This window comes from Cinclus cinclus, chromosome 1, assembly GCF_963662255.1.
Source record: "Cinclus cinclus chromosome 1, bCinCin1.1, whole genome shotgun sequence".
NCBI classification, from domain to species: Eukaryota; Metazoa; Chordata; class Aves; order Passeriformes; family Cinclidae; genus Cinclus; species Cinclus cinclus.
This window is the reverse complement of record NC_085046.1, coordinates 143,944,484-144,219,606: the sequence shown is the minus strand read 5'-3', so window position 1 is coordinate 144,219,606 and position 275,123 is coordinate 143,944,484. Positions and strand designations below refer to the sequence as shown.

The 275,123-nt window shown below is 39.7% G+C and overlaps 4 protein-coding genes across 8 annotated transcripts; 2 read left to right on the top strand and 2 right to left on the bottom strand.

The window, feature by feature from the left end:
* Positions 1-44,250: 44,250 nt before the first annotated feature.
* Positions 44,251-189,898, bottom strand: TG (thyroglobulin). Its single transcript, XM_062504085.1, has 48 exons — positions 189,835-189,898; positions 188,144-188,252; positions 187,199-187,296; positions 186,536-186,739; positions 186,145-186,304; positions 181,660-181,766; positions 180,423-180,566; positions 178,463-178,648; positions 174,282-175,346; positions 172,097-172,684; positions 170,682-170,924; positions 170,178-170,315; positions 169,548-169,625; positions 168,993-169,105; positions 167,989-168,100; positions 167,119-167,319; positions 163,524-163,733; positions 161,133-161,287; positions 160,477-160,633; positions 158,086-158,310; positions 153,055-153,204; positions 151,340-151,510; positions 147,710-147,832; positions 145,907-146,022; positions 145,169-145,277; positions 143,798-143,995; positions 141,652-141,819; positions 141,057-141,122; positions 140,295-140,375; positions 138,073-138,210; positions 136,770-136,946; positions 135,655-135,766; positions 135,086-135,165; positions 133,442-133,585; positions 130,856-130,921; positions 121,196-121,330; positions 120,174-120,338; positions 118,814-119,036; positions 116,297-116,390; positions 112,300-112,459; positions 107,461-107,660; positions 74,395-74,559; positions 73,481-73,648; positions 64,837-65,018; positions 61,055-61,162; positions 49,996-50,136; positions 49,025-49,215; positions 44,251-44,363 (listed from the first exon to the last, which is right to left on the bottom strand). Exons 1-48 carry the CDS (start codon positions 189,896-189,898, stop codon positions 44,251-44,253), a joined length of 8,301 nt encoding a protein of 2,766 aa, XP_062360069.1.
* On the top strand, positions 81,431-104,407 carry SLA (Src like adaptor). The gene is made up of 8 exons (XM_062491845.1): positions 81,431-81,549; positions 86,889-86,982; positions 92,939-93,038; positions 96,455-96,541; positions 97,872-97,975; positions 99,487-99,618; positions 101,532-101,664; positions 102,593-104,407. Exons 2-8 carry the CDS (start codon positions 86,922-86,924, stop codon positions 102,810-102,812), a joined length of 837 nt encoding a protein of 278 aa, XP_062347829.1. The 5' UTR covers positions 81,431-81,549; positions 86,889-86,921; the 3' UTR covers positions 102,813-104,407.
* Positions 189,899-197,364: 7,466 nt separating the features above from the next.
* Positions 197,365-252,661, bottom strand: PHF20L1 (PHD finger protein 20 like 1). 5 transcript variants are annotated; one of them, XM_062491796.1, is made up of 21 exons: positions 251,575-252,661; positions 244,200-244,371; positions 243,968-244,052; positions 243,120-243,208; positions 240,567-240,629; positions 236,763-236,970; positions 235,993-236,121; positions 231,042-231,124; positions 227,045-227,297; positions 224,841-225,026; positions 224,437-224,643; positions 217,282-217,500; positions 217,029-217,085; positions 215,659-215,793; positions 211,318-211,482; positions 210,753-210,934; positions 208,739-208,838; positions 205,641-205,836; positions 204,869-205,238; positions 201,204-201,366; positions 197,365-200,112 (listed from the first exon to the last, which is right to left on the bottom strand). In XM_062491796.1, the coding sequence occupies exons 1-21, from the start codon at positions 251,655-251,657 to the stop codon at positions 199,970-199,972; spliced, it is 3,288 nt and encodes a 1,095-aa protein (XP_062347780.1). In that variant the 5' UTR covers positions 251,658-252,661; the 3' UTR covers positions 197,365-199,969. The 5 variants fall into 5 exon arrangements, with proteins under 5 accessions (XP_062347780.1, XP_062347789.1, XP_062347798.1 ...); XM_062491805.1 differs by lacking the exon at positions 240,567-240,629 and having other exon boundaries at positions 215,659-215,763; positions 235,993-236,124; positions 251,575-252,659; XM_062491814.1 differs by lacking the exon at positions 217,282-217,500 and having other exon boundaries at positions 215,659-215,763; positions 235,993-236,124; positions 251,575-252,657.
* A 14,498-nt stretch (positions 252,662-267,159) lies between these two features.
* On the top strand, positions 267,160-274,665 carry TMEM71 (transmembrane protein 71). Its single transcript, XM_062504073.1, has 8 exons — positions 267,160-267,172; positions 270,322-270,379; positions 271,442-271,651; positions 272,441-272,610; positions 273,110-273,289; positions 273,810-273,885; positions 274,355-274,404; positions 274,589-274,665. Exons 1-8 carry the CDS (start codon positions 267,160-267,162, stop codon positions 274,663-274,665), a joined length of 834 nt encoding a protein of 277 aa, XP_062360057.1.
* Positions 274,666-275,123: the final 458 nt, after the last annotated feature.

Here is a 275,123-nt window from a genome sequence, read left to right as displayed (position 1 = left end):
CAATACTCAAATGTATCTTCAGCTGAAGCTGTGGGTGCCCAGCTTTTTCCAAGCCACAGCTTCCAAGGTCCACACACATGATATTATTTATTGAGTTTATAAACAGCTTCAATTCCTCTCATGCATGAGAGCCAGGGCTGACCAGACAGGAAGGCTGAAGACCCCTCTGGGACACTGAGACATCCAAAAAGAGCAGCTCTCAGTAAGCTGAGCCTTGGCAAGGTGCTAAAGCAACTCTTAACATTCTAACATGGGAGCCCAGAGCTTCTGAAGAAAGAAGACAAATGTCCCATGTGGGTATAGAGGACTTCTGAAGTTTTTTGACCATAGCATCTGTGGAAGGCAGGAGAAACAAAACATGCAGGAGCCTTTGAAAGGGCAGACACAAAAAATAATCATATAAATCTCACACTTCTGCTAAAATCCATAGCTATCACTTTTAACTAATGCCTTCTTCTGGAGAAGCCTCACCTGAGGGCAGGACTGCTGCAGTGTAGAATGGGGACAGGACCTGCCCCAGGGGACATAAACAGGCAGTGGCACAACTGTGAGGAGGGTGAGGAAGCCAATCCCTGTCCACAGCTCTGTTGTGGTTGATGCTGGAAAAGATATTGTTTCACACTATCAAAGCAAATTCAGACACTTACAGGAGAAAATATGAAAGAAAATGAATCAGATCCTGCTTCTGTCAGCAGAAACTCTGTGTGTGTGTCTGTGTGTGTGAGTACTTGGGAAGCATCTTCACCAAAAACAGACTTGGGTGTGGGCCTCTGATCCATGTGAAGAACATTCAGTGCTACCTTCAGGATGTTGCCCTAGCAATGACTTCATTCTGCAAGTGGATGTGTGAGGGGGGACTGCCAAATCAAAGCTCAGCTTTGGGAAAGCCCCTGTGCACAATGCAAACATACCCATGGGAGCTCTGTCTGCCAGCTTCAAGCCTCAAGATGTTAATTTTCATAGCTGAATCTTCAGCTGCTATAACCAGAGAAATTTTAATTGGCATCTACAATTTATGGAAGTGTAGGATAATAGCTCTTCTACAGAAAAGTGTATCCAGCCTATCTCTGGTAACCAGATGTTTTGAAGCAAGAGGGAATAGTGGGAAGGTTAGAAGGACAAGGCACAGCATCTTTGAACCTGCAATGCCTGAGATTATCTGTGCAACATTAGCCATGGTGCAAACCAGGAGCCTTCTGTTAAGCTTACTTAACAGGTAAACCTCAGCTCACCCTCCCTGGAAAGCCATGGGACTTTCATTGGGGTTTTTTTTTGTGTTCGGTCAGAATATGTTTTTTCCTGGAAGAGCCCAGAAAAATTCAATATTTTTTTCCTCCTACCAAATCCAAATACTTTAAAGATTAAATTGTTTGCTTTATATCTGTAAGATAAATCTCATAAAAGAAGGAAAAAGAACACATTGTGGTTCTTAACACACAGCCTGAGGCAGCCCTGAGCCCAGGTCATTATCAGTTACTATGCAGTGAAATAGGTGTCCACAAAGAAGATGGTGCCAAATAAAACCAACTTTGAGCATCTCTCTCCTCCTTTCCACCCATCAAAACCAAAAGCTTTGTGTTTGTGTACCATGACTGCCATCCCATCAAATTAATCAATACTTGCCCATTAGTAGATATGATGAAGAAAAACTAGATTCATTGTTTTCTTTCTCTATTTGAGAAGTCTGCAGGTTTGCATTCACCCTATTCTTTTTTATTTTTAGATTGTCAGATCCACACACTACCCAATCACCCACTTCAAAGGTTTTAGAAAACTCCAATGCTGTTCTTCCTACATAAGTTCCTTTACTAATTTTCTACAAAGTGGAGAATAGTTTCTTTAATCATTACCCTGGTTTAGGACATTTTGTCCTTTCTGAATAAGTGGTCTCACACTTCTGAGTCATCAGGACTAGAGACTGAAGATGTTGGCTCTGACTTCTCAATGTGCACCACTGAAAGGAACCAGCACATCCAGTTTTAAAGCCCTTGCTGCAAAAAATGACTCAGGCACTGAGGAATCTCAACGTGGTTGAAGGGACTTAGGCTCCCATGGTTTCTGTCCTTATATTTATGTTTAAAAAAAAAAAAAAAGAAAAAGTATTTGAAGAAATTTTTCAAAACTTATGCCTAAAATTCCAGGTATGTTCAGTTATTTTTTCTTTACAAGCCCATCACCTGTGCAGTTTTTCCCTAATAAAAACCCCGTTGATAAAATTCTTTAAGAACTCAATAACTTTGTAGTTTCAAACAGTACTAGGAGGTGCATAACCTGAGAGCTGCCTTCTGAAATGCCTTTGGGACCTGCTTGACCTTCCTATATTATCTCCTCTGCCTTTCTCCCTGGAACAATATTATATTTATCCCAGAGGGTCAACCCTCTACTTTCCCAGTGGAACATCTTTTTTCTGTCCACAGTTCTTCCTATACATGAAGAGTGACGAGTCTCCAGGGAGAACACAGGGCTTTGCACAATGTGCACAGTGACCTGCCTGGTGCTATCACTCCATGGACATCTCTGCAGAGTTATAAAAGTCTTTATTACTGTTGTGATTATACCAGCAAAGACAAAGACTATGGATGATGAGGTGGGGCAGTGTTGGAGCTTTATCATGGCACATCTGTTATGACTGTCTTGACTTAACTAAAATATCTCATGAGCAGGATGGCCATGCCAGCTAAGTATTCACAACATCCCAAAATAATTGCAGTATTCCTTGCTTTTTCATACAGTGCCCTTAATCAGACCAAGCTAAGCCTTCTCTGTTCCCAAGAGTCCTTTAAATACTTCAAAGGTTAATACTCCCTCCCAGATGCTCTTTCCACCCCCTCTCACTGATCTGTGCTGTACACTCTTTTCATCCCTGTTTCGCCACTCCCTTGTATAAGACAAACAGAAACCTGATTTTCATCAGCCTACCAATCCCCCATCACATCCCAGTTCAGGCAGGGAGAGGGTCCAGAGAAAGCCAGTTCATTGCTGGGGAGAAATTATCCACTACTCAGTGGTTTCTAAGCACAGCTTTCCAAGTTCCAACCCCGTGGGTGTGTTCAGGAGGTGACAGTGTCCCTGAATACTCAAGGAGCTTCATCTTCTGTGTTCAATGGAAAGCCTGAGCCGGAACTGTTAAGAACTGGGAGACTTTTTAGGCTCTCTTTTTATACTCTTTTGAACTCTTTTTAGATACACTTTAGACCAAATGCATTGCAAGCAATATCTGGATTGCACTTACTCGCCTACCCCCTCAGAAAGTGCATGTGTCTGCACACACTCACACAGATTTTCATGCCACAGCAGGTTTTTTTTACAAAAAAAATCCGTGATATCAAGGGAACCCAGGACAGCCACTGCGCAATTTACAAAGCTCATACAGATCTCTTCTAGTGACAGTGTTTGGGGGGTGAGGAACACCTCCCTCTGTTTGTTTTTTTGTTGTTTTTTTTTTCCTTGCTGAACGAAAATCAGCTGTGGTAAGAACCAACTTCCCGAGGGAGCAGAAGAGGTGCAGTTTGTTTATTTGTCGTCAGTTTTGTGGTGTGTTTTATTTTACAGAAGAGGACCTGTTATCAGCATCCACGCAGGACTTATCTCTGAGCCATCTGGGGTCACACAGGTGTGCCTGGTGTGCCGCACCACGCGTGCTGCTTTCCTGGTTTAAAGTGTCACCGTATCTCACAAAACCCGAGCCCGCCCCTGATGCCAGCAACCCTGCCACGCAAAATCCCCTGTGACATTTCCCGAGCAGAGGGATGCTCAGACACAGCTGACACGTGTCTGGCTCCGGGAACGCCCCACCTCAAGCTGGGTAGCCCAAACGGGTCCCTAACATCCCGCTCACTGCCAGGGAGCCCAAGGCTCCCTGAGCCCCGAGAGCAGCGGGGATGGGGGACCGGGGACAGGGCGCTGCTTCTCCCGTCGGACCCTCGGGGCTTCCCACGGCTGCTCTCAGTCCCGCCCTCTCTCCCGGGAATTCCACCCGAGCTGCGGGCGCGCACCGGGAAAAGCAAAGCAAAACTCCGGCACCTTTGGGGAATAAGCGGCTTCCCCGGACCGGCTTTTCCGAAGAGGAAGGGGAGTAAGGCGGCTTCTGCGCGGAGCAGCAGCTCCAAAAGATCGGGAGGGGGATCAAACCCATCCAACCCTCCTTCCTCGCCGGCCCCGGGGCAGCGGCGGCCGCGGCTCCACCTGCGGGAGCGGCCGGGACCCGGCCCCGGCACCGCCGGCACCGCCGCGCCCCGGGAGCTCTTTCCCCTCCTTCCCGGTCCCCTGAGAACCCCAGCCGTGCTGCTTCAGACAGCAGTGGGGGAGCTCCTCATCCTTCTTTTGCTCCATGGAGTAAATAGTAACAATACAAAGAAAAAAAAACCGAAAAAAAACCCCTACAGTTTTCTGTGCTGATCCACCTGGATGCTGAGAAGAGCTCAATTCTGAGACCCTTTCCTTTCCTTTCCTTTCCTTTCCTTTCCTTTCCTTTCCTTTCCTTTCCTTTCCTTTCCTTTCCTTTCCTTTCCTTTCCTTTCCTTTCCTTTCCTTTCCTTTCCTTCTTTCCTTTCCTTTCCTTTCCCTCACCTTTCCCTCACCTTTCCTTCACGCTCACTTTTCCCTTCCTGGTCTCCCACCTCCCCAAAACTTCCCAGTGCCCACCTTCCCACACGCATCGCACTCGGCTCTCCCAGCCCACCCTGCATTAAACCCCAATGTGTTTGCAGAAGACAGGTCTCCCCTGCAGTTTCCAAACTCACCTGCAAAATGCTGCTTGCTAGAATCCAGGGCAAAAGCCACCTCATCCCTGGAAGCCGGGATTAAATACATTTGATTGAACCCGGATTTAGAGCCGTTTTGAACAAAAACACCACTTTGGGGAATGCAGAGCAATCCTGAACTGGCAACCTAGCCTAGGCACTCTGCCTTTTTCTCTTGGCTCTTTGGGGATTTTATTAAAGACAGATCTGACGTCACAGTGAAGGACAAGCCCTGCATTTTTCCTCCGGAGAAACTTTTCCTGCCTTCACTTCTTCATTTTTGTGTGTGGTGTTGTCCCACCTCCTGCATTTCAGTGCATCGCCGTGAGCCAAAGGGCTCTTAAAGGGAAAGCTGCAGCGCCGGGGTCCAGCACGCTGCGAGTTTAGCACAGCTCCGAAAGGCTCAGAGCTCATCCCTCACATTGCTGAAGGCATTCAGACTCTTGCAGTGTAGCTTGTACATCAAGAAACGTTTAATCTTGCTTTACTGGTTACAATCAATAGCACAACACGTAAACAATTATTCACAGATGTTCGATTTAGTTGATTTTTAAAAATGGTGACTTTATTTGAAGAGCAAAAGGACATTTGTCCAGTACACACTGTGGGAAGCAGTCTGACAACTCCTTTGGGACTCCCCTCTTTACAGAGCAGCCCTAGATCACAGGATCCCCTGCCATGTCACACATCCTTTCCATGATTTCAGTGTTTAGGAGTGTGCACCAGCCCTGGGCCCAGTTACACTTCTATCCCGTGCCAGCAGTGGGCATGACAAATACTGTCTAGGCACGTGTGAGTGAAAACCCCACCCTGAACTCAAACCTCACCCCAAACTCTCTGAACACCTGTATCCCTGCTAATGTATACCCTAATTGTAGCTGAGAAATGTCTGATGTAATTTTCTCCTTTGACTTAGGCACAGGTATAGGTTTTCCCCCAAACATTCTAAATCTCATCTTGAAAGAACTTAAAGTCTCTTTCATCCTTAAACTGGAATAGAATATTATAAGGAAAATGAGTGCTGGCAAAGGGAAGGAAACCCTGTTAAATAGCTTCACAGGTCTTAAATGCAAGAGTTTATTCATGGGCTAAAATAGGTGTCAAGGTAAATTTAAAAGTAGGCAAACCTTTCTTCTTGATGTGACAGACTGGGCAGGGAGGGGTGGGTGAATCACTCTGATGGCCAAATTAGAACTGAGAAGAAGAACTAGAACTTAACTTCTGCTCAACTTTGGTTACCACCTGGAACTCAGGTGTGCCAGGTTGGCTTGGGATGAGCCACTCCCAGCCCCTCTCCCCAAGCATCCCTCCAACATAAGAAGGACATGGAGCTGTTGGAGTGAGTTGAGAGGAGGCCACTAAGAGGATCAAAGGGATGGGGTACCTCTCCTGTGAGAAAGAGCTGAGGGTGTTGGAATAGTTCAACTTGGAGAAGAGAAGGCACCAAGAAGATCTTATAGAACCTTCTAGTACATATAGGGGCTCCAAGAGGGAAGGGGAGGGTCTTTGGGCCTCCACATAGTGATTGGAAAAGGAGAAATGTGTCTATGCTGAAAAAGGCTAGATTTAGAGTAGATAGTAGGAAGAAATCTTTCCCTGTGAGAATTGTGAGAGACTGGAACAAGTTCTCCTGAGAAACTGTGAGTTCCTTGTCTCTGGAAGTGTTCAAGATCAGGGTCTCTGGTCTTGGATGGGGCTCTGTGCAATCTGGTCTAGTGGAAGATGTCCCTGCCCACAGAAGGGTGGTTGGAACCAGCTGATCTTTAAAGTCCCTTCCTACCCAAACTATTCCATGATTCTATCCCAGCCTTCCTGGATATCTGGTGCTGTGTTTGGTTTTCTCCACAGAGCTGGTACAGCTGAATGCTCAAGGCTGGGGCTGATAGCCTGTGGGGTGAGAAATCTGCTCTGGTAACTTCTGATCACACAGCAACTTCAATCCCTTCATACTGTGTGACATGACATGGGCAGTTTAATGGTTTCACACCAGCTGGACCAGGGAACTCTAAAAGATCAGTTTGTTTGTGTGACAGTCTGGACAGACAGCTGCTCTGGGAGATCAGTCAAACAGAAATAAATGCAAACTGAAGGAAGTTCCATGAGCTATCTTCCTCCTCCAGCACCTTCACCCCTACCACAGTCCCTTCCCAGGACTCACAACCCTGAAGAACAGGCTTAGGACTGTGTTTTCTGTCAGGTTCCTCCAGAACTCTATTTTCCCTCCTCTATATCCTCCACCTCTTTCCTCACTTTTTCCTCTGTTTGTTCGTTCCAGCTTTTTCTACTTCAATATTTCTCCCTCGCCCTGCTGTCACCAGCACATCCTTCCTTTTACACTGTTGATATTCTGCTGGGGAATGTAGAACAAGCCCTGCTATCTTCTTGTCACCCAGGTGATGCTGACCTGCATGTGCATACTACTGAGTGCCAGACTTTGGGGTAGAAACCTCTAATACTTTGTGAAGTGAAAGCAGCATTTTGAGAGTTCAATTCCCCTAACCTAGGTGAAATGGCCTGTTTTTTTAAAAAATGTTAAACTATTTGTGTTAGCATAGGGTAAAGGGCTCAGATGTAGAACTGATAGCTAATATTTAATACAAATTGTGATTGCTGGCTTGGAGATGAAGGAGCTATGATAGCAGATCTAGCAAAAATATGTTTCCAAATGAAGGAGGTACAAAAGTTCAAAGCTCCTGTGGTATCAGGCTACAATATCAAGGTAAAGAGCACTTTAGAAATGACTAAAAATGGCATTGTGTTGGTTTGGGTTTTTCCCAAAAAGCATTTGGTTATCTCCCTCTCTTTGACTATTTCCTCAGCATATTTCGTGGCCTCAGTGAATTCCTTAGCAAATGCTGTGGTCAAGTGTGTCAGCAAGGATGAAGTCATTGAGATGGGGACATCTGGCTGCTTGAAGCTCCACAGCCCACCTCAGCTGGCTTGTGAGAGCTTGTCATGTAATTTTAAACCAGAACTGTCTTAGCTTGGATGAGACAGGGTCCCGGGGCAGTGGTGCTGAGACATCCAGGTGCCTGAGCAGCCTTTCTGATCGTGATTGATGTGTGGATATGGCACACTGGGGCACTTACAGGTGTGTCTGGGTGTAATGTTGTTTCATTAAATCCCAAATGGCAGGGATACTTCAGCTCTTGCTGAACTGTTTGATAGCAGCAACCCAAACCTGGTTTTCTATGAGCTCTCAGGTTCCTCAGAGGATGACAATGCTAAAAGAGATCAGTGCAATCCTGTATCACCCTGGCTTGATCCTGGGGAGTCTTGTAGTGATCCCAGTAAATGAAGGCTCTATAGACACTACTCTCTCTAATTCAAAGACTTCCATTTAAGATCTTCAAATTATGGAAAATCCACTTCATGTTTTGATGAATTCAGTTACATTCACTGTTAAACATTTGTGCCGTATTTCAGTCTGAGTTTGCTGGTTTCATCTTTCTGCCAAAGTCTGCTTGGCTGATGAGAATTCAACACCTTCTTCCAACATATAAATATTCAAAGGTTCCATAAATCACTGCTGACTCTTCCCCTTAATAAAATAAGGAAGCCACATTGCTTTTAATTCCCAGTGTCAAATTGTTTGGGTTTTTTTGAAACTTGAATGCAACAGTTTTATACCTTTTATCACCTTTCCCTTTCCATGGACATATCTGTGAATGCCACTATCCATCACTCTACAGCCATCCACAGGAAACAAGCAGCATGCCCCAGTTCAAGCTAGCTCTGATTCTGTCAGGATAATGCTTTAATATCACTTCTTCCTCAATACATCCCTTATGCCTCTCAGCCACGTAAACAGGTTTCTCAATTTGACATCATTTACAGTCTTCTTAGAACAAATAAACTGGGAAATAGATTGATTTATTTTAAGCTGTTTGATTTGTCTGACAATTTTACTGAAGGCTGTAGCCAGCCAAAGAATACAGGGACTACTAGGAACAGAAAGAGGGCTCAGGAAGGATGGGTGTTGTTTTCTCTTGCAAATGCATGGCAGGAATAGCTTCTTGCTTGTAGCTGATTTCCTCTGTAAGTAAGTAAGAACAGAGTTTACCCATAAGTCCAAGGAAAAAGAAAAATAACAACTTGGGCTTTCCTGACTCATAAAAGATAAAGGTTAATTCATTAATCTGACTTTTAAATGAGCCAAACCACTAGCAGTGTTAGTTTCCTATCAGGATGCTTTTTCTTCTACTTTTCTCCATGATGAAGGTGACATCCCTTTGAGTCAGCAGAGAGGCTGGGATTCAGGAAGCACCTACTGGAATGGAAAGGGAAGTGGAGAAGTCAAACTGCACCATCAATTATTGTTGTTGTTATTGACACTACTTAGGCAATAGGAAGGAGAATTACATCAGCCTGGGCCTTTGAAATATCAAAGAAGCTTTACAAACAAGAGTATGAAAACATCTGTTTTAGCAGACTCTCGATAACATCAACCATCTGAACACTCAGCCAGCCCCACTTCAGCACAGGTGAATATGTCATTTTCAGAGTTGCTGGCCTTTGGAGATGAGACCTGACACCTGAGTGAAAGAAGCTGCAGAAGACTCACTCTTTTGCTGTCTAAAGAGTCTTTCCAAAGAAGGTGAACAGGAATCACACTGTGGATAGAGAGCCAAATGCTCCTTTGCTCCTGTTCAGCCTCGTGTCTCCCTGATACAGTGATGCAGTACCAGGAGCTAAGGTTGTAAATCCAGCACTGAATTCCCTGAGTCCTTTAGAAAATGCCAGATGAAGGGATTTACCTTGGAATGCTACTCAGCCCAAGTTTCCATTACTAAGTACATATGACCATGCTGTGTGGCTTGAACTCCTTATGCCAGAATATTTGTGAGGCTGATCATACACCCAGCTGCTAAACAGAAAATCAGCTGGTCCAGGTAAACCAGCCTGACTGTCAGCACTCCAGGACCAACTGGTTATTTCTCCAAAGAGCTGGTGTAAATCAGCTCTACTGATTTAGGTGAGGCAGCAGCCAAGACTGAAAAATGAAACATTCAATACTTAATTCATTCATGTAGCCAAAACAATTTATTCCCACTATTTGAGCAGGACTATTGCCTTTGAGGAGACATGGCTGTGGTTTCATTCCCCATAAATAAAGTCAGATTTGTTAGGACAGGTCTTCAGCTGGTGTCAATCTGTGTGACTCCTTTGATTTCAGCAGTACTGATCTGGCTGACAGCATCTGAGCTGCTCCACTGTGAGAAAAAATGTACATGCACCAATGACAGTAGCTAAGAAACAAGCCATTAAAATACTATTTTCTCTAATTTCCCATATAAAAGATTATAGAACTTTATATAATTTTTCAAATCTGTGTTACATTAGATTTTCAGTTTCTGATGACAGCAACATTGTATTTTCTTCATTGCCTTCGATAGCAATGGCCTCACTATTTTGTTCATCCATTCTTAAATTCTCATAATTTCCTGATGGACATTTATGTGGGCAAAATACATGCTCTGATGGTTTTGAACCACTGCCAGGCATTTGTAACAACAACAACAGTACCCTAGGGTATCCAGTGTTTTTCCTGAGTAATTCTCTCTCTTAATATCTGCACTCAAACCCTCACCAATTACCTAATTAAAGCTTTCAAATGGAACTCTGAATAAAAATTAATAACAATAATTTAAAAAAACCCAAACAAACACAAAACCATCACACAAGTAAGATACCAAGCTCTAAAAACAATTAATGACCAAAATGAACAGGCCATAAAGACTAAGGAAACTGCCAGAAATATGATCAAACTCTTAATAATTCCTTGATGTAGAAAAGTAGTAGTACTCTGGAAATAAATGTTTACATGATATTTACTAACTATTAAAAAAAGCTGGCTTAATACTACTACTACTAATAATAATACTTAATAATGCTCAAAAATAATTGAGTCTGAGGCTCAGCTGGTTTAAGTATGAAGTACTTGGAGTTGCATTGATTTGTGGCATTCATGGGTGCAATGCATTATTCATAAATATTAGTTCAACTACTTGAACAAATGCAGGAAGTGCAAGGGAGGAATTAATCTTTGGGCTTGCCTCCTGCAGATGTTGTTCTTGATGCCCATTCAAAAGAGAGAAAAATATATTGGCTAACAAACTATGAAAGGCTGAAGAATCCTAAAAAATATTACACCCATTCCTGAAATGGTACATCTTGGTCTCTTTTTAGGTTTGTTAGCTTCATATCATGGTCTCCTGGACAAGTAATTTTATGACATGCTCCAAAAAACTATGTCACCCACTGCAGATAATGTCCACATGCTGACAATTCTATTCTCTAGCTCAGTGACCTCAGAACTGCAAAATCATACATTAATCTTGCCTTTTTTTAATTTCTGATGTACCATTACTGTGATACTGTAATAGCGCTGCAATAATCTGCAGTCTCTGGGATGGAGCTGGCTACATGAGTTCTCCTGGAAATTCTATTGTAGGCAAGACTAGACTCAGATTTGAACTTTTCAGTCACACATTGAGGCTTCCCAGCACTATACACGTGTCTGTGAATTTCCAAGATTGGGTTAGATTACATATACATACATACATACATACATACATATATATATATATATATATATATATATATATATATATAAAATTGGGGAAAAACCCAACCAAACAAGCCCACAAAATTGCCTTAATTTTACAAGAAATAAATGAAGTCTATAAAACAGAACCACCTCCTGTCAGAGATGGCCTTGTTTCTTTGTAGGAAAGCAGGTCTGCTCTTCTAGCCCAAGTGTTGTTTTTATAAGATTTTTTAATAAATGCAGACAAATCATATACTGCTTTCTTATTAAAGAAAATAATAATGAAACCTTGTCAGATGTTTGGAAAAGTTATGAATAAATTCCCAAGAGATAAAATCCGTTTGAAATATGAAATATTTGAGGACCAAATATTTTCCCTCCAAGGCCCAAGTGTCTAAATTTTGCATTCTAACTCTGGTAACATTTTATTCAAAGTTTCCTGCGGTATTTGGTTAGTAAACGTTTCCCTTTCAACAGAGCTGCTTTCAGTCTGTGTTTCCTGGGGAAATGGAGTTTATGCAATCACTTTGTACATTTTCATGTCTGTCTGTCTGTCTGTGTGCCTTTGCAGTAATTTTTGAGCCTTTTGGGCAAACCCAAGCCAAATTTTGTCAGAAAGATGAGTATCTCACTGATGATGACATTCCTGCACTTTATGAAAGGAGGCACAGAGGAAGCTAAGAGAGACCACTGGAGTATCACACATTTGGGAAAAGTGAGGTGTTTATTCACACACTATTAGAGCCAGAGAAGCCACACAGCTGAGACCTGTCAGGCTGCAGGAAAACAGCTTCAGCTGGAGTTTGCAGTCAGCCACCAGACACAAATCTGTGGGGAAAGCAGCTTTTATGGATGTAATGCTTACAAAAATACTGCTACTTTAGGCACAAATAGTCCACATACTCTCAAGTTCTCATTTTTTTATTTTTTATTTCTTGAAAGCAGAAATTTGCACTTCCTCTTCTCCCATGCCAATATTTGTTCTTAATTTTGTCTTGGTTATGAAAGCAAAAGAGCTGAAAACAAAGGTATCCATTTTCACATTACCACCTCAGGAAGTAAAATATTAAGTGCATTCCAAATTCCTGCCCGGATGCTTTCAAAGTGCAAAGATACAGTCACTTTCCAGTAGATAGAGAGTGGTTCTGTCTAGAGAAGAGGATTGAATTGAGGGTCTGATGACATGAACCCTTTTAGATCTCTTCTCAGCAGAAGGAGGTCTAAAATGAGTGCATTCAGAATTTACACATTTTTATTATGATTGATAATTGTATTTGAAACATTTAAAAATATGACAATGAAGATGATAAACTACTTTTTCATGCTCTGGAAGATGCTCACCACAATGTCTGCTAGCATTCAATATCAATTTTACAAAATTGGGAGCATTATGACTTTGTTTCCTAATTTCATTTTGACACTGTTGCCAACACAACAATCCCAATGCAAAGAAAGGAACCAGGGCACAGGAAGTGATATATCACACCTGGAGTACCAGAGCAAAATCACTGCCCTAAGCTCTGATCTTTGTCCATCCCTTTTGTCCATCCCTGCCTAGTGTGATAAATCTTTCCACCTTTTCCTGGCCTGAGGGTACCACACACAGGAATCACTGTTTCCCTCTGGAGCTGTTTTTCCTTCCTCTTTTTCTGTCACCTTTTTGGAGCAGAAGACATGATACAGACTTGTATTCAACCTGAGGGAAAGGGAGAAGATCAGGCTGGATCAAAGCACTGACCCCATATGCTCAGGGAAAAGGTTGGTACAGTTGATGTCTACCTTGATCCAGCAAAAGTTTTTCTTCTTCATCAAGTGAAAAAAAGGGTTTCCTGGGTTCTGGCAGTACTTCTTTCCCTTCAATATGGCTTTGGTCCATCTCCCTTTAATCTCACCTGAAGCTGTTGAGTCACTGAGGAAAGGCTGGGCTGCACATGTTCAGCCAGGACAGGCTTCCAAAAAATATTTGAACAAGGAAGATGTATTTTGGGACACCATGTGAGACCTCACAGGGGATCCACAACACAGTGCTTCTTAGGCTGCATTAGTTATCCCTGGGTTTAAACATCAGAAAAATATACAGAGGACAAAGCCTGTAGTTCTCATATTGAGCAAAAATTATGGCCAGCATGGTGTCTGGTATTAGTTAGTTAGTTGGTTAGTTAGTTAGTTAGTTAGTTTTTCCTCAGGAAAACCCCCCTTTTATTTGCACAGTGAGGACTGTTGTCTTCATCTTCTGTCACCTCCCAAAGGCAACTCAGGAAGAAAAATATCTCACCAATTTGAGGCTTAAAGCAGTTGACAAGGTTACAAGTAAAGTGGCCAAGTTAGGAGACTTTTCATGTGTTAAAAATCTCTTGGCATTAATCATTCACTATGTGCTGGGTCAGGGTTCTTGAAATGTGCCCAGGGAAAGTGTCCACAGAGGTGATGGAGAGGCCTGGCTTCCACCAGGGTACCAGTGATGGAGCACAACTCCTGCCAAGGGACCTACTCAGGTGGGAGCCATCACAAACTCTCTCTTGCCTCAGGACTGCAGATTTTTTTGAGCAGGGAAGGATATGGGCAGACAGCAGGGCCAAGGTCCTGAGACTCTAGTGAGCTGACTCCAGAGATGAAGAGGAAAAATCAGAGGGAGACAGGGGAATACATCTAAGTACACAGTCAGAGGTCTGGAAGAGACTAAAGGGTTTTTCTCATGTCTCCCCTGCCCCAAGCACAGCCTGCATTAACTACACTTACTGACAGATGCTTGTCTAACATTGTCTGTGGTGAACATTCCCCTTCCCTCTACTTTCTTTGCAGTGACCTGTTCCAAGCCTCTCCTCTCCTCAGACTTAAGCTGAATCTCTACCTGAAATCTCTCTTGTTGCAGAGTATGTCCACTGCTTCTTGGGAACACTGGGAAAAAAAAATCTTTTCTTTGATGTTCATTGCAGAATTTCATTAGTTTGAAGACAACATACAGGTATCCACTGCAGCCTTCTGTCTTTTCTTTTGAGGTGCCTCAAAACAGAGCTAGCTCTGAGACTAGACAGAGAACCACTCTTTATTTTTCCTGTAATTCGTTTCCCACTACCTTCTTCATGACCTAGATTAATTCTGCAGGAAGGCACCTATTCCCACTCTAGTGGTTGCTCCCTCTGAGATCAGTGACTACCAAGCCAAAACTGGCCTCACCTGTACAGCCACAATCCTGTTCACATCTGGGAAAGCCAGTCTGGTCACCACTGCAGCAGAAGAGGGAGGATGTCTGCAACACCATTTAAATTTGCTGGGATAAAATGGTTGAAAAAAGCAACACCTCAGCATCATCAGCCATCCTCAGATATGCCCTGGCAGGACGAGTAACCTGCAGGGCTTTACTTCTCCCCATCTCTGTGCTAGATTCCCCTGTGCTAGATTTCATGTGATAAACATGAATCTTGTTAATGCATCCTTGGAGAAAATAACTGCCAGAAAATAACTGGGTTTGATACAACTGAGGAGCTTGAGGCAACTCCATGCCTGCTGTTGTTCTGAATGCCTTTATGAAATAATTATTTCAAAGGATCTCCATGGGATCTTTGATTTTCAAACCTAGACTTGCATCATCATCAGATGTAGCACCTGTGTGCTGCTGTTCAAGACAGAAAGATTTTGAAAGACCCCAGGCTACATTCCAAAGCCCCACTCTGGCTTTTCCTCCAGGACAACAGGGCAGCACAGATAGATCCTGCTGAGGATAACTTTCCTACTAGATAGCCACCCACATTACAGTATAGAATTTGGGCTGGATTCCCAATTTGCTTGAGCAAATTTCACGTGAAATAGTGGCAAAAGCCTTCCTACAGTCAAAGCAAACACAACTTCATCCTCTTCTACAGTCCATACTCTGTCTCCCACACTTTCAAGATCTGTTAAGTCTGGTGTTCTTGCAATCGTGATTTTATTTTCATAGTGTGCCAAAATGGTCTGTTCCACTTGTTTCAATGTTTTTTTCTTGGAGTTGACAGTATGCAGACTGGTCAATAATTCTCTAGCTCTTCCCTTTCTTTCAGAACATCAGACCCATATCTGCACTTTTCTCTCCCGCTTAGGTATCACATATCCTTTAAGAGAATGGCTGGTCAGTTTTGCAATTTGAACCAAAAAAAAAAAAAAAAAAAAAAAGAAATCTGTGGTTTTAATGAAATCCCTTAGCCTGCCTTTTGCCTGCTGTTAGTTGGATTTCTCCTCCCCACTCACTAGTATTACCATGTTAGCTATAGGCTCATTGCAGTTTTAGTGAAGGTTGAAAGGTGAAAGCATTAACCACTTCAGCCTTCGAGGCATTATTAGCTTTCCTTCCTCACTAAGTGAAAGACCAGCTTCTTCCTTCATCTTCCTCCTTCTGCTGAAATATTAATAGGAAGCTCTTTGTTATCTTTCACATCCCTTGCTAGTTATGTTTAATTTTGTGCTTTGGTCTTTATGATTTTGAACCTAAATGCTCCAGCAGTTTTTTTTATAGGCATCTTCAGTAAACTGACCTAGTTTCCACTTCTTGCATCTCCTCATAGAGCATTTGTCTGATGGCTGGAATTGTCAGTCCATAGCAGTGTAGGCTGTGATTCACCTCCAAGCTGGAGACTGGGGGAAACTATGATCTTCTATCAAATCATTTCCAGCAGGATGAGGTTGCTAAGAAGAAATATTCTAGGATCATCTCTTCTGTGAGCAGAGAGAAGCCTCAGTATTGCACTGGATTGAGAAGCAGGTGCCTAACAAAGAGTTGTGCTATCAAATGGCTGAAGGTGTCAACCCTCTGTATTCAGTTATAGATGTCTCTTTTTTTCACTCTCCTCAGAAACTGAGGCATGGGAAGTTTGAAGAGAAATAAGATATTGAATGGTCTCAAATTCACATCCCTGTGCATGAATCTGCTCCCACATTTTCTTGAAATATTGTTCTAGAAAAAGTCAGAATGGAAACACATCCTTACCAACAAGCCCAAATCTGGAATTTCTTGTGTCATCTCCCCTGGGAGCTGCAAGTACTTGCTGAGGGATAGCTGTTTCCACTGTGTGCTCCTGTGGAGAAGTGTGGTGAAGAAAGTGCTGAAGTAAATTATCTGTTGTTTGAATTATTGTCATGAATGATAAAACAGATGTTTCTTATGCATGAACTTTTCATGATCTTGAGTAGCAGGCTGGTGGGATAATCAAATATTACAGCATGGAACAAGGAGTTGTAATGGGCATATAAATCCCAAATCTAGCTCCTGATGTTATAGTTTTTTCCACAGCTTATCCCTTAAACCACACACGTGCTAGTTCTTGCACATCCAGCAGCATTTTCTGTACCAATTCTTAGCTGGAAGTGAGACTTTTGGCAAATTATTTGGAAAATTCCATAAATGTATAATCCTGCTTCCTCAGCTAATGCTAAACTCAGTGCCCTTCAGTGTGCTCGAGGTCTCTGGAAGGTTCTTGGGCATGATTGTTTCTGTTGCCTTGTCCCAGGTGAGAATGTCTGTTCCTAGACCTACCATTAGCATGCCCTGGGCTTTGCAGGAGAAAATGTATCAAAGCCCTTTGCAGTGCCCCAGGGACACAAAGCAGCTATAAAGCAAGCTAAAAGCAGTTAATTGATCTGCTTCCCCAAAGCAGCATGAAGGAGCTGGAGCTCCCTGGAGAATCCAGCATTTAGAGAGTAGCTTCTATTGTATGAAAGGCACAACACTTAAAAATCATAGACATCATGCTCAAAGGGATTTTGGATCATACAGTCCAACTTTTCCCACTGAAGTGAGCTCAAGGTTAGAGGCAGGTTACAGCTGATGATATTTGCTTACACCTTTTTATGAACTGAAGGTGTTTATATAATATGTATCTGGAGACAGCTTTGTGCCTGCCCATGCAGAATGGCTGAGCTCTCAGATGAGATTTACACACCAAATTCTCAGTCTGCTCTTTCTGTCTGCTCTGCAGTTTTCATACCTACTGTAGAGAGGATGACAGGAACCAGCACTGGACACAACAGAACTCTCTTCTTCTAGTAGCCCCTGACACTCGAGCCTGGACTCAAATTTGTCACCATATGGATGATGGTGACCCTGCATTGGGGATCCAGGCCAAGCATTCCTCCAGCTGGACTTCTGGCAGACAGCAGTGCCCTGTTGAGAGCTGCCTTTCCAGTGAGCTTGAGTACATGCAGCAGAGCAGAATATCTCTGACATTCTGCACATGTTGATCTGATCTGAGGTCAACTCTAGATTATTTGACTGCCACATTCTCTTGTTGTAAACATAAAATAAATAAAATAAAAAAAACTTTTTGTATAAATTACTCTCATCTTTAGCAATTCCTTGCAGCACTTCCTAGCACTCACTCTACTAACCATGAGGTTAAAGAAGTACTGCTTGAAAGATGTGGTAATGACTTGGAACCCAGCACAAGCAGTAAAAAAATGCACTGCTTTAGGAAATATTGTCATTATCTTATAAATACAGCATATCTGCGCAGTCTGTCTTAGCACATATGGACCACAGAGAGGAAATTATATTACATCATCATATTATCATGTGCAGTTGGCCAGAATTTTGGGAGCTCTTTCTTAACTCCATGATCAGATGAGAGCAAAAAGGAGAAAGAAACAAGTGACAGGTAGAGCAGGATCAAGGTAGAATGTTCAATTTTTTAAAATTATTTTCATCTGAGACAGTTTTAGAGTGGTCGAAATATAAACCCATCTCCCCCCTATTTGGACAAAGTTTCTGTGGAATGAAGTTCTTTTCATGCAGTTTATTCATGTGTTGAAGTAATTTGCTTGGCTGTATCCTAAAATAGCAGAGACATCTATTTTCCTTTACCATATGAAATAAGAGTAATTGCAACACAGGCCAGAGCAATGCACTCAGTTTGGCCTTTGGCCCTGTATGGTGTTCATATCAAACCCTCAGCAACAGGGAAGAAGTATAGGATGAATAAAAGTGTATTTATAACATCTGCCATGGTAGGAGGCACACCTGAGCTATCTGGTCTGCAGTCACAGCCTGTTGAGCCAGTGGAGCTCATGGGTCAGTTTATGCACCCCCACACAGGTGTGTACTTCTGAAGGTGAACCATTCTCTCAATCCTACATTACTGCTTGGTTGTCCATGGAATCACAGTTGCAGAATCACAGAATGGTTTGGGTTGGAAGACACCTCAAAGATCATCAAGTTCCAACCCCTCTGCTGTGGGCAGGGACATCTTCTGCTAGAGCAGGTGGCTCAGAGCTTGACCACACTGGGAACCTGTGTTGGTTTGGTCACATACAGAGATGTGCACTATTAGATCTCAGAACTACTCACTGACTTCTGTAGGAATCTGCAGAAGTCACCCTTCCATGGAAACTGAATGGTTTGGGGGTTTGGATTTGTTTTCTCCATGAGGAAATTTGCTACGTGGTAGAAATGACTCATAGATGGATATGCAATGCCAGATACATAGATGGGAGTCAGAGCTGGCAGCCAGGTTTGACATGCCTGATTTCTATCAAAAAATGAAGAAAAACAGGTCAAAAAGAATAGATAAAATCTGGGTAACTCATAATAATTTGTTAAAAATCAGGATATGCCTATACATATGAATGAAGTGGGCTCTGAAATCTGTACAGTAATATATAGTTTATATATACCTTATGCATTACCTGCTCAGAGCAGGGCCATTTTTACAGTATTTAAGACTACTTTTTTTGCCCCCTGTGAATTGTAAGTCACAGAATATCACTCAGTTGCTTGCAATCAGATCATCCTAAAAGATTATCTTGAAAAGCCTCCAGCCATGGCTGGACACAGCAAGAGACTGAGCAGCCACCAGTCCTTTTGCTGACTTGTTTCAGCAATCTAATCAGTCTCCTTTGCAGAGACTGGTAGATCTTGCCTCAACCCAAAGCTTCTCTCATGTTAACTGATAGTTTTTATATTCTGCACAACTTCTCTTGGGGTGTTCTCCATGCCTCCAAGAAGCATCTCATTCATCTTACTTAGTAACTTACAAAAGCCAAATTTTCTAATAGCTTGCTTTTGTGAGATCTTTTCTTGCTGCCCTGTTATTTTAAGTTTCTTTTTTCCTATGGCTTTTCTCTGCTTCCTGTGCAATTTTTCAGCATCCCTTTAAAACCAGAGTTATCAGGCCAAGGTGTAATACTCCAGTACTCACTACTGCTACAAAACCAGATAGAAATCACATCCCTTCTCTCACTCACTTTCTTCCCCTGTGTAAGTATAATGGCTACATCAATCATATAATTTCCCCCAGCATCATTCTTAACATTCAAATTCATCTATGCATCCAACATCATCTTTAGGTCTGCTTTGGTCTGCATTTTTAGGACTCAGCTGCCACATTTATTCACTCACATTTATTTTGAATGGCCCTAATTTACAAAATGCTCCATCATCTCTCTATTATTGCCTAAGCATGGGAAAAATTTAGGAGTCTGACAAGATTTATGCCATTTGGAAGATCTAGTTTCAACCCCAAAGATGCTGATAAAAATATGGGTTTGTACCAATCTCTGTGAAATCCACTAAGAAATCTATTGCTTGATAAAATCTACTCACTAAAAAAGTTTAAAAATTGATAATTACCAGTTAAGTGGTTCTTTAATCCATTAATATTTGTGCTTCAGTGTTGTACAGGGCATATTTTATCATAGTTTATTTCAAAAAATATGTGATACTAAAATCCTAAAATATCTAGAGTATGTTCAAGCTATGTAGTCTCCTTATTCAGTTTACTACCATGTACAAATTATAAATTTTGTTAAATATGACCCATTTTCATATTAACATGTCATTAACAGTTATTAATTGCAGTCCTAGCCTTGAGCCTTATTGTTGATTTATGAACATGGCTCTTTCTAATACAAACAGCTCGCTGGCTTCAAGCCTATCTTTGCATTGTCTTGTTTGTCTTCAACAAACATTGGCAGAGAATTAACATTATTCCAGTAATTTGTAGTTTCCCCAGTACTGTGAGATTAAAAGGAAACATCAGGGAAACAGACACAACATCAGCTTCATTTTAAGACTCTTCAGTCAAAGCTATCCAGACCTGCTGTTGTTTCTTGCTCTCTGAACCACGGCAGGCTCACAAGGTGGTTTGTCCCTTTGTCCTTCTCTAGTGATCTCAGTGTCTCACCCTTCTTGCTCCCAAATACACACTGGGAACACACTACCTTCATTGTTACTGGCATTTGAATTCTTCCTGATATACATAAAAACCCCTCCTTCTTCTTGCCTTTGGTCCTTTTAGCTCTGGAGAGTGTCCGGCTTCTCTTATCAACCACTTAATTAGAGAGAAACCCCATAACATATTCCCAAACTTTCAATTTGTAATACTGTTTTATTTTTTAATTGCTTGCACCTATTACTTTTGCTTGCCAATTGTACTTCTTACTAAAACTAGTGTGGGTTTCTTTTTTCTTTTCTGATTTTTGACTCCTATTTTATCAATAAAGTCCCCACTGTCCCTGATGACCCTTGCTTTTCTTTTTTTAAATGCATTTTTAGTTGTGATACTTGAGTTTATGGGCAAATGTCACTGTTTCCATGTCTGCTATGAGAAATGCTGAACAAGTGATAAAAAGAGTTTGAAATTTCAGGAGACTCCCAGAATATAGACACATGGAGCATCCAAAAATAATAACTAAAAAATATAAATCAGTACAAGCAATCTATTGGTAATTTTGTCAAAGCATCTACCAGAAGGCATCAGATCAGTGCACAGGGTATTGGTTTGATTGGGATAGTTAGGCAGACTTCTGACACCACCTGTTTCTGGGACTACTACTTTCAACTTTTCCTCTGCATTTTTCCTTTGAAAATTAACACATAACATTAAATAAATTGTATAATAAATATGTATGTTTAAGATGAGTTCAGTGAAGATTGCAGATGCAACCATAAATCTGATGTCCTTAAATGCTGCAAAACCTAATTAGCAATAAAAACATTTTCATCTGCATATCTCCCCTTGTTTGTATGCTTTTTTAATATGCAGTTTCCCAGGAAGTTGTTGGTTTGTTTTTTTGTGGTTTTTTTTGGTTTTTTTTTTTTTTCTGAAGGAAGAAAGCAGCTTTCTTTTCATACATTGCTGTTTGTTTGTTTGACTTTGTAATATGCTGCTCCCATGGTTTTTTTTTTGTTTTTTTTTGTTTTTTTTTTTTGTGGTGAGGGAAGAATTCCACAATGTTGCATCTTCTCCACACTCAGCAGCAGCAGCAGCACAGCTTGAGCACAGAGACAGAGCTGGTCTGAAGCCCTTGCAGGAAACCTCTGAGCCACAGCCTGCAGCAGGTGTTGAGTAGTGCTGTGCTGCTGAGCCTGATGTGGTGGGAACAGGTGAGTTCACACAGCGATCTTGTCTTTTTTGCCTCCTGCTTTTGTGTCTCTTTACTCCTGTCAGTGGGGTTTTACTGACATAGGCCATGATGTGTAAAATATGAATATATGTGGCCACACATTCATGTTCCAGCATTGTTAAAAGGCTCACAGAATTTTCCTGAGAATCACCTGTGACAAAAAAGGCTAGTTTTATTACTAAAGTGCAGCTCAGGTGAATACATCTGGAATTCCACAAAATAAAAGGAAAAAGCAACTCTCTTAACCCTAGCCTTCCTTGCAGTAAAACTTTTAAGGCCATCAGACAGAAAGGCTCTTCTTGCATTTCTCAGAAAAATTACAATAGTGCAGGAAGTCTGACAAATGTCTCCAACTCTCCCTGTGCTACGACAACGTTAAGTTAAATATTTGTGATGCTCAAATCTTATGCTGCATCATCACTGAGGCTTTTGCTGAGCACATTGTGACCTACCAGCTGTGAAGGCAGTGCAGGACACACAGGGAGCAGAGGATGCTACTGAAATCTGTGGAGGATTTCTTTGCAGATGGTGGGATTACTCCTGGCAGGGCATGTTCCTCTCCATAAAGCTGATACTGGCTGATCTTTCAAGGGCTGAGTGCCACCAGCTGTGATCTTCTACTCTGAAACACTTTTTAGGAAACAACTAGAAAATGTGATTTCTTTAGTCATTCAAATTAACTACAGATTGAATATTTGTATAGGAAGCTTAAACTCATGGCTGTATTTCCTTTTTTTAATGGGTCTTGTTCGGAAGATGTTGGAAAATATGTTTTTATAGGAAATTCTCTTGAAGAGTTGCAAACATGTTATCAACTCAAAGTTCTGTTTGTCTCTGGTTTGGTGTTTTTGTTGTTTTTTGTTTGTTTGTTTGTTTGTTTGTTTGTTTTGCTGAGGCCACTTACTAGTCCCACACTTAAGTTCTTGTTTTGATGAACTCAGCTTGCATGATGCAAAATATGAATGACACTGGCAAGAGCCACATGAGGTATTGGTTGACCCCAATCTCTGAGTGAGGTACTTATCTGTTTCCACTCTTACTTAGTGACTATTGGGGGATACACTCCCTCTGTCAGACAATACCATCCAAAATATACCTACAAGTCCACTCCCTTGACATGACTGTAACTTGTACTTTATTTTGGAGTGAACTGTCTCTTCCTGAAAAAAACCTGTCATGGAGAACAATTCAGCTCAAAGGTCCTTCCAACCAAACAGGACCAGTAAGTCAGCAATGCACACAGCTCCAACCCTCACACCAACCCTCCAGCCCTGCATCCTTCAGCACAAGCATTCCTCCAAGGCAGGTCCTGTAGTCTGATGTTCTACTCCATGAGAACACCCCTGCCCCACACACTGCTCCACAAACTGCTGCAAACAGCTGAAGCAGAACTAAAGCATATAAGTAAGGGCTGGGAAGTAGCCCTTAAAAACAAAGGAATTCAGGAAAGGTGGGAGTGCTTCAAAACAGAGATATTGAGGGCACAGGAACAAACTGTCCCTAAAAGCAAGTTGATGAGGTTAATATCCAGCCTGGTTAGCAAGGAGGCCTTAGAGCAATTTAGGAATAAAAAGAGGATGTATCATCTTTGGAAGGAGGGTCAGGTCTCTCAAGAAATATTTAAGGGAGCTGCTAGAGCATGTAGCAAAAAGGTTAGGGAGGCCAAAGCTCTATTTGAACTAAAAATGGCAGCTTCTGTAAAAGATAATAAAAATGTTTTTACAAATATGTAAATGGTGAAAGGAAGGGTAGGTCCAGTTTTTGTTCCTTACTGGATGAGGAAGGAAAATTAGTAACTGCAGATGAGGAGAGAGTGGAAGTGTTTAATGCCTTCTTTGCCTCAGTCTTTAGTGAGAAGATGGTTTGTCCTCTGGACAACTGTCCTCCTGGGATGGCAGATGGTGTCAGGGAGCAAAATGGTCCCCTTGTTACCCAGGAGGAGGCAGTCAGAGAACTGCTGAACTGCTTGGATGTTCATAAATCCATGGGGACGGATGGGATCCATTCCAAGGTGATGAGGGAGCTGGCAGATGAGCTTGCAAAGCCTCTCTCCATCATTTATTAGCATTCCTGGGACACCAGCGAGGTTCTAGATGACTGGAAGCTGGCCAATGTGACACCCATTCACAAAAAGGGTGGGAAGGAGGATCTTGGTAATTTTAGGCCAGTTACCCTGACCTCAGTAGCTGGTAAGGTAATGGAACAGTTTATACTGAGTGCCATCAGACAGCACTTACAGGATGGTTGGGGTATCAGACCTGGTCAGCATGGGTTTAGGCAGGGTAGGTTGTGTTTGACCAACCTGATCTCCTTTTATGACCAACTGACCTGCCTGGTGGATGCAGGAAAAGCTGTGGATGTTGTGTACCTTGATTTCAGCAAGGCCTTTGACACTGTCTCCCACAGCAGACTCCTGGAAAAGCTGGCAGCCCGTGGCTCGGACAGGAGAACTCTTTGCTGGGTTAAGAACTGGCTGGATGGCCAGGCCTAGAGAGGTGGTGAACGATGCTGCATCCAGCTGGGGACCAGTCACCAGTGGTGCTCCTCAGGGGTCTGTGCTGGGGCCAGTCCTGGTCAGTGTTTTTACTGATGACATGGATGAGGGTACTGAGTCTTTCATTAGTAAATTTGCAGGCCACACTAAGCTGGGAGTGTGTTGATCTGTTGGAAGGTAGGAGGGCTCTGCAGAGAGACCTGGAATGGTTGGATGGATGGGCAAAATCCAATAGGATGAAATTTAATAAGTTCAAGTGCCAAGTCCTGCGTTTTGGCCACAATACCCCCCTGCTATGTTATAGGCTGGGGATGCTGTGGCTGGACAGTGCCCAGGCAGAAAGGGACCTGGGGGCATTGGTCAGCAGCTGACTGAACATGAGCCAGCAGTGTGCCCTGGTGGCCAAGAGGGCCAATGGCCCCTGGCCTGTATCAAGAATGGTGTGGCCAGCAGGAGCAGGGAGGTTGTTCTTCCCCTCTACTCAGCACTGCTGAAGCCACACCTTGAGTGCTGTGTCCGGTTCTGTCCCCTCAGTTTAGGAAGGACATTGAGACTTGAGTGTGTCCAGAGGAGACAACAAGGCTGGTGAGGGGCTTAGAACACAAACCCTGTGAGGAACAGCTGAGGGAGCTGGGCTTGTTTAGCCTGGAGAAAAAGAGACTCAGAGGTGACTTTATCACTCTCTACAGCTGCCTGAAAGGTGGCTGTAGTCAGGTGGGGTTGGTCTCTTTCTCCAGGCAGCAACTGACGGAATAAGAGGACACAGTCGCAAGCTGTGCCAGGGGAGATACAGGTTAGATATAAAGAAAATGTTTTTCACTAAGAGAGTGATAAAGTACTGGAATGGTCTGCCTGGGGAGGTGGAGGAGTCACCGTCCCTGGATGTGTTTAAAAAAAGACTGGATGCGGCATTTGGTGCCATGGTCTAGTTGAGATGTTAGGGTATTGGTTGGACTTGATGATCTTGAAGGTCTCTTCCAGCCTAGTCATTCTGTGGATTTCATGAAGTTGGTAACCATATCTCAGAAGCACAAAACACCTGATGCCAGGACACCGCCAGTGCCAACTGCTGTGCACTGTGACAACCAGAGAGTGCCAGCACTGAATGATGTGGGCACAAGGTTTCTGCAGCATTTGGCTCTGGGCCCATATTCACCTTTAAATGGCTGCAATAGATGCATTTCATATACCTGCAGCATGAAATGTCCTTGCTTATGCAACTTATGAAGTCTTCCTATTAAGTCGTCTGTGTCTACTTCTCTAGGCTTAAGAGAGATTTAATATTTTCATTCTTCATAAATTATTAATAGCAAATATTTTAAAACCGAGAATAACCGAACAACATATTTTAATCCATGTCTAACACACATGAATAGCCTGCTTGGTCTTTCACTGAGCAGCCACTTCCAGTAGTGTAGAATATATCAGTATCCATAAATGGTGAAAGAACTCTGGAATCCCCAATAGCCATCCAAACAACAACAAAAAAGACTGCTATTTTCACAATGTGTAATGGGAAAGCAATTTGAGATGCATCATATTCTTTACACACTGCAAGAAGCATTCTCTGTTACTTGAATCCCATCATTTCCCTTGGAAAAGGGTCATGGAAATGAAACCCACAAACCTTATGTTTAAATAACATTGTAGGCCTGGCTGCAACCCATGACCGTAATGAAAATGCCTAATTAAGGTTTCCAGTCTACCCCTAATTCACTCCACATTGTTTAAATATTGCAGCATATGTCTCATGTTGTACTTACAGTCAGATCCCTCAGGGACTGAAGAGTTCCTATACACCCAGGCATTTTGGGTCAATCAGAAAGTATTTTATTAGCTCTGAGTGATCTTTAATGTTATTTGAGTACTGCAGTCTGGGTAGTAGAGCCTAGCTTTAACAATAACATTCAAATAATTCAAGGGCAGCCTAAATATGGCAATGTTATTAGCAAAACTGTTAAAGGTTATTGCTTGATTTTTTTCCTTCTACCACTACAACATACAAAGACAAAGCACTAAACAAAGGTCTTAGGAGACAGGACTTTCTTACAAGGCTTCTAGGTGACTTGGAACTATCACTTAGGTCCACATTTAACCCAACTAACTTTGATTTGAGGCTACATACATTGTCAAAGGATGAGAAAGACAGAGAAAGTTAAAAAAGGAGTAGAAGCTTTCAGAGAGAAGCTCATTATACATTAATGAGGATTGTCCAGGTGACTGACCTGCTTTAAAACTTGCCGAAAACTTGGCCAGCTGTTTTCCTGCTTGAGGACGTTCAGTCCAGAAAGTAAACTAAATAAAATATAATTGGGCATATGTCTCCAGGCAGAAGATCTGTAACTGGCAAACATTTGCCTTTGTGTAATGGGGAGCATTGAAAAAAATATTCCCTAGAGATCAGGAATGCTGCATCCACAGTAGCTCAGCTGCTTCAAGGCAGTCCTGTAAGTAGAACATGATGTGCATATGATGCTGAAACTCACACAGAGAGTACACTTTTCCCTGGCCTGTGTGCATTGTTTTCACAAGGTGAGAACTCAGACCACTTTAAATTGAAAGAGGGTAAATTTAGGTTAGATATTAGGATCAAACTCTTTACTGTGAAAGTGGTAAGGCACTGGCACAGTTTGCCCAGAGAAGCTGTGGATGTCCCAGCCCTGGATGTGTTCAACACCAAATTGCACAACCTGGTCTAGTGGGAGGTGTCCCTGCCCAAGGCAGGAGGGGTTGGAACAAGGACACCTTCTGTTCCCTTCCACGTCAAACTGCTCTATGATTCCATGATGACCAGCCTGGCTCTGGCATTGCTCTGGTGAACAGCACACCCCAGATAAACACAGGAAGAGCTGCTGATGGAGAGCTGACGCTTTGCTCTTGCTGTTCTTGTCAGTGCCTGGTTCATCTGGCCTTGTCCAAGATTATCCACTGACATCCTGCTGCTCATTGTAATTGGTATTTACCACACACACACTTCTTTAAGAGTAACCCAAGTTTATGGCAAATTGAATACCATCTAAATGTGAAATATTTGGGTTTGTAAATTTGCTTCTGCTATTTTAGCTTTTATTGACAATTGTATTTATTTTTACAGAGACAGTGTTTTTCTTTTCCCATGTCTTGCAACATGACTAAGACACAGAGGATTAACCCTTCTACATCCAGATCACTAAAACCCAAAGCACACCCAGCAAGCTACAGAACTGTAGAAAGACTGCTCACGGGGAAACCAGGGTGAGGGTTCCCAAAACCAAGAGCATCTTTGTACAGAGTACATTTTGCTAGAAGTTTGTGCCATTAGTGAACCCAATTTAATAAGCCATTATTATGACCAAGTCATGATATCTTGGTTCTGGCAACTTCCTCAATGAGTGACTTTTCCTGCCACAGACTTGCTGAGTCTAGAAACTATTTTCAATTTCGAAGCTATTTTCCATTTTGAAGGGGTTTGTAAGCTCTGTCTACATCAAGTGACAACCACATAGCCTGTATGATATGCTTTAAACTGACTAGGACAAGGAACAACTACCCAGAGCCTTAATGTGGACTTGTTTCCTGAAACATGTAATCCAGCCTACCCCTAGGCCATCAACAGGCTGCTACTAACACCTAAAGGGGAGTGCTGGTTGGCATGAGACAAAACTGGAATAGCTTAGGTGCTGGCAATTAAACTTTAGGTATGACCATGGCACAGTCAGGTCTATTCCCCTATTTTAACACTACAGCTGTAGCCACACAAACAAGTCTGAATCCAGCTTGATGTTCCTAATCCTGATGAATGCCTCCAAGTTAGCATAAACACTAAAAATTCCAGAGGGTAGTACTTTATTAAGACCTCCTGTTATTTCATGAGGCAGTGTTATTTCATGGCAGTTGAGGCTCACATTTTTACAGGACATAAGACAAAGAGAGTTTGGTTTGCCAGGAAAGGATGTGTTCATTCCCCCTCATATATGTATCACAGATGTCTCACAAGACAAAAAGCTAAGACTGTTCTGCAGCAGAACAGATAATTTATGTTCCCCTTCCACAGCTAACTGTCCTTCCATGACTACAAAATATTTCCTTCTCTTTCCTCCTAAAAATAAAAAATAAAAAATAAAAAGCAGTATTTGGGGTGCTTGGTGGGGTGATGGAATGTCTGTTGCACTGAAATAGGGGACAGTGCTGGCTAAATATTGATGTGTGGACTGTAACTTTTATGTAAGTTGCCATCTTTAAGTCTTCAGCATCTGACCCTCACATAAGATGCCCTCTGCCCCTGCAGAGTGAACAGACAACAAAGACTGTGATGCTGAAATATTTTGTGTTCTGGGATTTAGAATGTCTCTTCTCTTAGGCAGGATGTAATAATAAATTAACCTATGGATGATTAGGAAGTGTTTAGCAAGGGTGGGAAGGCACGCAATGTTTTCTTACTCAACGGAAGCCCCATGATGGCTAAAATAAGCTTTCATCCTGAAATGAAGTTCAAAAGTAGAACCTGTGTTGCCAACTTGCAATTCTGAGACAATATTATGGGGGCTTACTGGAACTGAAGCAGCTCATGTCTTCCAAAATAAAGCACAAGCCCAGTCATGGAATGAGAAGTCCATCACAGACTGAAACCATGAAAGATCTAACCATCAGATGTGATGACAAGGGAAAACATCCAAGGTTCAATCTCTTTTTAGTAAAAGATTTTCTTTTTTTCTCATTATAAGACTAGCTAAGGGCAAACCTTTTTAATGTCCTCTTTTTATTTTTTTTTTAATCCCTGTTTATAGGGAATAGGATGGAGAGGTTTTATATATGATTCTATGTTTTATTGTTCTTGGATTTTAATTAATTTGGGCAAATTATTCATTTGTGACTAATTATATTTGCTTTAATGTCATAAACATGTTGTTCTAGAAGAGATTTTCTGTATTTTTTTGTCTTCTTTAATGTGTAGTGAATATAATTTTTTCCTAAAAAAAACTCTCTAGAATCTCACAGTTCTTGTTACTGAATATTTATTAATCACAAAAAATATACTCAAGAACTAGGATTAAAATCACCCTTAGCTAATTATCACATAAAGCCAGAAAATAAAAGAAGATATTAATGCAATCTGCGTTGTTGTCCATTCTCCAAGTGCTGTTCTTTAATAACACAGTATCTTTAATAACACAGTATCTTTAATAACACAGTATCTCAATCATGGCATAGAGGGTGAGCATGTGACTGTAAAGAGATTCTTTTTCTGCTAATTCTTCCCCAGTAATCCCAGTTCCAACACAGATTCAAAAGCTACAAGGCTAACAATAATATTGCTCCACATTCAGAATTTGGAACTGTTTTCATTTGCCTGCCACATTTTTACACCAACAAATTTGCCTTTTCAACTGAACTGTGAGGGTTAGAAATGTACTTGTATTTAAAAGAACAGGCAAAGCCTTTCAAAATCACATGACCTCAAAGCTGGCTTTTGAAGGAAAACAAAAATTATGGGTCTTTTAAGGATATCATTGTTCTTCCATGTCAATTGTTACCAGTTTGACAGTCTGGTCCTGCCACTGTTGCTAAATATGACAAGGGATGGAGATCAAGGCAGAGTTCATCTATCTGGCTACATAAAAGTTAAGATGACTGTCTAAGCTAAGATAATCATCCTGCGTCGACATTCCAGAGTCACTAGAACAAGACAGGGGTTGGGGATCGAGCCAATATATTTTAAACACCTATTTTAGTATGAGAAAAATTTTCCCCTGGAATTGACTGAAGAGGGCATGCAGGTCATCATTTGGAATACAGGCATAACAGATGCATAATCTAATTATTGTAGGTGACCTTAATTATATTCTATATGCCCTCAACAGAGCCCCCACAGGTTGTGGAGTGCCTTTCAACATAAAAATGTTCTGAGAAAATACCAACCTTTGCTAAAGGCCAGAGCAGACACCATACATAAAAGAGTGCTCCAAAATAGCACTGAACTGGACATAAACAATGTGTGTCCTCTGAGCAAGGACAAATTCCACCATCTCATTCCTGTCCTGTTCCTGAACTTTGGATGTTAAGGCCCTCTGGGATCTGATAATGAGGTTAAAATATTTCACTTATGAAAGTAGGTCTTATAACACACATGGTCATCTTAAAAGAGTCCAGTGCTGGAGCAGTACTGGAAGGGCAGTATATCCAGAAGGGCATATACAATAGAAGCAGCTCCTAAAACTGAAGACTGTTTTTTTGCCCCATGCGAGTGATTGCTCCTTGCGGTACAATATATATGCCAATATCTCTGGAAAACAGAAACCCACTGAAAATCTTCACCACAATCTCCCCTGGTCTGATGCTGAGGTATAAATAGAACGTGTGCTTTCTTTCCTCATGCCAAGCCACAACAGTACACAGTAATGGGTGCTTCCCATGTTATTCTTGCTGTGGGACAGACAGAGTCTAGCACAGAAGCACCATGGTGAGAAAGCACAATCCTAATTGCCTTGAAATTGGGTCTGGAGGGAGCAGTTTCCTGTCTAAACCTGTTGTGCTAATTATAGTCCTGCAAAATGAACATGAACTCTGACCCAGGTTTGCAGACATAGCTTGAAGACACCCTTGGCCAGGATCCAGTGGCAATCTCCAGGCAGTGGGTCCCACAGCTCATGAATCATCAGGAAATCAGATCCTCCATGAGTACATTGACAGAGGTGAAAAAAATGTTGACTGGACAAAGAGATTATAAACAAAATCTGTAATGCAAACAAGGTGGGTGGAAATTCAAGAAGAGTAAAGATGGCGAATGAACCTTGTGAAAGTATATTTGTCTAAGCACAGCCTGGAAAATAAAGATTGTTTTATAATTGAGGAATGAAACTGAATGGAGTCCAAGTTCAGACTCTGGTTCCTGTAGACACTTGTTTCATATTTTTCATCACGTCACTGATTCTATGCTTCAGACTTTAGAAAAGGCTTTGAAGAAAAATGTGCCAGGTGCCCTTCTCTCTGCAAATGGGGAACTTGTAATTCCTTTCTACATGTCTCATTTTTTTGCAGAAGCCCTTCCCCCTATAAAAGGTAGTTCAAAGGTGCAGACATAGCTACAGACTTCACATTTATAACTTGTAAATAGAGATTGCCATAAAACTCTAGGTTCTGAAGCAAAGAATATGTATGGATAATAACTTTAAAAAGTCATTTAAGTGTGTCCAAAGTTTAATTTCCTGGGGGTTGGTTTTTTCAGCAATGGCAAAGTGAGATGAGCCTTCTTGGATCCTTGGTAATTGTCAGGCAACCTGAAACCATAGCTTGCTTGCTGATTTAGATCCTATAACTGAGATTCTATATTTTACATATAAATGGAAATTATGTTGTTTACAAATTTTGAATGCAGAAAATAATATCTTAGAGGGTATAAATTAATTAAGAGAGTGCCTGTCCAATCCATAAGAAATGTGTCTTTCCACATGGGTCAGCAGTGGCATGTAAACTATCTTCAGCAAGTTTTCCCAGAAAGGTGTAGCAGAGAAATAAATCACTGGACCTGTTCACTAGGACCCCAGGGAGTGGAAGCACTTCTCATAGAACTATAGAATCATATCTTAAGTTGGAAGGGGCCCACAAGAGCCAATGAAGTCCTGGCCCTGCACAGAACATCCTGACAATCCCACTATGTGCCTGAGAACATTGTCTAAACATTTCTTGAACTCTTTCATATATGATTGAAAGTGGGGCTGTGACCACTTCCCTGGGGAGCCTGTTGTAGTGCCCAACCACCCTCTGGGTGAAAAAACTGTTCCTGATATCCAAACTAAATGTCCCTGAGTTTTCTTCAGGCCATTCCTTCAAGTTCTGTCACTGGTCACCAGAGAGAAGAGATCAGTGCCTGCCTCTCTGCTTCCCCTCCTGAGGAAGTTGCTGACTGCAATGAGGTCTCCCCTGAGTCTCATTCAGGCTGAACAAACCATGACCTCAGCTGCTCCTCCTATGGCTTCCCCTGCAGACCCTTCACCATCCTCAAAGCCCTTTGGATACTCTCTTACAGCCCTATACCCTTCCTATATTGCAGCACATAGAACTGCACACTTTTAAAAAAGAGCATTTTTAAACAGGTCAATTAACTCACTGAATCAATCACAAATCCTGTTTAATTTTCCTTCTAAGCCTGGAAGAAGGCATTGTAGCTAAGGTTGCATGATTAGATATTAAGGGTTTAAGTAGGCTTTTCATTAAGAGGGTTTTCAAAAGCATTCAATTTCAAAAGTGTTTTTGAGCCTTCTAGCCAAATCTAAAATTCTTAAAACATGTGTAGGATCATGCTTTATTGATTAATTGATTTCAGACAGAAGCAATGAATGGAACATGTTAAATCAAAATGAGAGCCTGGCCTAAAATTTTTCAGTCTTTAGTAAGGAGGGTTGATGATTTTCTCTTCAGCCTCCAAAGGGTAATTGTTATTCAGCTCAAAAACTCATTGCCATGACAAATCTGAGCACTGTTTATCAATTTACTCAACTGAATACATCTGACAGAAACACAAGGTTCTGAAAGGTTTTGCAGCCAGGATGGGATTACTGGTGTCTCGCCTGTTACCAAAGGTAACTGGGTCCAGCCAACAACACTGGTGACGTGATGACAAGGGGACACATCCAAGAGTAGACTGCTTTTTTGCTAAAAGCTTCTCTGAACTTGGCTGTGTGAAAAATTGGAGTAAAGGGAATGTTCAGCTTCCAGGTTTCCACGTAATGATAGTCACACTGGAATTAATAACACTTAGAAACAAAATGCTTTCTTGCAAAAACACAAAGTTAACTCTGGTAGGTATTAAAAGCTTTTCATTAATGCAGGCACCGAACATAATTGAGAATACATCTGTTTTTATCACATGAGATGCCCACAAAGCATCCAGCATTTTCAGGATTAGGGAACAAAAGGAATATACAGCCATCAGCACGATGGAATTTCCATCACAGCAGACAAGAAACCCATGTTTTCACATCTCAACACAAAAGAAAAAATGAACAAATGCCTCGGAATTATGAAACTGTGGTTGAATTTCCAAGAAATCTTAGCAGCTGTGATTGAGCCAAATGTCTCAAGCCAGGAATCCTGATGTGAGCACATTAGATGAGGAGAGAGTGTTTGGGATGCTTGTGGCAAGGAACGTCTTCAGGCTGAGAGAGATCAGGGGAGCTGCTCAGAGAGCAGGTCAGGCTACTGTGCAGGTGAGAACTATGTGGAACCAGAGCTACTCTCAAAGGGACTACAGTATAAAACAGTCAGAGATTAGCTAAAGAAAACAAGAACTCCTTGATATCATGCATTCCTGACTGTCTGATTGATGTTTCTGAGCTCTAGGGTAGTCAGGTAATAGAGAATCTTCATTCTGAAGAAGACTCCAAAACTGATCTTCAAGAGAAACCCTGAGTAGGAATTTTATCTTTCAGCTGTGTTTTCTTCCATTCCTTGCCCCTTTTTTAGCTCCTTGTCTGTCTCAGACACTCAGATATAGCTCAAAGGAAAAATAACTTTTCATATTAAAAAAAAAGACTAAGATATAAAAATAAACCTGTCACTTCACATTTTTATTCAATATAAAATTAGTCTTCAGGAGAGTGAAGGAAGGGGGAACTGGAGATAGTTAACATTTTGACTGACATATGCACAGTCCATACAGCAGATGGGACTACTAGGATTTCATTTTGATAATTCATCCCAAAAGAGAGACAAAATGAACTGAAAAGTCCCCTGCTCACAGGAACACTTTAAGATCATATGAAACTCCTCAAGACAGACTGGGGTGTCTCACAAGAATCCCATAATAGCTAATCAGTTGTTAGATTTTTAGGCCAAGAAACACCTGGTCCATGAGGTGCATCAGCCCTGGAAGAAGTCCTCAGCCTATGTCCTAGGCTGCTCTGTCTCTCCTGCAGAGGAACCTGCTGAGCTGGAGGCACATCCTCTGCCAACACCTGGGGGTGGTCATCCCCTTCAAAAGGCTCCAGAAAAACTTACTCCTGACATTTTGTGAAATATAGGGGGGAAAATGAGATGTTATTAGAAAATGTAGTTTTCTTTAGTTACTTCTTTCCATTATCTACAGTTGCTACAGCCATATTAGTGAATTAAATAAAGCTGGAACTTATCTCTGATCTCCTACCCTGATGAATCCTCTGTGCAAGACAGGCAATTTCTCCCATGTTTCCTGGCCCTGGATTGTCACCATCACATCACATCATCCTGCCTTTCAGAATGATTAATTTTGAGGGACAATAAAGAATATCAAGGAACGCAGGAAGAGATGACATAAATAATTTTTGGTCAGGATAAAACATTACAAATTATTTTGTCGATGAAGATCAGAAAGGATTGAAGTCGTCCAGACATTTGGAGTAGTAGTGAAACACCTTGCCCCAGACTGATAGTGATTTCTTGATCAATGGTGAAATGAGGGCCTTTGAGTAGCTTGCAAAAGCAAATGATACAGGGAGTCCTGTTTGCTGGAGAGACATTTCCCCCCAATCAATTAAAAAAAAAAAAAAAGAAACTCACATTTTTTATTCTTTTCTGTACTTTTTACTCTTTGGAACTGAATGCAGAAAATACCTTACTATTTCAAATTAATAGTCTAAAGAATGAAAATGTCTACCTTGATCTTTGTGGTGGAAGAGTGACTGCATCCTCTACAACAAAATCTCTCCAAACAGCCAATGCCTTATGCAAGAAGGAATGCATTGCCATATCCCTCCTCTTTTCTTCTCCCTTCCCTGCATTTTGTGCAGCAGTTGGTTCTATCAACACTTCATTTTTCTTCATTGAGAATCAACCTTTCATCCCAAAGGAATGGTAGCCTCAGCCTTTTCAGTTTTGAGTGTTTGGATTCCTTCCACAGAGAAGAAAAATGAAAGAAAACTTCAGCTCTTCATCTGAAGGCTGTGTCTGACTCACCAGCTACTGGATGACAATCTGGAAAGTTTTAAACTCTCGTGACAGTTTTGGCCATTAATAACTGAGATGATACATGTTTTTTTGAGACTGCCGACAACCTTGTCTGTCCTCACTTTAGTCACGACTCTGTTGATTATTTTTATGTCACTTAACACATTCATTTAATAAAGTTGTTCACAGGAAGACTCTGGAAGGTAATAAAAAACTCAGCAGATGTCTGTGGAAGGATATCTGGCTCCATAGCCCTTATCACCTCACCCAGTACTGGTGAAGAACTTCTGAGTTCCTTCACTGGGATTTTGCTATGGATCCATGAATCTCTGTGGCATCTGCAATTTCCACAGGCATAAGCAAGTAGAATAGTGTTGCCTAGAAAAGTGACAGAGAAACCTGACACTGCTAAATGCTTTAAAAGTTTCCCTTTGCCTACCAATGGTAGTCTGTATGGGAATTTAAGGTAAGAGGTCTTGATGCAGCTCTCAGCATCAGCAACTTATTTCTACAGTCATCATATTTGGCACCGGTCTGCAGGGATTGACCCAGAGTTGTAATAAGAATTAATGTTCCTCCCATGCCACCGACTGTACAGGTTCAGACAACAGCCAGAAAGAACAGTGCCCAGTGAAGGCTGCAGCCACTGGGGTGAAACAAATATATGAGAGTAAATTTGTTATCTGACATTGTGAAAGATGAGGAGATGATGACGCACAAGACAAAGCCTTCAGAGTGTTTCTGAGCTCTTAGCTGGGCATTTAAGAGTGGAGCAAAGACTTCACAGTCATGGGGACCAATTAACAACACATCTTAATAACTAAATAACTCAATAACTCGCGTTGGCCAGGCGGGAATGGGGAAGGCCTCTTGTTGGGGGCGTGGCATGATGACACCTGCCCTCCAATCACGGTACAAGAAGGTGATCTCCACCAATGGACGGTGAAGGAGAGTTGAGTGACAGCCTCTGGGCGGGGTCAGGATTGGCTGAGGACACCACCCCACAGGGTATAAAAGGCACAGCAGCCATTTTTGCAGATGGGGTTGTGGGTGTAGGTGGTGTGCTCTTGGAGGGTTTTTTGGTGGGTTTTTTCTTGTGTGTGGTTTTTTTTTTTTTTTTTTTTTGGGGGGGGGGGGGGGCTGGTGTTTGTTTTTGATTTTTTTCCCTTCCCTTCCTCCCCTTCCTTCCCTTTTCCTCCCCCCACCCCCTTCTTCTTTTCTTTCTTTCCTTTCTTTTCTTTCCTTTCTTTTCTTTCCTTTCTTTTCTTTCCTTTCTTTTCTTTCCTTTCTTTTCTTTCCTTTCTTTTCTTTCCTTTCTTTTCTTTCCTTTCTTTTCTTTCCTTTCTTTTCTTTCCTTTCTTTTCTTTCTTTCCTTTCTTTCTTTCCTTTCTTTCTTTCCTTTCTTTCTTTCCTTTCTTTTTTTCTTTCTTCTTTATTTCTTCTTTTTTCTTTCTTCTTTTTTCTTTCTTCTTTTTTCTTTCTTCTTTTTTCTTTCTTCTTTTTTTCTTTCTTCTTTTTTTCTTTCTTCTTTTTTTCTTTCTTCTTTTTTTCTTTCTTCTTTTTTTTTCTTCTTTTTTTTCTTCTTTTTTTTCTTCTTTCTTTCTTCTTTTTTTCTTTCTTCTTTTCTTTCTTTCTTCTTTTCTTTCTTTCTTCTTTTCTTTCTTTCTTCTTTTCTTTCTTCTTTTCTTTCTTTCTTCTTTTCTTTCTTTCTTCTTTTCTTTCTTTCTTCTTTTCTTTCTTTCTTCTTTTCTTTTCTTTCTTCTTTTCTTTCTTTCTTCTTTTCTTTCTTTCTTCTTTTCTTTCTTTCTTCTTTTCTTTCTTTCTTCTTTTCTTTCTTTCTTCTTTTCTTTCTTTCTTCTTTTCTTTCTTTCTTTCTTTTCTCTCTCCCCCCCCATTCTCCTTTTTCAGTCCTTTGTTGTGTTTATAACATTTACTTTGAAATTTTAAAAGTGAGAGATTGTTTCTCACAAACTCTATTTGATGTTCTGTTTTCTTTCAAAGTATTAGGAACTTCAGGTTTCTTCCAGGTCCAGATGCTTTCTTGGCCTGTTGCAAGAAGTGTTCTTGATCTGGCTGTGGTACAAGCAGCCGGAATTTCACTTGGATGAATTGTTCTTGTTGGAAACAATATATCCAATGTATTAGGAAAAAAAAGGTTTTTCTTTTGATGTCAGCTGTTATGCAGGTTCTTTTATCTCAGCAGACTTTCATTCACAGACCTATTTACTGTAGTGGTTGAATGAAAATGTTGAATGGGAATTAAAGATGTTGTGTCTCAGGCAGCCCTGCACTGTAGTTTGAAATTTTTTTTCTTTATTATCTTACCATTAGGTTATATCTACTATCCCTAAATGTTGCTCTTAGGGACTGGGAATCAACTGTTCTCTGCAGAGCTCCATTCCTTTAATCAGCACTAAGTTAAGTCCCCAGGTACCTTCTAACATTACAAACACTATTAATTTAAATTTTCTTCCTGCCTCTATTTTATTCTTTTTTCACAATCATCATGAAATGTGAAATAAATCTCAGGAAAAGTGGAAGTAGAATAGTTGAAATAAATAACTAGGGGTTAAAGAGAAGAGCAAAAGCAGCTGGAGAGGGCAGGAGAAAGAGTGAGCAGGAAAGAGGTTGAGTGCTGTGCTCAGACTCAGCAGCCCAGGAAGGGCCGTGGATATGGAGCAGGACACTTCCAGGACAGCATTTCCTGTCGGCTCAGGAGCTGTGATGAAACCAAAATCAGTTGGGGGATATGGATTTCTTGATACATTTCTGTGCTAGCAAAAGCATCACCATTACAGATGAAAAGTGCCTCTTTTTTGGAGTTTCACAAGCTATAGGACTGCTCCTCCACTAGTGTAAACTGATTTGTGCAGAAGGACTTTTCTGGAATAACTACTCCAGTTCCAGTGTCTTCACGAACAAGACACTTGTCCCACATGAACCTGACCTATGGCAGCATCATGAGCAGGGTAGGGATGTGGTCTCCTCTAATTTACTTTTTCCTGAGGGTTATTTCTTGCATTACTGTACCTTAAAATCTACCTGCCCTTCTACTCCACCCCCATCCTGCAGCCCTCACGAGGTGACAGAAAAAGAGGATTCAAGCAAACCATAAAAGAAACCCATGTAGATGTGTTTGGGGGCTTACATTGGAACAGCCAGTCCTTCAATGGTGCTGAAATGAAGCTAAACCACTGTCACCAGCTTTGGGTCACTGACAGGCACATACAAAGGGAAACATGAGGTCCTCCACCAGAACCAACCTGATCAGCTGTGAAGAACTGCATGCAGTGGAAAGGAAAGAGAATAATAACAGGAAAGGCAAATTTCACCCAAAATAAAAGGTGGTGGATTAAAGGAGTATGTTAGATCTGGCTGGGCAGATCCCAAGGACCTGATCCCTGGGAATCATGCTGAAAACTTAGCTTTCTAGTCTTCCATCAAGCTTCACTGAGCTTCTGTCTATGAGACAATGGCCTTACTGAGAGCTAAGCATAGCCCAAAGGATCTATTTTTAGCATGCTAAAATATTTTAAAAAAGGTGATAAAAGAAGTGTAAATCTACAGCTGGACTCTAGGGTGGAAGGCTGTGGGAAGGGGGTTGATGAAAAATGGCTTCTCAGAGTGCTCGTTTTGGAGCAGTTGTGGCATCTTGGCAAAGGAATAATCCATTCAATCATAAACAGTCACCACTCTGAGTGCCACTGCTCTGAATCAGTGCAGCTTGCAGCCTCTGGCTCTGATGACATTTTTGACTTCAACTGAAAGGCAGGCCCATGGCTTTTGAGAGAATGATCACTGCCAAATTCAAGAGCCTCAGCCCTTGTTGAGGCGTTTATTACCAGGCATGAAAGGAACAAACTGCCATGTAAGTGATCTGAAGCAAACACGTCTGTCAGGGTTTGCCTTCTCTCTTGCCAGCCAGCTGCTCTCTTTAAAAGCAGTCAGGCTAGTGACAGGAGTTTTGACTGTGCTGGCTGGGCAAAACCCAGTTTTTCAGATGTTTTAACAGATATGGGAGACTGTCTCCTGAGAGTGCTTGTCCTTGAGGATTCCCTTGGGTGGGCATGCAGCCCTTGCATCTTGTCCAAGTGATTCAACCTTCTCACAGCCACAAGTTCTGACAGCCCTGGAGGCTGTAACAAAAACTGTGAAAAAACAGAGCTTTGGAGTCACAGAAACCAGGCTGGCAGGCACAACTCTGGCTGTTCTTATTCCATACCCACATTTTGTAGGAGTTACAGGCAATAATGAAGGATAGGACAGCAGATGTTAGGCTTAGTTCCCGAGGTGCTAAGTTAGGTGCCTAAATAGCTTTGTGAATTTGGATAAAATGGGGAGATGACATAGGGCTCTCTTCAGGACATGGTGGGAAGTGACTGCTTCCTTTTGGGATGAAAGAAAGAGTTGGGTTGAGGTCCATCCTTGCCCTGTAGTAAACATTGCTGCAAACACCTCTACTACTTCTGAACAAATTGCTGTTGGTCACCACCCCAGGCTGATCTACACCCTGTGAGACAGGATATGACTTTGTAACTGCCCTACACCTTACTCTACTACAAGGTAGCATCTTGAATAAACACTAATTTTTTTGCACTTTAGGCTGATCTGAGATATTGAATTTAAATGATGCTGCTTTGGTCTCCTGCTATGATAAACCAGGCAGTTGGTTGTTAGTTATTTGAGTGATCTTTTACCTTAACATGGACTTTACCTCAGAGCTGAATTTCTCAGGTAGCCTGAATCGAGCCATTAACTTTTGAATTGCCACTCCAAAGAGGAGGTGGCAATTCACACTTGTATTCCCTGTGTTTCAGGATACAAGCACTGACTAAATCCTTTAGGGTCAGAATAAATCCTTACCTTAACTAGGTATCCTGTTTTTGAGGTATCCAGACAAAATCTTTTAAACAAAACACTTCTAAAAATCATCCTTCTTTTATTTAAAATTGACATATCTGAGCAAATGTGATTGTATAATGTAGAAGAACATCAACTCTCTTTGCTCTTGAACTTGGGCTCTCATTTCACTTAAACTGACACATGCAGAGCAGATTACTGCTTTCAGTGGTACATATAAAATGCTGCAGTAAACTGATTATGACTCCTTTGAATTATTTTCTGAATTTAGAACAGGGATATGTGAGTCCCTTTGGAGATGTGCTTTACTTCTTTATGTAAGACAGCACCTGTATGCTAATAATGGTCATGAAAATGCTGGCTGCCCCTGAACACTGGCCATTGTCTTATTCACATGAAACAAAAAAACAAACTTTTTTGGTCTGTCTTGCTAAAGATCTCAGTCTGAACCAGGGAAGAGAAACAACAACCTAAATTCTCCCCTTGTGAGTCAATGAACTGCTGCCAGTTGCTATGGTGATTTGTCTGTGGCAATCTCTGCTCATCATGAAAGGGAAAAGGCTCCTCAATGGGCAGTGACCATTGCACAGATGTTGGGTGGGGTTTTCAAAGCCATAATGAGAACCGGGCATCCAAATTCCCTACAGGTTAGCGGGATCTGACTTACAAAGTTCCTTAGTCAGCTTTGAAAAACAGCTGTAATGTTTAAAAATATCCAGTCCCATCTGACTTCGATCAGAGGCCTAGAAGATACCATCAGTTAGATTGACTTGTGCTCACCAGACTGTCTGTAGAGTGATTTTGTAAGAAGCAGGAAAGATAAACTCCTGAGGCATTGCCTCTCATGCCATGATAGCAGAATATTTAAGAAATAACAGGAAGGTAAAGGAGGTCTCCTTAAAACAAGAAAATAACAGCTTTTGTAATGATCTAAAATCTGTGCTGTGAAACACAGCATTCTCCCCCCACCCCCAGTCATACATCAGCCTCTCAAAGAGTGAGTAGATTTGTCAGAAATCCTGATGCAAAACTATCTTAATTGTCCTTGAGAGCACATGAACTCTCAACTGAAGTTCACTGAGTTTTATCCAGTGCTGGAAACAAAGGGTCTTCCCTGGGCAGCTGGAAAACTAGGAGAAAGAGCAAACATCATGACCAAAGGCCATGCTAGAGGATCCACATCTGCAGGGGCAGGAAGTAGTGACCCCTCAGCTTTGGTCCAGATCAGCCTCATATAAAAACAGAAAGAAATAGAAAAAGTTGAAACCCCTGGCTATCACACTTCTGATTAACCAAATTCTCTCACACCTGAAACATATATAAAATCCCAGCCAGGCCTATGTCTGTGTTTCAAAGACCAAATAGGAACCATGTGGAGGATCTTTGGCTTTATTTTTTCTTAGCCTCACACAGGGAGGAGCAATGGCCCATAAATATCTAAATACTATTATATAAGCCAGTGCTATAGAGTCTAACTGGAGCAAGTTAGAGAGAATGTGAATATTTAAGTAATACATAACATTGACTATGATGCTGCTATGGTGAAAGACTGAGTCCTTGATTTTAGCCAAGGGAATTATATGATGTGGGTAATAGCAGGATGACAACTGCGATGTTCCAGCTCTATGTGTCCAGTACTTATGAAAACAATCAATGTCCCAGCATTGCCATTTAGACAGTTGTTTTCTTTCCAACTCTGCATGGTAAAATATTTCTAATACTCCACATTTTTTCTCTGTTGCCTAATATCTCCTGTGTGAAAGAATCACACAAAATGCTGTAGGTTAGATATTCAGATATTAAAAGCAACACATACAGAAAGGTTCTGATGGCATGTCTTTCAAAAAGTTCAGATTAAATAACTTAAATGGCATTAACTTGAGTTGTCTGTGTGTGTTTTCATAGGAAGTTTTAAAGAATGCTTCAGTTTTAAAAAATTGCAGCAATTTCCAGTAGGAAAGAGGAAAGCATGGCTCTAGTGGTTGTGCTTCTGTGCATTGCTTCAGTACCAGATCACTGCAGGCTTTGGTATTTCAGTTTAAAGCATAATGACCTAAATAGTCTGGGAATGTATTTTTCTTACTAGGATTTATATGTGGGAGCAGACTTGGCCTCTCAGTATCACTAAGGCTAAAGTTTCCTGACCTCTGTCAGTCAGTCTACAATGTGTGCTTTTCTAATTAAATCTCCTGTAGGATTTGGCCAGGATATTTCTAACAGTGTGGTTCCCCATAAGAAAGAGGAGTAAAGTCAGGAAGGTGATAAGAGTCACAGCCAATAAAACTGAACAACTTGTGCTGATGCAAAAGTTGTCTGAGAAATCAAAGATGTTTGAGCTGAAGGATGTGGGACAGAAGATGTGGGAAGATGAGGAAATATGGAATTACAGGAATACAAGGGATCATGCGACTGCATTTGTCTGCATCAAAATGTGACTTGACAAAAGCAATTTTAGAGAACCATGGAGAGTGAGCAAGACAAGCACAAGACAAGAGGGTGCAGAGAACTGGGGAAGAATATATTCATGCTTTTTTAAAGGAGGAAACCAACATTGGGCTATAGAAAAGAGGCTTCTGGGAAACCTGGAGACAGAGCAGTCTAAAGAGCTGCATCCACTGTAACAGGGTGTGTGTGGGGCAGTCAGCCATGAAATAAAGATGTTTACAAAAAAAACATACTTAAAGAGTCTCTTTTACCAAACTGGCAGTCGAGCTGGATATCTCAGGAGGGGTGACTGAAAAGCCCAGTCAGACCTGCCTATCTACTAGTCCTACAGGATGGCCAAAACTGTAATTAGGAGCCTACAAGGCTAAGATGCTGCATTCCTAGCTCAAAATGAAAACCTTTTCTCAAATTCCTGAGACATCTCTGGGCTCAAGGTGGAGCTGAATAGTGAGTGGGAAAAGATTATATATTTGGCTTTTATTAACATGAGTCAGTACTGAATCCTTTTAAATCTGTCCTCTGTTTACCAGTTCCATGGGCAGCAGAATAATACTGGAGTTGCTGTGACCAACAATTAGCTCTCAAATAGGGTAAAAATAAGCCAAATCTGGTCCAAGGAATCAGAGCTGCTGTATCTATAGTTACTGCAAAGAAAGCATCCTCTGTTGAGATATATGTTTAAGATCTGGGCCTTTTTATTTTTTTTTCCTTTACCAGTTAGCTAGTTTGGGCATAGCTAATGACAGAAAACAGAGTTTGAGTTCTCCATCTTTACTTTTATATTTAGCCAGTTACTGAGCTTCTTGATTCTTCCAGTCTTTTACTGTTTATTGAACAGGATGTAAGTGTAAGAACTAGGAATGCTACACAGTTTTTCTTCTATCTTGGTAAAACCTTCGGAAACCTGGATACATAGCAGACAGCAGTAACAGCTTATGTGCTGTCAAGAGGCTCAAGCAGGAAACTAAAATTTATGAGTTGTTTTACTAAAACATTTCAGCACTGGACAAGAAATTTGTGTCTTACTAGGCAACCTTGATTTTACTTTTAGTGAAGTCTCATGAACGTGTGTGACACGCTGTCAACTGAAGGTTCTGTTGCCAATGGATCCCAGCAAAAAATTAACAACCTAATCCAAAATACCTTCAGAGCCATTAGATGTATCCTATCATTTTCCTTAAGCTTCCAAAACTATTGTATATCTCACCTTCTTCTTTAAAAAGATAGACGTTCCAAGGATGGCACAACCTCAGTTTTAATTAACGTATTCTTTGCATTATCTCTTCTGTGTGCTCTGCTTTATCCAAAGTCTTACTCATAATTTCACAGGGGATCATGAATATAGCATGTGCATGACTTCATGTGAACACACTCAATGCATACTCTTGATTCCCTTCCTAAATTGCTCTTCCTTCCCATTTTAGAGTTCTTTAGTTTTCTCCAGAATGCCAAAACATGCTCTCTCTCCTATCAGCAGCTTGTGATAGGATGAGTAATAAAAAAGGACAAGACAGATACGACATTTAATAAATCTGAGCCTCATCAGTGAGGGGGTTCTGAGTGTTTTGATTCATGTCCTTTTCTGGCAGGTGGTACTAGAATATGCTGGCATTTGTGTAGTTGCAAGAAATAAAGACCAAGCATTTTTGGTTTTGCAGTTTTTATTGATACTTTCTCTTTTTTTTTTCAAATTACAGCCTCTTTTGACTTAAAACAATAGCTGTGGTGCTTATTTTGTGCCATATTAATCAGTTTTCTTGAAAACTACTTTATTGAAAAGTCTACTTTATTTGTTGAGAAAGTTAACTAAAGGAAGTGTTGTTCATCTGGTGTGAGATGGTTGTGTGGATATACAATTGAGTGACAAAACCACCCCACAGCCCTGTGATTCCCTATCTGCTGTAAGACACCTCATCCCCCAGGGGCTGCCTCTCCAGGGAGGTAACTTCACTTGGAGTTTCACCAGAGCTGTTTTCTGCAGATGGCTCTCCACCACTTGCACTTCCTGGAAAGACAACACATTTAAGGTTAAAATAGATGTCATATCCTTGAGGCAGCAAGCTACAAGGTACACATTTTGTCGAACACACCTAAAAACCTTTTATGTAGCTATAAATGTCCAGGAAACTGTTTTTCTCAGTTGCCAATCCATTTGCTTTAGAGTAATGGCAGATCACCTCATGGTAATTAAATATTGTCCTTTAAATTACTGCCATTGGAATACATAATAGGTTTTTCTTCACTTGTGCAAGACTTCATTTTTCTATTATCTCCTGAAATTCCCTGCCAGGTAGGGAGTGTGAGCAACATTAATTTTTTGTCTGTCTGTAATACAAAAAGTGCAGAGCACCCACCTCCAACAGATCTTTCCTTTGTTATCTTTAACATTCTGTGATTTCAGTCTTCAACCCTATTTCAGTGGTGTACCTCAATGCCACCAAGCTATGTCAAGAAAGTGCACTGAGGGTTTATTTAACGTCTCATAGCCAGAGTGCTCTTACTGCTGCACAGATTTCCCTCATACTAAAGGAATATTTTCTATTTGAGATTTTCAAAAAGAAGGTGTGACTAGAAAGGATAAAAGATGAATGCTAACCACAACATTTCTTACTCAGTTTTGATTCACGTCTGAACTCTGAACACTCTTACTTTGTTTGGACACTTGTTTGGCTACACATGGCATCACAGAGCTCATGGAGAAGGTTCCAGCTTTGCTACCTGTTGAATTTCCTACAGATAAAATCCAATCTGGTTAACTTAGGCATGGAAAATATGCCTAAAAGTCAAAATTTAGGCACATGAGTTGGGCAGACAAGATTTCACTGTGAGACACTAAAGGCATCTCTTTCTCTCCAGCTGCAAGACTGCTGAAGTAAGAGGCACTTACTTGAGGAGGATTGATTCTGTTTAGTTACCAACTAGAGGAGTAAGAAATGTAGGCTGGATCCAACTCCACCTGTTTGGGATACAGTGAGAGGCTCCTTATAAAGGGACTTACTGTTAGGCACACAGTCCACCACACTATGTAAGGGGAATGTTAGCATTCAGACATCTGTCTGAACATACATAAACATTCTGGAGCTCCTGTTTTTAACTGAATTTCTAACTGAATTTCAAGTTATTAACACATTCCATGGAAAAAGCCATCCACAGCTCCTGTTTTCCACAATTGCCACTGTTCTTGTTTCTCATTTTGATGTTTGCTACGGTAACCGTCATAATTCAAAATATTAAGCATGTCTTTGAAATGCAGCCATGGGAACTCCAAACCTCTTCAAGCACCATCATTTTCATAATTCCCCAAGTAAACTGCTCCCCAACATGCCAACTTTGCAAACTGGTCTCAAATAAAACTTCAAGAGATTATTAGTTCATCTGCAATGAAATAGATTCCAAGTTCCCTCCATAGCTTATAATGGCACTGCCAGCAACCATTATGATGAATCATTGAATTTATTACATGAATTTTAAAAAATTATTTTCAAATACAACAATATACATTCCAATTATGTGCCAGGGACAAATGATACATTCTGTCATTAACTATTTTGGTCTGATCACAAAGTGAAACACCAACTTGGACAATTTTTTTTACTAAATGGAAAGAAAATTACAGGTAACAGTTCAGATAAACAACAGCTTCTAGATCCAGCAGTGAGTAACCTAAAAGACATCTCAGATTCCTAATATGAGAGGTTTTATTCCAGAAGCTGAAATTTATGAGTTTAGCTTAAACAACAGCAAGGAATACCTCAGTTAACTGTTGAACAGAGGTATTGAGCTTTGAGCTTTTAGTCATCCCTAATTTGACATTTCTAAGTCAAGACACTTCCCATGGCAGTATACAAAGGATAGAGAAAAATCTTTAAAATGCCAGTTCCAGTTATATTTTATGATGATTGCTTTGTCCAGTTCTTCCCCATTTTATTGAAATATAATGGGAATTTTTTTTGCTTATAGATTAAAGATGGTACATGAAGATGGAAAAATATTGATTTCAAGGAAAAGATGCGCTGAACAAAATGGGATTCATCACAGCTGGTTGAGATTGCATCATACTAGACCCTGTACACCTTTGTACTTAGATGTGAAGACTGGAATGTTTCATTATCTGTGCTTCTCACTGGCACATTTGAAAATTCCATCTGCTTGACATGAAGCCACAAATTGAAACCCACAACAATCCAAGAACATTATCATGAACATTTATAATTTTTGAAAGGCGGGAAAGTGTTAGATTAGATCTCAGGGTAGCTGATAGACAAATAGATCCCCCTCAGGAAGGAATACAAGGTACAACATCCAAAAATGGTTTGCAGCATTGTTCTCTCAGATCTGCTTTTCAGCATGCCCAGGTCTCACAGGACAGCCTGACAACACTCCAGAAACAGTGGCTGGAGCAGGAGGGAAGATCAGAGGTGCTGTGCTTCAGTTCTGAAGGGAGCTACAGCAAACTACCTCAGGTGCAAGAACATGATACATAGGGATTCAATTCTTGAAGAATCTAATTTTTGGGAGCAATGCAAGTGATGAACTTGTACTGGTGGACTGACACTGCTTTGGCATGAATTTCAGCACAATATACTCTCAAAAGTAAATTAAGGGTGCTCAGCTATCACCACCTGAGTTTTATGCAGCCTTTCTAACTGAACTGATAAACATTAGAATCTTTTTTTATAAGAACCTGGGCTCAGATTATTATCAGGAGACTCACAAGATCTATAAGTTACCATCCCAGGCTAAGAGGTCTGTAGCAGAAAAGGGTTTGATGCAATGTCTATTTAAATTTTAAGAAAAAGTTTAGTATTCAAGAAAGAGAACAGATTAAAAATGCCTATCAAAACAAAGTGTCAAGCCAACGTTTCTTTGAGATGGAATTTAGCAGAAATCAGCTGTGTAACTGCATTACCATGGTGCTGAGGCCAAGCAAATACTGGCTTAAAGAGCCAGCTGGGTGTACTCAGCTCTGCTTGAAGATTAACATGTACTTTTGATATGTACTTTTTAAACCATCTCTTGACAATCCATACTCCATAAATTTCACACTTGATGGCTTATTTTCAAAAATTTTGCTCAACTTTGTGAACTCCGTAAGTGTGTTTTATCTCCCTCCCTCTATTTTTGTTTAACATTCAAGTATTTGGCTTTGGCTATGGACAAGAGCAGGATGTTGATCTAAACAGATCATTGGACTAACCCATACATGAATTTTGTGTTCCTATGCCAGTTTGGATAGTTTTAAATCTTGTCTGTGTCAAAAACGATATGCCCTGGTGGATAATTCCCCACTTTTTGGGGGAATTTCCATAGGTGCTAGGAATAGTCTCTGTCCGTGGTGCTCGGTCAGCAGTCATTCTACCAGAGCTGTGAGTTCAGCCCAGTCTGGCATTACACAGCCACAGTGGTGTGAGATGAGTTCCAAAAAGATCTAGAAGTTATTGCCAGGACTGTTTATCAGAATAAAGCTGTGAAAATTAGCAATATCCCAATCAGCACAATGCTATTGGAGAATTCAAAGTATCCCCTTTGAACTTGAAAAATATTGATGGGTACCAGGAAACTGATGAAAAGGCTGACAACAAAATCTTGATTCAACTTTGGAAGAAAGACCATGAGAAAAGATTGAGGCTATATATTGAATGAGAGAATTGATGCTCTGTGTTTGCATCAAAACAACAAGCTTGATGGTTCTGAGACATTTTAGTTTTGTGTCACTCAAACATCAGCCTCAGCCCATTTAAGGTCTTGTGTCAGGGCACAGATAGCCTGGGTAGATTGGTGTCTTGGAAAGTACATTTTGTTCTCAGAAATTCAACTGAGAAATACAGAGAGAGCCTGAATTGTGTTCACTATGAAGACGAAACCTTAGGACATAAAAAACACATGCAAACTTGTAGGCCTCCAAGAACAATTCAAAACATCTCTGCCTGCCAGAAAGGGATGGTTTTGTTTGCTTTGCTTGAGGCTATCCACATTTATTTACAAGATACACAGATATGAAGGGGAGTTTATGTACTAGAATAAATTCAGGACAGGCAGTGGATTGAAATCTAAGCAGAATTGGTTTTACTTCCTAAGCAGTAAGAAAAAATTGAAGGGTTCTCATAGCTGCATTGATATTTATGAAAATATAAAAGGAGACATGCAAGGGGCACAATCACCACAGCTGTAAAAAACGTCAAAGAAACTAATCTAGTGAGAAGTCAAAGCATGCAGGAACCATAGTAATGTATAAAGCCTCAGCTGCCACATTACAGTGGATGACAATGATTTTTGCTACTCCTAAACCACAGCAGTCTCAACATTCTCATGGTAGGTGCTTCCAGTAGACAAAAGAGGCTGTATACACAGCCTTCTGGTTTAACCAAAATCTATGGTATAACTGTAAATAAGGAGCAAGCTCTCTATTTGGCTTCATCACATCTTCTATCATGATAACAAGATTTCTCTGGCTAGTTAAACTCCAGGACAGTTAAACTTCATTACACATTATATGCTATAAAGTAAATTTGTTTAGTGTTACATTCTTAACTGTATACCCTGGACATTGCAAGATGTTTAATTTGAGAAAAGTTCTTTTCCACAGTGACATAACAGCACTGGTCCGATGAAAACATTTAGCAGAGAATTTAGGCGTTATTTAATGTCAGAGAACAGTCTTCTCACCTGTGGATGCTTTCAGCCTTCTGATATAATCAGACCAAAAGGAACAGTCTGCTTTTTTCAGTCCTTTAAGAGTTGGCAAAGAAACAGTGAATTCTTTGTAGTTATCGCCATCATCACTTGACAGATACGTAGGCCAGGCAGGCATCACCCCCAACATTCTTCTCGAGAAACTGTGGGGGTAGTTTGGATTTCTAAGGGAGTGAAAGACATCATCATTAGAAAAGAATGATATGAACAGTAAAATGATAAGAAGATTGGCTAGGTCAGAGGAATTTGTATCCAGTCCCTCTAACCAGCAGGGTTCAAATTCAGTCCAGATGGGTGAATCAATCACAGTGCCTCATCTGACAGTTCTTTTTAGCCTGGTTCACTTCCTAAGGAACAGATATACAGAACCTGCATAGACACAGGCTTATGAACACCCTCAATAGCCCTCAATCCCAGCCCAACCCAAGATACTGCAAAAAGAACGTTAAGTCACTGTTCCCAGCATTCATTCCCATACTAGGTTTCCAGAGATACTCCTCATTCTCAAGCATGGCCACAGCACAGTAGCATAGAATGATGTTCACAGACTAGTTGTTAAAGGGTGCACTCTGTCTTCTTGTGCTATCCCTTTTCTTATGGGAAAATGAGAACTCTTAGCCAAGAGGTTTCAGAATTGGGGTCCTAGAACTAACCCCTGGAGACAACACCAAGGCCTTTGAAACCTGAATTTACTTTAGCAGCTGGTCAAGGGAGATAAAATATCTATTCCTTCTAGCAAAGTCTCTAAAATAAGCCTTTGGTGGCTGCTCTGCTTGGTAACTTGACCATGACTTTCCAACAGTGTGGACCAAATCCCACTGTGGGCTTGCAGACTGTAGAGGAAATGGAAAATGATTAAGTGAGGGCAGGGTCTGGACTGACTGACTCCCTGTACTTCTCCTCATCTCCCCAGTCACAGCAGTTCTTAAATATCCCACACTTACCCAGAGTTTATGAAATTGGAGATATACTGCATGATTTGCAAGGAAAGGTCCTTTTCTTCCTCAGTATATTGTGCTTCATACTTCGGGTAGAAGGGTAGACCAAATGCATACTGAACATCCAGCAGGAACTCCTGACCTGGGCTAAATCAAATATTTATAGAAAGATAATTTAAACCATCATTTATTTATTTGTGGGAGAAAGGGAAATAAATTAATTCAGAGAATAAAGCAAGTTTGTAAATAATGACCATTAATTAGAGTGTGGTGAACTGTGGGACTTTTTCAATCCAAAACATAAAAGAAGAGCAAGCAATAACAAGGAGAATTTTCCATTATGTTAGTGCAGGGTCTTTAACATTTGTTACAAAAGGAAACTGTGGAAGGTGTTAGGGCACATTTTCTAAATTAATTGTGTGTATAAGAGAGAGTGATAGAGGAAGAAAGTCACTTGGCTATTCATCAAATGCCTCTTAAGTTTTGGACAGATTTTCATTAAAATTAAATTCAGAAAGTGGAAGCAAGTGGTGACATGGATGCTGGCAGCCACAATGGAAGTTTAATTATGGCTTATTTCACAGACTTGGAATAAAATTCTGGCCTTTCTTAGCAGCAACTGGAGTTTTTCCATTGACTTCATTGTGGCCAGGATTCTGGATAAGAAAAGATGTAACAGGAGATGTTTATGAAGATTTCTCTTAAACATAGTTTTAATCTAATTTCTCTGCTGGCTGGGTGGTTTTGGTTCATACAGTCTGTTCTCCCCAAGTTTTATATGGCAGACAAGTCAAACCAGCTTGAGATAATCACCTAGATCAGATTTAAGAAAGAACAACTGCTGTGTAGTTCGACATAATACTTATTATAAGGAATATTTCAACAATTCAAAGACAAGACTGGCCAGATACGACTTGCGGGACCTAACTGGAAAGGTTACACACCTCAACAGTGTCAAACCCTGCAGAAAAACAGGCCAACTTCTACTAATAAAATTATAACTAAATTATGTTCTACACATAGCTTTGAACCACAGCTCAGGAGGAGATATTTCTGGCCTGTCCAATTGCATTTTCCATATCCCCACATTTGGACAAAGGTCTTATTGACTTGGTTTAACGCTGCATGAAGGCAGACAGCATCAGGGGACCTGGGACAAGGAACAGATGTCTGTGAGGCAAGAATAAACAAATCCCAGATCCACTCAAGAAGATTTCATCTGCAGTAGCATTTGTCAAAAGGTAGCACAACTGAAACTATTTTATCTTTGGTCATGAAATGCAGCAGCACTGGCATGACCCTGATACTGCCTCCAAAGAAACAAGGAGTGTTCCACCACCATTATGGGCAGGTGGTCTAAAAGCAAGATGACTGCTTTACATTTTATGAGTGGTGGCACCAAAGCCTCTATTTTGAAAAGCACACAGCCCTCTAAATGAAATACATCTTGGGTTGTGTTTTCCTTAGTCTTATCATAATACCTCAGTAATACTTTGCATCTGGAAAGTGAATTATTCACAGATTATTCACCAAAAAAATGTAGAACTGAAACAACATTAAAGCATATTTTTCTGCCCCAAATATTTATAAAAGGATTAAGCAAGATCGTAGTTTAATAATTTTGCCTTAAAAATAATTTGCTTGGCCCAATACATTACAGCAATTTCTAGTGTCAGTATTGCAGCAAAAGTACGATATACTTAAAGAGGCAATTTTCTTGGCAAAGAAGAGTCACTTTTGATTATGTTAGAGGACATGAAATTAGTTGAGGTACAGTGAAGAGACAAATGTACTCATTTAGGGACTGCATAGCAGAGGTGAACTTAGCTATGAAGCTAAAACAAGTAAGCTGGGACTGAAGGTTCCCCCTAAATGTTCTTAGTCCTTATGTTTCTAGAGGTGGAAAAATGTTAATGTCACAGCACAGACTAAAAATTCAGCAATCTCAGAGAATTTATTTTATTTGAAATTATTTGTATGATTGTACTTGATTTGATACAGAGATTAAGTGGTACAAACCCTTAACAATTTCACAGGCTGTTTCAGTATTTCTGGTTGATAAGAAAGAAAACATGAGGATGAGAAAAAAAACACTAAGCTTAAAAGGAAAAAGAGCACGTATATAACTGCACAGAAGAGCAGGAAAGACAACTGGGAAACATTTAGATGGCGGCTGGTTGGAAAATATCAGAATATTTCTGCCCCCTTCCTCAAACTCTGATCATAGAATCATGATCATAGAATCACAGAACTATAGCATAACAGAACCACAGAATGGTTTGGGTCAGAAGGGTCCAGAGGGAAGTACAAAACGCCCAGAAATACCCAAACAAGGATTTTGGAGTCTTGTAGGAGCTCTGAGCATACTTAAGGTAATACCAGGTAGTGACACTGCTTTCACTGGAACAAAAATGGAGTGAGAGGAAGAAAGGAGAAACAAATAAGTATTTATTGCTCTGCTGTTGTAAGCTGCCAACTCTGAAGGGAGGTTTTTATTTCCTGAGCTGCTCCAAAGTGCACTCCCACAATACCAGGCATGTGCTCAACAGCAGCAGCTCTAAATGGGGTTATGAAGGCCCCACAACTGTTGGACTTGAGAGGGCAATTTGACAAAATGGAGGACTGCATGGAAAAGGGCAAAAGGGGTTTTTAAGGAAACCAAATAGCAACTAACTTTCTCTACAGAAGTCCCTTTTTCAGGGAACAGATCTGTTATTTTAATGACAGCAGTGAATGTTATTATGTGTAAGGAAGAAATCTTGGCTTTGGTGACTTTACAGGAGTCGTGCTTTGTGTAAAGGTGGCTCTTCAGATCTTCTCTCTATAGCTTTACTTTGTAAGATATCAATATTTTTAAAAATAGATTCACAGATCTTTTTATTTGGCAGACCAGTAAATTAAGCCATGGGGAACATAGAAGCCAGATCCTACAACTTTGTTCACACTAAAACGAGTTCTCCATGGGGAATTCTTCCTTCACCTCACAAGGAAGTGCTACTGGAGTCCAGTTTAAAGAAATAGATGGTAAAATCAGAAACTTTGTGACATTCATAACCAATGATTTAATGCAGACCCTGAAATATCATTTACTGGGAAATATTTATTATCCAGTGCCAAGCCATTTAATTGGGAAGGTATAGGTTCAGAGAAATTTTTCCTAAACCTAAGATGGATTTTCCATTTAAATTTCCAAGTAGGAAAGACAGAAAGAGATTACTCAGCCATCAGATACTCCACTTCTCTCTCTACAGAGCTGTGGCTACTTTCACACAAAGGGCAACTTCAACAGGGAAGAGTAAAAGATGAGTAAATCAGAATTTAGAACAAAACCACCCTGGTTATGATTGATTTGGTTTAAATTCTGGTTCCAAATCAAACAGAGCACAGATATAAGCCCCCATGTCCAAGAGCTGAAGTTAACATTTAATCACAAGATTTTGGAACAAAAAAGCAACCCAATCTAAATCAACAACTAACAAATAAAACCAGACAAAAAGCCCCCAAATCAAACTGCTTCACCACCACCACCCTAATTCACAAACCCTCGAAAATTTTATTTGCAAAACAGAATTGCCATGACTGGCAATCCGTAATCACGGCAGTCAGAGCAGAATAGGATCTGGCAGACCACCGTGCTGTTAGGACTGAATGCACAACTCAGAGCTGGGGCTTCCAGGGACCTCACAGTGCAATCCGTAGCAAATAAGGGCATGGATCTCATTTTGAACCTTGTCCTTGCTCTAGGTCTGGCTAATTATTTCATACTGGAAACTCATTTTGATGATTAATGACTTACTCTAGCCTAATATTTCTCCTTTTCCTTTCATTTAAAAATAGTCCTTACTCTCCGTTCCAACTAATATCAATTAATCTCAAAGCATTTTGAGTCACAGCTTCTATTCTTAGTTGCCTTCATATAGTTTTTGGTTCTTTTTTAAACCTCCACACACAGACAGAAGCCAACATAAATTAGCTCAAAATTCTAATGATATCCTATATGATACCAAAACACCAAACTTCCCACTGCTATTCAATCATTTAAATTTTAAAATAACAATATAAATATAACTAGCTAGAGTTCAGCCAGAATTACCAGTGATCATCTGAGAAAGGAATAAGAAATATTGTACTCAAACTCATGTCAGTCACCAAATAAAGCAGATGTTGGCAATCTGTGACAGATTGGTGAGATAAGAAAACCATTTATCCCTTAATGTAAAGTTTTGTGAGAATAACTGCTCATTCTAACAATTCTGTGAAAGATTTTGTGTTAGAGAAGAGATCATGGCTTTCACTTCCCAGCCTCACATTGAAGGCCCTGTTCAGTATCCCATTGGCAAAGACATGGCTATCACTGGGAAAGTAAAAGCCCCCACCTCTTCAGTGTCACTTGGCTTTGCTGAGAACAGGTTATTTACATGCTTTACATGACTGAACTGAACAGCACAGATGAAACCCAGACTCTGAGGTTGCTCATACATCTCCTGCTGATTTGAGTTGAAATAGGATTTCATAACAACTCTGTCCCAGGAGAGGAAATGATTTACATAAAATGTGCCACTGCCTGTGTGCTCTTCTGCCCACGTTCTATGTTTATTTTCAGTAAATGGATTTAAAGGGTTTTTTGTTATGAGAATTATTTGAAATATTAAATGTGCCTATTTGCACCCATCTGCATTATCTTCACATTAATTCCAGCAGATTTTTTCCAGAGTATATTTGCATATCCAGTATCCTGGAGAGCCATGGTCTCTTCCATGTCATGGCAGAGGAGCAGCCTACCCACCCTGCACTTTGCCTGAACTGAAATGTTCATTTGTACGCCAAGCAAAAATAATTTTAAAAATTATATACAGCCACACATTTTATGAAAGGAAATGGTATGTGATTGCAGGGAGAAAAAAATAATCAAAGAATAGCTGGATATTTATAGAAATTCAGTGAGCCAATGTGAGGCCTGGTGTGACCTCTGCGGTTCTAGGGATGCATTTGGCTCACTGTGTCTCCTCTCATTATGAGCTCCTGCCAAAAAAATGAGGGAAAGGATGTGAAAAACAGATGAACATTTTGCTTTCTTCTTTTCAGGAAAATCAGGACATATGGAAAAAGCTTAACTCCTAACAGGATTAAAATGCCAAGTTTATCCACCTTTGTACCAAAAAAGCTCTGTAGGTACATGGGACTTGCAAAAGTATTCTAGAGTTTGCTGTGTCTTTTCCATTTGAATTATTCCCAACACACACAATGTTGCACTTTGCATTATAGCTGTTCCAATTAAAGAAAACAAAACTGAAATAGCAGATAGTAAATTCAAGAGCCTGAAAGCTCACACTAATTGAAAAAAAAAATCATAGATCTTAAGGCTGGAAGAAAGAAAGAAAGAAAGAAAGAAAGAAAGAAAGAAAGAAAGAAAGAAAGAAAGAAAGAAAGAAAGAAAGAAAGAAAGCACTTTTATCAACTTGCCAGAGCTCCTAAAGAACATAGATTACACAAATCTTTCAGGGATTTACTGTATTTAAGATCTAGTAATAGACATGCTGACACTTGATTGGACTTTTGGGAGACAGAAATTAGTGTGCTTGCTCAGTATGGCTACTCTTAAGCTGAATGAATGGATGAATTTCCAGAAAAAGGTGATATGTGCATCTAAAGACCCCAGAGCACCAACGAAAACATAGTGCTCAATATGCCTCAACTTTGTGCTTATCTTGTAGATAACATTTGATAGGAACTGCCAGTGCAGCACATGCAGCTTTGTCCTTTCCTGCATCTTTCAGCTGAATTTTGGTTCATTTAAAGATATTTTCTGGGTTTTTTTTCTGAGCTGGCTGCTTTGCCTTTGCATATTTATTGCTCATTTAAAAGATTTGGAAAAATCTAATGAATTACAAAGGCCTCTAAACTACTTCACAGGAAGAAAACTCAAATTGTCCAGACTCCAATCCTTTAGAAGCAGAGAAATTTTGTAAAGAGTTGAGAATGGCATGATGTGGCTGTATCAGTGGGACAGTGTTTTCATAGCTGCAGCTGGCAAAAAGCAATGGATAAGGCCAAAGGAATGAGAGGCATGTCCAAAACAGCTTTTAGAAGATGACTGGGAATAGAGACCAGGATATAGAGCACAATGATAAGCTGTTGTTGCAGCAAGTGGACATAGCTACCTAGGGCAATTGTGATGCTTGCCCAGCTATGGAGCACCATTCATCTTGTCACCACACCACTGGTAATTTATTTGCCTTCTGTTTTTAAATCATTTAATTGAAGCCCAGAGGCAACCTCCTGTCTGCCTGCACAGCACCCAGTTTTGACTGTGCCCCCAACCTGTTGGTACTCATGGACTGACAGCTACAGATGAGAGGAAAGCATCAGGTCGACAGCAAGTGGTGGATGGATTAAAGGACAGGGATATGATGAAAAGAGTAGAAAAATCTCCTTTAATTAAAGAGATACTAAGTATAGCCAGAATTCCTGCAGAATCCATAATAAAGAGAAACCAAGAATACTTCACACAGTTGAATGGGCTTATACACAAACATTTTTTGTTTTATCAGTCAGGAGTTCTCACCTTCAGTTACAGGAATCTTAAGAAGTTTCACCAAAACCCAGCTAGCTATGTGAGCCTTGGCACACAGCAGCCTTTTAACAACTCACACCAACCTACACCAGAGTACACAGTCAGGAGGTGAAGAAAGCCCCAACCAAAATCAATCATAAAAGACAGCAGCTCATTAACCTTGGGTGAATCTGTTCCATGCAAAATTAAGAAAAGGGTTTTTTTATGGTAATTATTATGGTCATGTTAATGATTGGAAGATAAAGCCTTATTAAGTCTCAGTTCGATGCTTTTCTATCCTGCTGCCAATGATGATCACCCCCCCTCATTGGGCAGAGCGCTGAATTTTAACTAGCATCTTTAAGACAGAACATTTGGCACCACAATGTGACTTGGAAACTGTGCTGCCATGGCAAGCAGTGCTTCTTCAGTATAACATGCAAAAATCACCCAGAAACCTCTTGAAGAGTAAACAAGGCAAATCTTTGTACAGCTAATAATATTATCCTTGTCAAAACATACTTCTGCTATCGCACATTTCTTTACTACACCTAAAACTATCCTCCAGTTCTCCTTGCTAATCCCAGGCAGTGCTGAGCAGTCACATTCCTCCTGCATTGTTTAGAATAAATGTTTACTCCAAGGCCTAAGTGTTCTCAAAGAGGGAGTGAGAAAGTGGCAGCTGGGTCATGTATATATTTTTACCACAGATTATTAATGTGGGAGTTGGCTCCTCATTCAAATGGGAACTGAAGACTAAAGCAGACATGCTGTCATGCCAAGCTCAGGAGAATGCTACCACGTGGAAGGAGATATTATTCTGCTCTCTGCAAGATCCATTCATCTATACAAAAACTGTCAGTTCATGGGTTTATGTGATTTTCCACATATGTCATAGGCATCAACTTAGAGCAGGCTTTTTAACCCTACCCTTGTATATACACATGCTTGAATGTGTCTGTGTTTTTGTATATATTTTAGAAACATCTAGCTGAGAGACAAATTTTGGCTAATTGACTTTTACTGGCAAAAATTCCTCCCCGTTTAATAATTTTTGTCTACTTTGCATCATTGTGGTTGAGTCTGTCTTTACTAGCTGATTTCTCCCTCCCTCTTGTTTATCTTGCTGTTAGTTATTAAGTGAAACAAGAGGAAATACCAGTACTTTTTCATCCCTGAATTTTAACTCTCTTTTCTGTTAAACATTTTGGGAGATGCATAAAGTAGGAGAGAGGTGACAAAGTAGAAACTGAAGAATGTGTTGCTATACGGTGCCTTATCTAACTAGAGAATGGCTATTTCCCCAGACAGAATATTTTGTCCAAGAGTAAATAGTCTTCCAGTGTTGTAGTTATCTGAATATTATTTTAATGTACTCTTTCCAATACTCCTGTGAGGTAGCCAATAGCAGTTATTATAGATTATATATAATTATACTCTTATCATCGTTATGATACAGATTGCAAACACAAAGAGAGAAGGTCCATCCCCCATATAAACTGACTTTTTAGGAACAGTTTAAACACCAGACTAAAAAACCCTCATTTTTTTATATTTTATATTATTGATGTTATGGACATAATATTATAAAATTTCCCATTTTTACAAGTAAAGGTTTATATCTCAGCAAACTGATTGAGAAATCATTATTCTATCAAAACCCTATGAGTGATCAGGAATGTCTAATGAGGTTTTTCTCCATCTACAAAGCACGAAGGGGATCAGATTTCGTGTGTGCACACAGAATACCCTGTACATGATTATGGTGTGCGAATCACACTTTGGCTATTGCCCTCATTAACACAAAGAAATGGCTGTAACAGGGTTCTTCTATTCAGGCCATTAGTAAAATGTTTGCAGGGTTCAGTTCTCACTTCTGCTGAATAAGTTCACATCCACAAGTCCTGCTTTCCAGCCTGAGCTGTAGATTATTTGGGAGAGTACATGACTCTGCTCCCCCTCCTACAAGTCACAGTTCTCAAAGAACTTGAGAACTGTCAGATCTCAGTTCCAGTCACTACAGAAGTCTCTCGGAAACTGGTGACATGGTTGCCAGATCTCTCCCCAGTATTAGCTTATACATGCTATTTGAAGGCTGTTTCACAGATATCATTGGTTTTATGGATTTTTTGATTTTAGTCTGGTAAGATAAATAGCCGATAATATTTCCAAGAACTGTTTTGTTTTTCGCTTGTTCCAGAATCTTGATGGTTTCCCATTTTAGATGACAAAGCCACTGTCCCATTTGAACAACAGCATCACAACACTGGCATGAGTGGGTCTGCAATACACCTACACTGCATGGAGTGGGGGAATGCTCTAGAGAGGGTGACATGGCAAAAATGGGATGGAGAATAAAGGAAGATTCATTTAGGAGTGAATGAAGGAATGAATGAATGAATGAATGAATGAATGAATGAATGAATGACAATATTTAAGCAAAATACTTGCAATGTATTAAGCAGAGGACCCAGTGTGGGATCCCGTGGGAAAATGATGGTTTCACTTCATAAATAGACACCTTGTAGTGCCAAATGAGATCCATTCATACACAGACAAGCTAGATGTTGCAACTTCCGTTAAAGTGCTTGCTTTTCAACCTAAATAGCATTTATTTTAATGGCACTTAAGGATAAATAAAGACAAAAGGAGTAAGAATGCCATGCAGCATACCAAGTTGGGTGATTTCTCCATGCAAGTGGGTTAACTTAAGGCAATTGAGCCTCTGCCTGACGTTCCTGCAAGTTTCAGACAGCTTTCTGGCTTTGTTTGTTCTTTTCAAGAGGTTTATGAAAAAACAAACCAATAACTTTTGCACTAAAGTTAAAGTAATTAGCCTAGAACACCAGTGTCAACATAAATATAATTAAAATGTAGCTACATGCTATGTAAACTATTGCTGCATGGAAGAGCATGAGGAGAGCTAAATAACATGAGCACAAGAGAAACCTTAAATAGGGCTTGATAGAAGAGAAAATTCTTATCAATTCAAAATCACTGCCTCAAAGTCAGCGAGTTTAAGCTGTATAAGTACTATTTAATCTACCTACAAATAAGATCTAATCTTAGATGGCTGGGCCACTATCATTCTCCAAAGCAAGAGAAAACTTGCTAGCTCATTTGAGAGCACAGCTTTTCTTTTTGTGCTGCTGGATTTTTGGCATACCATAGCTGAGCCTTGTTTCGAGCCCTGTAAAAATCACTTATCTGGGCCTATCAGTAGCCAAATGGAACACTGTGAACATTCCCGCTGGAGCTGCCAGAGAAATAATGGCTCCCTGAGGATTAACTTCTCAGTTAGAAAGAAAGCAAGCTTGTGTTACCACGGCATAATAGTCTTCATCTGTAACCTAGATCTGGGCTGGCTTCTTTCAAATGCTTTTTCACTATGATATCAGGAAGGGAAAAAACCCGTGCAGTTTGCAGGGAACTTCACAGGATTAAATAGTGCCAGTAGGAACCCCCCGTCCCTTCCCTGAGCCTTTTTGGACGAAGCCTGAGAACAAGGAAAAGCCTTCCTGGAGAGAGGTGAGGGGCAGTCCAGGGGGTGGGAAACAAGCACGGCTTCCTCATAAGAAAACAGTGTGAGGATAAGCATCCCTGTGTGCTTCCCTGCCCTGGTGTGTGGAACAGGGAACAGAAGGGGAGACGGTCGCTGCAGTTTCTGGTCACTAAGTCACTATGGCTTTGAGAGCAGGAGCCACTCTGGTGAGTCACAGGGCAGCCCAAAGTGCTCACCACTGCTTGCAAACATCAGCACCTCCTTCTGACTTCTGCTAAGGGCTGGGTCTAAAATAAAACCAGGGAAGGTCACCTTAAAGGCCTCTGCCTACCAGATTGTGACAAGACATTGCATCTCCCACAGCCACTTAGGCCTTTCTGCCTAAATTATAATACAGCTTGTCCTGCTAACAATCTTTAAAGTGAGCTTCTAAAATGAGGGATGACACAGAGCCTGAGTCCACCAATGCTTGTGTGCAAAAATATTTTTCTTCCTATGAGACAATGTTGGAAGAACACCAGTCAGTGCTGGAGCAGGAAGGAATAAATCCCTGAGCTCATCCACACTGAAGACAAGTCAGTACAACTGGGGTACAACTGCACTGACCTCAAAAAAGGGCAGTGTTGAATTAATGTTGAGTAATTAGAAAATGATACCACATTGGTCTTGAGAGCCACAGACTCCTGATGACTCGGACCACATTCTGACTTTTTGTGGGTGGTTTATCAGATGCAGAGTAGGAATCTGAAGGGCCAACTTTGGAACTGGCTAATATAGATAAGTTGGAAAGGGTAAGCTCAATTTAGACATCTAATGGGAAGTGCCTCAGTTCAGTAAAAGCATTCCTGTATAGTTAAAGAACTTATGAGAAACCAATCCCTCCTTTGCTCATCAGAACTGTTTATTTGACATACCTACATCTATTCACTTATTCCACAGCATACACAAGCAGTCAGCCCTGCTTTTACAAACTCTAAATCCAAGAAACATAATGAAATCCATCTCCTTACCTGCTCTGTGAGGAGCTCTCAGGTACGTGGTACATGAAGACATTTCCTCGAGAGGCAGCAGCCCAATGACTTGCCATGTTTATGATGGGACATGTGATAAACTGGTCACTGATAAAACAAGAGGAGCAGAAAACAGACACAGTTCCCTAAAGGAGAAAGGGGAAGAATCCCCACAGGCATCAGATCTCTCTCTATCTTGATAGTTTTTTTTAATTTTCCAAACTAGCCCATATCTCTCTTTTCAAATTGACTGAAGGAAACCACATTCACCCTCTACAAAACTAGTACTACTTAGAATACACTAGAAGTGCTGTTTTATGGAGTGTTGAACAATGATAGTAAACCAACCAGCTCTGACACATGAGAAATATCCTGGCAAAAAAAAAAAAAAAATAAAAGCAAAACTGCCCCACTTAGTCTTGTTTATAAGGGCTCATGCTTATAATAAAGTTCTTTCTGGCACCACTAGTTTGTGATGGCATCTGATAAGAGGTCTTATATATTTCCTGGGTTAAGGGTCAATAATATAACTTCTGAATTTGTATGATTTCTTGGGTACAGTTTACAGAACTGGAAGAGGTAAGAGACCACTTTTGAAGATAACCTGCAGGGCTCATCAATATGGAATTTCTGGTGCGATATGTCTGGGAGAGAAAGATTAACCAATAAGAGTGCAACGAGGAAGTCAAATGATCAATTTAACACCAGGTCTAAAAGGTACAAGTGAAGCACATGTATCCAAACCTTCCTACCTTCGTTTGCCCCAAGAAGGGGGGGCTGGAAGGTGGGGTGAGCAATAGCTGGAAGAAGCACAAGTGGTTCAAGAGGAGCAAGTAGAAGAGAGGAGACCTTACTGCAATATATCTCACCATGATTCCTCAAGGCAATAGTATTTACACATGTATCACCACTCCCCATTCTTCCTGTGCTTGAGGACCCAGCACATGCTTTGGCCGTTTATATACCTTTACCTAGATGAATGCACACAAACATATCTGCTGAGGAAGTGGGAGGTTTCAATTCTCAGTTTAGTGAATCTGAAACAGCAGCTTCTCCTTCAGACTTGGTAGGTTAAAAACATAAGACTAGTGAAAGAACGAACAGTGCCAGAGAAGCATAAAAACATGTTGCTATTTTTAACTGGTATGGTTATGAAAGGCACTGTTTGGGTAGCTATCTTGGTTCAGCAGAGTTTATTTTAAGCTCATCTGTGAGACCACAAGCTTTGGGCTGGCTGACCACAGGGCTCTTTGACAGTTATGGTTGACAACACCCAAATAAAACAAAAATTACTGTTCTTCACATGCCTACCAGCATGGGGCTTTAGAGGAGCAGATGGTCTTTGAAAACTAGGGAGTCTGGGAAGAGCAATAGCTCTCAAGAAATGCCTTGAGATACATTTCACCATTTAAAATGGATTTTCAGTTGGTACCTCAGGGTGGGGGGGAGGAAGTCAGCTATTCTGAGGAAGTAGAAAAAAACCTAAATACATAGTAATTGTAAAAAATGAAACAGCAATCTGTCACAGGCATGGAATACCAGAATTAAAAGAAAAAAAAACAAACACAAAATAGGCACACTGTATGTAGTTTAAGCAACCACTTATGTTTCTTTATCACACTTTGTAATCCTACTAAAACTTCAGCAGTGAATTCCTGACATAGAACTTTTCTTAGCTTACACATCTATGCTGGTAGTGAGATTGTCATTAAAAAGAAACAAAACTAAGGACAAAAAACCCAAAACCAAATGAACCAAGCAAACATCAAAAGACCCAGAACCAATCCCCTGTTTTCCCTACCATGTATGATATGCTGATATAGGTGACTCTCATTCTCTACCTACTCTTTCACCTCACCTTCTGCTGTAGCTGGAGTAATTTCCAAAGTGTTTGAAGCAAAGTATTATCATTAGATGCCCTGGTCTCACTACTCATCCTTTTGCTTGGGCAGGAATAAGCCATTCACTTCTTTCCTTAGCCAAGGTATTTCCCTCATATCGTAAAGGATCAGGTAATCCCTACACCCACAAAACTGCCAAGCCTGAGGAACTGTTGGTGTATCCCATTCCTGCTGGAAATGTGTGGTTTGCCAGCCCTTGCAGCTTTGCAAAAGTCAATGCTTGCACCACACTGAGCCCTGGGCTGAAAGCCAGTGATGAAATGTGACAGCTCTGTGTTATAACAGCCCCTTATAGAGGGATTTCTGATGGGAAGAATGATTACGACGTAAGTCCTGCAGTAGTTTATTATGGCTTAAAACTTAACTGATCTAAAGAATTACCCCCTAGGGGTAACAGTGGTGATGGAAGGAGACTGAAGACAAGTTCTGGCTTTGATGCCCATGAACCACAGTGCTCCTACATGTACTGCAGGCAGTGGCCCCAGATGTCGTGGTGATGGGAGGCCCATCCCTGGGACAGGCTACAGAGGAGGACAAATATGGCAAGATGTGTGAGTTGATAAATGGCACAGAGCTCAGCCCACAACCCTCTGGCTTGTTTCTTCCATGACCTCAGTGCACTGGCACACCTGGACCACCCAGAAACTACTGGTTTTTACCGCTTTTTGAATCAGATGTTTCCAAGAGAATCTTGGCTCCTCTTCATCTCCTGCTCCCTAAGGCTCTCCCAGAGCAATGCTCTGCAGCTCTGGTGGAGGAATAAAAGGAAAATCCTGTCTCTGAGGTGTTGTAGAAAGGCTCACAGTGGGACAGAAAACACTGAGAGTACAGATCCCAGGAGCCTGTAACTATGGATGTCTCAGTTCACAACACAGGTGGAAAACCTTGGACTGGCCCATTAGGATTTGAAAGCCACATCACATTAGAAAAGTAACAGTTTTCACAATGAATCTGCTTATAAAGCAGAGACAGGAATAGGGAAATAGTTTTTTATTCATTTCTGGAAAATCTGTTACACTTAAACATTCGGTCCTGAATTTGCTCAGAGGTAGAAAACAGGAATTTTTCAACTTCCACCTCCCAAAGGTCCATGCAATGTTTCAATGCAAAGGATGGGAGTGCATTTACTGCAGGCAAGTTGCTCATTCCTCTGCTGACATGTATGGAGGTGCTGGAGCCTGTCTGGAGCAGGGCAATAGAGTAGGGAAGGCTCTGGAGCACAGGTCTAATGAGGAGCAGCTGAAGGAACTTGGGGTGTTCAGCCTGGAGAAAAAAAGGCTCAGGGGGAGCTTTATTTCTCTTTACAACTGCCTGAAAGAAGGTTATAGTGAGGTGAGGATTAGTTTCTTCTCCAAAGTAGCAAGCAAGGGGAAATGGCTTCAAGTCATGCCTGACATTGTGAATAAATCTATTTTGAAGGTTTCATTAAAAAAAAAAAATCATGTAATTGCTGAAATCAAAGCTTTCAAATTTGACCACCAGACAAAGTATCTGACTGTATAATTAGGGGACTAGGAATAAAAGGCAGACTATTAATTTTACTGTCACAGGGGTGATAACTCAAGGAACTGTTGATGCACAGTGTGCAAGCAACTCAGACATCTATGACATGAAAATGCAAAAAGAAGCATTAGTAGTCTGAACTTAATATCCAGTTCTAGAAAGACATGTCAAACTTTTCACAAGGCATAAAAATTAGTTCAGTTTCTGTTTACCAATGACATTGGAAGCCTCACAGAAAATGAAATCATATTCCCCATTTTTTGTTCATTTGCATAAGAATTTCTCAAGTTTTTTCAGAACAGAAATGCATACTTTGGATAAGCAAAACAAACCTTGCTCAATTCCAATCACAGAGTTGTACTAGGATGACTTTCTTACCGGGTGGCATTTTCCAATGCCCTGGAAAAGGATGAATAATCATCAGTTGAGTGTTCCAGGGAGTAATACCACGTAGCTGCATCTTCAATGAATGAGTTGGATTCTTCACCTCCTAGAGAATTTTGCAGAGCCTGATAAAAGGCTGTTTTGCTGTTGGCTCTTCCTTGGCTTTCTTCAAATTTCTGAGAAAAGAGTGTATACATGGAATTCAGAAACAAAACCTAAAGATAAATTTTTTAATGGAACAATGTAGGCTCAGATCTCCCTCTGCTGGACCAAGTCCTAGCTGCTGTGATCTCTGATTCCTAGGGGATTAAGTAGGGGACTGTCCTACTTTTGCTTTCCCAAAACCATCACCAACAAGAAATATTGGCTTCTTCTGGACACACTATAGTACAGAAACCCCAACCTAGTAGGTCCAAATCATAGGGAATAAGCTGTACCAATGGATCTCTAATAGTACAGAAATAGTACTGGTTCTCACAGAAGGGGTTCCCAGGAACGTGGAACATTCCACTGCATGTGTGTCCAGTACTGTCTTACTGATGATCTCCATGAAGGAAAACTAGAGGGGAGAGAGGGAGTTACTGTTCTTTTCCTTTGAAAATTCCAGAAAGCAAACATGTTGTGTAGGCCATTTCATGGCTATGTCACTCTGCCTCCTCTGGGAACAGTTACAAAGGAGCACACCTGCTCCAAATTCAGTTTTTAGGTCCCATCTGGAATAATATCTGCCTTAAACCCGGAAGAGAAATTCCATTCCTCCAAATCCAAATGCAGGGAACAGCCATGATCTTCAAACTTCATAACCCTTAGGGCCTTTCAGAGAAACCAACAAGGAAATGCCCTTTTTCCTGAGATCTGTGATCTGAAACCTTTCCTAACATAAAGACATGTTCTCCAGAGCAAAGTTCCCATGTCACAGGGACCACCTTCTATGCCAAACTGTGCATCCAAACATATTTTTACCAAAGCTAAAGACTTCTGGAGTTTTTCAACACATCTTTCTTTGAGGAAGTTTTTATGTTGTGAACTGAAACTTTTCACTTCAAAAAAGAAATTAGTTCAATTTCAAAAACAAAATAACTTTGTGAAAAATAAATATCTACCCTGAACTTCCCTGTTCATCAAGTCCTTTCTAAGGAGGGTATTATACAGGTGCATACTGATTGAAACCTGGATAAGAACTCCAGAGAAAAAGATCTAACAAACCTCCTCTATTATTTTGGGCAGTCAGTCTGATGCAAACTAGGCCAGTGTCTGCCCAGTTTAGTTACCATAGATGCTTTACTTAATATATTATTTTGATGGCCCACAGCTGGTTTTCATCATGCTGCTAGAAGGTCTTTCCATAACCCTATACAGAAAGTACAGATGGAATAATAACTTTTCAGTAGATTCACAGAAATGAAAAATGGAAAATAAGTTCCCATGTGCTGAGGCTGAAGTTTGTCCTTAGTATTCTAATGCTCTGTGCATTTTGAATAAGTGACTTTAAGGGATTTGAAAACTCTACCAAGTTTCCAAAGGTCCAAGAAGATCTTGGCAATTTTCCTTGTATTTTTAATAGATTCTTCTTTTGCTGGATTTTGGCCCATGCAATGTGAAAGAGTCATGTGGTGCCAGCTTTAGTAGTACAGCCATACTTCAAAAAAGATGGGGATCTCACTCCTGACATGTCACTTCACGTGCACAAATGCCACATATGAAACTGCACAGCACTCTTGCCTGCAAAATCATTCAGCTTAAAACCAGCAAGGACACACATATTCTTCTGCAGAAAATAGAAATGATCACTGAAGATCTGACTGCAAGTTGACTGAATTCAAAAGCAACTTTTCCATCACAGCTTCAGCCCACATCAGTTTGGGTTCCTACTAAGCAGCAGAAGCATTGCTTTGTTTAGTTAAGAATCTTTCATTTGAAGACTGGGGTAAGCAGTTGTGGGTAAAAAAATATATTTTTCCATGGCAGAGCAAAGCCCAATCTCTTGTGTATCAATCAACCCATACAAGCAACTTTCACGCAGTGCTTTCATTTTGTTGGCTTTTTAAAAAGAATTTGTTAACTTGTTCTACTCTTGTCATGGATACCTAGACCAGAGAGAAACAAAGTGAAAAAAAAAACCCCTAGGGGATTGATTATGCAATGTAGGAACTGATTCATCCCTGTCTCATCAATGGTCAAGTATCAAATAAAGGTTATGTTTGAAAACCACAGAAAAGGAGATGGATCATCGTACACCAACATATGGTTAAGGTGACGAACTCCCTGCCAAATGTTTTTGTAAATGCCAAAAATTGGTGAAAATGAAGTTTCATGAATGAATTTTTGAATTTCAAAAAAAAAAAAAAAACTTAAACCAAAATCATTTGGTAATAATTAAATACATAATCATCAGTTCAAGATAGGAAGTCCCTGAGCTGCAAAGTGCTAGAGGTTTGGGGAGCTTTTACCAGAAGTATCAGATTTGCTTCCCTATTCTTACAAACAGCCTGTTTTAACCACTGCTGAAAACATCATTTTGTGCCAAACAGCCCTTTGATCTGACTCAGTGTGGTCAGCCTTAGGTATTTAATGTCAGAACTCAAGCAGAAGAGGCAGAAGGCTGGCTTGGCTGGACAGGGATTTTCTCTTGGAAAGAAGGCAAAAAAGGAAGGTGTAGGCCCAGTTGAAGCAAGGCCAGGTGACATGGGAAGAATACAGAAACCCTGCTTGCCACTGTAGGGAGAGAATTCATTTGGCCAAAGCTCAAGTGGAGGTGAAGCTGCCAGAAATGTGAGGGGCAATAAAAAGTTTTTTTTCAAATATATTAATGAAAAAAGGCAATGTAGAAATAACACTGACCCTTTCCAGAATGAAGATGGACATTTTTCCCACAGGGACATGGACAAGGCAGAGATGTTCAATACATTCTTTGCCTCTTGGACCATGAGGGCCTCAGTGCCCTGAGCTGGAAGACCATGATTGTGAGAATGATCAGCTCCCAGCGGACTCCGGGATCTGCTTCTCCAGCTGGATCCCTGCAAATCTACAGAGCCTGATGGCATTCAGCTGAGAATCCTCAATGAGCTGTCTCATGTCATTCCAAAGCCTCTCTCAATGATTTATGAGCAGTCTTGGGAATCAGGAGAGGCCCCAGCTAACTGGAACTTGGTGAACATTGTCCCAGTTTTCAAGAAGGACAAGGAGGACCCGGGAAATTACAGACCTGTCAATCTCACTTCAGAGCCTGGTAAAGTTATGGAGAAGATTATTCTGGGTATATTGAAAAAAACCTGAAGGACAGCACAGTCATTGGTCCCAGTTAGCACAGCCTCATGAGGGGAAAGTCCTGCATATCAAACCTGATTTCCTTTTATGACAAGGTTACCCACCTAGTTGATCTGGGAAGGCCAGTAGATGTAATCCGTTTGGATTTCAGCAAAGATTTTGCTACTGTCTCTCAAACAATCCTTCTGAACAAAATGCCCAGCTTTCACCTGAATAACTGTGATACATGGTTGGTGAGCAACTGATCTTGGGTCAGGCACCAAGGGGCATATGGAAATCGGGTGGCATCAGGCTGGTGACTGGTCTCTAGTGGGGTTCCACTGAGCTCCATCCTCAGCCCAGCAATTTTCAGCATCTTCATTAACGTCCTGGGCACAGAACTCGAATGAAGTTTGCTGATGACACTACATTGCCAGGGCAAGGGAGGGGATTGTCCTGCTCTGCTCTGCACTGGGGCAGCCTCTCCTCTAGAACTTTGTGCAGTTTTGGGCACTACAATATAAAAACAGATATTAAGCATCTAGAGAACTTTCAAAGAAGGGTCACAAGGATGGTGAAGGGTCAGGAGGGGAAGGCATACGAGGAGCAGCTGAGGTCTCTTGGTCTTTTCAGCCTGGAGGAGACTGAGGGGAGAACTCATTGCAGTTAAAATTTCCTTGTGAGGGGAAATGGACAGACAGGCACCAATCTTTTCACTCTTGTGGACAGTGACAGGACCCAAGGGAATGACCTGAAGTTGAGTCAGGGGAGGTTCAGGTTAAATGTCAGGAAAGGGTTCTTCACCCAGATGATGGCTGGGCATTGGAACAGGCTGTGCAGGGCAGTGGTTGCAGCACCAAGCCTGTCTGATCTCAAGAAGGGTTTGCACAATGCTCTCAGGCGCAGGGTGGGATTCTTGGGCTGTCCTGTGCAGGGACACCAGTTGGACTCAATGATCTTGAAAGGTCCCTTCCAACTCAGTGTATTCTATGATTCTGTTCTAGGATTCTGTGATTCACTGTGCCTGTGGACGGGTTTCTGTGGTCTTCAAATTGCCCTCAAAACTCTGCAATTTTCAGAGTTTTCTCGTCAATAATTTATAATATTGTGGGGCCCTCAAGATGTGTTGACTCAGATGAAAGAGGGATCAACAAGCAGAGATGGATGACAAACAGAACTAGCATTTGTAAGATGGAAAGAATTTTCATCCCTCAAACAGCACTAAAATAGCACAACCTGAAGCAATTTCTCAAGCATTGCTTTGGCTTCACTATATTTTAAACATCTGACTTAAACATGATAGCCAAAACCAAAACAATATGTTCAAAATAAAATTCATTAAACATTAAAAGACAAAATATTTTAACTTCTCAGAAAGTGATTTAATTCAGCTGATTTTCCATGTTGAACATGTGTTCCCATTAGAAAATATATGACAAAGGAACAATTTTCAAATCACAGTAGATACAACAGCTGCTACCAGATTAATAGAAACAGCTGCACATCATGTAAAATAATTTACATTTTGCTAACCTTTAAAGAGGCATTAGGAATTGGCTTCAGAGTTATAGTGGGATTTTCTAAGAAAGTATTTAAGAAAATAATTAAAGGCAGCAAGTACACCCCTTTCTACTCTTCTGATGATTCAAAAACATCATAAACATTGCCTAAATATGAGCTAAATACTGCTTACTGTTCTTGTTGCTGTAGGATAGCTTATGGAGCATATGAGTGAAATTGGCCCAGTGTTTTACTTAAAAAGAAATTGTAGCAGTAGGTAGACCAAATATTTGCATCTTCCAAGGAGCAAAATGTACTTTTCTGACAAACTGAAACAGTGATAATGCTAATAGTGTATGCACACATCTTAGGCCTAAAATGGCTTTTGACAAACACTGTCACAAAAGATCGTGAAAGATCTACCACCATTCAGCATTAGCATTCAGCAGAGTATTCCAAGAATTCTAACTAGTTTCAATATGAAGTAAAGAGTTTGGCCCATTCTCCTCACTGATGGCATTTATGGAGTCACTTCTCCCCTGGTCATTACAATAAATATACACACATCTACCACCTGTTGTATATTACTGAATAACTTTTTCCATAAAGAAATTAACTGACTGTAAGAAAGTGCAGGATGGTAGTTGTATTCTGCACAGATCCATTTGTTTACATGAGCTAAATAAACTAGATTTCTATCTACCCTCTCCCCCAGGACCTAGAATTAGGTTCTGCATCCAACTAGATTGTACTAAGAAGGGAAAGAAAAAAAAAGCAAACACATTAAATACAACCTCGGTCTTTCAACTAAATCCTTGCAATGTGGAGATTACATATGGAGGGCACAGGCTGGGCTATACTGAGCTCCATGCATTTACAGATAAACACAGACATAGAGCAGCATGAGTGAATCCTGCAAATTTAATGCCATTAGGCCCTCCCACCTGAGCATCATATGTAGGACAGGGATAAAATGTTGTCCAGTTGGGAATTGAAATCAACATTTTTAGAGGTTTCTGCTCAGCTGCCCTAAATCTATGACTGCTCAAAGCTAATATTCCTTGAAGGTCTGCCATGGGAATTGCAGCGAATGGGTTCAGGGTTAACCACTCCATATGTCACATAATAGTGCATTATGGTACCACTTGCCATTCCCTTAACAAACTCTGCTTTGTTTCTCACTTCTTTCAGCCTTGTGATGGCTGCACTGAGGATGAGTACGAAGTGCTCCAGGAAGTGATGAATTATTCAGTTCACATGAATAAGCACTTCAGTGAATGCCATAAAACAGACGTTCCATGGGCATACTCTCTGCTGCAAACATCACTAAGAGACCTCAGCCTTTAATTGTAAACAAATTGAACATAAATGTTTTGCTAGCAGATAAGTGGTGCCTTCTGTCTTTCATTTTTTGTAGCAAAGACCTTAGCAGGCACAAGTGCAGTGTTGCAGTGGGAGTACAGATACACCCAGCACAACCCAAAGCCAGTAAGATCCCACAGAACAGCATGGTGCCAACTGGATTTTCCTCCTTCTGGTCTGGTTGCAGTCTAGAGGTTTCACTCTCAGTTCTATGTGAAGAGTGTGAAGAGTTTATAACACTTGCATGCAATTTCAGTCTAAGGTGATAAGATTTGCAGCATGTCTCAAGCTTGCTTACATCCAAATGGCTAAAAGTGTCTCCTTACCATTTATGGGATCAGTACTAAGAGAAATCAGGATTAATAGAGCAAGTCCTTGACTGAATTGCCCAACACAGTTATTCCCAGGACCTGGTGGAGCAAGTCGGGAGGGGTCATATGTTTTTAGCCCTCACTGGCCACACTGACTACACTGAAATCAGCCATCCTAAAGAAGATGCCAATTCCATACACTTCCCAGAGCACCTTTTAGCTGTGTTTGTCTACTGAAATACACACATGGATCTTCTCTCTTCATAGCACGAACACAGCCATAGGTGGATTTGCACCCCAGGGAGGTTTGGCACCCTCTTTTCAGAACAGATGAACAGACTACATAGTTTGGATGTAGTCAAAGGCAAACTAGTAATTATGCCTTGGTTCCCCAAGTTCAGTTCAGTGATCTATCTACCAGCTAAGCCTTCCCACACTCCTTAGTGTACCAGTAAAACCAGGCTATTCCTAGACAAGTGCAAGTGAGATTTACCTTAAAGGAACCCTTAAAAATAATAATGTAATTGGGATACGGCATGGATTGTCTCAAATCCTTCTTTGAGGCCTATTGTGGGGAGAGGAAATTTAGCACAGATTAAAGATCTCTTATGACATTTATGACAGAGGAAAAGGGGCACAGACTTCCAAGTAATGACCACCATCTGCACTAGTTTTTGCCATTGTAGCTTAATACATCTGGCTTATTCAGGACTTCATCATTAGACTGACTGCAAACATACGTGGTCATGGCTAGCACACAGAAATGCTGCTGAGGACCTGGAGAATGCACATTCTTAAATAGTTCAGTGATGGAAGGAGCATTGCAGTTTCCCAGCAATTAATACTCTGAGTTGACAAGGGAGAAATCAGGAAACTTCAACCTTGCAGCAGGTCTTTAAGAAAACAACCCAGACAGGAATACAGACTGATCAAAGAATTCCTATTCCCTCAAGTCTTAAAACCTGAAGCCACAGGAAAAGAGAAATAGAGGAAAATGTGTTTTTAAAAAATCATCACTAGATATGACACTTTCTTATGGTTCAGTTGCACTAACTTACTGAGTTCCCTTTCAATCTTATTTTCTGCAAAGATTTAAATAAAAAAGCTATTTCAGATTTTATTTTTGAACAGGCAACATTTTGAACAGGCAACATTTGAACTCTCAGTTCCAAGTGTTTTTTCTTTTCACTTCAATCTGGCAGTGCTGGGATTTAGCACTCATACCTTCCATCAGCACCATGATTTGTTGCAAAATTTTTAATACAACATGGAATTTCATCTCAATTTTGCAGACAACTGTCATATGCAGAAACCGTGGTAAAGGAAAGAATTTCACTTCCTACTCTTCATCACAAGACTTGCAATGAGGTCACTGAGGTTTATTCCCCTCTCACAGGGTCTGGATCATTATCTGCAGGACTCCAGCATCACACTCTATCTTCTGTGACTTTTTCCTATTATTTCTTTTAAAACTGATTTCAAAAGAGAAAAAGACATGACAAAAGAGCAGGAAAGTTCTAGTAGAGAGTAAACGAGCAAAATGAGTTTAATTTGGGTGGGCCATTAATTCTGAATTAAATTGCTCTATGTACTATTGGCTACCAGCAAAGAAAAGCTGGGACTGACATTTCACTGCCTTCTAAGAGGTGAAATCCACTAAGTTTTTGCAAGATAGCAACAGACAGTGCAGCATGGATGCAATTCGGTTTTTTTTCACCAATTTCTGTCCAGAAACCTTAGACCACATCAGGCCAGTACTGCTCTTTGTTACAGCTATCCATACTCAGAATCATCTTTAAAAGAAAATGTACTTCTAGAAGACAACAAAGGACAAGGTTGCTAAAAACACCTCAAAATGCTGACTTAATCCTGCTGCACAGTGAAGAAATTTATAATTAAGTTGCTGTCTTCTTTGTGAGATACTATGGAGATTGAAATATAAATAGGATTTTAAAGACAGTAGAATATAAATGCTGAATCACTTCTGGTCTCTTACCTTTTCGTATCTCCCACAGAAATGTTAATCAACACATATTTTTATGCCATTAGTCATCCTGACCAAGATGGGCCAGGGAAGGACAATGCATTTGCATATTTCTATGGAGCATAACTCACAACTTGTAGAAATAAAAAAGCATATCTCCAAGCTGCATATGATTACTGTCATCACTGTAATCACAGTGAGACCATCAGTTCATTAACAGTGAGTGTCTTCCTACCTTAATTGCCTTGGCTCTGCTGATGAGACCATCTTGTTGAGCGCTTCCAATGAGCAGATCTACTTTCTGCAGCCAAGGGCGCTGCAGGGCTTTAGCCAAAGGTTCCCGGAGGTAAATTCCATCCATCACTGGACCCCAGTACTGGAATGGGCCACTTATAGCTAGCAGCTGTGTTGGCAGGAAAAAAAAAAGGAAAAAAAAAAGGAAAAGCAAGAATTGTGCAGTTAACACAGCTTACCCTTTAAATTCTATTTTATTTATCCTTAGTTCAACAGATTTGATTCCCTTCAAGTGAACAAGTGACCAGGCAATATATGTTCAAACTCATCATTGGTAGGAAACAATGATTTTGCTGACAATCTCAGTAGGTGAAACAAGCTGAACAGGCCAAGAGAAATTATGGTCTTATAGTCATAAAAATGTTTTAAACTAGAGATTGACTCCATGCTGGTCCTCATTGGAAACTTATTGCCAGTGGGTGTTTTAATCTGTGGGTAAAGGATCCATCTCCAGAACGATTTATATTGCAGCTTTCACAGGACTCCCACTTCAAATACAGAAGACTGACATCCCATCCTGCCTTGTTTTCTGCATAAGTTCTGTTACAAAAGCTACAGACATTTGACTCTCCTCTAGAGTAACACCCAGGGGCAGGCAAGAGGGTACTGAAAGAAGGCAAATAACAATATTTAGATTTATTTTACAAGATGTGATTAAAGCAGAGTAAAAGGAATTTAGTCTAAAGGAGAATAAAACTGTTCTGGATGTCATGGACAACAACTTCCTTCCACCAAAAATAGTCCAGTTCCTCTTTCATAAGGATTCAGACTAAATTATTTTTTAAGCTTTCTCACAGCTTTGTGTGAATGGAAACTTTTTGATTTCTTGCCAATGGCATATGTTTTGCTATGTACCTTAGTTTGAGCATCATTGAGGACACGAGCAGGCAACTGGCGAAGACAGGCTACAATTTCCTCACTGGTGGATGAAGGACATCCCACATCTTCAGCCAGGGCTGCTGCTTGGATTTGTGCTCTCCTTGTAGTAATTATGGATGCTGGAGAAAAAGCTGAGCCTCCCTTGGAAAAAAATCCACAATATCAGTCAACACATTTTGTCAGAACATCTGGTTCCCTGGTGCAGGTAAAAATGATGAGAAGAAAAATCTGTCCACCTGCAGAACGTAAACTCCTGGCTTTTAAATTAAAATAAGTGAGTTCTAAAGATCAAAGCAAAGGGATGAAGAGTCAATTAGGCTGTTTCCAGCTCTACCACAGTTATTTTGGAAAAGTTCTAAGTTTCTATATTATGTCTCTAACCAAATCAAGAATCTTTCCGAAAACTTTGGTGAAAGGGGAAACATTGAGACAGAAGCAGATATAAAGGTGCTGAGAGGAACATGAAGGAATGGAGAGCCCATCTCACAAGAGGAGACTAAATGGAGTTTTGTCACAGCTCTGATAAACAAGGACTGAGAGCAGGTGTAATGTCCATAAAGAAGAGCCATTTCTACCTTGGGACAATGTCATTACAAGGACAAATGAGCACTAAGTATTCACATTGAGTGTATATTAACTTTGACTAGAAACCAAAGATAACTAGCACAAGGAGCAGTGAGGGTCTGGGAGCGCTATGAACTCAGGAAGTAGGAAAAACAGACTAAAGGAAACTGCAGAAGATCAATCAGAGCATGAAGATCAAAACCAGAGCACAGACTACAATCCAGTCTCTACCCCAGACACTTCATATTCTTCTTAGAGCTGTGCCAACATAACAAATGTTCTTAACGTGAAAGAATGGCAGAACATTTGTGAGTAAACATGAAAACTACTTGTTGAAAATGCAGATAAATTAGATTAAATCTGGTAAGATCTGACCTAGAACAGAAAGGTTGGACTAGCTATGATATGGTTCACATGACTAATTTCCAAACATTTGCATCAGTTTACTAATAATAGCTGCTAAGATTAGCTTCTGTCTCCTAAAAAAACCCACAACCAAGATGCATGATATGAAAGACCAGATCTATTGAGCTTATTAATATCTTACTGAATTTGCTCAAAGCATAACTACAAGTCTGGAAAATCAAGTTGAAAAGAAACAGAAAACAAACAGCAAATCTTTAAATTGAAATTGTCTCAAACTTCTGAGCCCAAAGAACTCTGAATCACTGGCCAGTGCCCAGGACCATTTTTTATATTTCAAACAAGCAGAGTCATTGATACTAATGGGATACCATTGCTCACAACTGGAGAAATTGTTTTCCAAAAATAGTGAGAAAGAGATTATTGTTTGGCTGTAGAGACAGTCTTTTTAGTTTACTAAATGCAGAATTTCCAGAGCTACTACCCTCCTGAAAGGTTTTTCTTCTTTTTTTAACAGATCTGGAAAACAAGCTCTGTTATTAGCTTAATGATTGAGATGAAGATGGTTGCAGATAAGCAAAGGAAAAACCAAATTTTTTAGTCTGGGCCACTGTAACAGCCACCTTCACTTATAAGAGGGTGGAAGAACTAAAGAAGAAGAAATAAACTCCACTTGGTCTTATTCCTCACTTCCGCACTCAATTTAGATGAGAACTCAAGCCACCAATGGGCTTTGTTCTCTCATGGGATTTGCAGTGGCCCATTCTGTTTGTAAGGCATGATACTTGCCAGCTGCTGACTAGGTACACTGACTCAGCTGGTCATGAGAGAGAAAGAAAAATATCTTTGATGAGAGTATCTTGTCCGTGGGTGAGCTCCCAGCACATGGAGTGAGAAGCATGTATTTTAAACTGGCTTTTGGAAGAGCATGTTCATCACAGCTATGATGAGTGAGATAAGGGATAACACACCATGTCAGCTTCCCTCAGAGAAGGAGCTTCCTTGCATTTCATGTGGAGTAAGGAATTATGAACCCCCTCAATATAGCAAAAAACTTCAATACAGGACTGCACAATATTTACCCACTAACCTGGCAAACATATTCTTCCACATCAGATCTGAACATGCTCAGCATGCATTATCAAGTATCCAGTATCTCCAAATGGCGTTCATTTAAAACAAAGCAAAACAAAATAATAAAAAATTAAAGGACTTCAGTTTCCCATACTCCAAAATTCACAAATTTTAAAATGTCAGTTTCTGTGGAAATTCTGAACTAATGCCCAGAACTAATTTTCTTTCTTTTTTGAGTCTGCAGTTTTCAGATTAAACAGAAATCTCCTCTAAACACTGAATGCACATTACAGGTATGGCTCAGGACACAAAGAATAACAGAGCTATGCTTAGCAGTTTCCTCTTTTCCTATAAAACTATAATTTACTTGTGTGATTAGTCCCAGCAACCAGTAATGGAGGACTTGTGTACTTTAAAAAATAGGACTGCTTAGACAGAGGCAGAAATAGTGGAGGGCCTGTTTATTTCTGTTATATGACACCCATATTACCATCAACATGAAGAATCATGAATCAGAAAACCAAAAGTCATGAGATCAGCTAAAGAATAACAAACACTGTTCTTTTTGTTAGTCTCTGTTTTTTAATTCTCCTATTCACCATAGGTACAGGTGAATACAGGGAATTCACCTGTACCTATGAACACAAAAGCTAAAAAATTAATTTTAAAAACTAACAAGTGAGATCTTCAGATATTCCAACAGAGTTGTTTTTTTGTTTTTTTTTTTTTAAATTGAATCTCTAAAAAAATGACATATACAATAAAATTGTGATCACTAGCCATCTTGTCATCACTGGGGAGATCACTGGATGTCATCACATAATTTAGAAGGGATTTACTGGGAACTGAAGCCGCACACAATTCTTGTTTTAGCTGTCCCTACAGATGTATCCAAAACAAGAGGGAAGAGGAAGACAGAGGAAGTTCCATGGACATTTTTGACATCGACCCAGTTGAAAGTGTTTGAAAGTGCTAAGAAGCAGTTGCGGCTGTGTTACACAATCCACAACAGCACTGTTACACTGCTCTCCAAAATTCATAGTAATAGGAGGAACTTTACAATGTTGAACAATAGCACCTACTGCAACAAGTGATGGCATTGAAAATAGGAGGCAAAGCCTTCAGTGCTATTTAGTTCAGTGACCAGGAGAATTGTCAGCATTTCTTAATTTCACTTTTCAGTATTAGAGGTTCAGTTACACAGGAAAAATTCAGACACCAGGCAATATTGCAGCTCACAATGGTGAGAAGCTGATGAATCAGTATTACATGAAGGTGAGCTCTCACTTTGTTATCAGGCTGTGACCAGCTGAGCTGGGGCTGGTTCCTCTTACAAACGTTTCTTTTGGGACATCATAGCTCAACAGACTTTCATTGGTGCTATCCTGGCCATCCCAATTCTTATTCCACAAGCTCTTTCTGCTGATCTAATGAGATAATTAAAAATAATATTTGGTTTGTGTGGCCATATTTTTGTAGTGAGGGTGTCTAAATGAAATAATTGCAGCACTGTGAGGAAGAGTGTGAGTGGAAAATCCCAGATGGTCACAATCATTACTTACTTCTCATTAGCCTGCTCTGTTTAATTGGTTATAAATTAAACTAATTAAAATAAATTAATTTAATTTCCCTGTCTGTGATGGTAACCAGTGGGTGATCTCTCCCTGTACTTATCTTGACCCATGAAAATTTAATTTTATTTTCTCTTCCCTGCCAGCTGAGGAGGGCAGTGACAGAGCAGGTTTAGTGGGCAGCTGGTCTTCAGCCAGAGCCAACCCACCACAGTGCTATCACTGTATTCTGTACTTCTGTCTCATAACATATCTGGAAAAGATGATTGCCATATAAGCTGCAGTGCTGAATGTCTTTTGATTCCTCATTTAATTTGGAAGCTCACTTCTGCAAAAATTTTCAAAAATTATTCAGAACACATCTAATGATTAGAAACTTCACTGGAACTAGATTTTATCACCCACACTTTGCAAACCCAAAGGCAGCTTCCTCTCCTCCCATCACGACCTCTTGTTTTTTCCAAACTCATTTGAAAATGAAATTCTTTCTTGAGCCACATTGTCTCCTCAACACATGCACTCCCTGCAAGTGAATGTGGTTTCTCTGATGGCTGCAACCAAAGCAGGCTTTCTGTGTGCCCTGAACCATGCTATAGGCAATGCAAACAGCAATTACAGTAACACCACCCAAAAAGGAGATCAAAAGACATCTAATGCAAACAGTCAGACCAAGGAAATGTCCTGAGAATTCTACTTTCCCAAAGGAGCCAGCTGCACAGCAATATTTTATTTGTTAAAAATAGGCACTCTCCAGGCTCAGATGCACACAGTTCCCAGCCAGAAGTATCTGTCAGACCATCTGGTTTGACCTCCGGGATAGCCAGGGCTCTTCCATTTCCTGACTGCTGAGCTCAAGTGCTTCCTATCACTTAAACCATGGCTTGTGTTTGACTAAAGCCTGATCTTGCATGAAGGGTTTAAGCTGGGCTCAGAGACACAGAGAAACAGATACCACAGCCTTCTCCTTGGCAGTTTGTGCCAAAGGGTAATCACTCCATGGGCAGACAACAGCACCTTATTTCTGTTTGAGGGTGTCTTCAGTTTTGGTTAATGCCTGATTAAAGGTACTGTTTAAATCCTGTTTTTTCTCCCTGCAAAAATAAACAGGCTGCAACTAATCGACTGCTGACTCACTTTCCCAATGAGTTTAGGATATTACTCTTTAACAAACTGGATTTAAATTTTTTTCAGAAGTTGTTTTCAATCTGGACCCTATTTGCTTCTTTCTTGCAAGGGATTTTTTCAGTATCCCTCACTGTTTTTCCTTAGATATCCAATTCTGCATGGTGACAAGTGCTTACAAGATGCCAAGGTTGCAGGGCTCTATGTGATGACATTAATGTCATTTTTCCAGGCTTTCATGAAGTCTGGCTTCAAGAGCCTGGAGAAGTAGAAAGCTTTGGGAACAGCTCAGAGAGTCTCTATCATAGGTAAGACATTTGGCAGATACCTGCAAGCACCAGCACAGGGAGTGTAACAGGGAACGGTCATGTCAGCCCAGCAATGGAAGGGTGAGACTGAGAAAGAAGTGTTTTTCCCTCCAGAATTTTCTACAAGACTGTAATTTCCATATAAAAATGGCAGGAAGGCAAAAATATCAAAAATAAATTTTGAAGAAGGAATATTTCTTTTTCATATATCAGCCTTTGCAAACCCCTGTTTGCTGACCTCAGAGGCAGCCCTGCAAGGACAGTGTTCCTCTCACGAGTGACTCAGAGTGCCTGTGTCAGGTTAGTGACTTGAATAACAGGATATGAATATTTCTAAGATGACATATAAAGCCCCGCTTAATTCATACAAGCACTTTCTTCCATCTGGATGTAAACACTACCTTATCAATTATCCTATTTGAAACACGGTAATAGCTAAATGCTCTGAAAGAGTAAATCAGCTCTCATCATTGCACAAGAGCAGACAGCCACCAGCAACAGGCAGAAATGACACAGAAATGGAGAATTCTATCTAATGCCCTCCCCTGCAAACTCATCTGCTCCTCTACAAGCACAGTACAGTGTCTGAGATTTACTGTGCTTCCAGCAGATCATGTTTTATCAAGCAAGTCCAACTCCTCCTTAAGTGTGACCAATCTCTCCCGTTCAGTGTGAGACCTGTCCCATTCCCAAATGCATCTTAGGATGTAACTTTACTTCTTGTAAAGGCACAAAGATGGTCAGAGGCAGCCTGAGGCAGAGGGTGGTGAGAAGGACCAGGAAAAGGCTCTGCTTCTGCCTATTCCCACCTGCAGACACGTGATATTTTAGTAATTCCAGAAAAACTGTTCATCAATTCAGTGAACACTGTTAATGGGTACACGTCACATTCTTGCGATTTGAAGAAAGCAAAAAGGTCCTCAACAACCAAAATGTAACTGCCTGGGGTAACTATGGAGCTGTGCTATAGACTGATTAGCTTATCAAGCTCCTTAGAGCTCTCTTGTCCCTTCAAACTGAGGACTGTTGGTATAGCCCATCAAAGAGAGAGAATATTCTCCTGAAATTACCAAATCACCAATTTTTGGCACAGCTATGGGGATTTGATCAGTGTTTCCTGGTTTCAATAACAGTTACTCACCAGCTCCCATATAAGCACCTACTTGGAGCTACTCTCATGTGAAGTTGGAAATGTGCTTGGGCTTGTTTGGTTATTTTGTTTGCTTTGAGTTTATCAAGGGGTTTTTTTATATTTTTCTATACTACGTTAAGGATATGAATTTTTCAGATCCCATCTTGATTATAAAAGCAAAGGGCAAACCTTAATAAATCCCTTTGACTTCTATATTCATATCCACAGCATAATATTCTTCAGTGCCTTTAGTCAAGTTATTTAACAGGCCAGTATCTTGGTTCCTCCATCTCAGACATTGAGATGAGGAAGGTCCTGAGGCTTCTGCACTTTTTACAATGAATGTGAAAATGGACTTCACAGACTGGCTTACAATCCATATTTCTTCATTTCTGACCTTAAACTTCAATTATTTGCAGACAGAGGTATTTTGGGGTACAGAATGAAGCATAAAGCAAAGGCTGCATTCCTATTTGGACTCAATAAGAGAGTAAAAATGTTTTGTGCCTCTTCCTGTCTGTCAGGGGGAAAAAAATAGTAAAACTGCATAAAAGAAAACAGTTGGGGAATGAGCATTACTGGATAAATAAATTTGTAAGAAGAAGGAAAAGAAATCAAACCCTTTTTGTGTAAGTAACATAAACTGGGTTATTTCCCTCATTTTTTATATCTGCTGAAACCAGCCCTCATGCAATACATTGAAAACCTCCCTGTTTTTCTCAGCCCATAGATAAAATGTGCCTTCAGTAGTGACTCGCAACAGGAACCTCATCTGTTGCAAACACTTTGAGCCTTCCTTATTTCTCAGAGAGGAAGTATGTGGCCTGTTTGGCAAATGCTGCTCTACATGACAGCGTGAACTTCACAACACACTCATTCGACCGGCTGCTCCTCGACTTGATCAGCTAAACCTTGCTGGCAGCATGAGAGCAGTACCATGACTACGGCTTTTTTCAGAAATACTGCAACCTGGAATGCCATGCCTAGCATTTAAAAGGTAATCACTGCTGTGATATATTTTACATTATCTGCGTGCGAGACCAAATGTTTCAATTTTATTTATATACAAGGGTGTTCTATTTCATTAACAATGACAGTATTCAGACGTGGATTTTAAGTACCACCAAAGGCAGAAATAGAAGAGCCTGCCTCGATCCTTTACTTAAGGAGTGGTACTAAAGATAGGCAGGACAAGGAGAATTTCTACTGAAACCTAAGAGTCCTGCCTCGATCCTTTACTTAAGGAGTGGTACTAAAGATAGGCAGGACAAGGAGAATTTCTACTGAAACCTAAGAGCCTGCCTCGATCCTTTACTTAAGGAGTGGTACTAAAGATAGGCAGGACAAGGAGAATTTCTACTGAAACCTAAGAGTAAGAAAGATGCTTAAGACTTGTGCTAAAGCAAACTGCATTTCACTATAACCAAAATATGAGCCCACAGATTAGTGGGCTTTTTATTCAAAGTGTTAGAAGGATGCATAGTGTGGTATTTCTGTGTTGTTTCATGTTTGCATGTGTCTGTGAATTACTTTGATGAGAGTATTATGTTATTCTTTCTAAGTGCAAAGGTACAACTGCCTCAAAGCTGAAAGAATGTTTATTTTGATTAATGATAAATTAAGGGAGATTTTCAAAAAATATGGTTTCTGAAATCTAAGTTGTTTTGCTTTTTCTTTCCCCACATGAAAATTAACAGGATGCCAGTGCTTTAATTTTTAAGCTAAATGAGATTCAGATATTAGCTGTGAGCTTTATTGAGGATGAAATTGTCAGAACTTGGCAATATAGATGTGAATATCAGGAAAAAAATAAAATATGGTATAGCATCTCAGAAATGATAAATGTTCTAATTTTACTAGTCTATGGCATTCCTTGTAGGAGGGCTCTATTCATGTGCTTATCTTGCCTTTTTATTCCTCTTATTACTTTCATTTCTTTATATTAACTAATTCTCAATCATATTAAATGTAACTTTGAGAAAGTTCTCACCAGGTAACAGAATTTCTTATGTTCCATGCTATTTAACTGCTGCAGAAGCACGTTTTCTCAGAGAACAAATTCTTCAAGAGGAAGTTATTGCTACACGTGCTGCACACAGGAACAGAAGGGGGAAATTGTACCACAGGTTTTGGGGTCACATGATGTAGGTCAGTGGGATTCCAGTCTTGACAGGTGAAGGATTCATATCTGCTGAGAGTTCTGATAAAAAGAACACAAAGCAGGACTGGGACTGTGGATGTTTCCTCACATTCCTCTTGGCCGCAAAGATCCCTAAGCCATGTGATCACCTTTCCTTGGATGCTGCACAAGTGGAAAGGGGAGAGGAGGAAGGGCCAATGCTTGGAATGCTGTAAATGTGATCTTAATAGCTAAAAACCAAATCTTCATGCAAGCCTGAGGAGGTGGCTGGTGAGAAGGAGAGCTGTAGGTAGATTTTGACTCCCAGCAGCACATCAGTTCCTCTGAGCTGAACAGCAGCTGCACTCCATATAGGGTTGGGGTAGATAAGACACGGTGAGTTTAATTCTATAATTTCTCTTTAGTTCTTCCTGCATCACCCGCAGGGAATTATTTCCTTTGGATCTGGCATAATTATCTGCTTCTGTGATGGAAGGATGGCACTTCTACTGGTATGCCAAACTCTGTCATCAAGTTTAGATACAAGGAGCAAAGTTTTTACAATGAAAGGGGTGAAACACAGGTTGCCCAGAGAGGTGTTAGATACCCCATCCTTGTAAACATTTAAAGCCAGGTTGGACAGGGCTCTGAGCAACCTGATCTAATTGCAAATGTCCCTGTCCATGGAAGGAGGGTTGAACTAGGCAGCCTATAAATGTCCCTTCCAACCCAAATTATTCTATGATTCAATAAGTGAGATGCAGTGTCTGTAGCAAATTTGCTATTTCAGAAGATTATAGTCTATAAAATTCTTACTCTTCTATTGGTTTCAATGAATGTAATTGAGATCTTTAAAGCTTCCAGTAAATCTAGTTTTTCAGAGTGTCTCAAAATTTCAGAAAACTGTACCAATGGAATGGATCTGTATTGTGCTGACAAAAACTCAACACAAGATCAAGCTATTTACGCCATCAGGTTCTATCATTCACTTGAGAGTAAAGCACACCACTGTTTTAGAAATATGACTAATTTGTACATTCTTACTCTAGAAACAGTGATACAAATTTGTACATTCTTACCTCAAAACAGTGATATGCAATTGCCAGCAAACTAGTAGAAACAATTTTTGCCTGCCCTGTTTCAAACAAAACTTCCATGTCCCATTTTCAGCATCTGAAGGTTGAGTAATACCTCAGAATATTTACTCCACCACCTTTGACTGGACTATAGGAGCCCTCACTCTGCCCATGTGCATAATGACAAGTGTCTTTAGCAGTAAAACCTAGTCTGATGTCTCATTTTCCTTTTAGTCACTTTGGTTAGTGAATTAGCAGCAAGGGTCAGAATTTTTGATTTTTTTTATTTTGACTGAGGACTACTGACATGAATCTGGAGAGCATCTTGAACACTCTGTCCCTTTCACAACTTCATGCCACCAACAGTAGTGCCAGTAAAAGAACACAGAAAATGCAACAAAAAAGAGCAAACTGCCACATTAATGATGGCAAAACACAGGACATCACTGCTCTTAACTGCACGGAAAGTGCTTCGCAGCGTTTGCATTTTCCACAAGTCAGATTCTTCCACATCTAAGGCAGCAGCATGGAGCTGCATGTTATGCCCTGATGACTTCAGAGGTCCTTTGAGAACAACAATGGGATGTTGTTCTCAAAGGATCTCTGGTATGGCAGAAGGGAACCAGGCTGTGCTCTGCAAAAATACAAAGTAGGAACTTGCCTGTTGTCCAGTATTTAATCCCTCTGGACTTGACTGTGGTTTAATTGCAAATGACGTATAAGCAGCCCTGCTGACATTCTAAAGCAGTATTTAGAGTTTAGATCCTTAAAAACCAGCTAGAAAAATATAAGTGCCTTGGTGAAATGTGCCGTGCTTTTAGAAAGACTGAAAGCCTGAGCTAGAATTTTCGGAAGTCTTTCCACCATGCACAAATACTATGTATCACTTTCCAAAGAGACTCAGGCATACCTGAAATTAGGAGTAGCAAAAATGCCACTGGTCACAAGTCTGACACTTGTAGGATGACCTCCTCTCCTGGACCCAGCATAAAGTGGTAATTAGAGATAGGACTCTTTTTTTTTTTTTTTTGGTAGGGGGTTGATACAAAATTAATGCAATTCTCATCTAACTATCAATTTCCTCTGCTAAAATTATAGTTGGACATAGGATGTTTATGCTGTCATTCTTGCCATCTACCTGGAATTGTACAACATTTTTGGTAACTGCAGCTTAGATTCTATATACTGAGCAAGGTTTGAGCTTCCCTTTTAAATTACTGCATAAATGCATCAACCAGAGCACAGAGCTCAGCAGAGATTATCAGTCCAGGTATTTATCTCACTCTCCTGGTTGACATTTTCAGCCCTGTTGAGCTCTCTGTTGCTGTTGCAGGAAATTCTTCAAGATGAGCCATGAACATCTATAATATCTGTAGCCAAAATACTGGCTGCACTACACCTATCGGTTTACCTCTTGTCCTTTATGGGATACAAATAAGAAAGGCATTCAACAATTTAAAATTGGGTCTTGCAGAAAAATACTCATAATTAGATCAGAAAATTATGATCTTGAAAGCAGACATTGCCTGACAAAGTGAATTCTGGTTTCAGGTTTAGAAATTTAGGTGCATTTACATGGAGAAACATTTTTTTGGTTTTCTATCAAGAGACCTTTTTTTAAACTGTGAATGCCCAAGTAATTTATTTAAATTTAAGGGTGCTGTTTTATTCAGCTTCTAGACTTCTCCTATTGGGCAACAAGATTTTGTTCTTGTGAAAGTATATTTCAGATGCTTGTCAGAAAGATACTGGCACAGCTGCACCCTCCAGATGTGCCACAAGCCAACTCTGAGTGCATAAAGTGAAGGGGTAATGTGCCATTTGGCCAGTGAAATAGAGAATTCTAGCAAAGAGCCTTTGGAAGCAGCACTAAGAAGCTTGGAAAGCAGATGAGGTGGAGTCAAACTGTGCGCTACCATCTGTTCTAGCACTGAGCTCCTTGCATTTGATAAGGGACGAATTGTCTTTTCTTTGAATGACATTTTATTCTGTAGGATATCTTCCTAAACTGTCTGTAAGATGTTAAAAATTCATGGTCTTAATCAACATACTGAAATTCTGCCAATCTTATTCCAAAAGATAATTGGCAATAAGGTTTTGCTGATGTCAGCGATTTTACTTCTCAAGTTGGACATGTCTCCACCTGACCCTCATCAGACTCTAGCACGTGTAAGTGAAGAGAAGAACACCAAAGTCAGTAATCATCGTTGAAATATTTAAGCTAGAAAAGGCCACAAAATGCGGAATACCCACACAATACTGCTAGACCTCCTGTTATCATTTTCACAGGGCAACGGAGAGAAATGTATGTTTTAAAAATAATTACCCATCAGCTGGTAGATTTTGCTTTAATGTACAGTTTTTAAATAGATATAGCTTTTTGTCTTCTGCCTCTCAAAAAATACCCTAGCATGATACAGCTTCCACATTCAAAATATTTATCTCTCTGTCCACTGTCAGAGAGAATTAGGATGGCTGCAGCAAAGCTATGAGAAGGAACAGTATTTAGTTCCACAATTGTCTGATACTGCTTCTTATACATCCACCAAAACTTTAAGACTGAAATATCTGAAGAATTTCCACTGTTGGCTTTATGCAGGAGGACTGGTTTGAATTCAGACACCTTTTAGGCAAGGTGTTACTTAAAAAAAATTGCCCACATTTGGTGAGGACACAATTGCATCAGAAAAATGTCCAAACCTACAAAGCTGATTTCTTTGTGTTCAGTAGTAAACTAACATAATACACACACAGTGCTGAAAATCAGGGACAGCAGTCAAATTAAATACTTTGTAGCCTCAGAACTCCAAATGCTGAAAAAACATTTTGTATACGAGTTGCCCATATGAGCACAGCTCTGCTGGTACTTCCTATTGTGCTGAGCTACTGGTAATGGAAACTTTTACTGCATCATGTTCTTCTGAGCAACTTCCCTAGCTGTGGTTTTCTGCTACTCCCCTGATAAAAGCACAAAAGTGGTGAGAGTTTAGCAAGTATGTAAAACTCTTGCATGAATTTGACACCAGAGTTCTCAAAAGCAAAACTGTACGAAATTGGAGACGCCCAAACTAGGTCATTTCTCATCTGTTAGCACAGCAGGTGTTGTTGTGATGTTAAATTTCAATGTCTGCTTTGATTTAGTTCCAAAGAACTTAGACGGAATTAACGAGTGCAATGGGAAATACTGCGAAAACTCCAAGAGCATCGGAGGAAACAAACATGCCAAGCCAAACGGGTAAGCACTCATTTCATTCCTTTCCAGAGAAAAAGATGTCCATGATATATGATAGACGCAGCCATGTGTCTTTCTTCACCCTCCTGATGAGAGCAGCCAAGTGCATGGCTGCTGTGGGAGGAGGGCATCCACCAGACAGTGCCTATATTTAGCTACGTTTTAGCTCATTTTCCAAGAAGCACTTTAATTAAAAACCCCAAATGTTAAACGTATTATTTGCTGGTGCTCCTTGAAAGACGTTCCTTCCAAATCAGAAAGCACAGAAATGCTACTTCAGAAACCAGGAATGCTGTGTTTTGACATAATTGCATGTGATATTTTATACAAATTTATTCTTGAAATTTGGGGTTCCTTCATTTAAGGTCAAAAGTTTTAGTGATGAATTGCATTGAACCTAGTGTCCATCCACTGTCAGATAATTGCATTAACATAGCACACAGCCAACCTGTCACCAGATTTATCCATAAAGACTATAGAGGAATACAAGTATCACAGGGCAAGTTGCCAAAGAAGAGTATAACGCATCTGCCCTCTTCATCCACACGAGAATAAATCAGGTTGCAAATCAGGTCCCTCCCTGCCAGCTCTGTAGGCTGGTGGAGGTCATGCATTGGAAGGGGATAGGAAAAGGCATTTGGTGATCAGCCACTACAAACTGTGAGTGAGTGTGTAGAGAGCCAGTAGAGCCTCAGCACTCAAAGTGCACTAATACAGGCAGCTGGCACAAGAGCTGCAATAAATCACTTCCCAAAGGTGAAGAGGATAAAGCAGTTTTGGAATTTTTTTTTTCCTTTGGGTTTGGGGTGAGTTTTTTAAAGCAGATTTTGTTGGTTTTTTGGTTGTTTTTTCTTTTAATTTGGGGTTTTTTCCATGAAAGATTTTCCAATTGGGCTGCTCATTATTATAAGGATAGGAAATCAGCATAGTTTCATTTTTGCTGCAAGGAAATCCAGCGCTGCTCTTAGCATGGTTAAGAACTCACTGAGGTGGGCAGCCTTGCAGACCTCAGTCCTAACAGCAGAGACCAACAACTACTCAGCATATCAGCATATTGATTTTTTTTTTTTTTTGTGAAGAAGAGTGTCTTATGTTGATAGTCCCAACAACTGCTGACACAAATACCAAATATAAACACCAAAATAGACATGCACTCCCTCAAAGCAGGACCTTGCAGTGACCAAGTTTGTATGGTCCTGCACATGCTAGAAGTCAAGATTTAGCAGGGCTAAATACAACTGCAACACTTTCTGTGATGGAAATAAAACATACCCATGAAAGATAACTCCGCAAACGTTGATAGCACAGTGGTTGCAAGGGGAAAATATCTATCTAGGAATTCGGGACTCAATCTACTTGAACGGTCCTCCACATCTAGCATGTCTAGAAAAGGGTGTTGTTAGTATTACTAACCTCCTGCTACCACCTGGGGAGACAACAAATCTCCTGTAGTTGCCGTGGCACCTGCCAAGGCTGTAGGGATATTTCAGACACTCTCACAGCTGAAATTGCACCATATACCCATGTTTAATCCTCCAAAGGCAGGGGAGTTGTCACACAAATGATCAGTGATGGAACACCTCTCTTATGAGAAAAGGTTGAGGGAGTTGGAGTTATTCAGCCTGGAAAAGAGAGACCTTGTTGCAGTTCTCAATACTTAAAGAGGGCTTATAAGAAAGATGGGGATGGACTTTTTAGCAGGGCTTGTTGTGATAGAGCAAAGGATAATGGTTTTAAGCTAAGATAGAGTAGATTCAGACTAGATATAAGGAAGAAATTTTTAATAATGGGGGCAGTGCAGGACCAGACCAGGTTGCCCAGAGAGGTGGCAGATGCACCACCTCTAGGAACTTTCAAGGTCAGGGTGGTCGGGGCTCTGAGCAACTTGAACCAGTTGAAGATGTCCCCACTCATTTCAGAAGGTTGGACTAGATGACCTTAAAGGTCCCTTCCAACTCAAACTGTTCTATGATTTTCGGATTTATCAGCCTGAATAGCTCTTTGGATCTATCCATCTCTTAGTCTGGGTCAGACCAGCATCTTTCATAAGATGCTGCTAATGAAAGTTGGGAATACAAACTCAGTACTGTCATCCAAATCCAATGAAAAAAGGCTTCTAAAAATGAACCTGGTAACAAAACGTGTGTGTTGGGGTTCATCCAGTATTTTTGTATCTGTTTGGCTCCCTGAGCAGATCAAACTCCAAATCATATCACAAAACACAGATTTCCACCAGGCCAGGAACAGACTTGATTTAACTGATGTGGAGGATCAAATCCATGGACTTTCAATAGTTGAAAGAGTTATTAGGAGAAGTGGGTTTGCAACTGGCTCATTTCAGTGGGACTGAATAAAATTAAGTGCAGAAACAGATGGGAAAGAATGAAAGGAAAGAGTTTCCAACAAAAAGGGGGAATAAAATAGACAACTGCAGTCTGCAGACTTGATCTGCAGTGTTCATCAGACCCTCGTAAGCCTGAAATTTGCACTGAAAGCAAAACCTCATGCTTACCTCACCAACAGTGTGTCAGTTTTGGCCCTGAGAAAGGGAACAGTGTATAAGCTGCATTTGCCAAGGAGGCATTTGGACCCCAAAGATAACTGCACCCCATCTGGAAGCATACTGTACAGGCATTCCTGGAACAACCCAGGGACTGATGACAGAGTAAGCAGAACAACAAGGGGTTACCAAGGGTTATGAGCCCCTCTCTGCCCTCCTTTGGGGACCTGAATCAAGGGTTAATACTTTTAGGCTGCACCTGCACAACTCTCAGTTCTCAAGCTGGCTGGTTTAGATCTAGCTTGGGTACCAAAGTGTGACCCTGCAACCACACCTTGTGGTGCTGTACAGTTTCCCATTTGCACATGAGTGCCCTCCTTCACCCTCTGTGGTACACCCCATGCCACAAATCATAGTATTTCGGCTGGCCAGTAAAGCTGGATGATGCATGGAGCTGAACTCCAAATCCAGACTTGGACCACGCCAGTGCACAGCAGATTTTTGAGGGTGATGAGCTGCATCTGGATGCTCTACCTATGTTTTCCCTACTCTAACAGTGCTTCATAGCCCATTCCCAATTAATAATTTGAAGGATACAATATTCGGTCTCACATTTTGCAAGACATGAGGGTGTGAAGACATCTAAAATTAGCATGTATCTCACACTCACTTCCTACTCCTAAAAAAACCACTCAGAATGAACACCTGATGCAGTGGAAATTACTGTGCTTTGATCTTTCCACTCTAACTTTTGAGTTGTTCCATTTCAGATGTAACCTACACTTGCACTGGGGGGGAGAGTTTGTGTTAGATAAATTCAGGCAAATCTTTTTTCTTTTACATCTTGAAAGTATGGGGAGCTCGTCAGATCAAATCTATTAGATCACTGTGAAATTTAGGTGTGGAGAAAGCGTGTAATTTATTTAGTTCCTGTTTCCAGGCTTTTGTGTATGTAAGGATCTGGTGTGGGTTCTGTGAAATGTTGTACAGTGTGGTGGGGTATTTTGCATGACCAAAAAACCCAGTGAGGTTTGACTTAAATACCAATCAAAACGAAGTGAAGGAGGAGGGGGTTCACTCCTTTCCTTACACTTTAATATAACTGCATGTAGTTTAAAAGGTAGTATTTGCGTGGATGTGGAAGGTAACACTCTGATATATTCCTTCCTTTTCAGAACTACAAATTAACATGCAAACAAAAATTAATATAAATTTATATTATAATATTATATTATAATTAATTATATATATAATTAATTATTATATTATAATTAATATAAAGAGTGTAAGGAAAGTGACACAGGTCTTGATGGAGTAGACAAAAAGTGACCTCCCGCACAATGCATAACAAAGTGCAAATGACCAGTACACAAGGAAGGAGAGCAGAAAAGCACTTATTTTCCATTCTTTCACTATGGAAGGAGAATATCTGTAAATAAACGCCATAATTTTTTAGAAAAGCATTGCTAAAGACATTGTCCGTAAGCTAAAAATAATTGTATTCAATGATTCAATGTAGTATTACATGGTGTTTTATAACCTGAAATGAGAAATTAAGAGATGGCACTTTATCCTCATTTTGCTATTTTTGAAATGCACCTTCTGGCCTGTATTTCTTCTAGTAGCCCTGAGTAAAGACTTTGTTACATCAAAAAAGACTCAGTGCCAATGCTTAAGGTGTTATTAGCCTCAGGTACTAAGTAGCTTCATAGACAGAAAGGTGCCACTAGATTTTCTGTGCAGAACAAAGAAGCCATCAAAGGCTAAGCACAGAATTTCTTCAATAGAGTTAAACTAAGTGTCTAATAAGTTGTTTTAGACTAACCATAGTGGTTGGCTGTACTGAACTCATCCTGTTTAAATTCAGTGACACTTATCAGCCTAGAAAATCATGGCAATACCAATATTAAACCCATTCTCAAAAATTACCATAGAATGGTTTAGGTTGGAAGGGATCTTAAAGATCATCTAATACCATTCTCACTGCCTTGGGCAGGGATGCCTTCCCCTAAATCAAGTTGCTCAGGCCCCATCCAACCTGGCCTTGAACACTTCCAGGGATGGGGTATCCACAGCTTCTCTGGGTAATCTGCTCTGTTTCTGTTCTTCATGTTTCCTTCAGCCTTTTACTCTTATCTCTGTGACTTGATTCTAAAGCCCTGAGACACATAGCTAAAAACACAGAGCATTCATTTAGGGTGTTTCATCTAGGTTTTCCTCAAAAGCTGTCTTCCTTAAAGAGAAGTTGGCAACAAATCTACATTAAATGAGAAAAAAACCTAACAAGATACAGAAGTGTTTCTCTATCTAATTTCTTTCTTTCCTACCCTGAGTTCACACCCATTGTTGCACATGCTGGGCTGCACAGAGTAGGAAGCATGGAGATCAAACAACCTCTGCAAATGCTGTGCTGGATGGTGTTCCTAAGGATCACTGGTGCTGATCCTGGTGGAGGCAGAGGGAAGCTCTGTCTCCCTGTGAGATCATGGAGGTACTGAGATGTGCAGAGGGGAGGAACTGCTTCCAGGAGAAACACAGGCAGTGTATGGCACAATCCCTCTTGCCAGGACTTGTGACAAAGAGCCCAAAACCACCCAGCATGACACATTTCTGAATCTCCGAGCTGTCAGCATTTACTGGACACCACAGACCCCAGCAAGATGAGGAGCATCTCATGTTTGATTGTCCCAGTCTTGTGTGAAGTTCTCCATCCTTCAGAAACCCAGAAGACTGAACATGTCCTATACAAGGGTGCAAGTCCCAGATTCATCCCAGCTGATGTAAAAGGTCTTCTCATCTCTTTGCTGACCTAAGCTCTGCAAATTGCCATTGTACAATGGCTTCAACTTAAACACCCCTGTGCCTGTTTTCTTTCACTGAAAGTCTAGTACAGTCTCCATGCAATGGTGAGAACAAAGTGCAGTGGGTGATCATCAAGGATAAAAAAAGTGACGGAAATGGGCAGTAAGGCCACACTCTCATTGACTTTGACCTAAACTGATTTCATACCATTGAAAAGTATCAGTGGTGTAAAATTATGAAACAATTTGACATGCATCTTCCTTTTCTTAAATAAAATGCTACAAAAAATTTAGCTGGAGGCGGTTAGAGACAGTGACATTAATCAAACTGGGTTACTTCCTAATACGATAAATAATTACTAATTTTTTTAGTTTCAAACTGAATATATCCTTTAGATATGGTGATTGCTAGAAAAAGTAGTCTAAATTTAGTTGCTTACAATTAACCACATGACCTTTTTCATTTCTAGTATCTTCACAGTCTTCTTATAAATTGATAGGTTCTTCTTTAGCTCCTTACATTTATTAGGTGACATTTCAGAGATTTTTTTTTCCCTACTTGACTTACTACATAAAATCTATCATACTTAAAGAAAAATACATTTTTGTCTCAGAGCTCTAGTTTTTTTTAAGTGACTTTTTCTTTCTTCTTTCACAGGTCAGGAAAGTGACTTCCTGGCTGTTCTCCATGACTATCCATCAGCAGACATAAGCCAACCTATATTTCACGTAGGGGAAAAACTGCGTGTGCTGTCAGAGTAAGTTGATCAATTTATTTTTAAATTGGGTTTTAGTACAAGTGAAGCAAAGCTCTGTTTTATGCACCTAGCCCAAACTGGATGAAGTTCAGCAAAATTAACTGAGTTCAGAATTTTCAAGGAAGGATGCTTAGCCATAGTGTCAGTTTCTGTGTAGTTTCAGGATTTGGGGTTACAGCCTGTCCTTTGATCCATAGATTTCTCTTAGGTTTCTCAAAATGGATTCAGACTTTATTCTAAGACTAGACTCAGAACAATTCTGCTTTGAAAAATGATTATGAGAAAGTATTATCCAAATGTAATGGAAAACAGAGTAGAAACCAAAATAGTTTGCATCACATAGGAAAGGAAAATAATTTTGAATTTCTTGATGTCAACGTGTCTGCCATTTGCTCTCTCACCCTTTTTTGATCTAATAACTCCATTATGATTAAGTCTTAGAATTTCATCCTGATTTAAGGCAAGTGTATAAAAAATTAAAAAAAAATAAAAAGTCGGGGCGGGGGAGGTGGTATTTCTATTTTTTAATTAATTCTGCATTTTCTTACTGAGGGAAAAAAAAGAGATTTCTCAGCCAGTTCCACTCAAAAAATTTAAGAGCCCCAGAAGTAATTAGGCTTAAGAGCACTACTCTTAAGTAGGTATGGCTAAGGTCAGTTCAGACTGACCTTAACCATAGTGCAGTATTGCCAGACACAAGAATGTAGAAAAATGGAAGCCAGCAGCCCTGATGTTCTTCTAGGCACAGCTTGTATCAGCACACAGTGACCTCCTGGAAGTTACTCGACCCCACAGCCACTGTTTGCACTGCTCAAAATTAAATGAAAGATTTCATTTTTGCAGCTGATCACGCAGATGGATTCAAAGGGAGACCAGACACATTAATAGCAGAGAAATCCTTGGAGAGCTTAAAAAATAATTTTTAAAAATTCTCAACCAGATAGTCAAATGGCTGGAGAAGTACTCAAGAGAAGCATCATGGATGATTGATGAATTCTCAGACTCTTCTCCAGGCCACCATGACCTGCAGAGGCCTTTGTCAGCCACAAGACACAGGCTGACCCAGACCTTTTGGTCTGACCCAGAATGGCTGCACTTACATTCTGCTGACACAACACTTTCTCTGCCTTACTGAACCTAAGGGTCCCAAGACTCACACAATACCACCAGATAAATTTTCTGCTGATTGAGAGCTCCTCTAAATCAGGGGAATTCTTCTCTGCTAGCTTCTAGCAGTACAAACCTTGCTGCAGTTTGCAGAAAATATGTGACATGGTACAACAAGTGCTTTAGCTTGGAAATTCCGCTTAAAGCCTCACTCCCAGATTTCATCAGCTACACGCCCTCACACCACCACAGGACTGTCTATGCCCACATCAATGGGAATTATATGTGTGGCATATTATATGTACACATGTACTGCTAAGTATCATCCACTGCAGGAACAACTTCTAAAAGAATGGGCTTTGGCAGAAGAAATTTATGACATGTTTGTCTGTTGTGCAGTGATCAAGGGCTTCTCCTGATGGATAATTAGGTCCAAAGCAAGCCTTGATGGGAACTTTCTTCTTCTTTCTTTGAATCATGAGCTTGTTCACAGAAGACAAGACACAATGCTCTATGCAAACCACAGTGTCCTGATGAAGGACCTGTTCTCCCCTGCTGGGGTACATGCTGATGTCACTGGGAATTGTTTGCCTGAAGCCACTTCCTGCTCATAAGCTGTAATTCTTTTCCTGAAATCATTCAAAGAAGTAAAATGCAGTAAAAAAAGAGTAGTGTTGCATGATCAGAGCACAAGTGATGAGGAGTCAGCATAAGCAGCAGCATGTACTGCTTTTACAACAGCAGCTTTTGAGCTTTCTACCAAAGCAGTGATGTGTAGTGGCAATCAGCCCACCAATCCTGCCAGGAACAGGACATATGGAGACTCCATAGGGAATGCAACTCTTCACAGATATTTGTGACTGCTCTGGTTTAGCAGAATTATATAAGAACCACTGGCACAGTTTCTCACTCTCCACACTGATCAGACACAGAGGAACTGCATTTGGCTGGCAGTAGTCAAATCAAATGTCCTCCAAGATTCACCCCAACCTACATAATTTCTGTAGCTCCTCCCCTGGGAGAGATGTTCTGCTTTGGGATATTTAATCATCAGAAGGATTTTTCAGGGTTAGTAATATTAAATTTTGTAGGGAGAGAGATGATAAATCTCTCAGTTTGGGTTTGTTTTTTTTTTGTTTTAATTTTTTGGGTTTTTTTTTTGGGGGGGGGGGTTATTTGTTTGCTTGTTTGTTTTGGGTATTTTGTTTTGTTTTTTTATTTCTTCTTATTGCAATTCTTGGTTCTGTCTAGGAGAATTCTAAGGGGAAAAAAAAGGCCAAAAAATAACCTAAAATGATTATAGATAAATTCATTTCATCTTAAAAACCAAACACAACCCCTCCCCCCCCCCCCCCCCAGCCACTACAGGGACCCTGAAGTTTCCAGCTTTGAGCTGATACTTCCCTTTTTCCCTCAGCACAGACATTCTGGACCATGGTCCCAGCAGCTATAGCTCATGACATTTAACTTAAGTGACTTCAACACAGCTATTTTGACACACACTGAGACTCTGATCTGAGTCTAGATGTTATTTTGGGAGCATTTATATGAACATCCACAAAATCAGCATTCAAACACCAGACACAGCTCTTTGGATTCAAACTCTTAAAGTGAAGGTGCAGAGAACCCATCAGTCATCAGCATCCTTGCACTACAAGTAAAGTTCTGCAGCATGCCTGTGAAAATTCTTGGTACCCTGTATTTCTGGAGGGATTCAAGAGTCAAAGCCAGTATCACAGCAATAACTTAAGATGTACTGGGGAAAACATACCTGCAGCTTCAGCTGCAAGGTCTAGTTTATTGGAGTCTGGTCTGCAACTCATGGAAGACAAGGAAAAGAGCAAACCACAAACCAGGATGTGTTGAACTGACAGCCTGTTCCCAAGCAGACAGGCTCCATTTCCCAGGAACCTCTACCCTGGTGTTACTGGGCTGTCCAGACACAACACACTCAGCTGTAAACTGAATAACTTGGACACCAGTACAAGTCTAGCTGTGGGAAGGCAGAGCACAGCATGGTTTAACCACTGAGTATTTATTCTTCTTCTTTCAACTACAGAAAAATATTTTATTACTTACATAATATAAATGGAACAAATGTAGCTTATTTCTGTGTCCAAATTTAATTCTCAATAGGTTTAGAAATGGAACTACTCTAAATGAAACCAAACAGGGCTCTTTTCTGAATACATAGTTTCAGGGGCACACAAAGAAGGTTGCAGGCTAATCTGTATATCTTCACTAACTTCCAAATGATGAGAAGCTTTGAAAATACATCTGAAAATATCCCTTCTCTTGCTTTCACACAGTGAAGGAGGTTGGTGGAGAGTCCATTCTCTTACAACAGGTCGAGAAAACTATATTCCAGGAAAATATGTAGCAAAGGTTTATCATGGGTAAGTAACTACATTTCCATAGCCTTTCAACCCCACATTTTTACATATTCTCCTCTGATTACTCAGATTCATAGTCCAAAAAATGCCAATAGTGACTTGACAGACAAATTATATTTTAGACTGTCAATAAATAAATCTTTTGAAAATGGAGAACCTTAAATCCATATATAAATTTAGACTAAGTGAAAAAGAAAATCCTTCTTTTAAATGCTGGAAAGAGCCAAAACCACCTCAAATTGCATATAAAATATTTAATATGCATCTGTTGCATGGACTGATCTCTAACTTAAAGACATTGATGAAGAGAGCCTATTTAGAAGGGATTTTTAATACTTACATAGAGTAGAATTTTAGCTAGGTTTGCTCATGGAAACAGACCAAAAAGAACAAATAGGAATGCTAATAAGTCATTCAAGAATGTCAACTTTCTCACTGGAAGAACTAAGGAAATTTCAGACATTTCTTCTTGCCATAGACACCATTCAGAAAAAAAAAAATCCCCAAAAAAATATTAAAACATACACTTAAAAGTTTTCTGGCAAACGTTTTAATACCTGTTTAATTTTAAGGATATGAACTGTGAATGTCACTATGAGCTATGCAAGTGCCTAAATTTTAACATGCTTTTACACCTTCCTGAAAGAGTGATGCTTTCCCAAAGGCAGGGCATGGATGTGGGGTAATGGAAGCTACTGTCAGAAACTTCAGTGACACCAGACTGGATCAAATGCATGAGAACAGCTTTAAAATAGAATGCCAGTAACTCTAGAACAGCTGAGCAAGTCAAGATGCACGGAGAGACACTGGCTGTGGCAAAACATGGCAGTGCACCAAGTTATGGTGAAAATTTGTAGGGCTAATTCCACTTTCCCTTGTCCACAAACCCCATTAACTTAAATAGTTGGACTGTTCCTTAGAAGAAGTAAAATAATTGTAACTTATTTGGGGTTTATTTATGTTACAATTTGGGGTTAGCAAAAATGGTTTAAATTAAAAGAGAGATTTAACTAATGCCGCAGATGTCATCAATATACCACATTAATCTGTCCCTAATACAGATCAAAGCGCTCAAAAAGTTTTGTTTTCCCTAATAAGTCCAAGACTTTTTACTCTTCTCTTAACCTCACAAAGGTTAATGGAACTCAAAACCAGCAAAATTTTCTCCATAAACTAGGGAAATATGCCTGATTGTAGAGAGAATAACTATAGAAAGCCACAGTGTTATTTTTGCAGTCACTTTTCCTGGCTAATGCAGCACTTTCACAGCCACATGCTGCTCACGGTTTCACTGGTGTCCAAATTTCAGAATTTGTTTTTTCCTGCTTCACAGCTGGTTATTTGAAGGACTGGGAAGAGAAAAAGCAGAGGAACTTCTACAGCTACCCAACACCAAGGTCGGTTCCTTCATGATCAGAGAGAGTGAAACTAGGAAAGGTGAGACAACACAGACGTTTTTTCTCTTGATCTCAGGCATAAGAGTTTTACAGCTCTTTAATTCACTCCCTGTCCTACTTCATATGGATCAGTCCAAAACCAGAAAAGGTATATAATGGGAAGGCAAAGGCAACCAGTGTAGTGTGCCAGCTTTTACCAGTCACCTACTGGAAACAGGGTTACTGATGGACATGGAAAGTTCCACAGGCACCAGCACAAACAAGACAGAGTTGTTTAAACACTATTATTTACTTTGGTTGCATGCAAACCTTGGTCCACAAAAGATTGATTCAAGAATTTGTAAAATGCACACAAAGTAGTGGGGGTGGCGGATAAGTGTGTTTACTATATAAACGAGGGAATTTTTTTTTTTTAATGACTGGCCTTCAATTTTATTTTCTTTCTTTTGCTACACGGGAATTATACTGTACCAACTTTACACTTTTATTTGCTTCAGTGGGGACATGGAAACAGAATCCTAAAATGTCCTGAGCTGGAAGGCACTACAGGGAATCACGGAGTCCAACCCCTGGTCCTGCACAGGACCACTCCAAGAATCCTACCATGTGCCTGAGAGCATTGTCCAAACACTTCATTGAGCTCTGTCAGGCTTAGTGCTGTGACCAGTTCCCTGGGAGCTGTTCCCATGTCCAACCATCCTCTGGGTGAAGAACCTTTTCCTGATATCCAACCTAAGCCTTCCCAGGACACAACTTCAGGCCATTCCCTCGGGTTCTGCCACTGGTCACGAGAGACAAGAGATCAGTGTCTGCTCCTCTGCTGCCCCTCCTGAGGGAGCTGAACACAGCAATAAGGTCTCCTCCCAGTCTGCTCTTCTCCAGGCTGAACAAATCTCCCACGTGCAACATGCTGGCTTCCTTTTCTGAAGCACCAGAACACATTCTATTATCATGATACTACAGATAAAAGGGATAAATACAAAACAGATAAATACATCATCTGTTCTGACCTCTTGCATACCACATGCCAATTACTTTCTTAATATCTCTACTAAATTCAAAGAAATTTAGGACTGGCAATTCAGTCCTTGTCAATAAATGCTGCAGAACAGTTCTAAACAAAAAAACAGAAAAATCCAAGCCATCTCCTGCCATGACTGCATTATCAGGTCTCAGCTACCACATTACTCAAAGCTGACTAAATCAGAATACCAGCCTGTGAATCTGATCTCCCTGTGTAGTGGAAGACAAACAACTTCTGTAAAGGCCTGTTTCCTTTAGACCATTTCAAAAGATCCCATGCCAGCAATAATAAAAGCACGCCAAAAATTTAAATTCAACCAAAATTCCAGGTCACATTGTACCTTTTATTATATTTACGTATATATATAAAGTACAAGTACTATATAAGATGGCCACTTGGGTTTTTTCACCTGTTCCTGAGATGTTTTGAGTAATGGCACCACATCTTACAGATACTCTATTCTGCCTCAGATAGACAAGCAGAACTGCAGCCCTACTTTGGTATAATTAGCTCTTCTGTCTCTCCAGGGTTATATTCCTTGTCAGTGAGGCACAGGCAAGTGAAACATTACAGGATTTTCCGCCTCCCGAATAACTGGTATTACATCTCTCCACGGCAAACCTTCCAGTGCCTTGAAGACCTTGTCAATCACTACTCAGGTAAAAATAAGTGCAGAAAAGAAACATATTTTCCATTGGCAACTGTGAAACTATCTATCAAAGGTCCAGAACAAGAAGTTTTGTTTATGTCCAAAACTTGAAAATACTGTCACAGAACAAGCAATGGAAAAAGTTTAGGTTTATAAATTTAAATTTATTTTTCATCCTAAATAAAAATATGCTGCCCTTAACAGTAGAACTTAAATCCATACAAGAACTCAGCTAAATACAGCCAGATAGGTTCTGTCTGTATTGGTGTTTTGTATGATATTGTGTAGGATATTGTATGACCTTGTCAATAACACTGTTTGAGCCAAACAACAGGGTCTAGCAGTTCCCCAGAGAACTTCCAAATGCAGTTTGGAGGTCAGCACAGGTCAGGAATGCCCAGCCCCTCTCAGAGCACACCTGAAGTCAAAGTGTGAGCATACAAAAACATTCAGCTGTACAGAAGCCACGTACCCATAGTTCTGGGTTTCAGGGACAGATTGCAACTCCTGGCTGACTCTGTTTGCCAACATGATGTCTGACATTCATTTATTTGCCATTTAGGCAGGCAGATAACTACAAAGCATGCAACACCAGGTTCTCTATTCATGTTTTCTTAAAGAACCACTACAGCACACAACCTTATCTGCCATAGAAAATTTTCAGGAATGTTGTAAGGTTTTTCCCTATCACTTTAGATGAATTGTATGGCAGGAATTTATCAGCAGAACTTATATCAAGAGGCTCAACTGCAGAGTCAACTGTCACTGTTACTAATATCAGTCCAGTGGATGACACCTTTTTCAATGATAGTTTTTCAGATTTATGGCAATTTAACCTGTGTCAGGAAGGTAACTTGACAAATGACACAATCAACTGCAGTTACCATGCATCATAATGACAACATTCTAAAATGAGGAAGGAAATTGCAAAAAAACGAATTGCCTAAAAGTTACAAGAGAACAATAGGTTCTGTGCTTTAACAAGCAGTGGGTACTCTGTAATTTTAAAAGTGTGAAGTTGCCATACTTAAATATTTCACAAGTAAAAGTGTGATGGCCAAAGAGCACACTGATAAAATGAGGAGAAAAATCATTCACATTCAAAACAAGCAAATGAAACTTTCAAGTCCAATGATATAGAGAAATAAGAATTTGGAAAAGAGATATATATGTATTTACATAATAACTTGTTCACACCTTTCACCATTTAGAAAGAAGAAAACAATCAATGCCTAAAATCTGGGCTGGGGCAGAATCCAAAACTTGCAACAATTAACATTTTTACTTGAGTTATAGGTATAAGAGGAGACATAGATTTAGGTCACCTCTTTCCCTCACTAGGAGAAAATACAGAATCTCACTCTGAAATAATACTTAGAGTTACAGAATACCAGCATTTAGCCATAATGTTCTCTGCTTGAGCAGAAGAATATATGTAATGTTCCTAGTGGAGCAAGAAGAGGGTAGAATACAGAAACACTGATGAAGGCAACATGTGAACCTTAATTCATTCCACAGTAATGTTCCACAGAAGAGTATGCACACACACAATCCAATCTGATCTTTTTCACACTCTGTTTGCATGGCTGAGACAATAGGAAGCCAAGCAGAACTCACTGAGGGCTCAGAAAAACTGGGTATAAGTTTCTGCTCAGTCACAGAAATTCCTTCTAGTCTTTGAGCAGTCACTTTGTCTTTCTGTGTCTCAGTTCCTCAGTTATACTGTATGAAATATACCCAATGAAAAATTAAAAGGCAAAGGTATGAGGAAAGAAAAAAAAAAGTCTGTGTTACTGTGTCCTTGCTGAGAACACACAATTTTTGACTGCTGCTGCTGAGTCCAAAACTGTTTATTTGAGCATGCACCAGGAAAAGAAGACAGTAAGCAAGATTAACTGTCTTTGTACTCATTTTCCTGTTCAGAAGTTGCTGATGGTCTCTGCTGTGTCCTTACAACACCGTGTCTTACCCAGTGCACTAACAACAACTCCATGATGGATCCAGTTCCTCCTGTGGTGATGCGGAATAAAAGTTTCAACTGGAGAAACATTCACAGGTACCACATACAACACAGGCTGCCAGAAACAACAGGGGTGTTTCCCAGCCATGCACATACTTTTACTTGCAACACAGAAGACACAGCTATTTATTTCCTTCTCCTGAAAACAGTTTTAAATCTTGGACAATCACATATCAGGCTAATCCATGAAAACTGCCCAGCTCTGTAACTGATAATCTAGGTTTAACTTTGAAAGAAAGTATAGTTAGCATTCAAGCATTTCTCCTATGCAGCTAACCATGTGTTCAGTCCCTTTGGGACTCCTGAGTCCTTTCACCAAGGGGCAGGAGTAAGAGCCAGGTCACAAAGCCCAGTGACATCCAGCCCTGCTGGTCCATCCCCACTGATGTGCAGTGGCTCACAGGTGAGCTGGAGCAGGCAGAAGTGGCTCCCCCTTTTCACACACCCAGGAAAGCAGCACAGGTGCAGTGAGCACATTGTCCAAGAATAAACCTTTCCTGTTGTGTCTCTCTCAACGCACAGCCCAATTCATGAGATTTCTAATATCACAACTGCCACAAGAGAAAGTAGGTCAGGTTTCAGAAGCTGGGGAAACACACCCTCAGAAACAAAAGCACCTTTTAGTTTTGAAGAGTAAATTTCCCTCCACTACTCTTCCTTCATAAAACATTAATGTACTTATGCAAGAACATTTTGTGCAAATGACTGAGGTCATTTTTCCAACATATTAAGAAGAGAATATAGATGATGCTTTCTTTTTCAAGTGTCAAAAAATATTTAGATATTACTGTTGTACTGTTTTGTTTTTGAGAAATGCTAAGTGACAGAAATGCTCAGTGATTTACGAGGCAGAAATGTTTTCATACAACAAAAATAACATTATCAGGTTTAACAACTGTTAATATTAACCCAAGAGTCTCAGTCCAAGCATCTGAAATAGTAATAAAATATTTTTCTTTTAAAGGCTGGAGATGACTGAAGATACAAAAAGCACCCTGGCAGCAATGGATGACTCTTGCCTCAGCTATGGCCTGAGGGAAAGCATTGCTTCCTACCTCTCCCTAACTGAGGATGACAGTGCTTCTTTTCCAAGTGCCAGAAAGAAGAAATCCCAATCTCTCATATACACAGGGAACAAATACAAGAGTGCCCTTCACTTGCCACCTACATGCTATGACAACTAAATATAAGACAAACAGGAAAAAGCCAAAAACTGATGAGTTAGAAGAGAAACCAGAGCATCCTGTGGTCCTGCCATCCTTCAACAGCTGAGAAATACAATCAGCTAAGCTGGTGAGCAAACGCCAGCAGTTCTCCTGCATTTCTTCTACTGAATATTAACCAGAGACCTTCTCAAGGGTGCTCTCTCAGCCATGGCACATGCTGAGAATGTCCTCAGTGCACCAGAACTGGTTCACAAGCAAGATAAACTGAGATAGACCCTAAGTCAAAAGCCAAGTGGTGCAGTGATTCTTCAGCAGGGGCAATTGTACAGAGGTGACTGCAGAGGGAAGGACTAACTGCAGCTCAAGAACCTAATTTAAGTCTTACTCTGGTATTCTCCACAAGGCTGAAAACCTTCTTTACAGAACCTATCTACACTGAAAAAAGGAGCATTTTTCTTCTCAAGATAGACTTATCCATTGTCATAGAAATGGGTCAAAGAGACATCAGTAATCCTAAGAAAGTATCTAACATCCAGCATCCAAGAAACACCTGATTATAGCGACTCATTACTTATCTTTTAGGAGAAAAAATTAAATTCACTGACTTTAAAAGCAGCATTTAATTCACTTGTTGGCAATAGCCTGCACTGTCATAAAATAGTCACAAAATTAAGAACAGGCATAATTCACCAAGAAAAGCAGCCTGCTTATGCCTGAGATGGGAACTGAGGCATAGACAAACATGTAATTCAGCTGCTCATAGTAAAGTAGATAAACAGATAACAAAAGGGGGTTTAATGGAAAGGCAAGATGTGATGATGTTGTGCCTAATTGCCAAGGATGGCTTGCAAAGGTGTGACCTTTTATGTGTACAGGGAGATGTTTTAACTTTGACTTCTGAAGTCAGCCACATATTTATGTATAATATTTATATTAATAGCAGCTTTTAAAATAATTAAACTAAGGGAACAAATCAGTAACAGTGGATGTTAGAGATTTTTCCTAATTTCTTGTCTGACGAGAGTTATGTCAAATAGTAATTAAACTTTCCATCAAACCACTTAAGGATTAGAGCATTTTCTGAAATTGCATTTATTTATTTACAGGTATGTACCCTTTTCTAAGTGATAAAAGAACAAGTAGCATTTTCCTTTGAACCTGCTTGTGATTGCTTTCTAAACTAAGCAATCACACTTGTCTGAATGTGTAAAATGCTGCAACCTATGATCAAGCTGAGAAAGTTTCAATCCAATATTCTCTTGTACCTTTTTTGCACAGGTTTGAATAACGAAGGTTTGGTGAAACAGAGAATTGGAGAGCATGAATGTAATTTGGCTGGTAAACATTGAACTCCAAAAAGCAAAACACGCTCAGGAAGTCTAGGCATTTGTATAATCTAATTACTGTTACTGATCATCAATACATTATGGTGCCCGCATTTTATCTATGAAATGTATATGGGGAGTATTTCAGATTTCTAAGTCATGACTTGTATTTATTCATTAAAATAATATTCAGAAGTTACTTTGTGTTGCTTTTAGAAAATGGAAAACCTGGTGTGCAACTAGTACTAGCACCCAGCCTTGCAATGCCAGTGCCAGAAGGTATTTTGGATGGAAGGTGACAAAAGAATCCCAGAGCCCACACAACTGGCAGCACTTGGACACACTCTGTGAGAAGGGGATAAGACATTCTGATGTTGACAGGTTCAACAATCACAGACCTGTTCAGTGTGGAAAGGAACCCCAGGCATCCTTTGATCCAACCCCTCCCTGTTCCACCAGGGCCACCTTGACCCATTTGCCCAGGACCATGTCCAGATGGCTTTGGAATACCTCCAGGGATGGAGCCTCCACAGCCTCCCCGGGTGACCTATGTAGACACTGTGTCGTCCTCACAGTAATTACATGATAAAGTGAAAAAAAAAAACCTCATTAAATGTGCCATAGGGATGGCTGAATTTCACAGATGGTTATGGGGAAATTCTGTGAGGTCTGGCCAGTTTTACAATTAACTGAAAGACTTTACTGGGGAAGGAATGACAGCCCCCAGGTGATTTTATACAAATCTGACATTACATATGAAATGGTATCAGAAGTACCAAATTTGGGTAGGAATGCAGCAAAACTGGTATAATGAATAAAAGTAACCAAAAGAGGTAGTTAGTTTGTTTGAAAGGGAATGAGACTGATAAAGGAGGGGGAAAAGGAAATGAGAAAAGAGGGAAGAAAGGGGATCTAAAGAGTAGCTAATTACCAGGATCAGGGATACTTAGGGTCAATGACAGAGAGCCTGCAGCTGACTGCAGTAGAAAAGCAATAAACTTTCTCTTTCCATTGTTCTCTGATCTGCTTCCTCAGCCAGGAGAGACCTGGTGTCTTCCCCTGCACTGGGTGGAGGAAGGCTGGAAGCTGCCCTTGACACCCACCAGGGATGCCTGGAGAGGACACCTAACAGAGCTGCCCTCTGCAGCCTCCTGCAATCCATACCATTGATCCAGTCATCTACATCAAAATAGCACTGGCAAATTATTGAGTGATTGAAATATGAAGTCAAATGCCAGGCTAATGCTCCTAAACCATTTAAAGCAAGACCATAATCACTGATACCACTTATTTCTAATCATACCAGTGAAAGATTAAATAAATTCTAAAAAGTCCTCATGATAGCTTTGCACTGATTTTGTACAATCTGTTTTCATATTTGTTCCAAGCAAAAGCTATTATAAGGCAGATACAGGAAACTCAAAAGCATTTTGCTAATTCAGGTGCACATTTTCTAGTAAAGAAAGTTTCATACACGACACTTCTCTGCATGCTGAGGAGCAGCATGGTTTTTTCATGCATAACAAATACAGAGACAAGGAGTGCAGCGCTGGCTTTTGCAGAAGATGTCTATTGCTTCATTGAGGGATTTTCCCTCAGGAAAGGCATGCCTGGTATATATTCTCCGTTTCATGGTTCTAGTCTGTGTGCACCTCCTTTTTAAAGTAAAATTAAAAGTGCTCAATGCTTTTAGTGCCTTAAAACAAAGGCAAGACACAACACTTTACAGGAGATGTGAGAAACCAAATTTAGCACTACTTTAAAAAAAAAAAAGAGATTAATTCTATATTTAAGCTACAGCTATTGTTGCTTGATTTTCATTTTACCAGTGTATTTCACAAGGAAACTAAATCCAATGTGAGTCTGTCAGGATAAGTAATGAACACTACTCTGAAATCTGAAATTAACATACTCTGAACTCAGTGGAGATGCTGCTTTTCCCAAGACAGTGGTCTGCACAGTCCCAGGAAAAAAAAATCTGAAATAAACACTAGAAAAGTGTGAAGAATTGGTGCACCTATCTGCTCATTGCACTTGCCACTGTTTTCCATTATTCAGTGTTCTGAAGGAGAAAATATGTTTAATCTTTATATATATAAAAAGGAAAGATATAATGTGGAACTACTATCCAGAAGCAACAATGAGCAGAGAGATCCTTGCATTTCCCTTCCCTAAGTGGCTCAGCTGTTAAATTGCACTGTGTCCTGCCACAGCTTTCACAGGACCCCATCCTCAGCCATGTCAGTAAAAGGTTTGTGACTTCAAAGCAGGAGGAAAGTGAGAGAAAAGGACTCTTAGTCTTCTAGAAAATTAAATTATATGTTAAGATCTGACAAAAAATCCAGGAACTGTGTGAGGAATTATCTGATAATGACAAAAAAATCCCAGTTAATGAGCAGCAGTTTTCAGAAACTTCCCTTGCTTTCCCCACTGGAGCAATGCAATTTAAATAAACTTATTGAGCCACTGGGGTTGCAAAATGCAAGTTGTGTTTCATGAAGCAAGGACACAGTGAAGAACAAATAGGTACTGAATTAAGATGTCATTATTTTCAAGGCAACATTTTATTTAATTGGTCCCTCAGCTTCCTGAACCAAGGATTCTATTCCACTGTTCACTGTTCCAAGGCAACACTGCTAGCAGTGATCATTTTGTCCAAGTACCATTTCTCCTGGGTGTGTAAACCTCCTCTGGTAATTAAGCCTCATCTCAGAGCACATTGAGATTATCTGAGGCTGTGAAGATAAATGGCAGTATTGATGCTGACAAAACTGATCTCAGAGTCCTGAGACTCAACACAGGAAGGGCTGTAAGGATATGGATCACTTGGAGTGACTGAGAAAATGGTCTAAGCTGATGGGAAACAAGACCATCTGTAAACCAATTTTTATTCTCTGAAATTTGTTTTTTCTTTTAAATGAAATCTGTCATAAGATCCGATAAAAAGACTGGATACTTTAACATGTGGGAGTTTGGCTCATCAGTTTCAGGGTCTAAAAGCTGCTGACCAACAATTATATTTATGGAATGGAAACTAAGCTGTTGTACCTATAGGCGATGAAACAAGGTTATTTATATAATACACAAAAAAACCACAGTGACGAAAACTGGATTCTTACTATGAGTAACTCAAACACCAAAGTGCATCTCTTGTACATCCTGGTGAAGCATCCAGCTCCCGCAGATAACAATCACAGGTGAGATGAAAAATAACTACAGCAATAACAGCCCTGTCAAGGTATGGATGAAATAAAACCAGCACCCACACACTGCAGCATCCTCATCTCTGTAGCAACATCCTTTCACAATGCAGGTGGAGCTGAAGCAGGAATGGAACTTACCATCAGCAGCAGCCTCCTGAACAGGTGTGTACCTGCTGTGTCTGTGAGCAGGTGGGCACTGGTGACATCCGCCCCGCCGCGCTCCGCTCCCAGGGAAACGCGGCCGGGGTCGCCCCCGAAGCTGGCAATGTTTTCCTGAACCCACCTCAAAGCTGCCAGCTGATCCCAAAGGCCAGCGTTCCCACTGGCCTCAGCAGAACCTGCCGGAGGAAACAAAACACGGCTGAAAAGAAAACTATTTACACTGAAGTTTGGAGTAAATGTTACATTTTTAACAGCTCTTGCCGATGAGACTTGACAAAACTGATGCCAGAGTTTAAAAGTCTGGTCCCTTCCAATGTGATCACTTTATACAGCGACTCCATTTCAGTTTTTACCACTCCACAGGGCAGCCCTGGGGGTGCTGCTTTGTCCCAGTGATAGAAAAATAACATCTGAACTTCTAAGCTTCATTAGGGCACATCATGGCAGGAGATTAATCCAGGCTCATGTATCCATAGATTTAGCCATAAGATTCTTTTTCTACATAAGTAGCTTGATCGTAAAATGAATTAAAAACAAGCAAAAAAAAAAAAAAAAGTGTGTTTGCCAAGTTCTCAAGTTGGAAGGGATCTATAAGAATTACTGTTTCCCTGGAGTACACCTGCGTGCATGTTTCCTTCCGACAGACCTCTTTCACTTGCTCTGACTGATTAATCATAATAAATCACAACATCTTGAGTTTCTTTATGCTCTTACAGATATTATTGCAAAATATATATTTTTTTCTATATTCTTTGAGACTATCCCATGTCTATCCAATAGAAATCTGATATATATGTATTGTAAATATAAAAACAAACAATCATGTGCTCCTCATGCCTAAGTATGACCACCTCCTTTTCAACACCAAAAAGTGGTAACCTGATACTTTGATTAATAAGAAACTAATGCTTAAAGCATCTAATGATGCAACCATGTAGGTAAGCTTGATTTTATGTCAACAAAAGTAGAAATAAGTAATTCCTCCATGGTTTGTAAAAAAGGAATAGAAAATTATTATTCACTGTCTACCTCTTTTTAATCCACAATGAGCCATTCATTTTAAAAGTTTTAAAATTCTTCACATTTAAAACCTGGAAAAAAACAAAAACCCACAGGATAAAAAGCCATGAATAGAAAAACAGCTGAAACTATTTGTTTCTTCCATTGCCAAGACCAAGTAGGACAAGTTTAAAATAAGCGTAGGTTCAGAAACTAGTGAATTAAAATTAACAGAGATTGGAATAAAAAGATTCCAGTTCGTGGGCAGGTCTTGGACAAAGAGCAGTTAAAGTGTGCATCCTTTACACTGCTGTAGTGATTTACTGAGGTATCAAACACACCAGTTTACACAGCAGAATAAGCATAGAGAAGAACAGATTAATGGTAACCTTGCAGGGCTTAGAGATGCCCACACTACAACAGCCATTGTTAGGAATAGCCTTTCAGTAGGGCAGCCAGAAACTGAATGGACCAAAAAACTATGACCTATAGCCTTTGTTTCAGATGATCAGTCCAAGTCCCACCAGTGAAGCAATGGAGGAAATATTTTCCCTACTTGGCTTTTTTGGTTTTGTGATTTTTTGGTTTGTTTGTTTTTTTTTAAGTTTGTTCTGCGCGCCATGACCAGTTCCCAGAGTTGTCAATCCAGCAATAAACCAACTATTTAAAAAGGAAATCTTATTTTAAGGGCATGCTTCATCCCCATTGAGACCACTCCAAAAAAAGTGAAATCATAGAATCAGTCAGGCTGGAAGAGACCCTTAAGAACACTGAGCCCAGCTGTTAACCCTGCACTGCCAAGTTCACCACTAAACCATGACCCCAAGTGCCACAGCTACATGGTTTTTAATATTTCCAGGGATGGTGACTCCACCACTGCCCTGGGCAGCCTGTTCCAATTATTTACAATCCCTTTGGTGAAGAAATTTTTATGTGCAGATCCATGTGACTGTTTAGCCATACAATCTGCCTTGCTTTCACAATACTAAACAAAAAGACCTAAGAGGGAAATATAAACAATTCCTTTTTCCTTGGCAAAAACCACAACTGGGTTGTGAAATGTACCACACTGGAGAACAGATGCATGCATGGACATTCATAAGAGTTAGACTGAAAGAAACATGTCTACCAGGAATCTTTTCCACTGTCTTTTTGTAGGAAAAGATCACATTCCTGAGGACCACAGGAAGCTGAAAAGAAACCAGAGTCCTTGTGTGCTTCCTTCTGTTATTACTAAACAGAAGAAGAACAATAGTGCTAAATAAAAGCATGAAAAATCTTCTGGTTTATATGACTTCATGGAATCTTAAAAGAATAAAACCTAAAAACATGACTGTCTTCTCCATACTCTTGCCATCCATCCCACTGGCAATTCACCTTAATTTTTCTGAATGCAAAGGAAGAAGTGAAGATGCTAGTAAGAATGTGCATCACTTTTCGCAACATTTATAGGTGATAGTAAATTTAATTAAACATATTTTACGTTTAGAAGAGAGTTCTTTCACTTTTTGCAAAAGCCTGGCCACTGAGAGATCAGATCTGTAGAACTAATAAAAACTCCATCCAAACAAAAGGAAATCTGTTTCTACTACCCTTTGATTCCCTAAAAATCTATTTAACTCCTTCCTTTCTAGCTTTGTAATTTATAACAAGTCAACTTGAGAGAATTCAGCCCTTTACTTAGTTGGACAATCAAACTAACATTACTCACAAGTTCATGACTTTCATTTCTAACTGTAGGGCCTTCTACAAGTCCTGCTGTGAAGTCCTAAGGGTGAACTCCTATTCCCTTTGAAACCAATGGCAAAAGTTCCAAAGGAGCAAGAGCAGGAGACTGGAATGTTAATGGTGAATGATTTAAATAATCACCCCTTTGTTGTCATAGCACCAAGCCTGACAGAGTTCAAGGTGTGTTTGAACAGCATTATCAGGCATATGGTGGGATTCCTGGGTTGTCCTGTGCAGGGTCAAGGGCTAGACTTCAGTGATTCCTGTGAATCCCTTTCCCCTTAAGATATTTTGTGAGTCTAGAACTGCATAATTTTCCCAAATACACACCATGGACTTCCCAAAGAGGAAGAGGCCAGGAAAGACTGAACTTTTCCCTGACCACAGCTCCACAGTACAGAGGATCTGGAGAAGGTCCCCAAAAAGTCCCTGCCTGTAATGAACCACTTCTGTATGAAGGTTTCCAGGAACACCAACCATGCACACCAAGCCCACGTATTGACTTTTTTCGGACATGCGGGCAGAACCCTGTGAAACAGAGACCAAATAATTTTTCTTATCCCTAAATTATGCATCACCATATAAATACTGCAGCATAATATTCAGCCCAACCAGCATTTTCCACTTAGAAGAAACCTAGGTGAGTTTCACAGGACTGAAGGAAGCTGGTGAGTAACATGTGGGCAGTGCTGTGTACTGGAAGCTCCCAGAGCACACATCCACATTTCATTTGGTTCCAGACAAAATGAAATGATGGTATCACTTTCATAAATATTGGGTTTGCTCTGATGAAAACAGATTTTTTCTTTCTCCAGATACACCCATAACCAATTCTTATCTAAATAAGTAAGGATCTTGTAGTGACAGCTCTCTATTTACAGGAATGAAAGAGACTGTGCTGTGAGTGAGCTTTGAATGAAGCAGCAGAGAAGGGAAAAATAACCAAAAACTGCAGCTGTAACCTCAAACTAGGCAAAATCCACCCAAAATCACTAGCAGTGAACACTCAAAAGGATCATGAGGTGAAGTATGTGGGTCAGATATTTGCAAACATGGCAAATATGACATCCTAAAATTTAAAAATGTATTAAAATGCCCACTAAAGAGACCAAGGATTGCCACCAGACTCTGAAAGAGACAGAGCTTCACTTGCAGCTGTTGCATTTTCTCTCAATGGCTCTCTACCTTAAATTCCCCTGCCCCAGGAAGAAGTAAAAGATGGTAGAAAGAAAAGTGTTCTCTACTTGCTTAAAAAAAGGCAAGGCTAAGAAAAGGCAAAATGAAAAAAATACCCCTAAGACCAGATGTCACTACCCCAAAGATTTAGGGAGACTGGATGTGTGTTTTTATACCTCTTTATATGAGACAAAATCTTGTTTATAATGGGAATTTGTATAAATTTTAATGGCAATAGGTATTAGGAGGCAATAAGAGAGCAAAAATCCTTTAGCCTGGAACATGGGAAAGGGCTGCAACACAGAGTATATTCAGTCACATCCAGGACAGTACAGATTCAGATTAAATGGGGCAAGTCCTTCAGAGATGTCAGGCTGAATTGTCAAGGAACCAACCAATTACCTTTGTGCCACACTTTCCATCCTCTCACACCCTTCTTACCATGAGCCTGCAGTTATCTGTCTCTGCCTCTTTCCCACTCTGACATGGGCACAAGAGAGCATCAGCAATATTTAATGGATGGAACAGGTTGGAAGTTGGAATCATTGAAAACTCAACCCACAATTGTAGGCCACTTCAATTAGCAGGAATTTTGATACTAACCTATCTTCACATGTGTCTGCAAAACTCAATATCCAGAATCTCATCTGCAAGCACAAGTCTAGCCAGTGCTTTGCTATATATTGAGTTTGGTTTGTTGCTGTCCCTGTTCCCCCAACCTCTCCCCTTTCTCTTCAGATCAAGTTTCCACTACTTCTTGGACATTTTTTCCCACAATAATTAAAAGGAAAAAGAAAAATCTGTGACAGGTATAGGTTACTCAAGTTAAAAAATAACTTTAAAAATTAAAAATCAGAAAGAGAAGAGTTAGACAATGCATAATTATCTTTTCTCTGGAAATCTATGACTTACCAGTGCTCAGGAAGCCAAAGACACCGACCCGGTAGTTTGCCGTCACGACGATGCTGTTACCGATGGCAGCCAGGTATGATCCATCCAGGGCTGTCTTTCCCTGCTCAGCCTTGTAACTCCCTCCATTGTGGAAGAACAGCAACACCGACATGTTTTTGACCTGTCATGACAACGACCAGATTAATATTCCTGTTGCCAACTGCTTTGGTAGATCACCGATGAGAACACAAGCAACTTCTTCATGAACATTATCTCAGCCATTTATAGCTCTTTAAGAGTGACCATAAAGACGGAATATCTGCCTATCTGTCTGGAATTGAAAGGATGTTGTCCACAGGTGTCCACAAATTGTCTGCAATGACCTGTACAGTATAGAGGACACTATCAGAAGCAGCACCACATTCCACCAGCCAAAATCTCCTCTAGGCCAGCTCCTGCTGCCTTGGCCACTGAGCATGTGGTGTGCTTGTCTTTGCTAGAGCACATCTGCTTTACACAAACATGCAGGAAAAGTTCATGTGGGAAATGGGAGAAGGAAAAGGCCTGTTGGCCTGCTCCATCTTAAGTAAGACTAACTCATAGTTGTGCACAGCTGCTTACTGCTCTCAAGTCTTCAGCACTCAAACACTGCCTAGTCTTAAAAATGTCACTTGATATTGATAACACTCCTTTAATCCCCATGGAAATTTTCCTCTACCAGATACATAGATGGATCCTGCAGAGAGACCTTCATCTCTGCAGAGGAGAGACTCACATCTCACAAAGTACAGATGGACTGTGCCCCAAAAGAGCCCAGCAGCATTCCTGGGATGGCAAGGAGTCCCAGTCTGCACCCATATTAACACTCCTGGCAGAGCAACCTGACTTTGCACAGAAACAGAAGCTTTTTCCCAAAGCAGCACCAGGTATGGACTCTCTCTGCACACACAGTGAGGCTGCAGCCAGGATGCTGCTGCATGAACAGGAAAAGGGCAGAACAGCCCCAGGACACCTCAGCACTTACCAGCAGGTTACAGACACTCAAAAGGAACATCTTTCACTGAACATGAGGGGGAAAGTTGGTTTGGTTTTCTGCCTTTGCTTTATTTTTTTTCTTTTCCTGTAGCAGCATCCAAGTACATGTGGGGTTCTTTTTCCCTGAACCTAGAGGGCAGGGGGCTCTGTTGCTGTTAATTTCTGGATGGAGCTTAGCTAAACAGAGCAGTCCCATCTGTTCTGGCAAAGAATGTCTCCAGCAAAACCACAAATGGCTGTATGGGAGAAGGAGCAGAGCAGAGATGGCTGCAGCATTCTGAAAAATTACAGGTTAGCAGGAAAACTACCCTCAAGTGCCCTTAGTTTGCAAAAAATTGTGTGCACTCCTACTTATCTCTCTGATAAATCAGTTCAGGGGCTTCTTGTGAACATAACAATGTTGCCAAGAAAGCACAAGACATTTCAAGCCCTGAGACAGTTGTTTTTTTCTCATTAACTTCTCTTGAATTGAAACCACCTAACGTGCAGTGTCTTGTCCCTGGTTCCCATTTCTGCACTGCTTGCAATGCAGAGAGAGATGGGGGTGAAGAAAAAAAATGAAATCATATGTTTTCACACGGAAATTCATTCTGAAATACAACCACAATGAGTTGTGTCAGCTAAAATGCTATTAAAAATTACACTGAGCCTGCTTCAACCCCTCAGCTCAGCATGGTTAAGCTTGAGGCTCATACTAAGCATTTCCCACATGTCCACATTCTCCATAGCACCATGACCCCCAGCTTCCCTTTAAATTGCATATTATATAATTCTGAGTGACTTTACACAATAAAAAGCTTATGAAGGGCAAAGATGGGCAGTCAAATTTGAAAATGGCAAACCAAAGCCATTTACAACAGCTGCAACAGATATGGAGTAATTCAGGGGAAGATTTAGCACTGGGACTGTGCACAGAGCCAAGTGTCTGGATATAGCATTCCCATTTATTTTTCTGCACCAAGCAACGGGAAGCCCAGGAGCTCCACCATGGTCTCATGGCTGCAGGGGCTTAGGTCCCATGTGCAAACCTTCATGGGGTAACGAAGTTCAGCAGCCACCAGGACACTTCAAGTCAGCTGCAAGTCTGAGAAGCTTCATAATATTCACAAGCATATTCTCCATCACAGAATGACAGAATGGTTAACCTTGGAAGGGAGCACTGTTGGGGCCATCTGGTCCAACCTCCCTGCTCATCCTTCTGTAAAACACTTGATGAGCTACTTGACAGGGATGGATCTAAACTCAAACAAGACAGGCAACTTTCAGTGCTTTTACAACTGTACAGTATTGATCTGTAAAGAATTGAGTGCACTGGGGACAGTGCACTAAGGATGGGAATATGCAGGAAATGGAGCAAGAAAAGAGAGGGTTTCTATTACTATTAAATGGAGATTTTTAAGTCTTGATCTTACAATTGAACCCTTTCTAAATAAAGGCAAAGCACAGCTTTGCTGAGCTAGTGTGACAGGTGGTGATGATTATAGGTGGAAAAAAGTCAGAAGTGCCAGTTAACTGTAGTACATGTAGCTATAGAAGAAAAATTATGTCATTCACTTTCCTCACTGGTTGGCGCTTTGAGAATCCTTTGGTGGCAGGCAGCAGTCACTGCACTGTGTTCTTTTTGAGGCTTAAAATGCTCCTGAATGACCTCTGCATTTGCTGCTCTCTGGGAGATTTTATATTCCATGTTTACTAGTTAATTTAACTTTCCACAGGCTGAAAATGTATATCTCTGCATGTGAGTAAAAGATAGAGCTTGCCACAAAAAGAGAGGAAAATGCAATGCCTTCTGTTCCCAGTTACTTCTGCAAAACCAGAAAATTTAGCTCTCTCCTGGGCTAGACTTACTCGTGTGAAACTGATTTTCTTGATTGGACCAACTTCTACCTTACACAGCTACAAAAGACAGGAGAGATTCAGTTCACAGCACTGACAAGGAGAAGAGACAAGCCTATTTAGTCTGGTGGAAAATACAATGCTTTCAAATGAACTATCTTGAAAGCAGCTCTTAAGCATAGATGGCAAACTGCCTGGGACAGCGACCTGATGTTTTCAATAAGTGGTGACTGCACTCAAGGCAAAATGACAGCCTCATGCTGCAGGGAGAAGACAGACTGCTGGTCTCTCTGATGATTTAAATGGACCTGCAAGGGACTCTGTGCTGCTGTCAGATTGCTAAACCAGCTCTTTACAGACATGCAGTATGACAGACTCATAAATTTCTATTACAACTACCACTGCCTTCTGAAAATTGCCAGTACTGTGGAAAGAAAAAGTTCTTGTCTCTGGGCCCACTCTTCAATGGGATTCACATGTTATTCAGCATCTTCATCCTCTGCCCCCCAGGGGTCGGCCAATCATTTTAGCTTGGCTTTAATTTACAGTTTTCTTTTATATCTATTTAGAATGAGAAAATCAAGAACTTTCAAATCACAATTCCTCACATTGTACCAGTGATCCAGTCATTTTTGAAACATCTATTTTTAAGCTCTGTGAGCTGGCCACAAATCTAGCATTGCCTGCTACTCTCATTTCCCAACAGGCCTCCCACAGGTGTCAACAGGGGAACAGTAAAGATGAAGGTGAAAAAAAACTATCAGCAGCTCCCTGTCTGGTGGTAAATGTTGATGTATTGTATTGCATTATTGTCTCCTGGACAGATGGTCTGCTTGCAGGAACACTGCCATCTCTGTCCTTAATTTCTCCTTTGCTGTCACCTTCTTCTTGTGTTTTGTTTCCCTCTTTGTCTCTATCTTATTTCGAGCTTTTTAGTATGCTGTCCTCCTAGTCACCCAACACTGCTCACACAAAGTCTGTAGGGAATATTCTTGTACCAGTAAAGACAACAGAGATCCTAATTTAACTTTGCAGGCTTTGTGAACATCTCAGGAAAAACAGCCATCCATGTCAATTAAAAGAACTTTGGAAAGAGACAATCTGCAGCTACAAAAGAAATTCTATTTTAATTACCCCTCTTACTTACAGTGGTGGCAGGAACAAAGATGTGCAGATACAGACAATCCTCACTGACAGACTGTGACGGGGCCTCTCCATCTCCTGGCTGCCAACACGCTGCCCTAGAGACACAGATTTAGAAAGTTCCAATAAAAAAGGCTTGCACTCTTCTCCCACTGCTGCTACTTCCTTATATTTTGATGCATTAGGTTAATAAAATCTTTAAATCTGTAAATCTTGATCTTATTTAAAACTGTGCCCACCTATAAGCTAGCAACAGTTATGTGGGTTTGTATACATACACACAATACATTGTATTTGTGTGCCTAAAACCCCTCCTCAAAAACTCTGCCTCATTTTAAAAAGCTTAAAACTTGAAAATATGTTTTTAAAAAACCCAAACTTTACGTAAACTACACAAAATTAGCACCAGCTGTAAAGGGAGCAGGACTGGGGCTCACAGGCACAATCTCCCCTATAAAATCCACTCTTTTGTTGAAAAGCTGGTTATTTATTTAAATTTCTAATCTGTGGACTACCTACATTTTTATTTATTTCCTTGTAGTCTGTGGGCTACATTTCATTATGTTTAATTTACTTTCTAATGGTCTGTGGAAAAACCTAGAAACTTTGAAATTTTAATGCATTTTAAAAATCTCTGTGTTCTAAGCATCATAGCAGACCATTAACAGTGTCAATTAATGCTAAAAGTACCCTTTCAATAAGAATTCAGCAGCCAGCCATGTAGAGAAAATTATTTTCTGGCCCTCATCTGAATAAGTTTCATCTCCTCAAGCATATCAAGCTTGAATCAGGTGGATGATTTTTACTGTTCAGTGATAAACTACTTTGAAGCCAGTTCCTTCTCTTTCACAGCTTTATCCATACCAAACAACGAGTTATGGAAAAAACTCACAATTTATTAGCGAAGAAGCCAAAAGAGGCTTCGGAAAATAAGGTAATAGCTGAGAGAATTATTTCTAAATTATCATTTTTAATGCCCTTGTAAAATTTTGTCCTAAAGGTGTGAAGAAATTATTAGAAAACTACATGAAAAAGGACCAGACCTGATGGAATTCTACTTTTTTTTTTTTCCATAAGGGGGAGATTCCTAGGATAGTGATGTCACTCAACAACTTCCATACTGACAGAGTGAAGCACATCATCTCTCAAACAAAAAAAAACTTTTAAAGACATTTTTGGCAGAAAAAAATACAAATTCCCAGGTAGAGAACCTGCCAGGACAACAGACATTACACTATTAATCACAGGACGGCAGGGATCATCACTTGTGATCATGGCTTTTTTCTCCAGCTCCCAGGAGAAAGGCTGCCACCTGCTGAAGCAAGTCCATAGCTCTTCTAGGAGCTGGAGACTCCAATAGCTGGCTGGTGTTTTTGGTTGGGTTGGTTTGGGTTTCTTAAGTTTTACAAGTCTTTCATCAAGTCCAAGCTGATAAATAAATATTTCTCTTCCATCAGTAATGGCACTGTGCTAATGTGATTTTTTTGTACATAACTATTTAGCAACATCAACATAGAATATATAGAATCCTAAAAAAAATCAACACTTTCTATACATAAAGTGAGGTCTGTGCAATTCCCCAAATGTAAACTCAAATAATGGCTTTTTAAAACCTTAAATGAATAATAGAAGATAATGGCTAAATTTTTCGTTGGACTAAGTAAGCAGTGTGGATTCAAAAGACAGTAACCATGCTCCCCAAATTCCTTTGAAAACCTCAGCCAGGCTGCTCATTGAAACCCCAGGTCTTCAAGGGCAGATCACAGAGGCAGGTGTGTCTAACTAAGCCCTACAAGACAGCACACTGTGGCTCAGACACCAAGAGCTGTGTGTGCCAAACCAACACCACTGTACACCTAAGGAAACAAAAAAGCCACATCCCACCAGATCCCTGCAATGTACTCCAGGCTGTGGCTTCACACCTCCACAGCTCAGGTGCATCCTCAAGGACAGGATCACCAAAGGCCAAATATATTTTCCACTCCTTGAAAAGGAGTTTGGTTTTTTTCCAAGTATTTGCCTTTTAATAGTTTTTGAACAGAAGAGATTGATTTTCTGGGTTCTTCGGCCTGATCTCCTGGACACTACTAAGCAGAGAATTTCTGTAAGAGGCCCACAGCTTCTGGTTACATCAGTGTTCAAGTGCCCTTCTTGGATTAAATGAGTACAAATTTATGGCTCAGCAGGAGAAAAAATTATTTTTGTAAATATAATAAATACCTGCACAAGTATTATTCAGGACAAAAATGGACTGACAGCAGACAGTTTGTGGGGGAGTTATGCAGACATTCAAGACAATGAAGTGTACAGGAATTTGCCTTTTCTCTTGAAGTGCTTGCATACTTTAACATGTAGACAGAGAAATTATTCTCTTTGCTAATCAAAGTCTCAGACTTGTATCTACCTGTACTCTGTAGGTTGCTTTGCAAGAAAGGACATGAATATTGCTGTCATCACTGCAGCAGCTGCCACCCCCCTGGCTGGACAAGCACTCCTGCAGGTGACCACGGGGGTTTCTTACCGAGCCACTGTGGCATTCCAGGTCTCCACCCCAGCAAAGGGCTCTGGGGGGCTGAAGCGCCTCTCTCCAAGGGGAGGGGCAGCATAAGGGATCCCCAGGAACTGGCTGATGTTTTTCCATTCTGAGCCAATGTGGATCACCTGGGATTTGCCCTTCAGATATCCGTGGGATGGGATGTACACCGTTGGGGTTGAATCCGATTCAGAAATGGGCAGGAGTAAATCTATCAGAGGGGGAGCAGAGGAAAAAGAATTTGGTTTTTCCAGTTAGGACCATTTCAGGAATTAAAATTAGTCCCATTTCCCATAGTTTTAAACTGTTAATTGTCCACTTCTTTAAATGAAACAGATAAATTTACTGTTTACTGTTGTCCTATCAAATAGTTCATTAAAACCCAGCTAAGCGACACCTCCTGCTATTTTCCCCTAAGAAAATGTATTTGATAGGCAGGAACAAAATTCAAAGTCATAGGACTAAAACCAAACCTGCAATGAACAATAAACACACAAGTCTACTTTTATGTCTCAGTTTGTGATTTTGTTTTACTTGGCAATGATAAACTTTTTTTTTCTCTCATTGAGTTTCAAACTAGAACGTTCTCATTGATGTCACAGAATTTCAGTGAAAAGGAAAATTTTCTCCCCTTCCCCCTTATTGTTACCTGGGTTCTAATTAGCTTTAATAAATAACCAGTATTTCACAAGAAGAAAGCAGTCTCTTTAGAAATCAAGGTGAATAAGCCAAACAAAACTTATGTTTTTGAATAAGTATGTAACAAAACATACTTCCAAACATACAAAAAACCAGAATTTTTACTTATCTAATCTGTCTACACAACTTCTTTTTCTCTTAAATACTTTTCACTTCTTTAAAATATTATTTCATCCTGTTTAGAGAGCAGGGATATCTGTTTGGCTTTTTGTTTTCTCTAGAGATTTTCCTTAATACTTTCAATTGACAGTGGCTTTTCAACACTCTTAGTGTTATTCAAGTTTAAAATGAAAAGCATATCAAAGCATCTTCTGCAGATGAAAAGCTAAGAGCTGGACTTGCATTACTGTTGCTGTTTGTTTTTACTATTCTGCACTTTCAAAACATCTTTCATAAACTAGACTTCCTCTGAAACACCTGCTTCAGCACCAGAGGGCAACACTACGATTTCATGCATTTTTAAAACAGTATTTGGGGACATTTTTCCCATCCTCTTGGCTGTAACTCCTCTGAAACAGCCATGGACAAGTGTCTAGGAGACATCCACATTGCTTTATGAGTGAGGAATTCCTCAGTCCTGCATTCACAAGAATTGTGCACAGGCCATCACAGTTGAGGCCCTTCCTCCACAGCTTTAACCTGTTCTTACCTTGTCTCCTGTAGATATAGGTGGCTGGTTCTTTGAGTAAAACCCAGCAGCTGTGCCCTTGCAGGCCATGTCTGCATATCTGTGTATCAGGGTAGAAAATGCACCTTATGGCTGAAGGCTGGATTTCCAGTGTAACCACTGTACATGACTGGTTCTTTGAACAAGCTGTGAGGTGAAGCATGAAGACAAAGAGCATGTAAAAAATGTGTTCTCACAGTATTTTGCATGACAGCTCTTACACTGTTCTTGAACGAAAGGTTTTACAGCAGGTGAAGCAACAAGGATATCATGTAATTCAGAGTAATGGGACAGAAAAGTCCTCAAATGCCCAGAATATTCTCCAAATAGATAAAGGACAGAAGGTTATATTTGCTTTGAGAGGGATTAATGCAGCAAAAGAACTATTATCACAGGTTTTAGAAGGAGAAATACATCATCTAGTGAAGTGCTGATAATTTCATCTGAATTTCAACAGTTCCCAATGAGTAAGTGGAAACTCTCCCTTATTTTTACCACTCCGTGACATTGAGGATTTCCCAGTCATGTGAAACTAAAGGACTCTTTTCTGTCTAGTCAGGCTGTAGGTTAGAGCAATTCTGCTGTTACTACAGCTTAATCCTCCCAGCTCTCAGCTAAGCCTCCCTCACACACCACTGCCACAGATTGCTTTAGGTAATGGCAGGTGGGTTTAGAAAATGGCAGCGGCTCTTTAGAAAAACAAGACATTATTGCTTTAATTATTTGCTATAATATTCTGCCAGCTGTACAATGCCTGGAGAAGTAAGAGATGTCTGTGCCTAAGAGGTGTCAAAATTACCTAATTACTATACAGCATTTTATATCTATTGCATCTCTCTTTAGCTAAACTATTTCAGAACCCCTCCCTCAGATTAGGAAACACTGGGATAGCTTTTATAAACAAGTAAAATCAGTGTATCTGTGTCAGAAGTTGGAAAGCTGTTCTTGGTTTTCAGGCTCACAAGTCAGTATTTTCTGTAAAGCTGTGAGTGACCATTTCTCACCAGATAGGCAAAAATCTCTGGCAGTGGAGAAGTCATCGGATATATCTCTGCTAACATGTACAATTTCAAAGCTGGAGATGGATGAATCCATGAGAACAGATGACGCATTTAAGGGTTGCCATGCATCCACATACTCTGTAAAATGATCCACAAAAAAAAATAATATTACTAGAAGGAGCAGTAAAAATTTCAGAGGAAATTCATATAAAGTTAAAAGCACTGGGGAGTTCCTCAATGAACAAGTGACATCTTCCTTTGCATCAACTTTGCATCAACTGAGAATAAATTGAATATTCAAAGGCCTTCGACTTTAAGGTCCAATCCCATGTTCAGAGGTCAGATATGAATTGGTTTACAAAGGTATTTAGTAAAGAAATAGGCAAATCCAGAGCAGCTTTATCCAGGTTTTAAGGTTTAAATTCATTTAAATAAAAGGTTTCTGAACAGCTCTAATTACATTAAAGGGCATGGGTTGTAATGCTTGCACACAAGTTCTTGAATGGGCACAACCACTACTAACTTCTTGGAAAGGAAATGGAGGTTAATTTGATCATCTTAATTTGATTTGGTGGACAGAATTATATTAAATTCTATGAGCAGTTTTAATGTAATGTAACTTCTACATAATAAGATTTCACTCGATTTCATAGGCATATATATACACAAATATCTGCATACATGTAAGTATAATCATGTATATTACATATATGTATATTCCCATATATACATTTAACATTCCTGCACTTGCATGAACATGCATATACACATATGTACTAACTCTGCTATTCCTCAAGGATTGTCCTTTGTCTCAAACCGTATTTAAAAAAAATACCACAAACATTCTTTTCTCATACACAAACAGATAAAAATATCTGAGAACTCTCAATTTTGCACATAGAAGACAAAAAAGAAAGATTGGGACAGAATGGGCCTTTAATTATTTTAGTTCCTTTCAGAAGTTCAATGTGTTTTAAAAGCAGAAGGCTGCTGTGGCCACTGAGTCCTAAACAACAGGTTGGTGCTACTCTCTCCATATAATTGTAGGGTGAGGACAGAGCAGAGTCAGCTGTTCCTTTGCTATTCCTAGTGAGCAGGTCTTGCCCTTGAGATCATTGACCCACACAGATGCAAAAGTCATGACCTGTCATTTCATTAACATTTCTTTTTTCTACTGAGAAATCTGTCAAAGATGGCCAAAGTTTCCTTTCTCTCCCTCTCATAGAAAGACAGTTTGACCACAGCACTCAACATCAGACCTGAGCTGAGGTCTGGGATCCATACAATCAATCTGAAAGTCCTGGTGTTGACACTCTTGTCCAGTTATGAAAACTCAAGACCCCAAACACACCACAGACAAGGCTGGTTGCATCCTTCCTTGAGCAAACAGGCAGGGAATAGCAGTGACTAAATCTGATTTCATAATTGTTGTATAATGCACGACAACACAGAGTAACTGTGACAATTCAGGACTCTACATTGATGCAAAAACATCTTTTCTTTTGCAGGGTAAATCCTTCCCTAGGAAGTGTAAGCCTCAAGCATGAGTTATCTCACAAAGGACAAGCTAAAAAAAACTGATGTGCTACCACCATTACCAAGGTTGTTGGGTTTTGTTGGTTCTTTTGCCATCCCCCTTGCTGAAGAAAACATCTGACTGAGTGATGAACTGGCCTTCTGTATTCCACAGAACTTCACAAAGTTCAGGTTTTGAACTAGGGGCAAGAAACCAGGACTGGACTCCATGGGTCTTTTACAACAAAAATCATGCCATTCCTCTTACAGTTGTGAGCAACTTTGCTAAGAGAGGGAAGCTGAAAGTCTCCAGCTAAGTAGAAATGAAGATTAATTTGGTATTGAACTGTTTCATGTTAATACCCCAAACTTACTTGAGTCACAGAGAGGAAAAGTCATCACCAGTGCTACATTCAGAGGGGATCTGAATTAGTCAGGAGCAGTGACCCTGCAGTCACACCTTGACTTGTGTAACAGACTCACTGCACTGGATTTTTTCTTCCTTTTAAGGACTGATGATTTCATTATTTTAGAGGAACAGAGTGATTTTAGCCATGTGAAAATGTCTATTTTTCATATTGTCAATGGTTCTCTCTTTTAAAAACATCCACTATGAGCTGTTGCATGACTTAGGTTAGAAAACTTCAGGGTCTACAACTAGGGTGACAGTTTGTGGCACTTAGTTAGAAAGATACCTAAAAATAGACACAAATTTTAAGTAATGGAGAATTAACCATTACATCCTCTCCAGAGATTTTCTGCCTGCATTACTAAATCTGCCAGGTCTATCTTTTCCAGACTGAATCTTAGCGATTTGTGTTTTCAGTTGGAGGGGGGGGTTGGTTGGTTTGGTTTGGTTTGGTTTTTTGTTTTGCTTTTTTTTTTTTGAAGAACAAGAAAAGATTTCTTTTAGCAATATGACTAAAAATTTATTTTCACTTAAGACTAATGTCGCCATCCTGTGCTGTCTGCAGTACCAGCAGCTGAGTACTACTGGAACAGGCAAAATCTCTCTAGCTTCAAACACAAAGCTTCAAATTACCAGCTGTTGTTCTTTCAAAAGAGAGTCTTGTCTGGATTCCACTGTAACACAAAAAGTCTGGGTGAACCTGTGGTTTTGAAAGATGTCCCCAGACTCTCTTTCCATAGCTTCCCCGACTCACCAAATGACTTCAGGCAAGTCTCATCATCCTCATTTTTCTCCATTCCCACAGCCAAACATTCAGAGAGGTCCTTGCTCTCTCAAGAAGGAAATTCAAAAGGAATCCATAAAAAATGAATAGAATAGAATAGAATAGAATAGAATAGAATAGAATAGAATAGAATAGAATAGAATAGAATAGAATAGAATAGAATAGAATAGAATAGAATAGGATATACACCTCAGGTGCTATTTTACCTCTTTATGCGGGGTAGAGTCAAGTCAGGAGTGTATCTTTTATACACATATAAGGCACACTGGACAGTTTGCAGCCTATGCTAGGCATGGAAGAGTGACCACTTGTCCTGGTTTACAATACAAGATACATATTCTATTACCATCTGAGAAGGGTGATCATCCTTATCTCTGTGGGAAGTATCTTCTGTTAATGGGCCATTGAGTCCTACTGTATAACTCATAAGATTACATCATCCCATTGGGAGATGCTCCAGCCAGGAGGACGAGCCAAGCCTTTCCTACCTAGATAAAAACTAAGGTTTGGAACACCAAAGGCAGCTTTTTCCACTGGATTCCAGAGGAAGAACCAGGTTTTTATCCACATCATCACTGGACCCTTTGGAGGAAAACTGCACCAGCACCCTGACTGACAGGGTATCAGGTTGTATGCAGACTCTGTCAGTGGTTTTATTTTTTTTTTTATTATTGCATGTATTTTGTTTTTCCTTTTTCTCTTCCCTATTAAAAATTGTATTACTGACTTGAAGTCTCACTGGTTTTGCTTTTCAAACCAGTACACCACTCATGCCACTCATGACCACTCGTGCATGCAAACATGCACACCTCATACATTCCTATCTAAACTGATTATTCATTGCTCCAAATCTCACAGAAGTGACCTTTGCCACATGGGAGGTTCTTTTGGTTGGGTTGGGGTTTAGGTTGTTGGGGGTTTTTTTATCCTCCACCCTGGATTAAGCATTCATAATCTCAGGCCAGATGTAAATGCTGAGACTCCCAGTTTTTCCTTTTCTTTGGTTCTACCCAGCTGACCCAGAGAGATGCAGAAACATTAATGCTTATTTTAACAACAGAGGAAAACTCTTTTACCCAGAGCCCACACATGGCAGCACTGTGAACACTGAGAACCAACAGTGAGCTGCTAATGAGATTTTGGATATTAGTTGGTTCTTCCCTTCTCATGAAAGCAGATCCAGCAACACCCACAGCCATGCACACCCACTTCATTCTATGAGCAAAACACAGCTTTCTATGGCTGATCTAAACTTGCCTCATATAGAAACTGCTCTCACAAGGCAGAGCTAAGACTGGCCCTGTGCTGCTGGCAGTGCACAGTGCACCTGATGGGCTGGAAGACATTTCTGATTTATATATAGGTTAAGAGCTGACCTTCCAACCCACATTTTGGCAAAGGCTTTCATTGGATAATTACAGCCCTCTGAATCCAGCCATCCCTGTAACTCTCATTGCAAAATTATAGATGTCCCATATAGAGAGCCTCTGTCTTCCAAATGTTCTTGTTTGGGTAGGCAACATTTAAGACTGGATTTGCAAAAAGACTCACACTGGCCTTACTCTGTTCCCACTCCAGTCACAAGATCACAAGACTGGAATAGATTTCCTGGCAATGATATTATAAAATCCTTGTCATAAAGTCAACAAAACTTTCATCACTGACTTCAGTGAAGGAAAAGAGTCATCAATTATGAGTTTGATGCAAAATTTTACACTTGATATAAGGAAACAGAGATACAGAAGAGCATTAAAATAGCAAGTTAAATTTAAAAGAAAACTTGTGAAGTTGAGGAGGTCAATATGAGGTTAAGGATGTGCCCTCTGGGTTCAGTATGCTTGATTTATGTTTGAAAGACAAATTCTGATCTTAATTCTAAAATTTGTGAGCCATACTTAATAGCCTGACTCAAACCCAAAACATGCTTACAGACTGAACTCACTGCTTTATATTCCTAGTTTTCAGAGGGTTTTTTTAAAAAGACTGCTAACCTGTCTGTATACCAACAATCTTCAAAGCCAGAAAATCATCAGCTCAGAGTGAACCTGCAGAAAATATACTCTTCCTAAAATAAAACTACTTCTCATTTTTGTTGATCCATTGAGATTTATATAATTCAAAATTAGTGATTTTCTTTAAACTGCTGCATAATAACTGTAATTGCACCTCAGGCAAGTCTCAAAAATAACAACTGAGTATTTATGGACTTTGGCAGGGAGCAATCTCACTATGTTCCTGTTAAATACAAGCTTTCTGTCTCCTTCAGGGGTGTCAATTATAGCAATGATACAGCAAGGGGATATTAAAAATGTACTAGGTATTTATCCAGGTGTAAAATAAGCTGCTTTCAAAAGGTCAAAACCCTCATATTTACAAACAATATTAATCAAAATTAAGACCAAAGATAGAGAGATTCCACATCAGAGATCAAATTCGCTGTGTGAGAGCATGGTAAAAGAGTTCCCAAAAAATGGATAAAATTAGGCTGTCTTTGTTTCACACCAAGGATGTCTCTGACAAATACTCAGCATTGTCGGAAAACAGGAAGATAAATGATACTATTAATCACCACAGTCAGCTACATCAGCACTTGTACTACCATCAGCATCTCTCTCCAGAATGGAAATGTCCCATGTGCAGACACAGCCCAGTGGGAAATTCATTCCCATGCTGGAATATTCTGTACCCGCTGCTCTGCTCAGTCCTGCCTCAAGGGAATGACTATAAATCAGTAGGGGACCATAGGAGGCCAGAATAGGAAGGAACTAACAGATCATTACATCCATACCTCAGTGGTTTTTCAATTAATTACTCAATTTGCATGGAAAGGGATCAGAGCCCACATGATCTCTACATTATCCACAGGACCGTGGAACCACCCTGTAAGGCCCACTGCCTCCTAACAGCTGCCAAATTTAAGATAGATAAACATGTTCTAAAGAACATGTCTAGAGAACTGAAGACAAAAATATTCATTAAAGTTTCGATAATTACTGTATATAATTAATAAATCTCATAATAAAGTCAAAAGTCATCAGGGTTGCTCCTCACACGCACACAGGAGTATTGTCAGGCTCTTCAGTCTGCTTTAAGAACAAGTATTCCTTCTATAAGTTCAGGTAATATGTCTCATGGATAGTTTTGCTTCTTTCAGACTAATTTTCAAACACATAAAAATTTCCCATACTCAAACCCTTGCACATAAACTGTTTGAGAAACAGTGTTGCATATTTGGAAAATAACAAAATTAATTATATAATTAAAAACCCATTTTCTTATCTCCCCTAGCTTAGAGCTAGCTGCAAGAAGTTCCATGTCAAAGCCAATTATGAGACCTGACTGTTTTCTCTTTATAAGACAGTCTGCCATGTCCACAAAACTGAGCAGATTTGTTATTTAAATACTAGCCTAAATAAACCAAGACTGCAGGACAACACTGAAGCATGGGCAGTCTTAAAATAACATCTGTTCTGCCGTTGTTAAAGGTCACAGATGGTACCTGAAACTCCCCACAGGTGGTTCCATACTCAGAGTCATCACAGCACATTTTCTACAGGGGAAAAAATATTCCAAACCTAACAAGTTGGACTTTCCCAGTCAGCTCAGGCTATCAATTTTTCAAGCACCACTTCTCATATCACAAAAACTATGTGGAAATCACAACAGACCAACAGGAGCATGCTCTGCTTCATGCAATAGATGTACAGAAGTAAATGGAATTATTCATTCAGTTAAAGATGAAAACCATACATTCAGTTAAACACACTAGAGCTGGAGATGACTTGGAGACTTTAGCCTTGTAGCAGAAAGGCCTTTGCAAGTAGGCAAAACTTGCTGAAGCAACAAAAAATTAGTGAGAACTCAGGTAAAAGACATTGTGCAGTTCACCTCCCTCCTGCTAGAGAGTAGTGGGCTACAGGCACTACATGGGGTATCTAGTGAATGTTAGGAACACACAGCAGTGTTGTTTGTAGGGAGAATAATTTGGGAAAAGCTCACTGGAGCCTCAGGCTTTTGAAAGAAATCACAGGGCTGCAATGGGCTGCTGGATGAACATTCTGGTAAAAGACGAAGAACAGGAAGAGCCCTGACCCTCTCCTTTTGCTGTGTCTCTCCCAGGATACATAGGGGAGGGTCTTTTCTTGCATCTCCCTAGTGGCTGCAGGCTGCTCTATGACAAGACATGAAAAGAAGTTGCTCCTGAAAATTATTTTTGTCATTGCAGATTCAAAGGTCTAGACATTTTATGGTCATTACTGCTGATAAACTTCTCCAAAAGCCCAGACCAAGGAACAGAAGGAAAATAAATATCGGCCCCATGACTTCAAAGGTATTTGAGAGTGGCCTCAGAATGACATTAACCAGCTCCCTCTGCATTCCTGGATTTGTATGTCCAGCTTGGTCCGTGACCTGATCCTCCTCCTCTAAGGCTAAAACTTCCTTGCTGCATTCTTCCTCCTGGTCTGAATATCCTGAAGGCTGGACTTGCCAGGAAAGACTGAGGTGAAGAAGGCACATTGTCTTTTTCCGTCTCCTTTGCCATCAGATCTCCCACCCCATTCAGCAGGTCCACAATTTCCCTACTCTTCTTTTTGCTATCCAGGTACTTGTACCAAGGCTTTCTGTTGAGATCTTTCTGTTATTTCATGGTCCTACACAAGAACAATGAGTAAAACAGGCAAAGCATCTACTCCCCACCAGGCTGAAAATAAGTCTGCTCATCTGGGTTTATTCACAACACACTGGGGCTGCAGACACCACAGATTCTGAATGGAGCAGCATCCTGACTGCAAATGGGAGGAAGAGAAGTGCTGGGCACTCTGTCCTGAGCATTGCAAACTGGCTGACCTAGGAAATGGGGCAGTCAAAGCATTAACTTCTGATGAATGTAGGCCTTAACAAAGTCCCAGTTAACTCAGGCTCTAGATTGGACATAACATTAAATTCACGATTTAGCAGAGCCTTCTGGCAAAGTATGCAAATTTAAGTATTTTTCTGATCTTTCAATGAAAAATGTATAATTTTTGTATGAGTAGGTAACGCTTACATTCACACACACACACACACACACACACACACATCTACTCACAGCAGTGCCCTTTTAATAGTGACATTTGCTCACATTCACCATATGGCTGCCACAGAGCAGCCACAGTAATTTTTTTATCCCCTTAATTTTATACCCTTAATCACAGTAATTTTTATGTACAAGCATTAACACAAGGTACAAAATTCAGTAAATGCTAGCTTTTGTGTGATGCCCAATTCTAAAACACTCAGTCTTGTATAGCACATATTAATTAAATATACAATCATGAAGTGTTTGGAAACAATGTTTTTGAAAATTTTCTAAAACCTCTGATAATACAGCCCGGAAAATAATCTGACCTAAATAACCAGTGTGGTACTTTTACTATCAAAATGAGACTGAGCATAAGGACAGATGGTGTCCAGTTGCATTTTGAATGTGTTGCTCCAGTGGTGTCAGAGCCCCAAAGTGACCAGGAAACTGGTGCTAATTTGGCTTCCAGCCTTGTTGTGCTCTGTAATTAAATGATTTCTCCTAACCACTAGCAGTGCCCAGGACAACCACTCTAACCCAGAATCCTGCATCCTTGCGGGAAGCTCTGCTTGCTTGGTTGCTAAACCAGACGTCTGCAAACCAGAGACATCCCTAGTTGCTCTGAATTTGGAAAGATGGCCTGGAAATAGGTGGGACAGATCTGGGTTGCAAAAGATTAGCACCTCACTTGCTGGGACTACTGTTCTGGGCAGTCTTTAGAGTCAAAAGCAAACAGCAGCAAAACGTAATTTCCAGATTTTCTTAAATGCTCCTTAGGTCACTGTTTTCCTAGACTTAAGCAAGTGAGAAAAACATAAAAGGAAAATGACAAAATTACTACCAAGCTTCACTCTGGGAGGAAGAAAGCTTTAGTGAAATTGTTTTCCACATCCTACGGGAAAAACAGTCTGCAAAGGAGTTGAATTGCCCAACCTACATGCCAGGCCTACCCCACCACCTCCTCAAAGTGTTTCACACAAAAATTATTTCTGCTTACCTACAAAGATAGGAGTTTTCCTTCTATTGCATTAAAATGATCATTTAAAAAGCAGAAATTCTACTAAAAAGTAGACCAAACTTGATCATGACTGGTGGCTATGGATATGATTATAAGACAGATCATAATAAATTCTGAACTGAGTATTGAAAATTTTTTGCAAATATCAAGTCTCTGGCACGCTCAGTTGCATATGGTTTAAAGAAAGACAGATTCAATCAGATTAAATATTTGTTCAGATCAAACAGAAAATCAAGAACAGAGATGGAAGTGACTTCTCAGTTTTAGTATAATAGGAGGGCCAAATTGAGTATTCTAACAACCAGTCCACCCTTCTCCTTTCTGTTACACACAGAATTTCACAGCTATGCAGTATATTTCTGGAAATGACACTTCAGGGAAGCCTGTAGCTGCTGACAGTTTGCATATATTTTTAGGGGGCATTAGACACAAAGCCCTGAAAGACAGCAGTTAAGTTTCGTTTACTAAGAAGACCCACCCACTTTTGAAATGAGGCATGCGATATTACCATAAGATTCATTGTATTTGGAAAGTGATGCAATATCCACGCTCATAAATAATTTTTTTCATCAGTCTTGCCAAATATTTTGTATCAGTGATGTCATGAGGCAGAGAGTGTGAGAAATTAGGTCAGAATCATGGACATGACAGTTGTTTCATTTAAATGACACACAATTAATGAAAATTAGCAAACATGTAAATGAGTAACCTCACGGGGGACACTTTCATTACAGTGTTAGCTTTCAGCAATATGTACAAAATAGAGGATGAGGGGACTTTTACTGTTCTTTTTTTTTCTTTTTTTTTTTTTTGGGGGGGGGGGATGGTGAGAGGCTGTTTGGTTTTGCTTTGGTTCAATTCATAAATACACTTACCACTTTCTGGCCTGAGAAGTAAACTAACACGTGGGCACAGGTTGGGAATGGTGCTCTTCAAGTCAGCTAAAAGCAGAAAAAAACCAACACAGTTGAAAACAGTAATACTTGAAGGTTTAAAATGCAATTCATACTCAATATTTCTAGCACTGCTTCTTGGATCTGGATGTTGCATCTTCTCCCCACAAACACCAAGAGTAATGATGCAAGGCTGCTTTGCTATCTAATCCTTTTGAGATCATACATGAAACCAGACTTCCTTAAATTCTGTATTTATAAATATTTCTACAAATAATTTTTGAGATGCAGTTATGAACAACTCATTTCAGTATTTCTGTGTTTTTTACTGTGCTCCTCTCTGTATTCAGGTTTCTGCACCAGGAGAGACACAATTTTCTCTTTGCTTCCAGCAAACTGGAATTTCTCAGAAATACGAATTAGAAACAAGACATTTTCCAGCACGACACTTTCCAATTTGAAGTTCAAATAAGAATTCATCATACACAGAACTTCATATTCATTTCTGTAAATAAACCTTTTCATTTGCTATTGCTTTCCATAAATATTTTGTAATCACAAATAATAAAAATGAAGTTTCTCCTGTGCATTCATATTTTGTAAAACACTTTGGCTAGTCAAACCAGTTATAAAATGTCCACTAAGACATAATAAATTACCATCCCTACAGAAAATGAAGACAGATTAGATTTTCTGTTAACTTCTTCCAGTATGTATTTCCCATGCATATGACTGATAGATGTTTCTAAAAACTCAGAGGTTTTCCCATTCACAGCAGTGAAGGATTTGGCCTATCCAAAACTCTTTAAAATGCTATTCTATGTTCATTTTTGACTGAGCTGCAGCTCTGACTATATAAAATCAAATTGCACGTGAGCAGAGTTGTGCAGCAAACAGCTCACACACCACCTCAGCCTGTAAGAGAGACAGAGGTACCTCCCTCAAACAAGACTGGAATACAGCCAGAAACCCTGCATCATGCTAATATCCCACTACCTAAAGTTAATCACACTTTCAGATTTTACTCATTTACCTCTTTAGCCTGTGAACCCTTTTGTTCCTTTTCCTGATTCCCAGACCTTCAACACACCAGCACAACTGATACAAATTTTTGTCTGTAAATATCTTCATTTGCATAAACATCTGTGCCTTGCTATGTGTTACAGTGGAAACACATCTGTAGCTCCTTTGATGCATAAGGAAATGTCACTGTCTTAACATTCCCTACTTTGCATACACCCCAGGCTCCTCTTCATCATCCCTCTGTCTGTCATGTGAAAAACAGCCTTTATTTTTTGTTGGTTCTTTGCCAACAAGGAGAAAACAATTCCAAGAAGTGGAAGTGTATCTACACCTCTGTTGTCCCCTCTTCACTTCACTTTCCTCTCTTATTCACTCTTACCCTGTCTGCATCTCAGCTTTCCTTGTGGGTGTAGGGACAGTGCAAGACTTGAAAAGCTGAACATTGAGCTCATACTTCAGACACTTAGAGTGTGAATGAAGGTTTTATTTATAAACATTGTAAAATGTAATATATTACCACAATATCTGATCCATCTCTACACAGCTTTAACTGGATTATCTTTCTGTCTCATTCCCTGGACAACATATATCCATGTTTTTTTGCCCCCCTCTCTCAGGTATCAGCCCTTCTCTACTGTGCAAGAACAAAGGGACTATAAAAGCAGAAAAAAAGTCTTTCTTATTCAAAAAATTGCCCTGATTATGTCAGCATCACCAGACCTCCCCCAGAGGGGGCTCTCTGCCCCGATGTCATGCTTGTGTGACCAAGAAACAGGCTGTCCTCCCATAAAGGGAGACAAACTCAGGTGGGCGATGGTTTTCCTTATTCTTTCAGTTATGTGAAATCAGATCTTAACAAAGTAGAACTAGACCTGCCCAAAAGGAGTGTGACAAATGGCAAACCCATTTAAATTTTTCAGCAAAGCAATGAAGCTTTTGTTTCAGCACAGAAAATAAAATCCATCTTGCCTGGGAGTGATTTTGATTCCTCCCAAGGAAACAACACAACATCTCATAACTGCTCTTCTGTTTAAGCACCTGATGGCTTCTTACTACTGAAAAATACAGATCTACTTTGGAAAATGGTCTTGGTGTTTTCTTTACCAAAACAACCAAAAGTGAATTTTAAACTCTGTAGCAAATCCAAACCTTTTGATCTTATGCATCCACATGGATGGTAAAACCATAAGCCAAGGAGTGAGAAATAGTGGTTTTCTGACCAGGACTGAGGGAAAAATATATATGAATTCTGACATTGGCCACAATTTCTGATATAATCTAAGAAATTAAATTATACACCTTTGAGGTATTGCTATTCCTTTTCTATTAATATAATATTAAATTGCAGCTTTCTGTCCTTTGCACATTTTTTTCCTTTCTCTTCCTGCACACTTTCCTTTGCACATACTTGTTCACCTTGTCTATTTGTGGTCCTTGCAAACGGGTCCTACAGCTGGAAGCTGGCATTTTTATACCCTGAACCTAAATAAAAAACTTCAATGTGCAGAAACCCATTAGAAAGGTCATGTCTCCTGCACCACTCACCAGGCTTTTGATACCAGCCAAAGGGGTGTATCTTGACTTCAGCATCTGGTGAAGTGCAGTCTGAAACATGCCAAGCACTTCTTGTTTCCTCAGCACACATCTGGATTCCAAGGCTGTTCAGAGTCACACACACGATCTTTCCACCTGCCAAGGATGCACGTGGTTATAGAAATAAGGAAGAAAATTTTCCTTTTCTAGATAGCGTTGTGAAGAAAAATAACACAGCACAGTTCCATTGAGTGTTAAATGAAATTCAACTGACTTAGAAATCAAAGGAAATACCTGAAATGAGCCAAGTGATTGAAACTAGTGCTGAAAAAATCCCATTGAATTCACTGTGAGGGAAGCTGGGCAACAGCATTAAAATCCATTATAATCCAAAGTCACAGAGAATTTCACTGAAGAAAGGTCAGGAGTCTTTGAGCAAGCAGCCCTTTCATGTTAATGTAATTAAAAATCTGCATATGTTGAAACATGTCCCCTACTTATACCAAGATAAAAATTCTTTCAAAGCCCTAGTGTAAATAATTTTGTTCCTGAAAAATATGGAGGTTTGAAACACAGTTTCATTGAAGATTTCAGCTCATGTTAAAATCACTACTGAAAGGTCTTTTGACTATATGAATGCCAATATGAATGTCTGAAATGTCATAGATATTAAATATTAATCAGATAAATTAAAAACATATCTATTTTGCATGTTAGGTGCCTTAATTTTTTTTTATTTATTTTAGAAATATTTAAAGAAACTCAAACTCATATTCAGTTAAGATTTCAAATTTCATATGGTCATAAGAAGGTATGAAAACCATAAACTATTTTTATTTGCATATTAATTCTTATCTAAACTACATGGGATTAATTTTCTAAGCTACTCATTTTTGACCAAGTAAAAATTTTGTCAGCTGAACAAAAAAAATAATAGTAATTAAAAATATGTATTTCTGAAGAGTCTCAAATTTCAAAATGCATTATAAAAACATGTAAATCTGATAACTTCAGGGAGAGTTGATTAGCACACAACTCCAGCAAAAACAAAGCTACACATTTCAGTAAATCTGAATTTGTAATAACATTTTAAAATCTATTTCATTGACTTTGAGCTGGGTGGTACCCAATTTTAAACACCAGCTGAAGACTTTCTTCTTCAACCAGAAGATTAAAATTTGGGAGAAGAGAAGGTCAGACAACCAAGAAAGTCAATAGGCTAAACTGTCCCAGAGTATCCACAGACATTATGTGCTTGCATACACCTAATTTCAATAATATTTAAGTTTCAGACTCCTTTAGGCTTTAAAAAATGAAACAACATAAAAGGCAAAAAATCACTAAAAGAAGTCAAGAAACACTTTTTAAGAGGGGCTGATGAATGAGAAAAAATGGAGTTTTATCAGTTTGAATTTTATGCTGTTGGAATTGCAGCCTCTTAAGGACTCATTCTTACAAAATTTTCTTAATAATTTCTGAAATGTGCAATGTGTCATTGTGCTGAACTCCTAGAAATGGTTACTCAAAAAGGTGCTGAAGAGAGGTGCATGAGATCTGAAAGGGCTTTTAAACTGCACTTCAGAGCAAAAGAAGGTTAACATTTGGATAATGAAGGAAGACTGAAGTTATTTTAAAAATAAAACTGGGGGGGAATACCTGACAGCTGGGAGTCATTAAAAAAGCCAAATCCTGTGCAACAGGGGTCAGCGTCACACCAACGTTCACACTCAAAAAACCTAGGGAAGGAAGAACATTACCATGGTAACATTAGACACTGAGAGCCTGTAGAGATGCCTTTCACAAGAAGAACCAGTACACATACACACTTCCATACATTTTCCATATGGAGATGAAATTATGCTTGATTAGTATACACCTACCAGACTACATCAATTAATTTAGATGATGATTTTGATCTTTGCCCTAAAAATATTAGTCTAAATTAATTGGGTGTATCATTGCTAAGTGATTTAACTGGCCAACTAGTAATTAGTAGCATTATAAGTAACAATTTTCATGTCTATAATTATTAATTGTAGAGAATATGATTTATAACTCAATTATAAATCTCCTTTAAACCATATGTTATCTTTTTTTCATTAAATACTCTCAAACAATGTAATTCCTGGATCACACTTCTGATTTCCTTTATCAGCACAACATGGCCTTGGAATTTCAGACATGGGTAAAATTCCAGGGAGAACAAAGGGACATTCATGTCCTACCCATCAGAAACTGCTTTTCTGCTCATGTCAGTCTTATTTCTCACTGAGATTTCTGTTACTTTCTGGAATGGTACACGTGTGTAGAAGCTCTTCACAGAACTTTTAAGAGTGACTGGAAGAAAAAAGAAAAACAAAATTGGAAAAATGAGTTTAACTTTGTCATATACAAATACTGGTCAAGTAATCAAATGGCAGGGGTCCAGTCTTTGCTTTCATGCTGAGCTCTGGTGGATTAAAAGATAGCATTATGTTATCACAGCAAAATTTTGATTGCTAAGACTGCTAAGCCTGAAGATGAATAAAAATTCACCAAGTGAAGGCTCTGAAAGCTTATCAAATTACATCACCAAGGAAAAACTTCCAGTCAGGCCTCTTGTTTCTGAGACCTGTATTGATGCTACTTCTTCCACGAGGCCTTAAACTGGGGTACAGCTCCGGATTGGAAGACTCTAACGTGCTCATGCATTACTCAGCCCATGCTGCCCTTTGGGCTCCCTAAAATGACATGATTGAATAGTTCCCCAGAATGACATGATTGGATAGCTCAGTTCAGGGGACCTTTACATTTGTTACTGCAAAATTACATGTTCTTGTACAGTGAAAACAAGCTTGTTTGTCCAGCTTCCTTACATGTGCCCTAGGAGAAAAATATTGAACTTCCCAAGTATTCAAAGAGCAAAGGTTAAAATTCATGTCTATAGTTCTGCATTTGCTAAAAATATTTTTTAAAAATTTAAATATCACTCAGTGCTTTCAATTTTTTCATTATTTAGTCACCATAGAAATTTTAATGGTAGATTGTGACATTCAAATTATATTCCTATTTCACCCATATTATAAAACGGGCTAAAAAACTGAAATATAAATTTGAGATCCACTTGGCCTCTCTAACTTGGGAATGGCTGAGGTGGACAGAGTGAAATTTATGGTTGATATCTTTCCATTCTAACTGAAAATGAAAAACCATATCCTGGACAGCCTGAACTGTCCTTGCACCATCACATCCCAAGACTCATTTATGCATGCAGACTTTTTATCTCAGAATCAAGAGCCAAACACTGGCTTGCATTACCAGGGTTAGAGCAGACATTATACATGCAAATACCAAAACTTGCCTATTTTATGGAACAGTGTCTGTGGTTGCCAGGGTAGCACAGCTGCACAGTTTCCTGGTATTTGGTCAAGGCTGCTGTCACAAATCTGTGCCTCTGGATAGAGGGTACACACAAAGTATTTGTCTGTGGCATTTTGGAGATCTGCCATTCGACAAAACTCTTCCTCTTGGTCACAGCCTGGGAAGCAAAGTTATGAACAGTTACACACAGGAGGGTTCCTTTCACTCCCTGCTCCTCTTCATGTTTTCAGAGCAAAGCTATCCATCAGCAAACAACTAAAAATGAGAATTTCAATATTATCCTACTAATCATGCAAATTAATTAATTAGAAGTGTGAGAGAAAGAGGGACACATTCAGGCTCTCGTGGCACTGAAGAGCAGGTTTACCTGGAGAGCACTGTAATGGAGTTACAGCACAGCTAATTGGGAAGATAAATTCCCCAGCTGTGACAAGCAATACCCCAGTATGTTGTTCTCTCTTTAATATTTTAATTCATAAAAGCCTCTTTCTTTTTTAATAGATCTGACATACAAATTTTATAATCATAAGAGAACTCTGCATCAGTTGTGGTTTTGACAAATAAAAAGGACAATAATGTCTACAATATCTTAATAAGATTTTACAAAAAATATTTCTAAAGCATTCAAGCATCACACAAAATTAAACATAACTTTCCTAGAGTAAACTGTTCAAGACATTTGCTTTTAGCAGTTTGTTCTGAAATTTGTCCCAGAGCACACCTTCTCTTACCAAAGCTATCAAACCCATTTTTTAATTGCCATGGGAATGGTTCCTGTAAACATGTGTGTCAATTCTTAATTGTAAACAGGAATAGCTCTACTGACCTCTTACAGTGATGTCTGTGCACTGTTTAGTACTCTTAGTTCTGACTTCCTGGTAGAGCTAGAAACTCTTCTCCATTTACCACATTAAAATGTAATTTATCATTAACCCCAATTATCTTAATTTTACCTTCTTTTACCACTATTGCCATCTCTCTATTTGGAGTGTTACACTTCAAGAACAGCAGGACATTGCCCAAGCTGTACCTTTGAATTTTCTTGCCCGTGACAGGGGCACCCTGATGGTGAGTTATGGGCACCCTTTCTGCCATGGCAGGCAAAGACTTCAAGGAAGAAATGGGTGGTTCCATTGGCAATTTCCATGAAAATTTTAGGAGCTGTCTACAAAAAAAAAAACTCTCCAAGTCAAAAGTTTCTACTCATCATTATTATAACACCTATTAAAAGATTTTAGTTAGTTATTATTCCCTACAAAATAACAGTCTCCTTGATGTCTTACGTGTGAGACACCAAAGCAGAGCTTCCTCAGCTGAGTACTTCTGCCTGAAGACCCAATACTGCTGGTAAGGTAGAGAATAGTTCTGGCCACTTTGTATCTGGCTGCTGTCCATTAGGTAGAAAAGATCCTTTGTGGAATCTGAGAGACAAACAAACAAAGAATTCCACAAAAAATTAACTATGATCTGGAACGAATTAAATTTATTAATATATAAAATTCTTACTGCCTTTCGCAGTAAAACAGCTGCAAACATTTTATAGGACTAGAATACACCAAAGACTGCTTTGAATAAGAGAATTGTTCACCCACAGTGATTCTCCTGAAGGCAGTGACTCCCTGCTGACCTGCACAAAATAACACTGACAGCTATTTCCAATATCAAAAAACTAGATGAAAATTCTAGAAATTAGAGGCTTCACTCTATTGTCATGCAACACAACATCCTAACAATGAAGTATGAGGATTCAGAGGATGCTTGTAGTTCCTTTATTGATGTTGTTTTGTTAATTCAAAATACAGCAGTTTCCTTATATTCCCTTGAGAAGCTTTTACACCTCAGTCTTAAAAGTTTTCTTGACAAGCCTAATACCTATTTCAGTCATTTAAGCTCATGTCTCTGAATTTAAGCTCCCACAGACCACATTACATAACTCACTTCTGTCACCTGCCTGTGACCTTGAGACGTATGCAATTATTTATATCTCCTGACCTCCCTCTGAAACAATCAATCACAGCTATTTTCTAGTTTACAAATTTATACCCTTAAATAAGGGTCCAGTATTAAAAGAAATTGACATTCTTCATTGATCTCTTACAAATTTCTTCATAAACACTTTCTTATTTATCAAATGTCATCAGCAGGTCTCATCCCCAGTTCCGACATTGCAAGACATTGTGTCACTTAATTTTACATGCAGTGAAATAATCAGACAATAGTGAAAACAAGAAGTAAAGACATGCTGATGATTGCTGGAGTGCTGAAGCACCTACTGACATGCTGAAAATGCACTGTAGCTTTGCATTTTCTATCATAAACTAGAAAAGATATGTTACCCTGTTTTTTACAAATTATTATCAAGTGATAATAGCTCTGTAGACATTTTCCTAGATGTACTCATGACTTCTTAAACAAGGTAACCTACAATTCCTGTTACCTCTCAAGCCATAACTTCAACCTTCAGTTTCTTTTAAACATCTGGTGTCAAGTGTAAGATTTAGGGATGGAGGTAAAAACTGCATTCCTTGCATAACTGCAAGTTTTAATGATATCATCAGCCCCAGCAAGGTAAATAAAGAACCCTGAGGGCTGCAGTCATGCCTCGGCAGGTAAATGCAAGATAATTTCAACCACAGTAATAAGTGCAACTTTTTTTCTCCCATTTTAAGTCTATAAAATACCCCAAACTATGTAGAAGCTCTGCTACATAAATGGGCAGTTTTAGTTTCTTTTATTAGTTTAGTTTACTTTCCTTTTGAATTCTCTAAGCAAAATCAGCAATTCATTTCCTTTTAGGATCTTGCACATATTAAATCATGTGCTCAGACATTCATCAAGACTACTCAGCAAAGATTATAATTCATTAAAAATGGATCAAGGTGCTCTCAGCAAACTCCACTGCTCACTTTCTCTTAGGATTATGGTGCTGAAGGCCCAAATGAACTCCAGTAACTTCCTATAAATTATTATGGACCTATACGTGACTTCATGCAACAAAGAGCAAACCCTGGAATAACAAAGGAGCTAGGAGAAGTTCACAGGTCCCTCACTGCCATCACACATGGAAGAAACACTGATGATTGCACTTTCATCCTGGGTTTCTCTATGGCCCATATTTACAGCTGTCAGTAGCAGTAAACATGCCCAGCTACCCAGGCCAAGTAGTTCATTCCTGGGTTATGTACATTTTTTTTCTCAGCCAAATAATATTTCCTGTACCTCTCCAGCTCAGTAAGTCTGAAAGAAGAAGTTTCACACTGAACATTTTAACACTTTAATTTCCTGCCTGGCCTGGCAAGGTAAGAACCATAAAGCCAGGCCTACATTTCCAAGATGTTTCTCAAAACCTGGATCAGACGTCCCACTTCAGAGAAATCCTGTGGCCTTTACAACACCTACATCATTATGAACACATATATAGCAATATATTATATTTTCTGGTTAAATTCTGCATCCCCTCTCTGCTCTCTTCTGTTTCCTGCTCTGTCTGCTATTGCTCTAATACCTGATAACACAAGATCTTCCTTTGTCTTTGAAGCAGCACCTTCACACAAAGAGGTTTGCGTCCGGGTGATCATATCAGAGTCTGGAATGAAACAGGAATCAAAGAGCAAAGTAATTTCCTTTATCTTTCTTTCACAAGACAAGATAATCCTCAGTTCCCAAAACTGAACAAACATATAAGATGCACCACTTAGGAAAATTCCTTTGGTAGTCCTCCAAACATTGAATCAAGAATGAGTAAAACCATCTCTGTATATTGTCTTGGATTGTTTGGATGACAAAAGTAAACTTCATATCCAGAGTCACTCTGTATTCAATATCAGTGCTCTGAAGGCTTTGTGCACTTTTAAAGCATTATTACAAATCATTTGTGCAGGTGCTGCCATGTACATGGTAAGATTCAGAAAGAAAAAAAATCAGTTACTCTGCTAATAAACATAATCCACATAATTAGGCATGAAGTGCCAAATTATTATGGTACTTGGACAGTGATGGGACAAAAACAGGTGTTTTCATGATACCATTTTCAAGAGTATTAAAAGTTATAAATTATGTTCTCAGACACAAGAATTTACCCAAATTTCAAGAAACTAGCAGTAGACTACTCCAGATTGCACATCCCTGCCAAAATAGGCTTCTGATTTGTGTCTTAATTTGGATAGCATGAAATTAAGTGACAATGATATTTCCATTATATAATAGACATCTGCACACCCTACAGTTCATCATAAGATTTTGTAAGAGCTTCTGTGAGATAACTTACCTCTCCACAGGTAAATTTCCTGAAAGGTAGTGAAATTTCTTTCTTCCTCCTGCATCAACTGAGAAGCTAGTAAAGAAAAAAATTTGTTGCAATAGCTGTTTAAATTAACAATATTTAAAAATACTCAGAAATTTAATAGAAAACACATCACTAAACTATGCATCACCTTCAATAAATATAAAAGACTAAGGAAGAAGGTCACAGGTGTCACAGGGCTAGTCTGGGTCCAGGGTGCCAAACTTTACACAATTTCCTATCATTGTTTTTACTGTGTAGGTCTGGGCATCTCTCTTTTTATCTTTGCTCCAGATTTTACCTTTCTTTCAGATTATTGGCTTGAATCCGCCTAAATTAAATGCTGCAAGTATTACAGAGTGACATATTAAACACAGTCTCAACTTTCATAAATGTTCATGTGGCAAAATGTGAGAGGTCCATCTATCTAGCAATGCATCCAGCCAGAGAATTCTTATTCTCTCGGGATGTGGATTTACTTGAAAAAAGCACTGGAGTACAAGAGCAGGCTGGTGAACAAGACAGAGTCCACAAAACAATTAAAGAGAACTAATGTAAATTGAGGTAATTCACGACATACTTCCACTGAACACTTGTCCTCCCAGGGTGAAAGAAAACCTCTTCTCCTTCTCATCATAGCTCACACCATTGCACATCCCAGCCATGGCTGAGGTTGGTGTTGGACTCCATCCTTTGGCATTGCAGATCAGCACGTCTGGGGAGCTCAGCAAACTGCACAGAATGGTCCCTAGGGGCAGGAAAAGACACAGCTGCATTGCTGCACTAATGCTCTGCACCTATCCAAGACCCCAGTACTTTCTCTAAGTGCCAGCTGAATCTGTGTCACTGAGAGAGACACCCTTCAGTATTGCTAACAAAAAAACAATACAAAACAAAGCAAAGCAAAACAAAATAAAACAAAAGTGAAAATTAGAATCCAATGTTCAAATTTGAGTGCTAAGGTTAGCTACCTATACCCAAACTAAACATTTGTAGCCTGTTTTTCAGAGATTTCAGGCACATACTATTATCACCTAATAAAATATTCTATTATCTGATAATATCCAAAAATATTCTCAGCAATTCACAGCACCAGAGAGACACATCCAATCCTTTGATGGTGTTACAATCTCAGGTTCTGAACAAAAAACAAAGCAAAACAAAACAAAACAAAACAAAAACCAAAAACAACAACAACAAAAAAACACATATATTTTTACTGCAATGATTTCCTGAGCTGCTGCCTGATTTTAGTCATCCCAGGCCTCACTTTCCCCCAGAAATGTGATGTGACTTGGGGGACCAGAGTGTTTAAGTCCACCTATTCTGGCACCAATCTGTTACCATAAATTCTAGACAATACTCAGCTTTTGCTTTGCACTTGGTGTCACAGCTCAGGCATTTCTAAGGTTCTACAATTTCTAGTTTGTTTTTATGGACTGGGTACATGAGGTATTGAATATGCTACCTTTTCCTTCTTTTTTCTTTCTTTTTAAGCAAAATGCTAGTCCAAGTAGTGCATTTACCTGTAGAACTGATCCAAATAGTCACCCCAACCAAACAGACACTCACCTTTTACACTCACAAGTAGAGAGAACCCAAAATTTGATGGTAAATGTATAGAGAAATGGAATTCACAAAATCATTTACAATATTGTGATCCAAAAATAAAAATAAGATGCCAAAACAGAGAATAATTTTCTGGAAATATTTTCTTGACAACTTTCACAGATAATTTGTGACAGATTTTCATCGATTTTTGTAACTCTAGGATCAGTTTCCACTCCAAACTGGAGAATTGCTTGTCACATAGCAGCCACTAGCACATGACTGGATTTCACAGAATCAGAGAATATCCTGAGTTGGAAGAGACTCACAAAAAGCATCAAGTCCAACTCCTGACTGTTAATATAGCTTGTCTCTAAATCCTTGAGGCATATAATTTAAAACCTTGCATCCTATAAGAAATTCATCTCCAAAGGGAAACTAAACTGCAATAAGTAAGCATTGGCATAAAGTGTTTGAACTTTTTGGCAAAAATCTGTTTGTGCCAAAGTCCCACCTCTGCCAGACTCCATCCATCCCACTACCACTTGCTCTCCTAGACAGACATCCAGACCTGGGATATTTTAGCATTTCTGAATGAGATAATATAACATAATTCTGTTTAGCATCCTTTTCTCCTGCTCTTAAAAGGAAGCTGATTTTCATTTGTACCACAAGAACTGTCTGGAGGCACCTCCTTAGTTCCTGTATCAGCTCAAAGGCACCAAGTTCTGGCAACTGAGCTGTGCTATGTATGGAGAGAGTTGTTTTCAGAACAATTTATCTCATCCAGATGGAGATGACAGACAGAGAATGGGCTGAGTTGGAAGAAACCCACAAGGATCACTGAGTCAAATTCCTGGCCCTGCACACCACAGCCCCAGGAGTCACACCATGTTCCTAAGAGCATTGTCCAAACACTGCTGGAACTCTGTCAGGTTTTTCCCTTTAAAATGTTCATTTTCTTCCAAGAGCACGTTGCTACCTCAGATCTTTACTGCTCCAGACCAAGTCTTGGGCATAACTCAAACCTTCACAACACCAAAAAAATGTCAGTGATAGAGACAGACTGCTCACACAGGTATGATGCAGAGGTTTGTGTACTGTGTCCAGCAATGACTTCTACTCATTTAGCATTGGTTTCTTACTGCAGGACTCTGTCCTGTGCAGTCAGGCAGTACCTCCATCCAGCAGGAGCTGGCTCAGGATAAATCCATCACAGCAGGAGTCCTGGCTGCACTCTTGTCTGCAGAGCAGCTGAGCATCAGTCTGGGATGTGCTGGCTACTGGGAGCACCATGGAGCGGTACACACCAGACAGCACGTTCTGGAAGCCAGTCCTCTCAAAGGTCTTGAGTCCAGAGGAGCTGAATTCCTGTCCTGGGTACACAGAAAAGGAAAGGAGCTCAAAGGGAGCTCAAGGAATATTTTTTAATTGCCTGCACTCTGGAATTGGTTGAAAGCTTTATGATCAAAACTCAGTTTTAAAAGTCCTTTTCTGGACTTTGAGTTTCAGAAGCAAGATAAGATCATCAGATGACGTAGTGCCATCATTCCTGAGTAGCTGGTTATAATGCACTGCCAGCAAAGAGCTCCTATACTGATCCATGCACTAAGATTGGTAATATTCCACCTTCGAGCACTCAGTTATACTGTTAGCAACTCCCAGATAAAAATGAAACAAATTTTTCTCATTTAAAAAGTAAAATGTGTAATTTGGCCAGCATAACTGCATCTGCAATTAAGACTTTTGCTAACTAGGAGGGCATGATTCATAGAATTTTGGATCTAAAAAACTAGAATAGATATGCTATTAACAAGATTATACCAATCACAACAAGCTCAGGGGTCTTGATTCATTTTCAGGTGAGAATTTGATCTTTTACCTTTATTAATATTAATAAATACTGGCTCAGAGGTTTGCATAGAAATACAAAGAACATGGTATGAGCAGAGAGCTTTGATTCAAACCCTGCAGCATTTGGTTATCTTGCTTCCAGTTTGGAATGACACTTAAAGCTGGACACACAATGGATGTGGTGCTGTCAGCCACACTCAGGCCGTAATTAAATAAATAAATAAATAAATTTTGTCTCATGCATGCATTAGTTCAGCTGAAATATTTTGGGATTCATGGAGAGCAGTTAACTTCTTGGCTGCTATATTACTAGAACAGTTCACAATCAAAGGTAAAGCGAACTTAAATTACGTACAGGCTGGTCATTAAGAATGCCTTATGTGTGCAAATAACAAACTGCTTAGTGAAGTCAGAACAGAACAGAATAGGAAAATACACTGGACAGATTTTGAGGTTTTATGGGACTCGTTTCTGGCAAAAATCATCAGAATGGCTTACAAAAGTATTCTTAATTTCTAGGGAACAAAATATAAAAGATTTTTCTGAAGCTTCTAGACTGTCACTAAATGTTGAATTCTGTAAAGTATTGTGTCTTCTTAAAGAAAGATGCTCCCCACATTTAGTCATGACCCTGTACAGAAGTATCTGCCAGCTTGGACAGAGTCAGATTTAGGTGAGTGATTCACATCTGGTACCTCTCTTCAAATAGATCATCAGTGCATTTCCCTCTGGGTTCCTGACACGAAGCAAGCAGCTGAGGCCACTGATGCTAGTGGCAGCAGGGTTCCCCAAGACACCTTGGACCTGAGACACAAAACAGGCAAGCAAAATAAATACAAGTTAATGGATTTCCTCTCCTAAAATACATTATCTTTATTTAGAAATTCATGGGGAGCAATGAGCAACAAAGGTTATCACAGCACAACTCCATGCGGACGTTTTTTATTCTTTCTCATACAGACTTTTTTACACTATCAAACAGATCTCAGCTCCTCAATGCCACGCTGCTGCTTAAAGTAGTGAATAGGGAAATAGCACAGTGATAAAGAGCACACAGTTCAAACCCTGGGCTAGAGGAAGGGACTCAGTATGATTGTTTCAGGTGACCTGATTACCAACCTGGCTAGTTTTAGTTTGGACTATCTAGATTAACCCTCTTTTTAAATCAACCTGATATCCTATCTGCAGATGCTCAGCTTATTTTAGGGGCAACAGTACTGTCTGATGCTTCAGCCACTGAGATATTCAGATATTCAGTCATTTTTGGAAACATCTGGGTGTAGCTTCTACACCAACATGCAGGGATTGCCACAGGGAAGAGCAATGTGCAAGGGGCCAGGAAACAGCCTGCCTTTCTTCTGTGGTCTTGTCTACTTACATGGAACACACAGCACTATGATAAACATATTTTCAAATAATATGATCATTCTTACCAATCCAGAGGTGGTGCAGTTGAAGTTGGCTTCAGCAGCGCTGTATAATGCACAGAGCACTTCAGTACCAGCAAGAGTTACAGCTGCAAAGCCACAGGCATCTTCCTTCTCACAGACTGGAAAACAGGAAAGAAATTTTAGGTTTCCTAGCATTTTGCATGCAAAATGGTTGCTAGAAATTCCACTGCTTACTGCCACTTATCTAGGTTTCCATATGTCTATCAGACGAATTTAATTAGCCAAATGAACTTTAGTACTCAGCTATTCTAGTAGAGAGTTAAGGATTGAAAATTGAATTAAATTCATCCAGAAAGTTGCTCATTACCTGATAATATAAACAGCTGATACAGGTCTGACCACACACCCAAACATTTAAAGTCTGCTGTATAATTCTGCCTGAGGGAGGACTCTCATGAGCCACTTTGCCAGCACATAACATCTGCCTGATACAGTAAGCCCATGACAAAGAGGTTGTGACAAATATCAGAGTGACAGGAAGGAGGGAAACATCATATTCTTCAATCATGCTGCCCCTGCAGCAATCCCCGGGCCAGTAAGAGAGAAACAGCCATCCGTTCCAGATTTAGGAGTAGCTGAAGATCCTTCTTAAAAGGATCTTTAAAAGGCCTTAAAAATTCACCACTAACTTACTCCTACAGCTCTGCTCCTAGCCCAGGTGAAACACTTACCAATTGGTGTGAAATCAACCAACTTAGATCAGAACATCAGATGAAATATAAGCTGAGCTATCTGACCTTACCAGGACTTAGGGAGGGAAAGATTAACCCTCATCCCTCAATGAGAACTTCAGCAGTAATATTTTGTAGCTGTGCTGCCATTTAAATAACTTATAAAGAAAATACAGCTATAAGAGAGAGGGAATCACATTAGTTGATAAAGGGGAGTGACTTCCTCCCCAGATTTGCTCTCAGGCTCTCTCAGGTCAGTGTCTTGCTTTTGCAAGTCTCCATGTTCAAGGGAAGGTGCAAGAAATCTTAAAGTATACAGCCAGGATGAGTTCACACAGGAAAATCATTCCAGTAATAAAAGGCTTCCCATATTAATTTCTTAACACGAAAGGTGATTGCTCTGACTAGACTGTGGCATATGACACAAAGCCACTGATTTGTCGGAATTCTGGCATGTATCTTACAAACAGGACATCTGTGTTATTACTGCCAGGGAGTTTTTGCTTTGAACATATCCCTCTGCCTCCTTTCACAGCCAGAGCTTTAGGACACACAAGGTGAGACTGACTCAAGGCAGTGTGGTGATTCCTCTGGGTTTTAGATGGTTCTGAACCAACTTAAACCAGATGCAATATAGTATATAAACTTAAGACTTGGCAGAGGAATAGCTCTGAACTCCTTATAACACCTTCCTGATGTAAGCAAAGATGATTATTCCTATTTTATGTGCCAATAAGGTAATTTGTGAAGAGGTAAAACCTTGCTTTTCATATGTCCTGAACACCTAATCCTTCTTTTGTCCACATATCTGCACAGTCTGATGAATGTTTCCTGGTTTAAATCTCAGTTCTCATTCATATTGCAAACTACATCAACTGTCTTTAAAGATTACTTTAGTAGTAAGTAAAGTCAGAAGACTTCTTTCTGAAAGAAACATCAATCTCTTCCCTGAACCAAGGTCACCAAAAGCTGTAAATAACTTGCAGTGAATTGGTGCCACACTGCAGAACATATAGTTCATCCATATACATAACTACGGACTCATCATATGAAGATGTTATTATTTTCCATAATTGTTAGTGTTGTGCTTTTCAGCTTTTCTCAGTTTTCTCACCAGAAATGCACTGAAAAGATGTATTTTGCAGGTCTCCCCCAGATGACTGAGACTGAAGAATTTGAGCTTCTTCTGATCCATAAATCAGGCGTGAGGCAGGAATTCTTTCAAATTTTCTGAGCACTAAAAAAAAAGACAACAAAAAGCCCCAACCAAGTAGTATTATCAATCAGTTTCCATGCTGCAAACAGACAAAGACTTTAGGTAGAAATTAAGCTTGAGGAATTCTGTGGGGAGAGAAGTTTGCTCATTAAATGATGTACCATAACCTCACAGATAATGCAGGAGACAGCTGGTGTGAGGGTAGAATTTCAGCTTTGAAATAAAAAGTGTCACAAGATGTTTTAAAAACCAGTTGGCCAGGAGTGGGCTGGGGTTTTACTTTCCAGTGAGGCTTCTCTTCCAGCAGCAGACCTGCCATCTCTCATTACTTGGTCATGGCATTGAACCAACTATTGAGTCAAAGGGGAAACCAACTTTCTGCCAACCAGTCACAGAAACAAGAGCCAGCTCCAACAGCACTTGGTTAGACAGGAAATCCAGAAACACAACAGCCTGATCTCCACTGACAAAAGGCCCAAGGCTATATCCAAGGTTGTATGTCCTACATGCTGCCTTATTACTACTCCATTCCACTTTTAACACCTGTCACTTTACTGACCAAACCCTTTTATCTGTTCCCTCTGCACTGGACCTGCTCACCTGTGTGAGGAGTCTGATAAGCAGCACTGTTCACACACTGGGAAAAGCTCATAGGGTCTAGAGATGCAAACCCCAAAGGTCATTAAATGGGGTGAGGAATCTAATCCAGGCTCCAGAGGGTTTGGCCCTGTCTGTGCCCTGAAGGGGATTACAGAGTGAGAGGACACACAGTGCCACCACCACCCTGCTGTATTACCAAGGGCTGGGCACAGTGTGACCACAGGTTGATGCACCAGCACATTTGAGTGAGCACAGCACATTATCCCTGCCCATGGCAGGGGGGCTGGAAGCAGAGGATCTTTAAGATCTCTTCCAACCCAAGCCATGCTGTGGTTAAGAGAAGAACGTGGTGACTTAGCATCATCCTTTGGTGACCAAACTTCTCTAAAGGCAAACCTCTGGCTCCTTGCAGCCAGCACCAGGCCTAGACCTAAAAGAGGTCAAAGCAGGAGTTTTGGTGTGATCCCAGCTGTGGGAGATGTCTGTACATGGAAGAGCTGGAAACTCAGCCCCTCTTTTCCCTGGGCTCATAGGCACAGCAGTCTGGCCAGAGGATCACAGCCCTCTCTCCTGAAATGTCTGGATAAACCATAAAATAAGAGTCAGGGATAAGTTCTTAAAATAATCATTTGCACCCTTATGGCAAAAGAGTCAAGGCTAAATCAGAAGCAAATGTCCACTGCTGTCAGGGCTGAGCCAGCAGGTGCTTTTGATAAAGCTATCATTTCTGCTCAGGAAAAAACACACATGAGTTTGTCAAATGCTTAGCACAAGAAAATCCTTGCACTCCAGTTAGGATGGGGACAAGGAGAAAACACAGTGCAGGCAGAAATGAATGTTTTTTCTTTTTTTTTGAAATACAGGGCACAACAATACAAACATTAGATAACCTGCACAAAACTGAATCCTTTCTGCATCTGCAACTTGCAGAGATGCTTCATTAAAAGCTGCCCTTATTTCTATTCCTATATTCAAATTTAGAAAATTACACTCTCAAAGGTTTTTCTTTTCTTCTGATTTTTTTCCTTAATTCTGGCTTCATCCCACCCCTCCATTTTCAAGTGAAAATCTTTTTTCTCTATTTTTCTGCCATATTATTGAATATTGTATGTATTGAATACAATAATATGAGAGAAAAGTAGAGAGAAGATAGAAAGTGTAATGAAACAGTAAACTGAAAATATTGAAAAATCATAGAAAAACTGCCCTTTTTAAATTCTTGTATTTTGTTTTTTTTTAGTACGAAGAAAGGTAAAAAAATTGCAGTCATAAAATAATTTCACAGGCTTAATGCAGAACAGAAATTCTCTATCTTGTTTTTTACTAGAGCAAAGCTCTAGGTCCTTCTGCTGCTGTAATTACAGAATCATAGAATGGATTAGGTTGGAAAAGACCTTCAGGATCACCTAATCCCAACCTCCATATAATAAATGCTGAGTAATAAATGTTAAGTGTAAATGTTAAGTGACCTAAAATACAAGAGAGAGAACAATAATCAAAAGCAATGGTTGTTACAGCTTACTCCTCTTCAATCATACAAGGCAATTCTTCTGTCTGAAGACTCAAAAACCAAAGACCAGCTGGGTTTTGGTGACCCTTCCCAAATGCCTGCCTCTTGCCAAAGATCTTTTAAAAAAAAAAAAAGGGGTGGGAAAAACAAAATTAAATAAGTCAGAAAAGTACTATTTAAAAACCCAAGCAAGTAAACAAATTTCTTAGGTGTTCATGGGGTCCTGAGCAACCTGATCTTTTAGGTGGCATCCTTGCCCATGACAGGGATGCTGGAACAAGATGGTCTTTCAGGTCCCTTCCAACAGAAACCATTCTGTGATTCTATGACACATTGTCGCTGTGTTTTTAAACTCCCAAATGAATTTTCAACAGTCATAAATATTTGTAGTGACATCTTCTAGCATAGCCCACAAAACAAAGCACAGTTATCTACAACTGCTCCATCCTGGACAGAGTCAGAAATACCCAAGCAGGAAGGCTCATGGTAACAGGAGAATTAAGATCCTAAATTCTCTCCACAGAGAAACATCTCAGCTATCCCGTGATTGAGAGCAACAGAGGCTTTCACCTCATGTTCAGAACTGTGATCAGTCTCAGAGTATGCTCAGAGGAAAAAAAGAGTTATTTTAACTGAAGATAGTTTTGCAACCTCTTCACAACTGGGACTTTACTTTTCACAGTCCTTCCACTGATAACACTTGCCTAACTCAAAGCACACCATGACATCAGTTTCTAAAGAGAATATTCCATTAAATTCAATACCAATCATATCATGAGCATATAAAAACTTCTGGGAAAAAGCAAAAGCTTTGAGGCTGAGAAGCACAATTAGACCTTACTGCAGGCAGTGTGGGGACTGTTTGATAGATGACTTTATTTGCTTTTTCAAGCTTTTCATCCTTGAAAACCAGCATTTTGCATCTGTATTCAAGCAGAAGTAACATCCTTCAGCCTACAAGGATGTGTTCCCCAGGCCAGATACCTTACAGCAGGGGCCAAGAGGGTGATGTTGTGTTATGGCTGTGAGGTCATTGCTGAAAATAGTCTATTTCCCATGAATACACAGATGAGGGATAATGTTACACATAAATAAATAATTCTGCTTCTTTCTCATTAGGCCACTCATTATTCTTCTGGGTTTCCAAGCAGAGAGCACAAGGTCAGCACACATCAAAAGCTGGGAGCCATCTCAGAGTGCAGGAAACCTGCTTTGCTCTCCTCCATCACCAGAAATAACTTCCCAGTGTAGTCAAGAAATGCAAAACTAAGGAGGAATGTGGCTTAAGGCAGAGGCCACAGGTATGGAAAAGTGAATAACTGTGGGACAGTGAATCCCCATAAGCTGTGGAATGATTATTCTCTTCATAAGGAAGTTTCACCTTCAAAGCATATCCAAAGTATCCTTCTGTCACCTACCCAAGCACTGGTCATCTGTAAGGAGATCCTCTGTTTCAGTCCAGTCCAGTGCTGCTCCAGAGCTGTCGACACAGAGGTATTTCCTGGTGTCAGGGTCTTGCTGGGAAGGTCTGTACTGGCCATCTTCATCACACTGCAGGCCCTGCTCATTGCTCTGGCAGGATGTGACACCTGGAACAAGAGAGCGAGGAAAGGGAAAATGGAGCTTTGATAAAGCTGTCACTGGGTTTCACAGAATTCAGAGGCTGGACAGGACCTCTGCAGGTCATAAGGTCAGAGCCCCCTGCTCAGGCAGGGCCACCTAGAGCTGGCTGCTCAGGACCTTTCCAGATGGCTTTTACCCATCTCCAAGGACTCCACAACCTCCCTGGGCAACCCAAGCCAGTGCCTGGTTGCCCTCACAGCAAAAACATTTTCTGAGGTTCAGAGGAAACTTCTTGTGCAGTCACTGGTCTTGTCAATTCAGTAGGACAATATTTCAGTGCTGTGAGACAAAAGTGTCCTTAACACAGCAGAGACTTCACTGAAAATTAAGCTAAGATTTGCACAGTATTTCATGCTCTCATGGCAGTCTTACTGCTTTGTTGCTACTTCAATTTGTGTTTCAAACATTTTTAGATTCTCTGTCATGTACCCAGTCTCTGTTGATGTATTTCCAGTACTATAAAGCAAAGTACAGTGAAGGAACTGTTCTTTCATACAGGTTTGTTCAATGACTGCTGCAGTGGATCTGTGGAATGTTGTGAGCAACGAGAAGAGCTATCACAACAATTAATTCAGTGAAACTCTTCAGACACTGCAAGGAGACAGCAGGGAATGAAAGCAAGTAGGAAGATAATGTGAAACCTATCCATTTGGAGAGGGCTGGCACTGAGGTGCAGCACAAAGGCAGAGTAGAAACCAGGCAGGGAGCAGGTTTACTAAAGAAAATTGCAAGTGCAAGTTTTTAAACCCTAAGGAGTAAACTCCTATGGACACAAGTCCAATACCTACCCAGGGAACACACATGGAAAAGAATGACAACTGTAGGTAAAAGTTAATTATGTTGGGATACATTACAATAAAAATAGGAGGCTTATCCCACCTAAGAGAGCAAATAAGTTGAAAGAGAACAAAGCAGACCATATACTCAAATGACACTTCCCAAGAAGCCCATTCTTGGTAGTCTCATTTATATCTTCTTTTATATCAGATAATTCTGGAGACAAAACTGAATTTGTACCTAATAATCGATTTTTTGTATAGAACTGCATGAGAAAAAACAAATTATTTAAGCTGAATTCACCATCTTTAGTGAACATTTCAATAGTTGCTTTGTGAGAAGTGTTTGTATTTGCAAGAGAAAGCACTGCACAAAACAAGACTATTTTAGTGTTCATGAAAGTGACAATAAATGAAGTTCATAAGAAGTTTCTTACTAATACTAAATACACAAATATCATTCCTGAGGACAATGAACATGTCTAAAGGAGCCACAACATCCTGGATGAGACTGACCACTTGTTTCTCATGCATTTTTGGTCAAAACACCAGACAGTTTGTACTTTGTAAAATGCTTTTGAATGTATGCAAAAGGCATCATATCCATCCAAAAACCCCCAGAGGGAGGATTTAATTTAAAAAAAAAAACAAAAACGTAGAGATGAATAAAAAAAAATCTTTAAATATTTGAAGCCAGAAAATAAAGGATAAGGAAAAAAATGAGTTCAACTTACAGTGATCAGCACTGATTGCCCCATAGGAGTTGGTAGTTTTGCCCACAGGACACTTGATACAGAAGGAATGTCCTGTCTGATACTGATAGTAGCCAAGAGGGCAGGGAATGCATTCATTGTCCTGGAAATAACTGCCTGGAGGACAAACAACTGCAAAGAGAACAATCACCTTATTACCCATTTGGAATTCAACCACTTCTGGCATTTGCACACACGTGTGGGTATGTATATGTAAATATATATATATATATATATATACATATATATATATATATACACGTAATGTGTGTGTGCAAAAATATACATATATATATATATATATATATATATAATTCTGATAGACTTGCCATAAGCTTCAAGCTCTAATGAATGCATTTCTAAGTGGTATAACAAACTAAACACTACTTAAGTGATCATTAAACTCATCAATACAGGAATCTAGGTTGTGATATGTTTTCACAGATCACCCAAAATCTGTTCTTGAATTAGAGCACATGAAGCTCTTTGGAAATGCCAAGTCTAGGCCAGATTTCCAACTGCCAAATCCATTTGTAATAAGATAATGCAGGTGGGTGAGTTGTGAATGAAAGCAAAGGAAGACAATCTACAAAAAGAGCAACTTCTAACACTACAAACACAAACAGGACAGCTCTAAGGAGCAGAAACTCCAAAACCATCACACAGAAATCCACCATATGGTAACACTTTTATTCAGAATTCCTGGTACAGAAATTTTTGTTAAGTACTTCCAAACTAAACAGTAATGGCTGGATTAAAAAGTCACTAGCTGTGCACTTGACAACCCAAACACAAAACAAAAATGTGTTCTTAGTGATGCACTTAGTCTGTATCTATATAATTTTCAAAACAACCAGGAGCAATATTTCCAGCTGACCTGTTGCATATTACAGAGAAAATTCTTTGTCTTCTGGGATATCATGGAATACTGTCTTTCCCTCCAGAGCATTAAAATGAACATTAAAGCAGAAGAGTCACAGACATATTTGCTGGACAATACTCCTGCTTGTTATTTCACAGCTGCTTCCCAGATGTAGATTTCCTTCAAAACACTATCAAATGTATATTCTGGGACTTTGACAAGGTGCAAAACTTTATTTCTGTTCTTGCAATGCATTCTGACAGAAGTTTAAGCTTCCACGAGAGAGAAGCAGTAATGGAATATTGGCCATTCTCACTACAACCCATATGGTGAATTGCTGTTCTGGCCAACACACCAGAATGTAAATGAATTTAACTCATGGGACCACCTAAATTATAATAGACTTAAAAGACAGCTAGTAGGAAAATTATCATATCTTCCTTCATCTGCTGTAAGTAATCCAGTGGGAAGCTCTGGGAGGATACAACTGTGAGACTGAAATTTTCCTCCTGGTACACATCAAGGCAATTAATCTGGATAAAAACATATCTAAAATCAATTACAGAATGTAAAAAATCCTGGATCAGTCAGAATTCTTCTTTCAAAAACCCATCATCTAATATACAGGAGTATCTGATATGTTTTAAAGACAATTTCCAGCACATGTAGAAAGCATAAAACTCATTGAACAACAGCAGAAATTAAAGCGAAATGACAAACCCATGCCTACATTGAAGACAAAATGCAGTGAATGAAGAGACTAAATAAGCAATTAAAGTTTAAAAAGAAACAAATTAAGCTTTTCAAAGCATTCTCCCATTTTTTGTAGTTTTAGTCACAATGTAAAAGAAACATCTATGTCTCCTATCGCATTTTGAGTGAAAAAAATTGCCTTTCATTTCACATGTTGGACTGACAAAAGGGCACAAAGAACAATAAGAAATGTTGGTGCAGAATCATGTTTTCTAGACTCTATATCTCTTGGAGGGACCCAGGACTTCAACTACAGGGCACACTGACACAATCACATGTAGGTTCAGTTTGACCCTGCAAGTGAGACAAACCACTGTATTGTACTTCTTTCAAGCATAAACATTAATACATTTTACCAACTTAAGAAACTGGAGAACAATTTTAACCAAAATATTTAAACAAACAACTTTAAATAAAAAGAGCTAAGTGTTACCAGTGGGACCAAACTGTGCAACCTTAAACCAGGAGCAAAGAAATTAAAATATAAGGAAGAAAATCAAACAAGCAAACAAACAAAAACAAACAAAACAAAAACAAAACAAAACAAACAAAATTAATCCCTTGCTCCTGCACATAAAATTTGAAGCCTGGTCTCACTTCTAACTGGATTCAAGGTTCTGTGTACCAGGAAAACAAGCTGTAAAATCCAGACTAAGGAGCAGCTCACTGAAGTGATTCCACAGGGATACCACCCTGTAGTGAGAGCCTCAGCTCTCACTAAACTGAGCAAGTTCAAGAACTGTCACAACTGATCATTCCCCAACACTTGCCCTGCCCTTCTTCCCTACAGGGATACTGGAAAACTTTGGGATATGGGATTCTTGATACAGATTATTAGAAATTTAGTATTTAGCTGCCAATCAGCTATAAATATAGCCCTTTCATTTGGGTTATGTTATGCTTAAAGCAACTCTGATAGAATTGTCAAGCATTTTCTATAAAAAGAACCAGCATAAAATTGTATAAGACAAAGCTAATTTTATGAACAGCCTTTAGGTTTTCTCCTGAAATGAATGAGGGACAAGGATTATGTTCCTAAAGTCCTCCTGGACAGTTTCCAACTCTCTTAGTTTTAACTCATACCTTAGCAAAAGAAAGTGCCTTCTGTATTATTAAAATTTAGCTAAAATTATATTGCTACTCCCAGCTCTTAAAGAATTGTATTCATAGATACCTGTGGTGTAATATAAAAGTGTAAGGCTGAGACTAAGAAAAAATGTCATATAAGAAAAGTGAACATATGATAAATGTCACCTATTTTACAGGCAGGAAAATATGAAACAACACAATAATAGATGCAAACCTAAACAAACAGATGACTGTAAGGAAAATACAAGAGAAAAAGAGGCAGATTCATGTAAGTTGCATGTTCATAGGTGAATATATTATGCTTATTGAGAACACCAGGAAACTCTTGCTACTGAGCTGACCACACTATCTGAAGGAAAAGCAGTATCATTGACAGTGAAATAAAACTGAACAATTCAGAAAGATCAGGACCTGAAAATACAATTTGGCTTTCAAGAACAAGCCAGAGCAGGAAAGAGAAGAGAATAACGAATCTCTGCCACCCTCACACAACTTTTTTCTAATAGTCACAGGTGATGCTTCTTACTAATTGTCCCTATTATTAGTGGGGAAACAGACCCTGACAGGATGAAAGAACAGGATATGTCCATATATATATATATATATATATATATATATATATATATATGTATGTATGTATGTAGGTATGTATATGTTGTAATGCACATTCCTGGGGGATTCTGTCATATATATATACATATACATATATATATCCATTAAATATATATATATATATATATATATATATATATATATATATTAGAATAACCAGAACCTGAATTCCAAAGTTCCCTGTTCAGAATAAAATATGCAGTCCTGCAACACAAACCAGCAGCAGGTACACTATGACAGCTTAGAGTGCAAAACATCTACCAAAGGCTGGGGCAGAAACTTTCTCCTTACCACATATCTGTGATGTCTGTTTTCCTGAGTGATATTTTCCACAGCTAGCTGGTTCATATGTATGAACTACCTCACAAGGCAAGTTAATTCACTGCTTCCTAGAGGTTTTTTTGCCTGGCAGGCAGTACTTGGCATAAAGTTTCAATTCTTTCTAAGTTCTGCTCTAAGTGATGGATTCTACTTTAAAAAATAATACCTTTAAGGAACACAACACTACATCTTATTAAGTAGCTGAAAGTTGTTATGGACTCTGGACTCAGCAGGAATTAATGTTTTTTTCCTGCATGTGTTTAAATAATCCAGATCTGAAGTGTTTCAGACTGTGGAGATGATCTAAACCTGCAGTCAATTTACCTTTAAAGGTCCAGGCTGGAAACTGCAGCAGTTCAAAAGTGGTTCATCACTTGATTACCTTACCCAGGCATTAGGCAACTCTCTGAACTTAAAAAGAAACACCACACAAAGCAGGGAGACAAGTTTTTTTCACATATTCTCATTTGCTTCATAGTGATGAAGCGATGAATATCTGAAAATATTCCCAACACTGGAAAACTTATCCAGTACCTGCTTCTGTTATTGTATACCTACAAGTGGTACATCTCTCTTTTGTTCCCTAAATAAAAAAGGCTAGATATAATGAATACATCCCAAACTGACATAAATGAGACTCACTGAGGACAACTGGGCCAACAAGAACAATCAGGATCTGAAGGAATGTTGGTGTTGATAGAAACAAGACTGGGGCTGTTAAGGCAAAGGCATTTTGGCAGCATGACCTGGTACCAGGGACAGGTTGGCACAGCCATGGGGAGCTGTGAAAAAGGCAGGTTTGACAGCCCTAAGCAGGATGCTGGCAGAAAGGCAGCCTGCTCCAGGGAAGCAGACTAAACAGAAGGAAAGAAGAAGAAAAGAGGGCAGAAGTGTAGTTAGGTCTGGGTGTTGGCCAGCATCAAAAAAGCTTCCATCTGAGCTGGCTGAACTTGGCCCAGGAATTCACAATCCAAGGACGTTTGGCATTTCTGCATCTAGGTTTCTATTCCAGGTGATGAATCATTATCTGAAGCTCTGGCTACATTATCTTTGTGAAATTCACTTATTAAGGATCATGTGCATTACAGAATGACATTATATTACCAGTCAAATCTGAAATGTTTACAGAAATATCAAAAATGTTTACAAAACTTTCTATACAATGCCAGTGCCATGATGTCTATTTCCAAATCATTGGTTCAACACAAGGACTGAACAGTAAGCAAAGCACTAATTCCCATCTTTCCCATTCACATTGGTGCCTCACACTTTTCAAATATGAACCTTAGACACAAGTTCACTGATGACTTTCTAATTTCAGCTTTATAGTGATTCCTGACAACATCTAAGAATGGAAAGCTAAAAATAAGTCATACCACATCCTTGTGAATTAAGGCCTGCTTTCCCAGAAGATGAAATTCTTCGAAACCCTCTTCTACATCCAAGCTGCACACGGGGAGACAGATCAAACTCTTCATCCCGGGGAAAATCAATGACAGAATCTGCTAGGAACTGCTTGGAATCCAAATGCAGCAGAAAAACACCATCCTTAATCTCTTTTATAAATGCTCCAATGAGATTTTCCCCAACAATTGCATTTTCTAAAGAGGGGAAAAGAATTACAACAAAATAGCATGAAAGGCATTTCCATAATACAGGAAAGGATAACCACACAGAAACTGATGAAGTTGAAGTTAAAAACAGAGGCAAATACAGAAATACAAGCATGTTAACAAACAGGAGACCATAATGAATCTGTAGAGAGTCTATAAAATTATCATCTTACTTTACTCACTCTGTTTAAATACCCCCAAAGACACCTCAAACAGAAGGTCTCAAAGCTGCCTTAGCAGTTAATGGAAGTTGGAACTTAATGGGACATGATGGTGCAATGATTGTACAAACAGTGCAGGTTCTGCTCTGCCTCCTCTGAAACCATACAATCATTCACTTGAAAAGCTATTTTTGTACGACAGGGAATTTATAGTGTGGGGAGGGTCAAAAAGGAAATGGCCTCAAAGAGGAAGACTGTTGAAAGAAGTTGAATATAAACCAAGCACACATATTTTGATTCACTTTCAGCAAACCGCTTGAATAATCACAGGGGCAATGTAATATTAGATAAAATATAATTCAGATTAGATATAATTTAGGTTAGATATAAAGAAGAAGTTTTTTACAGTGATGGTGGTAAAATATTTGACCAAGTTGCCCAGAGAGGCAGTGGATGCCCCACCCCTGGAAATGCTCAAGGTCAAATTGGAAGGGACTCAGGAACCTGACTGAGTTGAAGATGTCCCAGTCCATGGCAGGGGTGTTGGACCAGATTACGTTTTAAGGTCCCTCCCAAACCAAATATTCTATCATTCTGTGTTTTATGTTTCCCTCAGAATATAGAACAATTGGACAGATGTAAACAATATCAAACTGTAGAGCCAGGAACTACAGGACTACTGCAGCTACCATCTGTGTCCTGAAGGGCTCTGAATTCAGTTCTGACCAAGCAAAATTGCCGTAGGACACATATCTCCAAGCCCCACAGCTAGGAGGAAGGACACATGAAGACAGAGCTATTTCTGTTTAGTGCTGGGAACACCATTCCAAAGCAGTGAAACTGGAGACAAGGTAACACAGAATCACCAAGGCTGAGAGAGACCTCCGAGATAATTTAGTCCAACCACCAACCCAGCAGCACCATAATCACCCCTAAATGATATCTTCAAGTGACACATCCAGATGCCCTTTGAACATGGCCATAAATGGTGACTCCACCACTTGCTTGGCCAGCTCATCTGGCACAACCTGAGCCCAATTCTTCTTGTCCTGTCACTTGGCTTGAGAACTGGGAGAAGGGAGTGACTCCCACTTCCTTTCAGGCAGCTGTAGAGAGCAATAAGAGCTCCCCTTTTCTCCAGGCTAAACAGCCCCAGCTTCTTCAACTGCTCCACACCAGACCTGAGGTCCAGACCCTTCCCCAGCTCCATTGTCCTTGTCTGGATACACTGTAGAACCACAATGTCCTTTTTGAAGTGAAAGGTCCAAAAATGAACACAGGACTCGAGGTGTGGCCTCACCAGTACTGAGTATGGTGGACAGTCACTGTCCTGGTCCTTCTGGCCACATTATTCTTGATACAGGCCACTATTCTTGACATGTCCACAGAGGGCATTTGAACTTGGGATATACTTTTAATACCTTTTATTTTGAAGGAAAATACTGACTGCTTTGAAAGAAGTTCCTTACACCATCCCTAACTCTTGCGGAAACCACAGCAAACATCTGCCAGTCAGTGGTCTCTGTTGCTCTAAGACATCAGAAGTAAGGATCATTCTTTAGTGTCAAAGATGTCAATGCAACTGATAGACAAAAAAAAAAAAAATAAAGGGAAAAGGGGAAAAAAAAGAAAAAAATAACTTGGAAGAAATTAGTTAAGTTTTTGACAATGTGTGAATTGTGTTTCTCTGAATACAATGAATATAAACACTTTTCCAGCACTGAGGACTTGTCCAGTGGAAATTAACATCTGGGACAGTTCAGCTAATGCCTGATAAAGTAATTTTCAATCCTAGTTAAGGCAGCGGGGAGAGGCAGTCCTATCTGAAAGAAACATTCAATTACAGCTTCTTTCCACTGTGTGGTAGCAGCCTGAGAAGGGAAATATATCAACACCGAAATCTCAAAAAACACAACACCAGTGTTATAAAGACTGGGAAGCAAAATTATTAAAAGCCAATCAGAGACAGAAACATCAGAGAAAGAAAAAATACCAATATCATGTAAGTCAGGGAGAGAAGCTGTCGGGATGTTTTCCAGCTGAGTCCTCCACGTGATGTTCACTCCCAGGCGATCCACACTCAGGCATTCCACATAGACAGTGGAATCATCACACATGGAAACTGAGCCAGTTTTTCCAAATGCATTTACCTCAAATTCAGAATTAAGTGAAATCACAGTTAGTCAACCTGAGAACTTTCTTGTTTTTGTCTTGCCCTATTCATTTGCACTGTACTATACTTAAAGTAATACTGTCAAAAACAGAAGCAAGAAAATATAATTTTAGCAAGTCATATAGTCACTGTAAGAATAGTCAAAATATTTTCTTCCATTGAAACAAATTTTTAACAAATATTGGGCTGGTGTGATATGACTTTTACGGCTGGAACTAAACTGATCTGATGATGTGGTGTGAAAGTAAACCACCTATTTTCACACTCATCCATATGAGAAGTGCTGCCAATCCTGACAAATTTCATGGCGTACTCCATTCTTCCACATTTCTCAAACAGGAAAGGGTCTATGTTGTGCATCACTTTTTTTTCTTTTTTTTTTATTTTTAGTGCAACACAAAACCCAAATAAACAAAAGAAAATCAAACAAAACAAACAAAATCCACCAACAGTGGAAGATAAGGAATTCAAATTACCTGGAGATGACATAAACCACGAGCCTTCAATTCATCTAAAATAAATATCTGGAATGCCTGGAGTAACCCAGAGTAGTCAGAACTACATGTCTTCTCAGGAGGCAGGCGTAATTGAAAGTGTGTTTGAGCTTGGACTGTCTGAAATAATTGGAGCTCTAAAAATGAAGTAGAGAGGGCATTTAGTAACCTCACTAATGAGGAACCTGACCTTCAGAGTTAGTTTGAGAAAAGATATCATTGATTCTACATTCTCAAGTTGCATCAAAAGCATCTCCCCACTTTTAGATGAAAGCAGTAGAGCTGTCAGTAGTAAATAACAAACAGCAAGACACAAGCTTGATAAATATAGATGTTGTGCATTAGAGAAAAGCCAAGTGATACACTTAGATAATAATGAAGAGATATTTTTCACTGGAGCACTAACTCACAGAAGGATAAGGACAATCTGGATCATTACTGATAATTTTTGCATATGCCTTAGTAAATAGGAAGTTCCAGAGAATTACATGGAAGCTGACATTGTGCCAATACTTAAAAAAAAAAAAAAAACCAAACAGGAAGACCTGCCAATTTTCACTTTTCTTACATGCAATCATGAAAATACATATATTAAAAAAGTAATTAAATGGTGACAGCAATTAATACTAATGTAAATAGGCTTTTGGAAACCCATTTTGTTAAACTAAATGGGAATAAGTTCTACGAGAGAATAAATTTGCATACGGATAATGGCATTGCCATAGACATGTACAAGAGCTTTCTGAATTTTTGACAGCAAATCCAAGTGATGCTAATCACACAAATTGATGACAAATCTGTGAGCTCATCAGTTAGAAAATCAAAATCTATTTGATCAGTTTTTAGCAAGAAAAAAAATATGCAAATTTCTTGTCTCCCTGGAGTAACAGTGATCCCAGGCTTCATGGAGGGTTTGTTATCTCAGGCTCAGCACAACACTTGTGCTGTCCTTCCACCTCCAAATTGAGCTGGCTCTTATCCCACCAGTCTGGACAAACAGCAGAGCTCTCCCTCATTCAGCTCCTCTGCAGGTCCTCCCTGCATCACATACAAGTGTCGCTGCTGGAGCACAATTCCTCATCCCTCACCCCAAAATGTGCATGAGAAAGTCTGGAGAGCTTCCAAGGAGAATGGCAGACAAGACCAGAGGACACAAACCCCTGCTTCTTCCTGCAAGGCACAAAGCCTCTCCCTGCTTAGTTTCTCAGAGAGTGTTTAAAGACCTGATTTGACCACAGTCTCTAGATGTACACATAAAGAACAGGAAATATGATTTTTGACAGTGAGGGTAATTATCCATTGGAACAAATTACTAAATCTTCTGGTGAATTCTCTATTCTTGTGAAGTTTGTTCAATTGCCTTCTGATTTGTTGGGAATTTTTTCTTTCTCCTTAAAATCATGGTCTATTCCAAGCACAAATTACTGGGGGAAGTCCTTGACTTACAGTTAACTTTGTAGCAGATTTCCATACACTCCCCTCTGTCCCTACAAAGTCATTCCACTGCCATCAGGCAAACGTGGAAGTTACTTCATAACATGCTATAGAGACCTCAAAAACACAGTTACAGACAAAAGTTTCAGTCTGAAATTGAAAGTTTAAAAATATTTGCATTAGGAATAGAAGAGTCTAACCCACTCTGAAGACTGATTAATGGGTGCAACCTGGAAATTAAAAGTAGCTGCAAAGTTGGCAGGAAGACCTGCACTTCTCAAAGTTTAGCACTGCTATAAATTGCCATTTTGATCAGAATGTATGTCTTTGTTAAAATAATTGAAAAAGCCAACATTAATATCCAATTACATGAGCTCGGAATGGACATCCAGTTCTTCCAAGATTTAAAGTGCCATTTTTCTCTTGAAAGCAAAATGGTTTGAAAAATACCAGAAGTCAGCCAACAACTACAGCACTAATCTTTAAGAACAGACTGCTGCAAATAAAAAAAAAAAAAGATGCAGAAGTAACAGTGATTTGATTATGCAAATAAACAGTCAAGTTCAGCCAAATTCAAACATCTGGTGTTCATCTGTTCTTCCAGGACTAAGTAGTTCCATCAGAATCACTTATGGTGCCAGCATCTTTTAACTAACCAGAAAAATCTGCATATAGATTGAATAACTATTTATGGCTCTATTATTACAGGCAAGAGGGACAGTTTCTGGTACAGGGGCCAGCCAAGAGACAGAGGTGAAGATGGCAGAAGACAGAACACATCTCCTGCACCTCAACTTAGCAACTACCCTCTAACTACAGTTGTTATTCACACAGTAGTTCTGTGATAAAAGCTGGTCTTTGCACTGTTTAAAAAAGCTCAGTTTTGCATTGAGCCCTTCCCAAGCCCCAGCAGATTAGTTCAGATCAGATCAGACATACTCTGGCAGGCCTGGAGCAGAGGGGCAGCCGAGACCCAGCGCTGCTGCTGCGTGTCACACTGGAATGAGGTGTTGGAAGTGGCACTGTGGAAGCCCTGGCGACACATGAGCTGGCACTGCTGGATGCTTGGAGCTTGCCCAGGGATGTTTTCACAAAGCACAGCCCCACTGGCAATTGCTGAGGCACCAAATGGCAGAGCACACTGCGGACCTGCAGGCACAGGAGAAAGGAGAGATGCGTTAGAGGCATGCTATGAAGGCTTCTAGGACAAAGTCCATAAACCCCTCAAACCCACAGATTCAAACATAGGCACCCTGTGCCTTCCCCATTCATCAACTTTGATCTGGATTGAGGTCAGCTGGGTTCAGTTTACTGAAGCTGATGGAAAGACACATATTGGCTGTGATGGGTAATCAGGTCCAGAAAGGGACGTGCATGGTTTCTAGGAACAGACACATTTTGAACAGACATGAATAAATTTAAGCAGGAAATGAGAAGGAGATTTCTAACCAACAGCAGAACAAACCTTTACAAAAAATATCTAGTGGAAACAGGCAGGGCCAAATAAACCTCATCTCTGTTCCCTTTAGACTGAAGTTTGAAAGGTTTGAGATCAGGAACTCATGATTGTGGTGTCTTCAATAGCACCAAGTTGTTTCTAGGGACCAGTAGGGCAGAATACAGATTATACATGTATATAAATAATAGTATAGAGGTTCAAAGTTGGAGCACAGTTCTCCCTACCAACTCACTCTGTATGAGTACAGTAATTCAAACCCTGCTAGCCCACTGTAACAGACTATTATAGCAGACTAATTACAGTGATAATTAATTTTTACTAATTAGTACAAGCCAACTGCTTCACTCAATATTAGCCAAAGCCCAACTTAATTGCTAAATATATCCATTAATAATTAAACACTTACAAATTCCAGAGCTACAAAACATAAGAAGAAAAAACAATTTCCTCACTTATAAATAAATACAAATAAAAAGTTGTTATTATATCATACAATTCTCTTGCTTGGTGTATACATATATCATTTTCCAAATTACAATGCTCAGATCAGTCCTAAACTTCAGATCATTGAAGAGAGGCAAATATTGATGATGGTTTAGGTCTGAGCACCCTCCCTCACCCTTTCTGATGGACACATGAAGAGTAATTCCATAACTAAGCAGTCATTTCATTTAAAGTATCAAACTTTCAGTTAAAGTATTAAAACATTGCAGGATGAATCTGGGATTCAATGTGTGCAGTACATCTTTTTTTTTTTTTCCATCTCTGAGCACTTCAATGCCAACAAAAAAAAGCCTTCATATCTGGCTCTCTGAATTGCTAAATTCATACTTTTATCCAAATCTCCTTTATAGCAACTTTTTTTGCACTAACTCTGCAAATGGGGCCACTACATTCCTTCTCTTCACTCATTGACTCTGTAGCCAGACTCTTTCTCAGTAAAGGTGGAAACCTGGCATCCTTGCTTAACAAACTTCTAATAAATCTCACAAGGTTTTAGGACCAGAAGACATCTCTGTAAAAGATATAAGAATAGTTATCCTGGCCATTAAATTACAATAATATAATATTTATGCAGAGTATGCAAAAATCAATCTGTGGTTTCTTAATTGCTCTAACACATTCCTATGTCCAGTCTCAACTGAATGGTGCTACAATCTCCTAATGCCTGTTCCATTGAGGTTTGGTGTGTGAACAAGGCAAGTTCAGCCCCCAAAACAGAAGTGAGCAATGGTTTCCTGGTGTGGTTTACAGGTTTCAATTCACCACCAGCTTGCTCATTTATCACTCTAGAGATGCCACTTCATTTACTATTGTTGTCAAGCCTGCACCATTTTGTCATTGTCCTGTTTCTTGGTCCTGTAGAAGTGAATCAGAATCCAGCTGAATACTGACACTTCTTTCATAGGTGTTTCCAAAGATTTACACAAGGAAATTAACATTGCCAGGACCTTCTTTGGAAACCTGTCTCTACTCAGAGTTATGGGAAGTGCATGTGAGGACTGCTAGGGTACTTGGCATCTTCTCTCCAGTGCATGTCAGCTAAAGGAAGCTGGATTCTACCTCTGATGGAAGTGATTAAACTAATGAGAACCTCCTGGCATGTACTGGGCACTCTGAGTTATTTCTTTCTGTTTATAGTTGTCTGTTCTCATGCTGAAGGAGAAATTTATCATATTTTCCCACCACAACAGCTTATTTTGCTGATAGACAAGATCTCCAAGGTAGCAGTACAGTATTCCTTTTTCCTGAACACTTTTTTTTAGTAATTTCCAGGACTAGAGGCATAAGGCTGGGTACACTGAGGAGAAAACTAAGTTTTGATTATTTATTTTCACACAATAACTAAGTTGTACATCATGAAAAGTTCCATTTGTTTCAAAATCCAGGGAAACAATAAAGATTATTTAAATCTTTATGTGGAAAATAACAAATAGCTTTCAGTAAAATCAGGTTTCCACTATACTTTCGAAGCAGTTCTACTTCTCATCTCAGTATTTTAAAAAAGAAATTAATTACTCACTTATTAATCACTATTAGTCACTATTTTCTCTAGGAAAAGTACAGGATGGCATCAGCACTGTACTTGTGGTTCGCTCTGCTTCTCTGAAGAGCTAAAAACTTGCCTTGGATGGTCACGTTCAGGTGACTACACCACCTTACTTTGGAGCTCATCTCCTCAGAGCTCAGTTGGCATTTCCACACAACACCATGGGCTAAATACAACCACGAGGTCTCCTTCTGGCTTCTTGTAAAATTCCATCCTCAGAACTCTCTGTTGATACAAGAGAGCCCAAATAAAAGTATTTCCAAGTTGGCTGAGCAGTTACCCAGTTGACAAAAACTTTGCAGGCAATTGTGTTGACACAGTCAGGTATTTTACAATAAAATTGTTGAATCATTAAGCTTGGAAATGGCCTGTATGATCATTGAGTCCAACTATGAGCCCAGCACTGTCAGCTCCACCACTAAACCATGTCACATCTTCTATTTGGTCAGTGAGCACAAGCCTGTGTTGATCTTTATACAGCAGAATCACAAAAGGAAACTGCAGCAAAATATATGGTCTTGTTTCCCTATTTTTTCTCAACCCTTCTCCCCCAGAACAAACAATTAAAAAAAATAACAACAGCAACAACAACAAAAAAATCAGCATCCTGCAGACAGCTGTTGAAGGTTTTCTTTTTACATCTCTACTTTTCACTAATCATTACATTTCGGAGCATTGCCTTTTGGAAAGTTTAACTAATTTTGCTTCACTTCAGTGGTGGGAAAATGCACAAAGGACATTGCAAGTTAAATTTATCCAAATGTCTCCCAGATTCCAGGAAAAGTCAAGGATCCATTCCCTTCTCCTTTTACCCCTCACAAAGTACCTGAAGAAAACTGGACAGCATTCCCAGGTAGGTCTGAAATCTGCTACAACACGAAGATAAGTATGTTGCTTGAGCAAAAGTCTCTAAAGGTCTGAAGAAATAGGATTAAATGCAACTAGAGAGTGGAAAAAATTAGGATCCGGGTTAAATTTCAGGCCTGGATTTGCTCACAAGTAAAATGCCTGAGGCAGGAACTCACTTGCACATTCTGGTCTTCCCCCATTCACTCGTGTCCCTGGCACCTCTTCTCCATTGCCAAAGACACACCAGCAGCTCTCCTGGTCCTGGCTGCACTGCACAGCAGAGAAAATCCCCTTGTCCCCTTCACACTGGGGGATGTAGCCTCTGGCAGCTTCTCGTGAAACAGCTTTGGTCTTCAGCATGTCACAGAAACTGGGACCTTCAAAGAGAGACAGTCTTTGCAAGATACAGAATAGAAGACAATAAATTGACCTAAAGTCTTTACCAGCAGTGCTCGCAGCCTGTTTTGTTGGTAGGAAGAAAGATGAGTGACCATGAAACCATAGATAATTTAAATCACTACAGAAATGGGGGATTTTACTTCTAGAAAAAACCCACATTTTTTTCTAAATATTAAAGTGCAAGTAGTACTGTTTTAGGAAAATCATTGAAAAAAAATGCTGGTATGTATGTTATTTATTTATTTACTTTTACAAATGTGATGGTGTATCATTTAGATGCTGGTATTTCAAAGGCAAAAATATCAAGTTAATCTTTTTAGTAAAAATTACTGGTCAAGGTAATTTTAAGTATAATCATATGATCATTTACATTTTAAAATAGTTAAATTGGTGGTAAGAAATCAAGGATTAAAAAATGCATAGAAGCCCATTCATAAGTTTGTCTGGACAGTTTTATTTCTGGTGTTATGAAAGTAAAGGGTAACTATTTTTAGATACCCTTTTAATGTTGCTGTACTTTGTATACACCCTATCACTGAGGAATTAAACTATGAGCCTCCCATGTTTCACAGGCAGCATTCTGAAAAGGAAAGTACAAATGCTGCCAAGCATGAGGCATCATAGGCCGGGGGCAAAGCATTACTCACACTCAGGATTGCCATCCAAGTCTTTGCTGCCACGCTGGAATATTTCTCCTGACATAGGATCCACACACCAAATATCTGTGTCAGATCTCTGCAGCACAGTGTATTCTCCTGTCTACAAGGAATTAAGGACATGTCATTGCAGAGCAAAGTATTTTAATACAGATACACTAAAATCCATACCCGAAAGATTGGTTAAAATGCTTTAATATATTTACACTTCTCCATTATTAAAACATATTAAAAAGAAACACAAAATACAGTTTAATTGATTTAATAGATAGACCAGTCCCTGAAAGAATTAAGAATCATTTACATTGGAAAATACCTCTAAGATCACCAAGTCCAACCATTAAGCAGGATGTAGACTAAGTGTACATTGAGATAAAGTTCTGATAAAATCCTAGCTTGAAATGTGTTCAAAAAATGTGTAGATGTGGTGCTTAAAGATATGATTCAGATGATTTAGTGGTGGTTTCAGCAATGCTGGAGTAACAGTTAGACTTGATCTTGGCAGTCTTTTCCAACCTAAATGATTATGTGATTCTATATGATAATGACTATTACATGAAATGTCTGTTCCTTGCCTGTCTCTATCCTGCTCACTGCCACATTTTGAGAACATCACAGACCCTGTTTTTTGGGATATCTGCACCCAGCTCCCTCTCACTCTGTCATTCTCTCACAGCTCAGGAAGAAAGAAACCCCCCCAAATGCCAGTCAATTAAGATGTGCCTTTTAAGCACAGCTCTGTAAGAGCACCAGGCAGAGCCAGCCTGTGGGAAGGAAATGTGGGCAGGCACAGAGCTCCTGTTCCCAGTCTCCATCTCAAAATTATTTAAATTCTGCCTTCTGCAGGGCAACACCGGCTGTTAGGTTTGTCTTAACCTTTTCTTTCAGGTTAATAGAAATCCACAAGGAGTGCTTAAAGAGCATGGACAGAAAGCGTACGTGACTATGGCATGGTGTAAGCAAAACTGCTTCCTCCCTCAGTCATGTCAAATTACCTCAAGGCAGTTGGGGATGAACAAATCAGCTGTAGAGGTGTCCAGCTTTGCACTGCTCTGTTTCCAGCTGGAAATCAGGGCATTGGCTTGAGATCGCTGACATGAAGTCTGGCCTGTAAGAGGGAAAACATTTTCTAAATAAACTCAAGTTTCAGACCTAAACAAGAGAAAGGGTTACATCACCAGCTCCCTCACACATCTGCATTAGGCACTGCTACAGTCTCAGACAGAGAATTCCTGACTGGTGTTTGATAAAACCACAGAATGTCTGAGGTTGGAAGGAACCTCTGGAGACACCTGGCTGGACAACTGGTCCAGTCCCCCTGCTCAGGCAGAGCCACCAACAGTAGAGAGTCTGCTCTCAAATCATGCAAGCCAACATCACACACAATGAAATTAAATGAATTAGCAAAATAAGACTATAATTCTTTTTACTTTTTTCGCAGTGATTAGAAGCAACCCTTACTTCATGCATATCACATTAGAATTTCCAATAAATATTAAAATTTGTCAGAGCAGGTAAAGACAAATCTTTAGGAAGAAAACCCAACTGACATTTGGGAAGTTCTGCTGAGCGTGAGACCAAGGAATCCACAACATAATGCCCTCTCTCATCCACACACCAGCAATGACCTGGCCAGGAAAGAAAAGCATCATTATTTTAGATGTGGGACTGCAGTGTGCTTTGTTGCATACCATGAAGATTTTCACCCTCAGCAGCTCCATAGAAAGGGGTCAGTAAATCTAAGCTACAGCTAACTGTGCTATCCAGGGGTAAGTAGACCACAGCTGAGAGCAGTGGTGCAAATGGAAAGGTAGAAGCTCTGGTGAGATCCTCCACTGCAGACTTATCACCTACTCCCAAAAAATTTAACATCATTCACAAATTTGCTGAGGGTGTGCTCCACCTCATCATCCTGGTCATGAGTGAAGGCATTAAGCAATATCAGCTCCTGGACCAACCCCCAAGGAACACAACTAGCAGCAAGCAACTGAGTATCTACTGATTTTTGAGCCCCAACGAGCTGCCACGTGAGTCCTGTCGATTTATACATATCTTGTAAACCATATCACCTTCCTCCAGTCTGACTGCTACTGAATTAGAATTCTTGGGGGGTTTTATTGGTTTAGTTTGGGTTTTTTATTATTTAGACAGCCCAAAGTGTCTTGTTAGGAATTGTTCACCTGTGCTCTCATAGCACTGCGTTGGCTCCCAGTTTCCCAGGCCATCACACTGAGGGATGTAAGGGAGAAATCCCAGCCGTGCTGCTTCCCCAGAAGAACGTTTTGAAGAAAAGTGACTCTGCCAGTAGAAGTGCAGGACTATAAAAAAGAGAAGTAGAAGAAAGCTCTAGTGCCCAATACAGGATATCTTAAGTGCACATATTTGCAAAAATCTGAATGTTCCCTGTACTTCACAAGACAAATTAATAAATAATTTTAAGGACATAAAGGTACATAATTTAAGTACATAAAGGCTGGTTAGCGCCCAGATTTTATATTTGCACTGTGTCATTACATATGAGACAACAGAAATCAGTTTTTGGAGTGGCAGCTTAATAAGCCTGATCAATTACATCTGCTGAGTCACACCTGCTTTTCTGTAAAGATGCATTTGACATCAAGTGCTCTTGCACAGATTCTGGACATGACTCCATTTAATTCAGCCCTCCTCTCCCTTCCACCCACCTGACCATGCAGCCAGCTGGAGAGCAGGGTCACTGCCCGACAGCAGCTTTGGGGAGACCCCTGCCCCTGGCCCATGGGGCCCAGCAGAGCGCAGGAGGTCACTGTCTGTGAGCTCTATCCCCTTCGCCAGCAGGAAGCTCTCTCCAAAGGCAAACTGGGACCCATTTGAGGCCAGGATGAGCTGCTCTGCCTCTCCCATAAATTTCATGGCTTCCTGCTTCACAGCTTCACATATACCAGGACCTGTATAGAAAAGTGTATATATGAGAAGTATACTAACAACTTTCATCTAAATCCAGTAAATATTTGCATGTGAAAACTAACTGGTCTTTTAACTAGCATCATCTGTTTCACTCTGAAATCAGTGTTGAACTGCATAATGAAGCAAGCAAAGGAGACTTGTCACTTCTTAGCTGTTTAACAGCAAGAGCCTTAGAATGCCATAAGTCACACAAATATTCTCCATGTCCTGGGCCAAAAGTTTGATGTTTTTAAGTAAGTCCTTATTGGTTACAAACTGAGTCAATATGTCTCTAGAGAACATTCCCTCAGTTGCTGTCATAAAAAAAATGTGGATAATCAGAAGTGAGAGTCAGAAAGGAAAATTAAGGTATATCACTTGGGTGTGGAGTGGCAGCTGACACTTGGCCTGTCCTCTCCATACATCTACTGATCCAGAAAGGGCAGTTCAGTGCACAAAACCAGCTCCACAAAAGCTACTCCTCCAAAATAACTCTGCTAACCTGCTTCACTCCCTTTATCTCCCACTTGCCCACAGAACTGGAATCTCCACCAGTCCATTGTCCTATCTCTTTTTCACAGTTGGAAAAGTGCCATGGGATGAGAACAATTTCAGTGATGGCATTTATAACACAGGTCATCTGCTGGAGTAATCCCAGAGAGGGCCCAGCACCTTAGCAAGAAGGTGTCTAGACAGAGAGCTCACTGAACTTCAGTGCTGGCCTCACTCTCCTCCTAGTGTCTTCTAGGGAATATCTGTTACTCTTGACCACATAATAAGAAACAGTAAAGAAAATCCATCTTGATTCATTTTAAGTCATTCTTGGAAGTCATTTACATTAAATAATATTCCTGATTTTTCCATAAAACTCTTCACACTTTCTAATATCCTTTACCATCTGGCTAAGCATCTTCTGCAAAACCATTGTATGTTCAAACTCCAAATTATAAAATCTACACAAACTTGATATGGAACTTTATTTCTCCTTATTCCCAAAGCTCAGCCACCCCTTATTTACCAAAATGAGTCACCCTACTTCTGACGTCCAGCAATAATGGCAGTGCTGATGATCTTTCTGACAAGTTATTGTCTGCCATTCACAGCAATTGAAAGAATTTCCCTCTCTTGTGGACCAGAAAACACTCCAACTTAAATGCCAGAAATTGTTACTTACACGCTGGAACCTGGTTCACTCCTGCCTTTGTTCCTTCCAGCTCTCCTCCTTTGCTGTCAACACACCAACAATCACGAAGTTCAAGGTGGCCTAATGGAGCACTGAAATCAGTATAGGGTCCTGGGTAGTAGCTCAGCTGCTCAGTCAGAAGCTGCCAGAACATATATGGGTCCAGCAAAATGTTCTCAGATGCACTGGTCAGGTTTCCTTTCAGCACTTGAGGCGGGAGATCCGTGAAGGAGGAATACATGGAGAATGTGGGGAAGACATTCTGGTGCCCAGCCTCATACAAAGCTTTAACAAAAGCTGAAAAACCTCCAGAGGATGCCTCTTTATACCCAGCTATTATGTTCAATAGATGAGGAACAGGCAGGGGCTCGCCTTGGTTGTTCTCTGCAATCCACCTCTCGTACCACTCGAAGGCTTGCTCGGGAGGGCCACTGCACTGCACCTGCCTCCAGCCACCCTCAGCATCACACTGAGGGAGGTGAAGGCTGGACAGCTGAGGGACAGCACTTGGGTCTGACAACAGGAGCTTCACAGCCTTGAGAAACTCCTGACCAGCTGTTACTTGGCAAGCACTCGGGCCTGGGAAAAGAAAAACGTGCACATCTTCTGAATGCACTGAAGATATACAATACCCCTGTTCTCTAGTACAATAAACACCACTACTGAAACTTGGTCACTCAGCCCAATAATAACAACATTCCTGGCCTGTTACTAAGAGGGCTTAACAATATCAAGGTCCCATGCTGAACCAGGGCAAGATTTCCAAAGGGATGTGAGCCTTCCAAGATGAATACAGATATGTTTTTTATTATATTTGTGAGTACATTAGATACTTGTAGTTCTTACTGGGGGGGCAGGTGCCACTAAATAAATGCCTTCCTGAATATGTTTACATAGATCAGGTATTTTCAGACATGCTTGGTAATCAGGTTGTTACTTGTTATTCAACCAATCTGCAAAAACAACAGTCTGAATAGTGGGATAGTACTGATTTTATTTCCCCTTGCACTGAACCAGAATCTTAAGACTGCGTGTCCTCTCTTCCTACGCTCCACTGAGCATTGCTGCTGAATATAAAAATAACATCCCTCAAAATACCGGAGTAAGTTTGGTTGGAAGCCCTTTCTGCCATCTCCAGAGCCAAATTTCACTTTGCCACCAAGCAGCTCTACAAACCCGGCCAACTATGGGAGCTCATCTTCTTTTGGGCAGCAGAGAATTCTAAACCTTTTTATTTTTGGATTGCACTGCAGGTGGGTTATTAGATATAAATCCCCTCTCAGTTCAGATCATTACAACAAACTCCCCACTGCTTCTGCAAACTGCTGTTCAAAAGAGCTCCCTCACTATGCACCACTCTCCACTGCTGGACACTGCTATTTCTTTCAAAATGAGAAGTAGGCTCTCCTCTTTGTTTATTCTCCCTGTTGATGTGTTGTTCCCAGTTCACAGAAACTTGACAGACCAATATCCACTGCCTATGTGCTTCCTTCTTTCTTCATATACCATAAAGAAAAGGGCAAGAAGAGGAAGTTCATAGTCTATCAAGCTGATGTCAAAAGTCATTTGCAACTCACCTTTTTGGCCTGACTTTGTGAGTTATAAGAAACCTAGCAGCCATTAAATCCTCCTCTTATGTTTGGAGTCCTGTGATATCTTACCAGTTTGAGGATATATTCTTGAGCTAAAAAGACTAAACCATGTTCATAGTTTAAGGCAGTGAAAATATTTAGTTCTTATGAAAAGATGAGCCAGTGACCATGCCCAGGTGACTTGGTCTGGAAGCAGGAGTTTTTCACAGGGCAGGGGTCACATTCAGTTCCACAGATGCTCCAGATCTCCTGGGCATCATGGGTGTTACACATTCCAGCTACACTCTGAGGTAGAGACATGCCAATGGCATGTTGAGTAACCAGGCAAGATCTCAGGCTCCTCTGCTTTGAGTGTGCCCACCCTACACCCTGACCACCTTCAGGACTTGTGATATCAAGGTTGACACACACTGTATTTCCCACTATCTCCCTGCCACAGTAAAGCTGGCTTGCTTTCCTGTCAGGAGACAGGAGATTTGCATACATCATCCATTTATTTCCAGATGTAATCAGAAACTAAGAAAGAATCATGGAATTCCAATACAAAAGAAAGCATATTTAAATTCCCAGTCCCTAAGACTTACATTGCATCGCCTTTCCAGCTTTCCCCTTTATTCCTGGAAGGGTCTTGCCATTCAGATCAACACAGAAGCAATCTGTCCCATAACACTGGAGTGGCAGAAAGTCTCCATCCTCAGTACAAGAGGGAATAAAGAGATCTGATCCTGCAGGCAGGCTTTGCTTCAGGTTTTTCAGGTTTCTCCTTTGCTTCTCACACTCAGTGGGACACCTTGGGCGCTTGCCTTGACGTCTTGAGCCTGGAACCTCCTTACCCGAAGTGTCCAAACACCAGCACTCTCCTGCATAGCACTGAACTTCCTCATACCTCCCCTCCTTGGTGCATGATGGAACAAACAGGTCCCTTGGCTCCTCACCACAATCTCTGGATCCCAGTGCTAGTTTCACCACTTCACCTAAATCTTCAGCAACGCTTTTGGGGACAGAAATTACTTGTTGGAGAAAAGTAAAGAACTCTGGTAGTTCCAGGACAGAAGAAAGGAATTTCATCAGCCTCTGATTGTCCTGCAGAGTTACCGTGCGGTCAAAGCTGCCCACAAGAGGTTTACTCAAAATGGAGCTCCCCTTTGATACCTGCAGTGACAATGCCTCAGCTGATTCCAGAGGACCTTGGCCATTATCCATCTCTGACACATCCTCCTGTGGGAAAAACTGGCCAATGCTGTGCTTCCCACTAGTGCCAAGCACCCCTGTGAAGTTAAACTGGATCAAATTCTTCAAGAACCTTCCTCCAAAGAGGTTTTCTTGAAAACGCTTTGGATTGGCAGTAAATTGCAGTGCCACTTGAGCCAGTTCCCTTGATGGGAACATCCCTGTGATGGCTTCACTAAGGGTGGTTTCCAGCTCATGGGTCTGGCTGGCAAACAGGCTTTGTGCAAGTGGGGATGACAATCCAGAGTCCAGAAACAGCTCCTTGAAAGAGGGAAGACAGGGTCTTGAAAAGCCATCAATTTTGTCCGACTGCTTATCTGGTGTGGAAAACAAATTGGTCTGACTGAAGAACCCAGCAGGGCCATAAAGGAGCCTCGACAAGGCCTGTCGGCGCTCAGAGATGCACGATTGCTCCTCACCTAGAGGAAGATTTCAAAAAGAAAAAAGTACATTTTGGAACCTCCAGAACCTGCAATTATATTGCTCTATTTCAAGCAGCTGGGACAAGAACAACATTAAAATATAGATTAACCTGCTTCCCAACTATGAATCATGCACACTGTTATGGAATTTGAAATGTTAGTGCCTATGGTTTGCAAATAAAATTCTCTAGTCAAGACCCAAAATGAAAGGAAACATTCCTTCCCCGCTGCTGTGTTTTCTGCTCTGTGGTCTTTTACCATGGTCTACCCATGGCTGAAAGAATGAAAAATGTCCTTCCCAAATATTTTAGCTCTCTAGTAGAATGCCTGTTGCTAATAAAAACCTCCAATGATCCAGGTGAAATATGGGAACCTAAGGAGAAATAGACTGTGGAAGAACAGAAAGTTATTTTAAACAATGCCCACTAATGGGGAAATTGTGGAAGTTTCCTAACTAGATCTTCAGTTTCACAGTGAGGTGTTCATTGCAAGAGGTTTGAAAAAGAATTGTTAAAATTAGCTGTGACAGAGTGCTAAGCACCAGATGGTATTCATGAATGAGCTGTAAGGGAAAAAATACAGAATTTCAACAAAAATAGTCAAGTGTTAGAGTACTGAGGGTACCAACAGTGGCCATGGGCACCCATATCCTGGGCTAAGCTGTGTCACAGGTGTAGCTGCATCCAGCTCCATCTGTACACTGATACACAGGCAGCAATAGCTCCAAGTTAGGATGCAACACACTGAAGAATGGAACAGTGAAAAAGGACAAACCTTATGGCTCAAAAGACAGCAAAAGAGGAAACACTTGGTAAATATAAAGACACCAAGAATCAGACAGACAGGATAGTTATAACACTGACTGCATCTCTGGAATGCACACAGCAGCTTAACTCACATGCCACACAGTTACATGTCCTTGAAAAGTAGCAGAATTATAGAGAAGGAAGGCAAAAGTAGCAGAGCTATAGGCAAGGGGAAGCAAAAGTATTTTGAGGACAGAACAGCTTTTCCAGCATGAGACAACATTCAGCCTGGACAAAAAAGAAAAATGTGAAAAAAGGTTTTTTAAAAACAGGATTCTCCACATCATTCACAACAGGAAATTATTATTTAGTATTTCTCACAGTGCAGAGAAGTCCAGATGTAGACCACATAATTATCATCATGAAATTTATTGACAGAGAGTGCTAGGAAGGATAAAAGGTTAGAGGGCAATTAGGTAAATCCCTGGAAGATAACTCCATAGGGAAGGGCTGAACACAATGATCTAGTGCCAAATACCCCTGATCTGGACTCAGCCTCCAGTTTGGGGCATCTCCCACTTCCAGGGGGATATTTGCCAGCTATGTGCATTTTCCATGTTTCTCACTCTTCTCACTCAGCACCACTGCTGTCCCTGTTGGGGACAAGATGGATAAGCAGCTTTAGTCTGCTCCAGCACCAGCTCCCTTGGGCTCCCCACTCTGTCTCCATTTATTCCATAACCAAGCGGTATGATAAAGCAGGCACAAATCCTGTTAACAATAAGGATAAAAGCTGGAAACCTAAAAAGCTACTAAAAAGATAAGCAAGTAATCTGATGTTCTGTGATTGACATCTTTCTCACTCCTGCTTTTGCACCCTTGTGCTCTGCACTTCCTGACAGGAGCTGAGGGTCCCTTCCCAGAAGTTCTTTTGTAAAAGAACTCTGTAAGATGGGCCCCTTCTGTTTTCAATGTTGGCTCTTGGTTAGAGGGATGAAGAACATTCCTCAGAGGGACCATAAGTTAGTGTAAGCCACAGTTCCACAAGAACAGTAATATGAAACAAATGTAGGATCATGGGTCATAAACACTCTCCCCTCCTACCCACTGTTGAATCAAATCAAAACAGAGGAAGAAAGAATTAAACACCAAAGGCACTGCTGGTGTGAATCTACTGTAAAAGGTCTGAAAAGCATGTTCCTGTCAGGACTGCATCTACATAGGTTTTCAACACAAAATAAGAGGAGAACTGGAGACACACACATGGCATGTAGCTGTCTGAAGACTTCAGCTATAACCTCATGAAATACCTTCTGAGGAGTTAATCTGTGAAACCTCTGCAGAAATTTTTCCCTGCTTAAATTTCCTGAGCCTGCCAACAAAAGCTTCAAGCAGCCTGAAGTCATTGTCCCCCTTTCTTCACCCCCTCTCCTCAAAAAATTATCAGGAGGGCTCAGCAAAGCATACTCTAAGAGAAAACAACCAGTCCCAACATATGGTGAGGCCTCTCAGAGGTTCCCGTGTAATATCCCTGGTGATCAGCCTCGAAGGCACGCTGAAGTTTTCATTTCACAATAAGCCTGTGTGTGCCCCGAGTGCTCTGAGCACTTGGAGCCGTGACACCTAGGGCAGATTCCTCCTCCTTTAGCTGCATGGGAAGCTGTGCTGTGTCTCACAGACAGAGCAGTTGCATTCCCCCAAGGCAGCCCCCACATGAGGACACTGTGCCCCAGCCCTTCAGCACAATCCTGAATATTTAGGTAATGCGTTTCAGAGCAAAGGTTTTTAACTTTCCTCCTCCCCTCCAGCCCCTGGACAATTCTGCTGTCATTTCCATTTGGGGCACTGATTTGACGGTGTATTCTCTGTGGAATCTCTCAAAGCCCTAACTTATACACCTTTTCTGAACTGTTTGTTGGGTGTTTTTTATTACATGAATTGGCAGTTTTCATGGCAAATTATGCAGTGACAGAGTTGGGAAAAAAAATAGAATGGGAGATGAAATTCCACAGCATTTCACCAAAGGAAGGAGGTAAAACACAAAATCACCATCACTTGCTTCCTTATATTACCCCAGATATTGTCACTTAACACCTCAGTTCCTGGAGTCAAGAGCCAGATATCAGAGCTTCAAAGAAAAGCCTTGCTGCATGCAAAAGCAAAAGCCTAAAGAAAGATCATAACAGAAAAAAAAAAGCAGTATGATATTTAATAATTTATTAGAATGTGACTCTGAACTGCAGGGAGGTTTCAAGATCTTCGAACAGCAGGACCTGTCAGAGCTGAGAAAGGAGTTGGTCAGTTCTGTTTCCTTCTAAAGACACTGAGAGATGGGTTCATTTTTCCTTTGGCAGATCTCATACATACCACAGGCTGGGGGCTGTCCTCGCCTCCTCGTGCCTGGGATCTCCTGTCCCAGGCTGTCCACACACCAGCACTGTCCCCCTTGGTGGCACTGCCTGGGCGTGTAGCCCCCACTGGCACTGCAGGATGGCACAAAGGGGTGCTGGAAACGCAGGGCTGCAGAACGCTCAGCCTCACACCTCGAGGGGCCTGCAGGGAAAAAGTTTAAAAAAATTTTTTAAAAAAGTAAAGCAGGGAAAGTTTAAAGTTTCACCTCTGTCTGATCCCACTGTTTGCCTCTTTGGGAGAAAAAAAAAAATTAGGAAAAAATTTAATTTCCTGATCGTTTTCAGTGATGCACCAAGTACCAGCTCAAATCGCAAATTCTCCATCCTCTTTTCCCATTAAGAACTTGCCCCACGGTTTTCTACTGTAGGTATTAATTTCTGAAAACTAAACAGAAGATAAAACCTCGACACATTTTCAGCCATAGTTGCAAGAAGGCAGAGGGGGAATATTTCTCCCAGGGAAACTTGCTGGAGGCTGGGGGAGCTCTAGTCCTTAGTGGAAAAGCAAAGTTGGTCAACAGAGACAAATGTACAGCTTGGGGGACTGGTTTGAAGGCAAACATTAACATTTCTGAAGAGAGTGAGGCATTGCTCCTGCAAACAGATCTGGGCCTGACTGTGGAGATTTGGGCTGAGACCATCTCATTTCTCCATTTCCTTCTGCAAGGATCTGAAGACCTTATTCCTGTCAAACTGGTCTTAAAGGCAGAGAGGGCAAAAATTTAGCAAGCACATTTTCTGGGGTATGATCTCTCCAATACAGGACTTTACCCTCTGAACAGAAATTTTGCTTGTTTATATTAACCTGCAATCCTACAGCCTGAACACTCTCACCTTCAAGAACCTTCCAGCTACACCCAGCTACGCGAGTGAGGCAGCGAGAGCAGTGTGTCAGAGCAACCTGTTCATCCAGGGGACAACTCTTCTAATTTGACTGGCTTTGGGTGACAGTGTGAGAGCTTCATAAGTCACCAGAGCATCCCCCTCGGTGGCTGATGAACGAGGTCACATCTCCATCTTGTGGCTGGTACAGCTTCATCTGTGCTGACAGCGGCTGCAGCCCCAGCTACAGCCAGAGCTAAGCCAAAACCAGCGTGCAATGCAGAGGGAAGATGCCTTCCAGACTTCCCAGAAGGATCAGCTTGTCCCAAAGCCAGGAAAACTGTGTGACTATAAGGCCAGAAGACTGACATCAGTATCTGCTTAATATTTTTGGTGATGCAACTCCTCAGCAAGAATCAGAAAGCAATGTCGGAGGAGTTTGGGACTTTGAGTGTGAGGATGAAGTATCACACAGAAGATTCAAGGCAGCCCAGCCAAGGCAGTTTGCTTTGGGCTCTGGTCTGGGAGGGAGGAGGTACCTGACCTTCTGTCCTGCAGAGTTCATTGCCTGTAAGTGGAGAAACTCTCTCCCCACATGCCTGCCCTGACCAGGGAAGGAATGGGCCCAAGGGCGGATCCAAAAGTTCAGCCTTGCTGGACAAGGCTCTCCAAACTCTTGCGTGGCCTCCTGGGAATGGAGTGTGCTGTGGTGAGTGCAAAATCCTTCCTGTTTCTGAGAGTACCAACATAAATTAGGGAGTATTTTCTCAGGCTTTAAATTTAATAAATTTTTTAATTTAAATTTAATAATCTCAAGGCAAGAGATACGGAGAGTTCATGGGATTTCAAACAATGTGATCTGCAGGCACATTGCATTGATCAGAGGGCAGGCTCAATCTGCTGATAAAGAATATACAGTGCAGAGGATAAAAGCCAGCTGCAACTCAGGCACCTTGATTCTTGCACTGAAACTGTGAAACTAATATGTTTTTAGAGCAAAAAACTCCTAGAACAACTCTCCCCAACAGTTGCTATCACATAAAAGCTCCAGAACTGCCACCTGATTTACAAAGCATCTCCTGGGTGCCACTTACACCTGAACTTGCCAGAGGTAGCCAGCTGTACCCCCAGGAATCTCCTCTGCAGGATCCGATGGATGCTGCTCTCCGTGAACGTGCGCGCAGGCTCTGGCACAGAGAAAACCGTGTCGTAAACTTCATCAAGCAGCAGTTCCAAGCCTGGGAAAGACAGACTTTTAGAATAGGGCCTGCTTTTAAGACAGAAGTCACCCTTATACCAGAGGAGTAAAACTGGGAGACTCTCAGGAAAAATAAATTCAGTCCTCTAAATGAGTCAAATGTAGTTATACTGCAGAACCCTAATGCACCACACCCTGCACCCTGTGCTGGGTGTCCAGGCACCACCTTTATGCCTTGACACCTACCAAAACAAGCAGGAGAAACATCCCTTAACTGGCTGTACGCTGTGGTTTTGTGAGGTTCAGCCTGCAGTACAGAAATTGATGGAATTTTGGAAACAGATGTTACCAAAACCAACTACAAGTCATTTTGGTTGGATATTATAAACCAAGACATCCAGTAGTTTCTCTGAGTGCTCAGAATTTTTTGAGAACTTTGTTCTTTTCTGGGAATTAAATGTTGAAGTTCTCATCTATCTTCTAAATTTCAAGATACTGTGCTTTGTATTTTCCCCTTTAAAACAAAGAATAAAATTAAAACCACAGTATCTAAGGAAGGACTGGAAATTCTCAACCTCCTCATTCCTCCTTGCTGAAAAAAGAACATTCTTTCTTCTAAAGCATCCCATCAGCTATTAACATGCATAAATCCTGAGGCTATGAGAGAAGAGGATGTCCCTGCCCATTGTAGAGAGGATGGACTAGATGTCCTTTAAAGGTCTTTTTCCAACACAAACAATTCCATATTCTACCTAAGCAAGAAGAGTTCATTCTTCAGGCCCTTTATATTCCCCTGGATTTTCTAATAGGACATATCAAATATGACACAGCTTTCTAGTGTGGGCAGAAAGTGGACATTCAGAAATCCTATTCCACATCCCAAAGAAGACAGGATCAGCTCCCAGACACCAACTCCACTCATTGCTGACTGAAGCTCTGCTCGACAGGTTGAGATTTCATTAGTGAGCTCCAGTCCTTCCCATGAGCACCACATTGGTCACATTGGTATTACCCCTTGTAAAACTGAAATTGAATTTCCAAATGAATCTGAAGACTGATAGTTGTTATTTTTCCTTTCCTTTGGGAATTCAACAACACCCAGATTAAAGGATGAGATGCTGGAAGGCACTTACCTGTGTCTTCTAACTCCCTCCCCAGGCTGTCCACACAGTAACAGTACCCAGAGATCTCTGGGAATGTTTCCTTCACCGAGCTGAATTTTTGGAAAGCTCTTGGGAGCCTGGAAGAAAAAGTAGGGTGCTGTGAAGAGCCCAGGGAGACCCATCAACCACAACAAAGTGACAGCTGTTTCCTTCCTGATTTTGTAGGAGGATGTCTGCAGAGCACAAGGCCAGTACGAAATACTTTGGTCTCCTTTTGGCAACCAGGCTCTGACATGATCCAGATCGCTCTTTCAGCAGGATAGCAACTCTCTTAAATGCCATTTTTCTAAACAAACCGGGGATAATGTCCCTTCAAACAGATTTCTGAGCCTTCCTAAGTATGTACCCAGCATCTAACTCACTTCCAATTCTATTCTCATCTTCAGAAGCCTGTCAAAGAGTATGAAATAGATGGGTGTTGTCTTAATGTTATTACAACACCCATTCATTAGCTCTTCCACAAATCTGCATGAGATGGCAGAATGCCTAAAATCCCAGGTTGTTTCACTCTCCTTACATGTCTTGTATTATTTCTACACTAAATTAAGTACAAAACCTGATAAAACCCTCACTAATATCTTTCATTTTCAAGGCATAGCTCAACAGATTATGAAGAAGGGGATTTTAATGTGCAACAAGATCTGACTTTGGCTTCTGGAGATCAAAGAGATGGTTTCCAGTGTAATATTCTAGGAGTGACAACAGCCAGAATCCAGCAAAGCAATTATTTAAGAGAAAAACTTAATAGGATCCCAGTTGGAAAAACCATAATAAACGTGGTCTTAAATGACAGACATCCTAGGGTTTCTCCAAGCAAAAGATAAGTTTTCATAGTTTCAAAGTGCCGAGTTCTAAAACCATCATATTATTTTACGGACACATCCCCTTGCTCTGAAATACTACAAAGGTCTGGTGTCCTAGCTGCACATGGTTTATTTGGAAAAACCTAGCAACAGAGAAGTGGAATTTTCTTCTCAAAACCTTCAGAGAGTTACACAAATTGTTTTTTACCAAGGACAGACACTCAGCAATAAGATTGGTGGATTAGGCACTGATTGACTGGGGAAAAACAGTTCACAGCCACCCTGTGAAACTGTGACCAGGCTCAATTCAGTGCCACACTCCAGCAGCTTCAGGGATGCTCTAGAACCTGTAGCCTGAGAACAGCAGTGAAATGCTTGTCTGGCTCAGAGTTGGCTCTCAGGTGAGCTGGGCAAGGGGCCTTTGCCACCTCCAAGACTTTGCCTGAATCACCGAACATTCTGGGTTGGAAGGAACCTTAAAGATCATCTAGTTCCAACCCCCCTGCCATGGGCAGGGGCTGCTTCCACTAGACTAAGTTGCTCAGGGTCCCATCCAGCCTTGGCCTTCAACGCTTCTAAGGATGGGGCATCCACACTGTCTGTAGCTAACCTGTGCCAGTGCCTCACTACTCTCACAGGAAAGAATTTCTTCCTAATATCTAAATCTAAACTTACCCTCTTTCATTCCAAAGCCATTCCCCTTTGTCCTAACACTAAGTGCATTTGTCAGAAGAGCTTCTCCACCTCTCTTATAGCCCCCTTTAGATATTGGAATGTGCTATAGTCTCCTGAGAGCCTTCTCTTCTCGAGGGTGGACTCTCTCATCCTGTCTTCGTAGGAGAGGTGACTCCTGGGACCTCCACCACCGCCTATCAGGAGAGCTGAAGATGTTACTGCTTCCACAGGACATCAAAGCACAGCCTTGGGGAATGTACAAAGCAGCAGCACCTCTGCCAGAGGAAGAGTCTGCAACCTCAGGGTTGTCCCAGTGTTAGCCAGCAGTGCTCCTTTCTCAGAATTTGTACATCCCTGTGTAGTGTTGCTTTGCTCTGGCACCCTTCCTCATCTTCAAATTAAAAATCCACTGACTCCCTCCACTTTGGATTGTCAACCCCAACTCCACTGCTCACACTGGCATGCTGAGAGATCAAAATGTCACACTTCAGGGCACAGAGGGACTTCTGCCAGCATGAAAACAATACAATTTAAGGTATAAACACATGAATAGCATATTCCCATAGTCTTCAACTTGCACATGCACATAAACAGCTTGGGGTGTTTTAAGACTTTTCAGCTCCCCTGGATTATCATGCACTGTCGACTGCTCAGTCAGGAATAAAATCTTTTTTCTGCACTGCTCATGTCCTTGGAGCTCATCACCTCAGCATCTCAACCTCTATCTGAGTGAAACAGGATCCAATGAGAAAAATTCTGCATCCTGCTTTCTTTGCTTCTCAACATTAAAAAGTCACACACACAATTAAACTATTTTGTATGTATATTTGGGGGGCGGGAGGGGTGTAGTCACATCTTGTCATTCTGGTTCTTTTTGTTCCAAGTTGAGAATAAAGCTAAATAAATTATATAAATAAAGGTAATTAAATTAGGCCCACACAAACATGAGGGCAAAACTGTTCTCACCTTATGTGGAAAACCCAATTCTTACCACATTTTTTATTTTCTCAGACTCTTTAACCACAGACATCAAGAGGAGTAGCAATACCATAGAATTCCTCATTTTTCAGACAGTCCAACTGTGACTACATTTAAGTTACGGATAAATTTATAGTGTCTCTATATGTTTCAACAAGAATGTTTACACTCAAAAATACAAGAAAATAAGTAAACATGAGGTTGTTTGCCTTCAAAATATGAGTATCTGCTCTTGGCTTCCAGCAAAGACAACTCACTACTGATTATAGCAAGAAAGTAAAAAAATCTCCCTTGGATTTTGAGCTTTTGATAATTTCCATCAATCTGCTACAGGGCACTCTATATGGCTGCCTATCCAGGCAGGATCTGGACACAGTCCATGCAAAAGAAGTATCAGCAGCCAAGCCCTCCAGGTGAGGCAGGAAATTTGGGCTCATCTTTCTTTTTGGAAATCTTCTGTTCAGGAAAGTCTTAAGCTCTAAACTTCTGAGTCTCTCCATTTGTTTGCTTGAGGGAGGTGGTTTAACATGCTGGCTTATTCTGGAATATTTATGAATGTCTAAGGAAAAAATTGGAAAAAAAATTAGGATGATATGTCTAGATATCAAAAATCAGCCTGTGGAATCAAAGAAAGTTTCTTCATTGGTTCCATATGAACATAAAATATGGGTTAAAATCCCTGTTCAGCTACAGCCCTTTGCTGTGGAACTCATCCCTTCAACTCTGCATGCTGCCCTGGTTTGGGGAAGGAATAATGACATTTCAAGCAGGAGTAATGTGAAAATAAATATATTATTGGCCTGAAATACTCAGATATGATCGTGACAGGTTAAGCCAATGCCATAATTAGAAGGTAGACAGCTGGTACTGAAATGATCCTGCTGTGATTAATTACATGACATGGACAGAAAATAAATCCAATCTCACAGGTATTTGCAGGGAAGTCTCCCAGTGGGAGGGGGAAAATGTCAATTTAAAGCATTGATTTCTCCACTGTAATTGCTTTTTCAGCATTTCAACACTCCACAGACCAACAAACAAAAGAGCTGGATTATTTTGCTCTCACCAAAATAACCTCTCCTGGAGCTCTGACAAATTTTCGCTGTGCATTCAGACCTGTCCTTCAGTTTTACTTAAATTTAAAAAAAGAGAAAACCCTCCAAACAGCAAAACTGACATTTACAATAAAACATCCTTGCTGCTACACAGCCAAGCCACAATGAGATGTTATGTTTAGTGCACTGCCCTCCTGCAGGGAAACTGGTGCTGGCTGAGGTGCCAAATCAGTGGCATTTCACGAGACACTAAAAGGCTGCCGAACATCTGTGCCAAAACAAATTCCTATCCCATCAGTTCCCCTTGCCCATCCCTTATGTGTCCATCTCAGTACTAATTCCCAGCTCCTCCACAGGACAACAGCTTCCTGCCCCACAGACAAGGACTTCATCTGGTGTTGTGAAGCATTCCCCAGCCCTAAAGCCAGTTGTGCACCAGCACAGTCATTCAACATTTGCTGTTTTACCCATGTGAGCAACCCTGGCACTGCCTCATATTTAGGCAGGTAAGAGGTTCTCATTATCAGATGGAACTTCATCTTTGCATGTTATCACTTGTCCATATGGAATTGTCTTTCCTACCTCATATGTACATACAAATTCCTCTATTCCTTCTGAATTTATCTCATTTACTGTTGCCTGACCATCTCAAAGTAGCCCTGGCTACTTTTCCAACTACAGATCACAATGTGGTATCCAGTGCTGTGTGAGGACACACAGATTAGATTGCAGGGATGGAATACATATTACTCTTCTTTAATCAGCAGATTTAATTCAGAAGAAAAAATGGGTTTTTAACTTGGTCCATTCTTTAGCAGAAAAAATCATAAGATGCAGTTACAGAATAATGGCTCCTTGTGGCAAAAATCACAAAGAAGCAGTCAGCCAGTGCCTTGAAGGGGTATGCAGGATTACCTTCCTGATTCAGAAGCCTGAGCTCTTACCTGTTGTAACTATGAACAAGATCAAAAACACTCATGTCTGTTGTGTTGACAAACTTGCACTGGACAGGTAGAAACTCTCCATCTGCTGAGCACTGTGGTGGGCTCTTCTCCCCAAACCCGTGCAGGATGCGACGATCTCGGATCTCACAGTTCCCTGGACCTAATGAGGAAAAGAGGTAATGTTTGTTTGTGTATTAACTTCCCACAAGCAGCTGAATGGCCACCCTGTTGTTTAAAAGGGGGTTACACTCCTTACACTGAGCAGGGACACTGAGGTGCATCATCTTGTTTTTATAAAGAGGAGGGAATAATCTCAATAATCTTATTGGTCCCTATTCACACCAAGCCTTTCAAACCTACAAAACTCATCATTTTGTTGAATATTACTTACACTGTGCTGGCCTTCCTCTTTGTCTGGTGCCATAAATCTCCATTCCTTCTGGATCTACACACCAGCACTGCCCCAGCTCCATGTCACACTGCACCTCATCAAAAGCCCCTGAATCCAGGCACTGAGGGATGTAGGAGATGCTGCTGCTGTTGATGTATCGGCTCACCAAGATCCTCTGCTTTTGCAGCTGGCAAAAAGACAAGCCTGAAGTACCAGAGAGGGGCACTGTTAGAGGCTCTTGTTGGGCACTGAATCATTTATTGAGGCAACATCTGAGTTTTCTCAGAATGACAAGTCCTAAGTCTGCCACTCAGGCAGCATGAGGACTTTGATGGACTTGAGGTTATGAAAATTGGTATAGTGAAGACCACCACAGATGGGGTTGAAGCTCTCCAACTCAAAAGCCATTACACTAAATCAGTCTTTCATTCACAATTTGTCTTACAGTGACTTTCATAAATGCAGACATCAGGTGTATCAGTTTTCCATGATAAGCCCTGAAGAAACTCCAGAACTTCCATTAGAAAAACCTAGCAAATTTCCCCAAACTAGAGTCCATAGAAGTCTGGGGCTAGCCTTTTTTTTTTAATTATTTCACCAGTTCAAATGCAGATTTAAATTGTTCTTACTCAATCTGAGCAAAAATAGAAACTTTTTACTTACAAGATATGGGATATCCATTCTGTTTGCTGCCCGGAACCTCAACACCATTCTCATCTACACACCAACAGGAAAGACCATTCCTACTGCACTGGACTGTCCTGAAGAAGATCACAAGTAACATTTTATTTCATGTGTGTATAGTCCTCAGTCAGTACCAGACGTAAACAAAACCATAAAGCAAGCCAAACCATATCAAATACTTTAAAATCACAAATAATGCAACTGTCAAGAGCTGCATTTATGATGACTCTGATCATTGGGAACCTTTAATTCTAGTAATTCTCTGACTGCTTCAGGAATTGCAGATATGTGAATTGAAGTCATTGAGGAAGCAAGCAGGTTGGACAGAACCCTAATTCTCATTATCTGAGATTCACCAAACACTTTGAGACAGTTTCTAAGTCAAGTCTAGAATGATCACAGCTGCCCTCAGAGGCAAAAACAAGACAGAGAAATTACAATCTGTACTCAACCTCAGCTTTAGCTTCTTGCACCTTCAAGCTGCTCTCTAAATCACTGCTCTTTGTGTGCTTTTTAGTTCCTTCGCTGCCTTTAGAAGGAAATCTGACTGTGCCAGTAATGAGAATGGATGAGTTCTCAGTCAGCTGGCTGAGCTGTATCAGCTGGCACACACATTCACCCATGAGCACGTGCAGGAAGCACCACACTGCAAACTGCACCAAGTATTTGACATGAAAATAATGCTGCCAAGATTAGCCTGTGAATCTTAGAGTGACCTCTTAACCTGAAGAAAAATTCCAGTAACAGGGGATTCATTTGGGAGAAGTTGGATCTGCAGCATGGCTCGGTGAAGTCCCTTCAAGTCTCCTGTACCACTCATCCTCCAGTCCACTGACACAGTGGCTCTTCAAGACAGGCTAAAACTTTCCTTAGCAATCAAAGGTCATATCACATGGCAGCACAATAGTAGCAGGGATGAATTACCTGAACTGGCCATCCTCTGAGCACTGAGGAACATAGGCTTCTCCTGCTGAAAAAGCCTCTTCCCTCTGAAGTTCACAGGGACGCAACGGTTGGGAATCAGTCTGATACTCTGAAAACAGCAAGAAGATAAACACCTAAGGGTGGTCTCACCACAAACCCTTTCTTATCAAAACCCTCTTAGTGCCAGTGCTGCAGGGGAACACTCCCAGATTCAGGGGTCCTCCCTGGCTGTTTTCCCATCACTCCCAGTGTGCATTTCTGTGTGGGAGAGCACAGGGAGGTGCTGAACAAACCCAGTGCTCTGCCAGCTGCAGGATGAGCACACAGTGATGATCATGAACTGCTTTCTCAGGCCTGTGTTTAGTTAGTCTCAACTCTGTGCTGTACTGGCAAAGTGATAATTTTCTGGTACTTGGGGTTCTTTACTTAGTTGTGCCCACAACCACAGAAGAGCCCTTTACATAACCACACATACCACTATTAAATTTTTTGAGTAAATATCCTTTATTGAAGCTAAGTTGCTATTTCACCAAAGGGAGAGGTATTTCTTCTTAATCTCATGAAAGATTTAAAAATAATCAATTTCTAGCAGTAGCATAGGACTAGTTCATATTAGTACTCTTAGTTTTCAGTGGGGCAAATTATTAACTGCTGAAGCCACCTAGCAAATTTTTAATGCATTCAAAGCTTCGTTTGCTGCCGTTTTAGATGCAGAATGTACAATGATGAAATTCAATAAGTTCTTTTTTACAGAGCACATTAGTTGTTCTGACACTTTCCTCATCCTCAAAATCTGATGAATGTCATGCTCTTAATACCATGGATTAGTTTATAAAAATATAGCAAACAAACCCACAGGTATGGCAATTTAGTCCAAATATTTGCTTAAGCCAGTATTCAGACTGAGTGCGATCACACACTGTAGTGCAAATACATCATAAGTATTCTGAATGCCTTTCAGCCTGAAATAATTTGCAACTCACAGAACTTCTACAGCTGTAGGCAGTCCCCATGCTTCTAATGCTTCTCAATCACATCTGTTTCTGTGAGTTTTTATTGTGTCCCCTTAAGACCACGTGAAAATTTTCATGAGACTGCAAAATTTCAGGTGATCTCATCTATAGACAATGTCACATAGGCAAAGCTCCCCATTTACACCTCAAACATCAGCTGCTCTGTGACGCGTGGAGATCCCTGTGCACAGTACTGGAGAGGGTCTACCAAGACATCTGAGTTAAATGACTAATTAATTCAGTGATTCAAATCACTGGTTGTGCAGGACTATCAAACTCAGGCCAAAGAACTGGGGCAGCACTCAGACTGCCTAATATTTTTAGGTTCAAGCCTAAATTAGATGATGGCACCTACAAGTAGAAGATGTGATTGAGGAACTTCACAACCTTGCAGCAGCATGTTTTGTTACCTATAATCCTTCTCTAGCCCTTGGGAAAACTTTTTTTTTTTTCCCATCCAAATTCCAGGTGTACAAACTCAGGTAAGCCTGACCACTTAAAGATTCTTATAGTTTAGTACTTAACCAGGAGGCCAGCCTTAGCACAGCACACAATAACCAGCTAAGTTTGCTTCATGCAAGATTCAAGATCATTATATATTTCATCATGACAACACAGAGCAGCACAAAGATCAGCCACCGCTGGACACAGGCACAGCAAAAGGACGAGTGTACTTACCAAATATATTGGCTGTTGCTATGCTAATAAAGCAGCAGAGGGCACCAAATGGGATGGAGCCCATCTTGCAATGGGAGAGCCCCATCCCCTTCTGTCCGTGGGGCAGCTCTGTGCACCCCACAGAGCCTTTGCTGCCTTTTTATAGTGCCTATCACGGAGATGGGTCCACTTCTGTGCTGCTGGCTGGGCACAGAATTGGGTGAATGACGCACACGATGCTTCTGAGCAAACTGCTAGAGGCTCCTTCAGCTGGAAGTGCCCTCCTGGCTCCCCTCAGGCAGTTCTCATCCCTGCTCCAGGGAGCACAACTCAGCCAAGTGGCAGCAGGCACAGTGGGTGGCAGGGGGGCTCAGCTATTCCAAAAAGTAAATTGAGCATAATGCCGTGACCCTGGGCAGAGCTCTGTCTCTCACCTGCCCCAGGGAGCTGCCAGGCTCTGTGCTCCCTAGTGGAACTGCACATTTTTGCATTCCCAGAGAGCTGAGCCTGCTGAGGGACAGACCAGAGTGAGACCTCTGGGCACTGCACATTAGGAGTGAATATAACTCATGATGTTATTTACAAAGTGAATATCAGGATTTACTAATTGAAAAACAGCACCTCACTGGCTAAAGTGAATTGAAGATCAGCGTCAATTACATTCCATCTTTTGGTTTCACTCCCTCTTGCACCATGCACTTTAATACAGCCAAGTATCACTTATTGGGCTTCAATCTCCAGCTGCAAGATCAGTATGACCATGAAGCATCTTAAATTAAGAATTTTGGTACTAATTACATGCAAGATCCTCAACATAAAACATATGAGAAATATTGTTTCCTTGGTTCCAGAATTTCACTTATTAATTGGCCACCTCTCGTAACTATGAGTCAGAATTTACTTGCACAATGAATTACAAGAACTCACCCTCACTTGTAGAAAGGTGGTTGGATAAATAAGCCCCAAATAATTACTTAAATAACAACAGCAGACGTTTGAAGATGGATTTAACTTGATTTTAAGAAAAAGTGAGAGCAGCACTCTGGTTTGTGGTTCAGGGGTATTAGACAGCCTAGAAACAACTCTGTTGATACTCTCCCACAGACTAAGATCATGACAGCAGTGATCCAAGCATCCTTCTGTGCTGGCTGTAGATCACTGCTATGCCACAGTGTTTGATGGATATGGTAAATATGATCTCCAAGAGCAGCACAAGCTTTCTTAAGCATGACTAGGCTTTTAAACATGAGTGGGACTGTGCTTAGGATTTACTTTAAAGCAACCTGGACTTAATTCTGGACTTAAGCAAAGTCAACAGTCTATAGAAAGATCAAGCTGGGAAAAAATGAAGAACATGTCCAGTGTAGATGACAGACGGGAAAAAAAGGCAACCTTTAGAGGCATAAAGATGACAAATCCTGTAATACCCTGATCAAGCAGGCACAGAAAGAAATTTAATTTCTAGATTAGCATAGCATTTGTAGAGAAACATCCACACAGAGTGAAAGAATCGGACTAAATAACCAGTATTAGCACCAGGGTTGCTAAATCAGGAAAGAAGAAAAGTTTGACCATAGCATGTACTTCTGACCCAAGGGTGCTTCAAGAGCCTCAGGTTTGTGTATGTGCCCTGCACAGTCGGGCAGACACAGGAGAGCAACAAGAGAGCCCAGCCCAGTGCCACAGACAGGCTCTGCAGGGGCAGCAGGCTCAGAGCTGGCAGGCACTGTGTTCTCTCCAAGCCAGTGAAACATCTCCAGAGTGTGTTGGGGGTCTGTGTGTGATACTGATTTAGTCCAATTTTCTCAAATAATTAGAAAAGTGTCATTCAGGTTCCTTGCACAGTAAATGGGGAAAGGAGCTTAATAAGGTTGCTACTCCCTTTCCTTCTTTATTCTTTGCTATAAAAGGCTGAAAATGGAGTAAGGCAGACAGGAAAGCACAAAGGGCTATTATTATAAAAAAGAAGCACAAGCTCACAATATCTATATATTGCTGATTCCCAATATAATGTTTATTTCCTTCAGAAACACTCAAAAAACAACCTATGAACTACTCAAGTTGAGAAGAACAGCCAAGTCTTAAAAGTCTCTTTAAAAACTAAGTGAGAAAAGGAATTTTGGCAATTAGCATCACTCAAACCACTTCTAGATGTGCGTCAAACAAAAGTGGGCATCTTGGTACATGCACGTTCAAGGGGATGCAAGAGCCCGTGGATTAAAAAGGAAAAAAAAAGTTGTTTACAAAGCAATGTGTGGAATTCACATTCATCAGAGAGAAAGAGGCACTTGTCTATCTACGGCTGGTCAAATACAAAGTAAGAAAAGCCTTGCATAATCTTCAGTGAAGGGAAAATACTTGTGACTTCTATTTTAAGCATCTGAGAAAAGATGGAGTAACATCTTAAATTAGCTCAAAAATGAAGAGCAGAAAAGGAGTAGGTGGAAAAGGTCCCTGTGGCCAATACAACCTTAAAACTATAATGTCTTCAAAATCCTTGCTCTAGTGCTGGAAAAGAGGGGTTTGTTTTGTTGTACCTACCAGCAAAGCTGCTCAATCTCTACTACAAACTACAACTGCTGGGGAAAGATAAAGGTCAGAGGGATGAGACACTGAAATCACAAACCTCAAAGACGAAGACATTTATTCATTGTTCCAGTTTTGCATACACTTTCTTAGCAGAAGAGACAGTTTGTGCAACTGCAATTTTGCATATTGTAAGGCCCAAGGATATAAGATTCCTGTATCTAAATATACAGGTATCTGTACCCACAGAAAAGTTACTCTTACCCCAATAAAATCTGAGCCTGAGAAGTCAATTTTAGTTAAAAAAAACTGGAGAGAGTTTCCCAAATGAGGTAGAAAATTGGAAGCAAAAATTTAAAGAAAACATTTTGAGATTATGCTTACATCAATCAGTTCATTCATTTCAAACAATAAACTGTCTTTCTATGTTAAATAAAGCACCAGTGTTGGACAATCCTCTCACACACTTTAAGAAAGCTACATAAAAAAGGGTTAACACTCTTTGCTACACTAACAGATAGCCAAGGTTTACATTCAGCACGTTTCTTTCCAAGAGTTTGTGAAGCACTTCTCTCTATCATCTCTGATTAAGACCTCATGTGAAGCAAAATTAAATGACGACAAGATGACGGACTCAGATTTGAATACACTTTTCAGTGTATTCACTTCATACATGACACATTCTTCAAATTGAAAGAACAATAGGGAAGTTTCAGTCATTTTCATGCTAAACTTGGCTGTATCAGGAAAGTGGGCAAAGGACTTGTCAAATTTTAAATTGTAACTTACCATTTGGAAAAGTGCCTTTGGTAACAGAAGAACCTAAAGAAGCCCATATAAGAATATTTGAATTTGCATTTGTCCCTGCAGGAATTGACCATTTATAGGACAAATAACATTGGGTTTTTTCTTACTTATTCATTGAAAAAAAACCCAGTTTTCATATATCCAATAGTACCACAGTGATTCCAGGTAGAAAAACAGGTATTTTATCCTCACAACAGCTGGGATGCAGATTGGTTTGAAACCCCAAGCAGGAGCCAGGTCTGCAACCATAGTGACACACAGGATTCGCAGCTTGAATCAATTCAATACTTGACAAAGAAAAGCTGAGGCAGTGAGAAAAGTCACCACCAGTCACACAAGGACAAGCAACAGGGTGTCAAACTCTTGGTGTTGGTGGAACAAAACAGCTTTGGGTCTTTTCAATAATGCAATATTTAACTTCTCTGAACCAAAGGCAATGGTATAGAGCCAGTAGAGACAGAAAGCAAGTTCAAAGAAACACAGCTCCTGCCACCCAACAAAGCTGTGAATTCTGTAAGCCACCAATGAAAAAATGTATTAAAATTGAGGAGTCCATCTCTGTCAAGTGACTGATAAAAGTAATGGACCCAAAAATTTTGGTAATGGAACCCTCAGTTTGCCAAAAGTGAAACACACATTCAGGAAAAAAACAATTTGCAGATACTTCATAGTATATTTGTACACATCTGACATCCTATTTCTACTGCAGACAAGACTCTGGGCTGACCAGACAGTTGATCTGACTCGGGAAACCTCTTCTTCAAAAAGTCTACTAATTAAAATAAATGTTTCAATGTGTTGCTCCAAGATCTGAATCTGGTCTTGTATCTTGAGAGCCTGCTTCAGGACTGTCCCTTCAACAATGATTAAAGTGAATTGAAATATTTAAGTTCAATTTATTTATTATTTTATCTATTTTTTCTGTGAATGAAAAAAGTTTTCTGTGTCAGTAACTTACTGAGATTCTAATTTATCTGCTGTTTATCATTTGTGCCCTTGTCCACAGAATGTCTAAGCTAAAAACTTCCTTAGCACTGTTGGCTTGTTTTCTACTACAGTAGGGTCTTGAATTTGTGGATGATATTAAAATAAATGACTAAAAGCAAATTAAAGTTACTTTGCAATGACATTGTACAAAGGCACATGTCTGCCCTCAAGAAGACATGCCATCACTTTGAACATGTTTTTGAAAGACATTGACTGTAAAGAATAAGTAAATTGCAAACCTCAAACCTTGAAATTGTTAAAACACCGAAACAGTTCAGGGACAGAAATATCTTCTAATTACTTTGCCACATACATTAAGTAATTCAGTATTGTAAATAATTTACTGATTGCATCATTTGCCTACAGGCTAAAATACAACTGAAGATTCCCTCGAGCCTTGCAATGTAGAAAAGTGAGTATCAATGACTGCACATAACCTAAGGACTACAGGCTAAACATGCAACTGAAGATTCCCTAATGTTTTAAAACATATGCAAACACTCACTAGCTCACAGAAGAAAAGTCCATGGAAAGGGAGCCCAGGCACATAACAATCTCAACAGACCTTTATTGTGAGTATTAGAATGCAGTCAACATTATTGCTATTATAAAAAACAAATCACAGAAGGAAGTATTTTGCTTCTCTCATAGAAGATTTAATCATAGTGCAGTGCTGCCTCTCTCAGAGTGTTTAGTGACAATACACTGACGCATGTGACTACAGCTGAACACAGGAGGCTTGGCCAGTTTTCAAGAAAGGAAGACAGCTGTTTGAAGCAAACAGCAATTTAACTAGCTTTAGTTATCCAGCCCACAGAGTAAGGGAAGGGAACTTCTGTCCTGAATGATTTTTCATGCTAGTTTATTTTCTCTATGTGGTCTCAAATTTTTCATTTGGGTTGTTCAGGCTAGTGCAGAATGGCTGCCAAATGCACAATCTACACTCTGTGCAGTGTATTTTCACCATTGTTACATGCTCTGTATTGTTTTCCATATACAAACAGATATACACATAGTGTATAATATTTATTGCTAAAGACAGGCCCCCAAACCCAGTGCCCAGGACATAACAAAGCATAACAGAAACCATTACTGAAGCATTTCAAACAGCCTCTGCAAAATCCTCACCTAAAGCCATATGCAATCAGTACAACAGAAAAAAAATGTGAAATGTGAGAATAGCAATGGGCATTTCAAAAGTGATTAAGCTTCTGACCTTAACAAGCACTCCAAAATTAAGGTGCATATACTGAAACATATTTAAGCAGTAGAGCAAAAACGTAAGTTCCAGTGTTCTGAACAATCCTGCTTGCAAATGAATGGCATCATTGCACACACCCCCTTCACACACCAGCACCTCCACAGAGCTACTAATAGGACAAAGCAGCTGGGACAGCCTGACTGCTCCTTTGGCTGTGAAGCCCCTGCCTGCAGAGTCCTGCCCATCCTCCACTTGCTGATTTTCACACCAAACTCCAGTTCCGTTCAGGATCTGTTTTGTGCCTTTTAAAGTTCCAGTGAAGAAAAATGGTTACAGCCTTTAAATACAAAGGAAAAATAGTGTGGTTTACAACATCAAATACTTTTATGTTTTTTCTGTAATGCTTGAATGACTCCTTTGCATCCCAACCCTCGGTTTGGTAAGGAATGCTGGAGCCCAACAGCACCAGAGAGGTTTTGCTATAATATTAATTCAAGTCTAGTTAAGATAAAAGCCAGATGAGAGCAGAGGAAGATCACCAATTGCACAAGACAGAAGAGGCTTACTTAAGAAATGTATCAAAAACACCTGGAGATTTTGATTATGGTGCACACATTTCAACTGTACACAAGTCCCAGGACATTCTGGAGGCTGTGGACAGAAGATCAAACGAGGCCTTTCCCCACGACTGTTTCCCACAGCAGCCAGGAAGAACTGGGCATGAGAACAGAGGAGTGACACCCTCCAGGCACCTCAGAAGCCAGAGTGTAGAAAGCTGAAGAACGAAAGGAGGAACAGATGCAAGCTGCAGAATGAATAGATGAGCATGTGTGGAAGCTCATAGACAAAATTAAGAGAGACAGGTGGCTATTAACCATACAAGATTACTGTACCCATGGAAGACCAGTTTCAATTTTTTGCCACCCAGCAAATCCAGAAAATCTATCAGAAAATTGTAGCCCATTTTCTTTGACTGTTTAAAAGAAAATGACAGGCTTCTACCACTGTAAACCACTCCACAGCTGAACATAGATCTATGCATCTAAGGCCAAAATATCCAAAATATGGGCACTATTCAACCTACAGCTACCCAGGAAAAGGGTTAACAGGAAGCATCTTCCAACCCACTCCCTGCCATATGACCTGAAGTATGTCCATTTTGTAACCAGAACATAGCAGCCCCACCATGTCACACCAGACCACAGCACCAACACTATGTTTCATTTATGACTGCAGTACTGCTGTCCTGCCATCACTGCAACTGAAACGCAGAATCCCTGATCAAGATGCCTTCAGTACGGTCACAAGTAGGAGCAGGCTTTGAAATAAAATCACCCTGATACCTCCATTAAACAATAACAAAAAAAACCTCCTAACTAAACCTCAGACAAAAAGCTGGGCATTCAAAGGTTCCAAAAGTTCGCCATTTAGCTCTGTGAAATCACAAGAGGCTTCTGTAAAATGGTATTTCCCTTTTGTCTATTACTATTTAGAACTCCTATTCAGAGAAAGAAGGCTGCAAATTTAAACATTTTGCCTTTCTGTGCACACATATCAAACAGTCCTTACATAGCCATGTACTATTTTTCCTTAGAGAGGGTCTGTCCACTCCATCAAACAATGCAGTCACAATTTATATACCAATAAGTGATGCTGCAAGTAGACTGAGTGTACATCCCTGGCTTATTTAGAGAGGAAGCAGGAAGACAGATGGAAAATTATGCCTACAGAAATAAGATTCTCTCAATAAGGCCAACTAGGAAGAAACAATGGTAAGAGCCAGATCACACTGGGGTTGACTGGCACATGAGCAAACCAATCAACTGTAGGTTACATTCTGTGCAAAAAACACTTAGCATTTTTCTGGCACTTGACTTGTGTTTAGAAAAAAAATTTCAAAAGCATCCCAAGGCTTTGAATACTTGAGAAACTGGGGTCAGAAACTAATGTCACATGTTACAGACCAGCACCATGACTTGAGAAAGCAAACTCAGACAAGTTTGTGAAACATTCAAGCAGTACACAATGTATCATACATAGCATGGTCCATATGGACAAAGAGATTGTATTTCTTAAAAGATATGAATGATTGCAGGAATTTTTATAATACATGACTACACAATGAACATTAAAGAAAATACTGAACAGATTGTTTTTGTAAGCACAGTCCATCCTGAACAAGGCAGGATCTTGAGGGGTGAAATTACATATTTGTGTAAATTAAGAGTTTATTACCCATACAAACAGAAGACACATTAAAGCTGCAAGGGCAACTTCAACTTTTGACCTTAGGATTTCCTTTTCAGGATACCATTCCTCCATCTCTGTAGTAAGAATAAAACCTTTGTCCTCCCCCCTGAACTTTCCAAGTCCAACTTCACCTTCAGTAACACTTACAATTATAATACATCACACACATGCACACACATTGCATAATACTGCTACAGTGTATGCTGTATAAATTCTGTAAATACACTCCACTTTGTTTCAAAGTAATTCATCTGGATTTATACTTCTCTTATACAGTACACACAGTACCACATTCAAGGATATGCAGCAAGTGAATAGTCTATAAAAATGTCTCACATATCCAAAAGCAAGTAGGTCGCTCAACTATTCATTTTTTGAAGCAGTTATTTAAGCATCAACTATGTAACACAGAGTATTTATTAACAGTTGCTGTAAAACATCAACAACTCCACAGCTCTAATGTTCTTTCTGCATTATGGAGTTGCCAACCATTCCATAATTCCGTGTTGTGATGCAGCTCAGTGAGGTCTCCTACAAGCTTGATGTGGGAAGACTTTTTATATAGCAACTGCTCATTAACAAGGGTTTACACTTTGCTTTGGCCATCAGGAATGATAACTCACTTCAGGTATGACAGAGAGGAAAGGTCAGGGTAGGTTTACTTTAGCAATGAACCAGCCACGCTGCTTTCTTTCTCAATAATGATTTTATCATGAAAGTTCAATGCACTGGTTGCAAAGTCTTTCCAAGATAATCCATCTTTGGCACATTTTTCAGTTGTATGCATCCTTAAAAGGCATTCCAAGATTTTTTGATGGTCTGTACATAGTAGCAATCACTTCTTTTTTACATTTCTATGTAGATCAGGAAGAAAAGTGGAAAATGTAGAGTATGCAGAATAGTTTTAATAAACAGTTTTACATACAGTACCTTACATATAGAACAGTGTGTTTGCAAATTTAAATAATTTTTGAATGTACAGTGGCTTGTACTCTTATCAAAAGGTAAATTCAAGTTTACTGTCTATCGGTTCTAAAATGCATTTATACAGATAACTAGAACTGATAAACAGAGATGAGGCATAAAATGTTCAAGTATCTTAATGTCCTCAGTTAAATAGCCTCCTTTTAACAGTCATATTTTACAAATTTCAAAACCTGTACATACATTATTTTCAATTTTAGAAACTGCTTGTTAAAAGGTAATATGAACCCCCAGTTCTTGTAGTCCATGGTAATAAAACTAGACATGTGTAGATAGAAATGTGTATGGTATGTATATATGTACATGTAGCTATACACATATACATACACAGACTTGGATGGAGCACTGGCTACAGCGGCAACTTATCAGCACAGAAAATTCCTGGGCTCAAATCAAGAGCTAACAGAGCAAGTAGGTTGCCTTTGGTTTCATGACATTTCATTCATTGAAGCTGAAAAAAATTATAAAAACAACTTCAATAAGGTATCTTGTGATTTTTTTCCTCTAATGGTTTAGAATTTCCACAGCCACAGACAGTTTTGCTGCTGTCATTCCTCATCCTCACTGAGGACGGCGAAGTTTGCAGAGGGCCAACATCAGAGTAGAACTACCCAGGACAAAACTTGCACCTTGATTCCTGAACACTGCTATAGAACATTAAAAAATATAAACTAGATACAATTTTGGATAGACCGCTGGCACCGAGTAGGACTTTGGAAAAACCTCTGCCTAAGTCATAATCAAACTCTCATCCCAGTGATTTTAATATTATTTGGCACATCTGACCACTATTTTACACTTCTGTTTTAAAGGAGCCTAAGGGTACTGTTCTAGGGATTTCTATTTTAAAAAATATTTTAAAAGGGAGACCATGACAAGTAATTTTTTTTCAAAAATCAAAGCTAGTATGTTCATTTTCCTGAACACTTGTAAGAGAAAGAAATAACCTAAAAACCTTCCTTGTAGAGAAGATACAGCTGTCTCTGTATCTACCTTTCACTAGCAAGATAAGAGGATTGCATTTTTAGTCAGCTGAATTCCACTAATTTAGAAATGCTTGCCAAGGGTTTCAAAATAGTAGCATCGCTCTGCGAAGAGTTTTTGTTTGTTGAATTTTCTTGTATCAGGGGATTTACTTGCTTAACATGTTCAAATCCTGAGAAACTGTCATTTCTCAGTATATTAGATATAATTTTGAAGCCAGGACATTGAATATTCATATTTTCAACAAAACAGATTCCTGACTCTAAACTTCCTCTCTTCTTTCTAAAGCTTCAGGCTATTAATGTAATCAGCAAAGAACCAGATAAATGCTCAGCTTTTTGCTGTCTTCCTGTCAGTCTTGTGGCTAATAAGAAAATTCACTGTAAAGAACCTATTTTTACTTTATTCTTCCTTTTGTCATACAGAGCACAGTGTTGCTATTTGCTGTACTTTTCCCATGTCAATTAAGAGCTGCTTGATACGTCGCTTGAGCTGAGGCAATCTTGCAAGAGGATCTGGTGGTTCCAGTTCTCCAGTGAAATCAAGCCAGCTTTCTAAAACTGCAGAAGGGAAAGGAAAAAGTTGATTAGACTAAGTCTTTGAGAAACAGTTTCCATAAAAATCAAACTTTTTTTTTCTTACTTTGTCTTTCATAAAGAGGGAAAATACACTGAGGCTATGATTTTTATTTGACAGAAGAAATTTTGTTAGTGAAACACCAACTTCATGTTCCTCTTAAACAATTCAATCTTCTGATTTGATTGTTGCTGTAAAAAGGTATCTGGGAGTAAATTTTACCCTTGGCTCACATTTTACCCTTTACACACATAAATGCAACTTCAGTTCATGGTCTATTCTGACAATTCTGGAACAGAAAATTAAACCCTTAAACACAAGGCTTTCTTGTGCCACTTTAAATGGGCTCCTGTGGACAAGGTCCAGATTACAGAATGATTTTCCAACCTTCAACAAATGTTTTCAAGGAACTTCTATGCTTGTAGAAACAGAGAAGGGAAAAGGTCAACCCTCTTAGTTTAGAAATACTACCTAGGAAAAGCAGGGATAGTGGAAGTAAAATTGCAAATAGAAATAAGACAACTTTATTTGTTAAAAGATTAATTAAGGAGTTCTAGGATTAGACTACAAGCTCCCTTAATTACTAGTTGCTTATGTGCTAAAATATTCTTGCACAATATAATTTCATTCAAGTTCTCTCATGAAGACTGAATTGTCTTCATGAAAGCCCTTGCTCACGAATAATAAAAAAACAAAGTTTAAAGCACAACAAACACTTTGTTTTTCCCCCTAAATATTGTCAGTTACTAGAATAATCAGGCAAAAGAGCTGCAGGTGCAGAAAAAGCCATCAACTTTATGATGCATATCTGGACAAGGACTAGACAAGTTATGTAAGCTTTCTGAAGTCTGAACCTGTGCTCAGGGGTTCTGAATGCTTAATTTGCTTCACTGGGCATTGAAAACTTGTGGAAGGGGGTGGGGAGATCAAGGTCACAAACTCTGCTTATAATTCAGGGACCTAAATTTGAACACAATACTTAAAAACCCATCCTCAGTGCCTCAGATCACTTTGAACACAGTTATGAGACATGCTACTACAGGTACATTAACAAGTAATCTGGCAATGCAGTTACCATCAACTTCTTTTTCAATCAGGTCCATTCTGCTGGTGACTTCATTCTGTACATTCTCTATATGGGTGAGGAGATTTAGCTGCCATTGAAGATGTGTGTCCACTTGCTCTTCTGAGCCTCTTCTTTCATTACAAACAAACACAGTGTTTCCTTCAGCAGAATTCTTCATAGGAGCAACAGAAAGAAAAAAAATTGCCATTTAAGATTTTCTTTTCCTTTGTTTTAATTTATGGTGTTGATTTCAACATTTGAGTCACGTGATAAGCTCTGTTGGCTTAGAATTGTACTTCTGTATACATGACAAAAGCTTACTCAGAAAGCCACATACCATGGCACATCAATAGACTAAACCAAACAAAATGCAGACTCCACATAAATAAGCATCTATACCTTTTGCCTCATTTCCCTAACACTGGTTTATCAGCTCAAATACTTTATTTAGTGCAGTAAGACAGACTATACTTTTGTGCCCTTTTTATATAAATAGCAACTTAATTCATAAAGTGCTGAACTGAATGGGTCTACTGCCACCAAAAATGTGCAGAATCCTAAGGTTTGTTTCCACAGAAAATTCTCTACAATGCAGAAGTAACTAAGATGTCAACAGTCACTATTTTGCACAAATAAGCTGAACATCCTATTTCACAGAATCCCAGAATGGGTCAGATTGGAGAAGACCACAGTGGATCACCTAGTCCAACCTCCCTGCTCAAGCAGGGTCATCCCAGAGCACATGACACAGGATTGGTCCAGATGGTTCTAGAGTATCCCCAGTGAGGGAGATACCCTCTCTGGGCAATCTGTTCTGTCTGCTGATTAAGACAAAAAATTCTCTTCCTATCTGCTATGACCCCACCTACCTTCCAAGCACAAGTCTGGGGCAGAACTGAACATGTTTGGGGACAGCTACAGTAACATGCAGAGTTATGCAAATATAGCATCTGAGGAACACTGACATCTTTAATAAAGTACCTTCACAGCATGCCAGAGATAATACATGAGCTCCTAATATTTCTGTATTTGATATTTCAGCTATTCAGTGGAAGTAGATCAGATTTAATGAGTTAAAAATGCTCAGCATATCAGCTAATTAGCAGGATTCACAGCTTCCATTTTATATCCACTGTGGCTTCATATCCAACGAAATCCTTTCACTATTGAAGATTTTATTTTAAGGACTAGAATGCCAGACACATGTTCTCACACAGTGTCAGTTCATGTCAAATGCCAGAGTAAAGAATGACTTTAATTGTATTAATACACTTCTCTGAAGAGCTCAGATAATTTTCCTCACCACATAAGAAAAAAATGGTGTTAGGTCTGTTATTAAAATATTTCTTTCTCCAGTCAAGTACAGGAAGTGTGAGAAGAGACATAAAGAAGAAAATAGGAACTGAAGGATTTTAAGTTACCACTTAAGCAAAAAAAATCCAACTTTCATTTTAAGACTTCAAATCAATTAAAAAATACCAACCAAACAAATAGAACTCTGACTGACCTGCAGAAAGCTTTATTAGCAGCTCAGAAGGGACAAGTGTTGTTAACATTCATAATGTTCACTAAAGGACTTAAAATTATTTATCAGAGATAGATCTTATTTGAAAGTTATGAGAGTTTTGATGCTTTTATGATATTTAAAGACATCAAGTTTGCTTCTACAGTGTTTTCAGTAATCAAACTGGTAGTGATCCAATATAAATAAGAAATTATCTATTCCTTACAATTTTCAGAACCTCTCTGGAACCACAGGAATGCCACTGTTTCCTTGCTGTAAAAGGATCCAAGTCCATAATTCAAAAATCAAAATCATATTTCAGCCTGCTTCAGTAAGGTAGGGAATATTTCAAAGCTAAGTAACTGAATATCTAAATAACATCATAATTTTTTTTTTCCTTCTCATGACCTCTACATTTATTCAAATTGCATCTTGAAAAAAACCCACAAAATCCAACAGGTTCTCCTCTAAGCTGAGATCAATGTAAGTAATCAGGGAGTGATGGCAGGAGAAGAGTTAAGGATACAGCTCGTGGACAAGAAATAACAGGAGGTTCAGGTGGGGAAGGCTTGTGCTTTCAGAAGAAAAACCAAAGAAACCACTATTTTAAAGATAATGTATAGCCCAGACTTGATAACAGTTAATCCAAACTGTCTGTAAGAGAAATGGAAGTTTGTAAATCAGCTGCAGATTAGGGTAAAATGAAACAATATGGAAAACCAGAATATTAAAAGGTTCTGAAGAATGCTAGAAAGGAAACTTCAAAGCCCCAACCAAACTTCGACAAGAGAGGAAAAAACGCTCCTTAGAGAGAAGTCAGATTATTTAAAAATGGCCCATTCAATGCCAGTTTTAAGGTAACTGCAAACAGGTCATGGAGAAAACAAGAAGAGCTTTTGCATGCCTATCATGTTTAAGCAGAAGGCCTTATTTTAGTATCAAGGCTGACTACTGGAAAGGTCATCAAGGTGACCCAAGGAAAGAACACTCTTAAAACAAGAAGAGATCTTTTTGGGACAGTGTCAAACAGGGAACATCTAGCTTTTCAGATGTATGCTTGAATCTCTGAAGGAAATATTAGTGTTGTTTAACTGCCCATGTATACTCTCCTTTAATTCTAAATATCTTTATACTATTTATAGTGTTTACAATGACAATTTAAACTACTGTTGGAAGGCAAGAGTATTTGACACTGCTGCATGTCTCCTTACTATAAATCTGAATATAGCTGTGCAATGTAGCAAATTTAGCACAGAAACAGGTATTTTTAATTAGAATGAACCAAAAATTTCCCCGTTCAGATTGTACAGCTTTCATGCCACATTTAGAACTAAAATTAAAAAGATGTATCATGCTCATTTCTTCCACACCAGAAACTGTACTCCAAAAGGGGGATGAATTGGACAATTAATCCTCATACAGCTGGTTTGTAGAAAACAGAAAGGTTTAGTTCTCTTTGCTTTTTGCTCAGAGAACTGTTCACTAAAATCAGATTAACAAATTTCAGACCTTTTCCATCAAATAATGGATTCAAACCATTAATGTAAAAATGAGAAAGAGATGTTTAAACAATGAAATATAATCCTGACTAAAAATGTTTCATTAGAAGAAATATGCAATATAGAGAACTGAAAAGCAGTTGCACAAGGTGAAAATAGTTGTTCAGTACATCATTACTTGTAGATGGCATTCTAGGTAGCATTGCTATTAAAAGAAGAATACAGTACAATAATAAACACTATTAAAAAACCCTTTAGTTTAGCAAACAACAAAAAGCCCCCTAACACATGTAGATAACCAAACTGAAAGAAAAACAGAAACATGTTCCATTTTCTTCACTTTGTATAAACCACGTAAGTTCTGTTCCAAGACCTTGCATTTTAAGAATAGGGTTTCCTTTCTCTCAAAACATTAGATTGAGTATAAATTTTTAGCATAGGCAATACCTTAAACCATACCTTTTTATTTCAAATATCAGCTGAAATGAACATGAATCACTGAAATAATTCCAGGTGAAGTAAGTTTGCTTCTAGTGATTTCTGCTGACTTATTTGATAAATATGGTGACTTACAGCAAAAAAACATTTTTAAATACCTGTATTTGCTTCAGTTTTATCAGACTGAACATACTTTTCCAAATAAAATTTCCCAGATGAAAAATGATACTTACCTGCTCATTCATGCCACCATCTTTAAAAGAATATTGTAAACAGTTTTTATTCTCTATGTGGTATTCCTGATCTTCCTCAAAGCTACTTGTGTCTTCATCATCTGAGCTCATAGGGTCAGTGACTGCTTTGTAGTCATGACTAAAACTCTGTGGTTTTTGGTAACTGTGCTCACTTGTGATGTACGTCTCTTCCATCTTCTGGGGTATACTGGGTGGCTCTTTATGGTTTTGACTACGACACGTCCTTTCAGCTGGATTAACAGCATCCTGTAAAGTCACCAACTTTTTCTCTACCCCAACAGTTCTTTGTTCTTGTTCTTTCTTCACCCCTGAATAAGCCCAGAGATGAAGGTCTGGGTGATGCTTATTTCTGCAATGAAGGGGAAGGAAAAAGCAAGTTACAGAGAACACCAATTAGAGCACTGAACTATTAAGCAACCAATTCTCCTAAATCTCAGCTATTATAAGCACTATTATCAAACACAAAGTATTCCTAGGTCATTCATCAATTTAAGATAAATCTAGAATGTCCCTTTAACACAAAATTTACCAAAGAAAAAAACCACCAATAATCCCAATAAACCAGATCTGCTTGGGTGCTGAACACCTAGCTCCTGCTGAAGCTGAAGGCACTGCAGATCTTGCATTTCAATTGTTTAGAATATTATACAAGAAAGAACTTCAATGTGTGAGAAAAATGCATATGGAATAATGGTAGTCTCTGCTACCTGAATATATAAAGCTAGAAAATAAACCCTGGAATGATACCTACTTCAGTATCCCAATCTTCAGCTGCAATCCATGCAGTATTTCAGTTACCCCATAAACATCTGCCAGTAGGTGATGTGTTGACACGATCTTTTTGGCATTAAGATGAGAGTAGTTCTCTTTCAAAAATGATAATCCACACATGTGTCCATTGTTTAGCCAGTCTTTGTCATAGAGATATTTGGCACTCCACCTCTGTCCTGGGGTAAGCAATAAACAAATTGAGGGCCATCTAAAGCCACAGCAGAATTATATTTGCAACTAGAGTGCTATAATTATGTGCTGCACTTGCCTAAATATCTCCTAACATCCATTAGAGGATGAATTAAGATTTTGCCATTAATATATAAGAATTTAGTTTTTGTGGCTTAAGAAGAAAGTCATAAAACTTGCAAGAAAAAAAACTCAGCCTGAAACCTCAAGACGCCTCTAAGTGACATTTGAAATTAAAACCTAATCACCTTTGCAATCAAACTATATGACATTAAGATCTGTGTTGTTATCAAAATAAAAAATAATAGCCAAAAAATGTTTACATTGGCACTTTATTTGTCTAAGTTCTGCAACTTACTTTTTTTTCCCCTACACAAAAAGAAATACTAAGTTACCTAGAAAAATGTTAGAGAGTGGATTTTATATGGAGATATCCAAAACACCCAGTTTGTTTCTAAAAGACAAATGTTTTGCTTCAATACTGAAGTCAATATCAATTTATTAGAAGCCAGGAAGGCTTCAGGATGTTATACATAGCAATATAGCACTGGCTTTCACATTTATGTATTAGCCTTTGCAATTTATTATTAACCACAAAGATTTTGATATAGTACAATTTGTAATCCCTTTCTTTTAACTGCTTTTTGGTATAGTATAATCCATCAGTGTGCACCATGTAGCTTATAAAAATAGTAGTATGATAAATGTATATAGTATATATTAAACCTTTGCATGATATTAAAACAGAAAATATATAATGTTAAAATACTTTTATTTGTGTAACTAACTGAGATAATGGTGTGAAACAGCTATGCTATTTCTCACATATGTGGACCATCTTATCTGAATGATAACACTGACAAAAAGCAGGACACCAAGAGAAAAAAATGACTGACTCTCCATTATCAGCAAGTGTAAAAACAGAAGAGAGCTTTGAGAAGAAATAAAATATATTGCTTTAATCTACAGGACAGCATGCAAACAAGTCAAAGGTTAAAACCAAGCAAAAGAACTCCTGGAACATCTAAACTCACAGGAATGTTTGAATATGTATAAACGTTCATGAAAATGCATTAACCCATGTAATGTAAAAATATTTAAGAAAATTGTTTTAAGTTAACCTGTTTTTTTTGGCAGATTGCCAAACACCCCAGTGCTGGATATTGTACCTTTTTGTCCGTTATTAAACTTTTAAAGATTCTAAAGAGTGAACTTTGTTTTTCACAAGGGAAAACAGGTATTTCAAAGTTGTCTGACAGCAGAGGTCTTACACTCTCCTTTTGAGGTGCCTTTCACCAGACTTCTAGAGAGGGTGCTGATGTATGTGGGCCTCACATCTCCCCTGCTATGTCTTAATCCAACCAACAAGAATGAGTACTTGGCTAATGCTTCTACAGTAGCTAAATAACTACTAAAATTCCACCAAAAACAAAAACAAAACCAAAACAAAACAAAACAAAACAAAAGAAAAAAAAACACAAACAAACAAACAAAAAAATAAAATAAAACAAAACCAAAATACCCACCCAAAACTAGAAATGCATAAAGCTAATTATTGCAATATTACTGTTTACAACAAAGCACCCAGAGGGACTGACAGCAATATCTTACACTTGATTTTAAATCATACTATCATCATAGACAGAACAAAGAATGGGTTGATGGAAGCCCTTCATACCTTTCAGGAGAATACCCTGTCTATCTCCTTTTTGCCCATTATCCCAATACACTTTAAAATACTGACATTGAGAATGACTTTTTTCTCCTGACATAGAAAGAAAAGAAGTAATCGTTAGGAAGGGACAGAAGATAAAAAATTAGGGACACAGACTCTGCATAGCAAGGGAAAACAAAGTACCTAACACAGTGCAGGGAAAGAGCACAAGACAAATTAGCTGGGTTTAGTAAGAAAAAGCTGGGCTGCTAAAACAGGCACCACACAGAACTATCACACAATACTCTCTACCACCAGTTTTGATGCACACTGGGGCATATGGAACCAGCTCAATTTTCCTAATATTTCATCTCAAAAATAGCTAATAAAACCTCAGCAAACAATTTTCATGTTTCACTTCTTAAATTTAGAATGAAAGTAAATTTGAGGTTGTAGTCTCATTGACTTTTTGAAACAGCTGGAGTGCTGGGTATTTCACCAGAAGATGGGTATGTGCATTTGTATGCATTGTTAGAAGAACATACAAAAAACTTACTCCCAAATTCTTTAATTTTTCTCCAAATAACTGTTAGGAAAAATGGGTTTATCACAGAATAATTTTTAAATCAACATCTACCTAATCAGTTTAAAAGTAAATATTTTCCTAGTTCTTACAAACTTGACCTATCTATCTGAATTTCAACATATGCTGTTTGTGCACTGTTGTTTACTATAAGATGAGTTAGATTTTTCCATATTTTAAATATTCAATTCCACACTTACACAGTTGTGGGCAAATGTAAACATTATAAAATTGCAATTACTATGAAGTGCCATTCACAGCAGGTTTGAATGTACTGTGGTACTGAGTCCTTTTCCCCTAAGAAAATATTTAAGTGAGCAAATTTGATTCCAAGTGTTGGCAAAACAGATCCCTGAACAAAAATGATTTATTTAGAAAGGTGTTCCAGACTACACTGACATAAAAAAGTGCTAGGGTTTGTTTCAACAAGTAAACAATGGTAACCGAGGTCATGGATAAGATTTAGCATAGATGACCATGATATTACTAACATAAAAGTAAGTTTCTGCTCAGAGCCAAACTTAGAATCACTCGCCCCAAAGAAGCATCACGTCACACAAAACAGACAAAGCTTGAACAATTTAAGCAAATTCATAACATCTCTGCTCAAAAATCCCAAGCAGGGCTACAGATAAAGATGGTTTATCCGTACCTGGTGGATCTCTGCAGATGTAACAGATGTACTGCTCTGGAATGCTGTCCTCCAACAGTCCCATGCACACACTGTGCTGCCAACACAAGCATTCTTCACACTGATGTCAGAAAAAAAAAACAACAAAAGCAAAAACTAAAACTGAGACAAAAACTCAGGAGCTACTTCTTGTATCATCAAAACGCAGAGAACAGCACTTTAATTTAAATAGCTGGTTTGAGCAAGATTATTTTAGTTGAGCAATTTCTGTTTGGGTAGACAAAGACATCAAGCTAAAAAAAACAGCTCTAGATTCTGAAAGTTACCTCAACCACAAACTCTGGACTGGAAAAAAAAAGAAGCTGAAGATGTAATATTAAATAGTATTTTATTACAACATTCAGTATTTTAGCACCTACATATTTAGTAGTGAAACATAAGACAGGAGTATAATATTATAGTAAAGTAGAAAGATAATGTAATACATTACAGCATAACAGTGAAAAGTAGAAAACTCTTCAGTTTAATTATTTATATTTACAAAGCATCTCTCCAGTGCGCTAGAAAGATGTGCTTTTAATATCGCACCAATGGAAAATCTAAAAGAAAAAGAAAATTAAGAGAAAATGAAAGAGGAGAAACAAGAGAAGAGGAGAGCAAAATAGAAGCGGCAAGACATGAGAGCCTAGAAACAGCAAATTGGCTGCTCTGTGAGACAAGCATGAAGAGGAAAAATCAGGCTGTCACTGGACTTCAAAAACAGGCAGAAAACTACCTCTTATAAAAACATTTCCCTTTCTCAACTCTGTGCTTGCCAGTGATTTAAATATCTGCTGGCTTGCTGATGAAAATCTCTCCTCTTTGCTTTCACATGCCTTTGAGCATCAACCTGTTCAAAATACTCAAAGCCACCTTTCCCCCTGCCACTACAGCTAATGTCCCCTCCTGTCTCCAAAGATTCTTACACCAGTCCATTTTTCCATATTGTTACCACAGCTGAACTCCTGCTCAGTTCCTCCAAGGGAGCATTTTAATCTGCTCCCAGAGACAGTCTGTGTGCCCTTCATTTCCAGGGCTCTGTCACTTCCAGAAGAGCAAGTCCACTAACACATGACAGCCCTACTTGTTTCCTTTAAATCTCAACTAAAGGGTTCCATACTATCAACAGGAACTGTACCACAGTACTAGTTGAATACAAACCTGATTTTCAATGGGGGTAAAAAACACAGGAGGTTCATGACCTGTTGACAACCTGTTGACAACATGAGCTGTTGACAACTAAGTTCTTCCTTAACTGCTTTTTGCATCTGATTTAATTACTGCACTATAAATTGCTTGAGAAAAAAAGACTTGAAATTACTCATGGATGGGAAATGCTCTCCTCATTGGAGTACAAAGTAATGAGCAGCAGGAGTTGCAATCCATCAACACCTGAATGCTGTGCAGACATGGTATATTCTTCTTTCCTTTTACCTACACCCAGTTAAGATGTAAATTCTCAGGAGTTTCTAAAACCTGGTAGTGATATCTGGTGTGAGAAGTACTATTCTAAAGATGAAACACACATCACAGTACTGACAGTATTCAGTGTCTGCACAGGAGACATGTTGCACACAGAGAAGGGACATTTACAGCAAGCAGAGAGGTTTCTACAAGTGGTATTGGAAAGCACGAGGGCCAAGCCAGGAGGGGTCATATAATCAGGATGGTCTGGGGAACAGAAGCAATGGTTTGTGTTGTGCAGAGGACACTTTATTCAAAATTTATTAGCTGGCTATAAAGAAAAAGGTTACCTAGCAATTTGTCCTATGTATCAAATTGCTAGAGGAACCCCATCCTAGAGAAACAGCTCTGCATCCACTGAACAGAGTCAAACCAAGTGCAGAACAAAGAAATATTTTGTTCTTTTTCACTTATATGTTCTTGTTCCTGTATAGCTCTGTACATAATTCCAGTCTGCGGCACATCAAAAGGGCACCTTCATGAGCAAAACATTCACATGGAAAATATAATTCCACACATCAAACTTCTTTACCTGAATCATAAAGCCATTTTCTTCATCAAGTTCACAAATGCATCTAACAATTTCATTGAGAGCATCATCTTCATCCTGTGACTCTTCAAAGTTAGTTGAATCAAAATCCTGATTGTATTCGTCACCACTAAGTAACAAACTCTCTGTGGAAGAATCATCCAAGAACTCCACATCTGAAAGGTCTAACAAAAATAAATACATGTGAAACTGTGTGGAGAGACATGATGATTCAAAGTACAGGGAGTTTTGACAGGTAAAAATCTTAATCTGCATTAGCAAAAAAATCACTCTCAAACATACTGCTGGTATATGAGAGTTCGAGATGAATCCTGCAAAGTGCCTTTAATGTTCTCTCTTCAGATGCAGAGTAGCAACTCTTAACCAAAGCAAGTACAACGTAGAACAGTATGAGGAGTGTAAGCATTTTGGTTTAAATAGATGAAGGATAAATCAGTCATCATATTTACAGCTATAATCCCAAACATAAACTAAATTATTTCCCTTAAAATTGTCTTTCTTAAAAAATTAAACCTATAAACTGAAATTTGCTGTTCATTCAACCTACTTTCTCCACTAAGGTCAACAGACAGGATAGCTCTTGGATACTGGTATGAAGAGTTCTTCTCTGAGAACATGCTGCGCAGCGTCAGAGAGCTGCCCGAGGACCGTGTCAAGGGAGAGGAGCACCTGTCCAGGAATTCAACAGAACTGTCTTCATAATCCGAATAATCTGGAAAGTTAAAAGAAAAGAAGTCACTCTTACAAAAGTAAAATTTATAACAAATGCAAAAAAAAAAAGTGTATGGATTGTACTGCAGCATTATGTTGACTAGCAAAGAATATCAACACTGAGATATCAGGATGATGAAACTAAGTAAGAAGCGGCAAAAGCGCTGCCTAACATTTTATTTAAAGACTTCCAGTAAGAAACATAATCAAGTTTGATAGATAAGCATCACCAATTGTAACTCCCCCAACCTTGAATGTACAGAGGGGTAATTTTTTTGAAAATATTATGCAGTCTTCTCTTTTCCACAATTCATCCTGCACCATCTGCTATCCTTAGAGATGCTGCTGGTGACTCTCTCTTTTGCCTTAAGTCTGCTTGCAGCACTACCAGCCTTGCTACCTAGAATCAACCACAGATGACCCTGTCAGTTTAAGAGATAAAAACTTGTCTGCACCCCTGCAGAGGAGCACAGGGAGCCCAAAGGAAATTGTCTTCGGATATTCCTGGCCCATCCCATAAGACAGGAATGGGCCAACAGGCTGTGGGATGGGCTAGGGAGCATCCCAGGAGAGTAAACATACACAGGCTCAAAGGAGGAGGATGAACAACAAACACCCCCTGGCCAGGCGCTCTCAGACTTTCTGAGCAGTGCCATCACCTCCATTATCCATGCATGAAACCCATCAGGATGTGTTACCTACAGCAGCTCTCAGGATCATCTTCTGGACTAATGGCAGTTCCAGCCCAGGGGGGCTGCCAGTGGGAGACATTATGGGATGTGGGGGAAAATAATCTTGGGTTTGCAAATGACTTACTATGAAATGTTTAAGGAAGAAAAAAATGTGGGAAAAATGGATGGCCTAAAGTGATTTGGGGAAGAACAATTATGGGGAGAACATAGGAATAACAGGATAAAAAAAGCTACATATACATAAAGTTTTGTGGTCAGTACACTTGCCCGGCCATGCCCTGCATCCAGTCTGTGCTGGCAGAGGTTGTAAGTCTCCCTCCTTGGAGCCATTGAAAAGCTGTCTGCATATAATACTGGGCAACCAGGACAAGGGGTTTGGACCACTGCACCTCCAGAAGTCTCTTCCAATCTGAACTATTCTGTAACTTTTATTAAACCTCATTTCCATCTCTCACCTGGGAAAGGGGCCCTCCATCCAGGGTTCACATACATGGTCTGTGTGCCAGCAAATGGAGTAGCACTGCAGATCAAAGGGTCCATGTGTCTGTGGTGCCAGCACTTAGAGACTGCAGTGACAGCGGTGCCAGCCCCATGGCAGGGATCTCTGGTCACAGAGGCCCATGAGCTCATGCTACAGCACCTGCAGCCAGTCCAAGTGTCTGACTGCTTGCATGGATCAAGCTGGACCAGCTGATGAGCAGATGAAATGGCCTGGGAGCAAGGGGTCAGTGGATCTGCAAGGGCCAGCTCTGGGTGGAAGTGACTCCCTAAGCAGGAGAGCTAGGGTGGGGGGCTCTGGGAACCTGGGGAGTCCTGGCCAACACTGGGAGCATTTGAGAATGCACATGGAAGTGAGACTGTCTGTGCTGCAGTGGGGCTGCTGCCCCATTAGCTCATATCTGCAGGCACAGAAATTGGAAAGACTGGGATCCAGAGGCGCTGCTAGGCAGACAGTGTCTGTAGAGCCCACCTGTTGCAGAAATCCCCACTGTACTTGTACATCTCTGTATTGTCTTCCTGCTCAGCCAGAGAGGAGCAGGATGAGGCTGTTACAGCACACACACATAGCACAGACAACATCATGTGCTTCTGCCTGCTGCTCATGCAGTGGTAGACATTCATCTCGATAACCAGCATTGCATCTTTTTCTCTAACAAACTATTTACAACAGTCTCAAGAAACACATTTTCAAGCCTGTCCCTAATCATGATGACCAGAGAGATTGTCCTAGGAAAGTCATGTAATTGCAAATCATTGAATAATCAGGGTTGGAAGGGACCTTTAAGATCACCCTGTTTGCCCCTCACCTTCCAGTAGACCAGGTTTTTCAGAGGTCCATCAAACCGGGCTTTTAACAGTTTCCAGGATGGGACATCCACAACTTCTCTGGGCAACCCATTCCAGCGGCTTACCACACTCACAGAAAAGAATTTCTTCTGAATATCTAATCTAATCTAGATCCACCCTCTCAGTTTAAAACTGGTACCCCTTGCCCTATCATTACACTCTCTATTCAGGAGTCCCTCCCAATCCTTTCTGTAGGTCTCCTGTAAGTACTAGAAGTCTGCTACAAGGTCTTTCCCCAGCATTCTCTTTTGTATAAGAGAGCTTAAACAGGGGCTCAGCCTCTCCTCATAGGGGAAGTGCTCCAGCCCTCTGATCATCACCATGGCCTTTCTCTTGACCCACCTGAGCATGCCCATGGCTTCAATCAGCAATTACAAGTAGTCACCCATTTATTACTCTTAAAAATTAGTACTTCAAGTATAAGCAAGTAATCAGATTACTGCATTTTCATCCTTCTGCAGGAAGCATTCCTGCTCCCACCTATCACTACAGTTTTCCTGCTATGGGTTCCTAAATATCCTTCTCTCTTAGATCACCTTTCATGAAGTAACTTTCCTCTTTACTGTCTCTGTCCAAAGCACACTATCTCCAGCATTACCCAGGTGTATTCACTGTAGTGAACTCAAGGAGCAGTGGAGTTGATTACTTCATACTGCATTGGCTTTCAACCTCAGTGCAACAGAGCAGCATAAATAACAGGCATTGCCTATTTTCTGCTACACATGGGTTTTATACAAATCAGTAAATCATACACACACCCAGAGAACAAAACCAGTCTCTGCTTTTTGTTTTGTCTTAAAGCCTTGCTCAAAACTTACCTGGGGGCACACAATGTACCTGCTCCTTCTTCTTGCCCAAGATGCCTCAATTTCATTTCAAACAAAAGGAGCATGCCTTATACCCTTACGCTTCTGTCCACACCTGGAGTAGAGTGATCTAGTCCTGGAGGGGAAGTCCTGTTTCTTTTGACAGGTGGGCTTTTTCAGGGTCAGACACTGGAGTCAGAATCCACTGGGGTATTTTAATTTTTTCCCCAGTTAAAAAAAGTCCAAATTGAATACCTCTGGACTGTTAAACCCAGATTTTCACAAGATGAATTTGCAAGGAATAAAACATTCAAGTTTTACTCACACTGCTTTTTGCATCTGGATTTAAGATTTCTATTTGTTGAGGTACTGGCCATATTTTCTTCTCATATTTACAAACACTGGATAAGGTTCCTAGAAATTCCTAGGTTCCTAAGGAACCTAATTAAAGTACCTCTGCCAAGCTTCTAAGTCTCAAGACAAGCTGGCAAAAAGATCAAAGGAATATAAAGATGAAAACAAACAAACCAACCAAAAAACCAAACAAAAACACAAAACAAAACAAAAAAACAGCCCACAACAAACCACCTTATAAACCACAGAAAGATAAAACCAAAGAATATACCTAGCACTTATCGGTATCTTCTTGCAAATACTTGGATGCTTTCCCAGTGCAAGTAAGAAGCTCCCAGTGATTTTTAAGTAAAATATGCAATTGAAGTTTATAGCTTACAATTATATTATTCCAGTATAAAGATGATGAAGTATACAAAATCTACAATACTGCAATTCACACTAAAGCACTGCATGATCAGGAAGCATGTTCATGTTATAGAACAAATTTTTGGACAGAGAAACACATAATCCACAAAATATAATCCACATTTGTCAGGCAACATGCAAGGCTGTTGCAACAGAGATCCCAAACTCAGCTGTGCAGGATAAACTGTTAAAGAGGGGGTGCGCTGCATACAGCAAACCACTGAAATGAAGCAACAAACTAGGAAATGGAATAATTTTCATGTCCAAGCAAAATAGGTATGACATGTACACAGAGATTCAAATGAAGAATTTAAAGAGATGAAAACAACAAGCACATCTTTTGGAGGAAGAAAAAACATCTACGAAATATGTGTCTATCACATAAAGACAGGCCATAAATGCAAGAAAAAAAGAAGTCCCAAGTGTCCTTTTCATATTTAAGGCTAAAACTTACTCTTGCACATTTCTGAAATTTTATATTTATATTGTTTACAAACAAGTTTTACTATCTAATGCTAGAAATACACTGAGTGGTTTTACTTACTTTAAAAAGATATAAATCAAACTTACCACGCTGTTTTGATTTCTTCTTTTTTTTCTTCTTCTTTTTCTGTTTTGGTTTATGTTCTTTTTCTTTCTTCTCCTTTTTCTCCTTTTCTTTTTCTTTCTTTTTACCTGAAATAAAAATTAAACAATTCAAAGCAGCTTAACCTAAAGAAGACATTCAAGATTGAGTGCTCTAGTCTACTCAGATCAAAATGATTCAATTAATTTACTTGCAATCTTGGACCCACCTCTTTATTAACTGCTGTTATAATAGTTCAAAGAAATCTCATTTGACAAATAATATTTTATCATTTTAGGTATTTCCAAGTAAGATATCAAGGCAGAAAAAATACAGCAAAGTACACAAAATATGTGACATCACACAAATAGCTTGTAACGTTTATTTTACTTACAGCTTATAACAAAAAGATTTGGGCAAGAGAAAAAGCTTTCACAAGTGCGAAATTCCCGTACAAGTGCAAATAAAGGTTACATTGTCCTAAAAGCACATATTAGGCCTATAGAAAGACACTTGAAGGAAATTTCAGTATCACAAATCTGCTGCTGCTGTCAGCACTCTGCACTATGCAGTGGCATCCTCACAGAAAACTGATTCTGACTCGAGTTTGACACAGTTTTTACGCTGCAGTTCACTTTTAACCAGTGTTGGTATAAACACGAGGACAAGCAATTTGACTCTGAAAAATTCTTTTTACCTTGTTAATTTTCCCCAGACAACATACATCCTACATTTTCACTCCAAAGTAATTTCTTAACTTATCAGCACTGAGACAAAAACCAAGGAAATTAACTTGCTACAAAAAATAAGCCTCAAAGCCAGGATTGCTTCTTGCACACAAATTGAAGCAGTCTTATCTTCTTGGGGAGGACAGAGACAAAACTTCTACCTCCTGGAAAAACAAGGTAGAATCACTTCTGAATTCTTGCCAGTCTCTAATAATTTATTTTATTTTGAACACAGGATAAAAACAGAGACCTCTTCATCTATATTTTATTTCATGAATTGCCAAATGTTTTGCTAGTAACCCTTATTTGCTCCTCCCATCTCAAATCTGACAGTACAATTAAATAGCCAGTATTATTCATTCTACTAAAAAAACCCCCAAAAAACTAATCAAATGAAAAAACAGAGCCAGCAGGATTCTTACAGGTACTTTAGTTCCTTGCTATGAGCACTTTCATTTTATTTTACAAATTATTCTTCTGTTACCAACCTGTCATATATATAAAACCTCTTTTTAAGACCTAAACAAACAAGATGTGCTGCTGGGGCCAGGAAATGTTTTATGCTTTTACATTTGCACTTCAGAGACAGGATGTGTTAGGGAATTTTTCTTTTGTTTTCCATAAAAACAATATTGCTTTCTACATACCATATGTTGAAGAACTTTTCTCTTCCAGTTTTCCTTTTCTTTCCATTCTAGCTGCACCTGCAAATTGAAGAATATATCACGTAAGGTCAATGTCTGGCTGATGACCTAATTTCTGGTAAAAATCATTAGACTGTCAAAAATCCTAAGGGCACACAATAATCAGAAACATACAAACAAGACAATTATTTTTAATGTAATTTTACAATTATTTTTATTGTCTAAAGCACTGGTAACAAAAAGTATTGTAGTTTACCAACTTCTGAATGCTTGTCCTTCTCAATCACGTTCTTTAATATTTTCTCCTTCAGACTCTCAAAACATTTCTCCTTTATGGGCACAGAGCACTGTATCTCTGTCCCTTCAGAGCTCACTGATGTGGAAGACCTCTTTTTTTTACTATTCCCTTTGGGTAACTTGAGACTATTGGTTAAAGGCAATTCCAGATGCAAGGCATGTACATGGGACGAGGGTGCTGAAAACAAGAAGATGGATTTACTGGGCATTCCATAACGATTGCAGCCAGCCAGGGCTGGGTCAGATCACTGAAATGTCAATAATGGTCAAACCATCATCACACTTAACAGATCATTACTGCACATGAATGCCTAGACCTCAGTCTGACATACACAACAATACATGCCACAGAGGGTTTCTTCCTCTATTTTGGAATTTGCACTCACTTTTAAAGTACCTGTACTGGTTAAAGTGTACTTTTGCTGACACTTTTAAGCCTTTTTGTTTCCTTCTTATTTTTCACTGTAACAGGAACACATGACAGAGTAATAGTTAAAGGCACTGACACTGTCATTATCTTTTACATTAATGCTCCATTATCTTAACAGAGGAATTAAGCTCTGGTACAACATTTTTAGTCCTATATACAAAACATTTCTGCTTATTGAATTTTTATTTGATTTTAGTATTTAAATAATTCACTTTCTTTCCTTAATCCACATTTGAATAACATGTAAAAGTATTGTGATTTGTCAGAATTCAGCATCATATACTGACAATTCCTATCTTGCACTATTTAGAAAAGTTTATTCAGTGAAATATTTAGTTGGTTCTTTTAGCTCTTTATCTGATGCGTTAGGAAGTAAGAAACTGAGAACAAAACAAAACCAAAATTATAATTTTCAATGCTAATATGTAAAATAATTTTTAATAAGCCAACTAGAATAAAAGTTATTTATAAACATTATTGAAGCAATTCAAAACTCTATTACTGTGGCCATCAATATTGTTAGAACTTCAAGATTCGTCTAATTGTAATTAGGAAAGCCTAATTTTCATCAGACCCTTGAGGATATTTTAGGACCATGCCAAGGACATATTGTAAAAAAAATGCAGCTTTGTGAAGTCATAAAAGGCTCAGGTTTTTCCATGCCAGCTGTAAACATTTGGAGGCATCAGTTACCTTCTGTCTCTCAACAGAAGAGCCCAAGAAAAGCATAAGCATGTTAAAAAAAAAAAAAAAAAAAAGTCCTGAAAAATACCTGCTATTGGCCATGATATTCAACAAGGCAAAACATAGAGCTGCTCTGGAATGCATTAAATAAGCAGCATTAAGATAATTCAGTTAATTCATTTGTCATAAAAAGATTCTGGGGAAAAGGCCAGAACACCTCAAGCCTTCTCAACAGGGACAGACCAATGCATTTATACTGGGATACAGCACAGCTCACACAACACCTACTGCCACTCCTCGGAGCCTTCCTCAGAACACAACCAAAATGCCACTAGTTAGAAAGCTGAAGGACCAGCAAGAACAATTGGAAGTGGTGCATCACCTGTCATACCACACAGCACTTTGAAAAGGCAGGTGTCCCCAGCTGCAGGACAGCTCTGTGCTGGGCACTCCAGGCAGCAGCAGCTGCTCAGTTCTGTGCGCTGGCTCCTGCCACACTGCCCGAGCTGCACGGCCACGCCTGGGGCTACCCGACTTTTTCCACTGCCTCGAATCAGCCATCTCACCTAAGACCATATTTCTTTTAAGACTGATTCAGGCTCTTGCCTTTGTCTGTATTTCAAGTACATTTAGCTTGCTGGAATACTTATCACTGACACAAAACGCTATCCAAATTATTCCTTTCTTGGGTTTTCCTAATTACCATTTGTATCCATTACAGGACTGAACTGCTCTGCCATCTGTAGAGGAATAAGTATATTTTAGCACATTAGTAAAAGAAAAAAATGACACTTTCCCACATCATCATGCCATCAACGTCTTGTCTCATTTCTAAAAAGAGCGCAAAAGGATCACCCAAATGCACATAATTCATTTAGGTCACTGCCATTTTGATGAAAAGATGTGAGAACACTCCACCCAAACAATCTCAAGAGAAATTTAGACTCAACATTAGATGAATTAGTATTTACACTTTATTATTGAAAAGAAATTCTGACCTGACATCCTATTATGATTTAATACCAACAGACACAACACAACAAATTTCAGTATCTCAAAATTTTTCAACAAGAGCACATCTGACAAAGTAATCACCAATTGTTTGAGGGAGAAATCTTGGGCAGAAATCTCTCCAGTCAAGCAAATACACATCTTGCTGTCAGAACTCTCCAAACTGCCTTTCTACAGTAAATTGAACATAGAAACTGCTATTATGCCTGTATACATTGCAACGTTATTCCTGGCTTCTGCTTTTCTTCATTGAAAATCATTTTGGATAAAGAATCTTAAATACCCAAATCCTACATAAAGTGCCAAAGCTTGCAAAGTCTGCTTTTCAACTGTGCAATCACTATACCTTACACATAACGACAAAATTGGACAAGGTGGTCAGTCAGAAGTAACAAATACATCCAGGAAATATTAGCTCCTTTATGGAAATACTACTGGGGTGGGTTTTTTTGGTTGTTTTTTCTTTTTTTGAGCTGCTACTTTTAATTGCAATTTTATTCCAGTTAAGAAGTCTAGCCAGCCACCTCCCACGCAGTGAATGTGGGAGGTCTGCAGTTAACACTTTGCATAGACAAAGACGACCAGAGATTAGACTTGGTAAACTACTGATTTTGTCACTGTTCCAAGATCAATTTTATCACTAGAAGACTAAATTCAGATTAAAAAGAAATGAAAAATACAGAATTCCCAGTCCAGTTTATAGCATGTCTCCAGTGCTACTTCTCCTTTTATGGCACACAGAAGTGACACAAGCCCCCTCATGCAAATACAGGCACAGCACAGGATGTTGTGCCACAAGTACAACAGCGCAACTGGGCTTGCAGTGGTACTGCTTATTGCAATGCATCAAGCTCAAATGAACTGAAGCAATCTGAAGCAACTTATTTTGTTGAGTGATATTCTATTTCATGGCTTTCCATGTTTAAAATAACATCATAAATATAATTATCTGCATTAATAAACACATAATATACATTAATATACAACTTAAATCATATTGCAATAGAAATTCCAATCATGCTGGTCATGATTAATTTAGTGTTTTAAACTCCCAGTGCATAGGATCAATTTTACATCTAAACAAACTTTTAATTGCATATCATGGATTAATACTGGACCCTGCCCAAAAAGATGTCTTTAGGAAGGATAACCCTACAAAAAGGTTTTTGCTTGACTCATAACCTGCCCAAACTGGGAACTTCAAGTCAGAGATTAGAATGGCAGGCATTCAAATTAGGGAATAAATTTGACTGTTAATAGATGGTGGAAGTAAAACAAACAGCCCCAAAGTAACATGAGCAAGTAACAAGATGAACAATAGTTCATCCCTTTTAAAAGCAAGGTAAGCTAGTAACACTGGCAAGAGTTTCGAAAAAGCAACCAATCTCATTTTCTGAAAATTCTGTACATCAACTGTTTCTTGTTCCTGATGCAGTAAACTGTTACCAAGGAAATTATATAAAAGTATGCAATGTTTTTATCCTTTTAGTCTTAAATATGAATTTCTCCCATATAGCTAACCTAATGTTATCCTACTAGCAAAATCATCTGTAGGTGTTAGAATAGAAAATAACAGCTAGTGATAATATTGTTATATCATCATTACAAATATTATAGTGTTAGATTAGAAAGTGTAATAATATTTTCCTTTTACTTAAACTTCAAAACCCAGATTGATTGCTGAAATATGTAAGAGCTAAAATAATATTTAAAGTCTTTGAAATGCTGAAGTGACCAAAGGCCAGTTATCTGCACTTTAAGTATCTGGCAAATGAAAGCAAAGATTCTTAGTTATGTCTTGCAGTATCAGGTGATCACAAGTAGGACTTCACAATAGTTTAGTAAAGCAGCTCTGTTCAATAACTAATGGGCAGTATACGGGTGTCTACCAAAGCACACAGAACTTCCATGGAGCCTTTGGACTGAAGGAATTATCACAGAGCTTTTGTTTTGCCTCTGCAGAACGATAAGGTGTTAATTTTGAGCAATGTTTTTGAGATCTATGTGCCAATATTATGAGTTGCCATTTATGCATCTGCACTTTAGTGCACCTAGTCCCTCTCCTCTGAAAATACCAACTCAGTACCTTCTGAATAAAGTCAATAAAATCTGTCATTTTTAACAACACCAAATTATTTTTTTCAATTGATTCAACTGATGCCTCCATCAGAAGTCAAAAGGTGCAACATCACAAATTGCATCTCTGGGTTTAAACCAGTTCAGCTCTGTTACAGAAGGGTCGGGGATCAGACCAGGCTGTTCCAGGCTAAATACCATCATGAAGTATCTCTGAAACTATTCACAGTTATCCACTTCAATGTATACAAAGACATCAGGTCTAACTTAAGTGCACTAGACAAAATCTGTACTGATGTCAAAATCTAGAACTCCAAATATGTCCAGACTGTGTTAATAAAATCTTAACAGCAGAAATACCATAAAGATATGCAGATTTATAACAGTTCTTTCAGATCTGTGTCTGAGAAAACACAATTACAGAATAGTTTGGATTTTATACCAGAGTTCTCAATTTATAATGGATAAAGTTATAATGCATACATTTAAACAATGCAGTGTATTAAATTTCACTTAGGTAGATGCTTCTGCATAACGTAAATTAACTTTTCTGAATTATTTCAAGAATTGACAGTAATGAGAAAGGAAAGCTTTGGGCACCTCTCCTGTATATATTTGCTTGCTATTGTTTAAACAGATAATTACGAAAGTTCTTCTGATAGAGTGAATCCTATTTATTTTCCTGAAGCATGCAAGAATTTGGTGTAATTATGCATGCTTCAGGAATGTGACTTGAGAATCTGTGCTGTTTTCAGAGGCAAGATGATGCCTTCTAAAGTAGAGAATGCAACAAGTTTATTCAATAGTATAGACTAACTCCAGAGGTTTCAAACCTGAATTTTAAATCTACATTTTTATTTTTCTGCTAAGAGTATGAGGATAAACATGTTCCACCAGAGTTAAAAGACTGGGATGAACCCAAAACACATATGAATTTTAGTTATAGAGTCCTAGTGATACCACTGACAGAGGCAGATAGCTCCATAACCTGCCACGGAACCTGTGAATTAAAGATATCAAACTGCTTATATTAGTCTTTCAGGCCACAAATATGATACTTAAGAAGATGATGGGTTACATGCTACAACCTACTGAAAACTTCTAACATTTGGACAAAAAGTCAGTATGAAAGCTCAAGACATAGCTCCATTTATTGCATGAAAGAAAACTGTAACACATGAAAATCTGGAATAAAACAGATGGGCCTGGAAAGGCAAAAAACCCAGAGGACAAAAACTGTAGCTGGCAAATCAATTACTTTAGAGCTTATGACTCTTAAAATTATATAGATATGAAAAAAGGCTCATTAAACTTTATATACAGTATAAACTCTATCCTCTAGTAGAGGTTGCAAGCACTTCTGGCTTCCCACTATGGACTCAAAGTGTAACAGACAATTTTATAATGGAATTTTTCTCTGGCACAAACTGTAGAGACATGCCCCATAAATCTGAGTCATTAAATAAAGGTGGCTCTAAACAAAACTTATTCTTTCTTTTATTGCTTCAGCTGTGGCCAAGACCTAGACCTGGTCAACAAACAGGTCCAAAGTGCACTTCTGAGTGCAGGGTTTAGAACCAGCTCACTCTGCCTCGAGCCAGACCCATGACAGGAGCAGGCAACTTCCAGCATTACCAACTATACATAAAATGAGCCAGAAAATAGATCAGAAAAGCCAGAAGTTAAATTTCTATAACTAAGTTTTATCAAACAGGAAACAGATGGTTGTTGGAAGCTGGTGCTTTCTTTTACAATCTTGTTCAATGAGTGGGCAAATACACAACTCCCAAAAGCACTTCTATCAGTGGCAGAAGACATCACCTAAAAAGGACTTTTATAGAAGTAATTTTCCCAAGAATCTGTAATTCTACTGCTATGCCATGTATCAAGGGCAAATGAAGACTGTCACATGGTTTCACTCAAGCATTTAAGTAATATTTTTTTAATCATAATATTTTAAAAATTTTAAGTGGTGGCTCACTGGGGATAACTATGGCCCTTATTTTGACAAATTAGTTTAAGAGATTCATAGATTAATAGACTTATTTCAAGTATCTTAACTCTATCTTTTAAGGTCATGCTGTCCTCCCTTGCTATCAACCACACTTATCAAAAACTTTCTGAGAAGAATACAATAATTTGAATTTTTTCCCCTCTCTTCACTTCTCTGAATAATTTTCTCATGAAACAAAATAAAAAAAAAATCTTGGAAGCCAGTTAAAAATGGTATGATAGCCACATATGAGACTTACTTATAGAAAAATTATTTGAACACCTAGCACACACTGGATGAAAACATACCACTTTTAGGGTCTGCTGCATAAATCCTTCCCCAGATCTCTCAGTTACCTCTATCCAAGTGTTCCATGTAAACCACAGTAGTCACTAAACTGTTACAAAGGGAGCGGCAGCACAGAGATGCAGCATTGGGCTCTGCACCGAGAGTGACCAAGTCTATATAAAAGTTTTTCAGGATTTCTCAGGAATATTTTTAAGTAACATTTTGTAGTAAGTGAAGGACAGAATTTCCATTGCAAACAAATGCAAAGTAGAAGAATGCCAACTGTCTTTGAGAACGCCACTGTTTTAAAGCTGAAGCCACAAATTAGTATGTTAGTAAAGACTTCACTTTGTTAATAATTTTTACAACTTTCAGCAATATCAAAAATATTTTTGAAATACTGCTTACTACATTTCACACTCTTAGATTCTCCTTAAAGCACGTTAGAAGTGCAAAAGCAGCTCCAAGCCAGTGAAGACAAAGAATATGTAGATGGAGTCCAGAAGAGAGGCAGGTTTTTGAGTGTGTAGAAAAGACAATAAAAAGCATCCCCCCTCTCTGTGGGATTGAATACACACACATTTTAACCCTACAACTACAAATCTCTCTGATTGTATACTGAATCTCTTTACCTGACGCTGTTGTAGCTACTCTTCCATCAGTTACTGCTTTGGAAGAAAGATATGCAATCATCTGAATATCTTCCTTGTCTTTACTGGGATATTCATTACGGAAAGTGGATTCTGCGGATAATGGTGCTGTAACTTCCGAACTACGGCTTAAATCAAGAGGGAGACATGGTCCACGCTTCTCAAGTGACACATGAGCAACATCAGGTACTACATAAAAGAAAAAATGTCATATTAAAAAAGACACGAGTCCAACAGTCTGGATTGCAGCGTTACATAACATAGGAACAATAAACAGTTTTAGCTACAGCAGTTCAAAATATCCCATTATTTGAAAACCACGAAAGGTCAAATTTTTATGATTCAATTTCTCTTGGGCAGTTCTTTATTAGATTAAGATACATTACCCTCCAATTTTGATGACTGTTGGTTTTGACCACTGATGGAGAACACTTTTCCATCAGTGACTGAAGAGGGAGAAGAAACTTTTTCTACAGAATCATCAGGCAAGGAGCAAGTGGCTAAACGCTGTGATCTTCTTCTCCGTTGACTATGTTTGTAGGATCTAGGGGAATTCACTGGCTGTGATGGACCTAAAAAGAGATCTTTCAATGTTCATGAAGCAGAGAGATACACCATCATCTTACCGCAGCATTTGAGATCTAAAGATGGGGAGTGCTATAAACAGCTCTTATTTGCAAAGCTGGTAATCACAGCAAAACTAGTAAAAGTAATTACAAAACTGTGACTACCAGCAGCAAAGAAAGATTTATGCTCAAGACATGATTCTGGTTTTTGTTTATTACAAATTACTAAGGCACCAACTTCCCCACTGGTAAAGGTGGTTGTTTTAAGCAAGCAGTGTATTTACAGTAAGCAACACTCCCCATAAAACCCAGGCAGCAGGTTACTTATAATGGAAGGGGGCAATAGGATTGAACAATAAACAGAATAAATGATCAAGTTAAGGAGCTAAAAAGTCATGGATAGTATTAACACACAACTTTAAAAAAAAACTGAAAATAGTGCTTAATTTTATATCCCACCTCCTGCCTTCTGATAACCTGATATCAATACCCCAACTGAAATTCAAACACACACTGCCAATGCATGGCACAGTAGAAAGGCTCCAGAACTTTACTTAAAAAAAACCCCAAACAAATGGGGGAGGAGGATTGATATAGGTTAATATAGGCCTGATTCATTAAAAACAAAAAAACCCACACTCCCCTATACTTCTACCCAGTTCCACAGAATTTTGCCTTAGAAAAACATTTAAGTTGCTATTACACTGTAAATCATTGTTCTCGCCTTTTTGCAAGCAGTTTTTTGAGTCAGATATGCAGTTTTGAAAATTAAGATACAGCAAAACTAACTTTCCACTAGAGGTAGAAAAAACTTGGAAGCCAAAGATTAAAGACAACACTAAGAAGATCTAAGCTACCAAGTAACCAAGTTTAAAATTAGCTATTTCTTAAAAATATTGCTACAGAGAAGTCCAACTTAATCCAAAATATAAGCATGCTCCAGGAAAGCTACTTACCATTGCTCTAGGGGTGGGGGCAGAAGGTGTATAACAATATGGATGACAGCTAACATTTTGTGGGGACAAAATACAATTTTTACCAATGTGTCCTGAATAAAGAAGGCTGAATTTGCACTCCTCCCTTTTCCACTCATTTAAAGTTATCTATGAGCAAAGATTAAAAAGAAACTTATCTCATAAGTGAAAATACAAAATCAAGGTTAAGGGGAACACGATGCAGGTTGAGTCTTCCATCCTCAATCACTATACTAAAAGGGAAAAAATATTGTAGCTTTTGACTTACTGAAACCTGCATTTATGTTAACCTTTGGCCTCATCATTTAATGTTCTTTAGGCAAAGAACCTGACACTAAGAAACACTAAAAACCTAATGTAATCTTAAAAAAATTATAGAAATACCTTAATATTCACAAAAAATAGTGTATTCAAGCATGCAGCATAAAGCTTTCCCTATTCTTCTGATAAATGGTATTTTCATGCTTGGCAAACCAGTTACACATGTTAAGAAGCTGAACACCCATGGGATTTTTCTAGGACAAGGAAACACAAATTTTAATATTTCTCCATCACAGATCTTGAACCCATCTTCTCTTTCTCATTGTCTTTGGAGGAAATATCACATAAAGTGATGAATGCCACAGCCAACAGATACAGAACATCAGTCTGCTGAAGGTGAAGTTTCTCAGAGAAGGAAAGGTCCACACCAAGGTGTATGTCTTTTCTTTTTAATGAATCAGGCCCTTTTCAGAAGGGAGGTTTGATTTTTCCTGTATCACTGTTAATGCTAGCGTGGAGATTTAAGCTAGAGGAAAAGCCAACCTTTAAAAGCCATGACTCTATAAATATCAATATATTATTTAAATGTATTATTTCTGGTAGAGTAATTCAAATGCCTTACTATGTGACTTGACTTTTAAAATAGTGAGCTACCCCTAATTCTCCCACTTGGAAATTTTATTTAAAGCAGATTCATTTTTAAAAGCAATAGCCATTTACAACCAAAGAAAATTTCTGTATATCTCTTATACGTAGTTACGGTATTTTTTTTAAAATGTCTGTGCTCACTAGTTTTATTTATCACAGAAGAAGGAAGCTGAGAGACCAGCGTCAAATCCTCGACTTGTATTAATTCTGGGGAAAGTGGTGATTTAGGGGGCTTTATACACCCGGAAGAATCTCCAGATTCTTGTTTGCATTTCTTGCTGCGAGCCTTTCCTGAAGACAAAGTTGAGGATAACAGTGCAGGTTTCTGAATGTTGGCAGAACTGCTAATATCAGCTTCATTTTTTTTCTGACTTTGTGGTTTAGGTGAAATCTCCTGAATAAATAATAAAAAATTGATACTTTTATTTCAGTTTCTTCGTTGTGGTTCTTGTATTCTATTTTGATCTTTTTAAAAGCAATTTCAGTACTCAAACACATAAAAAAGCAACATTATTTTAAATACAAATGAAAACTATTTAAAATGCATCACATCAAATTTTGCTTTTTTAAAGGAGCATTACCAATTGTTTTCAGTATTCAGAATACTCAATTCTTACTATTTGAAATACCTGCAAAAAGCCTGAAAATAAGGCATTTTCCCTCTATTCCCAATTTAAAAATTCAACAAAGTGTTTTTAGTTTTTGCTTCATCTTCACTGTCAGTGCAGTCTCCAAGCAGAACCTGGAGAGCATCTGTTCCCAGCCAGAACACACACACTGATGCACCATCACAGAGCATCTCACGCTGGAAGGGACCCAGAAGGACCCTCAAGTCCTCCTCCCTGCTCCTCACAGGGTTGCCTGGTGCTGAATCTTAACTGGGAGTGTTGTCCAGACACTCCTTGAACTCTGGCACTGCTATGAGCAAACAGTCCTTCCACAGAAGGATTGCAGCTCTAAAAAAAGTTGCCAAGATTTTCCCTACACAGTCGTTTCCTCAATCAGAAGAAAGAAAGAAAAAAAAAAAATTAGGCAGTTCCTCAGGAAAACTGTATTTAACAAAGAATTTGTATTTTTGAGAACCTGAAAAAGTTGATAATGCTCCTTTAAGAAATGTCTGAAACAATGAAAAGCTTCCAATACTGAGCACACTCTCGCACAACCCCTTTCAGTGCTGGGAGTCTGGATTTCACCACACTGTATGTTTGTGCAAACATGAAGAAATCACAACTTCTAGCACCACAGGGTTAAATAGATTGCTAACTGTCAGGGGAAAATGAGCAGATAATGAGGTAAAACAGTTTTTGAAGGAAAAGAAGTAAACATATAATGCATTTTCCCAAATTCCTCAATTTTCATCCTTAACACACAAACAGCACTATTTTTATACCATTAGCATGCATTGACAGACATTAGAATTTTAAATTTTTCACTGGAAGTTCTTCCTACATTACCAAAACTGTGCATGTGTTACAACTTGCCTAATAAGGACAAACTACAATATCTGAATATAATTTCTTAGGCCTGTCTCCCTTCTCATCCCAGTTACATCACACAGCATAGTACCATCTAATGAAACCATAACTAACAAAGCAGAGTGGTATTGCTAGAATGTGTGCACCACTTTATCCAAACTAGAAACATCACATGTCCAGTGATTTGAGGGTACTGAGTTTTGTTATAAATTGCAATTTTATTTTCCACTAGAACTTTCCATGTTCCAATGGAGGAAAAACAACAAAAAAAGGAAGCAAAACAAAACCCCACAAGTGCACATTCTATGTCTGTAAAAGGGTGCCCCTGAATGCTACATGAATGGCTTGCTGGGAATATCCTGTAAAGATCCGGTGCAAAATATCCCATTCAGCAGACATCAGTTCTACCTTGAGTAACTCCATTACACACAAGCTAAGTGCAGTTTATTCGTTTATATAAAATATTCCATGAATTGTAGAGTATACCTATGCTGGTTATGAGAGGTATTACCAGAAATTAATTAGAGTCGTAACTTGTAAATAAACAATTTTATTGTTCATCTTCACAGATGTGAAAGACATACTACAGCATCCATTACTTTCAAATTACAAAGTTATTTAAACAAGATTAAAAAAATTAAATTAAGATTTTGATAAGGTGCTTAACCTCTTAACAGGACAAATTAACATTAAAAACCTTAATGAATTAATGTTATCCATCTACTCAGGTCTTGGTCAAAAGGAAATAGAACATGACATACCCTAATACAATTAAATAAACTACTGTATCTGCAACTAACCATCTGAGGTTTTGGGTTTAAGACAACTGTAAACTAAAAATCTATAAATATAAACAAAAACTTGCATCAACAGAGTCAGTTTTCGGCTATTGGCCTGAATATTTCTACCATATTCTGTATTACATTATTAAAAAAACCTACAAGATATTTTATCCATTCAATTTTATAGCAGTAGCTGACAAAACCTCTAAGGAATGTCACCTTCGCTACTGGAAAATCTTTTGGGGAGGTTTATAACTCGGCCATTTTCATTTCATTTTGGGCAGGAACTCAGCAAAAAAAGCTTTAAGCTCAAAAAATTTCCTCCCCACAGTCAATCATTTGCATGTTTGTGAGGTTTCTGGTTTTAGTTAGACACAAAGGAATAAGACAATTTGGGATTTTAGATGCCTCTTTAAAGGAGCTTAACTATTATTCCCAAAAAATGAGGTTTTTCAGACCATTAGCATGTAAACAATGACAGAGACATCTTGTTTTTTATATCTCATCAATAAAACAGGAACAGCCGAGTTACTAAGTCTAAGAAATAACAAAAAGGTTATAGTAAATATGCACTGCAGCTTATACTGTTGCATACACAGTCTATGTAAACCACGAAGTCCCATTCACTGCAATGGGATTCTGCATGGCAAGATTTACATTGTAATGATTCTCCCAAAAACAACATGCTGTAAGCCATTTCACAGTTTTTTGCACATTGAAAATATCACACACAGTAGCAAGAAAATCATAGCATCTTTAATATGCAAAAATTTGAGAAATGGAATGTCATGTCAGTACACTGTAAACCTTTATGCAAAATATTGGTCAATGCATTGACACCGCAGGGGCTCCGCCAGCCCTGACAGTGACAGCACCAAAACCAGAAAATCAGGTTCCATTGACTCTCATCCAATGCAGCATCAATGGAAAAACCACAGCAATGCAATTATATATCAGCTCTAAAGAACCAGTACAAACAAAATATGAAATAAAATTTGGGGTAGGGACTGTTCATAGAGTGTGCCGGGGCTAAAGAACAGAGTGCTTGTTAAAGAATTGCAGGCAGCAAGGCTACTGTGCTCAAATGCTGCTGTTAAAGAAGAACGAAAATGCATACAAAAAAGCTGTATTAAAGATACATTAAGGCTCTGATTTAAATATTGGAAAACAAAGATGTCCTGAATCAAGACTACTGTTCATCCTTAGCTTGCTTTACAATGCTCAGGCATTCAGCCCTTTTATAATGCAAGATAATGCACAACTCAGAGTCAAGCAATGCCTGAACACAGCGCAATAAGCCAAAGACAAAATGGCAGCCTCCAGATCCTGCCAATATGCAGGTATAAAAATCAGACCCTTAACATCATTTAAAAGTTTCTTTTTTGTATTTATTAAAATACACACCCTTGCAAAATGTATGGCTCATCGAGCAGTTCATAAAACACATATAAGCCTATAACACCAAATTCTTACAATATAAAAGAAACTTCTATTAAAAGAAGTTCTATGTGATGTCAAAAAACCCTGTTTCAAACACAAATCAAATTTGTGTAAGGGCCTCTTTCTAAGCCAGTTGTTGTTACAGCTATAAAACTGGACCATGGGACACTGGTCTCCTCATATTTGTTGCAGGGAGACTTCATGTTATTTTGTTTTCTCTTAGTTTTCTAACACAAAAGCTCAATATTGAAATTCAAGTCAACACTGTGTTTAGAGACAATTAAACTCCATACTTCTGGCTCTGCCAGAAATGTAAACAAAGATAAATTTTCAGTTCCCTGTTATAGCTGAAGGGGAAAATTTTAATGTTGTAGGTACTACATCTCCATGGCACACTCCAGTGGGAACTTTGCAAAAGAATCAAACTCTACCATTTCATACCTGCTCCAGGACTGGAGCTGTTTCTTTGTTGCCTTCCTTTTTTTCAGCACCATCTGCAACAACAGCTTTGGATGCCAATAAACCTTAAGAGAAAAGTTGCAGATATTTTTAGTTAGAAGCACCTTGCAACAAGAATTTTTAGAAAAATAAGCAAAATATTGAGACAAGAAATATGAACTGCACAAATCTATAACATGAGTCTTTCAGAAATCACTCCACACAAACCTGAAGACTAAGTTAGAAACAAAAAGTTAAAGGGCATTCCAATGATGGCATGCTTACATAGGAAGCATTTCTTTATCATGATCAAAAATATCATTCTAAAATAAAGTCTTGCCATCCTTCCAAAGCCTAACCACTTGAGCTTTAAAACCAAACGTATGATACGTAAGTAAATTTTGAAATCAGAAGTATTTACAACACTTTTCTCTCTCTCCCCTTTCCAGTCTTTGAGAAACTCACATCAGAATTTATATCACTACTTCTTAACTACAACACAAGCAAACCGTTCTTAGATATAATACAACAAGGGATTTAATTTTAAAACAAATATTCTCAGCAGTGGAGCTCCCAAACTACCTCAATGAGATGACCATATTGGGAGCAAATAATATATTAAAATACGTAACTTCATTCACAAACTTATGTACAATATCACTACTATACAAAAAAAAAAAAACTGCAAAGACAAAGGGAATATAAATACAATAAAGATTTCTGCCAGTGAAGCATATGGCAATAGCTGCAGTTGCACATCACACAATAACTTTAATTGCCTAATAATGCAGAGACAGAAGTTCTACACTATTAAGAGAATACAGAACTGATAAAATCTAAAAAAGTAACAAAAAATAGAAACCTGATAAAAATTAATAACTGATAATAATAACTGATAAAACTAAACTAAAAAAAAAAACTGAATAAAAATTGCTAGTATCTCTGGGAATGTCAATATTGGGAGTGAGGAGTTGAAGTCCTCAAAAATAATTTTACTAATTCAGAGGGAATTACTATTGCACTCCATAGAAAATTAGATATGGCCAAAATTAATTTAAGGTTCACAATGACCAAGGAAGTATAAATTAGTGAAGTCTGGGCTCTCAGGAACTGTTCAAGACATTAAAACAATACAAAAAAAAAATCAACAATAACACCAAGTGTTTTATCTCATTTATTATTTATGTTAGATTAAGTTACGCTTTAGTGTAGGCTACCTAAAACTAAAGCAGAAACTTAGTCCTATTAGATAAAAATAAAATTATCAGGTAAGGTTTTAATTCTGCATTAGAATACATATAAGATTTTGGTTTTATGGACTTAAATAAACACTTTTAACTCAAATTACCCTATTTAAATCAAATTGCAAAAATCACAGTGTTCTTTACCTTTGCAATCATGCATTTACATCAAAAAGCATACAATCATTTTCAAAATCAAATGAAGTTAAGTTTCAAATACAAAAGAAAACAAGCTACAGTTTATGAGGAAGCATTTGAGGTTCTGTAAGCCACAGGCTGCCCAGAGAAGAGTGCCCCATCCCTGGGGGAGTTCAAGGCCAGTCTGAATGGGACTTAGAGAAAGCTGGTCTAGTGGATAATGAAGCCATCAGACGACCCTTAAGGTCTCTTCCAACTCAGACCATTCAGTGATTGTCAGATTTTCTGATTTTTAGTTCTAGCTAGATGATCTCTGCTCAGAAATTCAAGCTGCTAAATCAGTCTAGATTCAGATCTGCCAATACATAATCCTTATGATTTCCTTTTTCTCTATCCCGTGAAGTATTTTTCTAACCAGGCACCATGCCTGTAGGACAAAGCGACTTCACAAGCTACTGCAAACCAGGACCACAGGTTCACCACCCTCTGTCTGTAAGAGTAACTAACAAAGCAAAAGCTGGGAGTGGCACAATGAACCAGAAATGTTTTATTCTGTAATTTCACTGCAGCTATTATCTGTTTTTAGGTTCCAACACAGCAGGAGTAGATGTGGAAGCCACCATTCCGAGAGGCAAAAACTGATTGGAAGACGACATTAATGTGTGCTTTGCAGGAGATAGTCTTTATCTTTGGGAAATGTAATTGCTAACAGTGCTAGTAGCAAAAGAAGGGGCAAAGGAAGCAACTTTATTCTGTTGAATGGTTAGCAAAGAATACCTGATGCAGCTGTGGGCTTTGTGGCAGACAAGAAGAACCTTCTGCATCAAATGCTGAATGCTGAACTGAAATCCAGGGATTTCAGTTGTGAACAGTTCCCTTCACACAGCCTCCTGCAAGAGTGTTTTGTCCTATTTTCCCAGTAAAGCCATAAGAACCTGGCAAATGTTTTCCTAACAGCTACAATGATTTATTTTTGTAGGCACTCTGGTGGGTACACCAGCAGGATCCCCAGCTCCCCTTCAAATCCAAGAGTTTGTGCTAGAGACAAAAATGACACAATGTATGTATCAATTTACATTATATTGTATACACAAGCATTTAACTCATAAGAAAATAAGCATGTGGTAAGAAAGTCTGATCACTAGTCTGATCACTTCCAAAGTGCACTGTTATAAAAGACCTACTATGGTACGAACTGCATACGTGTGTTAATTTGAGAACAGATACAGGAAATACCTACAAGGCATGACAAATTTCTTCTTGTAGTTTAAGGATTGATACACTTTCACTGAAAGGTAACACATCCTCTACCTGCTAGCCAAGTATGTCTTGTGGAGACAGTGTTTATAAAACGGTAACACAATCAGTGGCTGCAAAATCATGCTTTGATTATTCAGTTCAGTCTGTATAAACCTGTCTCACTACTATGATTCTCATAATCCTCCTGAGGTAGTAAGAATCTACCCACAAGCACAGGCAAATACAGTTTCTAAAGGTAAAGGTTTTTCACTTGGCTTTGGTATCTTCTGCTACTAACCGCTATTGGAAAGAAATTAACAGGGCTTTGTCAATACACAGCTCAGATCTCTACATCTTATATTACTCATGACAACAATTAAATTGGAACTTAACTGAAAATTTATGTAGTATGGGAAAGTAGAAATGGGGCTGATAAATTTGACATCCATTAACAAAACTTGAACCCAACGAAGGAGCCTTCCAGGAATGACAATCCGGGAGGCAGAAGATTGGTTTTTCTGAAGACTGCTTCCTTTGTACGAAAAGAACAGATCATTTTCATCCTTTCTTGGATGAAAAGCTGGACACTGGATGAAAAGCTGGACATGAGCTGTCAACACTTCCCTGGGCTGCATCAAAAGCACTGTGGGTAGCAGGATGAGGGAAGTGATTCTGCCCCTCTGCTCTGCTCAGACCCCACCTGCACTGCTGTGTCCAGCTCATGGGTCCCAGCACAGGAAGGAGATGGACCTGCTGGAGTGAGTCCAGAGGAGGGACCCAGAGATGGTCAGAGGGCTGGAGCACCTCTCCTGTAAGCTTAGAAGCTAAGAGAATTGGGGTTGTACAGCCTGGAGAAGAGAAGGCTCCAAGGAGACCTTACAGTCCAGTGCCTAAAGGGGATTTACAAGAGAGCTGGAAAAGGACATTTTAAAGGGGCATGCTGTGATAGGACAAAAGGCAATAGGTTCAAACTTAAAGACAGTAGGTTTTGATTAGATATGAGAAGGAAATTCTTTCAGATGAGGCTGGTGAGGCACAGGTTGCCCAGGGTAGCTGTGGATGCCCCACCCTGGCCAGTGTTCAAGGCCAGGTTGGACAGGGCTTTGAGCAACCAGCTCTAGTAGAAGGTGTCCCTGCCCACGGCAGCAAGGTTAGAAGTAGATGAACTTTAAGGTCCCTTCCAACCATTCCATGATTTGTATAATTTTATTTTTACTGACTGAGAGACTGAAACAGACCATCCTCATAAGAAAACTGACTAAACATCCTCCATTGCAGAACAATGAAAGGCTGGATAAGCCAAAACAAGTATGAAAAAAACTCTCACTATGAAGTTCAGGAAATCCAGTTATTTTTGTTTTACAGAAACAAATAAGAATTTTTATCTACTTCCAAGAAAACCCGAACCAAAAAAAAAAAGCCCATCTCATTTGTAGCACCTGTTTACCACCCTCCACATGAAATATTATTGACTAGAATAATGACTGGAATGAATTTCTATCTTACAGCATGTCCAAGGGCTCCTCTGTTAAGGGAGGGACTTCACAACTTTTTTTCAACCCATCTTTTGAAAGGCATCTGATACTTTTTCAGCATAGATACAAACAGTAAGACTTTGTCCTACACACTGACAGGATCAAAGCTAGCAACAGAATTTTCTTATTTGGAAGAATATAAATTGAAATATTTTTTTCACAGCTAAGTAAATTTCTATTAAATTCTGGAATAAGTGTATTTTTCAGCTTTTAAATATAAGACCAATTATTAATTTCCTGTTGCATAGAATGCATTCTCTAGTAACATCCCTGTTTTCCATTAATACCTTTGAGCAATAAAAGGTAGGGAATGAATGCTTAGACACTGGGGAAAAAAAATCATCTTTATAGCTTCAATTTGTAGGGATGCACATTTCTAAATGAGAAACTTTTTTTAGCAACCATTTCACTTTATGAAAAAATATTTTCTGTTTCTCCACAGCTAACCATAGCTTTAATTTACAGTGGTAGCATGCAAGTCATGATATTCTTAAGAAGTTGTATAAACCCAAATTCAGCCAATAATGGAGAAAACTGTACAGGTAGAGGTAAAATATGCTCAAGAAATTAATCAATTCAGGATGGCTCCTATACTAAAAAGTACCACCTGCAAGCAATTTATCAATCAGGTAGATTTCACCATTTATGAACTCCTTTAAAATTCTAAACAAGTACAGACTGCAGTGACCATCTGCCTCATGAATGTGCTTCTATGCAATCTACTTCAGCACCTTCTTCACAAGCATGAATATTTCCCTACGTGAGAAAGGAACAAAGTCAACAACAAAAAAAGTCTTTTACCAGTGATCTTGTTTAGGCGAGCTCTCTTTGCCTGAAATGAGTTGCCTAGATTACTTTTCCTCTTGTGTGATAACGTGCTCTCTGCCTGCACAAAGGCCATCTTTGGAACATCCACTACAGGAAATCCTACTTCTAAACATAAGAAAAACCTCATTAACTCACATTTCATAAACACATAACGTCCAATATACTTAAATATTTCAGAACTGCTAATAGAATACTGCAGTAAAGAAACTTCAAATGTTTATAAAAAAGGAAAATGACACATTCTGAAGATCTAGAATTACATACTGAACCAATAAATGTATATTATATCAAAATTTGTAATTTTTACTGAAGCAGATGAGAAATAAGCATTAAAGACTTAAAGCAAACAAATCTTATCAACTCAGATACAGTTTCAAACAGCCCTGAATATGGATATATCATGCATACTGATTTTTTTTTTTTCTTAACACAGGATCAGAAATTAAGATAAATTAATTTAAGAGAAGATTCTGGAATATCAACCAAACTGTACAATGAAATTATTAATAAAAAGCTATTTTCTGCTCTTAATAAATGCATTCAAAAGTTTAGCACAAGCAGTAAATGCTGACTAAACTAGATTTATCTGATCAAAATAGTTTCTGAACCAATTACCATTATGTATCAGAAAGTTATGAAGACATTTTCTTCTAGAAATACTGGTTATTACTTAACTGCAAATTAGCAACAGGAGTGCAACACGACAAAAAAAACAATTTTGTATTTACAGAATGTGCTTTTACCAAATGTGTCACTAGATGTAGGCTCCTCTTCGTTTTTTTGGACTTCCTGCATGATTGTAGAGGTTGAGGTTTCTTCCTTTTTTGAAGGGACTTTTAGCCATTTTCTGTCCTCTTTATCTTTATTGCTGTTTGCACTGGTTCTAGGTTTACTTCCAGCTTTGTTCTTGGCTGCTGCTGCAGCAGCAGCTTTGACCAAAGCTATCCAATCCTCCAAAAAGGAAAAAATGGTGAGTAAGTATTATAAAGTGTTGAAGACTCAAACAGAAAATACTCACAAACCCAGTGAACTTTTATCTAGAAATGTTCAAAGGAAATTCAATTTATTTTTACGGTTACTACTCAAAGATTGATAAAATTGACTTTCCCAAATACTCCAAATAAACTTGAAGTATTATCAGTATGCCACATGTATAAAAAGAGAAAAAAATCTTTCAAAAACCACAGTATATGGAATTCTGGCTGTACACATTCCCTGTTAAACTATTTTTTGTGTCATTGCTTTAGAAACCCAGGAGCTCCCAATCCCATAAGAGTGACATTTTTCTTACCCTTCTGGTCTGAAACACACAATTCCATAGTTGTTGACCTATTATGCAAAGCTACAATCACCTCAAAGCAGTGTCCAGCTGCATAGAATTCTTCCTGAACTGAATGTATAAAACTCCTGTCTCATTTGTTTCTAGAACAGACTCTTGTACTATTTTTGTATTACATATTACAGGTTTCACTCACTAACTTCAATAAAGAATTCTATAATATGACTGAATTTCACAATCTATATTTAAGGTAATGAAGTGTCATTTTGCATAATTGTTCATTTGCACCATACAGAAACATTCAAGGGTTGAACAATACACCCCAATCTAATCTACTTTTAGGGACACAGACTGAGTCAAGCCACCCTACAAGCCAATGAAGAGAACTTCCTAGGCTGAACCAAGCTCTTTCCACTAGTTTAGAGCGATGAGACTCCTGCCTTATGTCTCCTGAATGTCAGGCATCAATCTTAATGCAAAAATTATAACTTAGTCCTTTTGACTAAAGTATTTTTTAGAATTTTCTATAACATTCAGCTACAGAATTCTTCCATGGAGAAGTTATGTTAAATACAGAAGGCAACAGAAATGATCAACCAGTCAGAATTAAGCATCTGAGTGCTCTGAATCACAAGTACCACCATACACACCACAAATAAAAAAAAAAAAAAAAAAAAAAGAGAAATACTTTTGTCTAGTGACCCATGAGTACTTGACAAATGGTATGTTTTTCCCCCCAACTGCACACACACTATTTTATTCTGGAATATCTCGTTATGTCATTTGCACAAACTATCCAAAGTAAATTTGATTTTATAAATCTTGTTCCAATGCAACCTTTTCCCCACTCATTACATTAATAAGTCTTTCGAGTTCCTGTTCTGCTGAGGGTTTCTTTGCCTTCTTTGACATATGAGGAAATCATAACACAAATATGGTGTCAATTCTCCTTGCATTATGCTCTTCCTTTCCTCTAGTTCAATACTTTTAAATCACTACTTTACATGGGTTATGTGTCTTCTTTATACCAACTTAGTTACTTAGAAACAACAAGTTTTGATTCCTCTAAGAAAAAATGCTCCATGTCCACACTGTCAGTGCAAGATGCAGACAATCACACTAGCCAGCAGCAAAGTCTGGAAGCACTTTGGCAATGCTCACACAACAGGCAAATACTGAGACCACTGGTGACATGCCAGCACAAGCAATGGTGTCTAACTGCCAGATGCATAGTCAGTCAAAGCACACATACCTCTCTTCTGGCCAGCCAAAACGAGCACACCTATTAGCTCCATTCCATCCAGAGCCTTGCCCATCCAGCAGGACAAAAAAAGGATTGAGCTATTTGTGGTGGTGAGGAATTAGGAGACCTGAGAGTAGAAGGCTTACACTGTACCCTGGCCAAGGGATGAAGAGGATCTGTAACATGGCTGGAGATTAGATCTTGTGATAAAAGTGGGAAGGGAAAGTAGTGCAGTCCGCACCAAAACAGCTTCTAAAGAGCATCCTAATTTTCAGTCAGGCTAAGCACCCAAAAGCTTTCAGAAGACATGTTTCAAAGGACAATGCTGAACCAAGTATCCTGGTCTAAACACACCTGGTGCAACATGGAAAGGGCTTTTGTGGTTTTATTTGTATTTTATTTCACTGTTTGGATACTGTTTCTACAGTGTGTAGCTTACAGTAGCAGGAAACATAACAATGAAACAAACAAAGGTTGAACATTCAGAAGCCAGAGAAAAGACACATTCATTATGGATCTGATAGCTATACTTTTTTCCTAGATTAACATGTAAATTTAAACTCAGTGAAGAGAACCTCGAGCAGCTGGGATGGGTAAGATTATATCAAGAGATTCCTTCCAATTTAAAACAATTTCACGATTCTGAATTGTTCAAAAACTCTGTGTGCCCATTTTTGTTTTGGCTCTGGAGTAAACATAAAGGCACTAAAGTGACACAGTTAATGCCTGCTTTTTAACCCTGAATTCCTGTTGAGTGACTGCTCAGCAGCACAGCTCCTGACATGAGAATTACTTAGCATCTAAGATACTAAGGTGACTATGTTTCTTTTGTAGATCACAGGAATTCCTCCTTCAATAAGATATCTCTGTCTCTTTTTCAGAATTTTTACCAAAAAAATTAACAAAACAACTGAAGAATAATAGTGGGATCCTAAAGCACAACAAATGCTGAAATCTGCCTCAGGCTAGTAGTATGATTTCTATTGTATCCACCATAAAAGCAGGACACTAAATATCACAGATATCACAGAAACTAGCTACAAATTTTAACAGTAAGACAATTTCCCAGATCATACAAAGCCAAGGGCCCAAATATAAACACATGAGAAATTAATAGAGTAAGAGCAAATCTTTCTAAGAGAAGTTTTCCCCACTTTTCTTTCATTTCCTGACACTGTCTCTCTATTGGAAGTAGTTGTGTAAGTCTGAACCAGTTACTCTGTATCATCCAGCCTGATTTCCCACTTCCCTCAGTATCCCACTTCAGTGGGCTTCTCACTTACATATACAATTTTAAAAATATATAAAATAAAATACATCCAAAATGTGTATTTCCTTCTTTTTGTTTCTTACTAAAATTCAACTTTCAAGTAAGCGGAGAAAATTGACAGGAGAATAGTAATGGCCCACAGCAGTTAGAAAACAAAACATTAGTTTATGGCTACTGAGGAAAACTGTCATTATGCTAACCAGATTCACTAAATCAAAACACAGGAAATTGCACGATCAATAAATACATCAGCAGAAATTACCCAACAACCTTACACATCAATCGGCTAAGAAACTTGTATTTTAAAGTATTCCTTGTGTAACCATAATCCTGCAACAGTGGGAAGGCTAAACCAGAATGATTTCCAAAATGCAACCCTTCCATCAACAGCAGAATTCACACATACATTGCTCTCCCTTCACCTGCCTACAGCCACCACCTTTTTGCTTCTCCACAGTACTAAAGATTCAGCTGCTTTATCCTCTTCTGTCACACCGTAACTCCCACACGTTCATACATGCACATACATAAAACATTAATCTATTGACTGGCTGATTCCACATCGAGCCTGGATTCCTTACCCTCACCTTTCAAATCTACACAGTCTGCCCCACCTACATCTTGGCTCACATTGTCTCCTGTCACATCTTCTTTTTTTCCTCTGGCCCATTGGTAAATCCATGCTTTTTCCTCAGCTTCCTCTTCCTGTGTTCCAAGTCCCCTCCCTCTCCTTCAAATCCCTCCTCAAAACTCACTTCTTTTGGTTCGATTTCCGTCACTAATCTCAGCTCCGGCGCTATCTGCTCCCTCTCGCGCGCCTGATTACATCGAAGATAAAACAAAAAACATGAAACAGAAAAAGTAAGTTATCCAAATACTTCATATGTGCTCTCACAAGGGCAGTCTCAATATCCCTTCTCTCCCTCTCTGTACTACGTTAGTCACAGATCTGCGTGATTTCGATTAATTTGTGCTTATCTGAACCACAGCTCAGTCTCAAGACTCAATGCACAGAAATACACAAATATTTTTTCACTCTTAAAAATTTTGCCTTTCCACCCCCATAACTGAGTCTTATTAAAATACACTTCTGCTGCAACTCAGAAATAGTTTGAGTGCTATAGCATTTACAGTCTGTTCCTTCGAGTCACACTAAGCTCAAATCAAATTATTAACTAATCTCTATCTCTCTCCAAGTAATTAAAATTCTGCATGCTTAGCACACACCTTCCACAAAGATCTTAAAATTTATTACATTCATTGAGGTACTAGAACTTGAAGTATCTTAAGCTTACACTGATCTCTGTAAGTGTATTTTTAGTTTGGAAACACACAAAATACAAGTTATAAGTTTAAATGAAGCATGAAGTGGTGCATCTGACAACTCAATTTATCAAATCTGTTTACAGTTTTGGCATTTTTGTAAGCTTTACATAAATTTTAGTAAGTACTTTCTTATAAAATAGATAATGCAAAATAACAAAAATATCCACAGGAGTTTGAGGCTTAAACAAAGCTCAGTTTCAGATAACTGATCTTCGACCAAATCTTAGTTCATGTTTTTATTCTGAAATAATACAAAAACACTTAGAAAAACAAACATTTTTCCATTGCATTATATGCAAAAGAAGTTGCAAGAAAAGTTATATCTCTGCCTTTGAATGCGACAGACTTTCATGCTTATTTCTACTTTTGCAGGATTAAATGCTACAACTATTATCAATCAGCATTACAGAAAGCACAGTTGGAGGTGTTCTTGCATCCAGACAACTTAAAAATTCTAAATACATCTCAAAAAGTGCCCCTAATTCCTTCTCAAGGTTTCATTGAAGCAGCCTACATTCAACACCCAAGATGCATAAGTGGCACCATAACTCTCAACTACTGACAAAAATTAGAAATAACAGATGAGCTGGACTGCCACCAAACAAGTCTGGACAACATAATGGCTGTGAAGTAATGGATTTACTATTTTTTTTAAAGCTGAAATTGCCTGTGGCCTAAGAGTAGTAATTCAAGATTAGACACAACATTGCTCCCTAGAAAAAGCACAGGACATAATCAGGGGGCTTTTTCCACTGTCACAAAAGGCTTATTTCTTTTCATTCACAATCACATTACCCAAGTTTTGCTTTTTATGAAGTAAAAAGAAACACTCAAGCTTCCTAACTTACTGTCATACTGACAGTATTCCCTGAAAAACTACACACTGGTTCAATGGAGTTACTGTAAGACGGCAGCAAGAAGCTCCTTCAGGAAACGTTTTTTAAATAGTGCAATGGTGCCTGCACTAAGTTCCAGTGTCCCTTGTGTAGAGGATCAACCCTACCCTACAGCTACCTTTACCCTGACAGCCAGGATGTGGAGATGCTTTCAAGCAAATTCAATTATCCATCTGCCCTGGTCACAATATGGACAGTTACAAGGGTAATTATGAAATATTTGAAGTCTGCAAAGTTAGGAGTATTCTGAAGAAAATTAAGTATGAATAAAGCCCAATTTTCATAGATTTTGTCTAAAATAGTTTCAGTGGAGTAATTTCTCATTAAATATGAGAACACAGTTACCATGCAAGATAATGCAATGGCATCTGCACTGAAAGCATTTACAAGTTTTCAGTGATGCTTCCCTTTCACAAGTAAAGACAGGCCTAGTGACTAAATCATGTCCTCTACTTCATAGTCTCCCTCAACTTCTATTAAGCATCTCTTCTTTAACAGCAACTAGATGTTATAAGAGGCAAGAAATACTTATCTGTCTGATTGCCCAAAAGGTCTGCTGATATAGGGAGAAAAAACCCCAAAGTCATGTTTGTAAGAACTTGTGGGTAAAAAGCTCTCGTAACAGCAAACAAAATGCATGGGCAGAGGGTGGGGAATATATAAAATTAAAAAAAAAAAAGTCAGCAGCACAGACTGCTGACAAGCTAAAGCTTTTATCCTGAAAGGACACCAGAGGGAAAAGTCAATGGATGCCCCTGGTTTTGTAAACTCTGCAAGACAAAGCTTTGTGAACAGATTAGTTGGCAATGGAGTGTCCAATAGCCAGACATTTCAAGTGAGGCAAAGCCACCTGAGCAGCACACTCTGAGGGATCATCCATAAACTGGTGAAGCAAGGCAGTGCAGGGCCTAGACTAAAGTCTAATCAAAATCTAGTTATGCTACTGACACTTCTACTGTCTCAAGATATTGAAAAACAAATTAAAAAAAAAACAAACAAAAAAACCAAAACAAAACAAAAAAAAAACCACTCTGGAAACCAAAACAACTACACAAAACCTAACGCAAGTGCTTTAAGTATTCTTACCTGCCCTTTTGCATCCTCTGGCATAGATTTGATATGCATCCTTTTAAGACATCGAATGACACCATCATAGAATTGCACTGTGAATGTTCCTAGAAATGATTGATGGAATCACTATGAGTAGTTAAGAAACAAACACACCTTGTTACTATGAAAGCTTTGTTTTGCATGTTACTTTGTATGACAAGAGTAATCAGGTGTTACTAATAGTCATGATCAGGAGAGGAACAAAAAACCATAAATGAGGGCCCCAATGAAACCCTGCTTTAATACTGTTACTCTTTGTTCACCTGCTCATTTCAAGGATGTTTAAGCTATTGAGTCACTTCTGCTCATAATTAACTGAAATAGTTATGTAATATCTAAGATGCCACACTAGGAAAACAGTTCAATTTACATCCAAATCCTCATTTGCTCTAAACTACCGTTAAACTGTCAACTTCTTACGTTTATTAGGAATATCACCATTGTGAAGTATTTCATCTGTGTTCCTTTATTTCCCCATTTCCATTATTTTTCTTCAATAAAGAGAACTAAAACAATTATGAAAATTTAAATGTAACATTAGCTCAAATCAAAATGGCCCTAAGACTATGCACAGGAGCTTCTGACTACCGAAACAACAGTAAAAACATTTTAAAAAGCATTTTGTCTTCCAGGAGAAATTTCAGTTTTCAAATTTGATACAGATAAAAGACAACCATTTTACCAAATTTGAGATACAAAAACATTTTCATTTATTGACAGGGTGAAAAGGAAAACTTTATAGCCATATCACTTTTTTAAGCAGACTAAATCTACAGCACAACATTTTCAAGCAGACCTTACTAATGGACCATTGCAATACATACCCTCTTTATTAATTGCTTCAATCTTTGCAGGGTAATATCGACAGTCTGTCCAACGAGCCAGGACTTCTTCTCCAGGTTTAAAATCCTATTTTAAATAAATTTAGTAATTAATAATTACATAATTTAGATTTTTTTTCCTAAAAATTAAGTATTATGTGCTAGAGAGATTTAATGTAGGAAAACAAGTAGAGCAGTTTACAAAAGTCTAAGACAAAATAAACGTGCCACTTACAATAAATTCTTCATCATCCTTCAGCCCCTCTTTCCTTAATGCTGGTCGCTCCAAAGGTCGCAACCTGTTGCTGTCCCAGTAAATCCACTCATCGTAGCGATGGCTCCAGCGTTCAAAATGCACCAACATCTTCCCCTCCTCATAATCTATCTTCTCAATTCGAGATGGATACCTGGAGTGTTAAACACAGACTGCTAAGTCTCAAAGGTTTGTTTCTTGGTTTAGACACAATAGTGCCTACATGACCTTCCAGAAAGTTGTATTTACACTTTGAACTGAAAACTCTCCGAGTCTTAAAAAGGCTAAGTAACTGAATTGATTAGATAACATTTAGTTCAAGAATCTATACACAACAGTGAAAATTGGAATCCGGCAGAATTCAGCTTCTTCTGCCCTCCACAGAAGTACTGAAACAGATTCAAAAGTGCATAGAATCTCCTAAAAAAAAAAAAAGTTAATTACATCACTAATTACATCACTTTGCCAGCATTTTTATTAGGGCTATTCTAAAGTTAACAACATGTGTATGGAAAAGAAAGACCACAGGAAAAGGACAGCCTCCTTTAACTTTCACAACCTGTTTTTCAAACCAAGTACTACTGTGGACCAACAATAGAAGAGTAGAGCTTGAGCGACTAATTTCCAATCCTACTGCAAATGTTTTAGCTAGAAAAGCAACTGACATATGTAGGGAACCTGCCAGCATCATCAATTTTGAATATAATCTCTGAATACTGATTGTGCTCTTAAAGGAGTCTCTAACACTGTATTCTGAGTAAAATATAAGTTGTCAGGAAGTACAGGTTTCCTTATTTCTTAGTAACTGGACCTGCACATTAAAACAAAATATGTCAATCTCAAATTGCTCCTTCTTTTCTCCTATCCTGTTTCTTCAACTGCAGTGATGCATACAGCTTCCCAACATTTAAATATCTCAGGAGCTGCTAATTAAGAAAATCCCTGATTTTCTAGGTTACTACTGCAGCCACATTTCACCATCACATCAGAATTCAGAGGCAGTCCAAGCTCGTTGCATTTCTCTCACCCATATATTTCAGAAATGCTAAATATTTTTATACCCATTCTTTAAGACTCCAGTTTTTTCCTCACTGAACTTCGAAAAAAACCCCATAAAGTTTTAGTCTAAAACTGAAGACTCTCATTTGCCACTCCACTAACAAAATCTTTTTCAAGACATTTTTTCAAGTCTTTCAAAGACAAAAGATCAGCCTCTCTTCCCCCTCTAAAGGAGACTGATAACAATCTAACAAGAATGGTGAAGTTGATAATCTACTTCATTAAAACAGGAAGTAAAACTCATGGGTCAAACCTATATCCCAGAAACAACATTCTGGTTTAACTTTGAACAAGGCTTCAAGAAAATAAGTCAGCCGTGAGATGGCTTTCCAAAGCCCTGCCTCTGATTATACTTTCTTTTTAAGTCCATATGCTGCTACATTTAGAAACTTTATTATGAAATTTCTAACTTTTTTCATCTTTCAGAGTGTTCCAGTTTCAGACTTGGAACCTGACACTAAGCCTCAGAATAAGCAGGAAGAGGAACAAAGCAGCAGAAAAAGTAAAGTTACTGTTACTACAGCAAGTGTGTGAGAAACAGTGTAACTTAGAGGGGTTCTAAGTAGAAGGATGGCACAGAAGTTATTTAAGAGAGGGAAAGAAGGAAAAACATCGAAAAGCAACAGGAGAGAAAGTTCATTTTGCATCCGTCAGAAATGAGAGCTTGGGCTGCAGCAGCGAAATGAAAGCCAAGAACAGTGATGCCCTTTCCCAGAACAGTTAGAAATTTTAGGTTTATTGCAAGCCAGACACCAGTGATGTAAAACTATGGTTGTTTTACAAAATTCAGGGCCAACCACCTGGAAGAAAATTCTCCTTTTTCTACACATCTCCAATGCAAACACTCTGTTCCCACTATGGCGCATCCCTATAGCAGTTCCCTTGTTATGGCCAGGAGCTTTCTCTGGTCAGCAGCAGCAAAGACACCATTCCAAGCACTGTGTGAGAAGACAACAGAAGGGATAAACTGGGAAAATATAGCACTGTCCTGGAAAGGTGAAACCACATAAGAGGGGAAAGTAAAATGCAGAGCACAGTTTAGAGTCAAATATTTTTAAATTAAGATAATTATAAAGATGATTTAGCAAGCCAAGAATCAAGAGAAAAGGTTAGCATCAGTTAATAAAAGATGTGCAAAATATTAATTCTCATCAGAGATCACTTCAGATAAGACATGAAGCTCAAGGTATTTATAGGCTAATTTCTCTTCGTTAAATACAATTTCTCCTATCAAAGTCTTTCTAAAAGTCCATGATATGTCCTTGGAGACGGAACCACCCAAGCCATATGCGCTTGATTATTAGGCAACCCAAATACAACTTTGTATTTAGCAATAAACTATTATCCTCAATATCCACTAAATTTAGGTACACATTGTGCCACAACTATGTACAAACAGTAATATTTCACAATATTGATCCCACAGTGGAAAAGAGCAGAACGTAAGTATTGCAGAACTTACTCTTGCCAATTATCCCCTGAACAGAAAGATATTTCTGGTGATTTTGTATTCTTACTGAAAAGAATCAATGTCATTAATTAAAAAGATTAATATGAAGATGATTACATCTCATGCACTTCAGAATTCTTATGTCAAAGTTCCTTTCATCACAAAGTTACAAACAAGCATTTGAAGAAATAGTGCAAAGAGGGATACAAATACAATTCTTTACAGTACCGAAGAATAACAGTATCTAAGGCAAAAACAACTTTCCAGTCAGGTTAATTACCCCAGCAAGTAAACCACACTATGCCATCACAATGAAACTGATATACAACCAAATTTGACAACACTTCATCAGCACAAACCAGAAAAACAGACTTTAAAATCTGAGGGAAAAAGTCTTTACTTAAAAAAAAAAAAAACAGAGAGAGACTCAAACAGACCAGCACATTGACATTCAATAATCAAGTAGTTTTTTTCAATGGGAAGAAAAAACATTGTGCAAATTTAAATGTACTTTTTCAAAAAGATGCTGGAAAGAGTATGTAGTATAGTAATCGCAAATAACGTTTCATCCAAATTTCAGGGGTTTTGTTCTTGTTTTTCAAAGAGAGAACAAGAGAACTGCTGTTAGTTGAATTTATCTGCCCAGTTTACACATTGTAGGCCCTCCATTCTCAGGTTCCACTCTTGGCAATTCCAACCCCTCAGAATTATGCTATATTTTTGGAAAGCCTCAGAATCTGATATGGCTTAAAAACTTATACTATGAAGTCCTGGTCAGGCAACAACGGTGTTCTAACAATTATACAATAAAAAAATAATTTAAAATTTACCATTTCATTTCTTGACAGTGTAAAAAAACCCCCAAACCACTGAATATTTTTTCCAATGCACTCAACACACATCATTAACAGCCAAAGAGACAGCACTTCTTTTCTTACACCATCTTTTTAACCCTTCGAAAGTGACCAAAAGGTGGTGAATTGCCCTATGAAATGGGACAATAGTCATTTCAAACTGTAAAAAATAATACAAAAACATTAGTAAATTTGCCCAAGTTTGCACCTACAAAGCCTACACACACACACACACACACACACACACACACACACACACACACACATACTTCTTGCCTTTGCAACACTGGTTTAAAAGTGTTTCCTTCTACCTCACAGAGGATATAAAACCAAATACCCTCCACACCGACTTCTCACAAATAGTGTTCCAGTGTCTGCAAAATCTGCAAACACCTATTTCTAGGTCCCCACACTTATAATACATATATTGTATTAAACATAAACAGTCTTCACCTCCCTTTCAAACACCTGTCAGGTAACCCAGCTGACTGAAATCCAAAGCAAGGACTGTACCAAATAATATTTCTCAAAGTCTTTCAGGGAAAAGACTTCCTCCATACTGAGAGAGCGGAGGAGGGGGGGGGAAATCCATCCAGATAATCAAATATACCAAGAGGAAGTACTGTTGTTCTGACAACTAACTTATTTTAGAGGCCTGTTTCCATTCCAGAAACAAGGGCCGTCTATCTGTACTTCATTACCTAACTTCAGAGTTTAGATCAAGCAAACTAATAAAGACTGTGGTCTCAGAAAAACCAACAGGGTTTTTTCAAATCAGTATCTGTTGCTTACAGGACAATCAGTGGAAAGCTAGAGCCAAAAAAAAAAAAAAACCACCAAAAAAGCAAAACACAAAAGCAATTAAAAAGGAAGAGATGAATCTTTAAATGCATCAATTTTGCAGGAAGTGTCCTACTCGTGGGAGCTGACAGCTCAAGAACTGTCATACACACAGACACGCATTTGCAGGTACATGCAGCTCTACTGCTTTTTCATTTGCTGTTTCAGCAAGAGGCAGAACAGGGTGTATGCACATGTATCAGTTTTTGTATGAGATCACAGGGGAATTCAAACTGAAAGCAACCTCAGAAAGTCTCTAGTCCAACCTCCCACTCAAAGCAGGGTCAGCTATGGCAAGAGGCCAGGTTTCCCAATGTTTTATCCATCCCAGTCTTGAAAAGCTCCCATGCTGGAGACTCAACAAACTCTTCAGCCAACCTAATCCACTGCTTGACTGTCTCAAGAGGAAAAAGATTCTCCTTGAGCATAGTCTGAATCTCTCATTTCAGTCTGTGCCTATTGTCCTCTAACTACCTGTAGGGTTTGGCTGTCTTGTTGATGACAGCCCTGTAGGTCTTGGAAGGCTGACAATGGGATTTCTGAAGCCTTCTCCAAGCTAAATAAATAATTTCCTCACTCTCTCTCATAGGACATACACTCCAGCCCCGATCATCTGACATACTTAATAATTTTCTATTTTATAATTTTCAATCCCATCTCATTTATTATCTGCTGACAGATTATCATATCAGTTTTGATTAGAGCTGCAGTTCACAATTTGTTTTAGAGAATTTAAATGGAACAAGGGGTACAAATTCTTTATGCAAGATGATCCCTTGCAGTTAACTCCACAATAAAGCAAAAATAAACATGCTCATTGACAGCCTGTCTTTGCTGACCAGTTTGACCAGGCTTTCTCCTACTCTGTCATGGTACTTCTACTTTGTCACATGACAAATTATACCAGAGACCCAAACACCATCTGCAAAAACTTCATTTAAAACTACAGAGCTTTAAAGCAATAAGTATTCAAGGTACACTGATGATGTCTCAAAAGTTTTCACAATATAAATTAAATACCAGATGCCATTAGTTCAATTTCAGCAACTATTACACAGTTGAAAATTTAAAAACCTGCAAAAGTACCTCAGAAAACAAAAACATACTTTATTATATTTTTCTTACATCTTCTAGAAGCTATTCTTGATTAACATTTTAACTAGTCATGATCATTAGATGACAGCAAGCTTTCAAAAAAATTGAGACAAAAAATTAAAATCCTTTTAAAGGCTATTTTTCAGCAAGTGTTCTCAATTTGTCACTTGCAGAAAGACTGAGCTAAGCAATACCAATGCTCTTCAATTTGTTTTTTGTTAAAAAATAATGAAGAGATTTCATGTAAGTTCAGCAAGTTTATTTCCTTTGAAGTATGTATTTCTGCATGTAAATGAGCAGAATGCATACAGATTATATATAGAAAGAATTTTAAAAACATCCACCCCCTTATGCAACAGAAAGCCAACTAAAAAAAATCCCAGACTATCACTGCAACCCTTGACACCCTAATAACAGCACAACAGTAGATTTTCTGTCACGAGGTATTTGGTTTTGTATTATTAGTTCATTTTGTAATAGTAGTTCATTTGAAATACAGTCCTGTTTTCATTGATGCTGCAACTGCTAAATTTTGGTATTAACTTTCTTCTGTATATGGCACCACAAAGGTTCACAGGCATTTAAACTTGACCTGGGTCTACCTGGTGGTACAGATGATAAATCAGTTCCTGGAAAGTTCAGGATAAATTCTATTCTTCCTGAGAACACCCAGCAACTCAGATGCAGATCTTGTGACGTGGCCCTGCCTGACAACCCAAACCTAGACAAGAACTCCAGCACTGACCAGTAACCCTTCCCTGTGAAAAGGTTGGGTAGGTCTGACAAAAACTATACACTGGATATTCAGTAATATCTTTTTGATACAATTAAGCCATTTTTACATATTAGTTTTTGTTACCTAATTACATTAGCCAACTACCTCTAGTCACAGAAGAGACTATGAGAAGTTTTATCGCTCTATTTTGGATGTTTTCCTTATCCTGCCATTCAGTTACAGAAATCAGTTTGCTGAAAACCCAGTCTACAGCAACAGGAAAGAACAAGAACAGTTCTATAAACCAAGTCCTTTAGAGTCCATTTATTAAGACAAACACTCTTCCTATAATTAAAATCAAAGTTCTACAAATAACAAGTTTGACCCAAGTCTTTATACAGAGCACATAGGTCAATAATACACTTTTTAGACGTCTCTCACATCACTTGGCATTAACACGATCAGATATTTACAGAAACATGTTGAGCTCTCCAGGAATGCAACAGAAACACAGGTACACACCTCTACATTTCCTAGCCCTAATAAATCAGAGAGCAGCTAAGAAAAAACTTTTAGGTAGAAGCATCAACTACTTCTGTCACCTACTTTGACAAAACCAGGGATTTTTCAAACTCAACTAGCATGGCCAGCACACATCAACAAATTAGTCTATCTGCCTTAATAAAATTTTTACTAACAATCTATTTCCTCAGAACAGCTCCTTTCACAACACACATGCTGTGCACCATAGTCCTTGTGCCCACAATTTCTATTTTATAGTCTTTGAATTCACAATAGGCCTGGGTGGTTACAGCATCTCAGTTTTAAGCACTTAATTCCTCCAGCTGTTTAACAAAAACACAACTGTACCTGCCTCCAGTATGAACTCCAATTCAGGATGTGGTGGTTTTTTGTTTTTTTTAAGTCAGACTTGTGAACCTGTGAAGTGTGACAACTGAATACATAGCAAATCCCCTTGCATGCCTTCAAATGAAAACAAAAGAAGTCTTTGATCATGAAGTCTGCCTCACTGAAACACTGATCACCTCGGCCATGACACTGAATTCCACACTACTCCAGAAAAGCTCTTTGCTTAGTACAGCTCCACAAGTCACTAAGAGCAAAAAAAAACACAAACGCATGGGAAAGTTTAGCTGGATTTCTGAAGAGACAGTATGTTCCTAAAAGCTAAAAGTTTGAACAGACTTAAGGGGAAATTCATAAAGTTCACGTGTGGAAACTATCAATTAATAGGTGCACTGAATTTTATAATCAGTTATCAAAATACACAATCTACACCAAATATTTGTGATCTCAGCAAACACTACACAGTGTCTTCCATACCATTTTTGTAAATAGTCCAGTGCCTCCAAACGAGCACCAATCTCAAATGTGATTCCAGGACGATTTGGAGGCTTTTTACTCATCTTGATATTGTCTTTTTCACCACCTTTGAAGGAAGGAAAAAAGTTGCATTAAAACAAGTTATGTTGTTTAAAATGTGTCATTGACAGCAAAGGTACTCCAGAGGGTGAAAAGATGCAAAATTTTGATCCTGACTTTGTATTAGCTACTTAGCTTACAGAAATACAGTCAGGACCTCCCCCCAAAAAAAAAGAAAAAAAAATCAAAAAAATAATCATGCATACTTTTATTCAAATTTCTTTCCCTTTGAAAATAATCTATTACCAACCTTAAGTCAAAAATAATAAGAAAAAAAGCATAATGCTCATCCCTGGAACTGTACTAGACTGCAATTCCTTCACATCATTTTTAAGCAAAATTTTAATTTACCTACAGTCAGCATGTGTGCTGTCCTCGGGTGTAGAAAAGGCAAACCAAGTAAAACTTACCTTACCAAGACAGATAAAAATGGCCTAAAGGACAAGTAAGATGAAATTAGCGCAAACAAAAAATAAACAGAAACCCTTCCTGTGACCTTCTAGGCACTCTGCAGTCGCACTCACAGCACTGAGTTTCAGTCACAACTGCCTTCTAGTTTTCTTTTGTAGCTCAGTCACTATCTAAAAAAAAAAAAAAAAAAAGAAAAAAAACAAACAAACAAAAGAAAAAAACCTCTCTGTGCAACTACTGCCGCTATCACAGTGACTTTCTGCGGTGCCCACTTGCCGAGCGGGAGTGCCGGGAGCGGGGTGGGAGCCTCCGCGCCCCGCACTGCGGGGGGAGCGACACCCGGCACCCGTTCCGCAGCGGGGCTGCCCTGGAAGCGCCGGGAGCGCGGCGACACAAAGGGCGCAGCCCAGCCGGGCCGGGAGCGGGAGGGCCGCGGCCCGGCGGGCGCTCGGCACACCCGGGGGAGGCCCCGCCGGACCCCCGGCCGCGGGCGGGGCCCGGCGCGAGCAGAGCCGGGGGCGCCGCCCCGCCAGGCCCGGCCCGGCGCGGCCGCCGTGCGGAGAGCGCCGGAGCCCCCGCCGCCCGCGCTCCCTCCGCGTTCCCTCCTCGCCGCCCCCGCGGCTCCCCCCGCGCTGCCGGCCCTTACCGCCCGCTCGGCTCGCACGGGGCCCGGCGCGGCTGCCGCGGGCGCTCCGGCACGGCCGCCCCTCACCGCCCCATCCTGCCCGCGCCCCGCGCGCGTCACCGCCGCGCGACGCGCCCCGCCCCCGGCACGTGACTGCGCAGGGGCGGCGGGCGAGCCAGACAAAGAGCGGCGGTCCCGGGATGGGGACAGGGACAGCGGGACGGGGACAGTGGGATGGGGACACGGACAGCGTGGTGGGGACAGGGGGATGGGGACAGCGGGATGGGGACACGGACAGCGGGATGGGAACAGGGACAGCGGGATGGGGACACGGACAGCGTGGTGGGGACAGGAGGACGGGGACAGCGGGATAGGGACACGGACAGCGGGATGGGGACAGGGACAGCAGGACACGGACAGCGTGGTGGGGACAGGGGGACGGGGACAGCGGGATGGGGACACGGAAAGCAGGATGGGGACAGGGACGGCGGGATGGCGGCAGGGACAGCGGGGTGGGGACAGGGGGACGGGGACAGCGGGATGGGGACACGGACAGCGGGATGGGGACATGGACAGTGGGATGGGGACACGGAAAGCAGGATGGGGACAGGGACGGTGGGATGGCGGCAGGGACAGCGGGGTGGGGACAGGGGGACGGGGACAGCGGGATGGGGACACGGACAGCGGGATGGGGACAGGAGGACGGGGACAGCGGGATGGGGACAGGGATAGCAGGACAGGGACAGTGGGATAGGGACACGGACAGTGGGACAACGGTGTGGGGACACGGACAGCGGGATGGGGACAGGGACCATGGGACACGGACAGCGGGATGGGGACAAGAACAGTGGGACAGGGACAGTGGGACACGGACACCGCAGGATGGGTACACGGACAGCAGGATGGGGACAGGGGGACACGGTGATGGGGACAGGGACAGTGGTATGGGAACACGGACTGCAGGATGGGGACACGGAGAAGGGGATGGGTACACGGGCAGCAGGATGGGGATATGGGCAGCGGGGCAGGGGGCACCACGTCACCTGCCACAGAAATGGGGGAGAGCAGAGCTGGGAGTCCAGCGGGGGGATAGGAAGGTGTTTAATTAAGGTACTGGAGCATTTCTCGTATTGGGAAAGGCTGAGGGAGCTGGGGCTGTTCAGCCCCAGAAGAGACAGCTGAGAGGTGCCTCATCCAGGAGTACCTGAAGGGAAGTGTCAGGAGGATGGATCAGGCTCTGCTCCCTGGTGCCAAGTAATAGGACAAGAGGGAATGGGCAGAAACTGATGTGAAGAAAGTTTCAGCTGAATAGGAAGAACTTTAGTGAGCAGTGACCCACGTGCTGAAACATTGCCTACAGAGGGTGTAGAGCCTCTCCATAATTCAAGTGGACACAATCCTGTGCAGTGTGTTCTAGAATGACCCTGCTTAAGCAGGGAAGTTGGACCACTGCCGTCCCTTCCTGCCTGACCAGTTCTGTGACTCTGGCATCTGTGATTCCGTGAGAGGGAGAAAAAGACTCAGGGCAGCCACTGAGATGGTCCTGGAGGTGCCACAGCCTGTGGCTGGTGGCCTCAGGGCAGCCCCAGACAGACAGTAGCTTCACAAGTGGTCTGTCTTTGCCTCTTGTTTTTTATGCATGAAACCAGCTTCACCTGACCCATAGATATTCTTGTTTTATTAATCCCAGCCTCCCCCGATGCTGCTGAGAGCAGGGTGAGTGAGCAACTGGGTGGGTGCTTGGCAGCTGTTTTAACCAGCCCCCTGCTGTCCCTGTGACACCCAGTGTTGTGGTGACTGCTCTGCTGCTTGCTGTGCTGCTTATCACTGTGTTCAGCTCTGTCTGAGAGACCTATGATAAAAGGCAATGACCATGAGCCAAGTCTGGCTTTTGGCCCCTGTACTGCTGCCATTGCAGTGCTCTGGGAACAATTTCATGGAGTCTTTCCTTCTCAGAACACACGTTCTCAAGCTTGTAATGGCATCATCACATCTCCATGGAGGTGATCAGTTAAAACAAATGTCAAGTTTCCACTAGTTAATAAAAAGGCTTTCCTAGGCATAGTGTATTTCTGGAAACTGTATATTCTGGATCACAGTCATCTTGTAAGTCCTTTCCATTAAGTGACCTTTAAGAACTTTATTATATAAAGTGCATTGAGTTTGTGTGGCAAGACTTTGGTAGTGGGGGGCTTCTGTGAGAAGCTGTAGAAGCTTCCCCCATGTCCACCAGAGCCAAAGCCAACTGGGTCTAAGATCCACCACTGGTCAATGCTCAGGCCATCAGTGACTGTTTTGCCTCTGATGGTAACTGGTGAATGATCTCAGGGGTGATCCTTAGGAGTGCCTGTAGGAGCTGGAAGTTGGGACAAACTCAGGCGAGCTCTCTATGTTCAGATCTTGATGTTTGCAGTTTATTATATCGAGCGTGGGTGAAAAGGGCCTTGCTGCCTGAGGAAGCTCAAAGCAGGCCCAGAGGAGCAGGATAACAAAAGGGGTGAAAGCAAGGGGGAGGGGTGCAGGGAGGAGGACAAGGGAGTGACAGGGTAAGGGTGCAAGAGAGTAAGAGCAAAAGCAGGAGCAAGAGAGTAAGAGCAAGGGAGATCAGGAGAGTAAGTAAGAGAGTAAGGGAGCGAGGTCTCATTTTGCAAAGTCTTAAATCTCCTATGTTGAATATTCTACTTTTTCACTAACCAATCTAGTACAAGATACAAATTTCTAACATTAGCATACAACCTATAGGAATTACTACATTACCATGTTTTACCATTTTCTTGTCTCTCAACCTTATCTTGGGCCCTTCCTGTCCTGCCAGGAAGGGGTCTCTGATGGCTCTTTGGTATGTTTGCAGCAACAGGCATTATCTTAACAAAGGGAGAAGACAGTCAGGCATCCATATTGCTTCTCTCCAGACACTCAGTCGAACATAGCTTTCATTTCAATCTCAACTACAATTTCTATATTCCCAGCTTCTTTTGCTAAACAGTCATAACTATAAGGCATTCCTATTTCTTCCTCCCCAACAATAAGCCTTTTGTTATATTTACTCTCCCCTGTCCAGTTGGGAAGGGCAGTGACAGAGTGGCTTTGGTGGGCACCTGGTGTCCAGACAAGATCACTAAACAGCAGCAGGACAGACAGACAGGATAGTTTGTATGGTAGCCCTTGGACCTGTCCAGAGAGTACCAGCTGTGAGAAACATGTTCTGTTCTCACCTGGAGCCTCTGGCAGAAAACACCTGGAAAGATCCAAGGTTCACCTCTGGGATTCTGGAGCTGAGGATATCAAAGGGCTGAGATTGTTCATGATCTAGATGTTCATAGGAAGGGGCACCTCTACACATAATGCAACTGAAGCTATGTGGAATAAGGGAGTAGGATTGATCACACAGTGAGCTCAGAGGAGGAGCTCCCAATGCCCTTGAATGCTGAAAGAGGTCACCATTGAGCCAGGAGGCAGAGATTTCAGAGCATCATCTGAGGAGGTGGGTCAAGCACAGAAGTACAATAAATAGCAGAAAGTGAAAGGCAATATGGTCTCTTTGCCAATGCTTTCTGTTGTATTGTGCAAAACCATCTGATGTGGAAAGCTACTGGATGGAGCACAAGTCATGGACCAAATTAATTGACTGGACTTGTATGGATGTCTGGGGGATGTCCCACAGACTAAGGGAATGATATCTGTGCATATGTCACTGGACAGGAGGGAGATCATGACTGATGATGTTGATGACACACCAGTGGGGTGGCTGTTGCTGAATAACACTTCCACAGTGTCAGGGATCACTTTTTTTTTCCCCACTAATCTTCCCTAGCAAGTAGGCAAAGGGTGGGCAAGAGACTGGGAGGGGCAGAACTAGGATAGTTGACCTGAACTGGCCAAAGGGATATTCCATGCCATAAAACATTTACCTCAGCAAGAAAACCTGAGGGAGAAGAGGAATGGTGGGACACTTCTTCCAAGGTGACCATTGCTGGGAGATGGAGAAGTTTAGGTCTGCTGATGGAAACTGCTGAGTGCTTGCCTTTGAATTGCTGGGGCGTGGGGGGGGGGGGGGGGGGGGTTGGGTTGGGTTTTTTGGTTTAGGGGCTTTTGCTTTCCTTTTTTTTTAAGGAATTTTTTTCGTATTAAATTGTCCTCATCCAGATCTGCAAACATTTCTGGGGACACTGGTTCACAGTGACTAAACATGAGCCAGCAGTGTGGCAAGAACAATGGCACCCTGGCTTGTGTCAGAAATAGTGTGGCCAGTAGGACCAGGGAATAAGATTGTTTCTCTGTACTCAGCACTGGGGAGGCCATATCTTGAATTATATGCTTAGTTTTGAGCCCCTCATTGCAAGAAAGACACTGAGGGGAGCTGGAGTGTGTCCAGAGAAGAGCAGCAGAGCTGGGAAGGGGACTGGAGCACAAGTCTGGTGAGGAGCAGCTGATGGAGCTGAGGCTCTTCAGCCTGGAGAAAAGGAGGCTCAGGGAGGACCTTATCATTCTCTACAACTCCCTGAAAGGAGGCTGTAGCCAGGTGGGGGTTTCTCTTTTCTCCTAGGCAACAAGTGATAAGACTTGGAAAAGGCTTCAAGGTGTGCCAGGGGATGTTTAGATTAGATATTAGGAAAAAAATTCTTTACAGAAAGAGTGGTCAGGCATTGGAACAGGCCGCACAGAGAAGTGGTGGAATCGCCATTCCTCAAAGTGTTCAAAAACACATGTGGATGTGGCAGTGGGGGGCATGGGTTAGTGGTGAACAGAATAGTGTTGGGTTAATGGTTGGACTCAATTATCTTAGAGTTCTCTTCTAACCTTAATGATTCTATGATTCTCACTTTTGTTCTTCCCATTCTCTTCCCTGTGCCACTGCCAGGGGGGTGAGCGAGTGGCTGTGTGGGCGTTTGGCTGCTGTTCAAGGTCAATCCATCTGCTTCATTTAGTCTCCAGGAGGCTGCCTCCCACTTGAGGAGTCTTTATAGACAGCCTGTTCAGCAAGATATTTTAGAGTATTTGCTATGATATTTTTTTCCCTCCCTAGATTTTCTCTTATTACCTTTTTCTGGAAGGTGGTGGCAAACAGAAGAGACTGAAGGAAAAAGAAGGCTTGAAGAAAAATAAAGGAAAAAAGAAGACAAAGGAAAAAGGACAGGAAAGGAAACAAGTTGTTTTTTGTTTTGTTTTGTTTTGTTTTTAGTAAAAAAGTTGCCATTGCATTCATTTGAATTCTCCAGCTCTTACTGCCCTTAGTGTAGTTTTGATGCAGGCTTTGGTTTAGAGGGTTTGCTACAGGATAGTGAAGGTTGTTGTGTAAGGAATGAGCTCTCTTTGAGCAGCAATGAATGTGCAGCATCAGGATAGTTAGAAAACTGGAGCTGCTTCTGTCCCCAGAGATGGAATGGGGGAAGATAAAAGAGGCCATGAGGATGGGGCTGGGTACATGGGAGGCACTGAATCATATTCTTGACTGATAATCATAATTCAGCTGAAGGCTGAATTACGCCAAGGTGTGAGATGGGCTCAGAGCAGTGTGTGGCACCTTGAGCATCACCTCACTGCTGAGGCTGTTGGAGAGGGAGGTAGAGCTGTCAGGAGGTGGCAGAAGCACAGCAAGCCCCAAGTAATGATTAATATGGACTAAAAGCACATCTGCACACACACAAGAGCACAGGCAGACAAGCCCATATAATCTTCAGCCCTGGCAGCTCCCAGGAGCAATCAGCTCATCAAAGGCCCATTTCCCCAAGTTCAGAGGAGCACAGGGGTAAATGGCAGGTGGGAACCAAATTAAAGACTTAGAGGAAGGGACACCTGATGCAGGGTGCCATGCGTGACTTCTACCTTACCTTCAGAGCAGAAGTCCACTTGTGGTCCAGTAGTACAGGGCAGCATTTCCTATTATCACTATTATCAAAGCATTTAGGAAAACAAGGAGCCTCAGCCATTGCCCCCATTTCTTTGCTGCCATTTCATGTATACCCATCCCTGCCCTGCTGTAGCCCACAGGCATCCACAGCCCCTGCTGGTCCCGGCTTGCATCCCTAGCTCTGCCCATGGCCCCAGAATCCCATTTCAGCTATACTATTCCACCATATTCCTTCCAGCAAGGAGCAATTTAGGCCAAGACCTTTTTTTTATTCTTTTAGCACAAAACCGTATCTGATACTTAGTCTTGTTTCCTAGGAAAACAGGACCTACATGGCTGCGTTCCCTGTCTGCCTTCCATTTTCCCTTTCTCTACTAACTCCTAAAACTTCTATCTTGCTTCAAGCTTCACACAGAGACAGACACATTACATTATCCCAACTTTTTCTGTTAAAATGCTGAACTGGACAGAGGAGGGTGACTGAGTTGACCTCTCCACGATGGGAAGACCCAGTGGTTATTTTCCTTTAGACACCAGAGCATGACAAGACAGAGATGCAGGAAAAGAGATTTTACTGTTTCTGCTTCTCACAAAATTTGGTGTTTAATCTTGTCACAAAGTATGTCTTCAGCTTTGTCATGAATATACAGGCCATAAATTGGAAACCAAACTGGATGAGCGATTTTATATTGCCAGTCAGTGACTCACTGAGACTTGGAGGGGCGAGAGAGGATTTCATAATCAGCTGAGCATGAGCTCATGATGAGCTGTTGATGCTGAAAAGACTAATGCAGTCTTTGCAAAGCACATGCACATGGAAACACAGAGTAGGAGTAGAGGTGACATTATTGCTGCACTTGGCACCAGTGTGTTGTTATTAAAATAACTCACTGTTCAGAAAACCCATCCAAAAACTGGAAGGGTTTAGGAAAGGTCTTCGAGAATGATCAAACACCTGAGAGAAGAAAGATTATTGTGAGAAACCCAGACATCAGTTTGTTTATTTTGCCATTTGATTTTTCTTGTGGGCGATTGGGTTAGGCCGTTAAAAAACTACTTTAAATGTCAGATATTGCGATTGTGAGGTGGCAGTCAATAGAATAAAACTTCATTGTCGTTTTTACCCTTTTTTATAGTAGAAAGGTATATTTAAAATTACTGCTGGTGCTTTTATTCAAATGGTGTCTGCACAGTCTCAGTCTGGCAAACATGCAGCAGCACCTCTGCCCTGCTCCATCCATCTGCACAGGCAGCTTGGTTGTGGCCTGGCTCTATTTTGTCATCATCTGTCCTTTTCCTGCCACTTCCTTCGTCTATTTTGGCTCCATATCTGACATCAAGCTGCTATGGCCCCCTCTTCTGTTTTTCTGTCCTTCTTCTTTCATCCCAGACACTCCCTCCCCTGCAGAAATGCCTTCCTTCTTTGGTGAAGATTTCCATTATCTCACCAAACACTTCCCTTCCCTTTTAAAGCCCTAAATTTTCCAGATGCTGGGAAATACCCTAAAGTGAATGAGTTTTGAAGCATCTGGCCTTGTATGAAAAAAGTAAGTCACTAACACCCATTGCCATGGATACCACACAAAATAGTAACCCTGTGGGTTTGGGACATCAACATCATCTTTTTCTAGTTTTGAAAGATACCGAAGCTGAACATTTTTTTACTGAATTGCTCACTGGTTCTTTGCAGGACCTTTAACTCTGTCAGTGTTTTCTTTCAGAGAACTGGCTGTTTGCCCACAGGTGCTGTCTTTCACTGCGTTGCTGGAGAAGTGGCATGAAGCTGTAAAGAAGTAAGGTTCCTTACTGGCAGTATATTAAGAGTGAAATACAGTAAGGTGAGAATGCTAAGGAGTGAGACCTGGTAAATCCAGGTGGGTAATGCAATTTCCATTTAGCAGGTAGTTCTGACACTAGTAAAAGGGCCCCAGATCCATGCAAAGAAAGAGAAGAAAGAGCAAACATTGGCATTTGATGGGATTAAAGGAAAGCCCTGAGGCAGAAGTTGCTGCTCACCAGAGTGGTACTTCCTGCTCTGCATGGCTGGGAGGGAGCAGCTCCCTGTTTTGGATGCAGGCAGCTCTGCTGTGTCCTGTTACAGCCTCACTAATCCACTTTCTGTGTATCATTTGATATTTCTTGGGGGCACACAGAACATTCACCATGCTGTGAATATTGTTTTGCAATGAATGTTAGACCTCTTGAGATGTAATTGTGCTTTTGCCTCAGAAAAACAGCACTGTGCAATGTATCACTTACTTCTGCCTTTCATATTGCAGCCATATGTCTTGAATTGTGTTTTGGTTTTAGAGGAGATTCTGTAGATTGGAATACATCAGTAAATATTTTACTGAATTTTCCTTTAAAACCATTATGAGAGCAGTGCTGAACAAAAGCTGTAGTAATAATACCTGCTGTAAGCACTGATTATTTCCATTATATCCTAGATTATTTCCATATGAGATTGAAATGCAGCATACACTTTCTGGTGGATCAAAAGAGCACTTGACTCACAAACATATCACAGTTTTCTATGGTCTGCATTTCTGAGAGCTGACCTCTGGGTAGACAGAATTTGCAGCTTGTGCTGAAGGAAAACAGAATTCCAAAAATCACGTGTCCAACCTAGTGGAATCCAGGAGCGAGAATGAAAAAATACACATCACATCTGTCAGCACGCAATACCAATCAGTTTGTAAAACTAGTGTGATGTTTTCCTGTCCCCTTCGTGGTCCTGTGTAAACTGGGTGTCCTCAGGGGCTGAAGGATGGTTGTTGATTGTGAGATTGGCCCTTTGTGCCCAACCCTACCTGTAAAATGCTTGTAATGCATTTGTTCACAGGAGCATTGTTCATGGTAGGAGTCACTTGTTTCTTGGTACTTGGCCATGGGTCTGTGCTGGCATCACATTGGCATGTTCCTGGAAGGCTGTCATCGTTCTGTTCTCTGTCCTTAATTGCCTTGTAGGCCACATTCAAATCCTTGATCTTTATGCAATGCTGGATAGCATCCAGGCTCTAAAAACACTCTGCCTCTAATGTGTCATGGTCTTCCACTGGATACTGAGGCTGCCTGTACTGTTGCCTCTCTGTAGCCATTGCAGTAGTCCAGGATATCACTTTGGATCTAGCTGGAAATGTGAGTTGGGCATGGGCAAGGCTGGAACAATTGCAAACAACTGCAGAAAGGCCTGTGGACGCTCAGTACAAGCCTCACACATTTAGACTTTGCTTAAATAGTGGTATACAGGCAGAAAGGGACTCAGTCAATGTCAGACTGCAGAGAGACTATTGGTAATGTTCATGTTTAAAGACAGGCATTTTAAAGAACATTATTAGAGTATCGTTTCCATTGTTACTGATCTTCATTTATGCCTCACTCAGTAGGATTTATTATAGTAATGACCATGATACCAGAATGATCAGTATTTTGTCACTATTGTTGTCTCAGGAACCGGTGATACCAATGCCTCTCACCTACAAATTTTCAGTATATATCAAGCATGCTATGATCCATTACAATGATATCTTGGCCAAAAGCCTTCACCGTACATTGGTATAAGACCCTCTCTTCCATGTAGATCACATCAGGGCTGTCACAGAAACCACACAGGTTCCCAGGTACAGTGGGCAGTAGTGCATGGCCACCTCCAGAGGAATATTAATTTATATTTTGGGACTCAAAATGTCACAAAAAAAAAAACAAAAAAAACCAAAACCAAAAACAAACAAACAAAAAAAAACCCCCCAAAGATGAGATTTTATGTGTCTAGTTAGAGAACTGAGAAGGTCCCAAAAGCCATGTGTATCTATGTGGCTTGTTCAGCTTTTAACCACCCAGGTGCTGCAATGCAGGTGGTCTGTCCAGCATTAACTGCAGTGACATGGCAGACAGGAATATGGGCAATTGAGTCTTCTCCATGTCTTATGGGTTATTCCTGGGTTGGTCACATAGTGTTGAGTTTTAACATGACCTTTTATACCCTTTAGAGCTGAGAGTCAGCAGTGTCCCCACACTGTCCTACCTGCTTTAGTCCCTGTGCTTTCCCTCTCAGTCTGTGTGTCCTAAAATGTGTCATGTCGATTTGTGCTGGAAGTGTGATGGTCTGTGAGCTTAGGAACCATTAGGGTGTACACCATTCACAGGTCACCTCAAACCTGTTCCCACTCACTCTCTGCTCAGACCAGTGATCTCTGCATTAATATTTCTATTCTCTGCAAATAAGATGCTGCTGGAGCTCAACTGGCCAACAGCTGACTCTGCCCTTGCTGCTTGTAGTCACAGCAGACACTCCAGAGTGCTGACTCATGAACTTTTGTCATCCTTTATAAAATTGAGTGAGACAGCTTTCTTATAGATCTGTGTGTTTGTGGGTTTTTTTGATGTTTCTACCTTCTTGTTCAATAATGGTCAGATCTTCTTGTGAGGAAGTTTAAGAAGAACTCTAATGAGGACTCACATGAGTTCTGTTAGAAGCTCTGACTAAATTCTGCTTTGGCTGATGGATTTGAGCCCCTTCCTTTTGTTTTCTTTCTCTCACAAAATAGGTTTTAAAGCAGTATTTTCAGATGCAGGGTGGGAGAGTTACAGATTCTAATGGAAGCACTGCTTGTATTTTTCCCATGTCTATTTTTATACTGCTGTCATATCATGATGTAGCATTTTCCCTTGTCTACATCAAGTTTAGATACAAAGGAAATTTCTCTATGGTTCCATATAATCAAGAAGCAGGGAGATACAATACAGACTGGTGTGGCTTTGTACAGAGAAATATCATTGTACATCACAGGCTTACTTGATTTAGATCCTTTTAAGACATTTTTGTCTATCTGGACTGTGTCTGTGGTATAATACAGAGGTAGCTGACGTAGCATTATTGCAGGTAAGCTCTTGAGATCTAAGCAGTATTGGTGTACCAGCAAGCTCAGAAGGAATTCCAGTTTTACAGTTCTATTCATTGTACTCCACCATGCAAACAAGAAATGCCCTTTTTTGCCTGTTTGCAGGAACAATTAAGCTAAAATAATGAATTTGGGGGGCAAAAATCAATCCTGGAACTCAGAAAGTCTCTGATAGAGTGTGATGGGATTTCCATCTGGTAACATTAAAAATGGATCTGTTCCACTTTAACACAAATTAATCTTTGTTCAGGCTAATTAATCTTTGTTCATACAGCTAACCTGGTAAGGTTATTAAAATAATATACAATGTGAGAATTCTGTAACCTGCACTGAAACGCTAACATAATGCAGGATCAGCCTTTTCTTAAAATTGAAATAAAATGTCTAGGTTTGTGAGATTTTTTTTTAATTACCAGAGTCCCTCAAATATTGTTAAGTGTTTCTGCTGCATAAAGGAATGCACTAACTGAAAGTGTTATCATTCATAAAGGTGAATAAAAATGGGTCTTAGTTTATCCTGCAGCAAGACTGAAGGAGAGTTTCATAGGCCTTCATTTTGACCCAGTGAGGCTTCTCAGACATTCTCATGACCAGCCCTTCCCCTCCTGGATTTTTAAATTTTTTTCAATTAATTTTCAGATATCTCAGAGTATTTTTTTTTACTTTGAGTGCCATTTCAACAACATTGACACAGACCTGTAATACAGGAAAAATGGCCTGATTTGATGGTTACTGAAGCTGGTGGACAATTAAAGGTTGTCAGGTTTCCAGGAGGTTCAAAGAGAGTTACAGAAGCATCACATTACTCTCAATTACGTTCAATCAATAAGCACTCCACTCTCTCCACCATGGCCACTCAATTCACTCTACCAGAAAAATAACCCTTCCTGAAAATGTTTTGTTTAGCATTAACAGTACACTGCACTGAGTTGCAGTGGGCCATTGAGATGGCAAAGTTATGGTGCAATACGTGTAAAAGCTCATCTACACACTCACAGAGGAGCTCAGAGGGACAGCAGTGGGGAGGGGGAGCCTAAAGAATTCCCTGCACCCAGCTGTTCCAGGAGCCATCAGCCCATCCAAAGCCTTTCTGATCAGCCAGAGGAGCCTGGGGGCACAAAGGCAGGTGGGAACCTGAATTAAGGATTTCAGAGGAGAGGACATTTTGTCCTCTGGGCTTTTCCCAGGGCTGTCCCAGAGGAGTCTCAGCCCTTGTGGCCAGGCATGAAACCCACCCAGATGAGTCAACACCAGAGCACCTTGGGCTTGGGAGGAGCTGCTGCCTGGGACGTGGAACACTTGTGTGCTGGAGTCTCTCAGTGGGCTGCTGAGGACCTGAGGAATCCCAACGACTTGTAGCTGTGTGTGAGGATCTGCACCACCAACTGAGCTCTGGAGCAGTGGCCCTGAGGGCTCAAATGTCCGGGTGCATGCAACTGGTGAGGCTGGGATCTAAGGGCAGCTGTTGGGCAGACAGAGTTCCTGAGCCCAGCTGCTGGAGGGATGTGTACAGATGTGTGTATCTGCACATTCTCACTAGTGGACCTCTGCCAGAGGGGTGAGAAGGATGAGGCTGTTGGTGCTGTGTGGGTGCTCTCTCCGTTTGTCCCTGTTTGTGTTTCCAGCTGTGTGTGTCTGTATACGTGTGGTTATAAATGCACGCTGTCTCTCCTGGGGGTACCTGCTCAGCCTCAGTGCTGGTGGGACCCCAGGCACGGAGCTGCCCCAGCCCCCTCTCTGGGACTGTCACACCCTGCACAATCTGCTGCATCAAAAGCAGAGTGAGCCTGGGAGAAATGTACAAATATGGGGTGGTATTTAGTATCGTAATTTCTAATTTCCTTCCTTTTGTGGGTTGAATGGTAATGTGTGCCACAGGCATAAAAATACTGCAAGTAAGCTTGCTGGTGTACTCATTTTGTAAAATTTGAAACCTGGCTTTAGGTTTTTATTGTTGGGATAGGTCTTGTGGTGCAGTGGGAAATTTGAGAAGCAACAGGGTGAAGAACAAAAAAAAAGCTGTATATAAACCCTTGTGTCTGTCTCTGTGTGTATGTGTATTAACTGTAGTCTAACATATAAAATATTCACCAATGCACAAAGTTTATGCATCAAGAGCTTGTGGAACAGTGAGTTTCAAATACAAATAGCAGTGGTTAAAAAAAAAAAATCAAAACACACCCAAACCTGAATATGATATAGACACAATATCTTTTAATTATATAGACAAACTTGAAATGCCAATGTCCTTCAGAAAAGCAGCTCAAGCTTGGAATTAACTGCTTCCTGTTGAGAAGAATAAGGAAAAAACCCAAAAATATGCCCAAGGAGTAAATCTGTGTGTGTACAGAAATTCTTCTGGAGGTGACCTAGTTTCAAAGATCATTGGGAATTTATATTCATCGTCCATAGAGAGGCAGGGTGGCCAGGGAAATATGCTGAGATGAAGCCCATGCATCCATGGAAATAATGCTGGACTAAATTTCCTCATTCACATAATTCCACTAAATTAAAAGAACTGATGTGAAGATGGACTATGTCCCTATTTTCATGTTTGAGCAAAAGGATCATAAAATGTTCATTTTAGTTTAACTTGCAAACAGAATGTCTTTTGCAACATCCTAGTTGCCTAATTCCTATTTTTGTTTCCTTTTCTGGGAGGTGATATTTCTACATTCCTTTTATCAGTGGAAGTATTTTTTCCTTCACCAGGGGGGAAAAAAGCCCACAATCACCAATCATATTTTACTAGACTTATGCTTTCATCTTCTGTCAGTGATACATACAGACATCAGGCAAAAAAACTACTAGATCATTTTATCTATTTGGAGATGAAGTTTTACCCCCAAGGCTGTACAGTTCAGTATCAAGCAGCTGATTTATATTACTTTTGTATGTAATAGTTCTGCAGCCAAATCCTTTTGATTGCCAGGATATCTTATTCAGGCTCCATTTCTCTTATGTGACTTTATTTTTTATACTTTAACATATGATGAATGGATACCTTACACAGTATGAAACATTGAGCATGCAACAATGAATATGTTTGCAAATGGTTTTATTCCTTTCTCCTTTCAATGGAATTTATATTAACATTGCATGGCATAGATTTGCAATGTTTTCAGCTGTGAAACGTAGCTCTGAACTCTCACCAAATGTATCTTCTGTACAATAGTGCTTTTGCAAAATGTATTGTTATTATTTTTTTGCTAACTGGATAATTTTCTTACATCAAAGCCTGTCAGGCCCACAGGTATTTCAACAAATGGAATTATTTGTATACGCAACTTGAAAATTTTCTGTGTGAGGTAGAAGAGCAAATCTGAAATAAAACTCTGTGTCACTGATGAGAAAAGGTTCTGTCTTTGTTCTCTATCAACATTGGAGCGAGAGTTTATTTGTTATTTGGTTCTTGTCTTTCACAACAGCCGGCAGGAGCGTGCAGTGGGCTAATCTTTATCTTCGGTTTGCTCTTCAGACGAGAGCTTCTGATGTGAGGCTACTTTACAGGAAGCGTGACCTCACTGGGGCTCTGTGCCGCTGATTGCACGGGCTCTTTTCAAAAAGAAACGGGACTTGCTAGACCTGCCTTTGCGAGGGGCCAGGGCCGAGCTCTCCCGGGAAGCTGCTCCAGGAGCATCCTCCACCGCGGGCTCTCGGGCTGATGAAAAGTTGTTCGCGCATGTGTTAATCGTGACATGGATTTTCCAGGTTTGGAGGATTTTAGACTTATCTCTTAATATATTTGTCAGATGAGAAATAGCTAGGCTTTGGATTCATTTCTGTGCTCTTCTTCTTCTTCTTCTTCTTCTTCTTTCTTCTTTCTTCTTTCTTCTTCCTTCTTTCTTCTTTCTTCTTCTTTCTTCTTCTTTCTTCTTCTTTCTTCTTCTTTCTTCTTCTTCTATTGGGTTTTTGTGAATGTTTTTACCATTACCTGCAGGGAGAAAAGAAAAAACTGCTCTTCAAAAGCAACAGATATGTGTGAACAAATAAAACTCTCTTTGTAGACACTTGTGTTTGGTAGATAGAATAAAATTGCTTGCCTGAGTTTCAGCTGTTTGAATAATTTGCACTGCATTTTGGTAGGTACTAATGTAAATATTTAGATTGTACACTGAAGGAATCCACTGGCTTAAACACTAATTTGATTTTTGGAGGGAAAGGTTATTAAAACTGACTGTTTTGGAGAGCGACTTTTTGTTTATATTACAACATGAACTTTTGTGTGTTTTGAAATTCAGGGGGGGTTATTGCCTTAAATTTTCATTTGGATTCTTGACATAAAATGTTGCCACATTCACCTCAGATTTGTTTTTAGTCAGATTTCATAGAGCTGCTGGTTTTTTTTTCATGCCATAGTTTAGACATACTGTGTTGATGGCTCATTTCATGGATTACAGATACACTACCACTGCTCCACTGTACAGTGGTGGTTGAGAAGCTTTGTTTTGTTATGTCATTACTGTAGCTTCTCATGCTATTAATTGCCTAGAAATAGGACTGAATATTAAATGAAAGCAGAACACTGTGCAGCATTGTCTACATGATGTTTCCATGTTTGCTCCATCATTGATTGAATTATTTTCAGGAATTTTTCATTATGCATGAGCCAAAAATTTTCATGGTCAAGAGCAGCAAAAAAATGTTGGACTGCCTTTTCTATGACTGTTTACAGAAGCTTGATAATATCATCACTTAAAATAATTTAAAAGCAAGTTACAGCTGCTTATTAACTGTTCTTGAAAAGTGGGAAATGCCTCACCTCTCCAGTAGTATATCTACATGTTTACATTGCTCACTTTCTATTATAAATAGATGAATATACTCTATTTTATCTTAAATTTTATTTCTCTGGAGGGTGACTAATAAACATCCTGCAGAGACATACCTTGCAATGTTATGAGAGAATTCAAATGAGGAACAGGAGGACTGTGGTTTGTTCTGCCACTGTGATCAGTATGTGTCAACACTTTCTAGTGAAAGCACTACCCCATAGGAAAGCTGCCACTCTTAAAAGTTAATTCTTTTTTAGATGTTGCTACTTTTTATTATCTTAAGTGAAAGAATTGCGTGCAATACAGCTGTGCTGTGGGTTTCAGTTGCTGGAATGTTTCGCTCTTTGATTATTAAAGAGTTGTGATAGGTAAAACTAACTGATCCTGACCTATACTTCTAAATATTATTTTCAAACAAATTAGCCCTAGAATCAGTTACTTTTGCCTAAGTGAGAATACAGTATAACTAATAATTTGATCTGTATTGATGATACTATCTTACACATCCTAATTTTCAAACAAGATAAATTAAAACATGCTTCCATTTCTTTTAAAACTCTTTCACAGATAATATATATTCCCTGTTACCCTAGGGTGTATGAAACAGTCCTTTTCAAGATATATGGAACAACATGTCACATCAGCTCCAGGAGCAAATAAAGTTGGATACATTTGTCAGAGTTTTAATAAAAATAAATACCTTGTGGAGAGGATATTATTTGACTGATAAGATTTTGCTGGTTTTGGTTCATACCCAGATCTACAAACTACTTGTTGAGTCCCTCCTGTATTTTCTTCTAGAGTTTGAATGCATTTCTTGGTTTTGAATATAAGATTTTTTACACATTTAAGAATCATGATTTTGCCTGAAATCAGGGAAATTATTTCAGGAGGTAGCTGTATGTTAATAGCTCTAATACATGTCAAACTGTGAAATACACCTCTGGTCTCACTGTTCATACAACTTGCTCTGTGGTGTTCTGACTGATGCTTCTTGATCTCTCTATAGCTTCTCCCAGATTCTTTCCATGTTCTCCTCTTCAAGTTATTTTTTGTGGCCATTAGAGCATAATTCATTCATGGTAAAGTGATTTTTTTTCCCCAAAGGGTAGAAGAAACAGTATGTATGGGACCAGGGTAATAGGACTGATTTGCAGAAAATACCCTGAAGGTTTTACTTCTTTCATCACCTTGCCTGGTCCCTAGGCTGACTCAGACTTCACACCCAGCCTGTGACTGACAGCTGAGTTCCCAAGGAGGATAAACAAGATTACCAAAGTGGAAACCCTGACCTTCATGTCTTTTCTTTGCTTCAGCTCATAACTGAACGTAAAAACATAAAATTCTCATAGCCCTATTTCTTCTCAGAGGTGAAGGATGGGCATTTGATAACAGTGTTGTAAGTCTGAAGATCTAAAGATCCAGGAGAGACAAGGTAATATAGGGAAAGATCATATTTTTATCTTTTCATGTAATAATAGACATAAATTCTCCCTATAGATATCCCTTGCTCATATTTTGTAAGACTGATTCTGTCAGGTACAAAACATCTACCAGCACTTTGCACACTTGAGCCTTGGTAATCCAGACAAATCCTATTTCCTTAGTCTCCTGCCATAATATTACTGTCAAATATTTGTCACTGTAGCAATCCCTGTGCTCATTGTGCTGTCTGCAATTTTCATCTGAAAAATATAATGTAGTGGTAATGGTGACCTTTCCATTCTACTACTGTATCTAGTGCCAGTTCAGGTTCTAGCTTTGGCATGAAGCAGATTTCTGGCAAAACACCTTAAAATTACTGCAGTTGTTGTATTTGTGTCCATAATAATTTCTCTTGAGTCTATTATCTGGGCAGAGTACAAGTATCTGATTTCTGTTGGTTCTGATTCTGTGTTGACCTGGTTGAGATGAGTTTCCTATAAACACTAAGTCTTTCCCCAGTTTCATATATTATATCTCCTTTAATTCTTGCCCTAATTTTCTTTTCAGTTTTAGTTTTTTTTATTATCTTTCTGGTATGAACAAGCTACCTGTCAGTGAATACGATAATGTTTCCTTCTTATTTCACCTTTGCCTCTGCAGGTTCAACACCATTTAATGGAGAGCATAGACACAGCCTCTCAAGACATATTCTTCCAAGGTATTAAGGAAAGTTACACTTGCTTAATTTTGTTTTTGTTTTGGTGTAGATTTCGTAAAAATCCCTTTTGGGCCACTGAAAACTGTAGTGCTGATAACAATTTAATTACTATCCTAAATGGAAGTTCAGAAGTACTGCAGTGGATGCTGGAAACACTGGCTTTGCAATTACAGGGTTTTGGAGTATCCTCCATCTACTTTTCCCTACACTGAAATTATGGTATCTCTCTGTGACGTGCCATGTGGGGTAGTTAAACTTCTTACTGAAACACAGGTCAGACACTAAATCAATCCAGTGTCTTTCTTTCTTACCATGATGTTACTGCATGGATATTTGGAAATCATAGGTGTTAAGGGGAAATAACCATACATTAAGTTTTAGTCAAACCAAGTACAGTGTCTACAACTTTTAGATCCTTTCACTTCTGTCATTACTCACTTCTATTTTAAACACCAGAGAGTATATTTTTGCTGTGCTGTATTTCATCCCAAAGTCAATTGTGTTTCAATGCTGGATGGAGTTATCACAATGTGTGGACTCTATCCCATGTTGTTCCAGCTGCATGGCACTTTAGGATTTGTGAGAGTTAAAAGTCATGTATCCTTAAATCTTCACTAAGTATGGCTAGGTTATAAAAAAAAATCAAGTAAATCTTGTCTGGCTCAGGGGCACCCAGTTTATGCCATGTAGAGGAACTCAGAGAAGCCAAATACTGGAATACCTCTGATGGCTTCAGGTCGGTGTAGGTCTGGCAGGACTCCTTGGCCAACGGCACTGCCACAGAAACACAGCAAGCACTTCTGAGCTCAAGCTGGCTCTATGCTTCAGGAAATGCTCCCCTGGCATGTATCCCTCCTGTAATCTGAAGCTCTGGAACGTGTGGTGCACACATCAACTGGCTGAAACCCCCTAGTACAGAGTAATATCATTACATCCACATATTTAAAATCCATGTCATTACCAGTCACCATCAGCTGGGAATGTAAAATCATTACTATTACATTGTGGGTTTGCTCTGTCCAGACCTTCTCTAAATTAGAGGCTTTCATTTCTCCTTTTCAGTTGTGCTTGTGCATTTTTGGATGATGATCCTGCCTATGAGTGCTCCACAAATCCTCTGACAGGCTCCCTTCCTACATGCCGCCGCAGCCCTCGACTGCTTTCTAATGGTTATTATGTTTTGACAGAAGACAGTTTTCTGTCTGATGAAGAGGGCAACATAACACTGACACCATCCCACACAAGTGTTACATATAAAGAGAATATAGTTCGGTAAGTGAACTATGTGCGGATTTTACTCCATCATCTCTAGGGGTGTATCTGGAGGTGTCTTTGTGTCTGTCTACGTTTTGCTTGGCATAAGACCAGCATTACTTCTGAATGGGAACATCTCAATTGCTTTAGAGAGTGCAGTGAATTAAATGACCTGATTTTCAGTCACATCTTAATACCCAAAAACTCTTTAGTGCACAGTTGTTGCTATAATTGAAGTTGTGTCCAATAAAAGAAAAGGAGAGAGCTACAGCTTATTTTGCCAATGGGGTGTTACTCTGATAAAGACTAAGAAAAAAGTATGTATAAAAATATCTTTGTCTAAAACACACACACACATATATATATATAAATAAAAAGGTCTGGTCCTGGAATTCTTACTCAAGGAAAAACATCTCTTGATTCAGAAGAACAACAATTTAGGAAGGTATTGTAAAATGTTTCAAAAAACTTGGAGTTCAATGGATTCAGACTACCCCAAATAGGATGTAGCAGAGTGAAGATCACGGCTAGCATGAGATGCTCACAGCAAATCAGAGACCAGGAGCTTTGATATCATTTGGTACCACAATATCCAGTATCACAACAGCATGATCAGCCCTGCTGTTCATACATTCCCTGACATTGTGGTGTGCAGCAGCCATTCCTGGTGACATGCCCAGGGTCAAGACTAGGGCTGGGAGCAGCACCCAGAACCTGGTTCTTTCATGCCATTCCTGCAAGCTTTAGAGCTCTGTCCCTGCTCAGCAAGAATAATTAGTTCTATTCCTTGGCAACATTTCTTTCTAGTGTATTCAGGCGAAGGAAGAAAATCCGTCGCTCTCTTGACAGCTTGTTCAATCTCAGTGCCTCCAGCTCATGGCTCAGCTCCACCATTCCCAGCAGGATGGATTGCTCCCATGTAGAGGATCCTTGGCCTGATGGATGCAGTAAACTAGAAGCCAGTCACCGAGATATTGGTAAGTCCTGATCAGGTACCTGGTAATCAAGATACAACATTACAGTCCGTGTTTAGTGCAAATTGGGTGTCTCTTTCTGGAGGTTTTGCAGGTGTTGTCTGCCAAGGCGTGCAGTTAAAGGATAGAATGAACTGCAGAATTCTAAGGCATAAATAGAGTTCCTGACATTATAACTGAGTATGAGCCCTCTGTGCCAAAAAGTCATTTTTTGACTGAATTTGAATGCAAAGTCATCACCAGGAATGTTTATTCTGGGGTGATTAATACCTGGCACTGTCTGCTTTCACCTGGCTCTTTCAATAACTTCATCTGTTATGCTCTATGTAGTTTTGTCTTTACTATGCATATTTTCTCCTGCATACATTTGAACCCGCCAATTCCCTGCCCTTAACAATTTGTAACCTCTCCTGTGATTCAGTAATTAATTCCTAAATTCATTACTACAAAGTCTCAGAGCTGTTCTTTTGTGCAATCTCAGTTATACGTGCATTTCTTGTAGGCGATTCAGACTTTTCTTCTGAATATAATAGCCATGTGTCAGAAAGGCAAATTCCAGCATCTAATGGAACATTTCTCACCAAAGATGATGAGTTTCTTCATTTTGAGGAACCATTTTTTGCTTCAAAATCCTGCTCTCCATTTGTGATAAATGCAAATGAAGAGACCTGGAACAATGCAGGTATGTTATGTTCTCATTCTGACATGCCTAATTTTTAGATGAAGTGAAAATACATTAAAAATATGGATCTGGCCCCTTGCAGAATAGAATTTATTTACTAAAATGTATATTTTAAGTGAATTACTAAAAAGAACAAAATCATAAAATTGGTATTTAGTTGATTACTACACCCTACTCACATCTTTCCTTCACCCATTTTTCAGGAAAAAAAGAAAAAAGAGGAGTGAAGAGGAAAATGGAGGAAAGGGCATGGGAGCAAAAACTGAAACAGGCAATTACGCAGAAAGGCTTGTTTTCTGAGAGCATGGAGGGCACAGTGTTTCTGTAGTTGTGGGGGGAAAAGAGTCCTGAGAGACACCCAGTGCATGAAAATTAGGTTTCTGCTTTGAATCACTCCAGGCGAGTTCTCTTTAAAAGCAATTGAAGAGACTGGTCTCACAGGCTGAAAGTAGCCTTTGCAAACACCTCCTGTCATATTTACTTTCAGTAAAACCCATTATTTTCCTGATTTTTATTTTAGAATCCAGAACAGTGCAAAGTGTCGTTTCTCAGATGGTTGCGCTGATCATGTGTTTAATCATTTCAGTATGTACAAGGTAATTTTTATTTCTTGTGTTTTCTGTTTCTGACATGAGTGCTTGCTTTATTTCAACTGGTGAATAAAACTTAATTTAAGGGTCATATTTTCAAAGTTACCTTACTGTGAAAATATATTTTCACATGATAGTCAATGCAGGCAAATATCTGAGTTATGCACAAAAATAAGAAATATGTATGCAGATATGAAAGTTACTTTGCCAAGTGTGCTTTGACAGGGGTTTTGGCAGGCTGAGAAGAATCAGAATGGATCCATGTCTTTCTAAGTGAGTTTTTCTCTCAACCTGAATGCTGTCTTTCCAGGAGATTATATTCAATAGTTTACATAATACAAAGTTTCAAATTACAGTTCACCTACCAGAGTTCAGGGGGTTCATACGCAAGAACCCTTCCTCCTCCTCTTACCCAGGCTTCACATCTTTTAATCCTTGGCTTTTTTAACCTTTCTGGATATTGTTATGTTCTCAGATATTTTCTGGGAGGACTGTCTGCCACTTTGTTGCTGATGATTTTAGTTTGTAAGTATAGAATTTCTTTATTTCCAACATTTTTATTTTTTAACTAAGTCACATCTGAGGACCAAATTCTATCCTTGGATGTATATCCATGCATCTTATTGATCATAATAAGAGCAATATATGGTCAAATGGGGACAAATTTAACCTTCAATCCATTACAGCATTTTGCATTTTAATTTCACAGGTCTTTTGTCCCAAGATGCTGCTGTGTCATCTTTCTTCAGTCTCGATACATTTTTCAAAACAACTAAGCTTTGGTAAGTGGTTCCAGTGTCATCTGATGAATAGAGGAATTCAGAAATTTTATATTAAGAAGAGGAAGGAGATTCCTGCTATTGTTTTCATGTCAGAAGATAGAAGGTGGGATCTGAGGTTACTGATAGAGTGTTTGGCTTTTCCAGTTACCGATTTGTATTTACAGAAACTTTCTGTTCATTCAAAAACCTGCCTTTTCATAATGTGCAAGAAATGTTATAGCAGAAAAGGGAGCTATACCTAATATGCCATAACATTATGCAGAAACCAAGCAGTGTCATTTATGATTCCAGAGGTGCACTTTCAAGCCTTGCACTGAAGTCCACTCCTAGGCCACCAGACCTAGCCTTTTTTTTAAGTGGAAAAAATAAAACCAGCTAATTATGATGCTTGGCACACCACCTTCCAGGGACTACAGAACTTATATAATTTGGCCTCTCTAGCACAATGCACCATTAGTTCAC

Excerpts from the sequence above, each read along its gene's own strand:
- SLA (XM_062491845.1), top strand. The coding sequence starts at position 86,922 with ATGGGAAATACTGCGAAAACTCCAAGAGCATCGGAGGAAACAAACATG. Across the intron at positions 96,542-97,871 it reads GTAGCAAAGGTTTATCATGG|CTGGTTATTTGAAGGACTGG; the intron begins GTAAGTAACTAC and ends CCTGCTTCACAG. Across the intron at positions 99,619-101,531 it reads CCTTGTCAATCACTACTCAG|AAGTTGCTGATGGTCTCTGC; the intron begins GTAAAAATAAGT and ends TTTCCTGTTCAG.
- TG (XM_062504085.1), bottom strand. The coding sequence starts at position 189,898 with ATGGGCTCCATCCCATTTGGTGCCCTCTGCTGCTTTATTAGCATAGCA. Across the intron at positions 153,205-158,085 it reads CCTTAATTCACAAGGATGTG|TTGTTTGTCCTCCAGGCAGT; the intron begins GTATGACTTATT and ends TTCTCTTTGCAG. Across the intron at positions 141,820-143,797 it reads CCAGCTCCTGCTGGATGGAG|GGACCATTCTGTGCAGTTTG; the intron begins GTACTGCCTGAC and ends TCCTGCCCCTAG.
- PHF20L1 (XM_062491796.1), bottom strand. The coding sequence starts at position 251,657 with ATGAGTAAAAAGCCTCCAAATCGTCCTGGAATCACATTTGAGATTGGT. Across the intron at positions 243,209-243,967 it reads TGAAGCAATTAATAAAGAGG|GAACATTCACAGTGCAATTC; the intron begins GTATGTATTGCA and ends AATCATTTCTAG. Across the intron at positions 224,644-224,840 it reads ACAGTCATCAAAATTGGAGG|TACCTGATGTTGCTCATGTG; the intron begins GTAATGTATCTT and ends TCTTTTATGTAG.
- TMEM71 (XM_062504073.1), top strand. Across the intron at positions 271,652-272,440 it reads TATAAAGAGAATATAGTTCG|TGTATTCAGGCGAAGGAAGA; the intron begins GTAAGTGAACTA and ends ATTTCTTTCTAG. Across the intron at positions 274,405-274,588 it reads GTTGCTGATGATTTTAGTTT|GTCTTTTGTCCCAAGATGCT; the intron begins GTAAGTATAGAA and ends TTAATTTCACAG.